The sequence below is a fragment of the Cricetulus griseus genome, chromosome 2 (genome assembly GCF_003668045.3).
Source record: "Cricetulus griseus strain 17A/GY chromosome 2, alternate assembly CriGri-PICRH-1.0, whole genome shotgun sequence".
In the NCBI taxonomy this organism is placed as follows: Eukaryota; Metazoa; Chordata; class Mammalia; order Rodentia; family Cricetidae; genus Cricetulus; species Cricetulus griseus.
In genome coordinates this window covers 326,070,901-326,291,687 of record NC_048595.1, presented here as the reverse complement: position 1 = coordinate 326,291,687, position 220,787 = coordinate 326,070,901, and the positions used below count along the sequence as shown (strand labels likewise).

The 220,787-nt window shown below is 39.5% G+C and overlaps 3 protein-coding genes, 2 long non-coding RNA genes and 1 other non-coding gene across 11 annotated transcripts; 2 read left to right on the top strand and 4 right to left on the bottom strand.

Annotated features, from left to right (window-relative positions):
• Positions 1-18,972: 18,972 nt before the first annotated feature.
• Ercc8 (ERCC excision repair 8, CSA ubiquitin ligase complex subunit) lies at positions 18,973-55,886 on the bottom strand. 5 transcript variants are annotated; one of them, XM_035440558.1, is made up of 13 exons: positions 55,755-55,801; positions 51,663-51,758; positions 48,447-48,713; positions 45,960-46,061; positions 41,621-41,744; positions 38,636-38,717; positions 37,417-37,485; positions 36,046-36,112; positions 33,765-33,865; positions 33,204-33,328; positions 30,081-30,278; positions 27,353-27,436; positions 18,973-19,894 (listed from the first exon to the last, which is right to left on the bottom strand). In XM_035440558.1, exons 3-13 carry the CDS (start codon positions 48,554-48,556, stop codon positions 19,826-19,828), a joined length of 1,131 nt encoding a protein of 376 aa, XP_035296449.1. In that variant the 5' UTR covers positions 48,557-48,713; positions 51,663-51,758; positions 55,755-55,801; the 3' UTR covers positions 18,973-19,825. The 5 variants fall into 5 exon arrangements, with proteins under 5 accessions (XP_035296449.1, XP_027257306.1, XP_027257308.1 ...); XM_027401505.1 differs by lacking the exon at positions 48,447-48,713 and having other exon boundaries at positions 55,755-55,886; XM_027401507.1 differs by lacking the exons at positions 27,353-27,436; positions 48,447-48,713 and having other exon boundaries at positions 55,755-55,886.
• Positions 55,887-55,998: 112 nt separating this feature from the next.
• Ndufaf2 (NADH:ubiquinone oxidoreductase complex assembly factor 2) lies at positions 55,999-163,795 on the top strand. The gene is made up of 4 exons (XM_027401512.2): positions 55,999-56,182; positions 119,715-119,804; positions 130,262-130,302; positions 163,473-163,795. Exons 1-4 carry the CDS (start codon positions 56,056-56,058, stop codon positions 163,719-163,721), a joined length of 507 nt encoding a protein of 168 aa, XP_027257313.1. The 5' UTR covers positions 55,999-56,055; the 3' UTR covers positions 163,722-163,795.
• On the bottom strand, positions 86,015-92,285 carry LOC118238389. The gene is made up of 2 exons (XR_004768520.1): positions 92,087-92,285; positions 86,015-86,598 (listed from the first exon to the last, which is right to left on the bottom strand). It is a non-coding gene; the product is annotated as an uncharacterized LOC118238389 (long non-coding RNA).
• LOC113834213 lies at positions 117,723-117,858 on the top strand. Its single transcript, XR_003482589.1, has one exon. It is a non-coding gene; the product is annotated as a small nucleolar RNA SNORA2/SNORA34 family (small nucleolar RNA).
• Positions 163,796-167,095: 3,300 nt separating the features above from the next.
• Positions 167,096-169,676, bottom strand: Smim15 (small integral membrane protein 15). The gene is made up of 3 exons (XM_027401513.2): positions 169,537-169,676; positions 168,721-168,836; positions 167,096-167,814 (listed from the first exon to the last, which is right to left on the bottom strand). The coding sequence occupies exons 1-3, from the start codon at positions 169,558-169,560 to the stop codon at positions 167,565-167,567; spliced, it is 390 nt and encodes a 129-aa protein (XP_027257314.1). The 5' UTR covers positions 169,561-169,676; the 3' UTR covers positions 167,096-167,564.
• A 12,042-nt stretch (positions 169,677-181,718) lies between these two features.
• Positions 181,719-188,616, bottom strand: LOC103159349. Of its 2 annotated transcripts, XR_003482507.2 has the most exons (3): positions 188,577-188,616; positions 185,255-187,657; positions 181,719-182,074 (listed from the first exon to the last, which is right to left on the bottom strand). It is a non-coding gene; the product is annotated as an uncharacterized LOC103159349 (long non-coding RNA). The 2 variants fall into 2 exon arrangements; XR_003482506.2 differs by lacking the exon at positions 188,577-188,616 and having other exon boundaries at positions 185,255-188,010.
• Between the last annotated feature and the right edge of the window lie 32,171 nt (positions 188,617-220,787).

The window sequence follows — 220,787 nt, the reverse complement described above, 5'->3', positions numbered from 1 at the left end:
GGAGGAATACCTGCTGGCCCTGCGGGGTAGAGGCGCGGCTAGAGGGGAGGAGGAAGAAGTGGGAAGGCCCCTCCGAAATGGAGACCAGACCAACAGGACAAGCCAGATTTGGGCCAGCTCAATCTCTCTTCTTATAATTAAGAAATGAATTGCTGAAATTAATTGAGCTGGGGACGCAGGGGGCTTTTAGGGCAATGCATGCAACTTTTTCATGATTAGTAACCACAACTGGTGCAAGGAACAAAGTCTGGCGAGCTCCTATCTCCTTCAATGATTGTTGGACTGGAAGGGCTGAGCTGGACGCGTGTAGGCCTGTGTCTGTGTGTGTGCACCAGACTTTTTTCTGTTACTCTTTTAAAATTTATCTAGCTCTGTATCTAGTTAAAATCATAGTAAACATTGTAACGATTTCTAATCAAGCATAATAGCAGGAAGTTAAAATGTAAGTCTAAAGGTCCCTGCTTCTATAGCAAAACCCAAAACTAGATAGAATTGATCCTTCTACCAAAACATCCCCACCCACCCCTACCCAATCAATCCTTGATAGGGTGCCTTCCCAGCCCTATTGTCTCAGCATGTGAGCTGTGCTTGCTGAGTTCACAGCATGGAATCAGGATAGGAAGGGACTCTGAACAAGTAGGGGCAGTGGGTAGGGAAAGCAAAAACAATCAAGTCAGCCTTCCTCTGCCTACCCCTAGGACAATGAAAATGAGGTTTCATTAAAAAATCTAGTAGAATTCTGCACTAAAACTGTCTGGCCAACCAATGACTGGTTTAATTTGAGACCCACTCCAGGAGAGGGAGCCCATGCCTGACACTGCCTGGGTGGCCAGGACCCAGAGGCTGGGGAGATTTAGGGTAGAAGCAAACATGACTGGCAAAACAAACAAATAAAAGAAAAATATAAAAATCAATGAAATGATTCCTAATGACATTCTGATATATTCATAGATTGGTTCCTAGTCCAGTCATTGAAAGAGGCTGCCTCTGGCAGCTGATGGGAGCAGGTACAGAGACCCACAGCCAAACATTAGGCAGAGAGAGAGAGAGAGAGAGCTCAAGTTGAAGGTCTCCATCAGGTCCCTCCACTATGAACTCGGGGAACTGAACAGAAGAGGGGGAGGAGGAACTGTGGGACCCAGGTGGATCAAGGACAGCAGGAGAATACAGCCCTTGGAGTCAACTAGGCAGGGCTCATGGAGCCTGCATGGCTCTGCACTAGGTCCTCTGCATATATGTTATGATTATTAGCTTGGTATTTGGGGAGTGGGAGTGGACTGTCTCTGACTCTTTTGCCTGCTTTTGGGACCCCTTTCCTCTGGGTTGACTCCCCCAGCCTTGATGTGAGGGTTTGGGCCTGCTCATGTTGTATCTTGTGTCTTGTTCAGTTGATATCCCTGGGAAGCCTGCTTTTTTCTGGGGGAGGGGGGGTGTGGATCTGGGAGGTGTGAGAGGTGGGGAGGCACTGGGAGGAGTAGAGGGAGGGGAAGCTTCCGTAAGGATATATTTATGAGGGAAGAATAAATTTTTAAATGAAGCTTCAGTGTTTGACATAAAGTTTTGGGGGCTCCCACTGAATAGTCAATGAGAGGACAACTGGGGAGGCAGAGGCAGGTGGATCTCTGTGAGTTCAAGACCAGCCTGGTCTACAAGAGCTAGTTCCAGGATAGCCTCCAAAGCCACAGAAAAACCCTGTCTCGAAACCCACACCCCCCTCCCCCGCCAAAAAAAGAAAGTTCAAATGTAAGGCTAGGAAGTTGAAGATTCCCCCTGCTACAGATGTTACTGGCGGGGGGGGGGGGGGAGTAGAGCACTTGCCTAGCATGCACAAGGCCCTGAGTTCAGGACTGGACACTAATAAATAAAGGAATAAATCCCTGCTTGAGCTTTTCCTTCATGTTACAAATAAGTTGGTTAACAGATTTGAAAAATCCTTTGGAAACTAGAGACAATTGTTATGTGTCTGTCACCTTTCTATCTGAATGAAATTTCAAACATAGAAGAGCTTAATTACATTAATTGATTTTAGAAAAATTTGATTGCTGTTACTTTTTCCCCAGGATCTGAAAGATTCAGCAGAAAACAAAACAAACTAAAAATGTTCTCTGTTCTCAGAGACAGAAGATTCATTCTAGCTTCAATTTACAATAAAGTTAATGCATAACTAGGCCAAAAAAAAAAAAAAAAAGGTTGTGTTCAGGTTGTGCCAAGTACCAAAGAGACAGAAAGGGCTTGGGGACTTCTGAGGGGGGAGCTGCATTGTTGAAGTGTTTTGGTGAGAGGAGGCCTCTGTGTTTTGTTGGGGTTTTGAGACCCACTATGCAGCAGAGGCTGGGACTGGGACTTGTGGTGTAGCTCAGGCTGTCCTCACACTTCTATTCCTCCTGCCTCCTGCTCTCCAGTAGTCTGAAATAACAGACTAAAAGGAAGTATTTGGGTCAGGATTTTTAAAGTGGCAAGGCTGTGTGCCTTTCCAGGTAACCACATCTCAGCCAATGGGAATAGCTAGGATGATGGCATGAGCACACCTGGGAGTCCACCATTCTGTGACGACCTAGGAGGTCAGAGTATCTGAACTGGGCAGAGGAGATCAACACAAACATAAGCAAAGCCTTGAGGAAGCAGTTTCTGGAAAGTGGCTGGCTTGGCTTTTAAATGTTTATCTTTTTTTTTTTTTCCTTTTTTGAGGCAAGGCCTGGCTATAAAGCTCAGGCTTTCCTCTAAGTTTCAATCCTCCTGCCTCAGCCTCCTAAGTATTGGGATTATATATAGGCCTTTACTTCTGCTGGGCATTTTAAAATGAGTGTTCTAACAACATTTTTGAGAGCAGAATATGGGATGGAGGAAAGAGGAAGGGCAGAGCAAGGAAATAATTCAGAGGCTCTTGCATTATCCAGATAAAGGAGAGAGAAAGTAAGAGGTGGGGGGGGGAGTGAAAGGATCAGGCTTAAAATATATTCTGGCTCTCAGAGGCAGAGGCAGAGGCAGGTAGAGCTCTATGAGTTCAAAGTTGGCCTGGTTATAAAAAGCAAGCTCCAGGCCAGCCAAGACTACACAGTGAGACCCTGCGTCACCTCTCCACTCCCAATACATTGTGAAGATACTGTCAACCAGGTTTCCCAAAGATCTGATGTGAGAGATGAGAGAAGAAATGTCAAATAAATGACCCCAAAGACTTTTCCATAAGCAAATGAAAAGGCCATCCTGCCTTTTTAAAAGAGGAAGACAGAGAAAAGAGTAGGGCAAGGGGCAGAACTTGATCAAGAGCTGATTTGATTTCAGGAGCCTATTAGATATCCAAGAGAGTGTATCAGGCAGGCAATTGGTTACCCCAGTCTTCAGACTGAGAGAGAGGCCTGGCTGGAAATATAAATTTAGGACGCATCAGCCTCTCAACATTTTTAAAAAAGATATATGAATGGTTAAGAGCACCAAGAATGAGAAAAGAGAAGAGGTTTAAAGATAGGCTCCTGAGGTACTCCAGTAGTAAGTGGTTAGGGAAATGAGGAGTAAGAGTAAGGGTAGAGGGGAATTTGAACACTGATGTGTCCTAGAAAGTAGATGTGTTAGAAATGTGTGGTGATATATTATTTATGATTTATTAAAGCTTGCCTGAGGATTCAGAAAGCAAAATCAGCCACAAGCCATAGATGTCAGGCAGACACCTTTAATCCCAGCAGCCAGAAACTTGGAGGTGGTGGTACTCACCTTTAATCCTAGGACTCAGGATTAAGAGGCAGACAGATCTCTGTGAGTCTAAGGCAACCCAGATTTATACAAGATTAACCCAGTCCTAAAGAGAAACAGCTCACACAAAGTTGATCTCAGCACCTGGGATCACACGCCTTTAATCCCAGCATTAGGGAGGTGTATAAGACAGGAGCAAGGCTTCAGTATCAGGCATTCATTCTCCAGCCACATTGAATATAGGAAGACATTGAAGTCTCAGGATTCTCTAGTCACCCTGAGGAGAGGCAGCAGGATTGGCCCTTTCAGCCAGAGCTAGAGGTGAAAGCTACTGGCCGGCTGCTTTTCTTTTCTGATCATCAGCTTTCTTTAATAAATCATAATAACACTGTATAACAAATCAGACCATTGCACAATAGCTGATGGATTTATTTTTGTCTTCTTGATCACCAACCTGTGGGTATGTTTGGTTTAGCTGGCCTTGCCTCAACTGAGGGCCTCTGTTTTAGGCCCTGAGTTGAGTTTATGTCTATTCGACTTGTATTGTGGAACCAAGAAGGAAGAGCTAGCAGGTGGTTTAGGATCTCACAGCTTATCCCAGAGTTCAAATGCCATTCCAAAGCCTATGAGCACACTGAAGTCCCGCATCACATGAAGCAGATTAACATTCCATTACCTTGAAGCCATCACATAGACAAAGCCACCATCAGTGTCCTAGGAAAATATTAAGCCTACAGTGGAGGGTGAGGAAACGGAATATTTGCTAAAGAATAACCCAGACTCGTATCACAGTAAGAAAAGAACATGCTTCAATGTGAAGCAAGCAAATGCTGAGGACTGGAAAGGGGTTGTGGATTTAACAATATGAAAGTTATCAATCGTTTAATCTTGACAAAGATGGTTTTAAACAGATGTGTGTGTGTGTGGGGGGGGTGAAAATCTGGACAGAGTTTCAAGTAAACAAGAAGAGAGCAATTGGAGAAGAAAGGTTTAGGCAATTTGCTATCCAGTCAGTGGAATCAAGAAGTGATCCAAGGTGACCAGGGTGAGGCACAAACATTGTCAACTATGCAGATGCTATGTTTTCCAAATGTGACATAGGAAGGAAGGAAGGAAGGACAGAAGGAAGGAAGATAGAAAGGAAAGAGAGAAGTGCAACAGCTAAAGCTCTAGCCTACCTTGATTCCTTTTATTCCAAAAAGGAATTCAGAAACAACAGTGGGCCATTCCTATGTTTTTGTTACATATGTCTCAAGGCACACTGCAATTTTGCATGTAAATGTAAAATAAATAACAACATTTTACATAACTAGTAGTATCAGACCACATATATTACCCCCAAACTTTCTTTCTTCTTTAGTCAACCTTTTTTATTTTATTTTTTGGATTTATTTTTAATGTGTATGTGTATGTGCATGTCATGAGCCTAGTGCGGAGGTCAGAGGGCAACTTTCAAGAGTCAGCTCCCTCTTCCATCAGGCTTGGCAGCCATCATCTTTCACCCACTCAGCCATCTTATCAGTCTCAATCAGTCCTTGCCAGTGACTTATTCATGTAGATATACGTAACTTTTTATTCATTTAATTACTACATGGTATTGGACAACTAAGCCTTTGTGTATTTACCTGATAATGGACATAATTAAGTTATAATCAAATACCATGTGCTAGATAGATTAAGCAACTGACATTTTCTTACAGTTCTGGAGTCAAGTCCAAGGTCAGGGTGCCTACATGGTCAGGTTCTGGTTAGGGCCTATTCATGGCTTACAGATGGCTGTCTTCTTATTTTTGTTTATGGTCTTTCCTTCTTAGGAGAATGTGTGTGTGTGTGTGTGGGGGGGGGCATCATTACTCTCGTGCTCTCACCAAAAACTATCATCTATGTAATCATTTTGGGTCAGTGACTCCCAAAAGTTTTCCTCTGACCTCCACAAGAATGCTCCGACACGAGTGCATTCAGGTACTGAAATGCACGAGCATGCACACACACACACACACAAATAAATACATTTAAAAACTGAGACATGAAAACTAATCATTTTGAAGGCCCCCCTTCCAAATACTATCACTTATAAAACTCAGGGAAGACAACAAAATTTAGTCAATAGTGCTTAATGTTTTGCTTTCCTTAGTATCAAATTATACATTTATTAAATATGTACTAACTCCATTTCCCCCAAGTCCTTGCCAACATGTAGCATTTTAGATTGCATATATTATACATCTAATCATATGAAATAAGTACATTATAACACATAATAATTCTATGTACTCTTATCTCCAGTGTTTGGTGTGCTGAACCTATGCTATATCCACAAACTATCCCATGACCTCAGACCTTAAACTTTTATCCATCTGACAGATGTGAGTTGCCATCTCACTGTGGCTTTAATGCACATGGTCAGTGATACTGAATACCATTTCATGAGTTCATTCACTTTATTTTTCTAAAATTTATATTTTTATTATTCAGTTTAGATGGCTGATCTCTGGATTATTTAAAAATTATACTTATTTTGAAAGAAGCAGTCAGTCATATGTATTTCACACAACAACAACAAAAAGTATATAAGGCTGGAGAGTTGGCTCAGCCAGTATAGGTACACCCCCGCCGAGCCTAATGGCATGAATTTGGCCCTTGGTATCTACATGATGGAAAGAGAGAACTGAATTCCAGAAGGTGTCCTTTTATGTCCACATTGGCATGTGTGTACATGCAAGCAAACCATCCATACACATACTATTAAAAAAAAATAAGTGCACGCACGCACACACTACAACTTTGAAAACTGCTGGTGTACATAATGAAGAACTCCCTCCTGCCTTTTCCTCATGCAATCTTTCTGACATCTTTCCAGAGACCATTTTGGCAATTCATGTAACAGACAATACAAGCAATTTTTTTTTGTCTCCATTCCCTTTTAAAAATGCAAATACTGGAAAACTTCACATACTACCATATTCATCTTTTTTCCTTAATGAACAGTGTATCTTGAGGTTACTTCCATTAAAATTACTTACCTTTTACATCTATCAATACTATAGGACTCAACCATAACTTATTTAAACAGTTCATTGAAAATCATTTTAGTCTTTCAATAAAAACAAGAGCAAACACATGCAAAGCAGGTCCAGATACCATCTATATAGTTTATGCACTGAACCTTCTTACCAACTCACAAAAAAGAAGCAAGTGATGCTGGCCTCAGTTTACAGGGAAGTAGAGGGAGATTTAGGAACTTACTCAAAGACGAGATGCTCTACTGTGTTAGAGTTGAGATGTAAGCCAGGCTGTCAGGCTATGATCTCTATGCACTCATCAGATGTACTTCTGCAATGAAGAACTTTTTTTCTTTCTACTGAAAAGCTAAGGTATATGATTTTATTTGAATTTCCCTAAAGGTATAAGGTATTGGTCTCTTTAGAATATTGAGATGAACCCAGACATATATTTATTATTTCTCCATTTCTGAAAAATATCTTTTCTTTTTAGGGACAAGATCTCACTGTGTTGCTCAGACTGACTTCAAACTTGAGATCCTTGCACCTCAGCCTCTCCATGCTGAGATTATAGACATATATCATGATGCCCAGCTTCTGTTTTGCTTTTTAAAAAATTTTGTGCATATGAGTGTTTTGTCTGAATATGGATCTGTGTACCATATGTGTACCTGGTATCCTTGAAGGCCAGAAGAGAACATTAGATCCCCAGGGACAAGAGTTACAGATGGTCATGAGCTACCATGTGAGTACTGGGAATTGAATCCCAGTCTTATGAAGAGCAGACAGCGCTTGTAATCACTGAGCCATCTCTCCAGTCCTGCTAGCTTCTAAATTAATCATTTTAGTTTTCTGTTTTTGTCTTTCACATATCCTATTAGACTTGCTTATAGGAAATTTTGATCATTACTACTGTTATTGTTAATTATTTAGCAAATGGAAGCTATATGTGTATTTTAATTATATTTTTCAATTGTAAATTTAAGAACATTACTAATTTTTAGATTTAAAATTGTGGATGTGTGCATGCACACACTCACGCAAATAGCTATGGTGTAACTGAGGCCACAGAACAGCTTTCTGTTCTTCTCTTCTGTTGTGGGTGGTTCCAGAGATTGAACTCGGGTTGTCAGCCTTGTATGGCAAGGATCTTTACCCACTGCATCATCTTGTCAACCCAACAACGTTATTAATTTTTGTGTGATACTGTGTCCCTGGTCTTTCCTCATTTTATTAACTTGGGTATTGATTCTTTTAAAGCTTATCTTGAGCTAATGACAACCCTTGGGGATAAATAAAATTTAATTCCATCATTTTTCATCCACTGAGAGAAGACTGAATTCATACTGGTTACATCTTATTCTACACTAGTTACTTATGTACTGAATTTTACCAATGGCCGTCAAACTTTACTGACAGCCAGGGTCATGGGTTCTTAGAATGCAGACTTCTAGATCAGGGTGTAGGGATGTATACTAGTAATCTTGGCACTCAGAGGCTGAGACAGGAGGGTCACCATGAATTTGAGGCAATCCTGGGACATATAGCAATCCTTTATCTAAAATAATGATACTACTACTACTACTACTAATAATAATAATAATAGCAGTCTCTTGAAAATACATTTTTTAGGGATGCTGAAAGGTGAACTGGGATTTCTACACATACTCAAAATGGTTCTGATACAGACATTGTGTGACAGGCATTTTACCAAGCCCTGTAGCCTATATCTCCTGACATTTCTTATTGCCTACACAACTAAACTATGATCTCTCAGGGAGGAGATTTTGTCTAGCTTCCTTTTGCATCCTTGCTGCCTAGGAGAGTAGCTTACACACTGTAGATGCTAAATAAGTGTGGACTCATGTCAACTGGCTGCTTAAGTGCCTTAAGGTAAGTCCCTAAGTATATTTTGCACACATGAAGATGGCTTTGGTATCATCATCAGAACAACAAAACAACAATGTGCAAGGCACGTCACACAACAGCCAGCCATCCCCACGTCTCATTGGATTATGTCTCTCAATTTCTCTGTAGCCTGTCTGGCTCAGAGACTTCATTGTATTTTTACTATTTGGATGCTGTCACAAACTATGAGCCTCAGATGAATCATTTTCTTTGGGATATTCCTGTTAATCTATGTAAAGTGTATGCTAAATTTTCATGCTAGAAGTGAGATATGGGGAGACCCATCCTTTAAATGACAGCTACTACTGTAATGATCTTCCTACAAACTGCAATAATTTGAAAATGAATAAACATGTCTTTCATCTGTGAAGGATTACCACCAGTGAGCATGAGATTAACTTTACTAATTTGACTTCAAACACCGTTAAAATGCTTACTGTGCATCCTATATTATCTGAAAGCTTATTTAATCAATTTATCTTGATATCACAAAGTCCCAGATGGGGTGGGGAAAATCCAACAAATGGTTACTTATGATCCTCTACATTTTGTGATAAAGACCTTTTCAAATAGAACTGTTGTCATAATTTGTTTCTTATCAATGACCAACAATGTGCCATCAAGGAAAGCTACATTTTAATGCAATAATTGAAACCAGCATTTACAGTAAATAATTAGGAAAACACTGTCATATTTATGCTTTAGACCTTTATTGGTTCCACTATTTCTTGGAATTTGTCACTACATACTTTGTTATTTGCATTGTACCCTGCTCTGTAACTTTTATATAGACAGTTAACTGATATCCAATGTATTCTGTAACTTCAAATAATTCAGAAGATATGGGGATCTATCTTATTGGGGAAATTCACTTGTTCTTTGTTCATGTTTTGCAAGCTTATTATCTTAATAATCACTGAGGTAACTGTAATTTCTTACTAACTCCAAAAAATTATTCCTTTGACTATCATGGCATCTTTGGAAAATGTTCATCAGTTTAGGTAAGAAGATCAACTGAGGACACTCTTTTAAACTCAGAGCCATGTATATGCAAAGTACATGCTCCGCCACTAATTGACACACCCAGCCAAGGCATTCTTATTAACAGAATATCAGAAATGATGTCATTCACAAGTGTTATACTGTTATGTAGTTTTATATCATGTTGAATATATTTTTTAAATTGCCTTAGTCTGAGATTAACTTCAAGAAAGCACCATAAACTGAGAAGGTTAGAAACAGAAATTTACTTTTCACATGCCTGCCTGCTGAGGTTGGGAACAAGGAGCTGTCAATTTGGTGTCTGGAGACTTCTTTTCATTGGACTTTTCTTGCTGTGCTCTTGTTAGTAGAAGAGGCAAGGCAGCTCTCTGGAACCCTTTTATAACATACTCCTTTTGCTGGGGCTCTCATCTCATAATCTAGTCAGCTCCCTGAGCTGTTGTGCAATATTATTTTAAGCTGCGTTACATTTGTTTATGCTATGGAACATTAGTTTAATGATGTAAAGATGTGTGGCTTTGGTTTATGTTGAAATTGTTTAACTGTGAAGCTGTGATTCTTAACCTGTATAAACACCTGATGGTTTAATAAAGAGCTGAATGGCCAACAGCGAGGCAGGAGAAAGGACAGGCAGGACTGGCAGGCAGAGAGAACAAATAGGAGGAGAAATGAAGAAGAAAGAAGAGGAGGAGGAAGAAGAGAAGGAGGAGGAGAAAGAAGAGAGGGGGAGGATGAGGAGGAGGAGGAAGAGGAGGAGGAGGAGGAAGAAGAAGAAAGAAGAAGAAGAAGAAAAGAAAAAGAAGAAGAAGAAGAAGAAGAAGAAGAAGAAGAAGAAGAAGAAGAAGAAGAAGAAGAAGAAGAAGAAGAAGAAACAGCAGCAGCAAGATAGAATGAGGATAGGAGGACATCAGGGGCCAGCCACACAGCCAGCCATGGAAGTAAGAGTGAAAGTAAGGAATACAGAAAGAGGCAAAAAGTAGATGAGGCAATTTAAGAAAAGCTGGCTAGAAACAAGCTAAGCCAAGGCCAAGCATTTATAAGAAAGAATAATACTGCAAGTATGATTTATTTGGGAACTGGGGGCAGGTACCCCAAAGAGCAAAAAGCTAAAAGAGTGAAAAACAAACATCAAGCCTCCACCTTTTAATGCCAGAACATTGATAAATAGGTTTTAACACTTGAATTTAAAGGAACACAATAATGATAGGATAAATCAGCAGGAAGGGGCACCAGGAGTCACTGATTAAAAAGTATGTGTGATGGGGTGGAGAGATAGCTCAGGGATTAAGAGTACTGGCTGCTCTTCCAGAGGACCTGGGTTCAATTTCCAGCAGCCACATGTCAACTCACAACCACCAGTAACTCCAGTTTCAGAGAATCTGGCACACTCACACAGACATACATACAGACAAAACATCAATGTCCATAAAAATAAATATTTTTTAAAAAGTATATGTGGGCCTTGGTTGCAAACAAGACTAGCTATTCAAGCTTTCTGAAATTATCCAAAGAATATTGCCTCTGATTAAAGTGCATATTCTGAGCAGTTCTCTTTGTCTTGGGCATGTGGTTGAGGTTTATAGGTGGCTGCAATGGAGGCCAGTTCTGAAAATCAGACATAGACTAGTGACTGAATTCTTAAGTAAACAGGAAATCATGCATTGCTTTCTATTATTCATTTCTTTTTCTTTGCACAGACCATCAAGCACTGACTGTGCACATGGGTATAATTTAAAAGGTAGTCTCTCTGCTGTTGATTTTACATATCCATTTTAATGCATTTCAAATTAGTTCTCTATTTCTAGATACAAGGTAATTATGTAGATAAACCACTCTAAGGGTCAGGGATGTAGTTCTGTTGCTAGCATACTTGCCTAAGTATACACAAAGTCCTGGTTTGATCCCCAGCAATACATAAACCAAGGACACTTGACACAAAGGAATAATCCCAGCACTTAGCAATCAGAGGAAAGAGTCAGAAAGTCAAGGTGACCCTCAACTACATAGAGAGTTAAAGGCCAATCTGGGACATATGAGATCCTGTCTCAAAAAGAGAAAGATATATAGGAAGAGAGGGAGGAGGGAGGGAGGAAGGGAGGAACAGAGGGAAAGAGGGAGGGAGAGAACATACAACTCCAAAGCAAAATTGCATTCTTCAGTTACAGCTCATTTATTTCAGCTTCCTTCTTCTAGCCAGGACAAAGAAAGATTAGAATTGTTTAGAAGGCTTAAGGAGTTACAACAGGTGACAGTGGTTGGTCCACAACCACTAGCTAGCTAAATAGCTAGCCCTTTATGACTTATACTCTGTAAGGGATGAGCTCTTGGTGCATTTAAAAAGAGAGGCCAATGTCTTGATGATGTATGTGGGGTAGCTCTCAACCCTTAGAAACGCTTCTTTCTGCAGGAGATGGCAATTCGTAGAGACTCATGCCTGGTCAAAATGCAGAGGATAGGGGACTCTGGAATGCTCAGCTCTGGATCACATTTCCTTCCCCCAAGGTTCAGGGATGATAGAGAAAGATGAGGCAGAAAGATTGTAAGAGCCAGAGGTAATGAAGGAATGTCATGAAACAGTGTTTCCTGTATGTGACATTGCACACATGAACTCAGTGGTTATGACTGTATGCGCAAGAACTGCATCTAGCTGAGGAGCTATTGCTTGGTCTTGCACCCATGCTATTGCTTGGTCTTGCACCCATGCACATACTGACAACACTAAGCAAAGTCAGTGGATTCAAAAAAGCATATGAAGTTAGGATGGAAAACTGAGAGTGGGGGTATGGAAGGAGTTGGAAGGGAGAGATTGAATTGTTCAAAATACACAATAATGCTGGTAAGAAATTCTCCAACATTAAATTAAAAATAAAGACAGAAAGAAAGAAATGAAGCACATGCCCATTCAAGGTTGTAGCTAATGATGGCTAACCATTCATGAGATCTTTTACATTCTTGCCCTGGGCACACAGCAAGTGATAGTCCCCAGCCATCCTTCTCTTTTACATTTGGCCATGGAAATAACTTCTGGTCAATGGAATTTGAGCCAAATGCTACTTGCCCTTCCTTCCGGGTGAGAGACTATGTGCTCATTTATCTTGTAGGTGGTCCTCTGCAAGAACAACAAATACCCTTAACTACTTAGCCATCCTTCCAACCCACAGAATTCATTACAAAAAATGTAATAATCAAGGTAATTATTATTTTAATTTACACCAGAAATTAATTATATGGCTTTCATTTTTTAAAAAGATTGTGTACATGTCTGTGTATGTGCATATGTATACATAGGTGTACATACCTGTGTGGGAATATGGAGGCCAGAAGGGGTTGAGTAGCTTTCTTCATATACTATTCACTTACGTGTCTGAGGCAGAGTGGATGCTTTCTGGGTTAGGCTAGAAGCCAACCTTGCCCAAGGCTGGGGTTACAGGTATACACTAGATTCCTGGCTTGGTAAGTAAGTGTTGGGATCTGAATTCTGGTCCTTATGAACAGAAAGTGCTTTTAAACATTGAGTCATCTCTTCAGCCCCATGACTTAAGTCTTACATCTGATTCTTGGTACACCTACCTATTCATTCCTTTCCTTTTCTTCTTTCCTTTTGGAGAACCTTCATTTTGGTTTTCTCATAACCCAAAGTCTGTAAAATTTCCAACAATGTCAGCTCTCCATAATGGGGGATAGTATGGGGTGAGGATAAATCAACAAACTTGGAGTAAAATGCAATAGAGAAATTTAATCTGACCATATTACCAGGTAGGAATGTATGAGCAGTAAAGATCACATAAGAAATCTGTACTTCATCAGGAGGCAGAGGCAGGCGGATCTCTGTGAGTTCGAGGCCAACCTGGTCTCCAGAGCACTCGAGTGCCAGGATAGGCTCCAAAGCTACACAGAGAAACCCTGTCTCGAAAAAAAAAAACCAAAAAAAAAAAAAAAAAGGAAAAAAAAAAAAGAAATCTGCACTTCAGCTTTCATAAATGTCCCTTACTTTTGTTAGTTCCCGAAAGCCATGAGTCCTTTGCATACCCAGTTAACAGAATATGATTAGTGAGCCCCACCTTAGTGAAGAGTTTTATTTCTGTGAAGAGATGTCATGACCACGGCAACTCTTATAAAGGAAAGCATTAATTGGGGCTGGCTTATAATTCAGATATTTAGTTCATTTAATGGTGGGAGGCATGGCAGCATGCAGGCAGACATGGTGCTGGAGAGGTAGCTGAGAGTTCTACATCTGGATTGGAAGGAAGCAGGAAGACATAATGACACTGGGCCTGGCTTGAGCTTCTGAAACTTCAAAGCCCACCCCCCAGTGACATACTTCTTCCAACAAGGCCACCCCTCCTAATAGTGTCACTCCCTATAGGCTTATGGGGGGCATTTTTGTTCAGACCACCACAAGCCCCATGGAAACCAGTGGAAGATCTGGGAAGGATCTAAATGTTGAAAGGGCCAGTAGCAACAATGAATGAAGAATCTTCTGCTATTTTGTGAGAAGAAAGACAAAATTATGTAACAACCAACTTAACTAATAATTTTGTTTTTCATCAGCATTCATTAATATATAATGATAGGTTTCACTACCAACTCAGCTAATATTTAATACACTTGAAATTTCATACACAGCAAATGACACACAACAATCAATTAACTTTACAATAGGTAAACTGTAAGATTTACTGTTATGCAATTAAGGGCTTGGCAATGGGGTCATTTACTAATTAATTACACATATACATGCAGCATAAAATTTTCTCAAGCAGTATTCTAGGTGCTTTTAATGTGGTAATTAGCAAAATAGATGCAATCTTTGCCCTCATGGAACATTTAAAGTCTAGGAGCGAGAGCAAGGCAAAGCAAAAAGCAGATTATCTTGAGATAAAACCTGAATGCATTTCCACAGCATAGTACAACTTGATACTCATGAGATTTTAAAATAAGAAATCTACTAGCTGAGTGCTTTTGTATGTCAGAAATATATTTTATTTTTGCAACTTCATAAGATGTGTTTTATTCCCTCTACAAATGAAGATCCTAAAACTCAGTATGTTAACTTACAAAATCAGTTAACCAGATGAATTATTCTATAATTCAGATGGAAACATTAAGACTTAATCTAAGCGGCTAGGGAGAGGGCTCAGTCAGTAAATGACTTGTGGCACAAGCATGAGGAACTGAGTTCAGACCACCATCCTCTGAAAATTTGGGTGTGGTAGTTCACACCTATAATCCCAATGCTGAGGGTATAGAGACAGGTGGAGCCCTACATCTTGGTGACCAGTTAATGCAGTCAAACCAGTGACTCTGTCTTAAAAAGTTAGGTGGAGATTGGGTAAGTCAACCTATGGTCTCCATATGCACCTACTCATACATGAATACCCATCAACCCCATACCCCCACCACCACACACAGACAGACAGAGACAAAGAAACAGAAAGACAGACAGACCAAGAGACAGAGAGAGAGCTAGTTGACTGCTTTAGAATTTCAGTCTTAGTGTTCATTCAGTATAAGGTAATTCCTTCACCCTTACCTTCAATGAACTTTAATTATCCATGAATATAAATCTCTATGCATTCACACTGAATGCCATTTTAAATGTTTTTAAAATCTCACAATGAGTGATTTTAGAAAAATAATGAGCTTTAATAACTTTTTATTCTAGTTTTCTGATCTAATTTCTCAGGCCTCCTTATTTCACTTCCTTGTTTAATCCTTCTGCACTTCATCTCCAGTCTAGCCCCACCCTTACAGCCTCACTGAATACTCAGGTTGGCTTCGAATCTCAATCTTTCTACCCCAGCTAGGACTGGGGTTACAAGTGTGCACCACCACATCTAGTCTAGTCACCTGTTCTTTCTTGATGAATCTATTATAACTTTAAAATAATCTTAATATTTTCCAATTTCTATAATGATCACTACTATTTTTTTAAAGATTTAATTTATTTATTATGTATACAACATTCTGCTTCCATGTATATCTGCACACCAGAAGAGGGCACTAGATCTCATTATGGATGGTAGTGAGCCACCATGTGGTTGCTGGGAATTGAACTCAGGATCTCTGGAAGAACAGCTGGTGCTCTTAAACCTCTGAACCATCTCTCTAGCCCGATCACTACTATTTTTAAGTATTTTTATTTGCGCGCGTGTCCAAGAAAAGAGCTCTGGATCCCAGGAGCTGGTGTTATGGGGTTGTGAGCCACCTGATGTGATGAGGGTGCTGGGAACTGAACTCAGGCCCTCTCAAAGAGTAGCAAATGCTCTTAACTACTGAGCCCCATCAGTTACTTTTAATAACTTTTCAATAGTACTTACCAAAACCCTAATAAAAATTGCATATATACTATAGAAAAACATTATAACACTATAATATTGATAAAAATGGTTAACCCATTTCCCAGATTTTTTTTTTAGAAATTCTTAACCACAGCTTTGAACAGTATTTATTTAGGAACTATAGATGCACATAGCAGTGTTGATGGAGCATCACATGACAGGGAGGGAACCTGGGGAACTAGAGCCTGACCTACAGGCCTAGCTCTCTGCTCCTGCTGGTGTTTGCTCTAGGTTAGGGCTGTTGCTAACCTGTGCCACAAAGGATTATACAAACCAAAGAGAAGTGGCTTGTGTAAATCCCTTGAGCCAGCACTGAATACCAGTGGCACAGGGAAACAAAACTACTAGCCAGGCCTAAGGCCACTTGCCAGTTGTGCAAAGTTTACATAATAAACACTGACAAACACAAGGCATCCAAACATAAGCTTGAGGAACCTGGTCTCACACATGGATGTAACTGACATAATGACTGTATAACAGATCTGATTAAGGTTGTGGCACCCTCTTCATGAGGATGCTTCAGGAACATGAAGCAGGAGAGCTGTCTCTATAAACTGGGGCAAAAGCTACTGGAGCTTTCATCAGCATCAGGAGAGTACAGGGCATTTACTTGCTGATTCTAACACACTGGTAGAGTTCACAACAGTTTGCCTTATTTTTCCCTGTTTTGAGTTGTCAGAAACAAATAGCTGCTTGGAGTGGGGTGGGAACCATGCACCCTGTATCTGAGACTAGTGCTAACACAATTATTGATTGGATTATAAGTCAGTTGGGAGAGTGCATGTCTTGCAAGAAGCCCTGGGTTTGACCTCAGCACAACACACACTGAATGTGGTGCACATGCCTGCAATTTCAGTACCTGGCACCATCAGGAGTTCAAGGTCATCTGGAACCATATAACAACTTGGAGGGCAGCCTGGGTTACATGAGACTGTATCTCAAAAAAATGTTTGTTAACATGACTTGTAATGATTCTAGAAACCAAGGAGATTTAACTCAAGGTAGCAAAGGAAGAACTCCACATGTTCTTTGCAAAAAAGGAACTGAGCATGGTGGCACATGTTTGTAACCCCAGCTCTTGGGAAGCTAAGGCAACAGGATCCAAGCAGGAAGCCTGAGTGCGGTAGATTGAATGAGAATGGCTACCATAGCCTCATAAATTTGAATATTTGGTTACCAGAGAGTGGCACTATTTGAAAGGATTGGGAGGTGTGGCCTTGGTAGAGAAAGTGTGTCACTAGGGTGGGGGGTGGCCTCTGGGGTTTCAAAAAGCCTATTCCAAGCTTAGAGGCTTTCTTCCTGCTGCCTGCAGATCCAGATGTAGAACTCTCAGCTCCTTCTCCAGAACCAAGGCTGCTTGCATGCCATCACATTCCCTGCCATGATGAAAATGGACTAAACCTCTAAAACTGTAAGTAAGCCCCAGTTAAATGCTTATTGTATAGAGTTGCTGTGGTCATGGTGTCTCTTCATGGCAATAGAAACCCTAAGACACTGAGCTACCACACACAGCAAGCTCAAGGTCAGCCTGCATACTTAGATAGACTGTGTCTCAAACAAACAAACAAACAAACAAACAAACACAAACCCGGAGGAAGTTTTGACTGGTCTAAGCACACTGCTTTAATGAGCTAAATCAATCTCTCTCCCTAACCATCCCCCATCCCTTTTCTTGTCAGGTATTTGGTCACTGTGATGAGAAAAGTAACACTAGAAAAGGTAGGGCCGGAGAGATGTCTCCATGGTTAAGAGTATGAACTGTTTTTCTAGAGAACCCAACTTTGGTTCTCAGAACCCATATTAGGTGGCCCACAACTACCTGTTAGCCCAGTTCCAGGGCCATCAGACACTGCTAGGCTCCACAGGCATCCGAATGCACCTGCACATACCACATAATTAAAAATAATAAAATCAATTCTTAAAAAACAAAAAACCAAACCTGGCACTGAGGGTAGGGTTCGTGATAAGGTTGTTGCTGAGATAAACTTAATCACGTGTTTTGCAAACTTCGGAATAATTTGCAGGAGATATACACGTTTAGAGTTGCGGTTTTTAAAAAGTCCTAAATATGTGGACTTACTAAGCCATTTTAGGGGCTCAGAAAAGCAAACCACCCACAGAGATGTTGAGGGTCCAAAGGGAAGAGTGCCCTCATTGCTTTAAAGTAGGAGTACTTACTTGTTTACTATAGGAAGGAAGTGTTGATGTGGAGGAGCATGGGGACTTCTGAACTTGAAATAAAAGCACTTTGCATTATGAGATGACCATGAACTTAGAGACCAGTAATGGAGTGTGAAAGAGTCAATGTGGAATGCACCCTAGGGGATCCTATGTTCAAATATTTACTCCCTAGCTGGTGGTGCTATTTTTTCAGAGAAGGTGGAGTCTAGATAAAGTAAATCTCACCTTCAGGGAGGAATCTTGACATTTATACCTGGTCCTGCTTCTGGTCCTGTCTCTGCCATCTTGTCTGCCTCCTGGTTCTGCTGCTGCAGCTACAATCTGCTCCTTCCCACCATGACATCCTGAACACTCAAACGGTCCACTAAAGTCAACACTTCATTTGTTTGTCAGGCATTTGATCCAAGATGAAAAAAAAGTAATGTATTTAGTTTCCCAAGTTTGCCTGGAACTTATACTCCTCCTCGTTTCTACTTTCCTAGTCAGTCACCTTACAAAGACTGCATGTCCATTTCAGTTAGAGAAGACATTTCAATGAAGGCCATTTCATCATCAGATGTGCAGTGAAGGTTGCATGCATTCATTTCTCTTGACTGTGAGGTGATGTGGCTAGCTGTTTGAAGTTCCTGTCCTGACTTTCCCATAGTGGTAGACTATAACTGAGTTGTTAACTGAAAATAAACGTGTTCTCTCCTAAACTGTCTTTGTTCAGGGAATTTTATCACAGCAACAGAACTGACACTAGAACACACACACACACACACACACACACACACACACACACACACACACAGAGAGAGAGAGAGAGAGAGGGGGGGGAATTCATAATAACTCGTGAGTTGACACAAGAAAAGGAGAGAACAACAGAAATTTTATTACAACATTTCATGTTTAATCTAGACCCCAGAATGGATCTTGCTGAGTTTCACAGGAAGAAAAGGAGGACTGCAAGCTGCCCTTTGAAAGTAACAAGTGGTCAGGGGATTGCCCATGTGATACACTGTTCAGACTGTAGGAGATTTTAGCTGTAAACTGTTCAACATAAAGCTAGAAAATAGTCAATTACACGAAGCCTTCAATATGTATAAAAAGAGTACAGAGTTGGGATGCTACCTTTGCAATAATTGTTTTGTTTTCCTCCTAATTATCCTTGTTAACCCCACCCCTTCCACCTGCCCCCCACAAAGATGGAAAGGGGCAGGCTGGTAGCATACCCAGGGGAGCCAGAGCTGAGACACATTCCACTTATCAGACCTACATAGGCCAGGCTGAGAACAATGACTTCTGTTCTTGTACTGTGTCCATAGCAGCTAACCTGCCACCATGGTAAATAGGCTCAAGGAGGTTTTGATTAATTTAACCACAGAGAAGTTTATCTTAGGGTTTTATACACATTAACATCATTTTTAAAACAGGGGAAAACATTCAAATTCAGGATTAATGGACCAGAAACTTACTTGAGTTAAAACACAAAATCAAACAAACACATATACACAGCCACACACGAGAGGCACACCTGTAATCCCAATACTTTGGGAAGCAGAGGCAGGAGAACAGCTGCAAGTTTGAGCCTAGAATGGTCTAGACGGAGAGCTCCAGGCTGGCTCCAGGCTAGGCAGAGCTACACAGTGAGACTTTGTCTCAAAAACAACATCACTGCTGATGTATTAGTCCAATAGACAAGGAGCAAAGGCGGGCTGGCAGTCACCCTTCCTCATCACTACTGCTCCAGGCATCCTCAAATGCTGGATTCAACTGGGATTTAGTTGTAGCCTAAAAAAAAGAGAGAAGAATCTATTTTTGTATTTCGTAATTTTTTAGGTTCATAATAGACTCAAAATATGCTATTTTAATAGATTATTTGGAAACTGTATTACTGCTAGTTTAAAAACAAAAGTAATGTAAAAATAATGTAAATTCATTTAAAACTAACAAAATTGACTCTTCCAAAATAACTTGCTTTCCTCAAAGTAATCAGCTCACAAACGCATGCATAGATCTCCTCTACACCACTTTTTACAGTGTTCCTTCAACTCTGTGGAGAAGGCATAACACTGCATGCCCGCAGCAGACTGGTCATAACATCCCCTCCCTTGAGGTAATTCTGGAGAGCTGTAGTCTAGGCTGGCTCAAATCTCATCAGAGCTCAGGGGCTATAGATGGTTGTGAACCCTTATGTGGGTGCCTTGAATCTAACCCACATCCTTTGGAAGAGCAGCCAGTGCTCTTAACCACTGAGCATCTCTCCAGCCAGACACAATTCTGTAGCTCAGCTGGCTTTGAGTTTGTGGGAAACCCCCTGCTTTATCCTCCTGAGGGCTAGGATGATAAGCATGTGACAGTAAGCACAGCTGAATAGCATAATTTGTAATAAGAATTTTCCACGGGTTATTACACAGATATGTCTCTTATTTTTTACAGCCAACAATGCTAAAGCATAGATCAACTACAGGAGAAATGGAAGCATGGGCAATTATTGGCATGGAGGTTTCCCTGGGAGATTTTTTTCTGAAAGCTATTTGGATTGTTTACTCAAAATTGCAAGAAAGTATCACAATATTCTTCTACCTTAGAGCCATATGTGAAAAAAGTTTAGCAACTAGAGAGACTAATTAAATGAATTATCAAGTCAGTTTACTTGTATGGGAAACCAAATGACTTCTTTCTCATCTCTAGGAAACCACTTCAAAGGCTTAAAAGATGCTCTCAGTTTTTTCATGAATTAGGAATCAGGTTTGTTTCTTATGCTGCAGCTTTTGCATCTGGCTACTTAATAAGACCCAGATTTCAATAGCTAACTGTTAATTATCTTAGATATATACCTTTTGTAGGGGAACATTTTCTGGGAAGGCAACCCCTAAGTTATGTCTAAGAATGTCATTTCCTTTACGATCAACATGACAGAATCTTTTAATTCAAATGGAAAAGCCAGTATTCCCAGAGGTTTCCCCCTCACCAGCTAGACTATCTAGAAAACCATATAGTGATGTAGGCATGCTGCACAGTTGTTAAACAGGCCAGAGAACATCGATAAACTTAGTGGCTATCACCATTACGCTTACAAGAAAAATTTCCTTACATTTGCCTCCAAATGTCCAAATCAAAACTATGACCAAACTCCAGCTAACCACTCATTTCCAGCAACAGTAATGAAAGTTTGAAGTCTGTTTCTTCATTCTTTGACCCAAATGTTTGCTGAATCTCATGATGCTTGAGATTAATGCCTGAGATAAATTCCTTACTGTTGAAATCTGATGTCTACCAAGGATGCTGTATGAAGCTGAGTGTGTTGGAGTATGTCTGTAATCTTTCCATCGGGAGCTTGAGGATTTAGCTACTAAACTAGGCTGCTCAAAAGGGTTTAATCTCAAAGGTGACACTTCTCTCCTGTCTTTAGACTTTTAACTCTGCCTTAGATAGCTACCAGAAGTATCCTCAGGGAACAGAAGCTACACAAAGCTCACGTCTTCTAATTCCACTATGGAAGCCCAATGTGTAATCTACTAATCATTGTAATTTTATTTGAGATTCAATAGTAGAACAAATTTATATTTCTATGGTGATATATTATTTCTGATTTAATAATGCCACTGGAGATCAAAATGCAAAGCTAGCCTTGGCCATAGAACCAGGCAATGGTGATACACACCTTTAATTCCACCAGCCACACTAGTTAGCTATAGAAGCCAGGTGGTAGGGGTACACACCTCTAATCCCAGGACTCAGGAGACAGAGGTAGACAGATCTCTGTAAGTTCAAGGCCACACTGAACTACACAAAATTGATCCAGTCTAAAAGAGAAACAGCCACACAATGATGATCTCAGCACTTGGGAGGCAGAGGCAGAAGCAGGAGAATCTCTGTGAGTCCAAAATCATCCTGGGCTACATGAGAGTGAATCAGAGCTCATGCCTTTAATCCCAGGATTTGAGAGGTATGAAAAGAAGAGGCAAAGAGTCTCATGTGAGATTTAGTTTCCAGACAGGGAAGGCATAGGATTGTAGTATGAGGTTTGGTGGAGTGATGGGAGTTGTCCTTCTGTATATATGTTTTTCTTATTGGTTGATGTTGGCCAGTAGCCAAGCAGGAAGTATAGGCAGGGCTACCAGATGAGGAGAATTCTGGAGAGAGGAGGCAGAAAGAGGCCACCAGAGAGAAATGCCATGTAGCGGCCTAAGAACATGCTGGAGCATTACAGGTAAGCCACAGCCTTGTGGCAATACATAGTTTATAGAAAAGGTTAATAATTAAGAGAAAGCTAGCCAATAAGAAGCCTGATCCATCAGCCAAACAGTTTCTAATTAATATAAGTATTTGTGTGTTTATTTGGGGCTGAAAGGCGGAGGGACCAGGCTGGACAGAAACACCATCTACAGTGGAGAGCAATATATTTGGAGGGTTTGTGGAGACAGGATCAGCCCTTTCGATCTGAGGTAGAGGTAAGAGCTAGTGGCCTGGCTGCTTTGCTTCTCTGATCTTTCAGCTTGAACCCCAATACATTTCTTTAGGTTTTTATTAATCATGTTACATTTTTTTTTTAGGAATTATTTTGCTTTTGTAAAGATAAAAACAAAATCAAGGTTTTGACATATTTGCACATATATTTAATACTTGCAGTAGTCAACAGACATTTGGAATGCATTATACTATTACTAGTATACTTTAGTGTTAAAACATGTGTGGTCAAGAGCTGCAGTGACAATGCTGCAGGTAGATTTAGTACCCATTACTACTCTACTTTGGTTGTCTCTACAACATCTCCTCCTAGTGGACATCCAGTCTATGCATGCACACCCCTCCCTCTACCAGGTTTCTAGTTCTACTGGCAGATACTGTGCATGGGATGATGAAGCTTGAGTCTAGAAGAGATCCAGCCCAGAACCCAATACTGAGGAGGATTAAAACAAAGCATCATAAGGATACGTCTGGAAAAGTTTCAAGTATTACTGGAAAGTCTCAGAGTTTTCCAGGTCAGCAAGTGATACATCTGCACAAGTGCAGGGTAGAAACACCATTTCCTGTGCCAATGTCAAACATTCTGTTTTGTTTTGAGACTGAATCTTGCTTTGTAGCTCAAGCTGTCTTAGTCCCCTTAGTGCTAAGAGAATGAGTCACAACACTCAGCTAGAACTAGGATTCCTGATAAGAAGTAAGATTAAAACTGTAGTGTACCTTCCCTATACATCTCTGGCAGCTAATGGTAGCTAGGAGTTAGATTGGCTTGAGTTGACCATGCCAACTAGAAAGTCTGGGTAAAAGCAAACAGATTCCTCAGATATAATACAACAGCCTGCCAATTAAACAACAAATTTAAAGACCATAATATTTATACCTGTCATCTAAGGTCTTTCAATTTCTACAGGTAGAATTAAATTGCTCCTTTAAAATCTGAGAAACATGGCTGGGCGTTGGTGGTGCAAACCTTTAATCCTAGCACTTGGGAGGTAGAGGCAGGGGGATCTCCGTGAGCTCCAGGCCAGCCTGGTCTACAGAGTGAGTTCAAGGACAACCTCCAAAGCTACACAGGGGAAACCCTGTCTCGAAAAACCAAAAAGAAGAAGAAAAAAGAAAAAATAACACCCCTCTGCTTAGGTTCAAAAGGAAACCTAAGAACAACTTTGGTTTAACAATCTGATATGTGCATTTGAAAATGCCACAAGTAGTCCCAGGGTAATAGCTAGGAGAGCTTGTTGACAAGAGTAAATTGGAGTTTGACCTAGCAGAGGTATGTGCATACATATGTTCTTTGTATTATGCTGAGCCACTAACACGACCTCCCCTGGAAATGGCAAGTTACCAGTTTAGCAGCTCAGGGAAAAACATGAGTTAAACTGTAAACATTCACATATGCAACCAATTCTCATATTTAAACAGTTCCCAGACTTCTCTGCTGGAGTATATACCATGGTCACATTCTACCTACATTATTATGAACCTTTTAAGATAACATTTTATGTAATTAAATAACCTTATCATAAAGCACTTTACATTAATGAGCTATTCACATTTTAAAGCTGAAAATAGGAACAGTGTATTTTATTTTCTTTACTTATTTTTGTTTTTCAAAACAGGGTTTCTCTGTCTAGTTCTAGCTGTTCTGGAACTTGCTCTGTAGGCCAGGGTGGCCTTAACTCAAAGATCCTCCTTCCTCTGTCTCCTGAGTGCTGGTACTAAAGGAGTATACCAGCATGCCTGGCTTATTTTATTATTTTTATTAAAAATTACAATTATCTCTCTAGCCTGCAGTAGTGTATCTGAAAAAATAAGGTTGTATAGCCCTAACCCTTGAATGTGCAGCTCAGCTCTTATCATTTTTGTGATATAGGGCTTTACTGTACAGACCAGGTCAGCCTCCTTCTCACAGTTCTCCTGCCTCAGCCTTTGAAGTAACGGGATTACAATCCTGTGTCCCACACATGCATCTCTACTTGTTTTAATATCCCATATATAAAAAGTTGTTTTAGGTGGTGTGTCTTCACTATCACCACTGCTACCTAACAAGGAAACATATAACTATTGGTCAAAAATTATAACAAGCAACTTAATTTTCTTTTTTTTAATTTTTTAAAAGATTTTATTTATTATGTATACAACACTATGCCTCCATGCATGCCTGAAGGCTTGAAGAGGACACCAGATCTCATTACAGATGGTTGTGAGCCACCGTGTGGTTGCTGGGAATTGCACTCAGGACCTCCAGAAGAGCAGCCAGTGTTCTTAACCTCTGAGCCATCTCTCCATCCCAGCAACTTAATTTTCTAATATTCTTTCCTCTGTGTAAATAATAGTAGCTCTATTTTTTCATTTATTTTTATTATTTTCATTTGGTAAATGATTGTTATACTTCCCAACATGACCCACAAAGTTATAATATATATATATCCCCAAAATTATATATATATATATGTATTATACATATATATGTATAGTATGTATAACATATATATATTCCCAAAAAGCAGGACAGAATAATTAAATAAAAATGCAAAATAGATGTCAAAATCAAACTATTCAAAATCTAGTCACTTAAAGAGGCTGTATGCTAAAACTAATCAAGCCGTAACAAACTAAATTAGACATGTGATAAACTCTGGAGATATTCATTTGGTTTTGGCCAGTTGCCTAAATATTTATGAATGTGCCTTTTCTCTTTTATTTGGTTTAGGGCCCAAAGAAAATAAGTCCTAGGCTTCATAATAACTATAATGATAGCAAATTCAGCTATAAAATATATGTGGCCAATAGCTGCTAGACACTACCAAGTCACTACCCATATAAAGTTTCACTTGTGGTGTCTTCTGACAGGCCCTCTTTTTATAAAGGAACTAAAAATATGAAAAGTGTTTTCAGATTTTCAAACTTGCTTTATTAGTGATTTTCTTCCATCTCTGTTTGAATTGCTTTAAATTACCATAAGGGGAGTCCTCAAAAAAAAAAAAAAAATTCTTCCATACACATTTTTATATCCTTGAAGCTTGAAGTTAGGATAAATTGGAATGTTTAACACTGCTTTCCAAAATAGTCCCTGAAAGAAATGACACCTTAGAAATGTTTAATTATACGGTAGAATTCATGGTTTTTTTTTTTTTTGTTGTTGTTATTTTTTGTTTTTTTCAAGACAGGGTTTCTCTGTGTAGCTTTGGAGCCTATCCTGGCACTCGCTCTGGAGACCAGGCTGGCCTCGAACTCACAGAGATCCACCTGCCTCTGCCTCCGGAGTGCTGGGATCAAAGGCATGCACCACCAATGCCCAGCTAGTAGAATTCATGTTTAAAGAGCAAACTTAAGCCTGTTTCTGTCACCCAAAGCCTGTTAGTTGATGTACAGGTAAATTTTTCCATTGCCCATCAGGAGAAGGTCCCTAAGATATTATCATACCAACACTCAATTTAAAATACTACCACTTTTTGTAAATTTAAAGTAAGAGAGGCTACTTCTTCAGGAGAGGGCTCTTGCCTCCTTCATTTGTTTAACACATTTACCTAAAGGTTTTTTTATTGGCACTGTCATATTATCCTTAGATAGGCACTGGGAGGTCACTGCAAAGTGTGAACTGGCAAGATTTGACACTGTGAACAGACAGATTTTAAAATGTCATACATAGTAACTCAAGTTAACTCCAGCTCTTTCCTTTCCACAGCTGCCATGCCATCTTGACTCAGGAAGATCCAGAAACTCTGTGGCTATATGAGCCAGAGCCAGAGCCAATAGATTGGCACCACAAGCACCAGAAAGCCAAGGTAATGCTGGATGCATGTGACACCACAGGATCAACTTAGACAAATGCCATCAAGTGACTATGGTAAAGTTGGTATGTGGCAATATTACTGGTAAAGTTGGTATTTAGCCATACCACTTAAAGAGGAAACAGAGCTTATGCCCAGCAACCAACCATGGTAAACTGTGGATCTTGGTAGTGAAGAGACAAGGGTAAATACATCATCATCAGTGTGATATGGAGTTCAAGGGAAGGAAAGCTCCCTAAGCAGGCCTCCCTGTGAAGCCCAAATTCTTCAGAATAGCCAAAGACAAGATTAACTGTATTGGTCACTTGTGTCCTGGTTACTTGAAGCCACACAAGGAGCAAACAAACAACAAAAAGAGATAACTCTACTTCTAGGAATCTATCCTAAAACTAATTAGAAATATGGACAACTTTTGAAAATATATTTATATTGATACTGTTTAAAACAATTAGCAGAAACAATTAAATATTTAAACTATGACATATAAATGACAGAATACCATATCATTAAAAATGTTTCTAAATAGTAGCTGAGCAGTGGTGGCACTTGGGGGGTAGAGGTGGGTGGATCTCTGTGAGTTTGAGGCCAGCCTGTTCTATAGAGCAAGTCTCAGGACAGCCAAGGCTACATAGAGGAACTCTGTCTCAGTCCTCCACTCCCCACCCACAAATAGTTATTAGTGACATGAATGGGGGTTACTGTATTATGTCAATGAGAGAAGACTCCAAGTTATATGATTATGAATTAACTATTGTCTTAAAAACAATACCAGGGAAAAACAGTAAATAAAAAGTCTATATTAATCATAATTGAGGAATTATGTTTTTCTTTGCCTATTTTTTCTGAATTTGTATAGATGTGTGGTAACAAATTATTTGTACAACCAGAAAGCAGCAAGAAATGCTTTAACAGTCTCTCCCACGTAAGTAAAACACTAATCTTTATAATCAAAACTCATTGCATAGTAGGTAATAATACCACTTACTTCATCATCATCATCTGGAATTGGTTCATACAAAGATGGTACCCAAGCAAGAATATTACAGTCCCTGCTACCACTGTAAAGTTCCTGTAATACAGAAAGCAAAGATTGCCTACTGATCAATTTAAAGCTGATTATCACAGGAAAGGGTTGCATTAATTTTTGAAATGATCAGACTAAGTAGGTTGAGTTAGGTTAGATTAATTCCATTAACTTAATTTCTATTCATTAAATAAAATATGATGATGCTCGTCAGTATTTTTAAATGTGATGTCTTTAAATTCTGTGCACGACATTGGCACAACTTGTTAGAAATGTACAAAGCTTTTGGCTGTATCCTGAGATTTCATTCTCCAAAAAGATCATTCCAATTTGTAGCTTCTATAGATGAGAGTATCCACTCCACTGTCCTATTGGAATCTTTTTAGGAATAGCCAATAAAATATAAAGCTTTATTTTATATTTTAAAATAGTGTCAGGATATGTCAGAGCTTACAAACAGTGAGAAAATCTTATAAAAATCCAATGTCTTACTAGTTTTGTCAATACCCAGAAGCAAATTTTTAAGTGTTAGAGAAAGTAAAATGTATTATAGCTTTTCTTTGCCAAAAACTGAGGCATCTACAATAATGACTTCAATGAAGAAAACACAAGTTTTCTATGAAAACGGGCCAAAGATCCCTTTAGTTTACAGCTGTCTACCTGGTTGTTCTTCAAAAGCTTCAAGACTCTACCCTGTCTGCTGAGACATTTACTATGTGGAAGGACTCATGGGCTGATGCACAGTGCATATCATTATCTTTATGGACATGCCGTTTGCTCCCACTGAACAATGGGAACAAATAGTTCACTTCCTTCCCCAGTAAATGGAAAATGTTCTGATCATCCAGTAAAATAAATATGCAGTGTTTTCTGATGTGTTCATCGACTAAATCTTTCGAGTTTGAAGCAGACAAAGACATGGTATTTGGCTTCAAGTGGCAGCACATGACTGTAATCCCAGCACTTGGGAACTAGAGGCAGAAGGATCATGAGTTTGAGATTATTCTTGGCTTTATAGCAAGTTTGGGGCCAGCCTGACTTATATGAGATCTTGTTTAAAAAAACAAAGTGGAACAAAACAACATAACACAGGCAGAGTATTTCACAGAAGACAGCTATTCCAGGTGTCCGGCTGGTCAGGAAATGAGAGCAATCTCTGTAACAGAATTTTTTTTTGCTTTTAGTTTGAAGCTTGCTATATAGCCTAGCCCAACTTTGAAATCTTGACAATAATCCAGAATGTTGTGAGTACAGGTGTCTGTGTCACCATACCCAGCTTACTTGGTAATACATATATAAATAATGTTTTGTCTATATGCATGTATATGTACTATATGTGCCTGGTACCTAAGGAGGCCAGAAGAGGGTATCAGATTCCCTGAAACCAGAGTTACAGACAGTTATCAGCTGCCTCGTAGGTGCTAGAACTGAACCCAGATCCTCTGTAAGGGTAGCAAACATTTTTAACTGCTGAGTCATCTCTCCAGACCCTTCTTGGTACAGTCTTAACCTTCCTAGGCCTCTCTGCTAATAAGTTCCTGCCTAGAAGAATGTCATACTTTGTAGTCAGAATATCTTGTTTAAAATTTTGGTTGTGTATCAGAGGGACTGTTGACTTTGATGCAACAGAAATGAAAATTGCTTTGACTAGAGAAAAGTAAGGACGTTAAGCAAAATTCATGGGTACTAAGACAATCACTGCAAACTTGACTGGCTTTGGAATCACACTGAAACACCAAGGATGTGGTTGGTATCATCCAGGAGGCTGGGGTCCTAGACTGGAGAAAAGGAGAAAGCAAGCCAAGTGTCAACATTCACCTTGCTGGGCTTCCTGCCAGCTGATGCAGAGGGCAGCTGCATTGTGTCCCTGCTGCCTGACTTCCTTAAAATCAAAACTGTGCATGTTCTAATTGTAAGCTCAAATCAACCATTCCCTCATGAAGTTGCTTCTGGGTATGTATTTTGGTCACATTAAGAAGAAAACTAACAGATAAGTATTTAAGAAATTTTGTGGGGCTGTTGAGGTGGCTCAGTGAGCAAAGGCGCTTGCTGCTAAGTCCTACGACCTGAGTTTGATTTCAGGACCCACAGGATGGAGGGGGAGAATCAACTCTTAAAAGTTATCCTCTGACCTCCATACACAAATAAGTAAATGTGAGAAATTATATGAGTTGCATTAAATCAAAGGTATATTTTACTAGTCATTTCAGTATCTAGCCACTGCAAAGGCTTAATTGTATCAGCCTCTGCCAAAAAAATAAAGAAATGAAATAATTAATTTCAGACTTCAACATAGTTACATATAGAAAAACGAAGGTATACAATATTTTGGAACTAAACAAACACACACACACACACACACACCCTAAAAATTATTCATGAAAAAATATTTGACTACATTTCAAATGGTTAAATGGAGCTCATATTCAAAAGGAAAGACAACATATCCTAATCACTGCACAGTATTATATTGATTCATATACACTTCCTATGCCATCTGCAAATTAGGCTGTATTAATCTCTATTAAAGAAATACTATCTCAAAGGTAGATTGTTGGTATCGTACTTCAGAATGATTAAAAGCATATTAACACATGAAAATAGAACCACAACTTCCTGTTTTATACACTACTAAGTCTGGCAAGCCAGCCATCTAATCGTTTTAAATCCCCTGAAGTATCATTCTTACCTGGAAATTAGACTGAAACACACAGCAGTCGACACTTTTATAATGTCCCTTAAGCATAGTTAGTTGTTCTCCTGAGTGAACTGCATAAACAGCAATGGTGCTACCATATGGAACAAAAACAAATTCTGAGCTGCAGCCACAGGAGACCGTGAATTTCAGTCCTTTCCTACTGTCATTACAAACTTTCCCATAGTTCACCTGCAGATTTAAAATCATAATGTTACTCATTTTTTAAGCCTGAGTTAAAAAAGCAACAAAGACTGAAAAAAAAACCTCCCTTCCCTTATTATAATGTTATATAAAAGGGCCTTTAAATTTAAAGAAACTATATCTTAAGAAAAATAAGGGCCAAAGGTACAAATGTACATTTTATATTTGAGGAACTAGAAATTGTGAACAAACCCACAAGGGAAAGATGATACAACTAAGCCAAACTTGAAAAATTATTTCTGACCATCAAACTTTCAAAAATCCCATCCTATTCCCTTTTTGGTATCTAAAGACAAAACTCAGGGCCTCATGGATATTAGGTGAGATCTCTAACCTTACTACATCCCCAGGTTCTGGCTTGGCTAAAATTTTAAGAAACCTTCATATTGGTAAAAAGTAAGGAGAACATGTTATTGGTGTCATAATTTGGGTATTCCTTCAAACAGGACAAATGGTTTAGTACAAAAAATTAGCAAGATGCCTCTTTTGGGTGAGCTGAACTTTTCATATGAATGTGTTGTAATAAAACCAACACAATATAGTACACCTGACTATAACAACCATTTTAAGTGTGCCAGTGAATGGTATTAACAATCTTCACTTCTATCAAAACTAACTCACTGAACAATAACGATATTCTTACTTCTTGATCTAGTAATTGCTCCTGGGAATTTATCTTAAGGAAACAATTAGGCAGCAGAGAGTAATATGCCCAGAGGACTCAATTCAGCACAATGGCAAAACAACTGAAAATGGAGAAAAGCTTGTGCCTCTAGTCACCCCATGGTAGCAGGGGTGAAGTACATGAAACACTGAACTTCGAGTTTTGAAATCTGTTTGTTAGAGGGATCACTCAGATTTCACTTCTAAGTTCCATTCCTCTAACCCGCTAAATGGAAACAACATCATTTACCATAACGCCACTGTAAAAACACAAATGACATCATGCACAGGACAGCACCTGGGAAATGAAGGTAGCCAGCCAGTTACGTTCAGACTTATTGATTCCTACATGTTAGGAAGAACATTCTTTCATTTCCACCTGATGAGGCAGTATGTTCCATTTGACTTGGGAGGGGTGACTCTGGAAGTTAGAATGGGGATAAATTGGGGAGGGGCAGGAGCTTAGAGGTGAGGGGAGAGCAGAACACACATGATATGAAAGATCACTGGAGGTTAACATGGGAATGGGGAAGGAATAGGAGGAGGAGGGAGTTGGATTAATGAAAACTAAGGCTGTTTGAAATATCCTTATAGAGAGCTACTATTAAAGGAGTTTGAACATAGGTACCATGCATGGGTAGATAATGCATCCCACAAAAGACATAGTTAAGTGAAAATCTCAGTGCCAGACATTGGACACTTTCCTACAAGTTACTGGTCAGCGAGATCCTAGAGGTCCTTAAAGTAGCAAAGGACACAGCCATTGCTCTTGGTTGCCCACCAAGGTATGATCCTATTGTTGAAGATGCCATTCACTGTGGATGCAGTACATAGAGAAACCAAGTTAGAACTGACCCAAAAACTTCATCCATGCTAGCGGAGCTTTCATAGTGTTGGACAATGATGTGTGGACTTCATGGGGAGAAGAATTATTAATGGTATTATCTAGTGATGAACCCTGAATGCAACAACACCAACCTGCCAGGGCCAATGTGTTCACTGGTGTAATACTGACAGGAAACACCTTTGGGGAATCAACCATTTTCTGAGCAGATTTGAGAGCACTGTTACTGCCAATCCAATCAAAATCCTATGGCTGTGGAAATGGTACCTCACAGAGGGGATCTACTACTGTTGCTAAATGGATATGGTATCACACAGCCTCCTGATATTTATGTTTACACCAACAGATCAATGATGCTTTCAACCTTGCTCAGAGGAGCTTCTTTTTGCAGTGGGCAGCAGCTAGTACAAAAACTCATAATTGATCCAAACTGCTAAGAGTAAGTGACTGTTGTGTGCTTAGTCACACAAATGGGACACTTGTATCAACCCCTGTAAGACTGAGGAAACATCACAGAAGAAAGGACAGAAAGAACTGAACATATGAAAAGGCTAAGTAATTTGATCAATGTAACTTGGGTAGTACATGTCAGACTCAAATACTGCATCTAAACTATGCTAACCAAACCATTGAAATATTTTGTTACATGGTATTTTTTTCATTGCATTAAGTAATTATCATAGTACACTGCAAGACAAATAAGCCCAGAGTATTGTGGGAGCTTCTGAGATAGAGTAGAAGAATCAGAGACAGGCTGAGCCTGAGATGAACCTTGAAAACTGAGAAGTAGCAGCAGGAGGGTATTCTAAAGTGAAACAGAATGGGGGAAAGGAGAAGAATGAAAAGCTGGAGAACTAGAATGCATGGCTTATACAACAGATGAAGACATTCAGTTTGGGGGTGGAGGGGGAAGAAGAGGAGGGAAGGGAGAGGGAACTGGGATAGACATGTAAAAGAAGCTTGTTTCTAAAAAAAAAATAAAAGAATACTAGTACTAATAATAATAGTCAAAGCGACCCCTCAACTACTTTAAAGAGAATTATTAGCTAGAAAGGATATGTAAAGAAAAGGATACGACTAATTTTAAATGTAAAATTTGACGTTGGTAACATATGTAGCAGTTCTCAATCTTTTAATTAGAAGCATCAGAGTTCACTCCTGCTACAACAGTAAGAAGGGGAATGTGCCAAGGGTGCCAGGTGGGGCAGCATGCCTTAACTTGAGAATTAGCTGGTCATACCTAAAGTATCTTTTCAAAATATATTAACAACTGTGACTAAAGACAAGAAATGAAGTCATCCCTTTGGAAAATGTAATACAATTTATATAAATGTACATGTATATAAATGTAAATAAGATGTACACCACAGATCTATTTACTGAAAAGGCCCTTCAAAGTCTCTCACCAGTGTGTTCTCCCCATTGGAGCTATTCCAGAGCCTCATTCGGTTGTCTGTGCCAACAGTGAGCAGGTGAAGTCCATCACTTGTAAAACATAGGCCATTAACTTTCCCATTGTGAGCAGTATTTGCTGCAATGAAAACATACTCAGTTTATCTTTTTCTGTGTTAAGCATTATTTTAAATACATTAAACAATAACTATGAATTAATTAAAATATAAGTTGATCATACTTAAAATTAACCAACCTCTAGATTGTGTAATAAGATAAGCTACATTGAAAGAACCATAAATATAGAGCCACCATGTCACAGGGATTGCACACTTGACTTGCACTTACCACAACTTGTAGTTTTTTATGGTGACACAAAAGCACAAAACATTACTATTTCTTTAATCTACTGTACCTTTCTGTGTAAAATGGAATTTACCTAACTGGCTTGATTTAGAAACTGATTCATAGTGAATGCCATTTACAAAAAATTAATTCTTAGTTTGTCAATATGTACTTATTTGATTTCATAAAAAGTCAATACTGCATTTCTCTGTGGATGTGGTCTTTGTTACCTGATTCCACAGCCTGTGACTTCTTCCCATTATGCTGATCAAGAGTGAGCAAACATCCTGATGCTCTTCTCACATCCCATAAATTCACTCTACTGTCAGCACTGAGGAAAACAAAACAACACTTACACTGACATATGGAGCTAGGGTAATGACTTCACTCTTTACTTTGCCAGCTTGAACACAGAGGTTTTTCTCTATAGCACCAAGCTATTCCTACAATTGCACCATATTCTTATTTTCAACAAATATTCAACATTCAAAACTCAACAGTCCCATAAAATGGTGAAAAAAAAGATCAAAGAAAAGTAATTTTCCTTATCAGATACGATCACAAGGACAAAATTCTGCTTTTCTCCTATCACACTAATTATGACTATTTTCTGCTATTTCTCAAATGCTACCTAGACAGCTAAGCAGTTATGGGATCTCATTGTTTAAGCATTTATTTAGCATCAATTTTGGGTATCTCGCTTTTTATATTAAAAGTTTGAAAATAAGATACATAATAAGAACAATTTATTTTCATTTGCTTTTGTGCTCAAATAAGTGTTTCCTAAAAAACTATATTTACTATCTTTTAGAAAGTAAGACACTTCATTTTCTTTCAAGTGAACCAACAAAGGCAAAGACAGATTATGTATTAATTTCCCCTTTAAGAAATACCCAGTAATAACATGTGCTCCCAATCAGATCCATTCATCTATCATGCCTTCATAAACACCTTAACAGTATATTCTTTTAAAACTCTATCTTACTTATTTACATGTGTTTGTGTGTGTGTGCATGCATGCATGCACACATGAGCACAAGCCAACTTGCATGAGCTGGTTCTCTCCTCCCACCATACAAGTACTGGAGAACGAACTCAGGATGGCAGACTTGGCAGCAAGTGTCTTCACTATTAAGCCATCTTGCCAGTCCTAGATGTCTTTTGATAGTTACAGTCTAGATGTCACTGTACCTCAGCTCAAAAATCACATATTTTACCTCCTCAGGTCACTGACTCCCTCCTACCTCTTACAGTGTGTGTGTGTGTGTGTGTGTGTGTGTGTGTGATTTTCTTTGTTTTAGCAGAGGTCCCACAACTTCCATATGTTGAGGTACTTTCCTTTAAATACCCCCCCAAAATCACTGTACGTGCCATGTGATGTTTAGACTTCTGTACCTTGGTATAGCTGTAGTCTATTTCTTGAACTGAGCACAGCTGTCCAGTAGTCCTATGTACTTGTAGCCAGTCCCTCTCCCACAGCCTGTCATTCCAGTATCTTTACTATCTCACCCTTCAATAAACAACCCCCACCCTCATACCGTTCAACCTCACAGAGGGCATGCACTCCTACTCTCTTCCTGTATGAGTTACTGAAGGCCTACTTGTCACTATTATTTCTCCCTCCAATGAACAGTCTCCACCCTCAACTCTGCTGGACATCTTTCAGTACTAGTTCCTAAGTCATTCCAGCATGTTCTGTAGGCATGGGTCTTTCTGACATCATGGTTAACCTGTATATAGTACAATATTTGGAACAGGTGGTAGCCATTACATAATAACAAACTAAATCATAGATGGGTACTTTATATCAGGGGAAAAGTCTGATCTAAAGAAACTCAAAAATGCCACTCTTAAGTGAGTAGTGTTATGCTTCCATGTAGGAAAATCACACGTTTTACTAGCAGTGCTAGACGATTTATACAACTACAGAGGTTTTCCCACTTTCTCTTTGTTCTAAAAGGTGAAAGCTTTCAAGATGGATGATCATACAAAGGAGGGCACTGGGAAGATGGTCAACAAATAAAGCCTGCAGCACCCCTTCGAGGGTGTTTTCCCTGCATGTATGTATGTATACCACATGTGTGCCTGGTGCTCTCGGAGGTCAGGAGAGCTGGAACTAATGAGTGCAGGTCCCTGAAAAGCCAAGTTCAGTTGTGTGCTACTGTAATCCCAAAGCTGGGATATGGAAACAAGCTAGCCAACCCACCTGACCTGATGACCCCAAGGCTCAGTGGAGGGCTATGGAAGATAAATAAGAGAGGAAGGTGAATGAGATACCCAGTGTTAACTCCTGGTTTACACACATATACATGTGCACCTACACACATAATGCACACAAAAGATGCAAAGGAAATTTTCTTTGCTGATATAAACTGAGATTTGCTACTCAATATTTCATTTTCAGGTACTAACAACTACATACAACAAAATATGTATCTTATGAAAATGTAATCTTTTGAAATGCCTCTAATTATTAATATTAATAGTAAAAACAAATATACTGCACTTTACCTGGCTGTTGCCAAGATATAGTCATGGCGTGGTGACCACGAAACTGCCAGTATTTCTTGTCTGTGACCTGCAAATACAAGAGTATAAAAAGTCTTATAAGGTACCAATAATTTTGCCTGACTCAGAATACAGCAAGCACAAACAGCAGTGAAGGGACAAGATCACGTCTTACACTTGCAATGTCTGTGTTTAAATACTAATGAGAAATTGGTGGGAAGTTCTTAACCCAGGACCTTTTAATATAAAAGAATTGGCTTCTGCTTTGGGAAAAATACAATTACTAATTTGTATCAATCAGTCCACATAACTCAGGAATCTATCTCTATAGTAGAAGTGCATGGCAATTAAACTTAACCATTTTAAAGAATAAAATATTTCATAATTTCTTATAAAGTTATAAAAGAAAAAAAACACTTGAATGAAAAGAGCATTTTAACAGTTTTGTTTCTAGAAAACAGAGATGATAAATTCATAGAATAGTTTTACCTAATGGAACTATTCAAATGAGACATTTTCATCTGCCTAGCTTTTTAATCACAGTGATTGTTAATAATAATGCCATTGCTACCCATTGGGCTGGAGAATTGACTCAGTGGTTAAGAGCCTTGCTGCTTTTGCAGATGGCTGGGGTTTGACCTAAGCAACCACAAGGCAGCTCAAAACTGTAACTTAGTTCCAGCTCTCCTGACCTCCGAGAGCACCAGGCACACATGTGGTATACATACATACATGCAGGGAAAACACTCATACACATAAAATATTAAAAAAAGCATTAAAAAGGCTACCCATTCCATCAAGTTTTTATGGTATTATTATGCTTCTCAGTGATTGATAAAAAAATGTGTATTTCTGAATTACATTCCAACATTTCATTGTTTAGAATTAGGTGATCTAATATGACTAAAAATTAATAAAAGTATATTAATATAGTTTTCCTCAAAGTATTGCTTCAAGACTTTTTCTAAAATATTTGTACTGAGAAGAGAGTATTAAACATTATGAACGAAGCTTCCTCATTAGTCACATTATCAAACAGTAGACACAAGACACATCTAATGATATAAGTTTCATTACTCATTTATTGTTTTAAATGTAGAACAGCTGAAGATTCTGAGCTGGGTTTTCTATTTCCCATCTCCTCTGAGTTTCCCTTACTTCACCAGTCACTGTTCGTATAAATGTCTCAATAGTCCAGTTTGGCAAGAATAATGCACAGAAGGACTTTTTATCTTTCTGTTGACTTAACAACTAGCACAAAATGCATCAGTCATGTCATTTACAAAGAACACATTGTTAGCAATGTTTTTTTTTTTTTTTTAAACTGAATAGTTTACTCAAAGTAGTAGTTGTTCCAAAATTAAAAATAAATACCCTGGAGAATGTGAGAACAGGATCCAGACTTCAAATCACAAAGTTGTACCTTGGGTCCTCTAGTACCAACTGTTAAAGAAAAATATGAAAAGCTTTTATACAGTATTTATTATAAATGACAAGAAAAGATCCCAGCAAATTGGCATTAAGAATTATATTTTTACTGTATCTACACAGAAATATAAAATGTATGTCACAATAGATTTACAAATATCTAAATCACCTTGAATGTTTATGACTACAGAAATGTTCTTGTTTGCGCTTTAATCATGCAGAATTGCATGTTCCACAGCCTATTCTCATCACAACAGCTACAGATCCACACAGGCTGTAGGGCTACTTCACAGCAAAATACTATGAGGAAATCTCTATAAGTACCTTAAGTGTGTGTATAGTGCTTTATCACATGAAGCCATTCAATTTCAACTGCTCAGTTTTGCATGCTAATGCTATTGCTATCCCTTTGGTTGTTGGAAAAGGCTCACAGCAACTCTGACTGAGACAAGCAGATCTGGAAGATCAGTAAGTGTGTAGCTCTTATAGATGAAGCAGCTGATTGATGTCCAGCTGTAAGGAGACTTATGCACTACCTAGGAATAACAGAGTCCTGGGGAACGGATACCTGGTAGTAGGGTAACATTTCTTTCCTTCTTTATACATTAACTTTTTGTTGTTACAAGATTCATATAAATGCCTATTTGCTTTCAATCACAACGTTAAAGGGAAAGTTGCCCTTTTATCGTGTTGAACTGGAAAAGTTATAAATTAAAAAAATTACATTTACTTTGTATGTGTGTGATAGGTCAGGGTGTGTCAAGGTTAGAGCACAACCTGCTGTGGTCAGCTCTGTCCTACCATGTGTGTTCCAGGGATCAAATTCTAGGTATTAGGCGTGGCAGTGGATAGCCCTGTCCACTGAGCTACCTCATCATTCCAAGTGCCCTATTTTGTTCACATAAAATACCTTAAAGTTCAGTGATTTAAAAGAACTCCTTAAGGGACAGATACAAACTCTCTGAAGGAAACAAAGCAAAGGAAAAAAGAAAGGGAGAGAGAGGATCAATACTCTCAGTGTGAATCCTAGATAATCGCATGTGCTGGATGTAACTCATAGTGTTTAAAATAATCTTCCCCTGGGTTAAAGTTTTTCTGTCAAACATAACTAACCCTAAAATGGGAGTTTTCCATATGCTAAAAGGCAAAAGGATGGTGTACGCACCTGCTATCAGACAGTGCTTGGTGGCTGCTGGAGACATGTGATGACTATAAACTGTTTCTTCAAAATTAAACACATCAGCAGCCTGTTAACCAAGAGATGTTAAAAATGTGTAAAACCAAAGCAACAAATTTTCTTTCCCACATAAAACATTTTTAATTGACTGTTACCAATTTATCAACTAAGACATAACAAATCCCGGAAATCAAGGAAAGACAGCCTCTGGCTCACCATCCCTCTCTAACAGGCTAGCATCTCCATGGACTCACCACCTCTCTCCATCAGGCTAGTATCTCCACTGACAATCTAGCTAGCTAGTAATCTGTCTCTCAGTTTCCAGGATGCTAGTCACACTCCTTTGAAAGGATAAAATCTGTAATCACAGCATCTATCCTTTTGACTTTCTTCACCAGCTACTCTAGAACTTTTGAGCAAGTCCCAGAGTCCCTAGCATTCTTTTCTGCCCACTTTTTCCTAGTTGAATTCACTGCAACCAGGCTTCAGTAAGGACTGCCAGCCTACAATGCACCGTTTCACTAAACTAGTTGTCTGCAATATCCTGCCTGCAGCATTCCCAACTTTCTCCACTGTCCACAAACATCCCTACTCAATCACAACAGGTGATCAGATCTTTTAGTTCAGAGAAAATAAAAGTCACTGAATCAGAAATCGCCCAGTCTCTCATGCAGCCAGCCACTTATGCTTAAGCTTTCCCTTCTTCATTTCCATTGTGAAAAAACAGTCCTACTCCTATTTCACAAGCTAATCTCTCCGACCCCCTCAGCACTGGCAATCTCAATCTACAAGTTAGCTGTGATTATCTCTACTGTGTCATTCCCAGCAACACTAAAAGTAAAGCCACCTTCATCTTAATAGTCCCCAGAACAAAATAAACAAAGTTTTCACTTTACCACCCCTCAATTTTCTTTCCTCTTGATTGCTAATCAACATTAGCAATCTTTAATCACTTACCATTTCTTTTTTAAAAATAATTTATTTAATTTTATCTTATGTGCATTGATGTCTTGATTGCATTCATGTCTGTGTAAGAGTGTCAAATCCCCTGGAACTGAAGTTACAGACAGTGGGGTGGTGGGAATTGAACCCAGGTCCCTCGAAGAGCAGACAGTGCTCCTAACCACTGAGTCATCTCTCCAGGCCATATTTAATATAATATTTCTTAACTCACTGCAGTATTAGTTTTGTTTCACTTTTCTTGTTCACACTACTTTTTCACTATCACTGATAGCCTAGTTATTCTATTTGGTGTGTCAGCTTCCTTACCACAGACATTTACTGGCTTCCTGTGTTGAGATGTATGGATCTGGCTATTCCTTTTCACTATTTTTGCAGCATTTGTTGCCACTTCTTCTGTCCTATTAACCCTGGTCACCCTCGGAATTTGTTTTATGCAAGCCTTTTCTCTTCAACCAAGTGTTATTGATTCACAATCTCCATTTTCAGTGTAGATCTCACTCCCACATCAGATACAAAGAAAGAGATCAGTTCCTGATTATCTCCAGATGGATTTCCTGTAAACCCCTCAAACATAATAAATAACCCAAATCCCACTCCAGAACCTGGGACCCAGTCTTGTGTGTTTTTGTTGTTGCTGCTCTGAGACTAGATCTTGCTATCATAAGTCCACACTGGCTTCAAACTCATGCCTTTCCTGCCTTAGCCCCCCATATGCTAGAATTATAGGCTTATACCACATGATCAGCTGCGGCCCTGTCTCTTAAAAGCTCTCCAATGCCTGCCTTCTCAGTCTCCTGTTGTACATAAAAACGTAAGAGTGAAGTATTTGTAAAATTGAATTTATTTTTACAAACCTTTCTTTTCTCTGAGAACCAGCCTTTCAAGGTCTAGATTCCTTAGCAGATTTTCACCTTTAAACAAAACTTTGCTGGTTTTGTCAATGGGATATCTTTCAGTATGTTGTGAATATGTGTTGCTCTCATTGGTTGATAAATAAAGCTGCTTTGGCCTATGGCAAGGCAGGATAGAGCCAGGCAAAAATTCAAGCAGAGATACAGGAAAAGAAGAGGTGGAGTCTAGGAGATGCTAGCAGCTGCCCAAGGAGCAAAGTGCCAGAACACCATCAGTAAGCCACTGGTCATGTGTTGATACACAGATTAATAGGAATCGGTTGATTTAAATGCAAGGGCTAGTTAGTAGTAAGCCTTAGTCATCAGCCAAACATTTATAATTAATATTTAAGTCTCTAAGTGATTATTCAAGAACTGAGGTCAGAAAAGAATTCTCCAATTACTCATTGTGGTCAAAATGAAAAGTTCATGACATGTGTTTAATCTTTGCCACACATGTTGCATTTCATTGTAGTTTTTTTTGAGACAGGATCTTTCTATATATCTCTGGCTAGCACAGAACTTACTATTTAGACCAGGAAATGCCAACTCTAAGGAGATGTCACATTTCTATAAAGAGGTTTTACAGGAAGTTAGATATAAAACTGAGGAGGAAGAGCACTATAAATTAAATTTCAGTAATTATGTAATTCTCACATCTACTATTTTTACTAAGCTATATTATAAAAACTTTCTTTTCCTCCAAGTTTTTAGATCAAGAGAGGAAAAGTCTAATTCAATTCCTTAGCTCGAAGTTTTCAAATAATTAGGATATTTGCTAAGGTTTTGAATGCTAATTGTATGTTAGGAGTTGTGCTAGGTATTTTATGTATGTTGGCTCATTTAACTCTCAAAACCATTCTAGAAGGTGCTATCGTGGCTCTCATTTACAGATGAGGGAATGGAGATGCAGGGTGCTTTGGCATTTGCCCACTATTACAGTGTTAACCATCAGAAGTCAGTTAACCAGGATATAAGTCCAACCACCTAGTTTTCCTTAACTGTACTACTTTCATATTTGACACAAAGAACATCTTAACAAGAAACTACAACAATATGGTTGAGGGTTCAATTTTCCATTATCCAACATAGCAATTTGGAAAGGTTGTAATGTACTTACCTGCAATGTATTTGTATCCCACACTTTCAGAGTTTTATCGAATGAGCTGGATGTGAACATGCCTGTGTCATGAGGGTACCACTGAACAGTCTCCACGCTGTATTTGTGGACATCTGGATGGCTTCTACAAAACAGCAATCGAAATTTAGAGACTGCTCACTTGGGTGAGTTTCAAATGTATTACTATGAAAAAGTAGCAGGCATAGGCACATTACACTTACATCACACATCCCTGTCCTAGCTGTTCAGAAGGGGAGAGAGAATGTCTAGGCACCTCCAGATTAAGTTCCCATAGTGAGATGTTGGAGGTCTGCCTTCTTCTAAGGCTCATGATGTGGGATATCATGTATTACTCACTCCTGTATTGTATTCAGTTGCAGATGGGTTGTTGATCAATTATAGCTGACTCCTCTCACCTTGCAGGTGGCAGTGATTTTCCTTACTGGAAGAAATACATCTTTTGGCTATTCTTTTCTCAACTATCATTATTAGAACTGTGGGATGCTTCACACATCAATGTGGGAATCCACACAATACTGTTTACCAAGAAACTTACTCTGGGACAAAAGAATGCAATTGGTGGGTGTCAATGAGTTCTGTTAGTTTCATGTAACCCATCATGCAATTACATACATACATCATCTTGTGAAGGGCTATCCTGCTTAAAAGACACAGTGTATTCTCTGGACCAGTCATCAACACAGTATGTATGCCATCTTACTTTACAAACTGGAATTGTGACACTTTTGAGAAAATGAAGGAAATCTGAACACTAGATGTTTGATTCCAGTGATTAATGTATATGTGAGATAGTACTTTGGCTTTTTGTTGTTGTTATTGTTGTTTTTCCTGAGAACAGGGTTTCTCTGTGTAGCTTTGGAGCCTGTCCTGGAATTAGGTCTTCTAGATCAGGATGTGAAATAGTAGTACTAGGATTATATTTATAAAAAAAGTCTTCATTTTAGTGACACAAACAAGTAATTATGGAAGCAATAATGTTATCTGGAATTTACTTAAGAATGATCCTGGTTCCAGACAGCTAGGGCTACACAGAGAAACCCTGTCTCAAACACCACCACCCCCACCCCAACCAAGTCCTGAGTATGTGGTGGGTAGGAAGCAAAGTGCTTAAGACTGACAGTTGTGAAGGTCGGCTGATGAGTAAATACTGCTTTCTATGTTTGTACATGGGAGAAATATCCAATAATAAAACAAACAAGTTTAAGGAACATTATGTAACCCTGTGCAAACAGGACCATTATGGGCTCCAACTTCTAAGAGTGAAGGTCTAAGTCTCAATACTAGACAAAGGGCCCTGAGCATCAAATAGAGGCAAGGTCTTAAAGGCCTGCACTGGCATTGAGACATATAATCTGAAGTGACTACCCATGTTTGTGTATGTGCAAATGTGTATGTATATTAACTAACTTTCCTGCTTTCTCCAGCATTTTATATGGGTTAACTATATACTTGAGCCCACAGTTTGCATAATTCTGATATTGTAGACACATCATTAGGTTATGTCAGAACTGTGTTTTTAAAGGCTACAAAGGAGGCATATACAGATGTTGGACAGCCAAATGTAAATGGCAGTACTCAGGTGCCTTTTTTTTCTTCTAAGGATTCAAACTCCTCCGAGTTACAGGAACATGTGATTTGTTGAGATCAAGTACCTACTTTCTGCTATAGAAATCGAGGGACTCTAGGCATTGTCATTTCCTCTTCCTTGGTACTAAAGCTGTGTGCTGAGCTTTATTGATCTGTTTGGAACTCTGAATCTCCAGGTCCGAATGGAATCCTGAGGAGAATCAGCATTCAGGGCTGTAGAGGTGGCCTACATTGGTCACATGACCAAAGTTCAAAAGAATTACTTCTGTAGTGTGACCTTGTGTGTTCTCTGATTTAGCCTTTCTTTCATTTGGTAAATCTGAGTCTCTCATTTTCTCCACAATTTCAGGAGACACAATCACCATTCCAATGAGTTTCTACTTAAAATAAGCAGAATTACCTTAATATGCTCTAAGAACCTTGATTTCAATACAGACTTTCTGATGAGTCTTAAATAAAACCAGTCCTTACTGCAGAAATACAAACAAAAGCTCATTTACATTTTAAATTTAAATCTTAAAACAGGGACACATGTATCATTCTCTTACATAGGATGTCATTCTCATTAGCAAGAATTTTGGTAGTAGAATCTTTTTAATGCTCAAGAACAAACAAATTAAGTATACCAATGATTTTATAAAGTGGTCTGAGTCACAATATTATAATAAATAACTATAATAAAAAACAATACTATAATTTTCTGAAATTATTTTTTAAATGATACTATAAAATACCCATTTTGAAATGCAAAGTCATACTTTTAGAGTTTGAATTAAGGAATAAGAGTCATAATAAAGACACACTAAACAAATTTATATTACACATCAAAAAACCCACCAAATCACAGTTCTTCAGAGTAATATTATATACATAAAATATCTGTTTCACTATTTAATAAACTTAATGTGTCAAATTTAAATCTCAGATAACCTTAGTCTTTAAAGCCAGGTGTGGCTTTAATTCCAGCACTCAGGAGGCAGAAGCAGTTCTCTGAATTTGAGGCCAGCACTTTAGAATTTATTTTTTTCTTTTGATTAAGGTTGAGGGAAAGTATGTAAATGGCTCAAGCATCTTAAAAAGCCGAGCTCATATTGTGCTACCACTCAGGGAGGCTCTAGGCTATTGTTATTAATCTTGGTTGTCTATCATTAACTAGATGGTAAGACATTATTGCTGAAGACACACTATACCTTGATTGTACGACATGGAGAAATCAAGCCGGAACTGACCTGCAACCCTCCTCCCAGCTGGCTAGGTTTCACAGTGCAGGGAGGTAGTTTGCAGGTCACTAGGAGAGAAGCCTCATCAGTGGTACTACCCAGAAATGGACCCTGCATGGTACAATACCAACTTGCCAGGCAAGCTGGTGAACAATGTCAAGACTGGATTTGAGATCTGCTCCACAGAAAGGAGTTTCTGTTGGTACTGTAAACTTGGTCAAAAGCCCATGCTAGGGAGTTCATAGCATCTGCAGCAACTTACCTACTACTGGTTGTTTGTTAAAAGGACCTGGAGTCAACTGCCAGTTCACTCCTACTATGTGGGTGTCAGGGACAGCACTAAGGTGTAGTGACAAGTGCCTTTCCCCACTGAGCCACCTAGCTGACCCTGAACTTTTTCTTTAGCTGTATTCCTTTCCATTTACACAGCAGTTTTTACAGCTTTCAATATGCTTTAAAAATATTTATCACAGAAACCAGGTAATAATGATGTAGCAAGTAAAATTACCTCCAAAACAAAACAAGCTGAGTCTCAGAGAGATTTTCAAATATTCCATTCAAAAAATGAATCAGCACTGTAAATACAATTATAAATCTTAGTGACACTCTGACCTAGGGGCGTTCCCGATGCTTTGGGAACACCTACAGCAGGGTGACTTCTGAGCTCTTTGAGCTTTTCCCTGTGAGAGTACCCCTTGGCAGCTAGTCTCTAAGGCAAAGTTGACTTAAGAGAGATGGCAAAAGAGCTTTAAATGACCGGCACAAAAAACCCTACCAAATAGCCAGGGAATTCAGGACAAACAGGTTTATTTTTAAGTTGAGCATGATTTGGTTTTTTTTTTTTTTTTTTTTTTTCCAGACAGGGTTTCACTGTGCAGCCCTGGCTGTCCTGGAACTAGCTCTGTAGACCAGGCTGGACACGAACTCAGAGATCTGTCTGCCTCTGCCTCTGCCTCTGCCTCCTGAGTGCTGGGATTAAAGGTGTGCATAACCACTGCCTGGTTCAAGTTGAGCAGTTTTGAGTGAGTAAACAGATAAGAAAGAGGGGTGCATGTGTGTGTTTGTGTGTGTGTGTGCACGCATGTGTGCACATATGTCAAGAGGACTGACTGTACATTTATTACATCCTGTTTTTAATGTATTCCCCATTAACATGAGTTGAAAACTTAGTTTGCATTTATAATTAGCTGAAAGATTCATAAATGAACCTTATTATACTAAGTGGTATTAAAAACAATAGCTACTGAGGTATGCTCTGTAGGTACAGAACAAAAAAGACACAAAAATCTTTTTAAAATTTCATTTGAAAGCTGATACAAAAAGTAGAGGAAATCACATGACAAAAGAATCTATTGAATTTTAATTGTTTTCAAGAAAGCATCAAGGGCTATCACTGTCAATTGAAAAATGTGTTTCCACCATGCACATGGCTGTTATTTTCATGTTTTACATTTGATGCAAACAATATTGAACTATTTACAAATTCATGAGTTATACTTTCAGATACACACCTGCCAACGGAACACACTGCTTTACATGTGTAATAGGGTTGTCTGCTGGAGTTCTCAAGGTCATAGAGTACAATCACACCATCTGAACCACCCGATAACATGCTGACAACAAAAAAGTCACATTAATCACTGTAAGAAGTCCACCTATTGATGGTGATTTCATATCTGCAAACACTGACCTATATATACCTCAAGTCTTAGATAATAAGCAAAGTTCATTCTAACAGACTTCAATAAACTGGAATTTTTTAATATTTACAAGAGCCCAAGTAGAGAAAAAAATCAACCTTTGATCTCAACGATTGCAAAAAAGAAAAGATGGTAGAAATAAGATGACAAAGATATTTACTTAAGAAAGTAAAATATTACAGTATCATTTTACATGTCTTCTTAAATCTGTACTAAATGAAAACAGAATTAACCTATTACTGACAGTAGTTGCCTGTTCCTGGGTAAGTTACATCACCTACTCAACCTTTCAATATTTGTAAGAATAGCAATATCGAAGTGGGGAAGGGGCATTTTCACCTAAATGACAAGCCTACGTGACAGTAAATGTGAGCTTCCTTCCTTCCTTCCTTCCTTCCTTCCTTCCTTCCTTCCTTCCTTCCTTCCTTCCTTTCTTTTCTTTTTTTCTTTTTGGATTTTTTTGAGACAGGGTTTCCCTGTATAGCTTTGTAGACCAGGCTGGCCTCAAACTCACAGAGATCCGTCAGCCTCTGCCTCCTGAGTGCTGGGATTAAAGGTGTGCACCACCAACGCCCGGCTTCCTTTCTTTTATAAATTTATTTAATCAATTCATTTGTCCCAAGTACTTACAATGCATAAGACACTCTGCTAATGTACTGTGAATAACACAAGCACATCACGCTCCCTGACCACCTGGAAGGTTAGTCTAGCAGAAAAGATCTTGTACCTATCTCATAAACTGTAAATTGTAATTGGGACCACTGTGGCAACAAGTTCCTTTTACTTTAGCTTGAGGCTTCAAAGACATTATCCTTGGTAATATAGTTAGTATTTAAACTGAAGGCGGAAGAGAAAATAGACAGCAAGGCGTGTGAAAGTAACAATTTATACTTAGTCTAGTGAATGAGGAAGAAATATATTGCTAAGGTACGGAAGGGAAGGGAAAAGGGAGAGAAATGAGGGAGGAGTCTTTCTTTTCTTTTGTTTTTTCTATATAGTCCTGGCTGTGCTAGAACTTGCTCTGTAGACCAGGGTGGCTTGAAACTCACAGAGATCTACCTGCCTCTGCCTCCCAAGTGCTGGGACTAAAGGCATGTGAGACCACACCTGGCTCTAGTTGTAGATTTTACTCCAAGTAAAAAGTTTTAATTTATTATATTTTCATATTTATTCTGCTTGCTTGGGTTGGTCTTCTCTATGATTCCTGTCATATGCAACCTGGGTCCTCTTGGCCTTTATTCTGTTTGTCTGACTACCTTCACTCTGTTGTTCTTTTTCTTTTTGGAGGGGTTAGTGCTGGGATTGAATCTACAGACAGAAAGACAGACAGACAGACAGACAGACAGACAGACAGACAGACACACAAGTCAAGTACTCCACCATTGAGTTACAGCCCAGTTCTTCTTCCCTTTCTTTCTGATCTTAAGTTCTTGCTGCTTTTTTGGCTTCTATTTCTAAGAAACTACACCTTGTATTGATTTGCTTTAGTTCTTTATGCTTTGCTTCAATTCTGAAATATTTTTCTTTTCTTTCTAATATTGGGTTTGATAACCTCATTTCTGAGATTTTTCTAATTTGAATTTACATTATTCTTTCATGTATTCCACCTTTTAAAATTTTTGGTTTTAGTTAGGCTAGAGAGATAGATCAGTTGGCTAAAGTGTCTGCCACACAGACATGATGACCTAAATTCAGACGCCCCAGGAGCCACACACAAGCATGTATACATACACACACACACACACACACACACACACACACACACACACACACACACCAACACACACACACACACACACACACACACACACACACACACACACACACACACACGATAAACAAACTGACTTTTTTTAGTTTTGAAAGATTAACATTCTCACATTTCATAGCATAACCTGTCTGGCAGGATATCACTGTCTGTAGTGGCAGTCAATTCTCCTTATTCTCTTAGCTTTTACATCTCAGATCTTATTTTTGTATAATTTCCCTAATCTTTTAGAATGGAGCTAGAATTTAGAATTTAGATTGTAAAATTTAGGATCCTCCTCCTAAAATATGTTTTCTTTTCTTTTGGAAGACACTTAAAAACATAAAAGTTTTAAACTAGAGATTTCCTGGTTCTGTTCATGTCCTAAACATTTATCTGGGCTGTCCTTGTGTCTACTGTGCCACACTGCTCAAGCTGGATTCTATTCTTCAGTGTAGGGCAGGACAGGAAGCTTTGACCTATTAGCTCCTAGGAGTGATTATAGGGGCCACAATGAGCTCCTTCCAGTCTCAGGGGGGCCTTCAACTCACCTGTAACTGGAGTATACCATGCACTCTGGAGTCACTGCTGTAATCAGACCAGGCTGCCAAGCTTTCAGATACCCCACTGGTATTTTGGGGTTATCAGCTAGATCAGACATCCCATCATTTTCTGATAGCTCCCTTTATGCTGACAGCACACAGATCTTGGAATTAACAGGGTTTGTTTCCACTTGACTCACAGTTAGCCATTTGTGTGGATGTGTCATGATCTGGTGACCTGGAAGCTTTGATTGTCTTGCCTTCATCTCCTGAGAGCTGAAATTACAGGTGTTTGTCACCATACCAGCACTATGTCACCAAACCCAGGACTATGTGCATGCTAGGCATGCACTGTACCAACTGAACTACATCCTCAGACCCATGATGGGGAATGTACTGTGTATGTTTATCTTATTGACTGTTAAATGAAATACTGTTTGGCCAATGAAACAGCAAGTTAGGCAGGACTAGGAGTCAAAGAGGATTCTGGGAAATGTAGTAGAGAAGTGATGATCCAGACAGGAAATGACATAGCAAGGAGACTCATATTTAAGCGAAGGAGAAACAGGAAGGGTCCCTCTTTTATCCGTTCGCTTCTTCCAGTGGCAGGATGTGAGCCACCGGCAAGGAGGGCCGCCAATAAGGCGTCTGATAAGATAAGTCTTATAACATATATAGATTTATGACAATTAAGACTGAGCTAGTAGATGAGAAGTCCTAGTCATTGGCCAAGCAGCTTTGAATCTAATACAAGTTTCTGTGTATTCATTTGGGCCTAACTTGGGTGGACAGCTGGCATAAAGCTCACACGTGGCAGTGGGGCTGAGGCGGCTTTTGGCGGAAAGATTTAGCATAACAGACCCACCATGTTTTTGTTTCTTTACCAGGTACTGTAAATGCATATCATTGTAAAACAAATGATTATTTCTAGAGTTGTTTTCTAAAATTGAATTTAATTGGTATTTACAATAATGTGAAATATTTTTATTAAAATAATTCTCAAAAGTTTTCCTTTGAGTTTATTCATTACATGAAAAACTTAATCATTATTAATTTATTTATTAATTATTAATTAATTATTATTTAATTATAATTATTAATTAATTATTAATTACATGAAAAATTAAATGACTGTTAATGTCTATTTGACATCTGACACTAATGTTATTTAATTTGGAGGTTAGCTTTCTGCTTATCATGACCATATCAAAGAGGAAAGGAAACTTACAAAAGATGAGTAGATTAAAGGATTTTATAAGATCTATATATGCAAATTATTCTCTCTGGTTGAACCTGTTAAAAATGCAGTCTATGGATAGTCTTCTTAAAATAACATCTAATCACGGAACTGCACTCTGGTCTACCAGATCTGTGCATTCTGGTTTTGACTGGGGTTTTTAGTGCTTTTGCTACTGTGTTCATAGTGGATGATACATATTAATATAATTTTGAACAACTTATACATATACTGAATTTGCTTAAGGAGAAGAAAACAGTTTTCAAATTGACATATACTTTATTTTATTTCTTCTTGCTACTCAATGGGATTAAACATATTATGTCTTAGCAAAGGAAGAAATAAACAGTTGGAGCTTTTAACAGGTATTAAAGGACAAACTAGAGTGCTGAATAGCTTGGACTTTAGATGCTCCATGAAAACACTTTTCAGCCTCTATTCCTCAAACATATTTCATACATACATATATACATACATACATACGTACGTACGTACGTACGTACACTGTAATCCACCAGTTCGGACTGACTCTGCTGTTGTACCTCATAGATTTTATAATCACTATGTCAGACAGTTGCCTGGGATGCTACTGTATTTTTCCCCACTGGCACCAATGACCAAAAGAAATTAGCTGTCCTTTGTTCCTTGGATCTGCATCTACTTTATAAATGAGTGTCCCACAACTGTCCTTGAACAGGAAACATTATGTTTTGCCTTGAAAATCTAGGGAAAAGAAAATAATTATTGTGCACTCTTTTAAATTTAACCATGTGCTAAATGGAGAACTCTGTTCACCACACATTTGTTTTTGTTTTTTTTTTTTTCTTTGTTTGTTTTTTTGAGACAGGGTTTCTCTGTATTGTTTTGGAGGCTGTCCTGGAACTCCCTCTGTAGACCAGGCTAGACTCAAACTCACAGAGATCCACCTGCCTCTGCCTCCCGAGTGCTGGGATTAAAGGCGTTAGCCAGGGTGGTCACCATATATTTCTTTCACACTGTTCTTATGGCAAAGATGAGAGTAGAAAGTGGAAGTCTGCCAAACCTATCCTGGCTTATGTTAAAGTGAATGACAACACTTTACTATGGAACAAAAGTGTGACTGCTGAATAGATTACAGCACAAGAAACTAGTTTCCTTAGGTTTTTTGAAACACATGTCTAATTATAGACCACATAAAGATGGATTTGTTTTATTTCCTTGTAGTGCCAGGGCTTGCGTTCAGAACCTTGTACATACTAAGTAATATGTACATACATCTTACTGAACTACAGCCTCAGCTCAATTAAGGGGGTCTGAGCCCATCTTCTTTACCCCTTTTTCCTTTCCCCTTCTGCTCTGTACTGAACCCAGATCCTTGTGCATACATTCTGCAAGAGCTGCACCCTCCCCCAAACCTTCCCACATGAGTAGTGTGGTGTGACAGTAAGTTGCAACTAGGGCAACATGTTCAGCTACAGTGTGGGCAGAGCTGAAACAATTAAACACGTATGTGAAGTTGCTTTCAATACAGATTTTCTCAAATTCTTATGACAAAGAAGCTTAGCACAACCATTCCCATTGAATAGCTATGGCAACTAAAATTTGAAAGGTTAGGTAAATTGCACAAGGTCACAGAGCTGGTAAGGAAGAAACTCAGTAAAATTGTTGCTTCAAACTTAATTTGCCAAACACATTTCTGCTTTTAGTATTTTAGTTTCCATTAAACTTCCTGAAAATAACAACTATATTTAAAAGAGCTCCTAAGACACATCCCAGCACTTAGAAGCTTCCTGTATCAACATAAATCCCTGGTTTATTGATTTAACATGAATATATTTATGTACAGTAGTTTGGAGTATTGATCAATCTAGCAACATTTTGCATATTTGATTTTTCGTTCTTATTTCAAGTAAATAAATGCCAGTTTAACAAATGCTACAATTTACAAATTTTTTAAACATAAGATTTTACTGCATCTCATTTAGATGAAAAGTGAAGATACAACTTACTATCTTCCTTCAACAGGCTCAATGTCAAGAGTGTTAACTCCACTGCCATGGATTCTTTCAACATCTCTGTCTTTGTTTAACTCCAGTGCCAGGACCCTTCAAAAATTAAAAAGAGAAAACTTAACAATAAGAAAACTTTAACATAAGCAAATTCCTTATTTCCCTAAGATTACATAGAGTACCACAAATATTGCAAGTCTTCTTACCATATTTAAAGGTGTTCAGATTTGTAAATTGTAAGCCTCTAAAACAAGTTACCATACAAATATCACATGCAAACCATTACATGCAAATATTTTGCTGAAACATTACTTTAAATTTCATTTAATGAGTTAAAGTCCTTAAAAAAGTATCTATGGATAAACTTTCAAGGAAAGTTAAATTCTGATAAATTTGACTGAGGACACCCAGTGGATAAACTTTTGAATTGCACAATTGAAAAGATTCTCGTTTCTCTAAGACTGTAGAAAAGCAAACTAAAATGCATCAGTTTAAAGGAAATGTATTCTTTTCTTTGTCTCACTAGTGCCTTGATTATCTTCTTTAATCTGTCTTTATTCTTCTGAACTCTGCCTTGGGTCCAAACATGAAATGTGTGCTATGACAGTAACCAGAGGTCAAATTTGCTGGCTGAAGAACCAAGATGGGAGCTCCAGAAAATTGGGCAATCATAGCAAAGATGGAGATCAAGAAGGACACCCCCAAAACAGTTTACAAACTCCAGGGCTCATCCTAGAGTGGAGCATGCATGGATCCAATCCTGAATACCCGGCAAAAGACTTTTCAAGATTCAACCAAGTGCCACTTAGGTCACTGCCTGACCAGTGATGCACGCGCCTGGGAAGACCTAAAAGGTTTTGAAACCATAGCTTACAGAGAGAGGTAGGAACCACAGCCCATATCTAATCTGACAGGTTACTACTGAAACAAAAATATCAACATTCCTCATAAAGAAGGACCATGAGCCCAGTAATTGATCAAAATATTTAGGAAGCAATTCAAAATTATTTATTCTGCATATGAAGAATCATGGGAATTACAACTTCCATGGGAAAGGACAATCAAGAGGAGCCAAACTGAAATAATGAGGAAATTATACAGATATCTCCATTCTCTATATATGTAATACATAAAGTGTCAAAATAATGGCAGATTTTTTAAAAGGGAGTGCTGAATTATGTTCAGATACACCAAATGAAAACAGTAAAGGGGAACCAAAAGGCTGTGGAACAATTAGTAGGCTCATTATTTTTCTTCTAAATATTTTTAGATTTATTTTATTTTATATGAATGAGTATGTTATGTTAGCATATATGTCATGTGGTAGGAGAGCACCTCGATGCAGCTCATGTGGCCTGAGCAGCAAGAGAAGGGCATTACTGCAGAGGGGTTGGAACATATTACTGGGGAGAAGTCAGGTCCATCCTGCAAAAGAAGCCATACCAGGCAAGTTATTGACCCAGTCCTAGGCAGAAAGCAAAGGCTGGTATAAGAGCTGTTTCTTGTCATCCTGAGCTCCCAGTGAGTCACTGTGGAGATACTTTCAGGTATCTACTAACCCCTAGAGAGTCATCCAACCTCTGGGGGCCAGTGTGTGTGGAGCAATGACCCATTAGGTTGGTGTAGTAAACTCCATGGAGAGAAGAAAACATGCTTGGCTGAACATCTGGGGGGGGGGGCGCCACAGGAGTGACAGCTAGGAAGGCCCCATTAGAATCAGTGTTTTTTGGGCCTGGGCAGGCTAATCTATTAGTGCCACAGTGTTAGTAGGACTCAGTCCCTGGTCCCTCTAAAGCCTTCCTCAATGAAAGTGCAGCAGCAGGAGAGGCAGGTAGGTAGGGTTTGAGGGCTGGGTCTCGGGGCAAGCTCAGGGTAGTGTCCTCCTCAGACCTAGTTGATCATCACTCTCTGGGTGATGCTTGGTCAAGGTGATGCTGAGGGCTTGTCTCAGGCAATATTGATGCACAGCAAAGGCCCACAGAAAATAGCACCCAATCTGTCAAACATGGCTCCCAGTAATTGTGGGCACCCGGAGGCCTATATATCAAACTCACAACAGAAGGGGACTGCCATTGTGCCAACCACCACCAGACAGGCCATGCCCCTTGATAGCAGAATGGTAACAGTCTTACTCGCACACTTCAATGAAATGTTCCCATAAGGTATGAACTCCAAGATTCAGTTGTGCATTTATCTTCTCCATCCCTTCCACAGGCAATCCAGGATGGGGTGGGCCAGGCTTGTGTGCTGCTGCTACTTAGCAAAGCTCTTCCTCTGCTGGAAGAGGTGGAGTATTATGAGGATTTGGTTGCTTGCAGCACGTGCTGCACACAGTGGGTGGGCAGGTGGGTGAGTCTCTGAACAAATCTGATTGGGAGAGGCACAGAACCTCCTTCATTGACCTGAGTATGCCTTTCTTTGTTGCTGTTCTGTTGGATTTCATGTTTAAACAGGGTCTCACTATGTAATGCTGGCTGGCCTGGAACTCTATGTAGATCAGGCTGGCCTCAGACAGAGATCCACCTCTTCTGCCTCCTGAATTAAAGGTGTGAGTCACTATGCCCAGTTCAGTCAACTTTCTAAACTGAAGCTGAATTGGGATTCAGTTCCAATTGATCCAAATCCATTTTCTCAATGAGTTTACCGCCAGGACGCATAACTTCCCGGATGGCTACAAATGCTAACATGGTTGCTGTCAACTCAGACCATCATCTACAAGGACTATGTGCACAAGGTAGGACATCTGCCCAGAACCACTTCTCAGTGTCCAGTGATACTTTAGAAGGCCTTGAACTGTCTTCCCCTGCTTAGGGACCTTTCTGTTACTGGCCCACAGTCTAAGACTTGGCTCCTCCAGGGTTGAACATAAAGCAGTAAAGGCTTGTGCCACATCGGTGGTCTCAATCCCAGCATAGCCACTACCATTTTATTATAAGCACAGAAGACAACTGGTGGGGAAAAGTGTTTGGGGCCACTGAAATAAAAGTTTTCAGCTTTTATTATGCTTTGAGAATAACACTTCACAGAGAAATGAAATCCATTTATAGGCAGACTAATCTGGGGGAACCTCTTATTTGTTTTGAACTCTTATTTTTTCTAGTGAAACAAAAATTTGGGTCATAGAATGTTGACAAAGACCTTTGGGCTTCCTTGGACCAAGGACATTTGGAAATCTAGACTTAAAATCCCAATTTTTCAGATCCTCTGTGGCTTACTTACTTAAATTATTATAAGATTAACCATTAACTACAAGGATAAAAAGAGCAATGTTGCTTTTTAAAAGTTTTTAGATGAAATTAAAAGTGAAGCAAGCAGTTCATTCATTTCCCAGTGTTACCTTTGCTGAACATAAGGAAGAAACTCAGAACTACTTGGAGAACCAGTCACATTACCAGAAAGATGGATACATACATACATACATACATACATACATACATTCATTCATTCATTCATTCATTCTTGCTGTCCCGGAGTGAAAAACTTCTGTGTATGTCTCCAAGAATGCAGAAGTGCCTTAAAAAAACTTAATCATTTCTGCACGAATTGATCAGCAGCTGACACAAACAACCCTGATCATGTTTAGAACTAATCAAAATGTGGTTCTAAAAAATGGTTGAATGTTAACTCATTTAGTTAATCCCAGCACTCCGGAGGCAGAGGCAGGATCTCTGAGTTCGAGGCCAGCTATTCTACAGAGCGAGTTCCAGGACAGCCTCCAAGCTACATAGTAACCCTGTCTCGAAAAACCAAACCAAAACAAAAAAAAATTTATGTAATTTTTGGAACGTATTATTCTAACTATAGAACACCAAAACGTAAAAATGAAGACAACCTCACTCCCTGAATGCCCATTCGCTCTTGGAGCGACAGTTACCTAACTCGACTCACTTCTACTTTCAACTTCATTCTTCAAGCAGACCGCAAGCTACAATAACCGTGGTCTGGGTTTAACCTTCATATTTTGCTCTACGCGCACTCGCGTGTCTTCCTGTCACCTGCCGACTTCATCTTCGACCAATGGTCCAGTCACCCGGACTCCCAGCACCAGAGTCTCACTTGGCACGTTACGGGGAAAGACAAGGCGAGCCTTACCTCCGTGTGGACTGCGCTCTCCGCAAGCGAAGAGGGTCTTCCAAACCCGATTGTCGAGCGGACAAAAAACTCAACATCTCGGTCCCACACACCAGCTGGAGGCCTGGGTGCCGCCATGACACAACTTGGACCGGGCTGTAACAACAGAGTCTTTCATTGGCCAATCCGTGATATGACGTGACCAACGGAGAGCGGCGTTACTGGGAGGTGCGAGAACGCGAGCCTGCGCGGTGGGCGGGCCCTCGTGTGGGCGGGGCCTCCCGGCCGGCGCCAGTCTAGAGACCTTGAGCTGCGCCACGGCATGGGCTGGTGGTGGAGTGTGCTGCGCTCCGTGTGGAGCGTTCTGTCGAAGGAGGTGAGGGAGCACGTGGGCACGGACCATCTGGGGAATAAATACTACTACATCCCCAAGTACAAGAACTGGAGAGGTGAGAGCGACGAGCGGCTGCGGGTCACTGCGCGTCCCGGGCGGGTGGCTCTGGGGCCGAGCCTGGGGTGTCCTACGTTCCCAGGGCTTGGTAGTTGCCTGGACCGAGTCCTCCAAGATCTGCCAGAGTTGTTTGGGGAGCTTTGGGAAAAGCTTTGCGTCAGCGTGATCAGTGCTCGGCTGTCATCAGAGTTTACCTTTTCCAGTGGTGCTGTGGCTGGGGCACTCGCCCTTATTGTCGCCATCCTTGCAAGGGCCAAGGATCCAGACACACCGATCTTTTCTAATTAGCAGTTCCCGTTTCCTTTCTAAGGAGTCTGAGCCCCCAAACCCTGTGCAGGTTGATCTCAGAATCGTATCTCTAAAGATGTTTTCAAGAAGTGGAGCGTGTTGTTTAGGGAGTTAACAGTGCTCTGTTTTAGCCGGCAGTGGTCGCACGCCTTTAATCTTGGCACTCCTGAGGGTGTGACAGGCATATCCCTAAGTTCGAGGCCAGCCTGGTGTACAAAGTGAGTTCAAGAAATCCTGTCTCGAAAAACAAAACAAGCAAAAAAGAATTGTTCCATTTTTTTGTTTGCTTTTGTTTTTTGACAGCATGTTACATAGCGGCTTTCACAATGTCTTCTAATTTTCTCTATTGCTCCAGTATAGAGTCTCAGATGTTTGGAAGAAGAAAGGAGTTGGGCTAGAACCACAGCTCTGACTGAGGTAGCTGAGGGACAAGTCATTTATTGTCACCTTGTCTCAGTGGTCTTACATGAAAGAGACAGTAATAGTGTCATTGCTGGGACACTTGAAGACCCATTCAACACCGTGTTTCATTCATTTCTCACACCTACTAATTTTGTTAAATGTTTATATAAAATTGTTTTCCTTAGCTTCTTATTTTTTTTAATTTTATGCATGCTGCCTTCATTTATGTATGCACTCTACATGCCATAGAGGTTAGAAGAGGACGTTTTCTGGAAAGAGTTAATGATGGTTGTTTAGCCACCATATGAGAGATGGGATTTGAACCTGGGTCTTGTAAGAGGAGCAATTACTCTTAACCTCTGAGCCATCTCTCCAGATCCTACCTAGCCCTTTTCTGTATACTACCTTGGTCTTTTTTTTTTCCCCATTGAGCAATTAAATATGCTGCCTCTGCAAATCAGCCAGACAACCGCTGATTTTATTTCTGTCATGATGGATTGACTGTTCTGCATTTCCTTTTTTTTCTTTTCTTTTTTTTTTTTTTTTTTTTTTTTTTTTTTTTTTTTTTTTTTTTTTTTTTTTGGTTTTTCAAGACAGGGTTTCTGTGTATTGTTTTAGAGGCTGTCCTGGAACTCACTCTGTAGACTGGGCTGTCCTCGAACTCACAGAGATCTGCCTGTCTCTGCCTGGGATTAAAGGGATTAAAGGCCTTCGCCACCAATGCCCATCTTGTTCTGCGTTTTCTACATGTTTATAAGTGAAAACATATAGCAACTCTTAATATTATTTAATTCTGGGTTCTTCAGTTAGGATAATTATTTGTAAATTCACCCTCCTGTGTACCAAAATTTTAACCCTATGCTAATGTTCGAATGTGTGGAATATGATGTAGTTTGTTTATGCATTCACCTGTTCACACATCATTGGATTATTCCCAGTTCAAGGTTGTCACAAATTAATTATTAACATCCATGTAGATAAGGCTCTGTATAGATATAATGCTTTCAGTTGTCTTTTTAAAAGGTCTACAAGGAGAATGATAGGACCAGTAGATGTATGTTTCACTTTATAAGAAACCAAGTGACCCGGGTGGCACACACCTTTAATCCCAGCACTCTGGCGGCAGGGTTCGAGGCCCTCGTGGTCTACAGAGTGAGTTCCAGAACAGCCAGGGATACACAGAAACCCTCTCTGGAAAAACAAAAACAAGCAAATAAAAAGTAATGATATCATTGTATATCCCCACCAGTAATGCTGGAGAGTTCAGTTGTTTCTTCATTTTAATCATAGCTCAGTATTTCCTTTAATGCTCATTTTACTGCTAATACATTGTTTTGACTTTTTGTTTTCAAGGACTAAGGAAATGGTTTACTGTTTTACAACATTTGTTCAGCAAACATGAGGGTCTGAGTTTGAATCCCCAGCACCTACATAAAAAGCTAGGCGTGACTGTATATAAACCAGGCATGACTGTATGTGAGCCAGGCATGGTAGTGTATACCTGTCAACCCCAGCATTTCAGGAGCAGACAGGCAGCTCTGAGGGATGGATGATGGATGGTCAGGCAGCCTAGCCAGTAGGCAAGTTTCCAACTCAGAGATGGTGTCTCAAGGTAATAAGGTGGAGAGTATAAGGAAAATAGCTTTGACTTTCACTTGTGTGTGCACAGGCATGTATACTGGCACACTAAGGTACATGTAATGCACACAGCACTCACACAGCACAACTTTTCAAATCCAAATGCTATAAATTGGTGCACATTTCACATTTTGATATCTTAGAGATTCATCTAACCTCCTCACAATCAGGATATGGAACAGGTTACTACCTTCAGTATCTTCCACATTCTAACCTTTAGCAGGTATCCTTTCAGTTTGTAACCTTGGTAACTGACTAGTATGTCAATTATCCTTTTGTCTTTGAGAATATTATACAGAGAGAGACATAACATATATAACTTTTTGAAAATGGCACCTTCTATTCTTCATATTAACTCTTGTGAGACTCATTGTACATAGTAGAGGGTTTTGTTGGTTTTTTGGTTTTGTTTTGGTTTTGCTTTTTCAAGACAGGGTTCTCTGTGTAGCTGTGGATCCTGTCATGGAAATAGCTCTTGTAGACCAGGCTGGCTTCGATCTGCCTGCCTCTGCCTCTGCCTCCTGAGTGCTGGGATTAAAGGTGTGCGCCACCACCACCTGACTTTTTTCTCTTTTTTTTAATAATTGCTGACTAGTACTCCATGCCAAGGATATACTGTGGTTTGTACACTTTCCCATTGAAGGCTATTTGAGCTACTTCTAGCTTTTGGTGCTTATGGATGGAATTATAAACATTCACATATGGGTTTTGCATAAATGTTAGTGTCCATTTCTCCAGAGGTATGGCTGATATTTAGCATTTTTTATCACTTAATTTCCATATAAACTCAGTAACTCCAACTTGTTCTGTAATATGTAAATAAAGAATACTTACCTGGCATCACAAGACATTTTTGGAACTCAGGGGAAATAAATTAGATAATGTCTCCTTAATGGGGTGAGGCTTAATGTCACAATCTGAGTTAAATTTGGATTCCTTTTACTTGGTTCTTTTTCTTTTATCACTTGTAGTTTACAGCATAGTGTTTTATTTGTTTAGAAGTTTATTGTGTTTGATATTATGAAGGACACTTTTTTGTTGTTTTTGTTTTCTTCTTTGATACAACCTCCCTATGCAGTTCTGACTGACCTATAACTCAATTGTGCAAACCAGCCTGGCCACGAACTCAGAGAGATCCACCTGCCTTTGCTTTTCCAGTGCTGGGATTTTTATTTACCTCTAGTTATTTGTGTGTGTGTGCATGTTCCTGTGTACATGTATCTGTATATGGAAGCCAGAGATCAATGTCAGTGTTTTTAAATCACTGTCAGTCTTGTTTGTTGAGGCAGGGTCTCTTGAACCCAGAGCTCACTGATTGAGCTGTATTGGCTGGCTAGTATGCCCTAGGGATCTTCCATTCTCCTCCTCCTCAGCACTAGGATTTCAGCATCATGCTACAGAACTGGCTTTTTACACAGGTGCTGGGTATTTAAACTCAGATCCTCACACTTGTACAACAAACACTTTGTCCACGGAACCATGGTAACCCTAACTCATCTTTAAATATACCCTTTGTAGCTAGATGGTGGCTGAAAGGTTCAGGCAGATACCTAGGCCATGTGTTGCCTGGTTATGTTACCAGGCTCACCCCTTCACGCTCTCTGTTTCCGGTGGTCGACCATTAATTCTCTTCTCTTATTGTCTCTCTTGCCTTCCTCTCTCTCTTTGCTCTCTCACTCTCTGTCTCTAACTTCCTCTCTCTCTCTCTCTCTCTCTCTCTCTCTCTCTCTCTCTCTCTCTCTTTCTTTCTCTCTCTCTCTCTCTCTCTCTCTCTCTGTGTGTGTGTGTCTTTCTGTGTCTCTCTCTGTGTCTCTCTCTGTCTCTCTCTCTCTGTCTCTGTCTCTGTCTCTCATCTCTCCAGCCCAGTAATAAACTGGTTAATGTACTCTCTATATTCGTTTTCCTTTAATCCCAGCACTTGGGAGGTAGAGACAGGCGGATTTCTGTGAGTTCAGGACCAGCCTGGTCTACAAGAACTAGTTCCAGGACAGCCTCCAAAGCCACAGAGAAACCCAGTCTCAAAATCCCCACTCCCCCTCCCCTGCCAAAAAAATTCCCTTTGTAAGCTTAATAGTTTCTGGCTGTTCTCTGTTAGCTCAAAGGTTCTTTTAGTGAGTGGATCTTGAAATTGTTATGAGTTGAAATATATTGATTGACTTTTAACATTAATATTTACTTGTTATTTATTTTGTGTATGGTGAGATATGCCCGTGCCACGGTGCACTGCGGATGTCAGAAGACCGCTTTCGATAGTCAGTTCTCACCCTCAATTCTGGGTTTTGGGTTTCAAACTCAGGTCTTCAGGCTCGGAACAAGCAAATTTGCTTGTGGAACCACCTAACTAGCCCAGGTCTGTATTTTTAGATTTGTTTTAGGCTTACTGAAAAGCTGACTGGAAGCTACTAATAAGTCTCTCTCTTCTCCTACAATCTGTGCCGCTCACTGCCTGTGTCCTGCACTGGTGTGTTTCCCATTTTTTCCCTCCCACTTAATCTCTAGTGATCACTTAGCTTTTGATGTCTTTGTAATTTTACTTTTTCCACGATTCCATAGAGTTGTAATTATATAACCCCTTTCCTTTGGCTTTTCATTTAATAATATGCATTTACATTGTTTCCTTTTTGTGTGTATGATATAATGGTTCTCTTTCTCCCCGTGTTTGTGTTGATTATATGTTGAAATATATTGATTGACTTTTTAAAAATTAAAACCTTATTTTTATGTATTTCTTTAAAAGTTTTGGTGGGTTTTGTTTTTAGATTTTATTTATTTCTATTTTGCCTGTTTGTATGTCCATGCACAATGTACATACAATGGCTGAGGAGACCAATGAGGGTGTTAGGGCACTGATCTAAGTGAAGTTTCAGACCTATTGATGGAACTTTGATCTATTTTCTAGCATAGCTATATGCCTTTTTTATATATAAATTGAATAGGTTTGGGGGAGATAATTAGGTAAACTCGAATCAACTGATTGTAACACAAATTAGAAAGACATTTTCCTCATTTCATTCATAACCTCCAGTCTTTTCTCTGTCATTGTCATGAGCTAAAATTAACAAAACTTACCTTTCTTTCATTGACTGCTAGGTAATATTCTCATTTTAAATATGGGGTTATCGTTTCATTTCTCCATATTTAGCTGAGCTTCTTGTGTGTCTGCCTATAGAGTGGGTACTGCAAAAGCAGTATTAAATGAATTATCTTTTGGCCCAGAATTCTAAAAATCAAGACAAAACAAACCACGTAGATGGATAAAGTAGCTCAAAGCTTAGTAGAATAGGTAATTAAGATACAACTCAGTAAGTGAGTCAAATTAGCCTCAGATGAATAAATATTCTTACCAGAAATAAGAGCGTCTATCCATGGTGTAGCTACTCTCTAGTGTGGATCAGGTCTGGACCTGCCCTTCAGACCAGCTAAATTGAGTTTTATCACATCATCAAACTTCTGTGTGGATACTTAGCCTTACAGTTTCCCTTTAGAATCATTATCTTAATTATTCAAAGCCTGCATCACCCACTTTTGTGTGTATAGTAAAGATGTGTTGATTTAGAGGATCTCACCTCAGCCTGTTGGCATGGATTATTTAATGAGTTACCATTAATAGAAGCAATTACGAAGAATCTGGAAAAGTAAAACAACCAGAACTGAAAGTCTAGTTTCTTTTTTTAGTAAATAATTGGAAGGTGGTAATGCAGTTCTCTGGAATGTTTTACTTGACTCCTCAGTGTTTGCTTCTAATGAAAATGTTTCAGTTTTTCCAGCAGATGGCAGCATTGTTCCAAAAATCAAGGTTGACAGTTTTTTGTTTTGTTTTGTTTTGTTTCTGTAAACTGATTTGAAGGAATGATTGCCTTCCACACACACCCAGACAGGAAGAGAGTATTTAATTACCTAAACAGCAGCAGCAGCAACAAAACATAATAAACATAGAAGGAAAACACAAGATGGACGGAGAACAATGGGTGATACAGCCCTAATAGTTTGCTGTCAGTATGTTTCCTCCAAGATTTCTTTCTTTTTAAAAAAAATCATTTCCTGAATTCCTTCCCAAATTTAAGTGTAAGAAATTCATACACTTAAATACTAATTGTATTTTGACAAAAAGGGAAAGACCTACTGTTTGCCCTGTGGCTTTAAAATGAGATTTTAAAGTTAGATTTCTTCATCTAACTCCCTAAAAGCTGCTGCTGCTGCTCAAGGCTAAGTGTAAGTCACTTTCCCAGTTACAGAACTGCGATGGTTAGTTACTCTTAGAAGTCACACTTGACTGGGGTCTGGTAGAATTATGTGGCAGGCTTCATTAGTCAATTGCTAGAATAATTTTTTCTATTCTAAACTTTTCTAAATCCACTTTTACAAAGTGATGTGAGGAATATGTACATTTAAAAGTAATGCATGAAATTAAAAAAAAATAGCTTGAATGATTTCAGTCAGGCTTTTTTTAAATCTTACATTCCAGCTGGCTAATGGCTCCATCTTGTGGTCCAAATGACAAATTGCACCCTTTGCCTAAAATGCCAATTAAGGAGTTTTTCCAACTTAGCTGAATGCTTCACATAGAATTGTTTATATTGTCTTATATATTAAGACATAAGTCTCATTAAATATATATTAGTTGCATCTACGTCTCTCTAGGGCTTTGTTCTGAAAACCACTTCCCCCTTTTTAATGTGTTCTGTGTCTTTCCTTCTTCAGTGTTGGCTCCACCTTAAAGTTCAGAAGCCATTTTTATAGTAAACTGCCTATGAGAAAATAGAAGTCTTAAATACATGAATTTAAGCTGCTTATGAATATATACATATTCGGTAACTGTTTTTTTTGTGTATATATATATATATATATATATATAATATATATATATAGGAGGTTTTACCTTACATATTACCTATTACAGTTGTAATTACCTAATTACAACTGTAAGATGATTGTTAAAATTAAGAATGAATTACGTATTTGTCTGTTTCACTATCAGCTTTATTTTGGTTTCTCTTGCAAAAATTATGTGTAGCTATGCTGTTCAAGGTTATGTTAACAAATAAGTGCATATTGTATCTAATTAACAAATCATTTGACCCCCCCAACCCCAGACAGGGTTTCTCAGTATTGCTTTTGAGGTTGTACTGGAACTCTCTCTGTAGACCAGGCTGGCCTCGAACTCCCAGAGATCCCCCTGCCTCTGTCTCCTGAGTGCTGCTGGGATCAAAGGCATGAGCCATCAACACCCCGAAACTTGACATCTTTTTAAAAAGACAGTTAAGAGAGTCTATTTTTTAGTTTAGTGTAATTTTTTTACATTTATTTGAAAATTTCATATATGAGTATTGTGTTTACATCATCTGCCCTTCCTTTTCCTCTTCCCTCTCCCCCCTTGTCATCCTTCTACTTCTCAGATTCTTGCCTCTTATTCTCTATTTTTGTAACACACACACAACTGGCTGAATTTATGTTGGATACATATATATATATATATATGGCAGACCATTTGGAATTGTATCCCTTTTTCAAATCTTGTTCTTTGAGAATTGCATGCATGTATACAATGAACTATGATCATATGTACCCCTTATTTCCATCCTCCCTCTCCCCTCAGATTCCTGAAATTCCTTTTTAATTAGCATATAAAGTAGTGGTCCTTGTGGCTTTTGCTGTCTTGTTTTTGCTGCTGCTCCTCCTGCACTCACCTCCTACCCTCTTGTGGTTCCTCCCTTGGTACCCTCACTTGGCTTTCCTGTTGAGTATATTCTGTCACCCTCTCTGCCTCTCGTGGGGCTCTTTCTTGTTTTACGATCTGTACCCACACTCACACATACATGCATAAAAATGAAAATCTAGGATTCCCTTTGAGAGAATATACAAGGTATTTGTCTTCTGAATCTAGGTTACTTTGCCTAACACAATAACTTCCAGTTTATCCACTTTCCTGCAGATTTTATGATTTCATTTTTTTCAGAGTTGAATAAAATTCCATTGAACAAATATACCACATTATTTTTATTCATTCATGTGTTGATGGATATCTAAGCTGGCCATTTCCTGCCTATTGTGAATATGCAGCAATAAATATAAATGCAAGTGCCTGTGTGGAATGACTTAGAGTCTTTGGGGACAAGCTCAGAAAATGTTCCCCCAGTATTTATTGAAGATGGGCATTTATGTTGAATGATATTGTGTAACATAGGGGTGCGGGTGTATTAGTCAGTGTGGTGGCACAATAACAAAATATATGACATAGGTTTATTTCAGCTTGTGGTTCTAGATTGGACAGGCAGCTTCATTAGCTTGGCCCTCTCCTGATGGAAGTTCATCATGGGAGGAGCGTACGTCAGACCTAGCAATCACATCTTAAGGTAGAGAGGTGTGGGATATACCAACGGGGTCCTGTAGTCTCTATCAGAGGCACTCTGTGTGTGTTTGTGTGTGTGTGTGTGTGTGTGTGTGTGTGTGTGTGTGTTGTTGTTGTTGTTGGGAGGTGACAGTTTGTATGATCCCCATTATCTGGTTGAGGATCATTCTGAGGATTTTTGTTTAAGCAGTTGCAGGAAGAGCAAGACTGGAGGGGACAGATCATATCTTCTGTCTTAGGTTCCATTTGAGATTTTGATTGGACATCTAAATAGAGATATCCCAAAAATTGTATAAATGAGCCTGGAATTCAGTAGTCTGATTTGGAAATAGAGATCTGCGACTTACTGACAAGGACAAGAGCAGATGGTTAAATTCAATTATAAATGGTGGCTTGAGAGTGTTGCTGGTTGTCCTTTTGAGTTGTGGCAAGTAAGTTTAAAGATGATGGAAGGCTGGCTTGTTCTAAACGAATTCTGAAGATTGGATCTATTATCATGCCTTGAGTTTCTGTGTGTCACTTTGTTCAAAACTGTGGCATTAACTTTTTCTGGGGAGACATGAACAGACATCTACTCTCTTCTAATAAGGCACTAGTGACAGAACAAAGATATGACCCTGTCCAAGTCCAGCTTGATTAATCAGTGAGGGGTTACTTACAGATGCATGGTTAACTTAGGGGCATCTAAGAAAGCTACTAGAGTCTCTCCCTAGCACCCACATAACCACTTATATGCCTGTTATTTTAATTAATTCCATTAATTAGAGGAATATAGCCATGTCAAGTCTGGAGCATTTTACAACAGAAACTAATAGTAAAGGGATCTGCTTCTGAGTAAATAAAAATGCTAATTGTTTTAAGTGAGCATTTAAGATCTTTTTAAAGATGACATCATGAAGTACAAATTCTTTAGTTTTATTAAATTAATTTTTCTTGTTTTAGTATAATTTCTACTTACTGTAATTCTTGTTTTGTTGTTTCCTTTTGGTTTCTTAAGACAGGGTCTCATTGTATAACCCATGCTGGCCTGGAACTCTTGAGGTAGAGTGGCCTGGTTTCAAACTTGTAGTCTTCCTGCCTCTCTCCTGAGTGGTAGGTTTACTTTAATTCAAATGTGTAATGCAGTGGAATTTGATTAAAATGTATAAAATTGCTTTAGCTTCTCTTAATATAAAGTCAAGGCCTCTCTGGTTATGCGCATATGCTTCTGTTCATTCATTTCTTTAAGACTTTCAAACTCTCCTGAAATGAAGTTTTTATATTATTTCTGTTGTCAGCACTTCAAAGTGATGCCAGTGTATAGCAGGTGTTTAGTTAGTGCTGATTAACACTGAGGAGATGGACTTGGGAGGTAGACTTTGGCTCATCTTGCCTCATTACCTTTCTGGCAGGGTTTCCAAGGCCCTCTCTCAAAGGAGAACACAGAGGAAAGCAGTGCCTTTGAGGGTATGTAAGCCCTTGAGGTGGTGTCCCTGTAAACCTAAAGGATTTCCATGGCATTTTACCTTGTACATTTGACTTTCCCTTTGTTCAGAGTCCTAGTAGTCTGTCCTTGACTGAATTTCATAGATTCAGTCACTGTATGCCCTTGTAGAGTGTTCAGCCTCACTACAGCCTATTGAAACAGTCCTTTTCATAATAGCCTCCTTGTGGATAATCCACATGTACATTAAAGTCAGGGAAGCAGTGCTGCAAAGGACTGGTCTCGATGGTAAATGTCACTTATTGTGAGTTGTAAATAAACACATGAATGCCTTCACTGTTAAGAAGAGTGACGAGTTAGCAACTTGGTAGAACAGGGCTTCCTGAAATATGATCTTAGCAACTAGGTGATTAATAAGAATAAAGAAGGGAGAAAGAATCATTTTCTCTACTTTTTAGTGTACTAGAAAGCTTAAAAAGAAATAATTTGATTTGTTCCTATGCTTATTCTTCCTTAAAGTGACTGAAAATTAGTCTCCAGGAAGGTTCAAAAACATCTTTGGGGTCTGGCTAGATTGCTGATGACCTAGTTTTGATACCTAGAGCCCACGGGGTCGAAGGAGAGAAAAGACTCCTGCAAGTTGTCCTCAGACCTCCACAAGTGTGCTATGATGCACGTGTGTGTGTGCACACAGACACATACAGAAGAGTAAATGTAATTTACAATTTTTTAAAATGTTTGGATTTTATCCCTTCACTTCCATTAGCCCATTTCTATGTACTAGTTCCTCAGTTCCTAACGTTGGAGGACGTAAGTGTCGTGGAATATATACATTCACACGACTTGCAATAAAGCCTTTACAGCAAGGACTTAAATACAAGAGAGCCTGCTTCACATGGACTGGATGTGAGTGGTATGAATGTGCTAGTGACAGCTATGGGTGCCCATGCTGCTGTGGTAGGCTCTTTCTTAGTGCATTGACTATTGCATAAGGAGGTATCCATTTCCTGAAAATAGAACCTTGTGCCTTTTTTGGATTGCCATTCCTTCTTTTTTTTAAAATTTTTTTATTTTAATTAGAAAGATTATTTTACATGTCAATCACAGGTCCCTCTCCCTCCCCTACTCCCCTGCCCCCCAACTAGCACCCTTTCTGCTCCCCAGGGAGGGTGAGGCCTTCTGTAGGGGGTCTTCAGAGTCTGTCATATCTTTTGGGGTAGGGTCTAGGCCCACCCCCTTGTGTCTAAGCTCAGGGAGTATCCTTCCATGTGGGGTGGGCTCCCAAAGTCCATTCCTATGCTAGGGATAAGTACTGATCCACTGCAAGGGGCCCCATAGATTTCCGAGGTCTCCTCACTGACACCCACATTCAGGGGGTCTGGATCAGTCCTGTGCTGGTTTCCCAGCTATCAGTCTGGGGACCAAGAGCTCTCCCTTGTTCAGGTCAGCTGTTTCTGTGGGTTTCACCAGCCTGGTCTGGACCCCTTTGCTCATCAGTCCTACTTCTCTACAACCTGGTTTTCAGTTCAGTTCAAGGTTTAGCTGTGGGTGTCTGCTTCTACTTCCACCATGCTGTAGCCATTCCTTCTTTTACTGTCTTTCTCCTTCTAGCAATGGTGACCTGAAGAGAAAGAGATTAGTAATTCTATTGCAGGGCCACAAAATCTTATGTTGGAGTGCCTGAAACTGATTGGTAAGGCCCTAAGGAACTTCCCTTTTCTTCATGTCAGCCTCAGGAAGAGGATGCTGAAAAACCATTTCAGCTCACAGTATGGTCCCCGTGCAAGGTGTAACTTACATCTAGAGCATAGACATATATTCAATCAAAGCACCCATATGCACAGAAAATTAAAATAGAAATTTAATGTCTTAATAATATATTTTGCTTTATTGTAAGCTTTTGCCTTTTATAATAGAAAAGCTGATAATGTTCAGAATTCTAGAAGAATTTTCTTTTGGCCTGGAATTCATATAATGGTTTTTGGCTAAGTAAAAATGTTAGAGGACAGCATAAAGGAAAACTTAAAATATAGTTATAATTGCTTGCTAAGATATATAGTAAATGTTTTAAAGGATCAGTGCTTCTATCAGTGCTTATCAGTGTTAGCATTAAAAGTTTGCAAATCTTCACAAAGCTGAGCAAGCAAAGTTCCTTTTCAGTGGGTGTGTATATTTACCGATAATTCTGCACTACATGGTTCCACTAACGAGTGGCACTTGGGCATTTTGCTGTCACATTAGAGATGTTATGTTGAGAGAGGGAAGCTCAGCCCCTCGGCTGTCTCATCCGCCTCCAAGCACTAATTATTCAGCCTGTTCTAAGTGTTGTGTTAATGCTTCGCTCGAAAATTATCTCATTTGTGTTGAACGGTAATAACTCTTGGTAGAAAATCATACAGATACTAAATTTTAAAATCTTAGCTATGTTTCTCTAATGATGATAACAATAAGAGTCAAACTTAGCGAGTGGCAAGATGGCTTAACTGGGAAAGGCACTTTCTGCTAGCCTGGTGACCAGGCCTGGGTTTGATCCCTGTGACCCACACTGTAGAAAGAGAACCAGCTACTACAAGTTATCCTCTGATGTCTACACACATGCCATGGCATTACACAAAAGAATATGTGAATGTTCATATACAATAAATAAATAAATGTAAAATTAATTATCAAGGCCAATCTTACTGAAATAAAAATATAGTGCTTCCTTGGAGTTGACCCTTTTGACCCTCATCGGCCCCCAGTATCTTCATCTTGTCAATTGCAACTTTTCACTTGATTCTTTGATGGCTCATCCATCAGCTTCCTCTGACATCCCATGGCTAGTGACTGCCAGAGGAGCATCTAGCATACATAGAAGTTTGCAGGATAGGGTGCTTTAGGTCACATATCCATAAGATGTCCAGTCATGTTAACATAAGACTGATTGCAGCCAGCAAGAGAGGTGCTACAAGTCAAGAATGAAGAATAGAAACAGCACAACTCACAGCTTGAGTTTAAATAGAGCTTTGGAGTGAGGCAGAACTACAAAGTCTGACTTCTGGTCCACTTCTTTCTCTAGTTCTTCTGTGCATCGTTATCACACTGTGGCCTTTTTCTAACGACAGACTCTCCTTGGGCATCCAGCCACTGTATGATACTATTCTAAAGGTTCTATTCTTATTCTCCTTTCTTGGCAGAAACACCCCAGGGGAAGAAGCCAACACGGGCTCCCCATTCCCAATTACTTTCTAACTATTTCTCCTATCCCATATCCTGAGCTATTCCCCTCAAGGCTTTTCCCTCTCTAATAAGTCCAGATGGGCCCACCCGCCTTATACTTCTGCTTTTACGTTATATTTGTCTTCCTATGTATTTAATGAGCTCATCCCTACTCCACAGTTGCCTGCGTTTAAAATGATTGCAAGAATGCAAACAAGGATTTGCAACAGTTCCCTGTGCAACTTTTACTTCTAAAATAAATACTGCTTATAAATACCCTTTGTGGAGCTTGTGAATCAGCATTCCAGACTTGTAACTGTGCCCATGTGCTGTCTGCCTTCCATTAATATCTGGTGGCATTGCCCTGAACATATTTTTCTCACCTGTGTTGTTTTCACAGTCTGGGAGGCAGACTATTGGTCTCAAGGTAGTGAATCTTTATTCAATATAGTTTGGTTAGAAGCTATGTGTGATAAATATTCCATCTCTTTAGATATTAAAGCTTATTACATTGTGATGAATGTTTTAATAAATAAAAAGAAGTCAGACTTTCTGTTACCATTGCAAAGCCTTGTATTAGAGACATTTTTCCCTTTGTGTTTTTCTCTTTTAGACACTAACCTCGGGACTTGGTATCTCAGGTGTCATCTAGACCTTCCTGTAATGTCACCTCTTGTGACAGGACCATCACTGGTCCAGTGCCAGCTCAAGTTATCTCTGAAAATGAAAGAAAATGGCAAACCCTGCTTGTTTTGTTTGCCCTCAAACACTGATATTTTCTCAGGCTGGATTACGACCTGGAGGAGATGGTGATGGGAAGCCAGAGTCGATGTGTAGGATGGTGGGAGCTCCAGCAGTGGATCAGCTCTGATGTGAGCTAGGGGAGGACCAAAGCAGTGCCGCAGACGTCCTTTTTCCAGCTCCTCTCTTCAGTTCATTCTCACAGGGTTGCTTAACTTAAGTCACTACAGTCTTCATTCCCTGCTCTGCAAGTCTTTTCTAGTCCCCGCTTAAGATCAGGAGTGTGGCCTTGTTTATTATCCAACTCACTCATCTGTTGGATTAGGAAAGGAGGACATTCACTTCTAGTCCTTTAGAGTCTTAAGAATATTATTTCATATTCATTTTGATTTAAGATTCTGAAAATGGGGTTTTGTATTTCAAAATCTATCACGGTTTAATCATTGCAGAAGTTCAAGGGCATTGGAAAAAGTATAATTTATGTTCCTTTTTCCTCTCAGCATGAATAACTTCAAATTCAGTGAAGTGTTGCTTTGGCTTTTCTTACCCAAATGGTACACTTCTCTGACTCACTTCAATAGTTGCCTATTTTCCCTTTCAGAAATGTCTGTTCTCTCACCAGGACACTGAAACACTGTGCAGATGTACAGTTGGATACAATGATGCCAATATAATATATGCACTGTTCAATAATTTATTTTGTATCTGGAGTGATGCATCTGTTTCCTTCTTGTGGGAGGGGGTTTGAGCTTCATTTTCAATGTCATTTTAGGTACTGGTCCAATTCTTCCATCCAGTTAACCAAAAATGAAAATTTCCATCTGTTCAATTGCCATTCAGAGGAATGTTTTATCTCTGAAGCACATTATGACAACTAAAATTGACAGCATAATCAGTCTGAGTTTTTTCTCTTTCATTCCTCTTCATATTCTCTTGAGCTTTAACAAGAAAGGAGTCTTTATTTCTTTTTTCTTTTTTTAAATAGCTGCCCAAGATTTAGGGAGATGACTTTCTTCTCTCCGGTAGCTATAGACCAGCAGAGCATGAATGGCTGTTGTCCACTATTCAGTGCTTCATTATATATGTTTTCTGACCATTAGTAACCCTACTTGTTAGCTAAATGCTATTAACAGAACAATACAAACACGGAATTCTTTCTTAAGAGTAAATGTTTGTCAGTATTATGTGGTTTTCCATTGCATTTCCAGGTTTGCTCCAATTGGAAGGTAAAGTTACAGGCTAATCTTCATGGATTAGTATGTACTTTTAAAAAACAAAAATCTAAGGAAGTCTTTGTAATATTCTTCCTGTTAAGTGTTTTTTTTTTAACTTTAAAGACTTAGAAGTATTGTTTTAAATACCTTCATTGGTGGAATAGCAGAAATGATTCTTTTTTTTCATACTGTTAACATTCTAATTTAAATTAACCAGTTAATGAAAAAAATTAGGGGCAATGAATAAAATATGGTTCTATCTATCAAATGCAGTGCTAAATCCCTGGAGGAGCAGCAGGATCAGAATAAAATAGCTGGTTTTTGTGATGATTTCCTAATACACTATAAACACCAATGCACTGGGACTGGCTGTGCTGAACCCCAGAGAAGAGTTACTCTGGATAGCTAATTTTTTTTAATGTCTGTACTTTAATAAATACCTCTTATATCTGTATCCTTTCTCGTGTTCTCAAGGAAATATGATGTTTTGTATAGTAATGACTAGCACCACACCCCTTTGAAGTATGTTGAAGTCTCTGCATTTGCATGGTTATACACACTAAGTTTTTCTTTTATTCTCCCTTGTCCCATGCTATTGGCTTATAGATTATCCGTGTTGCCTACCTAATGTTTCATGTACCTTTGTGTAACAACCATGATGTCCTGGGGATCAAATCAATGAGTTAGAGTACTATATTGCAATTATAAATTGTGCTACCCAATGGAAAAGGTACTGCTTTAAAACTGTAGGAATTAATGTTTTCTTATGATATAAAAACCTGGTAGAATGGATAGCCAGCTGTAGGCTATTCAATATATAGAGCATTTTAGCAGCATGATTGTGAAATCTGTTGGAATATCCTATAAAAGGATAAAGAGCACTCTTGAGCAGGCTAAACATTCCCACTGATGGATTCCAGCTTTGCATTAGCGTTTTTTTTTTTTCTGTAATATCATGAAATATTTGTACATTTTATGATAGGTTGAGCAAACTTAAATGTCCAGTCTTTAGGATCTTAGGATCTGAGAAATTCAATAATTAAAATGTTACTGATGTCTCATTCTTTCTGAGCCCCGTGAATGAATAGGTTTGTGTGCATGAGTAGTACTAAAGACAGTCATATACTTTAAAGGGCATACAATCTATTACCATCCCAGTTCTTCTTTTCCTTGATTTTAAATTCATTTTAAGCTATTGTCCTTAATGACCTAAAAGAAGAAAAAAGTTGGGAGAAAGAAAAGGGGTGTTGAGGAAGAGGTTGGATGGAGGAACATATAAGGAAGATGTTAAGTAGCTGGGGGGAAGATGGAAGGGGAGAAAGATGAGGGCTCTGGGAAATATTGGTCATTTTTAAAGGGTGGGAATGAATGGCTGTAGAGTTTTGAAGCCATACTGTTTCTTCCACTAGTCTGGAGAAGTTTTATAAACAAAAACAAGCCATGGCTCTTCAAATCAGGTAGAAATTTTCTTAAAATGGGAAGACGGTGGATAGGATTACGAAGGTACTGTAGAAAGACAGAATGGTATGAATTGGTTTTGTGCTTTTAGGCACTCACATACTGTTTTTGTTATGCTGGTACCTAAAAATTCAAGGCTTGAAATCTAAAATGTTACTTTATTCAGTAAGTATGTATTAATAGTATATTTTACATAAAGCAGTGTAGGATAAAGAGGATACAGAAATAAAGCAGACTCAGCCCTGTCTTTGCCAGCATTCTAGGATTAGAAGCTGAGTTTGAATCCTAGCTCAAGTACTCAGTGATTCTTTGATTCATTCACACACATTTATTGAATGCACAGTACACACTCAATTTTTATTATAAGTGCTACGCGGAACAAGATAGGGAGAGGAAGAGTGGGATCTGCATTTGGCCGAATGATGTGAGAGGCCTAAAGGAGGGAATGGCTCTCTGTTCCTAGCAGGAAGGCCTGCAGCTGTCCACCAATGAACAAAGAAGAGTGTAACATGCAATGAGATTAGCTACTACCTGATACCAGCTCAAACAGGGTTCATTGGTTATGGTACAGAGTTTGATTTTTATTAAAAATAGTTTTGGACACTCTTAAAAGATTTTAAGTGGGATAGTTACATGATCTGACTTCCTATTTGGCTCTTTGGTTTTTAAAAAATAGCTTTTTTTGTCTTATTTGTTTTGTAAAATTTGATGTCCAAAGTGGAAATGGAGAATTAGCTATGCCATATTACATTTTTGTTTAACTAAAAATTTGAAATAAAATTGATGTTTTCTAGTAACCTTGGTATTAATAGTTTCTTCCCCCACAAGACCCAGGGTGCCTTGAAGAAAGATTAAAAATCATACTCATCTTTGTATCTTCAGTTCCTGGATTGATAACTGGCACTTATTAGGTGAATAATGTTATGCCTGAGGAGACAATATAGGGACTGTGTGATCACAGAAAGAGCTTTTCAGATCAAAGACTCACTCCTAAGATGTTAAAACTTTTCTGATAGGTTATCCAGAGCATTGAATACAAAATAGTTTAATGTATCCCCTAGGCTCCCTAAATAGATACTAACAAGCTAGATCCCTATATGTCTGTAAAATATTTTGTCACTATGGTAAGACTTATTTATTTATTTTTGAAGTAGGGTCTTTCTATGTAGCCCAGGCTGGCCTCAAACTCAAGTTCCTCGTTCCCCAGTCTCCTGTGTGCAGAGATTGTAAGCATGTACTATACACCTGGCTACATTAAAAAAAAAATTGCACTTATTTTTAAAGTAGAAGTTGTGGTAGTTTGAAAGAAAATGCCCCCCCCCCAAGGAATTGGTACTATTAGGAGGTGCGGCTTTGTTGGAATGGGTGTGATTTGTGGAGGCAGGCTTTGAGGTCTCATATATGCTCAAGCTGCTTCCAGTGTCTCAGACCACTTTCTCTTGCCTGTGATTCAAGATGTAAGAACTCTCAGCTACTTCTCCAGCACCATGTCTGCCTGCATGCCACCATGTCACACCATTATGATAATGGACTAAACCATTGAAAATCTGAGCCACCCTAATTATTTGTTTTTCCTTTATAAGAGTTGCATGGTTGTAGTGTCTCTTCACAGCAATGGAGACCATAACTAAGACAGAAGTTATGTTAATACATAACTTAATCAGTCCTATAAATATGTCTAATGAGTGTACTAGAATGTGTTACTGTCTTATTAGTTAATATCTTAAAAGAAACTTGATTTTTCTTTTTTTAAACCCAGTGATCATGTGGGTTAGATGTGACTTACCAGAACATCTAAAAAGTCAGTAATGCTAAATCTCTGGTTTTGAGAAAAGCTGTCAATCAGTATTTAGTGCTTAAGAAACTCATAATAGCATCTCCCAAGCCTTGATAATTACTAAGAGTGGTCTTAAAAAAGATTGACAGGGCCTGGAGACAGAGCTCAGTGGTTAAGAGCACTGGCTACTCTTAGATAGGCCCCAGTTTCAATTCCTGGCACCCACATGGTAGCTCACAACCATCTGTAACTACACCTCCAGGGATTCCAACTCCCTCTTCTGGCCACTCTGGACACCAGGCACTAGATGCATAGACATATTTTCAGACAAAACACCCACACACATAAAATTTTAAAATTACTTTTTTAAAAATCAAAATTAAAATATTTAATTAAAAAAATAAAGAGTGATTGACAAACAAGTATAAATGGATAGCAAAGTCATATATGTGTGCATATTCTTATGTGTAATACCTAAAATTTGTATGGAATTTTACAATATTTCATTCACACTGTTTTGCTCTTGTTATTCAACTCATCCTCTCAAGATTTTCTAGGTTGTTTGAATTTGCTTAACTTCAGTCCCATTATTCTTGAAGCGTTGTAACTAGCAGATGAATATATGAAAAGCTGGGTGTGGAATAGTGATTCATAGATAGTCACCAGTGCTGTTATTACTACCACTACCTTCATTTTCCTCAGCTGTATAAAGCTTGCACTGGTGGGTCAGGTAGCCAGGATGTGATTGAGCTAGGAGGTAACATAGACCCTTGCATCCCAAGACTCATGGTTTTCCCACTGTTACTGTATCTTTGTGACAGAGCATATTAAACTCTTAGGACAATGACATGGACTGGGTCCTTGAGAAGTGATGTAGGTTCCAATGTTTTTTATGACATGCCTTCCTCATTTGGCTCATAGTTTGTTTTTGTTTTTTATCTTCTTAACTGCCTTCTGTTGTAGTTTCCTATCCCCACTATTTGTGTTTTGTATATTATTCTTCTAGGGGTGCTATACAATCTTAAACCGACCTTTGCTGCCTATGTCTCTTGTCATCCTGGTGAATGTATAGCCACTCCATGTGTCTTGTTGAGAGTATTTTCAGGTTTCCTTTCATTATTTTATTTATTTATTTATTTATTTATTTATTTATTTATTTATTTTTGATGCAGGCTTTTTGCCTTGTAGCTTAGATGGCCCTGGAATGGCTCTGTTTCAGCCAGCTGAATGCCCCGCAACTGGTTCTCTGGCTCCATCTGTTTTTCAGACTTTTATGTGTTATAAGCTGAAAGTATTTTGAAGCCAAGTAAGTTTGGGTAACATTTTTTTGCGACAGGTTTAAATATGTTATAATAACTAAATGCAGAACTCATTAGAACTTTTAATTCATTATTATGTATTGTGAATTTCTGAGAGGTAAAGAGTTATAAAGGGCTGAATATAAAATGAAACATCTTTAAAAGTGGTTTAGCCATGAAGTCCCCCACCCGCACTGAGATTGATGAGTCAATTCATTGGCCCACACAGATTTAGGGCAGTTGATGCCCAGAAAGCTGCTGTCAGTACAGTGTAGGGTAGAGTGCTTTGGGTATAGGTTTCTTAGGTTCCACCCCAGAACCACAAAAAAGTGAGAAACATATCCTGTGTCTGTCCTCTTTTCCATCTCTTAAGAGACTGGACTAATGGGAGCTCTTCTCAGCCACTCTGTAGTCAGATTATCCCTCTCTCTGAGCCACAGAGTTCATTGTGATGTCACTGCTCACTGCCCTGAATATATTAGACCCTTTCCCCCTATTTTCTGATTCCAAGCACTAGAAGACAATAGCTGACAGGTATTTCACCCTCACCATGTTAAAAGTTAAAATATCTTTCTACAAAAAGAAAGCAAAAATTTTGTTAAATAGTCAAATAGTTTGTCTTAATGAATGGTAGCCATCCCCAAGAAGATGTCTAAGACAGAAACCTGAGAATTAGACTTAGCATTATTTTTTCTGAGTCACTGTCAACATCCCTTCAGACACCAGGAGGGTCAGTTATCCTAGCTTTGAATCTTTGGCCTGTTCCTCAACCTCAGGCTCTCTATCCTAGACTATGTCTTTAATGCTTTCCTCTGAACTACAGCTGCCTTTTGCTTGTTTTTTCTCCCATATTTCTCTAATCCAGGCCCTACACGCTGGTCTTAGTGAGATTTCTTCATCTTTGGTGTGGTCCTATGACTGTTGCTTTAATTCAGTAACTTCATGCTATCCTTTAAGCATTAAGTCCAGACTGCTACATTTAAGAAGCATCCCACAGAACCGGGGTCTCACCTTCCTGGTGAATAGTCACTCAGTTTTCTAACTTTTTTTTTTTTTTTTTTTTTTTTTTTATCATGTAAGGCCCTTGCACTCTGGTTCTCTTACAGTCTTCCTCTCCCTCTTCTCTCTCTGACTTTCAACCCTCTGTCTTTCTAACCACTGATCCTTTGCTGGTCATTTAAATACCTCTTTGGTTTTTGTTTTCTTGTTTTTTTCCCTTGGAGGCCTGCCTTATTCTCTAGACCAGATCTGCACTTTGCAGTCTCATAGGACTGTTTGGGCTTACAGCACCACTCTTCATTGCTATCATATGTCTCATTGTTGTGGCACATTGTTGTGTGCCATGCTTGATGCTGCCATTTGCTTCCCATTATACAGCCATCTTTTCTTTCTTACTAAGAACTCTTAGTGTTAGCTGGCACCATGCCACATAGTGAATGACCGTTCCCTGTGTTTCTAATGGGAAAAGCCATACTCTTGCCCCTTCCTCCTCTTGGGCTAGAGCAATGTGAATGCTTCAGCTGCCCTTTTACTCTACGAAGGCTGAGAGAGCACCTTAAGAGCACAGAGCATCCACAGAGAAGGACTGAGAAGCCCTTTAGATAGCTGATACACTATCATTTAAACCCCAGACTCTTGTCTTCCGTTATTTTTTATGAGAGAGAAAAAAAGCTGCCTCACTGCCGCTAATGAGAATTCCTTACTTTGTTACAGACATTTCTTCATAGCATAACAGTTCTTTGTGTGAGCCTTTTCCTGTTTGTATCCCTGTACCGTATGTCTTACCAAAGAGTAGAGCCTGCCTTCCTTTAGGAAAAGATCTGTATTCACATACCCCCAGCCTGCCTTGTAGCCAGAATGTGAACATATGATCTAGAATCTGCCAATAAGAAATGTCTGCCCCATTTATGAATTCATGAGTTAGTGATAAAGTTTATACAGTAGCAGAAAACCTTCTTGGCAGTGAGTACAGTTGGGCAGTAATTGAGGGGAGGAAGCGGAACACTCAGGATAGAGGCCTCATCCACTATACAGTGCCAGCAGGTTAAGTGGGGCAAACTGTCACATCTAATGCTTAATGACAGCAGCATAGCATAGCCTTGTTGTTGCTGTTACTATGTTAATTTATTGGGGGCAGGTGTGCATGTGGAGGTCAGAGGACAACTTGCAGAAGGAGTTGGTTCTCTCCATAAGCCACATGGGTACTACCACTGGAGGGTTGAACTCAGGATGCCAGGCTTGTTGGCAGGTGCCACTACCCACTGAGTCATCTTACTGGCCAAATAATATTTTATTGGACAAGTTCTTGGCATTTTTAATATCTCTGTTCTCATTACATAGTGTTGGAGCTTGTTTTCTTCAAGCCTTACACAGTGTTATGAGTTAGCCAACATTCTCTTTAAAAAACTAAACCAAAGTTTCTATTGTATGCACTTAGAAATCATCTGTGCTGTTTGGCCTTCCCTAGCAGCTGTAAATGTTGTGAGGACTGTTGTGTTCATCTGTTTCTCCACAGGGTGTAGGATCTCAGTATGTCCCAGCTCAATGCCTGTGCATTGAGAAGATGCTCAGCTTGTTTCTTCTTTGTCTAATAGATGATGTCCTGTGTCTCTGGTCTCAGTTATCTTACCTGCCTCTGCAACTCAAACTGCTTGGGTGAGATTACTGAGGGTGTCCTGTTTGCTAAACTCACCAGAGGCTTCATTTTTGTCACGTGACTAACTTCTTTAAACTTTAGCATCAGTATTCCTTTCTTGGTGTGTCATTTTATCATTCTGACTGTTCCTTCAGGTTTCTGAAAGTATTCCTACTTATCTGGCAGCTCTTACATCCTTCTGTTTCCCCCAGAACTTCTTCTTAAATGCACCCACTCCTATAGCTTCAGTTACTATACATGCTGATGATTCCAAACCTGTCTTACACCCAGGCTTCTCACTTGAGTTTCGTACCATTATGTCCAACTGCCTACTCAATGTGTGCATCATGATATTCTGCAAATCTCTCAAACTCCACATGCTCTGCATGTCTAGATTCAATGGATTTGCTGTCCTTCCCAACAGAGAGATAATGTACATATGGCTATTATCTAAATCATTTTGGCTTACTCTACTTCTCAGTAAACTAGCTGAAATTCAATTAATATGCATGTACAAAGTCACAGTTAAAATTTATTCAGATCTTTTTCTTTCTTTCAGAATAAGGCTTATGATTTTCTATTAGGATATAATTAAGGCTGCTTATGATTTCCAGAATTCTGTTTAGTGCCAACACAAGAATATAGACAGTGATAATAGCAATAGTAATAATATGTATTAATAATCTTAGTATGTTAAAAAACTGAATTTGAATATGTTACCCTGCTTATAGAAACCATTTTAATGACATATAGACAGTTTTAATTTATAATTCGTACTTAATAGAACTTACTTAATAGAATACCAAAATACTTAATGAGTATTTTGGCTTTCAGAAAAAAAAACATTTTTCAAAGGGAGGGATACTGGCTGAATAAAATGTAAACCAAGTCACACCTCTTTCTTGTATAATAATTTCCCCTATAATCCCAAATATTCACATTGCCATTGCTGTTTAAGTATCAGGGAAATTGTGCCAAGAATTTGCTTTCCTTGATTTGAATCTTGCCTCAATTCTGCCACCAACAGTTCTGTAACTACTCTTCACTAGATACTTCTCCAACAATTTGGGTAGTTTGACAGATAAGGATCTTAAAGCTGGGGAATTACTAAATCAGGCAAACAAATGCAAACTGTTTGTTGATGTTGCAAACATCTAAATACAGAAGTTGAGAGAACAATTGAAAGTAGGTTTTAAATTTTTTTAATCACCCCCAGAAAATAGCTGATACATAAAAACATGTTAATGCAGTTTTGTTCATTTGAAACCTTCAAGCTTAATTAGATTTTTTTTTCTAGGCACTTAATTTATGTGTGCACCATAGTTTCCTTTGGATTTTAATTTTGTTTAATGTCTTTGGTTCAAAGGTACATAAAAAGAAAATTTTCCCTTTATAATAATTTCTTTCAACTCTTAAAATACGGTATTTAAGGTTTCCTTTTGTTGATACATTGATTTAAAGCTCTGTGCCTTCCACACTTGAATTATATTAAAGCCAATGGATTTATTTCTAGCTAATTATTCTTTTCAGTTGGACAGCTGCCTGGATGTTTAGAGCTGTTGAATAAACCGTGTTTTTATCCCTACATCCCATGACATCGAAGGTCTTCTGGAAGCTGCATTAAATTGTTGTTGTGTATCGCTACAGAGCCAGGCAGAATACATTTTGGTCCCATTTGCTCCTGTGTTTATCATTTCCTTTTCCTTTTGTAGAGTTAGGAATAAGTAAAAAAAAAAAAAAAAAAAAAAAAGAGTGAGTAGGGTTTAAATCGGCACCCAGAGCTGAAGTGTTGCTGGGTAAGTTTCCAGTGCTGGGAAATTTCTTGTTGCTAAGGACCTGTATGTATCACAGACCTCAGTCTTGGGGATTTTTAAATAATGCTTAGGATTTTGGAGTATTGCCATCTACTGGTTGAAAAGAGCATTTTTTTCATTTGCTTTATATTTATTCCTATGATAAGCAGAAAGTGGAGTGCACATCCTGCTTGTCGGGTATATTGTTTATTAATGCTTGAGACCCAAATTGATGCAAAGAATCGTCATATGGGGGTGGGGTGGCTGACTTGGGAGGTGTTGGCTTTCTTCTGAAGCAGATGTGCATAAGTCCCTGGTAAAATTAAACATGTTGTCTGAGTGGATATTTATCTGACTTGCTATTTTTAATTATTTTTAGCTGTTACTAAATATAAATCCAATTTTTTTCCTGTTTCTATATTTAAGAGGAGAGTCATGGAAACATGTGTCTAAATATTTCTCTGCTTTTCCCAGTACTCAGAAGTTTTTCCATATTTAGTGAGCAAATAATGTTATATTACTATAAATTTCTTACTGCTAGTTAGAGGATAATTTAAAATCTGAAGGGAAAGGGTTAAAACATACTAACAATTATGGATATCTTTACTATATGTATGATTAACTGATTTAAAAATATTTTCACAAAGGAAAGATGACTTACTTACCTTTTGGTATGATTAAAACCTTTTTATATAAAAGTATAAAAGGGCATTAAAAATGGGGAGTAGTATTCTACCTAGATAGAGGCTGGGAAAGCAAAAAGCTGCAGTGTATAAGAACTACATATTATGGGAAATATGGCAGATCCCAGAGAGCCTTCTGGGTGATGGCTATGGTTGTGTGCATTTTGACTTTGTAATCATGGCAGTGCTGGTAGGTGGCAGCCAAGTTTCATGAATGCCAGTAGTGAGTACCTATGTTGTGGGGAAACTGTGGGCTGACTGTCAGGAGAAATCACAAGGTGTTTTCTCTTCTGGCTGGTTTTGGTTCTGCTTCACTCATGTACTCTGTCTCATGTGGTATAGTTCTGAAAGTGGAAATAAGTGCTGGCTGGTGACTGCTGCAACCTGTTCTGATGACCCGACTCTGGAACAGTCCCTTCTCTAGCTAAAGCCTGAAGAGCCCAGGTCCAAAGCCCTTTGTTTTCTAACCAGTTGAGTCACCTGGTATGGTTGAAGCTTATATTTATGTATGAACCTGGTTTCTGAATCACTATTACAGTAAGAAAGTTTAGTTTAGAGACCAATGTTATGTTGGAAAGATAGAGTGGCATTGGCTTTAAAATATATATTTCTTTTCTGCTAGCTGGTGGCAAATGCCTTTAATCTCAGCACTTGGGAGGCAGAGACAGGCAGTCTCTGAGTTTGAGGCCAAACTGGTCTACCAAGTGAGTTCCAGGACAGCCAGGACTATACAGAGAAACTGTCTCAAAAATCAAAAGGAAGACGAGGAGGAAGAAGAGGAGGAGGAGGAAGAGGAAGAGGAGGAGGAGGAAGAAGAGGAGGAGGAGGAGTTTCTTAGGGATTGGCTAGTTGCCTCTGAATATGTAACTTGAACATCTCACTACACTATTGATATGTATGAAGTTCTGTCCACTCTGATTCTTGTCTTCTCTTCTCTATCAATTTAGGAACTCAACATTTGGCCCATAAGTTTATTTCTTTCTGTCTCTACTTTCAGCCTTTTAACAAATCCTTTCTCTAGTGGTAACTGTGAAACAGCCTACAGTAGGTAGCTTCTGTAGAAACTGATTAATGTCCTAATAAGATTATTTCAAATAGCACATACTCCTGCCAATGAATTGAGGTATGTTCAGGCAAGAGAAGCATGTTAAATAAGAACTAGGCTTGGGAATCCTTTCTATATAAATTCGTGATCTAAATAAGATCTTGGAAGAAATTTTGCACTAAAATCTATTTATAGGAAGATTTTTTTCATTATGACCATTTCGTTATGGCCATACAGTTTCTTTAATAATTGCAAGTTCTATTTGTTTTTCCCAATTATTTGTTCATTTTTAATAATTCATGTTAATATTAATTCATATTTTAGGAGCTAATAATAAATTGTTATTTAATAATTTACATTTGTAATGTTTCAGATATTACATTCACTTACGCTCTTGCAGAAGACTTGGGTCCAGTTCTGAACACCCTTATGGTGGCCCACAACTTGACTATAATTCTAGTTCCAAGGGAACTGATGCTCACCTCTGACCTTGGCAGGCATTGCATGTATGTGATGCATTTAAACAAAACATACACATTTTTAAAAATGTACATGTTTTAAAATTTAAAATCTACATGAATAAAAATATAGTGTCTTCTGCTTTTTTATGTATTTGTAAATTCCTAGCATTGTTTACTTATAATTTTCTTAAAACTTAATAACAAATTTGACTATTTTCAAAGAATCAGATTTTTATTTTGATATTTATTTTGTTTCATTAAATATTAATTCTACTTTTATTTTCTGTATTCTACTTTCTTTGTTTCTTAGTTCACCAAGTTTTTTACTTTCTTCAAAGTCTCAGGTTATCGATCGTCATCTTGTTTGTTTTCTGATACTTTGGGCTACATATTTTCCTATAAATAATAATTTATACCTTCCAAGTTTTACTGTTATTGCTAATATTATTTGCTCAGTTCTCCAATATATTCACTAGCATTTTTCCTCATAATTCATGTGTGGTCTGTCTCGTATGTGGTACACATGTGTGGTGTACCTGATGTGCATGTTTGTGTGTGCATGAAGAGGAGACCAGAATAAGATGGCATCTCAGGTCTTCTGTCACCCCTCTCTGCCTGATTGTCTTGAGACAGAGTTTCTCATTAAATCAGAAGCTGGCTGTTTAGGTTAGGTCCTGGCCAGCAGCTATTTCCCAATGCTGAGGTTATAGGCGTGTGCAGTCTGTCTGGCTCTTTATGTGGATGCTTGGGATTCAAACTCTGATCCTTGAGTTTGTATAGCAGCCCTCTTACGGAGACCCTTAGCCAGCCTGCCTCATCCCACTTCCTTCTGTGTCCTTTATCAGACTTGCTTTCCTTTGATGATTATTTTCTGTGCTTCTCTTTGGGTCTTTAAAAAATATTTTACTTAATTTTCCTAGTGGTTTTTCTCTTATCTTTTAAAATTCACTCTAAACACTCTCAGTTTTAGTTACTTTCAGATTGTAGATGCACCTTGTTTTGCACTGTGGTTGTATTCTCCTAAACCCATTGAAAATTGAAAGTAATTTAAGATAAAAGTGCATTTAATTTACCTAACTCACTGACATCATTGCTTATTTGGCCTACCATAATTGTATTTAGAACATGTATATATGTCCATGTACAGATGGATGGAATGAACACAGCCTGATTTTAAATAAGGTGGTGATTATCTCATGTACTGTGTTATATACAAAATTATCATTATATATATTCTGTTACATTAAAAACAGAATGTTGATATAAATACCCTTTCTCACCATCATAAAGTCAAGAGATCATAGCCAACTGTCATAAGCCAAAAGCAGTACCATCATAGTACCATTATCTAATTACACTGGATAAAGTTTTCCCTTCATGGTGGTCTTGTCAAGCTGTGATCTTTTTTTTTTTCCTTTTCTTTCTTTTTTAAAAATAATCATCTCTCATTGGGATTACTTTTGTAGAAATCTAATGTGGTGGGTATCTCTATAGCACTGTCTACTTTTATGCCATTTGGATCCTAAACTATTTCAAGCAAGATTTTGTTGCTTTCAAGTTTATCATTCACACTGACCAACTGAGTAAATTTGAAACCCTCACACACCTGTGGTATTTCTCTAAACTTTACATTTGTTGCTGGTGGCCCTTCTCCCCTAGTCCTTCCACACTGAAATGACTGTCTGCTCTGCTCCAGTTCAGGCCCCCAGGATCTTCTGGTAGATTTTCTGAGCAGTGCAACTCTTTGATAGCATGAAGATTATGCGCACTCTTGGTGCATCCCCCACCACCCGTCATGAGCTAACGGTATATTTTCTCTCTGGCAAGAGACTACTGCCGTTCTATGCCCTTAGGGCCTGCAGTTGGGTTTGAAACTCAGTGATTGTCACAGCTCCAATTCAAGCCCAATTTTATGACAGTGTGCTATTTTAAGGTACTCTATAGAGCGTCATTCCAACCCCACACACATCAGCATGGACAATTTTTGTTGTAAAAGTTTTATATATTTTAAAAATATTGATGCAATTTCATTGACTTGTATGGTCCCCTTGTATTTTAAAAATATTGATTGATTGATTCTGTGTATTAATATCTTTCCAAAATCTATTTTGTGGTTATTTAAACTTTCCTCTGGTTTTCTGTTTGTAAATTTTTGGGAGGTATTTACATGGTATGCTATAAATATCCAGTAAATGTTTTCTATGTGAAAATACACCTTTATGCTGGAGAGTTAGCCCTGTAACTGTGGTTGTAAGTATAGTTCCTTACCTGGAGTATGTCATGCTATTACTGTCTTACTCACATGCTAATTGAGACAGAGAAAGAAACCTGCCCCAATCACGTGGTCATCCTGGCAGAACTGGATTTGAGTCAAGTCTGGGCTCCAGGAATCTATGTTGTTTAACCGTTATACTATAGCTTTTGTTTTTATGATTTTAATGAATGTTATTTTTATATTAATGCTTAAAATCCCTCTTACTGCCTTGCATTCCAGATGTTTCAGTAAATATTTTATCATGCCAGCCGACCTAGTCTGGCCCGTCACACATCAGCCCTGTTTACCTGCTCTGGCTATGAACAGTTTTTCATAGTCACTTCGATCTCCTGCTTCTTGGTTGAATGGCATCCTCTCCTGCCTGGAGCGAGCACCTTCTACTGCCTCCTGTTGACTCCTGTGTCTCTCTAGGAGTCTGGTCAGTGTTCATTGACAGTTGTCCCTCTCTAGTGCTTTTCGTGTTTGTTTATCACACTTGCAGCACTACACTTTAACAAGTTGTTTTTGTTGTTGTTGTCTCCATTAGGCTGCTGACTCCTTATCTCTCTCTGTATTCTCATGGCTACTAAGGGTTACCTGGCACTCAGGGGATGCTCAAAAAATGTTTGTTAAATAAATGATAGAAGAGCTGTCACTTCATTTGTTATTCTAGAGACCAAAGCTTACTACCATGGCTTGGCGAATTTTTAAATAAGCCTGTGACTTATTTTGAAATAGTGAAAACTTTATAAGAAGTGTATGTCTTGAGGCCGGGCGTTGGTGGCACACGCCTTTAATCCCAGACCTCCGGAGGCAGAGGCAGGTGGATCTCTGTGAGTTTGAGGCCAGCCTGGTCTCCAGAATGAGTGCCAGGATAGGCTCCAAAGCTGCACAGAGAAACCCTGTCTCGAAAAACAAAACAAAACAAAAAAACAACAAAACAACAACAACAACAAAAAAAGTGTGTGTCTTGAAACATAGCATAATGACTTTCTTAAGATAGCTTACCAAACCTCTTGGCACTTTTGTTCATTTAGTTGTAAAACAACATAGGTTCTGTAATAGCGTGCTATTTAAAAGCAGTTCTGTTTGTTATTCATTGAAAATGAGTCTTTGGTGAAAAATTAACCCAGTTGTAATTATACATTAAGAAGAATGCCCAGTCTGACAGTATTAATTTTTTTGCTTTAATATTTTCCTCTTGGGAATATTTAATAACAATGTATCTCATTAAACCTGTAGTTACTAGTGACTGCTTTTCAGTTATAGACTTAGTTGATATCATATATAGAAAATACTAATTTTATCAAAACTGTCTTGTTCACTTACCAACTAGTGTAAATGAGTACAGATGACCATACAGAACATGTACGTCTCTTAGACAATAGTTTCTTTATAAAACATAGCGAGTGTATCTATGGGGGGGGTGGATTGCCTTGTTTTCTTGTTAGCGTAGAAAATTTAATTGTCCAACGCTGGGGAAGGGGGACTTCATGCTCCTTATACATTTTAACTCATGAAGAAATAAGAAGGAAGAATTATTTGCTGCAGCCTAGTAGGCTGTTTCCAGGCTGGCAGCTGAGAGTCAACCGTGAGGAAATTGCAGAAATTTACAATTCAATGTGTGTTTCATCAGGGAGAAGTCCACAGATTGTTTTGACACTCAGTTAGAAATTCAGCATGAAGATGGACGTCTCATGAAATTTGCAGCTGCTGATTGAATTTATATTTCCATAAAGGCCATCAACAGTAGAAGCCTGCAGGGAAAGAGGGGGAGAAATGACAAAAATCGGGAGGCCAGCATTTTTCCTCAGTGTTACAGTCGCAAATTACTGGTAATAAGGGTTTACACTGGCCAGGATTAAAGAAAAATATAGACAGCCAGGAGGGAAAGACTCTCGAGTTTAATTGATTTTAACTAAATATGTCTACATTTGATATTTAAATATGTGTTTGTTCATCTATAGAAACCTAATATATACTTAAAAGTCAGTCTTTACTGTTTAAATAGGAAAAATGAGGCAGTTCTTAAAGCTGCAGAACTCTTGTATGTAGGGCTATCTTTGTAAGAGTCTCCAAAGATTTGGATATTCATTCAGAAGAACCAAAATATTTTGAAATAATTAATTGGTATTCTCAGGTGAACTGTAGGTTATTGTGAGATCACAGCATCTTTATTTCAATCCCATAGAAAACAAACTTGTCTTTTGTTTCTGTGATACTTACCTTCTTTTGAAAGGGCTCAGGAAAACCCTGTACAGACCTGTATCTTTAAGAACTGTTTGATTTTTCTTGTTTATGAAGTAAAGATAAGCTACCTGATTTTAAGTATGTACTAGGTTTTCTACAGATGAATAAATATGTACTTAGATATCAGATGCAAGCATGGAGAAATCAGTTATACTGAAAAGCTTATTTTAATTTGAAACTGCTTTTTAAAAGCAAAATAGACAAAACCTCGTCTTTCTATTTAATGCTTGTTGTAGCAAATTCATATTATACACAATTGAAAAATACTGTGGGCTGTAGGAGAACTGTAGGATCTGGGATGAGTTCATTGCTCCTCCAGAGATCTTTGTGTGGACAGCCTTAGTGTTACAGCCTTTTTGGGAAAATTAGAATTTATACAACTCTAAGTAAGAAGTAGTGTCATTACTTAGAGAAGAATTATGTTTAATTAACAATGTGGCCTAAACCTATAAGATTACCTATAAATATGTTTGTAATTATTGGAGTTTATTAGTATACTAGATTATGAATATCAGAACATAGAAAATGGTTTCAATTGTTCTGTTGTGTGGTTCTGTTTGGGAGTCTTAACTCTTCTGTGTCAGATGGTATGAACTGCAGATTCTACTGGGAGGCTGTAAATCATCTCCGTTTTTCAGGATCACTGCCTGTTGTCTTCTTTACTAGTGGCCAAATGTACTAGTGGCCAAATCTTCCTGCTAAGAATATTTTTTATCTCTTTTTTAAGGTTTATTTATTTAGATTTTATATGTATGCATGTTTTGTTCGCATGGATGTCTGTGCACCACATACATTGTGGTGCCTGTGGAGGCCAGAAGAGGGCTTCTGATTCACTGGAGCTTGAGTTGTAAATGGTTCCAAGTTGCCAGGTGGGTGTTGGGAACCTAACCTGGATCCTCTGGAGAGCAACCAGTGTGCTCCCTCCCTCCCTCCCTCCCTCCCTCCCTCCTTCCCCCCCTCTCTTTCTCTCATCTAATTTTTTAAGTTTAGTTCCATTATCCATTTAGAAATGTTATTTACTGTTTTGACTTGCAGTCTATGTCTTTTTAATTTTTGTAAACGAATCATAACACATTCATTATATAACAAGCATTTACTGACTGGTGTCTATGTAACAGAGACTATTTTAGATACCACTACATCAGTAACAGCACAGAACTTCATTTATGGACTTTGATTTTAGTGAAAAAGGCAAAGAAACAATAGACACTACTGTGTCAAATAGGAATAGGGGAAACTGTAAAGAAAGCTATAAGGACCTGGCGTGTGAAGAGCATGAGTATGGTAACTAGAGGGGAAGTTCCAAAAGAATTCCTTTCCTAGCAGACATTTGAGAAGGAAGAGTAAAGTGATAAGACAGTATTAAAGGATTCTCAGAGTCCCCCTTTTGCTTCCTAGCACAGATATTGCCTCTGATCTGGCTTTCTAGGTGTGATTTCTCTCCTCTGAGCCTCTCTTCTTGTCAGCTCCACATCTATAGTCAGAAACAATGCTCCTGCAGCTCTGTTGACTCACTCTCCCATGCTCACGTTATTTGTATATTGATACATAAATAAGGTTTGGAGAAGTATTTATTTTATACAAACCACGGTTATTCTATTTACCTTCCCTGTCATTTGTGCCTGTTACTCTGCAGCAAGCCAAGAAGACATACAACTAAATTAACTCTTTTGAAGCTGCATATTTTTCTGTCTTTTTCTTTGACAAAATCTGTATACCAAATATTAGCATTCTCCCCAGTCCTTCCCATTTTTCATCTCCTTCCTCTCCAGCTGAAACCATTCTTCCTACGAACTCTCCCTTCTCCTTTCAAGTCTTCTTGAGTTCATATAACCCTCTGAGTTGCTTGCATGAGCATGGGTCAGGTTATTTGCAAGAACAGTTTAAAAGTAGCTAACCATCAAAGAAAGTGACATCCCCACCTCAGCAGCCAATAACTGCCAGCAGACCTTGAAAGAGGGCTCGCACCTCAAGAGCCATGCATGTATTTTCATAATGTGATGTACTGTTACGATAAATCTTTCTGCCAAAAGCCGCTGAGCCCCACCACCACATGTGCACTTTACGCCAGCTGCCCACCCGAGTTAGGGCCCAAATTAATACACAGAAACTTGTATTAGGTAAATACTGCTTGGCCAATGACTAGGATTTCTCACCTGTTAGCTCAGTCTTAATTTTCATAAATCTATATATCTTATAAGACTTATCTTATAGAGGATACCTTTCACTGGCGCCCTCTCTTGCAGATGGCTCACATCCTGCTGCTGGAGAAGGCAAAGGGGAAAAGGGACACTTCCTGTTTCTCCTTGCTTAAATGAGTCTCCTTGCTATGTCACTTCCTGCCTGGAACACCACTTCTCTACTACATTTCCCAGAATCCTCTTTGACTCCTAGTCCTGTCTAACTTGCTGTTTCATTGGCCAAACAGTATTTTATTCAATAACAATAAGATGAACATACACAGTACATTCCTCATCAATGTACTATAATTTTTTTCCTTTGGTTAATGCATTGATGATCATTTGAATCATTTAAAGGGTTTTATACTACCAAAAATGCTTTATAAACATCCAACAAAGTATCTTTTCCTACACATGATATTACTTTTTAAGATAAACTCCCAGATGTGACACTGCTGTGGCAGAAGCTGTGCATAGTCATTGTCTGTAAATACTGCTAGAGTACTTTGGGAAAGGGTTTGACAATTCACATTCTCCCGGGCATTAGACGTGAGCATGCTCCTCTCCACAGCCTCACCTGCACTGGACTTCTTGTCTAGTGTATTACCTCTTTTTCTTTTTTAAACACATCTGTCATCTTGTCTCTACCATGCTTGTGTGTAGGCATTCTAGGCATGCAGTCTGCATGATGTATGGAACTACATGCCTGTCACTCTTACTATAAATGTGCTTTTACCCACACTGACCCCCAACAAGTAAATAATACAAAGCTTGCCACATGGAAGGAAACAGGTAAATACTTGCTTTTAAAGTCAACCATTTCCTGGTGAGGGTATCTCAGTAGTTGGAAGGGCTGTGCATGTACAGGGATGAGTTGAAACAGAGGAAATTTCTGTATCCTGCTCTCCATTTGTCTGTGAAACTGAAACAGCTCAAAGGAAAGGCTTTAAAAATAAAATGAAACAAATCTTTAAGACTTGACTGCCAGTCATACTGGTTTTTTTATCAGTATAGTTCACTACATTTTAAAGCTTCGCCTGAGGCATCAATGCATTCTTCTAAGGGGGACACTACTGAACTTTGGATTTAAGGGGCATTTGTCTTAGGTGGCATCTTACTATGATCAGAACATAGTTATATTTGTCATATTGCTGCCAACTATTCCGAGTCTCCTTTCTGACTCTGGAGTCACATGCCTGTTCTAGGCCTGTGCTCTGAATGATTTGAAATAACATTGCTGGCATTTAGAGCACTATGTGCTTCGAGTGTCTTCCCTGCTAGGGGATGTATATTGTTGGCCAGAGGTCAGGCTGGAGGCAAAGCCAGTCTGCATCTGGCAAGCTGTTGGTTGCATCCAGATAAAAGTCTATTCTTTTTCAGACTGAAAGAATAACCACGTCCTGCCTGCCCTGGCCTCAGCCAGCCTCTCTTTGTTTTAGAATCATCATGTTGAAATGTGTCCACTGCCAGAAGCCTTCAGCCTGCTTCCCATTCTAGCACCAGTGTATTTGTGCTTCTGCCTTTCTTTGTTCCGCAAGAACCTGGGAGATCATAGAAGTTACATTAGCAGGAAGACTCTAGGGTACAGCTTCTTAAATTAGTGGCAACCTTGACCTCATATGGGGTAACTGGATTTAGGATTCCTAACAAAATATGGCAATAGTAAAGTTTTCTGAATTAATGACAGAAGATTAATTCAAATCCAGTGCATGGTAAATCTGAGGTGCTGCTGACAGCACTTGCCAGTGTTGCATCTGTGTCTTCACTGTAGCCTTGGTTCTGAAAACATGTGTATTCCATACACAGTAACAAGTAGCACTGCCTGATATGCTTCACTCAAATGGCACTACTATGTGTTATGTAGTGCATTATTTTACTGTACATACGGAGTTGTCTCCTTTTATAGAAACATAATGGTTTAATTATGGAAAACCAGAATTTTTAGTACTTTCCTCCTGTTATACCTCAACATGTAAGTATAAAATTAATATAACTTTGGCTTATATTGTGTTAAAATGTTTGATTTTTAAAAGTTGCTCTTTGAGTTGCTGACTTGAGTTTCATTAAAAAGAAGTCACTAAACACAATTTGGCTTAAGATTGTTACAGAATTTTCAACAGTTTTTGAAATGCCATTGTGTGCTATGTGTTTAGGTGAGGCAGACTTCTCAGCATTGATGATTATAAATCAAAATATCAGTCAACCCTGGAAAACACTGAATATGCTGAACATATGACAGTATCAATTTTTCATCCAAAATTTAATTTATCACATAAAAGCATAGAAGCCCATCTCCCTCATTAGTATACACATTTCCTTTCATCTTTCATAAGTGGTGAGATTATAAATATACCAAGAAATTGTCTCAATAAAATTTTTCATGATTTATTACCAGTAAATATTTTATTTGCACATACTTATATACCTATATAACTAAATTCATGTAAAATTTTCTCATTCCAAAATGGGTCACAAGTAGAAAAATCTTAAGAATCCCTGCTCTGGAGCAAAGGGAAGGTGACTGTGACTAAGCTCTGGTTGACAGAGATTTTTGTTATTTTGACTTACCCAAAATGCCCACCCCCCAGTCCAGATGTCACTTTTGTTACTCTCCCCCTCCTTCCCCAGCCGGATCCTTCAAGTTCCCATCCGTCTCTCCAGTTTACCCAGGAGATCCCTTTTATTTCCCCTTCTCAGGGAAATCTAGGCATCCCTCTGTGGGCCCTCCTTGTTATCTATCCTCTATGGAGCTGTGGATTGTAGGTTGGTTATTCTATACTTTACTCCTAATATCCACTTATGAGTGAGTACATACCGTGTTTGTCACTCAGAATTTTTTTTTGTTCTAGTTCCATCCATTTGCCGGCAGATTCCATGAGGTCATTGTGTTTTACAGCTGAGTAATATTCCATTTTCTTTATCCATTCTTCAGTTGAGGGGCATCTGTGTTGTTTCCAGGTTCTGGCTATTACAAGTAATGCTGCTATGAACATAGTTGAGCAAGTGTCCTTGTGGTAAGATTGAGCATCCTTTGGGTAAGAATAAAGGGAGTCTAGGATTAGCATATATCGAGCTAATCATATAAGGAGCAAAATGAAAGTTTGGGCTTTCTAAAAACTGTCCTGGTGTTCTGCATCAGCTTATAAAGTATCCTAGGGTAAAAGGGCTCTGCAATGAAATAAATTTGTGAAATGCCTAGTTCTCCACCAAGGATACACTCAGTGTATATTTAACTTACTACAAGCTCTGAACATTTTTGCTGAGAAGAAACTCCATTTTTAGCCAGGCAGGAGTTTCAAACGTCTTTGATCCCAGCACTTGGGAGGCAGAGGCAGGTGGATCTCCGTGAGTTTAAGGACAGCTAGGACTGTTTCATAGAGAAATCCTGTCTTGAAAAACCAAAAAGAAAAAGAAACTACTTTTTCTGTTAAGCACTTGGAAAAAGAATCCTAGCTGTCCTGTTAAAATGTTGTGAAACTGATGTTCTATAAAACATATTTTGGGAAATGCTCCAGTTCATGAAAAGCCTTTGAGTAGTTGTGTGATTGGAAGTAATTTAATTGGAATGCAGATGCTCTTTAAGCTGATTGGTATACAGGCACACAGCACTCAGCTGATGTGAAGGGGAGTGAGTTATAAAAAATGATGGCTTTTGGAGGGCATTCGGAAAGAAATGAGAGAATGACTTGACGGTTGGTTGCATATGGGTGATAAGAGGGAAGAGGCAGGAGACAGACAGACAATGGGATGAGGGTTAGTGATAGAAGTTACAGTCTTTAGGTCAGGCAGTGGTGGTGCATGCCTTTGATCCCAGCACTTGGGAAGCAGAGGCAGGGACATCTCTGTGAGTTCGAGGTCACCCTGGTCTACAAAGTTACACAGAGAAACCCTGTCTCAGAAGAAGGAGGAGGAGGAGGAGGAGGAAGAGGAGGAGGAGGAGGAGGAGAGAAGAAGAAGAAGAAGAAGAAGAAGAAGAAGAAGAAGAAGAAGAAGAAGAAGAAGAAGAAGAAGAAGAAGAAGAAGAAGAAGAAGAAGAAGAAAAGTTGTTACGATTTTATGATTTTCAGGACAAATTTTCCAGCTTTACAAAAGTTTGTTAAGTTACAACTTATGATATACATCAACCATCTCTCCCTTGATGGGGGGAGTGGGGGTGTTAAAAAGCCAGGAGTGACAGTATCAACAGGAATAAAATAATGTGAAAGACATTTGAGATGACTGAATAGGCACAGGGAGAGTAGTTATGTGCCTATCCTGAAAATAAGTTTGAGAGAACATGGCTTCTACATGCTTGTGTGTCATCACCCTTTTCAAAACTGACTAATTCAGAGACTATAAGCAGTGTCCAGTGTCATTCTTCAACCCTGAAAGCCAGAACAGTTATGCCTGAAACTTTTCCCATGAACTTTATTTCCATGTGTGTTTTCACACGTTCATCCTGTTCTAGCTTTCCAGAAAGTTGAATCCCTGGATTTGAGCTCCCCCTCCCCTTGATGGGGGGAGAGAGGGTGTTAAAAAGCCAGGAGTGACAGTACAAACCTGTAATCCATGCTGAGACAGGAATTACAGGTTTAAGGTCAACATAGAGAAATTAAAATTAAAAGGGTTGGGAGTCTGGTTCACTTTCCCAGCATGTGGGAGACCCTGCATACACTATCAACAGAAAATGGCAGTGTTCTGACCAAAAAAGGTTAACCCAGACCATTGGGATTTTGTGTGTTTAGGCAACTTGAGCTCTGTCTCTGGTGGGCCTGTAAACACAGACCTTTTGTTGTCTGCCCCTCGCCCAAAGGAAGTTTAGATAAGGTGCAGCTGTGTTCTCTTTGTTTGGAGGATCAAAGTGATTGCTAGAAAACTTTGCTAATTTCTGTAGTATGCCCCTAACTCTTCTTGAACCAAAGTGACGTGGGAAGTCAGCTGTGTGCATATGTGACGTTGGTGTGGAGCCATATGCTATGACAGCAACTAGACAAAGGAGATGCTAAGTCATTTTTCTTAGATTACCTGTCATTAAATCATAATTTACATAATTAATCATTCCAAAACTAAAAGGGAGAGAAGCCATGGCTCTCCGCTATTGTTTGGGGTCATGTTCATTTATGTTCTTTTTTTTTTCATATGATTGTTGTCACCTGCTCATTTCTCTGCATGTTTTACTTCTTATATTGCGTTTTTATCTGTAGAAGATGAAATAAAATGCAGTGCTTCTTCTTTATCACTAACTAAACTCCTTGCTTAAATCCTAAATCTTTATTTCAATGTAGTTTAGGATAAATGTACTTAAAATATTCAGTGCTTATATTTTCAGTTTTGAATTTATTCATATTGTGACAGTAATTGGTAGAAAACTGTTTCTCACAGCTGACAGGCCAAAAAGAAGGGGGGCTGAGGACAAAGCTACCACATGCCAGAGTGCTGAGGCCCATCACACATTTGAGGAAGTAGGATTTGTATTTGCATTATTTAAAGTACTATTGACTATTTTATCAACCATCTTATAAAATTCATTTTCTAAATGCTCATTTTTTAACAAGCCCTGATATTTTATAAAGTACATAAACCAACTAGACTGGTTTTTTTTTTTTGAAATACAACTGGAAGCCACCAATGCTGTTATGAATCTCTTTTGAAACTCAATGTCTCTTAGAAAAATGTTATCATTTTCTACCACAAAAATACTGCTTACTAAGTAGTCATTATTTAGCATCTGTCTTGTGAGCTAGTCCAGGTTATTGTCAAAGTGTGGTTTTAGAATCTTCTAGATTCCAGGCATAGTGACACACATCTTAAATCCCATCACTGAGGGGTGGGGGGACGACGACAACAGAGACAGGTGGATCTGTGAGTTTGAGGCCAACATGGTCTACAGAGTAAGTTCCAGGACAGCCAGAGCTACATAGTGAAACCCTGTCACCCCCACCCCCACCACCACCCCCCACCCCCCAAAAAAATGATCCTCTTGCTAATAAAGTGGTCTTTTGTTTTAAGGATTATGTGACCATTGCTGTATTTCTGTTAATTCTGGCAAAGATAAGTAAATGTACCTACTAAAAACCACAACATAGAACATTTCATACGTATTTCTTCAAAGAGAAAACAAGGTTTGTCCTGATGCTCATTGGATGTCCTGTGTAAGTAGGAATGGATTGAACCTTCACCACTGGCTTATTGTATTGTTTTTTTTTTGTTTCCTTTATTATTATGATTATTATTATTTTTACATTCCAACCCAAGTTCCCCCCCTCCCCACCTGCCCCCATCTTCTCATAGGGGATAAGGCCTCCTTTTGGGACTCACCAAAGTCTGGGATACTAAGTTGAGGCAGGACCAAGCCCCTCCCCCCTGAATCAAACTGGGCAAGGTATCTGTCCATAGGTAATAGGCTCTAAAAAGTCAGTTCATGTACTCAGGATAAGTCCTGATCCCACTGCCAGCAACCACCCCCGCAACAGATCAAGCCACATAACTGTCACCTACATTTACGAGAATGGAGATGGCCAAGTTGGAGGAGGGAAGGAGGGGGTAAGCAATGAAAGAGATATTTTGATAGAGGGAGTCAGTATAGGGCTAGGGAGAAACCTGGTACTAGGGAAACTCCTAGGAATCTACAAGGATGACTCCAGCTAAGACTCCTAGCAGTAGTGGAGAGAGTGTCTGAATGGGCCCTGCCCTATAATCAGATTAGTGACCACTGCAATTCCCATCATAGAATCAGCATCCAGTAACTGATGGAAGCAGATGCAGTGATCCACAGCCAAGCACTAGGCTGAGCTCCTGAAGTTCAGTTGAAGAGAGGAAGGAGGGATCATATGAACAAGGGGGGTCAAGATCATGATGGGGAAAACCTCTGAGACACCTGACTGGAGCTAGCATTAACTCACGGACTCTGGACTGACACCTGGGGAACCTGCATGGGACCAAACTAGGCACTCTGAATGTGTTTTTAATACCTGGCAGGTAAGCTTAGCACTTTCATGTAAATGGTAGTGAAATGATGCTTTGGAAGCCCGAGGGTATTATATCAAATCATTCTTGTTTAAATGGTGGCTTTTAAGTGCCCATCTGAATACTGGAATAACTTCCCCGAATGCCTATGTCCTGGGACTTTGGTCTTCTGTTTACTCAATCTAATAAGTGCTTCTCTGCCTTTCCCCTCCCCTGCACAGCCAGTGGAGTGGGTTGAATCAAGTTCTCCACAACTTGATTTCTGAAGTAAAATCCCAGAGGATGACTTTATTTGGAAACAGGGCCCTTTCAGGCATAGTTAAGATGGTCCTCACGCAGGGACTAGTGTCCTTATCAAAGGGGGAAGGAATATATAGATGCACATACAGAGAAGAGGGCCAGGTGAGAACAGAAGTGGAGTTAGAAGTGATGCAGCTACAAGCCAGGTGACATAAGGAAAGGTGGCAGCCACTAAAATGGGGGTGGAGCATTCTTCAGTAGCCCCATCAGAGCAAGCATGGTTCAGTCTGTGCCTTGATTCTAGACTTGTATCATCCAGAGTGGAAACAATCACTTTCAGTTGTATGAGCTGCCCATTATTAGTTCTTTGCAATGGCAACTCCAAGGAACCTGAACGTTCTCCCATGAACTTCATTTTCCTTTTTATTTTATATTTTGAGATTAAAATTATTCATTTCTCCCTTTCCTTTCTTCCCTTCAAGGCCTCCTATGTACCCCCTTAGATCTCTTTCAATTGTAAGGCCTCTTTTTTTATTGTTACTACATGAATATACATACATGTATATGAACATATATTCCTAAATATAATCTGTTCAGTCTGTATAATGTTACACATATATTGAATAACCAATTGATGCGCTCTTCCCTAGGGAAGACTATATCTCTCACACTCAGCATTCCTGGCATGCGTCTAGTTTTTTGTGTAGGGCTGAAGCCTAGTGGTCTTTCTCCATTTACTTTGGCATGTCCGCTGTTCTTTTTCATCTCATGTTTAGGCAGACATGTTGATGAGTCTTTATGGATGTAGCTTCTGACCATCCTAGGAGATGTAATCTCCCTGGTCCTTTCTTGAACTCTCACAGTCTTTCTGTCCCGTCTCCCACAATGCTCCCTGAGCCTTAGGTGCAGATGTTTTTGTAGATGTATCCACAGTGACTGGGTTCCACAACTTTACCTTTTGATTGGTTCCTATTTTCCTCTTTATTTCTATACATTTTTCTTGTTTGTGAAACTTTTAAGTCCTTGAATGTGGAACAGTGTCATGCTCATTCTGTGTCCTCAGCACATAGTTCTGTATCCTCAAATACTCATTATCATTGTGACTGTGTAGATATTCTTAGGTTTAAGATTCCCTGGATGTATTCTTTATGAACAAACATGTTCACTCTTTTTCATCCATATTTTTGAGGAGGACTGCAGTAAAATAAATAAACATAGGATCTTCTGTGTGGAAAAGGTTATAGCTGATGATGAGGCTTGAGTTTCTATAGTTAGCAGAGGCAACTTGTTATTACTTTTATGTCTCATCCAGATGACAGATAAGATCCAAAGTATGTTTTAAAGCAGCAACTGAACTCCCTAATGGGCTTTCAATCAGAATTCTTCAGGGAATATTGAATGTTCAATAATTTTGCTCTAATATTATAGAGCACAGCTGAAAATAACTGCTTAACTATCAGAATTCTGTCTGAAGCATAGATCACTTATAAAAATTAACATTTTAGTAAAAAGACTAAAAAGTGTAATTTAAAGTAACATTTTATTTTAGAAAAGTTGCAACTAAGTGAATATGTAAAGATTTCAATTCTTTTATTTAAAGAATTGGTAATATACTAACATCCTGACATGAAAAATGATCATTAAATGATCTTAGTATAAACAGTCTCTCTTTACTCTGTAGTGGTTTGAAAGGATTGCTTTGGATATTTAATACAAAAGTTGGAGTTTTACTAGTAGAAGTACAGATATCTACTTGGCATGTTTGTGGGCATTTTTACCTGTCTTACTGTTTTCTTGAATTTTAATATGCAAAGATTCCCAGTGTTCATTAAATTCTTCACTCTTTTTGGAAAAATTGAGGGCAGAGATGTTGTTTAACTCATTCCATGGATCAACACTGGAGCAAAACAGTGCCAAATTTGAAACTTGGCAGAGTTGAGTGTGTGATTCTCATAGTTACAGAAAGCATTGACCTATGAATTATAAGCAGATTTATTTTATCCAACAGAGTGAATGAGCATTGCTTGTAGGTGTGAGTCTTTGTATACCCATGAACAGATACTAAAATTATCTTTCATTAAAGAGAACAGTGATGGTTTTACTTGGTAATTTATCTTTTTCCAGACCTGTATTCACCGAGCTTCCCAGAGGACAGAGATTTTAAAGACTGCCTAATTATTTTCTTTTTGCTTCTCAATAATGATTTCACATGCTATAAAGCAAGATAACAATCACTGGGAAGCCATGTATGCCTAACATGGAATGTGAGAGAAGCATATAGACAACATTGTCCAGATAGCTCATTAAAACCCGACCATGACCAAATAGATTTGTCACTAGTGGGCCAGAATCTTTTAAAGAAATGCATTTGTGTATTTGGACTCAAAACTACTATTCAGATTCTGAACAAACAGTAATTTTCTATCTGTGTAGTATAGGGTGTGAATACAGGCATGTATATGCACATGTGGGGTGTGGGCACACAATCATGACCATGTATGTGGATGCCAGCAGAGGACATTGCTGGCTGTCTAGGCTAGGCTGACTGGTCTACTGGCTGTTTCCACCGTGCAAAGGTGAAGCTCCAGGGACACGGAGCCATACTCAAATTTCATGTGGGTGCTGGGAATTCAAACGCATGCCCTCATGCTTGCACATCAAGTGTTCTTACCCACTGAACCATCTTTCCAGTTACTCACACAGTAACTTTGATAGAACTGTTTTAACCACAATAAGTTATAAATTGGGTTAAGTATAAATATGTAACAGTGGTATTCAAAGTACAAACATGAGTAATAGTTATTTGAAGAAGTTACCATCTAAAATCGCAGTTGTGAAAAGATGTAGATGTAGACCATTGAGTTCCCCAGGAGGTAATCATAATTAAAGTGGGTTAAATTCAGGGAAGAATGAATCACTGCAAATCATACATCACTGCCAAAGATCAAACCAACAGGTGTGCCACATGAACTATAACAGCCTAACCTTCTATACTGAGCATGATACATCCAATGAGCCATCCTCAATTACCATAAGAGCTTACCCAACTGCTCCACTGTAGAGGCATAGTTACAGCTCAGTTCACCTGTTTTGGTGAGAGGCTGAGTTCAACAATAAACTGGGAAAAGAGAGTTGGGTAACTAGAGATGTTTATAAGAAGACCCTATGTTTCAGACTGGGAAGGCTTGGACAGGAGGAATATTTCAAAATTTCACAATACTGGATGTTTCCACTGTAGGAAGAGGAACCAAAAACAGAAAATCTTCTTAAGTTAAACATGGCTGCTATGCTGCTTCATGGAACTTATCTGCTTACCAGTGATATAGCAGCAGATACAACTGTCATAGTTATTAGCAAATGGACAAAGTTAATACAATTATAAAATCTAATGAAATTGCAAAGATATTCACCAGGGCTAATTACAGCAAGCTACAGCATTTGTTTATATGTTTGAGTCTAGATTTTAGAAAATAGACTAATATAACTGAAAACCACCAGAGGGAAGTAAGCACTATAACATGTAATTGACCTACGTCTACATAGAAGAACCACAAGCTTAATAAAGATCAGAACACTGTGCATGGGGAGTATATACCATGATTCAAAGACATAGGACATAAAATTCTTAACAAAATCAAGGAAATTCTGTGACCTATCCATTCTATATCTTCAGACAGCTCGGATTCCCCATTAAACATTCTGTGGAACTGCAGCAACACCCACCTTACCTAGGTTTAATCCACAATAACCTCAAATATAATCATTTAATATATTATCTTTTAGAGCAGTTTAAAATCAGAGAAAAACTGAACACAAGGTACATCAGAGATGCATCCCCAGTTCCTATTTATATGGCACATTTCCCACCTATCAGTGTCTCTTCCCAAAGTAGCACATCATCTTAACCAGCATGGAAGGTTCATGTATGGTGGTATGCATCTTGTGTTTGCAAAGTAGATAATTACCTGTAGTTGGTTTTTTGTTTTACTATTTTCTCTTTGGTGGCCCGCCACCCAGTTCCCAAATAAATACACCGAATATTATTTCTTCTTATCAATTCCCAGTCCTAGCTTTGCTTGTTTGTAGCCAGCTTTTCTTAAATTATCCTGTCTATCTATCTTTTGCCCCTGGACTTTTATCTTTCTCTATTTCTATATACCTTTGTTTACTTCTTACCCTGTGGCTTGCTGTGTAGCTGGGTGGCTGGATCTTGGTGTCCTCTCTCCTTTTCTCCTTCCTTGATCTTCTCTTCCCAGATTCGTATGAGATGATGAAAGGCTAAGTAACCACAACCATCTTTAGCAAAAGGAACTAAAACAGGTATTTTGCTACTTGGAAGGTTTGAAAATGTAGAGTTATACTCCTCAAAACAGAAAAGCCAGTGGGGCCAGCAACAATCCTGTCTATTTCAGCAAAGATGCCAGTGTGGTGTGATGGGGAAAGGATAGTCCCTTCAATAAGTAGTGTTGTAAAACTTTATATCCCCTTAAGATAATGAAATTAGACCTCTACCTAACACCATAAACAAAAATCATCTCAAAGTAAATTAAAGACTTAAATGCTAGACCTAGAGTAAGACAGAGAGGAATGCCTGTGGCCTTAACGGTGATTTACTGAAGGCATAGTTTACAAATATGAAAAGGATGGGATTACATCAAGTTAAAAATCTTCTGTGCAGTAAATTAAGCAGTCATCAGAGTGATTATCTAACTACCAAAGGAAAAAAATATTTGCAAGCTGCATCTGATAGCTTCCCATTGCTGTAATAGAATACCCGACATCAGTGGATATTGAGGACAGATTTATTTTGGAGCAAAGTCTCATAGGTTTCATTTTATGGTTGGTTGGCTGCATTGCTTTTTAACCTCTGGTCAGGTAGATTGTTTGATGGACTGGAGCAGCTTATGTCATGACACCCAGGAAGTGAGATGGACAGGAAACGGCCATGGTTCTACTATCACCCTCACAGCAACACCCCAAATGAACTTACTTCCATGAAGCCTTGCATAGTAAACGTTCTGTGCCTTCTTAATAATGAATGCTGCAGCTTGAGGAACTGAACCTTGGCAGGACATTGCAGACCCAAACTATAGCACCACACATCTGAAAAGATGTTAATCTTCTTCTTCTTCTTCTTCTTCTTCTTCTTCTTCTTCTTCTTCTTCTTCTTCTTCTTCTTCTTCTTCTTCTTCTTTTCTTCTTCCTTCTTTCTTTCTTCTTCTTTTTCATTCTTCTTCTTCTTCCTCTTCTTCCTCCTCTTCTTCCTCTTCTTCTTCCTTTTCTTCTTCTTCCCATCTTTCTCCTCCTCTTCCTCCTCCTCCTCCTCAAACTCACAGAGATCCACCTGCCTCTGCCTCCCAAATGCTGAGATTAAAGGTGTGTGCCACCATCACCTGGCCAGAAACAATGTTAATATTCCAAATATATCATGGATTGATTGTGCAGCAAGGCAACAACCTGCTTTGGAATGAGCAAAGGACCTATTATGGTTTGAATGTGTCCCTTGAGTTTCATATATTTAAAACTTAGTACCCACATTCATATGGTCTTCAGAACCGAGGACTTTGGGAGATAAGATTAGATGGTTGATGATGTCTTGTGGAGGCATCCATGCTTTAAAAGAAAAGGAAGAGAGACCCAAGTTGGCATGTTTCTTCTGTCTTGTTCTGTGATGCTATCTGCCATGTAATGATATGGCAAGGTGTTTTTACCATATGCAGGTGCCATAATTGTGGACTTCTTAGTCTCTAGACCCATAAACAAAACAAACATACCCTTTACAAATTATCTAGTATTTTGTACTATGATATATTGCATAGTTATTACACCTTTGGTTTTGAATGAGTGATTTTATTAAGTATATAGTCAAAGTACAAGGAGGTGGGAGAAAAACACAGAGGAGACAGACAGACAGACAGACAGACAGACAGACAGACAGACAGACAGAGAGTGTCCCGCCCCATCAAATAGGGGCTTGCAAATTGAACTGACTGGGAAGTTGGGGCAGCCAGTTGGAGTTCCCACTGAACTTTCTGTCCATGGCTGAGCTTTCCATGGCTGAACTCCAGCTTCTCTCTCCTACTGTAGGCACTTTTGTATCATGGAGTAAACAGTTGTAGTCTCGATTATTGGAAATGGTTCTCCTTCAAGAAGGTAATGCTTTTACTCTCAGGGTGTTTGCTGTTTTGTCCCTGACAGAGTTAGGGGCAGCACATCTCCTGACAAGAGGATTTAGAGAAGAACACTCACATAACATGTTTGGGGGACAACCCTACTTGGGGAGCCAGCTTCACAGTGAGCTCAAGCAGCAGGTGACAGTTTACCAGTATATCTTTGATAATGTTACAGTAACAACAAACAGACTGAGACATGTGACTTCTCTTGTGTTAATGTACATTCAATAGCCAATTTGTTAAAGAGTTTATCATAAGAGCATGTTATATATTGTCCAGTGTTTTCTCTTCTCTTATGGAAATGACTGTCCTGTTTCTATTCTTCATCTACTAATATATTATATCTCTTGATTTGCATACATTGGCCATCCTTGAATCAAGTCCCAGTTAATCATAGTGAATGATCCTTTTTTTTAAGATTTTTTTATTTATTTATTATGTATACAACATTCTGCTTCCATTTATATCTGCACACCAGAAGAGGGCACCAGATCTCATAAGGGGTGGTTGTGAGCCACCATGTGGTTGCTGGGAATTGAACTCAGGACCTCTGGAAGAACAGTCAGTGCTCTTAACCTCTGAGCCATCTCTCCAGCCCGTGAATGATCCTTTTTATGTGATGAATTTGTTAATGTTTTCACATCCATGTTCAGCATCCATATCGACATATAATTTTCTGTTCTTGTATTGTCTTTGTAGCTTTAGTTCCAGGATAATGCTGGTGGCATTGCCAAATGGGTTTACTCTTAATCTTTTGGAGTTTAGAAAGATTAATATAGTCATTATTTTATTGTTGCTGTGACAGAAAGCAACCTCCAAGGGAGGAAGAGACACAGCCCATCAATGACACTGTGTCTGCAGCATGGAAGTAGGACCATGATGTAAGCATTAGTACCCGCCCCTAGTGACTCATTTCCTCCAAAGCACTGCCTCTTAAGTTTCCCCCAGCTGCCAGCTGGAGACCACACGTTCCAACACAGCAGCCTATGGAAGACATTTCACTTTCAAACAACAGTATTTGATAAAATTCAGCAGTGAAGCCGTTTGGTCTTGGATGTTTTCTTTATAGGAAACTTTACTACTCATTCAATCTCTGTCCTCATTATTGGGTACAGATTTTTTATTTCTTCATGATTTGGTGTTGGTCTATGTATATTTTAAGATACTATCTACCTATAGCATCTCTTCTAAGGGACTTCAATAGCAGGAACATATCTGGGAAGGAAGAATCTAATAATGTGTATGTCTGTTTTGTGAGTGGACTAGAATTTACCAAATTCAAGATGACACTGTGACTGATTTATTAAAAAAAAAAAAATGAAGCAAACATCACTATAGCATACCATCCAGTCACCCAATGCTTCGGGGGTCATGAGTGCTCTGCTTAATGCCCTACTTGTACCCCACCCAAATAAGAAAGGGCCACCCCATAGTCAGGAAGTGCCAGCCCTCATCATATCTGGCCAGCTTCTCTCATTGCCTGCCCTTCCCCAGTGTTTGATTCTAAAGTTATAAGCAGTGTCCAGGGGGAAATGTGCCAGCAGTAAAAGCCGCTACGGCTGCTCTGACCTTGGTAGCGTTAGACATCTTCCCTTCAGCAACAGAACTTCTGCGTCTTCATGCTCTTACTCTACACGATCAAAATCTATCCCACCCTATGGTGAGCACTCACACACACACACACACACACACACACACACACAAAAAAAAAAAATGAAGCTAACACATGTAATATATACCAAGTGCTGGGCATGATTAGCACTTTATGCTTTTTATTTATTAGCCCTGTTTTGCAGATAAACCTTGACACAGAAAGTTATATAGTACTAAAGAAGATAGGGTGGTAAGGACAATATTCAGAGAAGACACAGGACTGTGTGTGATGGAAATCTAAGGGCACCCAAGTAAAGCATTCTAAACAAAAGCATGGCAGCTCACTGAATAGCTGGAGTTATGGAAGTGATCCTGATAGTTTTGGTCATAGAGATAAAAGTTAAAGCAGTGGGAGCTGACCTCTGGTGTGTCATTGAAATAACTCCCAGGAGTCCGTGTGAAATAGCAGCGGATCTCATCCATCGTGTCAACAGATACTGGAATGACCTGTGTGAAGGTCACGATCTGAGCTCCACAATACGAGGCAAGCATTGAAATGCACTCAGTATTGCTGTGCCAGCATTCTATTCCTTTTTGCTTTGGATTTTCACTCTCGAAGACTTAATGCTTCAATATGTTTTAATAATATGACAAGTTCTTAACCTACAAATTAGTTGAATTCTAAAAGTTCTATGTAAGCAGCTTATTTAAATTCAACACATTTTCCATAGAAATTGCATTATAAATTATAGTTCAGTTTTCAGAATAATTCACAGATCTCACTTAATCTATAATGTATCTGAATTATTGCATATTAATAAAAGCATATTGATTAGCAGTGAAACCAAGAGAGATGTAATAACTTCATGTTTTTAAGGAAAATAAAGAATATATATGAAACATGTTTTTGCAAGTGGGCTTGACTCAGCCATAATAATAAAAAGCAAAACAAAAAGAAAGCTCAAGTTAAGCTGCCATTTTTTCTGAGGACTAGGGAAGAGGGTGCTGAGGGGTTTTGTTTGTTCGTTTGTTTTTTTCTCCAGTCTTTCTATCAGCCAGTCAGTGCTGTTGTCACAGAATGGTGCAAAGCCAAGGCAGGATTGGAAATAGCTGTGCAAAGTATTTTTTAAATGAATTTTGAAAGCAAGTAGCAAAAGAGGGAGACATTATGAGCCTGATTATATGGACACTTTTTGTAGCATAGGAATTGGCTATATTAGAATATATTCTTGAATACATTTGAAAATTTCATATAACTCCAAACACTATCCCTCACCATTGAAAGGGGTCTTTAAAAGCATAATTTTCTTCAATTAAAAGTTGTGAAGATTGTTGCAAGAATTAAAATAGAAAAATAACACCTAGACCTAGCAGAACGATATATGTAATTGTCACTCTATAAACAGTGCAGCTCACCTCCAGACCAGCTAGGTAACAATGAGCAGAAACCCACAGTAACAGCATCGTCTGTCAGTATGTCGCTGAACTACACTGTATTATATCCCTTTGGATCTCACATTCTTACAAAGAAGTAATGTTATGCCCACGACACGGGATCCTGGATAATGACCACCACAGAGGCAAGTACCAATGAAAACACATGGGGGTTTATTAAGAACGAACTCGAGTCCGGTAAGTCGAGCAGCACTGGCACATAGCCAGTGAGAGGAGAGCCCCGAACCAGTCTGGCAAGCTAGGGGAGTGCAAGACTTGGCATTTTCTGATTGGTTAGTAGTGGGTGCTTCCTGGGTCGATTGGCCTTGGGATTAAGTAATCATTTGGAAATTTCTATTGGAGCATCTGGTGATCTGTTACGGTATCTGGTGACCATGATAAGATGTCTGCTTCCTCCGTGTCAGGTTAATTCAGCAGGATGTGGGAGCCCTGGAGCAACTTTTAGTTGTTTGTGTTTTTTTCCCAGGAACTGGGTTCAGGGTCCGGTCAGCAGCTTCTCAAGATGGTGTCCAGCCTAAAATGGCGTCAGTCTTGCCAGCTGGTGCCTGGCCTCTCATTAGCAGAGGTGGGAAAGTGCCTTACTTACTACTGAACATAAAGAATGCTTGTGTCTTAGTAATCAACTCACTCTCTGTCCGACCAATGCACAGGGAAAGAGGCAAACTTCATTCATGAGTTCTGAGATTTCCATCCCAGGAATACCAATCTTCCTCTTGTGACTTTAGTCTTGTCTTCTTCCTGGTTTCTGGTTTTGTGTTCTGGTTTTGATTTTGGCTTTGTTTCTTTTTTTGTTTTTTTGTTTGTTTATTTACTTGTTTTGTGACAAGGTCTCACTGTGTAGCCAAGGCTGGTCCTGTTCAGTTGATTACTGTCACATTCCATTAGACGATTATGTGGTCTTTCTTACATCAGAATAGATTTCCATTTGCTAATGATAAATACTGCTTGGTGTTTAGCTAAATTAAATAGATTAATGAAGGGTATTATTAATTTCATAGATAATTTTTAAAAATTAATAGTAATGCACCAATAAACATACTCTATTTTCATTAAACTGTTTGTATTTAAAAACTGTCATCTGTGAACTAGGAGCAGTAGCTGGCAGTACAGCCCTTAACTCTTTTATGGCCTGTGATAAATGACCAAGTCCTTGATTTCTGAGTCTAGAAATCAATTGCTAAAAAATTGTTTTGAGTCTAAAAGTAGCAGAATATCTGTATTTACTACATCTTAAATCCAAAGCAAAATTTGGACTAAGCTTTGCAAGTGCTGTAATTTTAAAACTCTCTACATTCTAGTAATTGCTACTCTTTTTTTTTCATACAATATATTCTGATCACAGTTCCCCTCCCCCAACTCCTTCCAGCTTCTCTTATTTCCCCAACCACATAATTCCATGCCCTTCTTTCTCTCTAGAAAACAGGCAAACAAATAAACAACAACAACAAAAACAGAATTTAAAAAAAAAAAAGAAGCACAAGAAACACATACACACAGACAAGAACCTATAAAAAACACAAAACTGGAAATCATAATATACACGCAAAAGAGTCATAAGAGAAAAAATAAATGTCCAAACAAAGCAGAATGTAACAAAAAATCTACAAAAAAAATCTAGTTCATTCTGCAGTGGCTTCCGCTGCTGGGCATGGGTCTACCTTTAAGTGTGGCTACTATTCCCATCAGACTCCATTGGAGAAAACTAATTTCCCCTTGCCAATGCATATGGATTGGAGATAGATTCTTGGTTAAGGGTGGGAGCTCTGGAATTCGTGTGTACTTCCCCATCTCAGCACTGCATTCCTGTCTGGCTTGAACCTGTGTGCGTCCTGTAAATGCTGCCATAGTCTCTGGGTTCATAGTCTCTGTGTGTCTGGAAAACAGTGTTTCCTTGTTGACATTCATCTCCTCTGGCTCCTTTAGATTCCTCTTCCCAGGCTTCCCTGAGCCCTGAAGGGAGGGGTTTGATGGAAACATCCCTTATAGGACTAAGTGTTTCAAAGTCTCTCACTCTGCATGCACACTGTTCAGTTGTGATTCTCTGTGCTTCTTTTTAATTAATTCTTAATTCTCCTTTTACTTCTTTAAGCTTGACAGGTGGTGTAATTTTACATCTCTCCAAATTTAGTAGTATTTGCTACCATTTATATTAATTCCTGCCATTTCTCATTGTTCTATTAATAGTCCTGGGTTAGGTATTCAATGTGATAATACTTAATTATAATGACTTGTACTTCTCTGTGACTGAACTTTCAGATGGGTATGATATTAGAATTTGCCTCCTTTAGCTAGCTAGTTTTGTTCTAAAACAAAGCTTTTCTATCACAGTCACACATTTCCTCTTATTTTAAAAGTCTTTTTGCTGGGTGTGGTGGCACAGTTTGTTTTTGAGACTACAGTTTAGTCACAACATTTCTCCCTCACTTTTCCTCCTTCCAAACCATCCCATATGCCTTTTCCCACTCTCCTCCAAATTCATAGTCTCTTTTTTTATAAATTGTTATTGTATGCATATATGTATTTTGATATACACATATTCCCAAATCTAACCTATTGCATCCATATATATGTTTTCAGGGCCAATTGTTTGTCACTGGACAACCAATTGATGTGCTCTTCTCTGGGTAGGACCACGTCTCCCACCCCAAACTGTCCTCAGTTGACCCTTGTTATTTGTGTAGGGTTGGGCTTCCTGGGTGTTTTCCTCCTATCCAGTTTGGCATGTTCATTGTACACTCCTTGTTAAACTCACTTTGGAGTGATGTTACTAGGAGACACAATCTCACAGGAAAGTGACTGATCCTCTTGCTCTTACCATCTTTGCTCTCTCTCTTCTGCAGTGTTCCCTGAGATTTAGGTGTGGAGTGTCTTATAGATGTGTCCATCAGAACTGGGGTGGTTTTGATTGGATGTGGTTTTCTGTAATGGGAGAAGACTGTGGTTATAAGGACAAATGTTGATAGATTGTTATTAGGTATTGTGTTGGTTTAGTAAATTAGTGGTTGTAGAGTCTCCTCCAATAACCATGATTTCATGATTTCACCAGTACTGAATAGTTAGCTAAGTTTCCAGTACCAAGCCTGGAATCCCTCTTACTGAGTGGGTCTTAAGTCCAGTTAGAGAGCAATTGATTACTACCGTAGTATGTGAACGTACATGGGAGATAGAGACAAGAAAATCTCTGAGTTTCAGGGTAGCCTGATCCAGATAGAGAGCCTGATCCTGATCCAGAGTTTGAGGCCATCCAGAGATTGGGGGTGGGGGGGTGGGCAGCATGACTGGCTTTTTAAAACTGTGACTTGCTTATGATATGTCTTATGATCTATTTAATTTGACTAAAACAAAATGCAGCCTTTCTTTTGTACAAGATATATGAACTCATAATTCACATGAATGTATTCCAGACTTCCTGATATTAGTTTCTTGTAGTATTTTGTACTTTACAAGTTTTCAATTATAAGCAAACTTTATATATTGCTTTACAAAGTATAGAATATATTAAGTGAACAAAATATTTTCAAGTCTTCCACCTCAAACAAAACTTAGATATTCAGGTCAACATGAATTGTTATGATTTCATAACAATTAGTGATCTCTCACTAGCTCAGGTCAGCTGATTCTGTGGGTTTCCCCATCATGGTCTTGACTTCTTTGTTCATATTTTTACTCCTCCCTCACTTCGATTCTACTCCTGGAGCTTGGCCCATTGGTTTGTTGTAGTTTCTGCATCTGCTTCCATCTTTTTCTTGAAGAGGGTTCTAGCTTCTTTGGGGTTGAGGATTGTAGGTTGTGTATCTTTTGCTTTATGTCTGGTATCCAATTAAAAGCTTCTTAAAAGCATACTGTAAACATGTTTTACACAGTAATGAGAAGGAAGTAAATGAAGTGAAATACTGGACATTTCTTAGATTATATATGCTTGATCTGGGCCTCTAGCAGAAAACCTGTTTAACATTATAAATCTTCCCAAATGAGCAGCTTAGACTACCCACTGTGTTTGCTACTTAAAAATGTCTTCAGAACTCTTAAGGCTATGATAGAGAGAGAGAGAGAGAGAGAGAGAGAGAGAGAGAGAGAGAGAGAGAGAGAGAGAGAGAGAGAGTGTAGGTACTGAGGTTTGAACGGGCCACATACATTCTAGGCAGGTATTCTATGTGCTACATCCCCAGCTATTTTTAGAGCCTTAAATTTTTGTTTGAATACAACATTATTTTGAAATTTTTATTAACAGTAAACAAGAAAGTTTATAGGAAATTTGCTGTACAATGATGCATTTTGTCTTAAATTGTGATATTCTTTATAAGCGGTTTCAGAGATACATTTTATTACACACTTTACTTATTCTGTCTCTTTCTACATACTATTTGATACCTTTAGCTTTTGCAGTCCAAAAGGTTAAGCCATTCTATATCAGGCATCTCAGAATAGCCAAGCTTTGTGGTACAATTGCTTTTTTTTTTTTTTTTTTCTCCTGCCATGAAATGACCTGAGATTCCTTGTGAGGACCCATAGCTATAGGAGACCTAATATGGTTTTACTTGATCTCCAAACTCATTGGTGGTTTTAGGAATTCAGAAAGCATGCCTGCAAGACCTAATTTAGTTGCTTTTTAAAATTTCTTACCTGCTGAGACCCACTGAGTTAGTCTTCTAAGCTCACATAAATATGTGTAGACTATTTCAAATTATAGAATCATCAAATTTCCAAGAAGGAATGCTTCATGTAATCACTATAGAAAAATAATAGCTTATGATAGTTGTTCATAAATGTTAGTTTCACCTGGATATTTGTAATGATTCCACATGCAAAATTTGCAAATACTAATTTAAAAGCCTTAAACAGAACATGCTTATGCTTAGAAATAACAAAAATGCTTCCATTAAAATGTCTGCTATCTTTCTTTACCAGATGTGTCTTGGGATAAGTTAATCACCCAACCTCTTTCTCTCATCTGTAAAAGGTTACTTTTAAAGATGAGTTGTAATATATGAAAGACAGTTAAACATTTCCTGGTTCATGACTGTGTCCTAATAAATAGATGCTACGTCTGAGGAACTTTAGTCAAATTCTAATGTAAGTCATGTATAAGATGGTTTTCTGTCAAAGTTCCTATTTTGGTTTTTATAATTGAGATTCATTTTACATACAATGTTTCAGAGTATCAAAATTTAGAAGTTCAAATCTAATGTCTGTAGTTGAGGTTCTTGACTTTTCAGTAGGCTTGACTTTCATACATTATACATTGATGCTTCTAAGCCTCCTTTTATATGCAGAGTTGAATCTTTTATAGTTAAAATTATCAGCTGGCTGCACTGCTTGCTGCCCCTGTGATAAAAGGCCAAAAGTCAGTGAGACTTTCAAGATCTTATTCTGGCTTTCTATCTACATGAAGTAAGCCAGAAGCCATTTCTCCAAGCCCGAAGCTCCTATTGGACATCAAAGCCTGAAGCTTGCTTATTTACAAGGGACAGCTATCTCAGATATGTCACCTCGCTCAGGCCAACCTCTTTTTGCAACCAAACCTTGCCTGCAGCTACACTCAGCTCTCATGTTGTTGGCTGTTTGGGGAGTACTGGGCTGAATGTAGGCAAGTGAAAAACCCTCACCATGTTTGTATCTCTATCATGATGTCCATCTTTCTACTCCCCACCCCCATCCCCATCCCCATCCCCATCCCGGAGCCAGGGTCCAGGATAGCTACAGTCAGTTTTAGGTTCTCCTGGGTTGTGTCAGAAAGACTGAGCAAGCCATGAGAGCAAGCCAGCAAGCAACATTCCTCTGCTTCAGTTCCTGCCTCCAGGTTCCTGCCCTGACTTCCCTTCCTGATGGACTGTAAGCTGTAAGATGATATAAACAACTTCATCTCCAAATCAGTTTTTGTCTTCATCACAGAAATATCTCTGGAGTTCTGAAGCTCTGAAATTTAAAGATTAAAGACTACACAATGTCTGCCCTGGCCTGTGAGGGTGGATAAAGAAAGAGGTGGTTCAGGGAAAGATGCATGAGGCTTCGCTCATTCCTTAGGGCCACTGGTGTCTCGCCACAGGGATCTATCTGTAGTAATGTAGTGTTCACCTACAGGATAACTAAGACTGCATGAAGCAGGATGTGTTGTAACAAAGCTGGCAATTCTTCATCGTAGATTCATTGTAGAAAACAGTGGTTTTGTTGTGGCAGGTTGATACATATGTGTGATGCATTTAACTGCAGTCATTTTTTGTGGTACTCTCTGCCCTCCCACAAGGCCCTTTCCTTTTTACAGAAGTTTGTCTATACTACTTTGAAATCTAGATTCTGCAGATGAGTGAAAACTGTGTGTGTGTGTGTGTGTGTGTGTGTGTGTGTGTGTGTGTGTGTGTGTGTGTGCGCGCGCGCGCGCGCGCACCCCCATACACACGCGTTCCTGGCTCTTAGCCATTCTGTTCTCTCTGGTGGCAAACCAGAGATCTGTTTCTGAAGCAGTCGTCCAGGGTCACTTTTAGCTGTCCAAGTAATTTGTAGGGAGATTTGGGGGATGGACAGATGGCTTAGACTGCTGTACATATTGTTATTTTCTCCTTTAGTAACCTACCTTAGAACTTCTTACACACGAATACAAAAAGATCTGTCATTTTGCTTTCCAACCTTTCACATTTTTACTTTCTTAAATTCTTTTACTTCAGTTTTATTACTTTTAAATAGTCCTGGAATAATACAGAGAATAGGTGCAGGATATTCTTTCCTAAGTTTTTATTGAGGAATATGTAAGTAGTTCCTAGCCTTTTGCCATTATAAACAGTGTTGTGATGAATAACTTTTTCATATGTCTTTCAAATAAGTGAGAATATATAATAAAATTTCTAGAATTGCTGGTCAGGTTGAACCTGCATTTGCAATTTTGACAACTATTTCTAAAATGTTGCCTGTAAAAGTTGCCAAGTTTAGTTCCTACAGTGAACACTAAATTGCCTTTTTTGTGCAGGCACTTGCCATTTCATCCTAAATGCTTTTGTCCTACTTGTCTCTGGATTATCTGTTCATGTCCTTGGGATATTTTTCTGTTTACTGTTGGTCTTTTCTTAGTGACTCATAGGAGCTCTTTTATATGTTTAAGAATGACTGTATTAATAATACATATGCATGTGAGTATTCATTACAACATTATCTGCAGTGCAAAGCACTGGAAATGACCTACATGGCCAAGCCTCATAACTCTCCTGAATGCACAGGGGAGAATTCTGGAAGTTACATGTGTAATATACCACCATACTGAATTGTTATGCTCATATGAAAACACAGCTTTTAAATTAAGCCATCTATATTAAACATGTGTACATTTTCCTTGTCATTTATTCCCCAAACACAGCCCACTATATATGTATGTATGTCTGGCTGGGTAGAGTGGTGTCAAACACTGGCTTCTGGATTAGGATGGCCGATGAACTCACGAACCTATAGCAGCTAGAGTTGCCTGCCTAAGATTTACATATAGTGGGCCCTTTAACATTCCATCATGAATGGTGAGGGACCCATGACTCCCTATCCCTAGCTGAGGAGAGATATTGTCAGTTAATAGTTGCTGGGAAGGCCAAGTAATTTTCTTTAGTGGTGGAGCAGCTACTAGTAAGATGTCTGTGCTTTAGTAAAAAACATCTAACTCGTGCCAGCAACCTCAGTTAAACTCAGTGGGTCACACAAGCACCACACAAAAGACATGAACATAGAAGGGGGGAAGTGTTGGGGAAAGGGAGTAAGCAGGAATAGACATTTATAAGAGAGGGTAACGAGAAGTAAGTATGATAAAAATACATCGTGTATAATTAGGGTTCAGCAGTTAAGAGCATTGGCTGCTCTTCCAGAGGACCCAGGTTCAATTCCCAGCACCCACATGGCAGCTCACAACTGTCTGTAACTGGAGTTCCAGGGGATCTGACACCTTCACACCAATGCACATAAAATAAAGTTAAATAAATTCTGTTTAAATTTTTAAAAATTTTTTAAAGATAATTTCTGGTAAGAATTAATGGGACTGGAACTTTAGTTCAATTGGTAGAGCACTTTGCCTAGCAAATGCAAGACCATGAAATCCTTTGGGAAAATATCCTAAGACTAACAATAAGGTCTATGTCCTGAAAATGGTACATAGATAATAGAAAACACCAGATCTTTCCCAAAAAAGCATATTCTGGTTACTGTTTTTGTAGAATTTTAACCAACAATAAAGGGTCCCAGCCCTTTCAACCTCTGTCAGTGGGATTGGCTTGGCATTACACACACACACACACACACACACACACACACACACACACACACACACACACACCATGGAAGGTGTATGCCTGATAATTTGATGGAATTCCTGAAAACACTTTACTATCTCTAGTATTCCTTCCTCTTTTAAGTCAAAAATACAGAAGATGATAGGCAGGCTGTAGGGCAGGGGACACAGAACATTGTTTTGCTGTGGTTGATTTTTATGTCACAGAAGAGAGAATTTCATTGGTGACCAAATTGCCAAATGTATTATTGTGCTTTATCTGTTCTTCCTCAGGTCTTGAAGCTTTGCCTCAATTGTAAAATTAAGTTTTTGTAGCATATCTGATATATGTTCTTTAACTGACATAAATTTTCCTTTGGTGTTCTGTGTTTTCAATGTGTTTTCGATTGAAATAGAATTACATCAGTTTTCCCCTCCATTTCCTCCCTACAGCACTCCCAGCTACCCATCCCATGTCTTTCCACTCTCAAATTGATAGCCTCTTTGTCTTTTATTATTGCTGCATACATGTGTGTATGTGTGTGTGCACAAGTATATATAAATACAACCTACTGAGTCCATTTTTGTTGTTTGTGTGCATATGGTTTGAAGGCTGACCACTGTTCATTGGACATCCAATAAGGGGCTTCTCCCTGGGAGAGGCTAATTCTCTTCCTCCTGGTAGTCATTGGTTGCCTAAGGTAGGCAACCAAATTTCAAGGTAGGACTCCTTGAAATTTCTCTTTCTTCGTACACATGTCCGCTGATAATGCCATTGTTTCAGTCTTCTTAATGCAGCCAGTTCCAGGAGAAACCATTTCACAGTAGACTTTCTGGTTGTGGTGGTTTGAATAATGGCTCCCAGGCTCATATGTTTGAGAATTTGGTCCCCAGTTGGTTGACATGTTTGGAAAGGATTAGGAGATGCAGCCTTGTTAGAAGAGGTGTTTTCCTTGGTCATGGTGTTAAGGCTTTTACCACCTTTCAGCCCTCTTTCACTGTGTTCCCTGAGCCTTAGGTGCAGGAGCTATGCTGCAGATGTGTCCATTAGAGCTGGGCTCAGCATGTAGTGCTGCTCCTGCAGTGTATCCAGTCATGGATTTACAGCATTTGATGTAAAGAGAGGGAGGGAGGCTCCCTTGATGAGGGGGACAGCAGCATGTATTTAGGAAAGGTGGCTTGTGCACAGAGTGTTCAAAAGTCACAGGTTTGGAACTGGGCTTGTAGGTTTGATTGCTAATTCTAAAAGCAGCGAGGTTTACCTTTGTCTTCACATTTAAAACACAACAGAGGGGAGAAAACGTTAACACACTTACATGGAGCTTCCCTTTCATCAAAATGTCAAAATAATACTAAAACTGAATTCAATTTTTTTAAGGTAGGGAGAAAGACATGAGAATTTTCATATTTTATGCACTAGAAAACTTCTGCATGAATATACCCTTGTCAGCACATGCATATGTATGTATCTGTCTGGTATGTGTATCTATATATAGTCTATTAAGTGTTAGTTATAGGCTATTTCAGGTGATGGGATTTTGTATGGTTTTTATTTTCCAACAATTGCCTGTACTCTGCAGTGAATGTTTGGCGATTACTTTCTTAGGTGACATAAGGGATGTTTTCTACATTTTGAAAATATGCTGGTAAGGGAGAATGGGTTTTCCTTTTTAATTGTTTTAGAGACAGTAGTTACTTTGGCTTTTAGCCTAGCCCTTGCCACTTGATAGCTGAGCTGTTCAGGTCTACAGATGAACAATTATAGATACATTAAAGTTCAGTGACAGGGGCTGGCACCAGAAAGCCTACATTCCCTCCTGGAGCCTGTTTTCTGGTATTCTATCTCCAGTTAATGAATTAGGTTCTTGTACGCCTCAATGTCTTTATTTATAAATAAAGTAATGGTGCTTCGTGGATTTGTAGGTTTGAGAGAAACGTGTGAAAGATCTGAATGTAACAGCTGGAGATTTGAGATTGCTAGAAGAAAACATAAGTAAAGCACTTCAGGATATAGGCATGGTGAGGACTTTCTGAGAACATGTTACACAGTGACAGTCTCATGAATTGGCAAATGGGATTAAATAAAATTTAAAACTTTATCATAGCAAAGAAAACAGCCACCAGAGTGAGGGGACAGCTTGCAGATGGGAAAATAAATAAATGCCAACTAGGTCTCAATAGGGGACTAATATATAGAGAATATACATAAAAAATTTAAAAAGTTAATGCACTAAATACAGATTATCCAAACAAGAAGTAGGTGAATGAACTCAGTCGATAGTTCTCCAAAGAAGATTTACAAGAATCACTAAATATTTGAAAAAGTGTTTAATATCTTTCACTGACAGGGAAATGAAATTCAAACTCTTCATCTTCCATCTCACCCAAGTCAGAATAGCTGTCATCAAGAAAACACATGACAGAATGCTGGCAAGACGTGGGGAAAGAGGAACCCTTAGAGAGTAAAGTGATGTGGCCAAGTGGACTGTGGTCGGAGAACTAAAAATAGTGCTACTGCACGAGGGCCTAGCACTGAAGTCAACACAGCACAGAAACACTCGCTCATTTGTGTATACCGCCTCATTATTAACAGTAACTAAGAAATGGAACCAACCTTGTTATCGATCCCTGGATGAACTGACAAAGAAAATGTGGTGCACAAGGCAGATAAAGGCGGCTATGAAGGCAGATGCAACATAACATTTACAGGAAAAGGAGGAAAACTCCAGTTGTGTTAAGCAAAATAAGACACTCAAATACCACATTTTCTCACATGCACATGCATGTGGGGTGTGTGTGTGTGTGTGTGTGTGTGTGTGTGTGTGTGTGTGTGTGTAGTAAAAGTAGAAAAGGAACCATGAGAGGAAAGGAAGAAATCTTAAGGAAGGGAAGTTGGGTGGGGCTAGAGGGAGGTAGACTATATATAACATGAAAGCTAAGCTGTAGGGAGGCAGGAAGAAGAAGAGTTGTGAAGGAGATAAATAAGAGTAAAAGGCTGGATATGGTCCGGTTGATAGTGAGGAGATAGAAGCAGGAGGATCACAAGTTCAAGGTTATCCTTGGCCATATATTGCATTTGAGGCCAGCCTGGGATGCAGGAGACTGCCTTAAAAAACAAGGCATGAAAAAGCCATGATAACATATATGTGTATGTGTGTGTATATGAAAATGTTGTAATGCTAACTTATAAATGTAAAACTTATCTCAGTGTCTGGCATGTAGCAGACATATCATAAATGTTAGTTTTGTATTATCTTTTAAAGCCTGGTTATTTTGGGACTCTGTCCTTTTTAGACTTCTCATCAGATAATTGTGTATAACACAATGTTATAAAATGAAGAGTAAATATAAGGCAATCAAGATGTTGATGTTAAATCAGACATTGCCTGTCCACAGACACTGCAGCCTTGCTGCTCTGCCCTTCATAAATTACTGACCTGTCTAGACCGACCAGTGTGTTCTGCAGTGTGGTTACCTAAGTAGGTTCTAGATGACTCTTTGGATTTATAGCTCTTGTATCTATTTTAATGTATTTAGGAACTAAAAATACAATAAGCATATGTATGAGGACCTTTTAGGAATAGGTAAAAGTGACTCCTAAAGAAAAGTCAACTTGGACATGGTGAGATGGCTCAGGGGTTAAGAACACTAGCTCGTCTTTCAGAGGTCCTGAGTTCAATTCCCAGCAACCACATGATGGCTCACAACTATCTGAAATGTGATCTGGTGCCCTCTTCTGGCTTGCAGGGATACATGCATAATAATACATAATAAATAAAATCATTTTAATAATTGCTTTTTTTTTTTTTTTGGCCCTGAATCAGTGCTAGCAGTGTGCTGCTGCCGTTGGTTTCAAGCAGGTGCCTAAATAAATGTCTTTCTATGGTCTGTTGGCCATTTCAGAAATTTCAAAATGTTTGGTCAATTCATTAGAAAGAAACATTTGGGGAAAAAGAAAAGTCAACTTAATCAAGAATTGGAATATTATAAAGTATGGCAAAATGTGGCAAAGATGATATTGAATGTCAGGGTTGGGACTTAAAAACAGAGAAAAGAGCCGGGCATTGGTGGCGGACGCCTTTAATCCCAGCACTCAGGAGGTAGAGGCAGGTGGATATCTGTGAGTTCGAGGCCAGCCTGGTCTCCAGAGCGAGTGCCAGGATAGGCTCCAAAGCTACACAGAGAAACCCTGTCTTGAAAAACAAAAACAAACAAACAAACAAACAAACAAAAAACAGAAGAGAACAAATAATTTTGACTCTCAGTTTTGGACTTTGTGCTCTAAAGTCTCATTCTCATCTCTGTTCCCTGGGTCCACATAACCTTTCAGGCTCCCAAACCTAGCCAGAAAAACCTGACAAGCTCCAGATTTGGGGAGGAATAAGGTATCCAATACCCTCTTCTGGCCTCTGCTGTCACTTGGCAAGCACACACACATGCACATACACCCCCACACACCACCTTAACATACAGACAAATAAGTAAAAGAATAAGGATGCTCAGTACTTCCTCTGTCTGTCTTTCCATCCATATGCAAGTGGCTGTGACTTGTATTTTCAAATTATTTGATAACCTTTGATGAAATTTATAGATGAAAAATACGAATGAAAGACTAATTTTTTGTTGTTGCTGTTTTGTTTGTGGGTTTGTTTTTTTTTAGATTATTGTTTTCCTTTATTTAGATGTTGTTACTAAAAGAACATGCTTACATCTCAGTGTTAGATAAAAACTATATGAAGACATAAGTATTCTGATTCTCAAACATTTTAGTAAGTAATGTGCAAGCATAACTTATAGTATCCAATTGTATTTAAATGCATCTTGGGGCTTAGTAGGTAAAATGTATACCACATAAGCATGAGGACCTGAGTTTGGATCCCAAGCACTCAAGTCAAAAACCAATTGTGGTAGCACACATCTGCAATCCCAGTGCTGACAAGATAGAAACATGGAGTCCATTGGTCTGCCAGCCTTGCCAAATAAAGACAAAATAAACAAACGAAGGAAAAGTGGTAGAGAAAGACAACTGATAATAGGCATGCTTACTTGGTCATGGTCAATGATCTTTTTAATGAGTTGTTGAAGTTAGTTCCATGCTTTTACTGAGGACTTCCCTGTGTTCATCAAGGAAATTTGCCTGTAGCTTTTCTCCATATTTCTCTTTACGTTCTTCTGTTTTCCTACTTCTGTACTGCCACCTGTCCACTTCAGCTGTGTATACAGATAAGGAAGAGAGACTTCAGAGAAAACAATTCCAAACCTGCAATTTCTCCTGTCATGCCTTATCTGAGACTCAACAGTCTTTCTCTTGTCCTTACATTGCCTTGAGGTAGTGAGCCAGATGGGTCACAGACTCCAACCTAGTGTGCTGTGGGAACAGAGTGCAGCCTGTGTACAATGGGAAGAGAGAGGCAGCAAGTCTCTTACATACTTACTAAGGGTTGTGGATTAAGTCCCATGGGCAGTTACAGCAGCTAGTGACTCTTATATACAGTGAGTTTTAAGAATCAGACACTTTATCAGTATCTTTTTTAGTTGTTAATATCTTGCAGGACTAGTTGGTTGCTCTCTTTAAATAGAATCTAGATTTGTTCTATAAAAGTTAATTTCTTATACAATGCTAGAAAGTATTTAAAACTTGCCACAGTTTAGGAACTTCCTTCACAATATAACTCTAAGCAAAATTTATTCTTTTTCCCGAAATTTAATAATTTTGCATCTAAAATGGTATGCAATGATAAAAAGAAAAGATAGAACCTCTCATGGTGTAGGCTCATGTCAATGTTCACTTGATCTTACAGGACAGACTATTCGAGAGAAAAGAATTGTAGAAGCAGCAAACAGAAAAGAGCTAGACTATGAAGCAGGAGACATCCCAACAGAGTGGGAAGGTAAGTGTTTACCTCCAATAGTATGTTCTAAAAGGCAAAGCACTCAATGATCTATAAAATTAGTTAGTGTACACAGTTATTTCTCCACGGAAACACTTTAAAACTTTATTTCTAGAGCATTGCATTTATTTGCAATTTTTAAAGGTAACAATTTATGGGAGTGCACGTCTGGCACCAAGAGTTGTGAAGCTCCATCAGGACTGGGGTTATGGTGAGACAGGCAGACAAAGCTCCTACTGTGTAAGACTCAAGGAGTAGACTCATGCCTTGTACTTGCACCTGCACAGTCCCCAGGCTAGAGTTCTTTGTCCATCATTCACTAACTCTTGAACTTAGGAGAGTAACATATTTTGGGTCTTCATTTTCTCCTTTGTGACTTGTGGAGAACACTTACATTAGAGGCTCTTTGGAGTATTTAACTCACAAGGACCCTGGTACCTGATTTCCTCTTAAATGAAGGATGGATAACTGAACCTTAGCTGAAGACAGAAGTTGAAATAGAAAGTAACATATAGTAGCTCTTGCCTGTGATCTTAGCACATAGGAACTGAAGCAGGGAAATTGTCTCAACCTCAAGGCCAGTAGGGCTACATAGTAAATTTTAGGCTAGTCTGGGCTATTGTGTGAGACCCTGCCTCAAAAACATTTTTTTTTTCATATAAAAGAACAGGTGGACCTGAGATGCCACATAAAAAGCTGAGTGCAGCTGCCTGTGCACCTGTAACTCCAGTGCTGTCTGGAGTGGAGACCAGAGGATCACTGGTGTCTGCTGCCAATAGCTAGCTCCATATTCAGTGAGGAACTGTTTCAAAAAAATAAAGCAGATAGTAATTGAATACCCAGTGTCCTTCTCTGGCCTGTATAAGTAAATGCACACACACACACACACACACACACACACACACACGCGCGCGCGCGCGCGTGTGTGCATATGTGCACAGACATGCACACACAACAGTAAAAATAAAAACTAAAATACCCACATCTGTTTCTACTTTGCTTAATACTTGCCAAGTGTTACCTGTGGTATGTATGCCCTTTCCCTATAGTCATTATCATGTTTGATCATAACAGCAATCCTGTAATTCAGATACTATATTTTTCATCTATAGAGCATCTAAGGTCTAGTAAGTTTAGATCAATTGCTGGATTACACAGCTTTGTACATATAGAACACTGGCTTCTTAGTGGTCATAACATGGTAGCTTCCATGTGGTGACCATAAGTATTGTGTCCCACTTATGTTAACATGTGCCTATAAATACCATTGCAGTGATACCCGTTTCTGCTTACTAACTATTAGAACATTAGGGCTAAAAAACTGAGCTTGTTTTCTTGTGAAATGCAGTCTCTAAGTTGGCAACTTCTAGAAGGAGCAATTGAGCTTTATTTTCCCAGATTGCCTACATTTGCAAATCTCAAGTAATGCTTGTGCCTTCTTATGAGCCTATTTTGTCATTTTCCCAATAATAGTATAGAATTAAAATGTTTATAGAAATAAATTAAGTTATAAATAAACAAATAGGTAATGGCCAGTTTTTCAGCCTTTGAGACTTTCAGAGAATTGGAATGAAGTTTTAATGCTTTTTACGACTCTGTCCTGATCTAGTAATTCAGCATACTATCCCCATGGGGCATATTCTTCAAAAATATAAATCAGCCAAATACTGAAACACAAGCACTTTTACAGTGGCACACATCAATTAAGTGTAAAGAATAAGTACTTTGAAAAAAATAAAAAATAAAAAAAAGAATAAGTACTTTGTGCCATGAAAATATTAACAAATATATACAACACTATGTATGGGGGGGTAGTCATTGATACCAACACCAAATGAGCCTGTTTTCAATCCAGACGAAAAAGTTGATGTTTTTAATTGTTAATATTAAAATAATGGTACCTACCAGTTGCCTGCTATCATCCAATAAGGATTAAATAAATAGTGTGGCTTTCATTCATTTATCTAGGAAGCTATTGACTTCCTAGAGCATATATTCAGGAGTGGGAGAAAGACAAACTAAACTAGATTAAGCACTAAACTACATAATATGCTAATGACCATAGAAAATGAAACGGGCAAGGGACAAATAGAGTACTTTGAAAGCTTTTGCAATTTTAATTAGTATTCAGAAAGAACCTTGCTGGTTTGTTTGTTTTTGGTTTTGTTTTGTTTTGCAAAAGACTAAAGAAAGATCTGTCTCTGCCATAATGAGAGAGGGTGATACTAAAGCAAGTACAAAGGCCCTGAGGCAAAGACCTGCTCCAGTGATTAAGGAATGCCAAGGAAGCCAATTTGACCAGAATAGAGGCTAGAGAAAGCTATGGGAGATAAGTTTAGAGTGTTAAGTGAATGCTGATTGTGGGCTATTGCAAGGAGAGTCTTCTCTTCCAGTAAATTTGGAAGCCACTGAGAAGTTTGAGAGTAGCCACATGCTGAGTTATAGATAAAAGAATCAATTTGGGTTCCGAATTAGAAGAACTAAGGACAATGTCATCAAAACTTGGAGTCAGAATGTTTTCTAATATTAACACAAAGAATAATTGTGACTTGGAGCAGATTAACAGCAGGAATGGGATGAAGTAGTTGCATTCTGGAACAATGTAAACATAGAGCCAGTGGAATTGTTGACACATTGGACACAAAGAATGTGAGTTATGGTACCAAGCTTTCTGGTCTCACTCTGAGAAAATGCAGTAGCTGCTAACTGTAATGGGAACAACAGATTAGTGGGGAATGAAACCAGCTTTGGAAGTGGTAAATTTGAGGAGCCCATTCAACATCCAATTAGAAATGGGAAATTGTGAGTCAAGAATTCAGTGGAGCAGGGTTGTGGTAACATATACCATTAATTCCAGCACTCGGGAGGCAGAGGCAGGCAGATCTCTGAGATGGTGGATAACCAAGACTACACAGAGAAACCCTGGGGGGGGGTGTAAAAAAAAAGATTTCAGTGGAAATATCCAGATTGGAAATAAAAATGGAGTTTCCAGCAAACAAATGGTGCCTTAAGTCTGTGAGGTGGGATGAAATCACAAAGCCAGGGAGTGCAAACGGGAAGTAGAGCCTGTACCCCTTGGGGTTACAACAATGGAGACAAAATGAGGAGAAAAACTAAAAATTTCACATCCTGGAAGCAGGTCATCTGGAAGGAAGCTGTGATGCACATTGTCACATGAAACCTGAAGATTAACCATTTGCCTTAAGATCAGACAGGACAGTACTAATCTTGACAAAAATAGTTCAGTAGACTTTGGAGTATCTGTAAAGAAAGTTAAGCCATACCTATAGAGAAAGGCAGGGTGAAGAAAGGGATTCATGTTGTCGATCTGGGAGACAAGGGAAATGAGAGGGTTTTTCAGTAGTGATGCCAAAGATCCAATCCCAAAGAAAGCATGTATCAGCTTAAAGCCCCTGAGAAGGGAAAGTATGCAAGTCCTGGTCCACACTGGATGAGCACAGAAATTCCTTCAGTAGAATTGTGGGAAAGCTGATGTGGGTAGATGAGACAGTGAAAATTTACATCTACTCCTGGTTCCTCCTGTTGAGTCAAGACTGCTTAAAACCTTCCTTCCCAAAGCTAACAGCCACTGCAGGGTTTGAACTTTCCTCTGTCTTCTAAGTCAATCACATTTTGTTTTCCTGTTGTCAAGATTGAGCCTAAGGTCTTGGACATGGCACGCTACAGCCCCAGCTCTTTGACTCATTATATTTTATTAAATTCTCTGTATAATGTTGCATTTAACTTACCCCTTTAGTAACTCCAGTAACACCTTCAGGTGTGGGGTAGATGTTGATTCTCTTTGGAACCTTTCCTGATCCCACTCTTAGTCAACCCATAGTCCCAAATTAGATACTTTTTTGTTGTTTTCACTGACTTCCTGACCTCCACTACCACTTAACACACTATATCAAATTTCCTGTTTGCTTTCCTCCTCCCTCTCCTGGACTTGAAGATTCTTTAGGGTAGAGTCCTGACTTGCCCATCACTGTATTACAGATTGTAATTTTCCCTTGAGTTTGACTTATTTATTTCACTTAGCACAGCATGCTCATGGCTATCTATGTCATAGCACGTATCAGAATTCCATTTCCTTCTCAGGGTGAATTGTGGACCCAGTTGTACATAGTCACAGTTTATGTATTCATCTACAGAAGGACACTTGGCTTGGGTTGCTTCAATCCTTTGGTTATCATGCAAGATAGAGCTATAAATATACATTTACAAACATCTTTTTGTTTAAATCTAACTGTAAATAGTTAAAATAAATTTAAGCCTAAAAAGACCACACGAAAGGCAAAACTTGTCAGAATGATATAAAAGATAATTATATGAACAGTTTTACCTAATTGGCATTTAGAGAACACTCCACTGATCATTTAAAAAATTTTCTCCTCACCTTGGATCACATGTTCTTTCTAAAAATGTAGCCAGTACTAGTTTTATGAAACCAGGTTTATCCTTTTTATCAATCCTAACAGAAACAATAGAGAGATAATACCACAGACCAGGATCCCACATCTGCACAGACACAGAAGTCACTGATTCAGTGTCAGCAGCCTAAACCTGCACTATATGAAAGGTGAGCCAACTGTGCTGGGTATACTTGTAATCCCAGTATATAGTCTAATCGGGAAGATGGTGATACTGGCCAGGCTGGATTACTTAATGAGAGCTGTTCCAAATAAAAACAAAATGGAGACTGGAAGGTCACTTGGTGGCATGTGTAGGACTGTTCATTTAATCCCCAAAATTCTAGCCACCCCCAAGTATTAGATCATGATGACTATATGGAGTTATTCTAGCATGATGGGTTGTTTTAACATTAGAAAGTCAAAGGCTGGGAAGGTGGCTCAGCAAGTCAAGCATGAAGGCCTGAACTTGGGTTCCCAGTGCTGAAAAGCAGAGACAGGAGCATAATAGGGCTTACTAGCTAGCTGGCCTGACTAATCAGTGAGTTCCAAGTTCAGAGAGATACCCCATCTTAAGAAATGAGATACAGAAGGGCCTATGAGAATAGTTCAGTGGATAAAAGGCACATGCCACCAAGTCCAACAACTTAAGTTCAATCCCTTGACCCCACATGGTACAAAGAGAGAACCAATTCATGCAAGCTGTTTTCTGACCTCCACATACACACACACCTCCTAACACATGCACTGAGTATGCATGCACGAACAGGTACGTGTTTTTTTTAATGTAGGAAGTGATAGAGGACGACCTCTGATGTCAACATCATATCCAGAGGCAAGTAAACACCCCTGTAACACACCTAGCTTTTAAAAACTTGATATGCTGATTCTGACTTGATTTATATCAACATGTCATAAGCCTAGAATTCCTAAAACACTTTTTGAACAAGAATAAGATTGGGAGATTAAACAATGTAAACCTGCTTTATCAAGACAGCTTGATACTGAGAAATGTTAGAATTTAAGAATGGGTGGAAAATTGAACTGATATTTCAAAATTGTAAATTCCCTCAACCTTTGTACATTGCTGGCTGGAATATAAAATAATAGTACAACAGCTTTGGGAAATAATTTATCAGTTCTTTATAAATATACCTACTCAAGGCTTAGAAATTATTCTAGGTATTTACCCAGAGACATCAAGACATATGTCTGTCTATCTAAATACTTGTCCCAAATTCTGTATGGAAGCTTCAGTTACCCAATTTGTAAGCTGCTAAGTTGTCCTATTTCTGCAATGGAGTAAGGCACAACAATACAAGAGTCAGCTGATGAGCTTGCTCTGTTTTGTGTTGCTGTATGTAAATACCAAACTTGAGCTACTCCAAGCAGCATATTCATATTACCCCAGAATTCCATGAGTCAGGAGGCCAGGCAGAGCCTAGCTGTGTTCTCTAGCGAAGATCTTGTGAGACTGTGATGAAGGTGCCAGCCAGGCGACAATCTGCCTTCTTCCCACCTGGGGACGTATTGGCAGTATCAGTTCCTTGCAGTTTTAGGAGAAGCTTCAATTTTTTGCTGCATACTCAAGAAACCACTCTGAATCCTAAAGATCACCAGATAATCCTTGTATATCTGTCAGATATACATAAAGTTCAGCTACCAGAAAATGACTCGTTCACAATATGTCTTTTGAAGAATTTCTCAAACTTGAATAAAGTGTACCTTAATTTATTTTTATGAAGTGCCAACTTTAAGAACTGACGAAGATCTTTCTTTTTTTCTAATTATGAGACTTTATGAGTCTCTTCCTTGAGTGAAGCAAACATCTCTTTCAAGTTTATATATTTGGGTGCAAAGTGTTAACATCTTTATACTTTTGATTTTGCTTACCTACTAACCTGGTGGTAGGATACTAATTTACCATAGATGGATGGCAGTGTTTCTAGAAGGATTTTGATGCCTGCAGAGATTTGAAGAAAGTATCCCTCATGAAGTATTCTTCTCTGTTCTTTTAGCCTCTCTACATCATTAATGGGAGCCCTAATTGCATGCTCACCTTTATACTCAATATGGTTTGTATGTGCCAATGGGAATATTAAGGTTCATGCATTAGTGATGAGAATGCAAATGAGCACTGATGAAAGACTACTGGGATCCTAGGGTTTTCACTGTCCAGTCCTTTTGCTGAATTCTCTTTAAACAATAGTAACATTATAAAGAGGACCAACACATAATTCACCTTACAGACATTTTACCAATGATAAGAACATTTTATGATTCATAATTGGATAGAGTTATGTTTAGATTGTTTTGAGATTTAAAAATCATGCTTCAGTATTTTTGCTTTTTCCATCCCCTCTTTTTCTGTGTGACCTGTGGTAGCTGAAGAGGTAGGTCTGATTGTTAAAATGAATGATCACATGGCCTATGTCCAGCTGTGGTCTCTACTGGATACATAACAAACAGTAGTACCATCAGCCATCATCTAAAGATGTTTCCATATCTGGCTTTTGAAGAATCACAAATATACAAAGTTATTGCAGCAGTTAACATTTATGTATCCACTTAAAGCAAAGAGCATTAAATGGTCTTCTAAAATGACACCTAGGGAAGCCTCTGGTCCTTCCTCAGAGAACAATGTACTGTGACAGTGACTAGATGGCACTCAACACTCAGCATCTAGGCTCTATTACATTCTTTTTATGGAGGGGGGCTTGGAGATAGCGTTTCTCTGTGGCTTTGGAGGCTGTCCTGCAACTCGCTCTTATAGACCACGCTGGTCTGGAACTCACAGAGATCCGCCTGCCTCTGTGTCCCGAGTGCTGGAATTAAAAGTGTGTGCCGCCATCACCCGGCCTCTATTACATTCTTAAGTTTACAAATGGATATTTTAAACTTAAAACCAATAAACATCAGAAAACCCGTTTCAATGCAGTATGATTTGTAGACAGTGAAAATTTTAATTATATAATTTTCATGTCATAAAATGTTCCTTCAAAACTAACCTTTAAAGATGTAAAACAAGCAATAGTTTTCTCCAATGTCTTCACCTTTATTAAAACCCTTTAAAATGAGGAATAGGGGTGCATGCAGCCTGGTGATAGAGTACTTGCCTGCCATGAAAATGACAAGAGTTTGGTTTTTTTGTTTTGTTTTTTATGCTTTGGGTTTATTAAAACTTCTTTATCCAATCTTGGAAGAAATCTGAAAATGCTAGTTTGTGTATTTACTAGTCAAACAGTTATTTTGTGGTGTTTCCTATGATCATAAAGTGCATTATGCCACTATGCACTTTTTCATCACAGTCTCATGCCTACTGGTATGTATCTATAGACTCTAGAATATACAGTAATCATTAGTAAACTATATACTAACCATGCAGTTTGTTTTAGGCATTTTGGTAGTGGTTTGCATTAGATGTATATGTGTTGCTGAGCGGACTATACTAAATGACAGCCCTAGGGGTTAGCACACATTTTCTTTAAAGGACCAGATGCTATTTTGGACTTTGTGGGTCATTTGGGCTATTACACTTGCTCAATTCTGCTGCTGTGGCCACAGATACAAATCTGCATGGCTGTGTTTTGATAAAATTTTATGTTTATAGACAGTGAAAATTTAAGTTGCTCATAATTTTCATATGCCATGCAATATGCATCTTTTGACATTTTTTAAAAAGCCACATAAAGATGTAAAAACAAGCAGTAGATTGAATTTAGTGTGAGTCTCAAAGCTGCTGAACACTGTCCTAATTAGTTGATTGTTCTGAACTAAGTTTCTAATGTGAATTAAAGCTGAAGAATTATCTGAAACGTTTTAAAGGTATGGGACTTATACTGAATGATTTTAAATCCAACCTCTTTCCTGGGGGAATCAGCAAATAACTTATTTTGTTGTAAATCACTTCTTTTCCTTGATGGTATAGAGGGATTTTGATGTTACTAAGCCATCTTTTTTCTGATGGGCAAGAAGAACTATTACAGTGAAGTAAGTGTGTGTGTGTGTGTGTGTGTGTGTGTGTGTGTGTTAGATATGTGTATTCACTAAGTACTAAGTACCTACTTTCTCAAGGCATTTGTATGACAGAAAGATAAATTTCCCATTGGTGTGCTCTAACCTTGACAACCTATAGACATATAAAATCTATATACGTTTTGGTTCAAATGGGATGACTAGAAGCTAAAGATAGTAAAAAGAATGCAGAAAAGAATCAGAAGTAGAAAAGTTCAGAAATGGAGAAGAGGATGCTGAACATGAACCTGTTGGAGATGCACATATGGGGTCAGTGCAGGAGAGTACAGTAAAGGGGCAATAATTCTAACCCACAGTTTAATGTCCATTTCTACACACACGACCATGCAAAACTAGACTTTGCAGAAAGGCAGATCCTGACATTATTATTTCTATGATAAAAAGCATTTGGGCAGCTGACTTGAAGAGAATGGTGTCTGCTCAACTGGTAAAGCTCTAACTTCAGCCCATTCATCACGTTTAATTCCCAGCTGCTCCTTGATAATTATGTAAGCATAGTCTGTCTGGGTCTCAGTTCCCCAATGTATAGAGTGGGGTGGGTGATTTGTCCTTTCTGACATGGTCAGGCTTGCAATAGTGCTCTTCCTGCTTTGGTGCCCTTTGACTGCTGCAAAGTGGACAGACTGCTTAGGAAGGCATGGTGGTTTCAGAGCCAAGGGCGGTAGCAGATCTGGTTTGAATCCCATCATTACTATGTAATGTTCAAACCTGGAGAATTATCTAATTTCCCTATAAAATAAGGATACTTCACAGTTTTATAGAGAAGATTGAATCAACTAAAATTAGAAAAACTGTTGTTTACCTTTCTGAACAGTGTTTCTCAACACCTGGGTCTCCACCCCTTTGGGCTTCAAATGACCCTTTCACAGGCTGGCTGTGATGCTGCACACCTTTAATCTTATACTTGTAAGGCAGAGGCAAGAGGATCTCTGTGAGTTCAGGGCCAGCCTCTTCTATATAACCAGTTGCAAGCCAGCCAAAGCTACATCGTAAGACCCTGCCTCAAACAAAACAAAACAGAAAAACAAACATGGGTGTATTGAATAAAATTGAATAGTAAGAAAAATTTATATGTTTATATGCTAAACAATGAGTTGAATATCTATGTAAATATAAAAATCATATAGCTTTCATAACAATCATTCGATATAGTTATCATTTTCATTTCCATGCTACAGAATCAAAATCTGATACTTTGAAAATTAAATGAGTTGCCCAGGGCACCATAGCTGGGAATTGATGGAGGTGAAAGGAGAACACAGGAAGTCTGACTCTAGAACGTAGAAGTGCTTTGTAGCTTTTCTGGAGGCAGCTGAACCATGTCTGTGTTCCACCTCCGCAGCCTGCCTCCTAAGAGTTAGAGTAAACACTGCTGCTTTTCTCTAGCCATTGAAGGCAGCTACTTACTAGAGCATACAAGAAAATTTTCTGTAATAAAAACTTTTAAATCCTTGATAAACTGGGCAATTGCAAATTCAGATTTCCAGAATATTATAATTTTGACATTGCCTTGAACTTTATTGTGATTTGTCCTTTATGCCATAAATAGACTAAATTGACTTCTGATGATTATGAGCTGTGATTTTGGAGATCTGAAACTATCCTCCTGGCAGTCTAGTATTTTCACAGCACAGATCACCACCTGACATTACACATCTGTGTGTTTACTTCCTGTTCCCCACTTCCCCAGTATATATGCTGAAGTAGATTGAGGCATTTCATCTGCTGAGTTCCTTGCCAAAGCTCCAGTATTTAAAACAGTATATCCCAGAGGTTCAAAAATATCTCACAGGCATGAGTGACTAGAATGTTTATCTATGGCCAGTAAGATGGCTCAGCAGGAAAACTTGATGACCTGAGCTCCATCCCCAAAAGCCACAGAGAACTGACTTTGAAAGGTTACCCTCTGACCTCCACATATGCTTCCCATTTAAAAAATAGAAAAAAAAAACATGTTTAATTTGGGTAAATTATGGCAAACAGACATTGAAATGTTGTTTTTCATTCTAGCATGGATTAGAAGGACAAGAAAGACTCCACCTACTATGGAGGTAAGAATACATGGGAAATATTCAAGTAGTTTATGCTTGGAATGCTGTTTCTCTCAGCTAAACAGTTGTACTACTAAAGATACATAAATTCTTGGGAAAAATATAATACATCTCTGAGTATTAATTTTACTCTGTAAGAAATAATTCTCAAGTATTTTAGTAGAATAATATATTATTACAATATATTAACATTGCATAGTACTAAAATATTGTATGATAAAAATGTATGTTTTCTTCATGCATGTATTCTTGTAATTATAATTATAATTATTCTTTATTCTTAAGAATTTCGTGCCTGCATTCAATGAAATATGATTGTATCCACTTTCCCATTTCTCTCAACCAACTACCCTGTATCTCCTCCCATCATGCCCTCTCTCAACTTAATGTGTCTTTTTGTTTTTCTTCTTTCTTTTTCAATAGTCCATTGAGTCCCTTTAGCACTGCCCCTTTGTGCATGGACGTGGGGCCAGCCACATAGTTGCACAGGAAACTTACCAATGGGAGCACCCTCAAAAGAGAGTGATGCCCCCTCCCCCGGCATCCATCAAGTGCCAATTGCTTCTCATTAAGGGGCAGAGCCTGGAGAGCACACTATCGATCCATACATGCTGGAATTTTGGCTAGTTTGACCTTGTGAAGATACCCACAGCTTCTGTGAGTTCCTGAGTGCACTAGCCATGTCATGCCCAGAAGATGGCATTGTAAAGCACTTCTCCCCATCCCCCAGTTCTTAACATTCTTTCCTCCTGCCCTTCCATGTCATTCCCTGAATCTTGGAGTTGCCAGGTGTTGATCAGCCTCTTGTTCTCAGCACCTAACAAATTGGGTGTCTCTGCCCTCACTAAAGCCACTGTGAAAAGAATCTTTGACCAAGGATGAGAGCAACCCAGTATAAATGTGAATGTTTCAGAAGACAATTTGACAATACATGCACATCTTAAGGAATTTTTCAAAAATATAAAAACACTTTCACAAGGGGACGAAAACATTTTCTAAGCTAGTTGCCTGTAATACTATCCACTCGGAAGGCTGAGGCATGGGGATAGCTAGTTTGAGGCCACCCTAAGAGCCCTGGGGTGATCAATTTTTAGATTAGTATATGTTGGAAGCTTTACGGTTTGTTATACACTCAAATACTATGACATTACTATTTCTTTCCTGGCCAACGTAAGGGGTCAGGGATCTGTTTCTAGTACAGCTCTTTGGGTATTCTTCTGACCAGTGGAAGTGGTTCCTCCAGAAGCTTGCTGACTCCATCTCTGGCCTCCTTATACCTGCTCTGATCTGTTGAGGAGTTTCTGGGACTCTGTAGGGTCTCATGCTTCTTCCTGTTGCCTGCTTATATTTACTTCCTCTTTCAAGGTTCATTAGAATCCTAGGATGCCTTGCTGAACTCCTTCCTCCTTCCTTCCTTTTTTTTTTTTTTTTCTTTTTTTTCCAAGACAGTTTCTCTGTGTAGCCCTGGCTGACCTGGAACTCCCTCTGTAGACCAAGCTAGCCTCAACCTCAGTGATCTGCCTGCCTCTGCCTCCTGAGTGCTGGGATTAAAGGTATGCATGGCCACCACCTGCTATCTCCTCAACTTCTTAACTCATAGATTTAATCACTCCTTTCTTGAGTACCCTGGCTTGGACACCTTAAAAGGCCCTTGGAATTTAGCATTCAAGTTTATTGTTTCATTTATTCTTCTTTCTGATGACATCATAAGCAAAGTAAGTGAGGAATTATGCCTTACTCATTTTTGCATTGTAACCATCTGATGCAGGGCTTGATTTGTTATTGTGAGGTTGGTTTTTATAGACAGATTTGAGTGATGAGTTTGAGTTTCTATCCACTAATTACAGATGAATCTTGTAAACCTTGTGAAGATACCCACAGCTTCTGTGAGGTTCATGTTCAGTTACAGTCCATCAGTGTAGTTCAGCACCTGTCCTGCAGTGCAGTAGGAATTGAACTCTTTCACAAAGCGAATGAGGTAGACTTCCTGACTCTTACTTTATTAGAAGCTATTGGTAGCAAATGTTTAAAAGTATTGTTCTTTTCAGACTAGCAGAAGAGTTGGAAGCACAATAAATGAACTTTTCTGTTTGAAAAGCCACCATGCTTTTTGCTAATTGTTGACAAAATGCATGATGATTCAGTTATATATTTACAGAAAGTAAAAAAGAGAGGCACAATATTAGTGGTTTGCCTACTTTATTTTCAATATATGCTTCATGAAAGGGAAAAAGGCGTTCAAGACACTAATAAAGAAAAATCAGTCAAAAGTGCTTGGAAATGGTGCTGCTGTAGTCTAGGCAAAGGTTGGGTGGATGTGTCGGCTCACTCATCATGGCCTTGGATCCTTACTAAACCATGGTCTTGGCTCTGGGCTGGAAGCTCCAAAGACTCATTTTGTCCAATGGTCATGAAATGGTTATGTGAAATCCATGTACTGGTTTACAGGGGAAAACCATCAAAGCAGGGGAGCAGGAGCTTGGTTAGTAGTCAAATGAGGGGAAGTAGGTAAAATTAACATTAATTGCCTCATGTTTGTTTAATGTTGCTTATCAGATCCATCTCACAACTGAGATAGTCTGACCCACAGTGGTGCAAATGGTTGAGAGAACTGCATGTTGTTACCAATATCTCTCTTCATACAAGCAGAATCTTGTGGATTGGAACACAAAATTGTCAGGTGCTGGTTAAGCTTCCACTCTCAGGGACAGTATTTATCTGAATTGCCCACCAGCATTTGTCCCTTGAGTCTCCTTTTCTTCTCTGCCCCTCCCCATTCTGAATGACATCCTCTTTTATTATTACAGCTGTTGTACTATGGTCAGATGCTACCAACCCGGCAGCCTTTCTTTGGTTTCACCTTTCCATGCCTCTGCTGTAATATATGTAATATGGCCTGTAATATGTCGATTTTGCAGCTTAACATTCAAAGAAGAATAATGCTTCTGAATTCTCGAGACTTATTTCAATGTTGTCTCCAAGTGACTGACATTGATTGAGTTCTCTGTGCTCAGTGTTATTAGGCTCATTCTATAAATTGCCAAAATGAAATGTCTAAAGTTTGACATTTTGCATATATAGCCCTACTTTCCTGTTGACTTAAATTAAAAAGGTGGACTATGTGTTCTTTTGACAAGTAGACACCCCTCTTAGCCCAAACCTTGTATTTTTAGGAATGTGGTAGAAACTTATTAGGAAATTGCAGTATGTTCACACACTGGGATTTAGCATTATTATTTAAAAATTAGTGAAGTAGAGCTGATGTCTGAACATGGGTAAATCCCAGAAAACCTGGTATTGTGTAGCAAGAGCAAATCACAGAAGATTCCATATTGTATGCCATTCATTTAAACTTGAAAGTAGGGAAAGAATAATGGGCATTCAGTTAAGGTGGGAAGTTAAACATAAGAGTTCATATTTACAAGTCTAATGGAAATGACAGCAACAGGATGTATCTGAAAAGGCAAAGACGACAGCTGTGTTTTGGAAGCTAGAAAGCATGAAGACAAGTGGTAACAACTTTAACAAAACTGTCAGGAAGGAAAGCCTAGAAGTAACCCAGCTTAAACACAGAATTCAACACGCTCAATAGCTAGCAGTGTCTTGAAACTCTGAATGTGGGTGACCTGGTACTAAAACCTAGGAACTTATTAGAATCATTTTAGACATAATTAGATGCCGGCCAGTTAGGAGAAGAAACAATAAAGTTAGATACTGCCATTTTCCTTTATCAAAGTCATCACTGATTCAGGAAGTCATCTGCACATACTAAAACTGTTGGTTCCTATTCTTTGGAATAATAGGTCTCATGGTATGAAATCATAGCCCCATGAATTACTTATTAATTATAAAAGGGGAAATAGAGCTTCCTAATAGACAAATCTGGCAGGCAAAACCCTAGGCAGATGGTCAAATGTTTTGCTAAGCCATAGACAACTGATGTAATGAGTGCCTCCTTGTTTGAGGCGAAGAATAAAGCATCATCCATATAATAATCTTCCAAAATGCATAACCCTGATATAGTCATGAAGAAACCTAAATTGGGAAACATTCCATCAAACATCAGACCTTCATGTCAGTGTCATGAATAACTAAGGTAGGTAAGCCTAACATCTCAATTATGTAGAGCTTTGCTATGAAGGATAGATAGAGATAACTAGTAAAGTTGAAACCTGTGCCATGTACTAGAAAATAGCATGTGCCCATGCTAAATCTGCAGAAAAGGATGCTGTTAGATTTTCTTCTTGCAGTGTGCAGCCAGCTGGAAACGAAGTTCATTCTTGTGAAAGAGAAAACAGTCTAGGCAGTGAAGTACTGTTTACTTGACAAATCCAAGGAAAAGAGAACATCCTGAAAACCAAGCAGTTGGGTAGCAAGATGGCTCATCAGGGAATAGTGCTTGCCATGTTAGCTTCCAATCTGAGTTCAAATCCCAGATCCTAAGGTGGAAAGAAAAATTGACTTCTGAAAGTTGTCTAAGACCTACACACACACACACACACACACACACACACACACACACACACACACACACACACACGCACGCACACGCTGTGGCACATGCACATACACACACACACAAATGATAATAATAGTAACAATCAGGGTAATTGTAATGATATTGATGAATAAATTAAAAAAAGAAATGTTGAAAACATTGATTAAATGAATATGAGACCCTAATTTTCTCTCTGCTGAGATCCTAGAACAACAACAAAAAAAAAAAAAAAACCAAAACAAACAAAAACAGGCCTTTATGCCCCAGGCAAGGTATTGAAAAATAACTCTCTCAGTTTCTGAGCAACAGAGAACAACCTCAGTTAAGGAAGCTGAGTCAACAACCTCATAATGGTATTATATAGATCTGCCCATCAGAGTTACAGAGAAATATTCAACATCTGGAGAGTGTCTATGTTGAAAGACAGAAGCCTACATACATAAATAATCAGGAAAAAGCAACTTGGACAAAGCTACCTGCTTAAAAACCTTACTACTGTCCTCAGAGAAATGAGACAGAAACAAAATACTGCTTAAGAGAAGTACAGTGTCATCACACAAATAGTTTGGAGAAAAATATAATAAATAACATATTTAATGTGGGGGCAAGAAAGGCAGGGAGAGAATGTTTCCCAAAATGGTGAAATGCATAGAAGATGTGATACATCCAAACATAGCAAATGAGCCTTGTTTGTAAGTCAGTATATGCAAAATAGAATTCATTCATTAGCTCCAATAGAAACAGAACATTGTATCTTAGGATTTCTGCTACTGTGAAGAGACACCATGACCACAACAACTCTTATAACAGAAAACATTTAATTGGGTCTGGCTTATAGTTTAGTTCATGGGCATGGCGGTGTGCAGACAGACATGGTACTGGAGAAGTAGCTGAGGGTCCTACATCTTGCAGGCAACAGGAAATGATCTGAGACACTGGGCAGTATCTTGACCATATATTAGACCTCAAAGCCCACCTCCACTGTGACACACTTTCTCCAACAAGACCACACCTTCTCCAATAATGCCACACCTCTTAATAGTGCTACTCCCTTTGGGGGCCATTTCCTTTCAAACCACCAAACATGGGTAGAAAGAGAAATAATCCTAGTCTACTACACAAGTCACGAATTAAAAGTATTCATTCAGAATAATGTAAACATTTAATATTGTACTGTAACTGGTGGCTGTTGGAAAACAAGGTTGGGGTAACTCTTCATTTCCAATTATAATGAGTTAATGCACAATAACTAAACTGAATAACAAAGGGATGATGATAAAGTGTTACATGGATGCAGAATGCCTAAGAGCAGAGCTATGTCTTGTAGCTCTTGGGCAGTTCTTTGAATCCTTGGTTTGGTGTTGGGGCCCTCATAATATTTTAGAAATATGTTCGTGCCGGGTGGTGGTGGTGCATGCCTTTAATCCCAGCACTCAGGAGGCAGAGGCAGGCAGATCTCTTGTAGAGTGCCAGTATAGACTCCAAAGGTACACAGAGAAACCCTGTCTCAGAAAAGCCCAGAACTTCTACTTCTACTGATTACCACCAGATGTCAGGCCTAGTGGGGAATGGCTCCTATTTCTGTATAACAAAAGACTTGGGCCAGGGTGAGTCTACACCCATCCTGAGGGCTAGTAAGATGCTGGTGTGGAGTGTATGAGGGCTTGAGTATGTGCTGCTTAGGAGTGTCTCTAGGGTTGAATGAAATATTTCCTTTCAGCCCTTTATACATAATAGATGTCTTCTGCCACTACCCCCACTTTTGGATGGCTACTTAAGATGATGTTTCATTAAACTGTGGCCTTCAGTATTTACTGGGAATGCTCCTGTTATGACCAGATGTCTCTGTCTAGTCTCTAACATCGTTGGGTAGCTAGGCTCTCCTGCACCCACACTCTCTCACTCAGGGTCGGACCTGGGGCTGTTCAGCTGTTTCCAATCACAGCCCCAATGACATCAGTCTGGCATAGATAGTCCCTGCAACTTGGGGCTAATACGTACAGGACCACAATAGTTTGGCCTGTGCTGTGACCATAAGTGGCAGGTAAGCTCTGGGTATAGAGCCCTGTACTAGGAATTTTTTGCCAGCACACTTGAGGCCTGACTTTCATCCCCAGTCATGCAAACAACCACCCAGGATCTAGTTAAATATATGAAGTAGCTGCTTTGAGGGAAGGGATGATTGTATTTTTCATGACAAATGTTTTTGTGATATTAGTCCTACAAACTTTGACTTAAAAGAAAACAAAAGAATTTGTTTCGTTTGGAGAGACAAGGTGTCACACTGTATCCAATGTTGGTCCTGAACCCACACCTGTTTTTTTTATCTCCGTCTCCTGATTGCTGGGATCTTAGGGGGAGTCCCATGCAGTACTACAGACAGCTTAAGCTTTGTAAGCCAGACATTCTATAGTAGATTGGTAGTTACTGCAGAATGCATCTGATTGTGGTTGTGTCCAATAAAACTTTATTTACAAAAACAGTAGGCCAGTGAAACCAGTCTGCCAAGGCAGCTACTAATCAGTGGTTTTCAGACTGTCTGACTGTACCAATGGGCGTGCAGAGGCCTCCTGTCCTGTATTCAGGTTCAATAGCTTTAAGGAAATCAGTTTCCATATTCTCTCAGCATGGGTAGCCTTTCATTTAAAAGTCTGCCTAAGAACTCCTGGCCTGCTGCTTGCCATCTGACCTCCTCTAAAATTACTATTAGAATTGTTGGTTTTTAAAAAGGAAGATTATCCTTTGTCCATGCTACACCTGTCCACTGAAAATCGAATCTCACCTGAGGGAGAGTCCTTCAAGAGCCAAGCAGAGACAGAGCTTCACTAGAAATTATCTGAGGAGCAACACATTGTTTTTATTCAGGGCACTGGCCAATCTCCAAGACAGTAGCTGCTCTGTCCACCTAGATAGCTAGCTAGCTATCCACTTAGCATCCTAAAGTTAAAATTCACAAGTATGGAAGTTGTCATGGGGATGCATACACATTTATTTGAATTTTAAAATTAACTGAGACTTTTTCTGACAGAGAAAGAAAGTCAGATTTGGCTGATCGGGTTTGACAATCAGGACTAGCTTTACCAATTAAGTTATATGGTTATATCTCCCATAAATTGAACAAGCTAAACTGAAGCTCTGAGGCTTTAAAACATATTTAAAGCCTGCATTCATTGTGTAATCACTACTGATGCTGGTTTTGCTATTGATTGTGCCAAGTGAAATGTGACGTAGTTTGTAAAGTCTTAGAACATAAAAGTGCTGCTGTTGTTTATAGATGTGTCAGATACAGTGAGAGCATAAAAGCATGCATGAAAATGACAGGCAGGAAAGGAAACATAAGGCTGTTGTTACTGGAGGAGAAAGTGGGAGAGGCCACCAAGGGCTTTTATCATATCAGCAGAGTTTAATCCATTTCATTTGATAGTAGGCACGGGAGAGTTTATTTTTGGCTATATATATTTTTGTTCATGAAATATTCTGTTTAAGAAGAATACCATGAGGGCTGCACTTCTGGCTCAGTTAGGAGAGTGTTGCTTAGCATGCCCTGGGTTCAGTTCCCAGTGCTGTATAAACCAGGCATGGGGTGCAACTTTTCACCCCAGTACTCTGAAAGTGCATCCTAGCTACATAATAAGTTTGAGACCCTGCCACAATAAGATAAATAAATAAGCAATGACTTACAATCATATCAAGTTGAGCCAGGCAGTGGTAGTGCACACCTTTAGTCCCAGCACTCAGGTGGCAGAGACTGGAAGATCTCTGTGAGTTTGAGGCCTGCCTGATCTACATAATGAGTTGCAGGACAGCCAAGGCTACACAAAGAAACCCTGGCTTGGGCTAGAGGGGGGGGGGGCAAGGAGGTTGGATGTGGTAAAGTAATGACAGTCTTTAAAAAAAAAAAAAAAAACAGAATTTCCCATACAATATAATCTGATTATGGTTTCCCCTCCCCCTACTCCTCCCAGCTCCTCCTCACCTACCCACACCCTTCTTTCTCTCATTAGACATTCTTAAAGTAATAAATTTGAAATTCAAATTTGAAATTCAAACATACTTTAAACACTTAAATGAATTTTCCTAGCAACATACATAGAAAACAAATCAGCAGGACGTAATTTTTGAAATTCCTTCTGAAACTTATAATGCTTAATTAGGCTTATTATTTATTCAGTTACTCGAATAGCTCACATGGACTTAATATACTTTCCCTGTAGACTTCTTTTGCACGTACCAACCTATCTAAGTGCATTTGACATGATACTGTTAAGTTATATTTAGTTTCTAATTTTGGGTTTTTTTTTTCTTCTTTGAAACTGAATTAGTCCAATATGATAAAATTGTAAAGAAAAACTATTCATGTATCACCCTTAGGAATGGGATCTTGCTTCAATTTACACAGGAATGTCATGTGTTCTAGGACAGTGTCATTCTGTAAGGCTTTCTCAGTGGCCTGTTCTTCATTCAGCTACTGGCACTTACATCACGCCAAGAAAACAGATGTGGATGATGACACAGTTTACTGCCACCATAATAGGCAAGCTTTGGACAGTTTTATACCAGTCCTTTGACTGTGTCATACCTAACTCATTTGACCCTGTCTCTGATCAGGTACAAAAGTCAGGGCTGGCTCCAGTAGCAGTGGCTTCAGGCCTGTGGGGTACGTCTGCCACCTTAACTGCGGTACACTGTAAAGATGTCTCACTTGGCCCATACCACAACTCTGCTTGACTGATTCTTTTACCTGGTTAACATGTTAGTACTAAAAATAATTTTACTTTTTAAAAAACAGAAATAACAAATCTCCCTCAAAACTTGTGGTAGATTCCATAACTCCCAGTTTTAAAAACATTAATTTATTGACACATTCGTTAGTGCTTCATTGTTAGCAGGGAGTACTTGCCCCTGGTGTTCTGCTCTTAACTACCACAATAAATGAGAACACACAAGTGCCTGCTTGCAGCACACACACTTAGCACTGGAGAGCCTGTTTCTCCCTGTGTGCCTTCTTTGGTGTTGACATCCAGCTCTGTGAAAACAGCAAGAATGTAAAATTCACCTTGCTTCTTAGAGAACTGTAGTAAGAGATGAAAATGAACCCTGGGAGCATTTTGAGTCACCGTCCTGAGTCTGCTCTTCACTGCTAAGCCCTTCTGTGTCCCTGCTGGAAGTATATTATTAGTCGTTGAAGAGCTATTGGGAGAATGAGATCTTTCTCATTTTCTAAACATTGGTTTTAGGTGAGGATTGCTAAGAAGCACCTGTCAATTCCCAGGCTCTTTCTCTCAGTCGGGGGTGCTGCTCCCACGTCTATCTGTCCAAGCAGTGCTACGTATTTTATTCTTAGCACAGTTTTCCATCTACTTTGACCTTTATCTGACTTTTAAGGAACAGAATATAAAAGAGTTTTTAAGTAAGTTGTAAGTAAGGTGCTATTATTTGTTATTTTTAGGTTTATTCCCGTTCAGATTCTTTGATTCGTCAAAACATACTAGGTACCTGTTAAATAGTGTGCAGAATTATTTCTGAAAGGTTAACCTAAGTCATATCAATGCTCGGTAAGACAAGTCTTATTTAGGCTTGAAAACCAGGCTTTTAGGTCCAGATTGGGAAAGGTTGGGGGAGTCCAAATGGGAGGTAATGTCTCTAAATCCATACTTTTCTTGTCATTTCAACAATATCTTGATTCTTTTTGTGCATCTCCATACTAGAAAAGTAATGATTTTATGCGATCCAAATTTAAAGAAAAGAATGACTGATACTCACTTGTATGTGGTGTAAGCTTTCATGGGGAAAGACAGTGTTTAAGAAAAGTGCATTGATTTGCATTGGGGATAGGCCCTTTAGAAGGCCAAAGCATAGCTGATCACCACAGATTTTATCATATTGCTAGGCTTGCTTGTTTGACTCTCAAAAATGGATCCGGATTGTGATAAAATGCTAAGCACATGTTAGGTGTTTACATATTGTTTTTTGATGCATGTTTGTTGTATTCACGTTCAAGCATACTCCGTTGCCTTCTCCATCCTAATATCACCATGATGCATTCTTTTACTAGTATTCAAGACAAGTAAATAGATGTATCTAGAATGGGTTCTCAGTCCCTATGATGCATGAGCATGTAGGGAAATGAATTACTGGGTTACAAGTATTTTTCTTTTTAATGTAGCAGGAGGAACATGTAATAGAAAACAGAAGAAGCTGATGACAGCACACAAGAATAACTCAGTCATTGGCACATATGTTTGTTTACATGTGGCCTCACATGTTATTTTCACTTTAATAGCCAACTAGACTTACATTCTTCAGGTATTTTGGTTAAAATTCTGTCTAGTCTAGATTTTGGTGCAAAGTTATACTTTAACTGATATTACTGTAAGATTGAGACTACTAAAGGGTGAGAGTCTAAGATGCAGGTATAGCAAGGGTGTTCCAAAAAGGACCCAAGAGCACAGAAAATACTCCCAGGAATGGCAAGTGTGATTCGAAAGATTCTGGGCCATAGAGGAAACAATCAGATATAGAATCAGTCTACAGCACAGGAAATAATCTTTGCTAACTCTCTATCTGATAGCAGATTGGTTAATCTCTAGAATAAAGAAGTAGAAAAACCAAATCATGCAATTAGTAAATGGGCAAGTAAATTGAACAGATACTTCCCAAAGGAAGAGATACAAATGACTAATAAACATTTGGGGAAATGTTCAATGTTTACCATCAGGGAAATGTAAATTAAAATTGTTGAGATTCCATCTCACACCAGTCAGAATCATCAAGAAAACAAACAACAAATGTTGACGAGGATGTGGGGAAAGGGGAATTCTGATACACTGCTAGTGGGGGCAGAAACTGGGGCAGCCACTATGGAAATTAGTTTGGAAGTTACTCAAACTGAAAGAGAAGGACTCCAAGTCAGCATAACAGAGACTCGGGCACATGTGTATTTACTGCTGCACTGTTCACAGTAGCCAAGATGGTCATCAGCACCAGTGGATAAGGCAAGGGTGGGATTCATACACAGTGAATGGATATTCGCTCGTACAGAAGAATAAAATGATGTCATTTCTAGGAATGTGTACTGCACTGTAGAACATCGTGTTACGTGAAGTAAGCCACCACATACTTACTACATGACAGTGGAAAAGGAACTGTGAGGAGGGGGGATAAGAGAGGATGATGGGACAAAAGAAAAGCAAAAATACCACATTTTCATCTATGTGCAGAATCAGAATCTACATGTAAGCAAACACATGTGCACACTCACAGATAGGACCAGGAAGCAGACAGTGGATTATTTCAGGGGGTGGGAGGAAGAAAGGGTTGGGGAAGGCAGAGAAGGATAAATAAGAGCAAGGTACAAGTGTGTGTGTGTCTGTGTGTGTGTGTGTGTCTGTCTGTGTGTGTGTGTGTGTGTGTGTGTGTGTGTGTGTGTGTGTGTGTGAGAAAGAGAGAGAGAGAGAGATCTCAAAATGAAACCCACTATTTTGTATACTACAACAAGTAACTTTTTTAAAAAATTAGAATTTGAATAAAGGGAATTACCCTACACTGTGTGGATGTGCCTCCTATAATCAGTTGAAGACCTTAGAGGGAGAAGTCCTGGTAATTCTGAGAGTATCAAGACTGTACCTGTGTAAGGGTGTCTGTCTGTGAGGGTGTCTATCAGGACTGCCCCTGTGTCTGATTTCAGACTGAGGTAAGACACCCACTCCTCCCAGCATTTCTCATTCACTAAAGCTCAGAGCCCAGAAATTTGAAAGTTAGCTATCTTTTGGATAATTTATTAATTTTAATGAGCTAGTACATAAAGTGACTAGCCAGAATAATTCAATGAATGATAATCGCTGTTATTTTAGTATTGTTTCTATTTTCTATTAAATTCAATCCATAGGAGAACTGACTCCCATTGGCCTCCATAGGTGCTGCCAACACTCCCCCAAATAAATGAGGTGTTTAAAGTACATACATACATACATACATACATACATACATACATACATATGTATATATTCCATAAGATATTTAATTTCGTGTTATGTTTTACAGAAATAAGTCGAAACTCCACACTCATTTTTTTGCGTATTTATGGTGTGTGTGTGTGTGTGTGTGTGTGTGTGTGTGTGTGTGTGTGTGTCCACTCTTTCACATACACTTGGGTGATTGCACACCATGTGTGGGAGGTCAGAAGACAACTTGTAGCAATGAGTCTCTCCTTTCACTGTGAGCCCCAGAGATTGAATTTAGGTCATCAGACTTTCACAGCAAGCCCTTCTCCTGCTGAGCCGTCTTGCTGTTCCCATGTTTATCTTTTAGAAAAATCTACATTTATGAATATTGCTATAGTCTTTTTGAATTCTTACTCTATAGAAATTAATATCAAATTTGTAGCCCCATTTGTATAGCCCAAGAGTTACCTGTTTTCTCTTTGTGATAGTCAGATCAAGTTTGTTTTTTTTGTTTTTGGGGTTCTTGTTTTGTTTTGTTTTTCGAGACAGGGTTTCTCTGTGTAGCTTTGGAGCCTATCTTGGCACTCGTTCTATACACCAGGCTGGCCTCTAACTCACAGAGATCTGTCTGCCTCTGCCTCCTGAGGATTAAAGGGGTGTGCCACCAACACCCCAGCCATATATTTAATTTTTAAAGTGTGATATATTTGAATTTTAGTGATATAGCTACCTTCTTCTAGAGTTCAAGATGGTTTTAAATTTTTAGTTCCAATCAGAAGAGAAACAAGTTTATAGGAGGCAGTACTGGATACCTCTGTAGCTTGCCTGTATACTCTTGTCATGCCGTTTACTACCCCCACTGCTTGCAGATACAACTTCACTGTAGTTCTGACAGCATGGGGTGTCTATGGGAAAGAATGTGACTCTGTGAAAGAGTTAACATACTACTAACCCTTGATCAGTAGGGGTAGGAGCCAAGGGATGAATGCTCCCTTTCTGTCCCCTGGGCAAACAGTTGAAGCCCATTCAGGCAGCTGGTGTGCTTTTGCCTTGTTGCTCAGAAGGCCCAACACCCAGTGGTCAGGATTATCAGCACATGCTGATTCAGGCTTCCCTGCCTCCCACTCTGCGTGTCCTGATCCCTTATTCAACATCAGCTCTATCAAAACCAAAATTGTCTGTAGCAGACGTGAGCTCAAACCAGCACAGGTCAGTACCAGGTCATTAAATTCAACAGGTCTACTTATTTTGAAATCTGACTGCATGTCGGTTATGCTGATGCAAATCTGTATGTTCATTAAGAACATGATTGAAACCGTGCATCAGAGTGCTTGAAAATGTGGTGACCAAGACCATCTTGGGGATATGAAATGCTGGAGAGTTGAGCTCGTCCAGGTACTTCGGACACACCCTGAGGTTAGTTTTCACTAATAAGCCTGGTATAGCCTACAGCTGTACAAGCTGATCTCATGAAAGACTTGGGTCATCTTCTTCCCCTGTGAGTTGTGCTGTAGGTACACCAGTTGGGACTGGGCTCCACTCAGTTGTAATTTTCTGTAATGGTCTCCATGGGGTGAGGAGTACATTTACTGGACAAATGTTTAGCATGTGGTTAGGGATTATGCAGGTTTAGAAAAGTGGCCATTGTAGGTCCTCCCCCAAGACCCATGACCTCACTAGCCCTGCATAGTTATCTAGATTTCCCAGACCAGGCATGGTTTCCCTCTTGTTGTGTGGGTCTTCAGTTCAATTAGAGAGCTGCTAGTAACTGCCAAGGTATGTGTACCCTTAGCATTCTGGTCATTGTTGTGGTTCATAGATAGCAGAGCTGGGTAGCGCTGTTGGTTGCTTCCCTCCTTGGAAGCTTGCATGGTGCCTTCTGTTACCATGAAAGCCTGTCCTCAGGGAGGAGGCTTTCAGGCCAGATCCAGCTTAGGGATCAGCTCGGGGTTGACTTTTGTTTTTTAAGGTGTTTTGTGTGTGTTTGTGTTGTGTGTATGTGTATACACGCATGTATGAGAGTCATTTCTGATGGAAAATAAAATGGTACTTTTCTGTTTAAAACAGATGCCATCATTCTAGATATTTGCTCAGTTTATCTTTTTGTTAAAATGTGTTTATTTCACTTGTATTCAAGGAGTAAAAATTATTTAGATTTTAATTGCTTTTCATCTTTAATGTATAAAATTCTTGATACCAATAAAATGCAGGATTTTCTGAATTGCACAATTGGTTGTAAGGTGAAATGTTCAGAAGGAAAATGAAATTCTTATGACAGGCCCTGTCTTCCTCCCAACTATTTCTAGCTTTTCTATAATTATGTATTTTGACAGTCTTTCTTTTTCAGACAGGTAGAAGGTATGTTTTCGAGAGGACTGATAAGCACATGGTTTCAGTAATTGTCTCCCCCACAAAATTAGACTAATTGTATTATCGGCTCTCACCAAATTACATGGCAATTCATCATAAAAACACTTATTAGTGTTTGTCTAAAATAGCCTCCCTAATGATGTCTTCTTAACAAAATGAGTTCTGCGTTTTCATCACCAGTTGGATGTTTTTACCACATTTATACTTTATAGTCATTTGAATGCAATAATTTTTTAAACCTGTGACATTATCTCACTAGAGTAATACTTGTTAACAAAATTCATTTGTGTATTGGCAAAATATTTGCAGGTAATAAATTCAGTGATATATTGAGTAGTAGCATGGATTTACCTAAGGAAACATCATTGCCTCTAAAAAAAACAAGGCCATCCCTCCCATAAGAAAATGTCCTCTAAAAATTAATTGATAAGTACTTAAACAAACATAAAATGTAAATGCTATTAGGCTACACTTAACTCAGCTTTGTTCAAACTGAAGGCTTTCTGATATCAGGTGTTACTTATAGATAATAGGTTTTTCAAATAAGAGCTTTAATAATTCCTGCCACATTTGTAAGATACCTAGTGTACAAGGAAAGGAATGAGATAGGGACTTTTTTTTTCTTTTTTTTTTTTTTTTACATTGGGTGGGGCACTCATGGCCAACATCGAGGGTATGAAAGGCAGAGGACAAGTTACAGGAGTCAGTTTTCTTCCTTCTATCTACCTGTGGGTCCCCTAGTGATCAGATTGGGGCAGTCAAGCATAGAAGTAAGAACCCTACCCACAGAGCCATCTCCCCAGCCCAGAAAGATACTCTTAAGGAAAATCTGAAAGGTCTCTTGCAGCCTGACAGTCAAAACCTTTAGTTCCAGCATGAAAATAAAGAAGTAACCTAGTTCCTGTGAAATGAGCTCCTGCCTAGCAAGTGGTAAAGCATTTCTCCTATCCTAATCCCATTCTGTCCTGGTTATCTGGTTACCTGATTCAGGAACCGAACATCACTATTGCTGAAGTTTATACTTAAGTACTTGAAGGAAGTGTCTCTTGCCTTTAAATATGGGAATGATGCAGAGTGTTTGGCAGTAGAAACTCAGTCACAATTTCCTAACGGTTCCTGGTTTCTTGAGCGCTCTGACATCACATTCCTCCTTTTATTCTAAAGTTGTTGGGTGGCATATATTCATTTTCAGAGGTAAACTAGTACATTTTGCAGCCATGAGGTTTCTTGACATATTAGAACATAATGCCCTCTTGTTTATCATGGAAGCCACATTACAAGTTCTTAAACCAGACCAGTTGCTTTACCATGGTATTCACTCAAGCCCAACTGCAGAGTCCCTGAATAGTGTAGGCCTGACAGTGCCAGAACATGCTTGTATTGGAGGAAAAGTGAGATTTACTTCCCCCTTCTGAATACCTTCTTAAGAGAAAAGTTAATCCAGTTGCCTTTGAGAATATTGGCCAAGAGAAAACCAGTATTAAGCTCACAGAAAGGAGAAGCTAAGATTTGCTTAACAAATAACCTTGTGCGTATTTGTTGTGGCTAGATGTTGACAGACAGGATGGATGTTGCCGGATATGCCCTGGCAGCATCAGGGTCTTCATGGAGCTTGCACTTAGGAAAGTCACGTTTAATGTGTATCCAAAAGGGATTACTACAAATGTGAAAAGGACTCTGAGACAGCAGCAAAAGCCCAAGTAAAACCACAGACACAGCCTTCTTCATGAGGGGCAAATTCAGGAAAGCTACTTTGGAGAGGGAGCCAGGCTGAGAACTGAAGGATAAAAAAGGATGCGGAGACGTGTGACACCAAAACCACACACCAAAGGTGAGAGTGGTTGGGCAGCCTAAAGCATTTCTGGTTTTCTGTACTTAAAATTGAAATCCTAATACAAAAAAAGAGGTAGACCGATGCATAGGCAAGGAACACTTGTTTCATTGACAACACTATTGGGGAAATACCTATTCTCATTCGACATACAGACAGATGTAAGTTAGTGCTAGATACAAGTTTTCCAAATACCAAAAACTTTCTTATCTAAAAATTCCAGCCCTAAGAAGGTATGCCAAGGAATGAATGGCAAGTGACCTAAGATTTATACAGAGATGTAGTATTTGTCAAATATGAAGTATTCCAAACATCCACCCACAGGGGGTTGAGTGAACATACCACATTCCTCTACACAATGGTATGTTAGCTACTAAGTAACCACTGAGAATACCGTGCTCCTAACTGTGGACATCCGTAGATATCTGAAGAATATTAAGTCAAAAGTTATGAAGCAACATGCATTGTGTATGTTTTATTTATATTGACAAGTGTGTTTGTAAATGAGTTACCTTGTATTCACTTTGCAATGTATAAAGGCCACGAAGGGAAAGTATGTAGTGATATTCTCCAGGCTTTTTAGCAGAAGAAATGAAAGTGTAAGAGATTTGTTTTCTACTTCATGAATTTACTTGTTGAGATTCCTGTATTTGTTTTTTACAGTATTTTGTAGAGAAAGCACATTCTGAAGGAGCTAGGGGTTCTTTCTAAAAAGGTTCCAGTTTACTAATTTGCAAGCACTGTCTTCCTGCTTTTATGTTTCCAGGATGGTTGATTAAATCAGTACCAAGCAACAGCAGTCACGGGCCTCCATACAGTCCCTAGCTGTGGTTTCTGTGTGCAGTTTGTCTCTTAGTACGAGAGTCTAAGGCTCGTAAGAACAGGTCCTGTGGTCTGGATCCTGTTGCATCTGTAGGATCTAGAGCAGTCCGTGGCTCAGAGTGTGCACTCTGGATGTTGAAGAATGCATCTGCTGAGCCCTCTTTTGCCTTTGTCTCTTCTCCTTTGTTCTGATTTCCCAGTGATTTATTTTCTCAATATTATGATGTTGTTTTAAAGGGTAGGGCACATGTTGACCTGGCAGCGATGGAAGGCAGAGGATGACTTTGTGGAATCAGTTCTCTTCTACCTTATATAGGTTCCAGGGATAGGACTTGGGTCACCAGGCTTGTATGACAAGTCTTACCCACTGAGCCACCTACCTCCCCTGCTCCCCGTGGACCATTTTGATTCCCTCCTACAACTCCCATGAGAACTCTCAACTGACTTTGTTGTTTCGATTTCTAGTCTCCATCAGTGGGACATCATCCCTGAGCCTCCTTTACTCCTGGCACCAAATCTAAAGGAAGCCCAGCTCCACTGATACCCATTTGAGCTGACACTTGGTTGCCTGACGTTCAGAGGTCACTGTGTCCTAACGCTCTAGCTTCTTCAATTTCTCTGAGGAGAAGCGCTGCCACTGTGGTTCCTTCTGCCCTCCCTTCATCCCTCCCACAGTATCATTTCCGTAAGTTTCATCAGATGTTGCCCTTCAGAGAATTCCACTTCTCTCCAGTAGAGGTGCTTTGGGGAGCTCCAGCTGCTTGGCTGCCAGCTCTAGTCACCTTGCCCAGGGTAGGGGGCTCTGTCAGCATCTGTAGTGTTTGCCTGCCTCTCTGCTGCACTTCTGGGTAGTCACAGATCACCATCTCTGACACCTGCCTCTGCCCTTGCCATTACTTAGTCTATCTTCTTATTCCTCTCTTCTCCAGTCCTATAAGGAGGGAAATGCTTTGTCTGTCTGGGGAGTTGGATATGGGTAGTGGGTGGGTTCTGAGTTCCACTTTAAATGACTAATAGTCACTTAAGCATTCCTACTACCACTGCCTCTTTGAGAAACATCAGTGGGCTTTCTGAGCTGTCAGGTGCCTGTTGTCAAGTTCCCGATGGTCTCAGGCATTGGGGGTGGATGTTGTGATCTGTCATATTTGTGTTGTTATTGCAGCTGTGCTATCCTGGGTAAATTACTCAGTGTGCACTGGGTACAGAATATAACCATCATTATAACCTGTTTATCTGGAGGAGGTGAAATATTTGGGGTCTAAAAAGTTGGCTGATTATTAAACTTTCTTACTTTAACCTAACATAGGAACTCTGTATATTCGTGATGATATATTCAAAGCCAAATACTTAATGATTGACAAGTGAAGAGTACACAAAGACATATTTTTCTCCCCAATTTCAAAAGCATCGTCTTTACCAATTTTATTTTTAAAAACTGATATAAATTCCTAAGAGTATAAATATCTTTTTCAGAAATGTTTGCCATTTTTGTCATTACGAAGAAAAGGCATGTGAATTATTTAGAACCATAATTTAATTAACGCTGAAATAAATTTATCCTTAATTGTTAGCTCTTAGGTTTGCATGTGTAATACAATGCAGCATGCAGAGCCAAACTCATTCATTCAGCAAGTACGTGCTGGCTACGTCTTATTTGCTATTTTACCCTGTTCTAGGCACTATATGTGAGGGACAAAAGGGAAGAGAGCCAAAAAGGGCTGACAGAAACTCATTGCCTTATGGCCACCAAACTGCATATGCATTTATTTACCTTCTGCCTTGGCAATCCAGCTCCTAGAAATCTACTCAGTTATCAGACAAAAACAAAGGTGTAGCTAAGAAAGGAGGTTTCCAGAGACTAAAAGATGACAAAATGTAGCAATATGAAGCTAGTGCCATGATCGTTTCAAGTCAGTAAAGTAACAAAAAATTGATTGTATATGAATGCAAATGATAGATGAAGGATAGATTGTGATGATATGTGATTTATGATTTATTAAAGCTTGCCTGAGGTACAGAAAGCAAAGCCAACCACATTAGTTAGCTATAGAAGCCAGGCAGTGCTGGTACACGCCTTTAATCCCACCACTTGGGAGGGAGGTAAATGTAGATGGAGCTCTGTTAGTTCAAGGCCACAGAGATACACAAATTGATCCAATCCTAAAGAGAAACAGCTCACACAAAGATGGTCTCATCACTTGGGATCATATGCCTTTAATCCCAGCACTAGGGAGGTATCAAAAGCAAAGGATCATGTGGAGATTCATTCTCCAGCCACACTGAGGAGAGGCAGCAGTCTGAGGCTTGGTGAGAGCTCGTGGAGACAGGATTAGCCCTTTCAGCCTGAGGTAGAGGTAAGAGCTACTGGCTTGGCTGCTTTGATTTTCTGATCTTCAGCTTGAAACTTGAACCCCTATATCTGACTCTGGGTCTTATATTTTTTTGTGTTACAGTGGATAAATAATTTACCTTTTTATGGAAAAATGGAAAATATATAGAAAACCTGTTCATTTGTTTGTTTTACTAAAAGATTAGAGAAGAAAGAAGAGCCCAGTATGGAAGAGCAATGGTAGAACATAGATTTCGTTCGTTGTGCCATTTTGCATAGTTTTACTTTGAAACAATTATTACATAGCAAGGGGTTCTCTCTTTAGGTTGTTGTTCTTCCCTTATCCACAAGGCTCAGGCAGCCATGTGAATAACCAGAAGAAAAGCCTTCCAGGCAGAAAGGGTCCCAGTGAAGTGTGTCTGGGAAACACAGAAGACGCCAGTGGGGCTGGAGCATACACAGTAGTGACTGCAGGAGAAGACAGCAGTCAGGTCACCTGACCCTTGTTGGAAGTGGTTGGTTGTTCAGTGCAGGACTGAGATGGAGTTGCAGTAGAAAGTGTCCATTGGATATCCTTGTGAAACAAAGAAGGAAATATCAGAGGACAAAGGGCAAAGCCAAACACTGATGGAGGCCCAGCCAAGCTTTGGCCAGCCCAGTGGAGTCCTTCAAGTGTTTGTACTGCCTGTCTGGTTACTGTGGCCTGGCTTTGTGTCCCCGCCTGTCTCAGTCTCTGGACAGATTGTCCTTACAACAGAAGAAGTAGCCCTCTGCTACTGGCACACATGCTAGCATTGTAGACAGATATAAGTTGCCATGTCACAGTCCCTGTGCAGCTGGGAAGGATCTCATGAGTGTTCTATATCTGCCACATGCTGGTCTGACGTAACATTTAATGATCCATGAAAGGGTTGTTAACGGGAACTGACATGAAAAGTTACCCTCTGTTTGCCATGTGAGCATTACATCATAGAGGCCCAAGGAGACCTGTTAGGGGGCGCCTGTTGTCCAGGCAAGAAATGCTGCTGGCAAGAGAGGTGCAGAGAAATGTAGAGTTCACGAAGCAGTTTGAAGAGCTGGTAAGATTTAGTGCTGGTAGATATAGAGGGGAATGGGACACAGGAATAGCTTTGTAAATGCCCCCAATGATGTCAGGGCAGCCAAGTTATCCACTGCTGACTGATGCACTGCTACCTGCCATCCTCAAAACTCCCACCTATTTCCCCCAGCCCCTCCTCCTCTAACTCTTCCTACCACCCACTCCCACCACCCCTTCATCTGATCCTGCCCTCTGGTATGCATTTGATCGTGACAGCTCCTATTCCAAGAGTGATAGCTAACTCTCAGGGCTGTCTGCATGGTGTGGGTTGTTGCCTTGGAGCTGGTCTGTAGTTTAGCAGGTGAGGATAGGGAAGGTGCTCACTGAAACAAGACAAAGCTGCCAGGTATCAGGGAACATTGGAGATGGGCAGAGCTGCACTGGCCCCAGCTGTCTGCAGAGCCTTGTGAATGTCTTGTGAAGAAATGTACCAGGCAGTAGCAGGTGGAAGCAGATACCTACCTACTTCAAGTATAGGTTAGTTGTGTGACCTCAAGCTAGCCCTCTGAGCCTCTGTGGTCTTTGGATGTGTTTAAGTGAAACTGTCTATTAGACACCCAAGTCTAATGGGCCATGTAGTTTGCCTTAAGATTATGGATCATAGGGAACAGTCAGGGCTGGAGATATAAATTTGAGATAGTTCAGCATATGGAGATGGTATTGAACCTCGAAACAGGAGAAACAATTATCCATGGAGAAAATGCAGAAAAGAGGGCCCGTTCCTGAGCCCTGGAATGCTTGAGGCCAAATGTGTTTGGAGGTTTGGCCACAAAGGAGCTGACAGTTTGAAAATAGAGCCTGGTTGCTTTACAGACATTTCATTCGGTGTGTCTAATATAACACATGCAAGCACATGCTCTCTCTCTCTCTCTCTCTCTCTCTCTCTCTCTCTCTCTCTCACACACACACACACACACACACACACACACACACACACACACCTCTTTTTCTCACTTTGTAGCTCAGGGTGGCCTCAATATCACCATTCCACGTGCTGAGGGAGTGGCATGTGCTCTTCTCTTCCCAACCACAGTCAATGGCAAGCATGGCCAACGGCATGCTCTGCAACCACTCTTTAGAAATGAGCTTGGTTCTGACTGCCTTCCTTCCCTCCCCATGCTTCACAGCCAAGTACATGTGTACAGCTGCACAACAACAACCTGTCTTCTCTACCTCCCTACCACTGTGTGCTTTCTGACTCGTGACTTCCCGCTTGCATTTCTGTGGTAGCACCCTACCTCATTTCTCTTTCTAGTTAGTACGTCTGCCCCACCTCCCTTGCCTTTCAGTCCAGTTTGCATAGTTGCCATAGTCATAGTTTTTAAAAGCAAAGTGAACATGGAAATCTTGTATTTATGATTACAGATTAGACAAAGAGAAATGTAGTATAGTGTAGTTCTTGCGTCTGCTCTTGTTGCTTCCCTGGCAATAGGTCTTAAGGGAGTATGTTCTTACTTTTCCTGCTCCTCGTGCATACTTGGTATTTGCCTGCTGTCTTTGTATACAGTTTTACTGAGTCTAAGTCTTTTTCTTTAGACTAAAAGGGGAATTGTAGTGAGAGATCCAATGAGGCACCTGTGGTGCTGACCACGCCAAGTGGGAATGGTCACAGGTGCATACCTGAAGTGTGGGATTTGGTCTGGGGTCCAGGACAGGCTTGCTGGCTCTCTCTGAGTTCAGGTCAGGTCACGGAGAGCTGCTGGGCATTGATCCTCAGAGCTGGAATTTGTGGGTTATTGGTTTCTCATGTAAGTGACTTCTCCCAGAATAAAATTAACCTATGTTATCCTAGTCCCATGTATCTTAATCTGTATATCCACAGTGTAGCCCACTAAACATTAATTGTAAATAAACAACAAATTTTAAGTGTAAGTTTGCCCCATGCAGTATTTAGAGCATAAATACAAGAAGTTGTTCATTTGAAATTCAAATTTACGGGGCTGGAGAGGTGGCTCAGAGGTTAAGAGCATTGTCTGCTCTTCCAGAGGTCCTGAGTTCAATTCCCAGCAACCGCATGGTGGCTCACAACCATCTGTAATGGGATCTGATGCCCTCTTCTAGTATGCATGAAGACAGAGCACTCATGTACATAAAATGCATTAATAAATAAATCTCTTTAGGAAAAAAACCCACAAATGTGTGCCCCAATGCCCAGCTTAAAAAAGAAAAGAAATTCAAATTTACATAAAAATCTGTATTTTCTTTGAAATCCTGTTCTTGCTTCAAAGCCTAAAATGTTTCACTAATGCCTTCAGAATAAAACCTTAGTGTCCTGAGACTGCTCTGAGTCCTGTGTTCTCTGTGAACCCACTGCACTGCCTTCCTCCTCAGCTCTGAACATGTGCACACCTCTTCCCACAGCATCTAGTTCCCCTCAGTTCTCTGATGAAGTATCTGTAGATTGCTTAAGACTCAAACATCATCTAAGGAATCATTTCTAACCTCCTAGTCCTCTCAGTGCGATTAATATTCAGGAGACTACCTTTTCTTCTGAATTTCCCAAACATGCTATTCCTAATAGCATTATAGATTTTATTATAATTTAATACATTTGTACTTATCTTTCTCCCCAAGATTGTTAGTTCTTTGGGCACAGGATAAAAATTGTATTTTTTGCCAAGTATGGTGGCACATGCCTTTAATCCCAGCACTCAAGCAGATGGATCTCTCTGAATTCAAGGCCAGAGCAGGTTCCATGACAGCCAAGGCTACACAGAGAAACCCTGTCTTGAAAAACAAAACAAAACTAATTGTATCCTTAACTCTACTCTGTGGCACATAGTGGGCTCTTCTTAATGTATGAATGAACCAATGAATGGGAAAATAGAACCCCTAGGCATTAGTCACATGATGGCCATTGATGTTTACACAGCTTTTCTGGGTCTTGACACCTCGCTAAATCAGAATTACAGCAAGGTAGCATTGTGGCTTGTTTTCTGCACACCAAGGACAGTTCCTAAGAACATAATGTTGACGTGTAGGTGCTCAATCTTTGTTTACTGAGTGCATAGGTAAATAGAAAATGTAGGGTGAGCAAGTGTATCTTTAGCTACACAGTCTGTGTTGTCTCTGCATTGAATCTTAAGAGTACAACCTGTGAGTGTAGTGTTTTTGTTCCCCTAGGGCAGCCTTCTTACAGCCTAACCTGTGACTCCTGACTGCCTCACTTGCCCTACTCTCCTCTCTCAACACACAAGAGAACCCCTTTCTCCGGCAGCTGGCACATGACTCAGGGCTGTTAGCAGCTGCTCACTGAGGGTGCCTTCTCCTTTCTCCCTAGCTTTGCTTCTTTGCCAGTCACTGCCTTTCTCAGAAGAAAGCCATGGAGTCCCAACATTACCCTTTCTTCCAGGGATTATAGCCTTCCTCCCTTTCACATAAGAGAGCAACGTTTTCTTTGTCTCCTCCCAGAGTAGTTCAATTAAATAGAACTAAAGCTAAGTAACATTAATTATTTTCTAGTAATGTTTAACTACTAAGTCTCTTTTTCTATTAAATGATGGTGTCTTTATGCTCAGAGATTTTATATATGTATATGGGGAAGTTCATTTCTTTTATTAAAGGAAATACCACCAAAAAACTATTAATGACTTGAGCTCTGTGATTAGTTCTTTTTAGTGACATTTCAAGATTTAATTATTAATCTGGCTCAAGTTCAAAGACAGAAAACTCAGTGCCAGAAATTCCTAACCAGCAAGGGATATAAACAAACCTTACAATTGTCCCCTCGAATAATAAAAACCAGTGAGAGCAACTTCTTGTAATTAGAGATGTTTGGGCAGGGTGGGGGGGGGTACAGAAGGCGAGTTCAAGAAAGCATGTCAAAACAACAAGACTCAATATACATTTTCATTGCTGTAATTGATCAGAGGATGTTTGCAATGGATTTGAAAGTGAATAAATTAACCGTGACATTGATTTGGCAGAGGCACACGAGCGATTGGCAAAGAACACATAGCAGTGTCTGCTGGAGCATAGCTCCCTTGACTGTTACCCGCTTCCAGCAGACGTCTTTGCAGCCCAGTGCTAGCCTTCTAACCTGAGTGCTAGAGCTTACTTACTTATGTACCCCTTTGGTTCATCCTACCATCTGGGCAAAATCAATTGATCTTTGATTGACATATCGGAACCTTTCTTACGTCTAAACACAGAACACTTTCTGGGGGACCTATGTACCTCCTCTTTTCTTTTCCACACTGAGAAGGGGTGAGCTAGTAACTCATTGTTTAATCCCGACAGTAATTAAACAACTCAACAGCATTTTCAAGCTTAGACTTCAATACAGTATTTGATGGGACTGACTTTTTCTCAGGATGTTACAAAATTGATCTCAAAAAGACGTTCCCAGAGGGTGGGATATAGCACCATGGTAGTGGTCAAGGCCATGAATTCAATCCCAACCTCTGCACCCAATGTGCATATTCAGCTTCGAAAGTTCCCAATGTAAAAAATGTTGGTGTAGTCTCTGTGGCGAATTAATAGTGTAATATGGTCACATCCTTGTGGCTGTCTGTAATAAAGGATTCAGAAATATACTTCTGGCCAGATTTCACATTTAATCTGTTGATTAAATCCTTTTGTATTTATAATTTTCTTTATTTAACTCAAAGGAAATACATTCATATGCTAAAATATTTAATATGATTTTAAACAAAAAGTTACCCCTCAGTATGTATAGTTTAAATTAGAAAAGAAACTAATGAAATTGGTAAGATTGAGTTCATTTTCTCTATAGCATATGTCTGCTAAGATATTAATATATATATATATATATGTATATATATATAAATTTCAGAGAGTGTACTTAGTAATACAAACATCTTAGAATGTGTAGTAACTGTTAAATATATTGCAGTTTTAATTGGTAATGTTTTATAAATTTCCATTTTCTGTATGTAGTATAATTTGAACTTAATGAAAGGAGTCACAGTTTTGTTCCTATAGAAAAATGTAAGAAGAACCCAGTGGGAAACCTGAATATGATTCCTAAGTCTTGCTTATTCATAAAATAAGATACTTTTTAACAATGAAATGTTATTAAATTTATTTAACTGTTAAATTTATTTAAACTGTATTTTGGGTTTTTTGGCATGTGTTTTGAATGTACATTTGAACATAGAGTTCTGGTAGGTACATATTCTGACATGAAGTGTAGGAGTCTTTAGCCTTTGGGTTTTTTTTTTTTTCTGATTAGATTTTTAGCAATTTCAAAGCAAACTTGGTAACAGCCTATTAAAAGACTGATCATAAGCCTATCTGGCCACTGTGCTTGTCCATGTGAAAGTGACATGACTGGGGGTGTAACTTAGTGGCAAAGTGCATGTTTAGCATGTTCAAGACCCTGGTTCAGTCCCAAGCTCCCTCCCTGCAAAATGATAAAAGTGATTTTGAAGTCTGTTGTTGCAGAACCTTTTCAATTTTACATGAATATTATATCATTAGTATCACATACATGTACATAAAGCTTTACAGAAAAACTCCTTGATAGAATAATTCTTGGTTGCTTAATTTGAATATTTTAAAAATAAAAACTGGGCTGGGGGTTGGGATCTTGAATAATATCATGGAAGCTATTATTTATTTTTAATATGCATATATCACACAAAATAAAAAGAAATTAATGACATATCTTGAATTAGTAATGAGCTGCTTCTAACCTGAACACTCCGTGTTTCCCTTTCCTTGTTACTAGGCATACTGCTAACAATACTCTAAAAGTGTTCTTGTATGGATACTTAGGCCTGAACTTAAATATTCAAGTCCACTTACTAGTGTAGACTCAGAATTGTTCATTTGCACACATTTTCTAGATGTGCTCTGAGACAGAGGAACTTGAAGTAGTACTCTGGATAATCTTTAGGATTTGCTCAGATATTTCTTAGCCCTTCCCTGTCCCCAGAACCCATCAAGTCATCAAAGCCCTCATGACAACTTCATCAGAGAGCATGCCTCAGCTCTCTCCCTTCTCTCAGATTTTAGAGTTCTGTTCCAAGGCCTTGGTTTCCTTTCTCTCTCATGACACATTACTATGAAGAACTTTTATCTATTCTGCCATTTGTTTTACCTCCCATTAACAGTTTAAATTCCTGTTTGTTTTACTTAAGATTTCCTATAGCAGTAACTGTATGATAGAGCTGATCTCCTCAACATTGCAGAAAATGCCTCTCTGCTAGAATTTCACGTAAAAGACTGATAGAAGTGAGGTAACTATCCTGATTATATTGTGCCTGATGTCTGTGACTGAGCTGTATGTCAGCAGATTAGTAGAGTGCATATTTAAGCCTTTAAAAAAAAAAAAAACTAAAAGCTTCTTGGCATTATGATTCATGTATCAATTTACAACATTGAGTACCGCTACCCAAAGGACTCTTAGCGAAGTAATGGCATTACAAAGGACTTGAACACCTTTGGGGAGCCTGAGTTCACATTAATGAATCATGCCAGGAAAATAGCCATTGTATCTTTGTCTAAGTGGTGAGCATTTTGAAGGCATTCAGGTTGTTTCCTTTTGCTTTTGTATCTCATCCTCCACAATGACATTTAATGCTATAACTTTGGCATGTAAAGTAGTCTATAAATTTAAACAATAGGAAACCCTGATGGATCTGTCAGTTTTCACCAAAATAAGGCTCCATAAACAAACCTAAACAACTGGCTGAAATAGGCAGCTGAAAAACACCCACTATTCAAATGAGCATCATCACGAGACACTAGTCACTGATAAACACAACTTTGCACACAGATTTTGACTGAGTCCACTCTATCTCCCTTGTCAGTATAGTTCTTTCTTGAGCTTAGTATGGAATAATACTCTTCAGCTAATCACTCCATGGACTCCAAGTCACTGTCCCAGAATGGGGTTGACCTCACACGTGACTTTGTGATTATTAACTCCATGAGACTTGGCTTCAGACTGATGAAAAGGACCATTGTTAATATACTGCCCAAAATCCCATGTTGAGGGACACCGAAAATGGTGTAGAGCATGGAAGGTGTGATAGGCAGGTGCTTCTCCTTAGATGGAAGTAGGGTAGGCTTCAGGTGGTAGTTGTAAATATGAAATATCCCCATAGGCCTGATGCTTGCACACTAGGCCCCCACCTGGTAATACTGTATTAGGAGAACAGGTGTGGTGGAATGGAGGTGGAAATAGGTTGCTAGGAATGTGCCTTGATGGTTTCATAGTCTAGCTCAGCTTCCTGACTGCCCTCTACTTCATGAGGCACTCTCACCTCCATGATCCTGCAGCCATGGCTTTCCCAATGTAATGGACAGTATCCCTTCACCTTCTGTGGCTTCCTCCCTTCAGTTGCTTCTCTTTGGGTATTAAGACACAGTGATGAAAAATGTACTAATACAGAGTGCTGTTAGTCTGAGGGCTGCATATGGGATTAGCAGTCCTCTTGCCTTCCAGGCTGTGCTTGTCCTGAACTAGGTCCACAAAGCTTGAGAATGTGCTGTGGTAGGAACACAATCACTGGACAGTGTTCTGATGGTCTTTATATTTTTGGAGAACTTGAAAGGAATGGGCATCGAGTTCTAGGATACCCAACATCTAACTGTGTCTGCAATAAAGTCCTATGTTATTCTAACCCTTCCCTGTGGGTTCATCCTATTGCATGGCTTCAGGTTTCTTTCTGCCTGTGGAACTTTCTACTAGCTTAAGTGTTTGCTCTAATGTTTCTTGTACACAGATTTGCTTGTGATCAATTCAGCCTCTATTTGCCTAGAATTTTTTTTTTTTTATTCTTTCACTGAAAAACATTTTCACAGGCTGTGGAATTCTCTTGGCAGTCCTTCCTTTTGTCTCAGAGCAATCACTATTTCTGATTCTTTACCTCAATCGTATGCCCCTTTCCTCTGAAGAATTTCTTTTCTCATCAGTTTTTATCAGTTGATTTTGGTTCTTTGGTTTGTGATTATCCTCAATGGGGTCTGTTGAGCTTCTGGATATGTAGGTTTATGTTTGTAAGCCCTTTGGATATTTGTTTGGAAATTGTTTCTCTGTGTAGCTTTGGAGCCTGTCCTGGCACTTGCTCTGGAGACCAGGCTGGCCTTGAACTCACATAGACCTTCCTGCCTCTGCCTCCTGAGTGCTTGGTAAAGGCGTACACCACCACTGCCCAGCCCCCTCTGGGTATTTTTAATCATGATTTCCTCTTTATTTCTGTGTTCCAGTTACTTTGTATGGTAAACAACTTGTTATTGTCTCACACCTCACTGAGGCTTTATCTTTTGAACTTTTTAAAATCTTTCAGTTTGTAAATTCTCAACTTTCATATTCTTCAGCTGTGTCTGACCGGCTGCTAAACAGTTATCCAGTTTTCGTTGTATATATTTTTCACCATTAGTGTTTTTGCTTGGTTCTCTTTATTTCCTTTCTTTCCTCCTTGTGGCCTTTACAGTTGAACATTTTAATGGTAGTTGTGATAAAGTCCTTACTGGTTGGTTCAGTCATCTCTAGGTCTATTACTATTGGCTGATTTTGAATCACACTTTTCCTCTCTTCTTGGTTGCAGGGTAAACACTAAGGTGCTCCTTTATTTAATGTGTGGGTTTTGTTGTGTTCCTTTTTACTGCGTTTTGTGCTGAAGATCCATTAATAGGTATTCAGATCATCTCAAAGGATTGTTTATTAGATAAACTGTAGAACAGTATAGTCCAACAAGAGATTCTGTAATGAGGGAGATTTTGTATCTGCCATTTACAGTGTGGTAGTCACTATATACATTTGGCTATTTAATGCTTTGCATTTTTGAAATCTTACATATTCTAAATAAGTTAAACTCAAATAACATCTGGCTACCACAGTGAACACCACAGTTCTGAAGTAAAAAGTCTGCTCTTCTGCCAGCTTGCTTTGAATCCTAAGCTGATTGCCCCAGGTGCTTATGGGGTTCCTTTGGCTGGTAGAGCTTGAATGTCTTCTAATCCAGTCCCAGCTCCGGCAGTGGTTCGTCTTACAGCTCTGCAGTATCCCTTGGCCAGAAGTCTTTCTGGCTGTCTTTGTGGAGCCTCACGTACATATTCAGCTTGTCTTCCAAACATTCAAGTGGGTCCCTGTGCAGAGTCTAGAACTTGATAGTAGGCCCAGTGCATTCCATCTTCTGTAGTCTCCCTAAGCAGCTACCTTTATCGCTTGACCTTAATGAGATGCTGTCCTTTGCTTGGGTTCTAGCAGCCCATGTGGCAGTCCATTATGTGTGTCCAGGCAGAAATATGAGGTGATACAGGGATTACCTCATTTGATCCCTCACTTTCCAGATGTCACAGCTGGGCATTGACCACTGCTAAATCTAATTATGTTTTGTACATTTTGTGGGGTGTGTGTGTGGTACTAATTGCACCACCTTGGTCTGAAATTTGAAGATTACATTGTATTAACACCTTTCCCTGTTTGAAAAAGGAATAGGGTAGGGTAGAGATATAGCCCTGTAGAGCACTTACCTAGCTTAATCTCCAGCACAAGATATATAAATGGGTAGAAGTTGGGTCTTGTTGTTTTGTTTTGTTTTAGTACCATGGAATAAAGTCACTATCTTATAAATCAGCATGAACTTTCTTTGTTGTACTGTCACTGCCCAGTGGCCATTTTCAGAAAAAGATAGTATCCATGTCTCCATTTTATGCATGGGGAAATTGAGGAGTATTTTATTAGGAATTTCTGTGTCTGTGTTCATCAACATTATTATGTCCAATTTTTATAGGTTATATGTGTCTAAACACTTGTCAATTTCTTGTAGATTTTCCAGTGTATATATTGTATGTGTATGTTGGCATGCAGCTTTGGAAAGTATCTCCCCATCCTATGAATTTCAATAGCAGGTGTTGCTGCCACTTTTAGCCTCCATCCAGTTTTACTTGGGTCTTCTCTTCCTTCTTTTCCTTACTTTGTCTCCGGGTTTGTCAACTTTTAAACTTTTTAGAGACAACATTTCGCTTTGACCTTTCTTATTTTCTTTTAATCTTTTCCACTCAGATCGTTATCTCTTTCCTTTCTCTGATTTGGGGGTTGATTTGTCCTTATTTTTTCAGAGACTTTGAGATATGTCATTAGGTTATTTACTTGACAACTGTTTTGTTGTCATTTTACTTTTTAATGTAAGCTTTCAACTGTATAAACTTCCCTCTCAGAACTGCTTTCATTTGTAGCCTACAAATTCTGGTGTTTTATGATCTTATTTTATTTGACAGCAGGATTGTTTTTTAACTTCCTCCTGATTTCTTCAGTGGCCCACTCTGTTCAAAAGTGTTTTTTTTTTAATTACCTTTATTCACTTATCCATTTATTTATTTATTTGAGGAGCAGTGAGTAGGGGTGTGTACATGCCACAGCTGGTGTGCTGAGGAGGAGTTGGTTCTCTCCTTCCACCATATGGGTCAGGGGTGGGTCAAACTCATGTCATCCTTCAAACTTGGTGGCAAGTAGCTTTCCACCCTGAGCCATCTCCTGGGATACCCAGTGCTTTGCTCAAGTTCCTTGTGGTTATTACTTGCCCTATTTCTTTTGCTGTTGATTTCTGGCTTCATTCTGTTATGATTTCATAAGATGCAGGAATTTCAGTGTTTTTTATTTATTTGTTTGTTTTGTTTTGTTTTTCCGAGACAGGGTTTCTCTGTGGCTTTGGAGGCTGTCCTGGAACTAGCTCTTGTAGACCAGGCTGGTCTTGAACTCACAGAGATTTGCCTGACTCTGCCTCCCAAGTGCAGAGCATTTTATATTTTTAAGACTTGCTTTTTGGTCCAAAACATGGTTTATTTTCTTAAAAAGAAGTATCTTCTAATAATGGCTTGTTTGTAGATGTATAGTAAGTCCATTTGGCCTATAGTATAATTTAACTCAGAGGTGAGGTGCCTCTGTTGATAGTTTTGTCTAGATGATCTATTGACAAAATATTGGAATCACCTATATGGTGGTGCTATTGTTTGATGCATATATATAATACAGATTTAAATTTGTAAGAATCATGGGTTTCCCTGTTAACTGTAAATGCTGGTCTTTTGGTATTTGGGGAAGCTGTCTACACTCTCCCAGTTTAATTCACACTTTCCCTTCCAGGGAGCTGGGTTTGAAATGTGGGTGCTTCATGCCTTTCTGGTTCTCTGTGCCTTCAAGCTTTCTGGTTGTCTTTCTTACCCTGTTTCCTTGCACTCATTTCTTCTTGTCACTGACTAGTTATGTGAACAATGCTTATCCTGCTTTCTTACCCCACAAGGGTAAGTATCAAAACCTAAAGGATTTCATTGCCTTTTCTGGGTGATACATGTACCAATGATCTTAAATATGACAGGACAGTCTTGTATTCAGTGAATATAATAGTAAAAGATTCATTGAAATTTTTTAGTATAGATCCTAGACAGGGCAAAGCTGCAGAACTCACTGCAAATTACACTGATTTGAGGAAGCATTTTCAGTAGTGAAGTGCCTCTCTGTAGCTAGTGTCTATCTAGGACAGACTGGACCTTGCTCCTGTCCTCCTCCACTAGACCACCCTAGGGAATTAGAAGTAGGTAGGTTTCTTAGTTAGGTTTCTATTGCTGTGAAGAGATACCATGACCACAGCAACTCCTTTAAAGGGAAACATTTAATTGGGGTGGCTCGCTTACAGTTCAGAGATTTAGTCCATGATCGTCATGGAAGGAAGCATGCAGGCAGACATGGTGCTGGGGAAGTAGGTGAAAGTCCTACACCTGAACTCACAGACAACAGAAAATGGTACAAGACACTGGGCGTGGCTTGAGCATATATGAGACCTCAAAGCCCAACCCCACAGTAACACACTTCCTCCAACAAGGCCATATCTATTGCAACAAAGCCACACCTCCTAATAGTGCCACTCCCTATTCCCTTATAGGAGCCAGTTGCATTCCAACTATTACAGTAGGGCTTGGTTCTGGCACTATAGAAGAAGAATTTAGCATTCATATGTTAATTCCCAGGACACAAGAGTGGCAAGCTGGAGTGGCACTCTAGGATACCCCCACACATCTTCCTCTGCAGTGGAGAGGCTGTGAAACCTGAAAATGTTGGGGAGTCATTAAAATTCTTATGTAACATTTGTTTCACTTTTTGAGTAGTAAACTTTTTCTGTGATCCCTCAGTCTTGTAACATAAAACATAGGATATTTTAGCACTGGTATGTAATCAAAAGCTTTCCCAGCCTTAGCCTATGCTTATCTGCACATGTATTTAATATTTTGATTTACTTTATTGCCATAAAAATCTTTGAATCATTTAAACTAAAATTTTAATGTTTCCCAATTATATGTATGTACAGGAAATACTAAAGAATGAAAAATACAGAGAAGAAATTAAAATAAAAAGCAAAGATTTTTATGAAAAAGATAAACTGAGTAAAGAAACCAGTGAGGAACTCTTGCCTGCACCTGCTGCAACTCAAATTAAAGGACATGCCTCTGCTCCACACTTTGGAAAGGAAGAACCCTCAGTGGCTCCCACCAGCACTGGGAAAACTTTTCAGCCGGGATCCTGGATGCCAGAAGATAGCAAAAGACAGAACCAATGAGTACAGTACGGTAAAGTCATTCCATTTATGTGGACATGGCTATTTTAACAAATAAAACAAAGGTTGAAAGTTGATCACTTTTGTATTTCCTGAATATGTACCCTGTGTTCCATAAAGCATGAGTTATTTATTATGTATAATGTGACACTGTATGTATAGACGCCTAAATATTTTTAGATTTGAATTCTACACTTGACTTACTCATCATTTCCTGCCTTGGGTTACCATGCTGCAAGTGCCATGCCACTGTGACCGCTCAGTACATGTAAGGCTCTTGGGTTCAAGGAACCACCACAGATAATGTGAGGACCACAGTGGACATTCACAGCTGCTAAAAAGAGAGATGGGGGAGAAGATTCGAATTTCAAAAAGAAACTGGGATAGAACATGTGACTCAAAGAAAATTCAGTTAAAAGTACTAGGTTTGCTGGTAGATGACATAGGAACAGTCATTTGAATCTCCTATAAAAGAAGATACAATTTTGGCCTGATTATCATGTATCTTGGGGTTGTTTTGTTTTAGAGACAGGGTCTCACTGTATTCACCATACTGGCCTCAAATTCACAGATCAATCTGCCTCTGCTGGCATGCCAGTCCTCAGTTGCCTTCCTACTTGTTAAAAACCACCTAGCTATGAATCATTCAAAGTAGAATTTAAATATTAAATAATAGCTTGCCTGCCATATTTCATTTTTTAGACACTTCAAAGTTTATTATGTCTCTTGCAAGACAGACTTAAACCTATTTTAAGTTTCTAGTCGCCAAGAGTGAAAATGTTCATATTAACAAAAGAACATTGGTTATATCTTAAATACATACTTTTAAGAGCTAAATTCTTCCAGTGTTCTATGCATCCACTAAAATGTGTAGGATACTTCTGCAAAGATGGGCTTAACACTGTATAAACTTTTAAAGCTCAAAAAGATGTTTCTGATTCCAAGGTTTAATCGTATAACCTAGCTATGCCTATATTTAAAGTATATATACACACAAGTAACTATATGGACTGAGCACGTTGTATTTAGGAATACATACACATTCACACATAATGTATGTATGTAACAAAGAAAAAGAGGTCATGAATTTGAAAGATGGCAGGGGTTGGAGTTTGGGGGCATTGAAGGGTTTAGAGGGAAGAAAGGGAAGGGGAAAATGATGTAACTGTAATCTCAAAAAATAAATTAAGGAAATAATCATTGCCATTTTTAATCAACATAGAAAGCTCTCGTTTCTTAATTAACCTTTAACCAATTACTACTGTATTGATCTTTTTAATGCTATCTCATTAAACACATTACTTAAAATATAACAGGTTTATTTAAACCAGACTTTTCAAACAGGTTATATTCTTTGAAAAAGGGCATGTTGAGGCCATGGAAGTCAACTGAGACTTCAAGAAATTATGGAAGAAAACCTGTCCAAGTTCGATTTGCATTTTCAAAACTTTGATATCTGACCACCTGTTACTGTGTCTGAAAATACAGAGCTTGGCCTTACATTTATTCCAAATAAGAAGTAATATACCATAATGATCCTTTATCCAGATGCAGACATTAAAGTTAATCATTAAAGTTAATCTTCATCATTTTGGCAGAATGCTTGGACAGCCACAAGACAGCTTGTTTCTAGCCATGAAAGAATTAACAGCTGCACTTACTTTTCAGAAATGACAAGCAGGCATTTCTTTTAAAAAGTATTATGAGAAGTAAGATTCCTCCTATAGTAATACTGTTTCTCAGTGAGAAAAGATGGAGTGTTCTGAAGAATTCCAAACTTAACAGTATCCTCTGCTTTACACTGAGCACACAACATGCCCCCCATATTTTTAATGTTTGTTGATCTCATGTATACAAAGTCATTGTCAATGTTTGAAGAAAAGGCTAGAGAAATAATAGCTTACATCAAGTATAAAGTTGCCACATTAAGAGAAATTATACAAAACCAGACTGTTAGTGAAATACATACCTTTAAATTACCAAAACCAAGGAAGCCTCAGTTTCTTTAGTGGGTAACTAACTGAAAGTTATTCTATCTTTGGTTTCAGTACTTGAACTCTAACCCTAACAAAATATACTGGCTTCTTTTGAGAAACACTGTCTTATATCTAGCACTTATAGCTGTGATTGAAATTCATAATCTTTTGAAGCCTTAACCTGAATGACATACGTAACTTAAGTGATTACTCCTCCCTCAAAAAAAGACGTGGTGGCACATGCCTTTAATCCCAGCACTGGAGAGGCAGAGGCAGATCTCTGTGAGCGCGAGGCCAACATAGTCTACAGACTGAGTGTCAGGACACTCAGAGCTGTTACACAGAGAAAACTCTGCCTCAAAAAACAAAACCAATGGAACAGACAAAAACTCAAGACTTCTTTATAAAAATGTATCAAATTTATTTCAGCATTTAGTTTCATTTTTATTAAGACTATTTGACAATTACTATAACTTAAAATTCATTATCAGAGGTACAGTAAACATTAATAAGCAGTTAAATACTGCAGTGGATAGTTTCTGGACCATGCATTTAGAACATCCATGTTTAATGGTCTCTAGGTTCTGTTTTACACTGAAAGTTCCCTGGCTTTATACTTCAGCCATTTTATTGAAGTTCCTGCCATCACTGTTATACCCATGAAAATTTTTCCACATTTAAACCTTTATTGTTTTAAAGTACGACTTCATAAATTTGAAACTTAATTTTCACTTACAACCTGTATGGGTAAAAAGTAACAGGGCATCACTACCATGTTAGTTAGAAAAAGAATTTTTAAAAATTAGTGTCTATTCGATCAGCAAATTATCTGGTGACATTAACTACATCAGAGTTCTAATAAGTGTAAGAAAAAACAGAACCCAAAGTATCAAAAGCATGTGGCATTTTCACTGCTGGCTTTTAATCATATTACTCTTCTCAGCAACTCATTTAAGAAAAGGGCAGTATTCAAAGTACAAAAGTTCTATCCATGATCAAAATAATAAGAATCCTACATGAGTTTCTAAACTGAAGAAATGTCAGCTGTGTTCAAGGCTAACATCATAAGAATACAAATAGCCATAATCATTAATAAAATTTTCTTTTGAGAAACTCAATAATGCTTCCATTCCAAAAAAAAAATAAGCAATGACTTTAAAATAGTGACTAATACACTTTCTCTCTTTTAAGCCAAAGTAAACTTTTACCTCAGAAGATAATTCTTTTACATTCCTAATATCCTCTGTCCAGAGCTGAACCCCATTTTAAACTACTGTTTAAATAGGATTCATAGTCTAAAACCATTTTTCTCTACATGGTAGTTTTTACCTGAGTACATTAAGCTCCAAAATGGCAAAATACAGTTTAAAGAATTTTTACTTAAGGTTAAGCAGACAAAAATGCTTGGGACCAGTAATGTTTTATTTTTCAGATTTTAGATGGGAGGATGGGATCCAAATCTAAACACAAGGTTAATTTATATTTCTCATGGCTTGATGATAATTTTATGTATTTTAAGCGCACCTGTATTTTGACTGCAACCCATCACAAAATAGGGTGTTGGATTTTCCACTCTTGGCATCATGTCTGAACACAGGTGTTAGATTTTACAGTGCCGAGTTTTGAATTTTCACATTAGGTATGCTTCACCTGTATGATAAATGCTACCTTAAATACTTGTCAGTGGGTTCCAACAAACTTCTGTTTCCACACCTAAAAGTTACTATTGTATTGAGGTCAGAACATGACTCTTCTATTCAGTCAGGTTAAATAAGACTATCATGAAATTGACTGGAACCTTAGTGAGTCCTTCCAAAGCTGCAAAATTTTCCAGATGATTTTTGTCTAGTTGCAGAGTCTGTTCACTCCTTCAGTCCTTTTTTAGTCGTTTAGCTTTTGCAATGTTTTCTTGACGTTTTTGTTTCTTCTTTTGCTCCTTCTCTCTGGCTTCAATCATCTTGGCTAACTTCCAGGACAGTACAGCACTGGCTAGGAACAGTGGCGTAAGGGCCAAGATAACTGTTGTAAGGAAGCCATATGGGTCCTTGGCAGCCCACTCCACTACATACTCAGCCCAAGCCTTTATATCAAGCATCTTCGTAGCAAGCAGGAAACTGGGGCTTGGAGAATGGAGGGAAAGCAAAAAACAAAAGACTGTATAGTTAATCAAACTCCGAAAGTTGTAAAATTCAATTAAAGCAGAATTCCATTATCACCCAGTTTAAGTATTAATTAGTATTTTAATAAAAAAATAATATCTCGGCCGAGTGGTGGTGGTGGAGCACACCTTTATTCCCAGCACTGGTCTACAGAGCGAGTTCCAAGACAGGCTCCAAAGCAATACTAAAAAACCCTGTCTCAAACAAAAAACCAAATAATAATATCTCCACTTAAGAAAAATAGTTCAAATGAAGCATCACAAATAGTCAATTTATAGAAGGAAAAGGCCATTTGGACTGTCTCCTATGGATGTTCTCATGCCTCTTATGATACCCCAAAAAGAGATACATGGGTCTTGAGTTTCACATGTTCATTTCAGGAAAAGGCTGAATCCTGTCATGTATTGACACACTATTAGTACCGCTAAGTACTAATTAACACAAGGACAAATCAAACTCTTGTCTGAGTTCTCAAGCCAGACCGTAAATTCTCAGAGAAAGATGGCTATTTCTAGAACATAGGTAAGGAAACCATTATGCTAAATCCACATTAATATATCCAGCAAAAAATGACTACTAGATTACAGGCTTTCAATTTTGACAGCCCCTACCTACCAAAAAAAAAAAACATTCACAGTAAGTGCTATGATTTTGTTCTTTTTTGAGTGGGTATGAGAGGGGTCATCTGGTAAAAGAGATGGTGAGGACTTAAGAGGCATTTTCTAGTTTGACCCAGCAGTAAACTCTGTTCTTGTTTCTAGCAACCTGTATTCAATTGCAGGCTGAATTATAATACATGGAGAGGGAATGCTTATGTATATATTTAGCCACCTAAAATCTCAAGCTAGGATTTTTTAATTTATCTACCTTATGCTGGAGTAGTGATCTCTAATTTTTCCTGGGAATATCAGCCAGTCACAATTCAGATGGTGTTGGTTCTTGTCTTCTTTAGTTTGACCATATACTTTGGAGAGGTTTGAATTCTATACAGTAGATGAGTTGGGGGGGGGGAGAAATCAAGGCAATTAAGATTAGGAGTAGGAAAAAAAATCTCTAAATTCTCATAAAACATACATGACAAGTAAAAAAAAAAAACATTTTTCTGTAATACTATAGCCCTTTAATACCTATCCCTTCCTAATTTATCACAATTGCAAATGCCCTGAAACAAAGTACTAATTGCTAATTGAAACCAAGTATTTTAAATAACTTATTTACTATATTTTAATCTGGATAATAAAAGTACGACTTTCACTGACTTATAAAAAGACAAGCTCGTTCAACGGCATGTTACAGGAGCCATACCCATAGAGATTTTGAACCTTTGTCTCTATTGCTGGGGTTCAAACCCAAGGCCTACAGCATGCCAGGCAGGTCCTCCACTGCTGACCAACATCCCCAGTCTAGAGCTTAAAATGTTTGCACCAAGTGCTCATTTATTCGCTGAATTGGGTACTTCATTAGAAAGTCACTCTGACTTGCTCTTTAAAGGTTTCGTGTACCTTAACAATTAGTGTACCATAAAGGGAAATAAAAGCTACCAAAATAATTTTGGTACCCACAACTCCGTCACATCAAGAAAACGGCCACTAGTTTTAACTTCCATATCCCCACGCTCTCCTCGTATTTGTATTGGAAATCATGCCTCTACTTTCAACACATTAAACTTGAAATCATCCTGACCCATTTCACAACATCTTCGTCCATTTGTAACCAGGTTGCAGGAAGGTCCAGAGGGACCCGATCTTTCTCCAGACCAGTCACGAACTAGCACAAGTTTCAGCAAAAAGCAAGTAACTTTGCAGATAGAAGGGCTGGCTTTGTGGCAGAGTTGCGGTCCACAGGCCACCCATCTCGCATGCAGCTCAGTCTCAGACTAAAACACCCTGGCGTTCCTTTCAGGCGTCCTCCTCAACCTCAAAAAGCCTGGGGGACCCGGAGCTGCACTGGGCGGCTCTACACCTACAGCCTCTCTGCTAACTTTCCCTCCTTAGGATTCCCCTTGCCCCGGGCCACGTCCTCCGCCATCCCTCGGCCTCACAGGCGCAGGGCGGCGTCCCGCCGAGCGAAGGGGGGCAGGACTCGCCGGCCAGGGGCACGGGAAGCCTGGGTGGCCCCGCCACACTCTCAGCCACGGCCACCGCTGGGAACAAGCACACCCCAGGGACTCCCGCTCCCATTCCCACTCACCGCCAGGCAGGAAGGAGAAGGCGGAAGCCGCTCCGCTAGGGCCCCGCCCACAGGCGGAGATGGGCGGGGTGAGGAAGTCGCGGACAGGCTTCCGGCAGCGCCATTGCTGGAGCGGGAGGGCGGGGCGACGCGTCGCGGAGGTTTCCCGGCAGCGGCAGGTGAGGCTGCCCGTGTCTTCGTGTGAGCTGCCGGGTGGGGGACCGACGGGGAGTGGGCCGCATGGGTGAGGTGTTCGCACTGGGGACACAAAGCCCAAAGAACTACAGCACGAAATGAGGTGGACCGCGCAGACTTCTTGGAGCCTTCTCGTGGCCATGGAAGGACCCTGGCTTGTTCCCTAATTCACATCTCCCCCGGGCATTATGGTTGAACAATAGTTAAGTATTCAGACAGCGCAGCAGCCGGGCCGGGATATGTCCAGTGGACCTTGTTACCAGGGGTAAATGCTGCCACGCTGTGGGAAAGAGGTTTTGTTGTTTGTTTTTAATTTAAGAGCCTAGCTTATTTCACAAAGGAATGGTCGATACTTGCCCAAAGTAAACTATCAATAATTAAATTGTCAGGGCATAGAGATCCCACAGAAGTACTTGTTCTTCCAATACATAAATAAAGGGCTGCAAAAGTCAACAAGCAGAAAGGGGTGCGTTCAATAGGTCTAATCTACAGGAACTGAAAGATTAGCTCCGGTTTGGTTGGTGCTCAAATTTTGTGATTGCTTGCCTGAACTACTTGCTCTGTTTGACTGCCTCTGGCAAATGTTGCAAGACCTCCTCACTGTTGTGTGCCAAATAAAGCAAGTTTTTATTCCTGAGAGACTGTGAGTGTTCTCTTTGAGGAGCAAGCTGAGACATGTCTGACTAGTTAAAGTATAACAACAGTAACCATTATTTACCAAGAAGCAGACTTTGGCAGATAATCTAACGATCTGAAATACTGCTCCTCGGGTATATGCTAATGTTTGCGTGTTGTATTAGCAGCTGCTGTGTTCTTATTCTTGTGTGAAAACCTGAAAGATGGCTCAGACCTGTGCTGAAGCTTAACTAGCCAGAACAAGCTGACTGGCTTGAATCGATGAGATTTTCACTTGGAATAGATAGTTTCTCACAAGTACTGCCTCCCGGTGTGTTGCTCTGCTTTATCTCTGAGGGTCCCAGGGTCTCCAGGAATCTTGGGGATGAAAAGGAAGCCCCTGAGGACTGAGATTGTTCACTGGCATATACATACATAGTACACAGACATACAAAGAAAGAAGCAAGCCTCTGGCTATAATCTAATTTTACAGACCTATCTTATGGTATATTAGGCAGGCTTGTACAAGCCCAAGACCAGCATAGAGGTTGCCACAGAATACACACTTAACTGTGGTCTGCATTACCTTAACCAAAGATGATAAATAAGATAGGCTCCCAAATCATGGACTGTTCAACGCTGAGTTCAGCTTTTGAGTCTCCATACTGATCTCCCTACGGAACTCATCACTATATATCTAGAAGGAATACTAGTTGACCTCTAGTGCCCTTTGGGTCCCTATAGATCAGTAAGTTTGTATTTGGTCATTCTTCTGCTTCCTTATCCTTTTCCAGAGGGAGGGAGTAGTGGTGGTTTTGTTTGTTTTTTTTTTTTTGTTTTTTGAGACTTGCTATGTAGCCCAGGGCTCACCTTGAACTCTAGATCTTGTGGCCCAGCCTCCCAAGTAATGGGATTATAGGCAGGCACCACCACAGTTGTCCTCCTAGCTTGGTTTTTATTCTGTCCCAAATGTCCTTCAGAAAATCATTTTAGATAACTAGTAATAAGTTCTGCCTTGTTTTTAAAAAGTACATTTTAGCCAGGTGTGATAGCTTACACCTGTAACCCCAAGACTTGAGAGGTGGAGACTGGGAGATGAGTTCAGTGTCTTCCTCAGCACACAGTGAGTTTGAGAACCTGTCTCAGAAGGTAGGGTGTGAGGGTAGTTCCTCTAGGAAGGGCTGTGTGTTCAAGATGAAAACAACACACCCACAAAGTGAACTCTGAAGTGAAGGAAGGCCTGCACAATATTAGCTATTACAGGAAGCCTAAGTGTAAGTTTGTTATGTTTTTCTCTTGAGAAGGTAATGTCTAGCAGACTTGTCACTTGGTTTTTTAAGTCTTTTTACCTTTGTAAGTACAAAGTTAAATCTCACTCTAACCATGTGTAAATTGAAGGGAGTGTGCCCTGAATAAGATTCTACTGTAGTAATGTAATTACTTGCTCTGATTAAAAGGTGCTGAAAGGTCTCTCACCTGTATTTAGGCTTATTTCCCTACAGTAACTCTACATATTTCACTTCTTTGGGTAGAATTGGTTTTTATCCCTGAAATTTGATTTCATAACCATTTATTTTCGTTCCTTTGCTTTTCATCCAAACACTATGCAAATGGATTACTTAGTAGGCCTATTTGTATCTTTAAGAATTAATTGAATTCCCAATGTTCTGAAAGAGCATGCTGAAGAATAGTAACTTGTAAAAATCAATTGAATACTCTCCGTGTACCAAGTCCTGAGGTCAGTGTTTCATCAAAGGTTGTTCTTACACTGATTTTGCAGATAAGGAATTAGACTTAAAAAGTAAAGCAGGATTCTAAATGTGCCTCGCCAAAATCCCTGTTCACTCCTAACGCTCAGAAACTTGGCAAAAATGCTTTTTTCACAAAGTGTTGTTTTTTTGAGTCTTATCATTGTTAACTGATCATAACTAAAATCCCTGACTTAAAAATTGCCTACTGCCCAGGTGGTGGCAGCATGTCTCAAAGAGCTAGTGTGCTGGGGAAGACTTTGCCAGCCTTGCTGGTTGGTGGCTTGCTGAGGGTGCATGATTTGTCTCTGCAGAGCCCATTCACTTCTAGTTTATCAGTGATTCATCCTGCTGTAGCCTCCTCTTCTGGGTAGAATCTGCTCTAGCAATTTCTTTTCACTCATTTTATCTATGGGAGTATATATCAGATTCTGTCTAGAAAACTCATTAGGACTTGTCCAGTGAAACCAATTTATTTCTGGTATAGTTATTTTTTAACCATTATTTGATGTTATTGGGCAGAAGTACTGAAAGTGTTAATATTAGCTAATATTACTAAGAAATGTTGGCTTCAATTAGAAGGCATGCCTTACACACACACACATACCATCAATGAAGGTACTTATGAAAAGCAATTAGTATTCAAAAGCAGAACAAGAAACTCAGTAGGGAGTAATGCAAGATTATTATATAGGGGACCAAGTCAGGGGGTAAAGGGGCTGGCAGTCCAGCTGAGTTCCATCCTTTGATTCCCAGCTAATGGAAGGTCAGATACACAAAGAAATGTTTGGGTTCTTTATATTATTATTAAACCTTAGGAATTCCTTGGAAGATTTCACTTTTGAAGGAGCTTCTAAACAAGTGCTACCTCCTCACAGGTGACCGTCACACCCCATCACTACTTTGCTTGCCATAGCTCTTCAGTCTGATATTTGTTTACCAGTATATTGTCTTTTCCCACTAGAATGTAAACTGCAAAATCAGTTGTCTCAGAATTATTAATAACACCTTTAGTCCCAGCATTTGTCAGGCAGAGGAAGGAGGATTTCTGTGAGTTCAAGGCCAGCCTGATCTACAGAGAAAGTAGGACTACACAGCTAGGACTACACAGAGAAACCCTGTCTGGGGGGAGGGATCATTGTTTTTGCAGTACTGGGTTGAATCCAGGTTTGTGACACATACCAGGCAAGTGCCTAGTCTTATGTGTGACCCATATCCTGAGTCCTTTGTAATTTAGTGTTTTTTATTCCTGTGCTTGTTTGAAACAAGGTATCTTAGTTGTTCTGTTGATGTAAGGAGAAACCATGACCAAGGCATTACTAAAGGAATAATTTGATTGGAGGCTTGCTTACTATTTGCAGGGGTTAGTCCACAATCATCACAGCCTGAGCATGGCTGCCTGCCAGCGGCATGATGCTGGAAAGAGCTGAGAGCTCATATCTCAAAGTTGCAGGCAGAGAATAAGCTAGACTAGCCCTGGCTGAGCTTTTGAAGCCCCATATTCCCAGTGACACATTTCCTTCAACGAGGCCACTCCTCCTAATCCTTCCTAAGCAGCCCATCTACTGGGAACCAAATATTCAAATATATGAGCCTATGGGGGCCATTCTCATTCACACTACTGCACAGAGTATTGATAAATTGGCCATCCTAGTCTTGAACTTGCTATTGTTTTAAATAGTTGGTTTCAGGATATAGTGCTACTCAGATAATTTAATAAATTAAATCCTGGGTACTTGTGAAGCCTGTGTTAAAGTGCTGAGGGCTGGAAGACTTTGAAAGCGTTAAGAAATGCCTAGGGAGGGGTGTTATGTGTAAAACTTAAAGCTGTTTGTGGATCAATAAATACATTGTGGTTGTATCTCATTAATGAAAGAAATGTAGTTGCTTAATGCTTTCCAAGTATGTAAAATTATCTAGAGGAAGGAAAGTAGTGATTCATCATTTTCATTGATAAGATAAAAAGAATTAGTTCAAACTGTAGGTGCTAAGATTTACGATAAGAGCAACTAGACTAGAGATCTACATGAAGATATTGAAAATGGGATGAGGATGTATATGCAGACTAGATGCCCTTTCCTGATATTTTTTAGCCTTCCATTCTCAGTGCAGATAGCAAGAGAAACAAGAGATAGCAGGTGCCAGTCTTGATTCCTTGCCTGCCTGGGCTATTTCCATATGTTTTTTGAACCAGTTGGGGGAGGGAGATTGAACTTTTGTTTTATCTTTTTCAGTCACTACAGGTGGTTATATATTGCTGATTGGGGCCATTTATAAACTTTTGTTAACAATACTGAAAAGTGAATGCCTACTGTTCTTAACACTGTTCATAATTCTTAATTTCCAGAATGCTTTGTATATGCATATGGAGCAAACCAAGTTCCTGTAGTTGGAGGGCACTCTTTAGGATGAGTAAAAAAGCTCTAGTAAATCTCGAGGTGCTGTGGGCTGTAACCCTGTTAAGGTCTGAGAGGCCTCAAGCTTTCTTCCTGAATCCTGATGCTCAGATATTAGTTCAGTCCTTTACACTAGTCAACTAGGTTGCCATGTCAAGATGCCTTTCATTTCCCGGTCGGATTTTCCTAGTCACCAAATAGAAACTGCTCTCCCACTGGGAAAACCAATCCATGTATTAGAAGCCTTTGATGTAAAGCCATTTACAGCTGTCCCAGCGTCATCTCCTTCACCATGTAGCTTTTGAACTTCAAACTTGTGTCTATAAGGACGTAGCTTAAATATCAATTTTAAAAAATAGCTATATTTTCTGAATATTTCAGGGGCATTTTAAAGCCCTATTTAAGACTTTTAGAAGGTGACTATAAGGCAAGTTTTTGAAAACGACTCTTTGAGAGAATTATGTTTCATTGATTTGACTGCCAAGAAACTTGAGCCAAATTAGAAGTTCATGTTGAGCAGTCATCCTCACTTCAGACTTCCTAAGCATGCACTCCACATTTCTACTACAGAGTACTTCTTAGTATAGGCATCCCAAATAACATTTGTCCATACAGTAGGTAAGGAACCTTAAGTCCTTTGTTAAGTAAGGGAGCAGGGGAGATCTAGGTTAACTTTAAGTGAAGTGTGAAATTCAGTAGTTTACAGAAACCCCTGATATGTATCAACTAGTTATTTGTTATTGAAACTCTTTCACTGATCCTAATTTTTCTTCTCAATCTTGTATTATAACCATTCAGAACCACTCATTGAAATTCTGAACTAAAGAACTGAGGAAATCATAACTGCCTCCCAGTGTCTAATTTTGAAAGTCAGTCTGTGTCCTTAGTTCCCACCCCCCCCACCCCCTGTGTAAAGTATGTTTAGAATCTAGTTTTAAAGGTAGAGAAACATTGAATGATGCCAGGCCATAAATAAAGCTCACTAGACTATTACTTACAGACAAACGTCCTGATCCCAGATTCCTTTTTTGCTGAGTTCACATTTTATGCTTTGGGACCTCCCAACTTAAGTGAAAGAGTATGAGTTCAGAAACTCCCATTTGCATTTGTGTGTGTCCCCTTGGTGAGTTATAAGTAGTACTATGATTTTTCTGGAGGCTATGAATTTGGAATTCTATTTTTTTGGATTTTCAACTTTTAATTTCTACTTTTATATTTTTAACATTAGTTTTCCACTGTGTTACACATCATACACAATAGTATCTGCCTTTAGACATATCAGTACCCTTAAAATTCTCTTTTCATGTCTGCTTTTGACTATCCTGTTGTAATAGTATATTTCAATTGTAGGATTATATTGTTAATAAATATAGGTGCTTAAGTATCTGATTTAATATTTTAGCTTATATTTGTTCTCTTTTGGAGCAAGGAAGGAAATCAAATATTTCTGTACCTTGGTTCCCATATTCATAAAATAATAGTAGCAATACCTATTTTCTGTAAAATAATAAGTAAATGATCCCTTTTTATAATAAAAAATATTGCACTCCATATATTTCCATTTGTGTGTTGGTTGCTGGATGTGTACTCTGATCATTAAGGAGTTGGAGTTTACTGAGATCTTCATTCAAGTGGGTACATGCCTATAAAACCAGCACTTGGAAGGTGGAAACAGGGTCAAGAGTTCAAGGCTATGGTGAGACCATATCTCAAAACACAAAAATCCTCTTTTAGGCTGTAAATATGTACTTACCACAACCTAAGTATAAAGAGAATCTCTGCCAAAAAAAAAATTATTTCTAACACTAGTAAGAAAAAAATAAATGAGTTTTTTATTTCTTTGTACTACAGTAAGATTTTTACAAAGAATATAGCGGTAAATGAATTTTTATGGGTTCTTTTTTAATTTTCAAGTTTTTGCACCCTAGAAAGTATGAATGCTTAGCCACCATTGTCTGACCATTTTAGTGTACGTGCAAGGGACACATCTTACTCTATAAGCAGTCCAGAAAATACTTTTTCTTGCATCTGTTTTCCAATCTGCTAACCCCTTTTATACTTCAGGAAACTAAAGCCACATATGGTTCTATAAATTATTCATGTGTATATCCAATGCATATGTAATTTGTCCATATATGTTACTCTGTAATGTGCCCCCCACCCACCCTCACACACATACATTAGAATGAAATACCAAATTCTTAGAGAAACCTAAAGACTTAACCGACTGGTCAAGCTTCCATGCAAACTCTCAGGGTAACAGAGGCCAATTTACTGCAGATCTCTGCTGTCCTGAGATGCTTTTTAGGGCAGAGATTCAGAGTATAGATTATGGACCCAAACAACCTGGTTTAAACTCCTGCTCACCACAGTGATGGTGCAAACATACCTTACAGACCACCACAGGCTGTACTCTGAATTCCATCACTGTGCATTAAGAACTTTGTTTCTCCGGCTCCATGGCCAAGCATGACAAACATGGCCGAGCTAGGCTGTTTCTCAACATAAAATTCTTCTAATAGCCAGTTTACACCTTTTGTTTTGCTAAGCCTTCCTTAGGCTATGTGGTAGTTTAGGATATTCCACCCAACACACCTTCCCTGTCACTTGAACTTGGGGTCACACTTGAACTGTCAAGTGATAATCCTCCCAGTATTTCCAGCTCCTTCCCCATCTCACAAAAAACCTACACATATAATCCTGTCTTGGCATCTCCTTGGGTAACAAAATTGAGGCACCAATTTTAGTGTGTGGGGCATTAGTAGTCCCTGGCATAAGACTGCAGCTTATGTTGACCTGGGACAACATCCCAGTGGAGGTAAATACTGTAGTAGGAGTAAGGATACAAGGATTTGAAAAATAGAGTGGGAGTGATGCTTACAAAGACGACAAAATTGGCTGGTCACACTCATGTTGGAGTCCTGAAGAAATGAGAAATGGCTGTTAAGCTATTAGTAGCTAGATGTGAGAAGCAGTGTGCTGGCTTATAAAGAGGCCTTTAGCACCTGAAGCAAGACAGATCCAGCTGGACTGCTGCTTAAGAGCTTATTGCTAAGAGGTACAGCACTCCACCCACATCTGGGCATTGAATGTTTAAGAAAGTCTGTTAATATGAAGGTAGAGAGATGTAGGATCCTGAACATGGGATGAGGTCATCTAGTTGATCCCCATAGACTCCCTCTGGTTTAACTGGCATGCCTGCTGTGCTGGGGGGTGGGGGGAACCCTTGCCTCCCTCCCCCTGAACTGCCCTTCCTGGCTGCCAAACCAATCATTAGGATTAAATCCCGGCGTAACCCAACTAAGGCAAGCTGGCATGTACTGGCAGGAACCAGGAGAGTACACCTGGGACTGGGTATTAACGGTGCTTGGTTCTGTGGATTGAAAGCTATCATGGTAGAGAGAGCCAAATGAAAAACTGAAGCTGCCTCTTGTTCTGCCAAGATGGATCAGAAGCAAACATGTATGTTGGAAGAAGATGGAATTTGGTGCCCTCATTTAAGACCTAAAAGATGGGGCAGAGATGTTCCAGGCCAAAGCCTGGAACTTGCCAGGCTGCTCTCTGAAATTAGATAGATCTTAGAGAATGACTATGGACTATTACTGACTTAACCAAGTAATAACCCAGATCCCAGCCTCTAGCCTAGACTCGTGCTTCAGCCTATTAATACTGCCGAAAATACAAAGTAGGCAACCATTGATTCAACAAATGTATTTATTCTATTGCATCAGAAAAGAGGAAGAGGAAATAGTTCCCCTTCACTAAATACAGACAGTAATATTAAAGTGGAATGACTTGCCTCGAGCCTGTTAACTCCTCCACCATCAATCATAATAGAATGAATCTATCTGAACAGTTTAAATATTCCTTAGGACAACAGTCTGGTCCTCTTTGTTGACCACATTGTTGTTACTGAGTGGATCTGATTAACAAAGGACAGCCACTTTGCTGAACACCTTCATAGAGTGTGTGCCCCAGGAGGAGAGAGGAAACACTAAAAAAATGAAAAGTTTGACTTTTTTTTAATTTGGTGGCATGTTCCTGTGTGTGCATGTGTGTAGAGCCAAAGGCAGCCTTAAGTGTCACGCTCAAGAATGCCATTCACCTCCTTTGAGACTAGGTCTCTCACTGGCCTGGAGCTCACCAAATTAGGCTGGCCAGTGAGCCCCAGGGGTTGTCCTCTCTTTGTCTCTCCAGCACTTAGATTACAAGTACATCCCAACATGCCTGGCATTTTTATGTGTGTTCTGGGAACTGAACTCAGACCCTCATGCTTGTAAGGCAAACACTGACTTAGCTATTGCCCAAGCCTGAGCTCTCCAACTTAGAAAGGTTTTTAAAGGGCCCGTGTTCATGGAGTCTTAGTCAGGGTTTCTATTGCTGTAAAGAGACACCATGAACAAGGCAACTCTTATAAAGGAAAACATGTAAGCAGCCAGCTTACATTTCAGAGGTTTAGTCCATTATCATCAGGGTAGGACGTGGCAGCATGCAGGCAGGCAAAGTGATGGAGAGGTAGCTGAGAGTTCTACATCTTGAGTTGCAGGCAACAGGAAGTGATCTGGGACACTGGGCAAGGTGTGAGCATATATGAGACCTCAAAGCCTGCCTCCACAGTGACACACTTCCTCCAACAAGGCCATACCTACTCCAACAAAGCCACACCTCCTAATAGTGCCACTCCCTTAGAGCCATTGTCTTTCAAACCACCACAAAAGGGGAAAGGTATGATGAAGAGTTTGTAGAAATTCCAATGGAAGAATCATAGCTCAAGTTTTTCAGATTCTGGAGCAGGGTGGTGCCACCTGCAGCAGAGAACTGAATCCCCATTGAAACAGCCGAGCCCTGTAGAGACAGAATAGAGCACATGGAACCTTGCTCTTCCTAGCCCCAATCATTCCAGAAGCATTTATTAGTCCACAGTCTATAGAAAGAAAACACTTTCCCCTCCTTCTATCTTTGTCTTTTAATTTATAACACAATGTACTTATGATGTTTGATCAACAGATTAAAACCCACTATGATTATGTATTTTGATGTTCTGAATATCCTTGATTTGACCAATGGAAGCTCCGATGCCTGTATCCTTTTCTTGGGCTATCATTCATTTGGCCCTTTCCTAATTTTTGATATAAGAGGATGTCCCAGGCTCATCTATATTCCCAGCTCCAACCCTGGAATCAGCTGGGTTTCTGGGGAGCCCTGTTTATTTTCCATGACAAATGGTATTCTAAAACCAAAACCCCTGTGCCAAGTTTGCTCATGCTCCTGGCATGTCATTTCTTGTGCTTCTTCTCAGCAGAGAGTAACACAGATACCTCCAGCTACTTCAACATATTAAAGAACACAAGTGTTGGCCAGTCATGATAACACATGCTTGTTAATCCCAGCACTCAGGAGGCAAGAGGCAGGCAGATATCTGGGAGTTCAAAGCCAGCCTGGTCTGCATAGTGAATTCCAGGCTAGCCAGGGCTACACAGTGACAACCTGTCTCAGCAAAGCAAAACAACCCAAAAGTGCATTCTGATGCCCTTGGGGCCATATGAAGAGTGCTTTCTAGTTTTCCCTTCTGCCATATTTCAAACTCACTCAGCAGAAAGAAACCTGACTGCCATTAGCTTCAATCTTCATATGCTCCAGGGTACACTATACAGAAAGTAATTTTAGAATTGCTCCCTGATATAATCATGCAAAGAAAACTTACCGGAGTTTTAGGTGGCCTGTCTCTTGTCAGTCATCTCTCTGCTAGGTCACTGAAGTGCCATTTGTGGACCATGAGCTGGGAACTCAACACTCTAGGCTGTCTAGGCTACTAGCTTTAAACCTGTCTGCTATAACTAAACATGCCTGACACAAAACTGTTTTTATTGGGCAATAGTAGCTGATCACGACTTTGTCTTATGGGTTTTAGTGCTTATAATCATGTCACTAGGAATTGCCACCTCAGCCGAATGAAAGGGCAGACTTCCCCCAATGGTGCTGTTTAATCCGTTTAGAAGCACACCATAATAGATTGCTTTTAAGCCATTTCTATCCGCAACAGAGGTGGCTGTGCCGCGCAATGGATAGCCCATTGGACTTCTATCCGAGACAGTGCATGAAGCTCAATTCTTATTTGTGTCTTTTTATACCTTGCACTAAAACCACATCATATATAAATATGATACAGATGTTTTTAAACAAATATTTAGGAAAATATTCAAAGGGAAAGGTGCTGTCAAAGGCAGTGTTCCAAAAGTGGAAGGCTGGTGCTCTCTCAACAACAACAACAAAAAAAAACATTTGATCTTTAGGAGGTGGCATACTATGGTTGCAATAGAAATTCAGAGACTGGGATTTTGTGTGGTGTGGTGTGCTGTCAACAACAAGTTTGCAGAGGTCAAGTCACTTGTGCCTTCATAAGGGTTCCTTCCTGTTTGTGAAAATTTGTTGTAACTTACTAAATACCCTTAGGCAACTTTAACTTGTTCTGGTGGTTTGGATGAGAACAGCCCCCATAGGCTCATATATTTGAAGACTAGATCACCATTTGGTGGAACCATTTGTGAAGGATTAGGAGGTATGGACATTTTGGAGGAGATATGGCAGGGGGCTGGCTTTCGACATCAAAAGCTTTCCACCATCCCTGATGTACCTGTTCTGCCTCCTGCTTTCAGATCAAGATGTGAGCTCTCAGCTGCCACTGCCACCATTCTTTACCCCCACCATCATGGACTCCACCCCTCTGAAACCATAAGCCCAATTAAATGACTGTGGTGTTTTATTACAGCAATAGAAAAATAACAGATACAGGTGCCATCTTAGCAACAATCTGTAAGCAGAACAAACATGAGTGAATGCTTTGGTACTGAGAGTCTTGGGGGAGGGCTGACACTGTGGTTGTTAGCATCAGTGTTCATGGCCATCCAGTACACTAGGTTTTTTTCTGAAACATGAGAAGCACAGATTGACTGTTTTCACCAGCCTGATGGCAGTGCATGAACTTGCCCATCAGCCTTGCTGTTAACTATCTTCTCTTTACTAAAATCATATTTTTTGTGTGTCTTCAAAGTGCTTGGCCTGTTTTCTTCGAACTTGCATAACAAAGAAGATGTTAGGCTAGGGAAATAAAGGAAAATCACTTTTAATCTATGAAAAGCACATTGATCTAATTTATAAGGTCATGTGAAAGCTACTTCTATATGGATGGACCTGCTTTGATACTTTCTCACCAATAAATTAATCATCTATCTGTAGTTAGATAATTAGACAAAAATATGAATTTGTTATTATTGAGTACTCCTGTCTGTGGACTTAAAGTTCACTTCTGTGAAAGCCTTCAGCATCAGTTTTACATTGATGGGCCTGCTCCTGGTGTTAAGACTGTTTAGCTGGGATTCTTTAAGGGAGGTTAATTTTTAAGTCAACTATTACTGAATGTCTAGGCAACTAAAGATGGCCCAGTCATATCCATTTCGTGGCATTTGTGCTCTTTTATTGTCTTCTTGATTTCCCTCTTTACTCACCCTCACCGTTGCTTTTGTCCTTACCTTTCGGTACAGAAGATGACCCAGTCTCATCTACTTTCCCAGGTCCAATCCTATCATCAGCTATTTATCTTTTTTTTCTTTTTTTTTTTTTTTGATTTTTCGAGACAGGGTTTCTCTGTGTAGCTTTGGAGTCTATCCTGTCATCAGCTATTTATCTAAGAGCCCTGTTTATTTCCAGTCAAGAATGGTATCCACAAACAAAAGTCTGAGTTGGGGGAAATCGAAGTCTGGATCCTTCTTCCGCCCGCTGGGTTCCACCTTTGCCTTCCCTCTTTTAAGTTCCAATAGAGCCACTTGTCATCCTCTGAACTGCTTTAATGAAAAGCAGGGACCCAGGGATGGCTAAGGGCCAACAGCCAGGGAGGAAATGAACCCTGTCAACAGGAGTGGGTTTGGACATGCCCTCATCTTTCCACCGGAGCCAGAGATGACAGAGAGCCATGGGCTGACACTGTGATGTGGACTTGTGAGACATTTGTGAGTCAGAGGACCCAGCTAAGCTGGATCTAGATTACTGGCCAAAAAAAAAAAAAAAAAAAAAAACCCTGTAAAATGGTAAATTGACTGTTTGAAGTTGCTCGATTTTGGAGTAATTTACTACTAATACGTAGATAACCGATTGTCTTTTTTAAAAAGGAGAATCACAAAAGTCCTCCATCCCATTTTCTTGTTACAGCTGTAACTAGCATTTCCATGTAAAACAGGAGGTGTGTGACCCTGGCTACCCATCAGACCACCTGACAGTCACCTTCACATCACACATTCAGATGGAACTGGTCTGAGGTAGACATCCTATCTCAGTACTTAACAAACCCCAAGTGTTTCTAATGGTAAATGAAGAATCACAGATGCAGCCCAGTTGAGTATGTCAAGCACTTTCTGTGTGTCAGCTATAAAAGTGATGACACAGAATAGGGCATGATGCTCCCCGGCCTTCTAAGTAAAGTGAGCAACATACAAAACAGATTTTAATTACAGCCATGGAAAATGCTCCAATAGAGTTACAAAATGATGGAGAGAAAAGGGAACCCCCTAAGTCAGCCTGATAAAATCAGAAATGATTTCACAGAGAAAAACATTGGGCCCAGACATCAGTATAAAATAGTCGGCATGAATATAGTGGAATAAACACTGCAAAGGAATAAGGAGAGTCAAGATTCCCAGTTACGGAATGAGCAGGGAGATGGCATATACTTATTTGAATAAGAAAGTGGCAGAGGGCTTTCAAGGGGTTGGGGGCGTCCACAGAATATAAAACTGGAGCTGAGCAGTCTGAGCATGAAAGGGACATGGCTTATGGTAGTGGCAGAAGGAATAGGGCCTGGGGCAGAGGAGTGGGCAATGAGAGTCAACGAAAGCATCCGGGGCTGGTATGGGAGTTCCGGTCTGGTGATGCTATGGGGTTGGCAGCTCACAGGATGGGGGGCAGGGGGTGTGGCAGAGGTTTAAAAAAACATATTCAAACTTCTAATTTTAAAGCCTCCACATAAGCAACTGTCTGAGTCAGCACTTGAGATGAAAACCAAATTGCCAGTGCCATTTGCTGAAAGACCGCATGGGAGTGGATGCTGTATTAGTTTGGGAAGAATGAGGACAAAGCTTTGAGACTTCGGGTATCTCCATGGTTTAGTGATCTGTAGTGCACTTCCAATAGGAGCAGGGGATCCCATTCTTTTTCCCCTTATGTATTTACTTATTTGTTTTTCTTTTAAGACAAAACTTAGGTGGCCCAGGCTGGTCCTGGATTTCTGATTCTCTGGCTCAGCCTCCAGAGAGCTGGGTTACAGAAGGGCTCAGGAAGGCCTTGAGAATTAGATATGTTGGCTCTGAGAACACATTCTGTTTTACAGTGAGCCACAGATACTGCTTTGAACTCTGCTTTCATCCACTGGCTGCAGTTTATTCGATACTCTCTTTCTAGGTGCCATTGCTCCAAACTCAAATCTTAGTTTGTCCAGCAGTCAGTAGCATTTTGAGCTGACATTGACATCAGATTTTTTAACATCTTTTTTGTTGTTTTTGTTTGTTTGTTTTTGTTTGTTTGTTTTGTTTTTCAAGACAGGGTTTTTCTGTATATCTTTGGAGCCTGTCCTGGAACTAGCTCTTGTAGACAAGGCTGGTCTCAAACTCACAGAGATCCTCCTGCCTCTGCCTCCCAAGTTCTGGGATTAAAGGCAGGCGCCACCACTGCCCGGCTTTAACAACTACTTGATCTTATTTTTGAGGATTTCATACATGAGTTTTGTTGTCACATCATCCCATCCTCCCTTCCACCCTCATTCCTCCTATGTCCCCTAACTCCCTCTCACATTCATAATCTCTTAATTTTTATTGTTATATTCACATATGAATATAATATATATTACACACATACACACAATGTTCAGTGTTCTCATATGCACATGTGTTTTAGAGCTGACCACTTGGCATTTTGGTTTTGAGCCTAACCCAGGGCTGGCCACTTAGTATTGGATAGCCATCCAGGGGTCTTGTCCCTGGAAAAGACTCATTCTCCCTCTCTTAACAGCCATTAATTGCCTGTAGCTCCTCATTTCAGGGTGGGGACTTGTGGGTGATGGTGTTCATGTTTCTTCTAAGAATCTGGTCCTTGTTTTCATTTCAAAGAGCAATACAGTCTAGTTCACCCACTGCCTAAGACATTTCTGCCCTGAATGTCAGAGTGAGTGTACATTCTTACATGGACTCACAACAGACATGGACATCTACTTTCCAGCTGCAGTCTGCTCACCTGTTGTGTGGGGGCTTTTCATTCTTTATTTTGTGGTGAAGACACTCAGTATTCCCATTACTTAATTTGATGCTTTGAACTTTTCAAGCTGTTGTTCTTTCTCCTTTAGTCTGGATAGCTGTGTCCCCACAAGAGGAGGAGCAGTGGCAGAAAAACACAACTGAACCTCACTGTGGCAAAAAGAAAAAGAAAACAATAACAACAACAACAAAAAAAAACAATTACAAGGTCTGGACATAGAGCCTGAGGCTGATATTAAGGGAAAAAAAAAAAGATGCTTTTGTCTGCATAACTTGACTTGTATCTCTCCAGTAAATCAAACCTGCAATTCCACTTGGCTGCCTCGAAGTCACTTAGATGTCTGCCAACGAGAACATTAATGAACTCAGTATCTCACACAGGTTTGTTCATGTAGAGGATAGGATCGCTTGGCCTTCCTTCCAGCTGCAGCCTGGGCTCTATCTGATGAGGTGGAAGCTGGGTCATCACTTAATCCCAGGATATTGTAGGTCTTGGTCCCCAATTCTTCTGTCCAGTTTCAGGATGGTTTGGCTTTGAGAAACCACCGAGGGGTAATTCTTGTCATGAAAAAACTTTATGAAGCTAAATCCTTTCTGCCTTTGTTCTTCCCACCTTATGTTCTTGTGACAATAGCACATAATTTGTGTTCTCGCTTTTGTATCTTTGTTTACCTTCACAGAACAAATAGTTGCTCCTTACATTTTTCCAAATGGTATGAGAGTATTAAAAGAGACATGCTAAACTTCAGATGAACCTAATTTGTCAAAAATGTAATAGAATAATATATAGATCACTTGTTCTCAAACTTTTCTGTAGGCAGAGTCTAATGATGGTCTATAAAATTCTAATTCACAGGCCAGGTTCCAGACCAATTAAATCACCACTTCTGAGGATGGGCCGTAGGCATCAATAGTATTTTGACTCCGCAGGTCATTCCCATGTGTAGACATGTTTGGAAACCACTGATCTGGACAAGGCTGTTTGGATAATTGTGAGGCAGCACAGCTGTGACTTGTTTGTCTCCCCTGCCCAGCCCTGCTTTGGTGGTATGTATTTGGCCTTTTAGCATCTTTATCATCTCCACCCACAGAGGACTCTGAGGGTGTGTGCCTAAGCACACTGTATCAGAGGGAAATCCATAACCAAAAGGCAACAACAATTGAAGGAGCAAGGACCACAAGTGGATGTAAAACAGATTATTTGAACTTGTTTTGTGCTTAATGGTAGATTTTAAACATGTCACTGATAGTAAAGGTTTTTTGGTTTTTGGGTTTGTTTTTGTTTTTGTTTTTGTTTTTGGTTTTGGTTTGTTTGTTTTGTCTTGCAATTGCAGTCACTAAGGGCTTCTCAAACAGTTTGTGAGCTCTGTCTAATAAGACACTGTTTTCATGCTGTAAGCTTTAGAATTCCCTCATTTTGGAATTTCTTTGTGTTGGCTTTCTTTGTATGGCTTGGCAGTAAATGCAAGGAGTCCTATGAGCATTGAGTGAGAACTTTCCACCTGTTGTGTTTAAAGAATCATAATCTGATGTAAAGGTAGCTGTTGGAAACCTTACATTTTTGTTTGTGTAATGTGTATACACAATGCAATACTTACTTATGTAAAAAAAAAAAAAAAAAGACTCAGTTCTGGAACTGAGGGGAGTGTGATTTTTAATTATAGTGACAGTTGTTTACTCACAGGTGACTTACATGTTGGAGCTCAGAGCTCTAGCACTGTATAAATGATTACATACCGGCTTATAAAAATTTAGAACTAATAGAGTAACTGGGTTATTTTATTAGCTGTACCTGGAGAGAAATTGAAATAAATTTATAATTGAAGTTTTTGGGTGATTGCAATTATCCAAATAGATGTGATCTTGACTTTATGGAACTTATAAGTAATTTCACTATATTTCACTATTTTTAAGCTTTAGTCAACTTAGAAACAATGGAAACTTAATTTTTGATTTATTGCTTAATTAAATCATTCTGTGCTAATATGTAGAAGTTCTAGACCTTGTCCTTAATTCATCATTGCCTGCTACCACTGAGGAGTGGAAACCAAAGACACATATCTGTAATCTAAATCATTCATAATATCTGCAGGGAAAACATTCAGAAACAATTCTGATTGGTAAATGCATGTTTGATTTTTTTCATCATATTTTGCTCTGTATATAATTGTTTGGGGGTGTATTAGTATACTGAAGTGACTTGCGCAGGATACTTTTGAAGCAAGAATTGAGCTCGAAGTTTTTGGTGGCTGAAAGTCCTGACTTATCTCACGGTGATGGGCAGATAGCAACAGCTGGAGCACATTGATAGTTACATCTGCACCAGAGCAGAGAGGCCAGGCTTACTCCTCTACACTCACATTCTAGGAACTGGATGGAGGGGCTGGAGAGATAGTTTGGTGGTTAGAAACATTGACTGTTCTTCCAGAACCCATCTGCATTGGAATCCCAGCACCCACATGACAACAACCATCTGTAACTCTAGTTCCAGGGGATCTGATACCTTCTTCTGACCTCTGCAAGCAGTGAACACATATGATACACAGACATTCATGCAGGAAAAGCACATAAAATAAAAATAATAAATCTTTAAAAGAACTGTTAGTATTCAGGAATCTGTACTGGTCTGCCTTTAGTGTTCTGACAGGATCCATCCTCAGCTGCAGCCACTAAGAGCACCTGTGCACATTCACTATGTTCCCTTTTAAAAGGGCCTTGCCTGTCTCCTCCTCCTCTTCCTCCTCCTCCTCCTCCCCCTTTTCCCTCTCTCTCTCTCTCTCCCCCCTTTCTTTCTGTTTCTCTGTCTCCCTGTTTCCCCCTACATTCTCTCTCCCTTGTTCTCTTCTGCTGCTCCTGTCTCCCTCCTCCCCTCCCTTTTTCCCCTTTCTCTTTCCCCTAAGGAAAAAAAAAAAAAAACCTCCACATGAGTTCTGTCACATAGTGTCTTTCTCTCTCACACAGCTTTTTAAATTACAACAAGAACACTTTAGTGGAGTTAGAGAAGTTCCTTTTCCAAGGCATACAGTATGGACTTACTTTATTTTAGAATTCTTTTGTTACAATAAATCTTTCCGCCAAAAGCTGCCCAAGCCCTACTGCCATGTGGACGCTTTCCACCAGCCGTCTGAGTTCTGCCCGCTGAGTTAGGGCCCCAATTAATGCACAGAGACTTATATTAGGTACAAATGCTGCTTGGCCAATGACTATGATTTTCATCTGTTAGCTCAGACTTAATTATCATAAATCTATATATTTTATAAGACTTATCTTATCGGACGCCTTCCATTGGCGCCCTCACTTACCAGTGGATCACATGGCGACTCTGGAGGAAGAGAGGGCCTGCTTCCTTCTTCCTTGTTTATGTATGAGTCTCCCTGCTATGTCATTTCCTGCCTGGATCATCACTTCTTTACTACATTTCCCAGAATCCTCCTTGACTCCTAGTCCCGTCTAACTTGCTGCCTCATTGGCCAAACAGTACTTTATTCAACAATCAATAAGATGAACATACACAGAAGTACATTCCCCATCATTCTTTCTTTGAGTTAGTCCAAGGTCTCATCATTTAAAGGTGCTACCAAAGGCCTGGCTAGCTCAGACAATAGAGCATGAGACTCTTAAAGGTGCTACCAATCTCAATACTCTAGGGACATAGGCTATAATATGAACCCTTAGGGGGACACAAACTCTACTAAGCCACAGCAGGATGATAATAGACATCTGTCTTGTTTGAAATAAACTTTGGACAAGATATAAATATTACTATGGTCATTTTTATATGAAAATATTAGGTATATCATTGCTGAGGAAAGTAAGGATATCTGTAGTGTATTACAAGTGAAGTGTATGGCATAGAGTCCAAGGACCTGCATCTAAATTCTAATTACTCTAATAAAAAGTGACATTTTATTTGTCTTTTGCTAAACTGCCATTTTAATATGAAAGTTTACATTTTGTCCTAGAATATACTCATTCCACTCCACAGAATATGACATCTCCTATCTACCAGTTTTTTATTTCACTCCAATATTTCATCCTATACTTAAGCCATTAGTCACTAATCACTGGATACCTTGACTTTGAAATGAGCCTTGGAATCTGTGTGTGAATTTTTCTGGAAATTGATTCAGTGATGTTGGGAAACAAAGTTATAGTTAGGGGTGGCATTTCCCATCAGGTCACATATGCAGTTAAATCTGGGGAAATTGCCTTTGGCCCGTTATTGTTTGTTTTATTTTGTCAAACAGTAGACTATCATTCACATAGAGCAACATAAGTTTTAAGTAAGATTGTGTTATATCCATCTATTTCCTACCCCCATTCCCATTTGCAGAATTCTGGTTTATTTAAACACAATAATAAGAGAAAATTGTCCTAGTTAGCTTTTATTGTCAACTTCATACAACCTGCAGAAAGATAGCGTGGTTAAGGTTTGAGTCAAATTTACTATTGTATGTGCCTGGGTCAGCTTGGGTTAGTTTGGTTTTGTTTCAAAAAGGGGGACTTTCCAAAGATCAGGATCAACAATACAGACAGAAGCAGGAAACTCGGGGCTGGCCACCAGGCAGCAAAGCATAGATACTTCTGTGTCACCAATTTAATGACAGGAAGATGACTGTTTGTCCCAAACACAGTCTCCGTATAGTTGCACCTCGATTTATATCAGTAATAGGAAGAGACTAGGAACATATACATGCAAACCCACCTTCAGCCAAAAGGCCATGCATCTTTCAGACTTTCAGATAATAGCCACGTGTAACTGTGACTGTGGTTAGGAGGAGGAAAGGGTAGGGAAGGAGGAATGGGACCAGCACATCAGGACCCTTGCAGATTTCTCCTCAGTCACAGCCCTCCCCAGTCATTCCCTGAATAAACTCTAACTGTACTTCTGAAGTATTCCCTGCTGCTTTTCCATACTCGCTGGGTCGTCATTCAGACACATAGCTCACACAAGTGGGGTCTTGCTTTACATGTTCCTTTGTCTGATTTCTTCCATTTGTTGTGTGTGTGTGGTTGAGCACAGAAGCAGTTTGTTCATTTTCATTATTACATGGTGTTCTGTTTTATAAATGCACTAGAACATGCTTGGTCATTCTGTTGTGCTAAACATCCAGGTTAGCTATATGTCCCTGCTCCATATAATGTCACTACGGATGTTCTAAATACACCCAGATAATAAAAACAAGCTGTCAAGAAATACCGGATAGTCACAGAAACATCAGTCAGAACGATCCTTTCGGGAGGGGGAGGGGTGTCCTATGGAAATAGGTGAATGAAGCTTCTCTCACACAGCAAGTCTTCTGGTAAAGGCATGTGCCTGTAATCCAAGCATGAGTGGGAGACAGGGGTTAACACAGGAGACTTTCTAGAGCTCAGTCCTCTGCTAGTATAGCCAAATCAGTGAGCTCCTGGTTCAGTGAAAGACCTATTGCAAAAAATTAGTCAAGGGGCAATAAAGAAAGGCATCTAGCATTGACCTCTTGCCTCCACATACAGATGCAAAGCATGGCCCACAGAGTAAGTCCCTAACACCCTGGACGACACCAAGATAGAATGCTTTGTAGCGCTCCCTTTTGCTTTGATTTCCATGTGACTCTGAGCCTAGGATCATTACAGATTCACTCTCACAGGTTACAATACTCTTTAATATGTTTCCCATGCTTATAAAAATAAACACTGTTAGCAAACACCAGAGATTAGTTTGTTTGGTCTTTTTAACCACGTGACTTTTACATGCATGTGTATATATACTTTACATACTTATTTTATGTGTATATGTATCTATGTGCAGACACATGCACTGCTTACTGTGGCACACCTATGGAGCTCAGAGGACAACTTGCAAGCATCTGTTCTTACATCTTACGTTGCTTTTAGGCGGAGTCTGTCTTGTTTCTGCCACTGCTCTATGTGCATAGCCATGAGCTTCTGGCCAGTTCTGCTGTTTCTGCCTACCATTATGCTGTAGCTTTTTATGTGAATTCATGGGGACAAACTCAGGTTGTCAGGTTTGTACAGCAAGTGTTTTTGCTCACTGAGCCATCTCCCAGGCCTCCAGAAGACTCTCACTGTGTGGAGAGAAGCTTCATTCACCTATTTCTGTAGAACCCCTGAAAGGACCGTTCTGACTGATGTTTCTGTGACTATTGGGTATCTTCTTGACAGCTTGTTTTTATTATCTGGGGCACACACTTGAGATTATTTTAGGGGCATAAATGAGGTTAAAAATCAAAGAACTAGGAAAATATCTAAGAAAAGTTGCCAATTAACCATGGTGGGGATAGGAAGTCATTCAGGCTGGAAAAGGTCATGATGAAAGTAGCAGATGGATCCAGATGTGGTTGCTTGTGCTTGTAACCCTGGCGCTCGGGAAACAGAGGGAGAGGCACATCACAAAACCGAGGCTAGCCTTGTTTACATAGCAAATTCTAAGTAAGCTATAGCAAGATGTTGTCTCAGAATAATGAAAACTATAACGACAACCAAAAAGTGGAAATAGCCAGAGCCAAGGGGCCCACCATTCCCTGATGTTATTCCAGACTGTCACTGCCATGCTTTGTTCTAAACTCCTATATGTACTCCATGACATGTAAGCAGGAACCAAAATGGTATTTTCTTAGAGTTAGGATTCTTCAATATTATGCCTCTTGATATCCCAAGAAGAGCTTTGTATTTCAAGGGATGCTAGTGTTCCGAGGAGACAGACTTTTGGAAACAGTGAAATATAGGGCAGTCATCTGATATTTTGGGTAAAAGGTCATAGGAAGTTAGAATTTGTGCTTCAGCATCACATAATAGGAATGGCAACACAGCTTTGCTATTGTCTGGGGTAGAGTGGGCAGTTATTTATGTCCTTTCTAGCTACGAGACTCAACAGAGGTCGCCCTTGATGGGGTGGGAAAGAATCTTGGCTGGGGTTTGGCAGATGCCTTTTGTGCCTCTGTTGCTTCCCTTTCAGTTTGTAGGCATGATGAATTTCATTGGTGGATTTCATAATGTTAAGCCAACTCTATTTCTGTGAAAATCTCACTTGATTATGATGTATGGCTTTGTTAAAGAATATTGTTATATTTGAGGTGGCAAGTTTTCGTTTGAAATTTTCACATCTTTGTTAGTGCAGAAATATTGGCCTGTAATTGTCTTTTATCTTAATGATTTTGGTTTGTGGCATCATTCATAGTTAGCTTTGAAGACTGAGTTAGGAAGAACTCCCTTTAACTGTTTTCCATGTGAGTATACAATCTAACGTCACAGTCTGCTTTGCTTTTATCCTTTCCATATGTACAACTCCCTACTCTGGCAATGAAAATCCCACACCCCTCTACCTTTCTTTATCAGTGAATGCTTCTATTTGTAACCAGAATTCCCACTGCCATCCCTTCCTTATATAAATGTCCCCTTCCCCCTTGAGCTTAGCTGCAGCTACTGACCTCCTCCCCACCCATGTGGTTACCTCCTCTTACCACCCAGGCTGGCGGACCTCCTGGGCCAGACTACTCCACAGCCTGGACTCCCTCTTCACCTTCCCTTTCCAACCATTTATGAAACTATTCCTGCCAGCCAAGCTGTTTTGTTCAATTTAAGCTCCACCTTATCTACACATAATTGGCAAATAACGAATATCTAATCAGTAAGTATTTTTTAAACCTCCATTTTAAAATGGATATGTGCTATAGTGACACTGATGAAGATGTTTTTAGAACCATTTGAGTTTGCATCTTGGCTGTTAACTTGCTGACCAGCCATAGAAAAATTAACTCTTTTAACTTTCATGTTAAGTGGGATGTGATAAAAAAAAAATTACAGTGGGCAAATGATAGCACTTGCTTGCTACTGTATGCTCCATCCCGTCCTAAAGGCTTGACATGTCTTAAATCATGTGACCTGGAAAACAGTCTTTCCCAGTTCACTCTATGATTATCTTTATCTTACAGAAGAGAAAGCTGGTATTGGGGTAGGTGATTTTATCTGTTTGTTTCAGATGTGGAGATACAAAGCACAAACACTCTGAGGTCATACAGCTGGAATCCCAACACTGTAGCCCTGGACAGAGTAACGCCTGCCACCTGTGATGTGTCCTAGCACAGTGCTTGTTTCACAGTGGACTCTGGCAAGTAATAACCATGTTTACACATAATGTGGACCATCGTGATAGCGCTGGCATTCCTACCAGGTTATGGCACTGTACTGTCAGACTGAGGAGGGTAATCCACTCAGCCTAAGTATGAATAGCTGGAAATATTCCTTACTACATGACGTTTAAAGTCCTCCATCTTTAGATGGAGTAGATGGGTGCAGGGGGAGTTTTATATGGAAAGAAGTCAAACCTAGAAGTCAAACTAAGATAGAAAGATAGGAAAAGATACTTTTAGTTGATAAAGATGGAGGGAGGGACTATTGAAACACAGGAGATACAAGAATAAACAATGGGTACCAGAAGGAGCTGGAGAAAATAGCTCAGTGGTTATGAGAAAAAAAAAAGAAGCTTGAGAGACATAGTTCCAGGTCAGGATTTAAAAGCAGCTGAAAGTCTGCAGACCCATGTGACAAGTGTATACAGCTGGTGCATGATAGGTGCTCAACATATGCTTGTTGACAGTCTGACAATTCTTTAAAAATGTAATTTGCATTTCCAGTTAGAAGTGCAAACATAAGATAAAAAGGAAACTGACAGAAGGTATTGTCTGAACATTATGGAGGCTGGAAAGAATACAGGTACCAATGTAGGACCTGAGCAAGCAGAAGCCTAAATGGACAGGTAGGAAAGCTGAAGGAAAACTCAATTTACATTACAAAATCCCCCAAGATTCTGGAAAGTGAGGGTGAAGATGAGGTTAAGGTCTCCCTGACAGTGTGTTAATGAAGCAATTATTCTTTTAGCCCTTTTCCTGCTTGGTGTGCAGCAGCAGCTCTGACCCTCTTCACATCCAGACTGTTACCTGTCACATGCTTCTGGCAGAAAATAGAAATCTGCTTAAAGGAGGAAAAGGAGTATCCCAACACCCAAAACTCCCTCAAGGGATAGCCTACCATCTTAACAGTGGGAACCCCCAAGTGATGGGGCCAGCTAGACTGCGGGACAGAGATGGCTTCAGTCAATGAAGTAGGTACTCAAGAGTCCAGGTCAAGCGAACAACCAGGCAATGGCAAAAAAGCAAGGAAACTCTCTGGTATGATTGATTCCCCAAAATCTAGGAGGAAATAGAGTCACTTCAGGAAGATGTCAACCATCATTGTGATCAAAGAGTACTATAGAGTTCTTCTTATATTTTGCTTTTTGTTTTTTAAATGATGCTCTCAAAAAAAAAAGATAAACACTTAAAGAACACAGAGAAAATAATTAGCTTTTAGAAACTAAAATTATGTCAGCCATCAAACCAGAAACTGATTTAGACTTTGAAGGTAGAATTTAGGAAATAGCTCAGAAAATTGATTTTGTAAGACAGGGAAAGCAGGAAAAGAAGAGATAAGAAAATTAGAAGGCCAGTGGAGAAGGTCTGATATCTGAGTAATGAGAGTTCCCGAAAAAGAAAAAAGGAAAGGGGCAGAGGAGAATTAGGAAAAGCAATTTGAGGAAACGATTAGATGAAGGATCATTATTGAAAACAGCTAATTAGGGCTGGTGAGAAGCTTGGTTGTAAATACAAGGACATAAGTTCAAGCCCCAGAACCCATGGGGATACACACACACACACACACACACACACACACACACACACACACACACACACAAAGAACAGCTAATTGAGTAAAGAAACAAAGGGAAGCCAAGTACAGCCCAATGACAAAGTGTGTGTCACAAATCCTGTTTAATATAAGCCCACGAACCCCAGTTTCAATAAATATATATATATATATAGGAAGGAAATAAAGTCATAGTGTGTTACTCAGCCCAGGAAGATAGCACTTAAGCAATGTAAGTGTGGATTAATGAGGTCAGCCATTGTCACAGAGCCAAATGTGGAGAGTCAGAGTATGAATCTGTGGAAGAACAGGAAGCAAATGACGACTAAATCCTTATTTTCTTTACTGGGACATCAACAGATAATGTCTGGAATGGAAAAGTTGAGAAATTATAATATTAATTAAAACTAGAAAAAAAAAAGAGTCTGCAGCCCATGTCCAAAGAGGTTGCCTGTAGATATGGTTAGTAGAGTTGGGAGGGAGAAAGAAAACTGGTATTTGTAACAAGATTGTTAAAGCTGCTTGACTCTTTATACTTTTTAATCTTAAATTTTAGTTTGTTATTATGTGTGCATGTATGTTGCAGGAGGGAGCACATGTGTGGAAGTCAAAAGACAACTATTGGGAATTAGTTCTCTCCTTCCCCCCTGAGATTCAGAGATGGGACTCGGGTTATTAGGCTTTCGTGGCCAGTGCCTTCACCTGCACAGCCATCTCGTCAGCCCTGTTTGATCCTTTAAATTATTTCTAAACTCTGTAACTTTAGTATAAATGAAAGCTACAAGTTAGTGCAAAGGTGTTATCAGAAACTTGAAAATAAAAGAAGCATGTAATTGAACACAGAGGAAAGCTCATGGATAAAGATATTTTGCCTAAAATTTATCCTATCACTTACCTACTGATTCAACAACTTGGTTTTCAGCGGATTCTTTTGTGCCCCATCCCACCCCACCCCTATTTCTTTTTTTAAAGTTAGAGTCTCACTACACAGTCCTAGCTGACCTGGAACTCACCATGTAGAACTTGAACTCACAGACCTCTATCTGCTTGAATTTCTGAAGGATTAAAGTTGTGTGCCGCTATGCCCAGCTTCTTTTGCCCACCCCCCTTATTCAGGTAAAAAAGCAAAAAAGTGTAAACAGTATGTATTGTTCACTTGCACAGGCTTTGTTAGATAAAAGTCAATAGTGCATAATCCTTAAAGTCTCAAAGAAGTTAAGCTTTCATAGTGTAATTATGAACGAAAAACACAGCTAAGCAACTGTTTTGATTGCAAAGAGAAGTTCAACGATAATTGCAAACTTATTATTAGGTAAACTTCAGGCTAGGAGAAGTATTGATCAAATGATATAACATTGTTAAATACCATGATGAAGGTGATAATTTTGTAAAATCTCTCTCTCTCTCTCTCTCTCTCTCTCTCTCTCTCTGTCTCTCTCTGTCTCTCTCTCTCTCTCTCTCACACACACACACACCATTCTATGTTTCTGGTAGAGAATTTTTCAGGCATTTGTGATGAGTGGCTACTGAGGCTGAGCTTTTCACAGTTTCTATTAGCCATAAACAGTGTTTCCTTATCTTCTAGTTAATGTGTATCAAGCTTGGCACTCATTCTAATATCACTCTCCATATCCCAGATGTGAGGATGGGCACCAGCCAGAGCTATTTTCTTTGCCCATTAACCTTACAATTAATTTGAAAGTAGAGTTGTAGAAGTGCTGGCCACAGTGAAGCCTGAGTTTGCACACAGCATTGAAAGTGTATCCTTTTGTTTTGCTAACTCTGAAATGAGAATAACCATGATGGCTTACCTATTATGGAATTTCCAAAAGAGAAGTTACAATGCCTGTCAACAACTGCCAATAAATAAGAAAAATATTTGGTGGCACATTCCATTAAACAAAGAAAAAGTGATGTTGAGTTTTATATCAAGGTAGGGATGGAATTGTTTCAACTGTTCAGAGTGTCTGAATGAGCAGTTAGTATGTAGTAAAATCGAACCATCTGATTGATACATTATATAAGTAAATATATACTCAAACCTTATTTACTAGATATTATCTCCCAACTCTTTGTCAAGAACAAAATATGTACTTTTTTTGTATTGACATATCTGCAAAGGGCTAACTCAAATGCTTAATTATGATTATTTTTTCTTTTCCCCCCTTTTTTATTAGAAAGAAAATTATTTTACATGTCAATCCCAGGTCCCTCTCCCTCCCCTCCTTCCCTGCCCCCCAACTAACGCCCTACCCATCCCATACCCTTTCTGCTCCCCAGAGAGGGTGAGGCCTTCCATAGGGGGTCTTCAGAGTCTGTCATATTTATTGGGATAGGGCCTAGGCCAACCCCCTTGTGTCTAGGCTCAGGGAGTATCCCTCCATGTGGGATGAGCTCTTAAAGTCTATTCCTATGGTAGCAATAAGTACTGATCCACTACAAGAGGCCCCATAGATTTCCAAGGTCTCCTCACTGGCACCCACACTCAGGGGGTCTGGATCAGTCAGCTGGTTTCCCAGCTATCAGTCTGGGGACCAAGAGCTCTCCCTTGTTCAGGTCAGCTGTTTCTGTGGGTTTCACCAGCCTGGTCTGGACCCCTTTGCTCATCAGTCCTCCTTCTCTGCATCTGGATTTCAGTTCAGTTCAAGGTTTAGCTATGAGTGTCTGCTTCTACTTCCACCAGCTGCTGGATGAAGGCTATACGATGGCATATGAATCAGTCATCAATCTCATTATCAGGTGAGAGCATTTAAGGCAGCCTCTCCTCTGTTGCTTAGATTGTTAGTTGGTGTCATCTTTGTAGCTCTCCAGACATTTCCCTAGTGCCTGATTTCTCTTTGAACTTATAATGTCTCCCTCTATTATATTATCTCTTATCTTGCTCTCTTCTGCTCTTCCCCCCAACTCAACCTCCCTGTCCCATCATGTCTTCCTCACCCCTCCTCTTCTCTCCTTCTCATTCTCCTAGTTCCCTATACCCTCCCTCCATGCTCCCAATTTGCTCAGGAGAAGGGGAAATGGACAAGATCTCCTTAATTATGATTATTGAACCATCTACATTCAGTTCCTACCAAAGTAAATGAATACAGGACATTTTTTGCCTATGCCATAAGCAACAACTTGACAGGCCCCATAAAGTTTTTGGTTACATGTTTTGAGTAACCACATTTGAGTTACAAGGATTACAGATCTCATGGCCATTAAAAGTTACAACACCCCCACCCCATTAGATATTAAAGTTGTAGCTAGCATATTCGTTTCTTCGTCCACACTGTGTAACTAAGGAAACAATGACATCACTGCTTGGTGGTGCTCAGAAGCCTCCCTGCCTAGGCCTCAGATTTGGGAAGCCTCCATTCCTTCCTAGCTCCCACCTCTGCCACTGGAATAAACTCATACAACTTTTCTTTTTTCTGACAAACTAATAGGGAAAATTATATTCTGTTGTAAATATGACATTGCATTTATAATTTAAATAAATTACTGCACTATTTAAGGAAAAATTATTTTAAAGTGTACTATATCTGAAGTCCTCTGCATTTGTAGTAGGAGTTTCTTGGATGTGCAATGACAATATGAAACCAACTGTGTGACCCCAATAATTCCACCAAGATATGTCCTATGGACCCTTGATCTCTTTATAGCATTCAAAACAACAAGTCGTTGTTTTGTTTTAAAGTGTTGGCCCTCTATTATGGTTTGAACTTGAAATGTCCCCCGAAGGTTCATGTAGGGAAGGCTTGCTCTTCAGTTTGTGGTGCTAATTTGATGGCTGTGGAGTTCTCAAGGGGTGGGGTCTGGTTGTCAGGATTAGATTGCCAGGAGGTTATACCGATCCCTGGTTCTGGCTCCCAGACCTCTGCTTCCTGATGTGATATAACCTCATCCTGGTGCTCCAATCGCACCAGCCTTTACTGCCCCTGCCACTACACTCTCCCCACCACGAAGGACTGAAATCCTTTGAATCCATAAGTCAAAATAAATTTTTCCTTTGGTAAGTTGCTTCTGTGAGGTATTTAGTCACTATGTGAGAAAAATCACTGACGAATTTCTCCCAAATGTAGAGCCCACAATAGACATTTGTGCATGGAGTGTTATTTGGACAAAGATTCCAAGGAAATTGAGTGAGCATCCAGAGGGCTAAAGGTGAATGCAAAGTTAGGTTTTGGAGGTGTCCACCGCAGAGTCGTCTGTGAGGCATCAAAAGGAAGTGAGTATCTAATAGGTCTTATTCCTCACGTCTGGGACAGACTTACGATGTCATCTGCTCAGCCCCAGCTTAGGTGTGAGTACTGGTGGATTCTTGAAGACTCCTACCTCAAGGTAAGAGGCCAAGGGCAAGAAGTGGGAAGTACCTAGTTTCTGCTAAGGGCGAGCATGTGCACGGCCTTGAAGCAGTGAATGAAATTTAGACTATGCTAACATGAAAGGGAACATCCACTTCCCTCACAAAGCTCTGGAGTAACCGAATGAGAGATTAGCGCTCATCTGCTAAAATTCTCCTTCACTGTGGTAGTCAAACTTTCCTGTCATATAACTTAAACACTGTCCCTGCCCATTGATCACTTTTCTCTATCTGCCAAATTACTGGGTGTCGACTATCTGGACATTTCTTTCCCTGAAGCTTTACATGGCAAGTTCTAAAATTTTCACTAAGAGGTATCTGCCCAAAGATGCCTTCCCTAAACTCACAAAGAAACCTACTTACACATTCTCTTTCTCTTATTCATCTATATTACTTATCTACACAGCTACTTTTCCATTGGTGATCAAGGCAACTTAAAGAAAGAAAAGTCTATTTCTGATTATGGTTACAGAAGGTTAGAGTCCATGATGGTAGAGTAAAGGCATGGTGTCAGGGGCAGAAGCCATGGGTCATATTTTGAACTGTGAGCAAGAAACAGAGAAAGAGTGGACTCAGAATGACAGGAGTCTTTGAACTCTGAAAACCTGCTTCCAGTAACACAATTTCTTCAACAAGGCCACACTCCTGAGTCTTCCCAAACAGTGCCACCAACTGACAACCAAGTATTCACATTTCATAGTCTACAGAGACAGTCTCATTCAGTCTACCACACCCAGGTCATGGAATGGATGCAGGAGCCCCACCATCTACTCCTGCAGTCTTACTATAGGCCCAGGATTGACCATTCATTGACTTACAGTTGTATTTTCTTTATGTTCTTGCATGATGTTTTCATCCATGTTTCAGTCTTATACTTTATAGTTCAATTCTTACACTTTATAGTTCAATCCTTAAACTCTATAATTTAGTCTGGACCAATTCTTTTTAAGTCTTTTAATTTTCTCCCCAATCGATTATCTGAAGAACCTGAACCATTTTGAGTGTTTCCAATGTTCCAATGTTGAGTGTTTTGTTTGTGGTGCAGTTTGTCAGGGTCCTTTGCTTTCTGGATTTCTTGAAAACTGAATCCAGACACTTGACCAAACTCAGGCTAGGTCCTTTCTGTAAGACTGCAAGTGCTCATGTTGTTTCTCCTTTGAAATGTCACCACTGTCTACAGACATTAATTTGTAGGACTGAAAAACAGGAAAATATAGAAATGCTTCTGCCATTTCCTTTTCACTATGCATCGGAATGGTTTTCAAGAGATGCTTCTTTTCATCTATAATTTGGTGAATCAGTAATATAGATTATGCAGGAAGGGCAAGATAAATGCTTGGATTTTCCTTAAAAGTTTTTTTTTTCCAATGATGAATTCATTTCTTGTCATCCTAAAGTAGACAGTTTTTTAATATTATAAATAGATGACTATATTCACACTCAATAGGTCTCAGCCTATTGAAATACTTATCCTTATTGAAATTCAAAATGTTCTATTTTCAGAGCCTTGATGGGTTGCTTCCCGGGTCCTTTAGACACAATGCTAGGGACTTTTGCTAGTGTTCTATCTGGTACAATGTATTCTTGTTTATTTAATCTTGCTCCAAACCTAGACTCAACTGTTTTTTCTTCCTAGAAGTTCTGGTTTATTTCTGTAGTAAATGATGTTTCAACACTATGCTTTCAGGAACTGGTCATTGTTTCTGGGCTCTTTGGGGAAGCAGAAAATATAATAATATTAAAAATAAATTATGGCCAGGCTGTGGTGGTTCATGCCTTTAATCCCAGCACTTGAAAGGCAGAGGCAGGAGGATCTCAGAGTTCGAGGCCAGTGTGGTCTACAAAGTGAGTTCCAGGACAGGCAGGACTGTTACACAGAGAAAGACTGTCTTGAAAAACCATAAAAATAAATAAATAAATAAATAAATAAATAACATAATTTGTAATAAAGTAAAATATGTGCCTAAAGGTAAAATACCTCTTGAATTTACACTGTCATGTTTGACTCACTTTCCCTGCTGTGGGACTTTTATTTAGCCTCCTTTACAGCCACATCTCTTTTCTTCTACACCATGAGTCTTGGTTCTCAAAGACTCGAGAGGTAAGAGAACAAGAATACTCTGTAATAGTTCACTTGTTTTAGCTCAGGTGTGCACATCACAGTCTCAGAGCAACAATCCTAATATTACCACCAAAAGTTACTACCAGACACAGTTAAAAGTATTTTTGCATATCCTCTATTTGTACTTCTCCATTGAGAAAAAGATTTCCTCATTTTCATGTGTTTGAGTGTTTGCCTGCATAAATGTATATACACCATGTATGTACAGAGCCTGAGGATGCCAGAAGAGGGCTTTGGCTTCCCTGGAACTGAAGTTATGAATGGTTCTGATTGCTATGTGGGTTCTGGGAACTGAGCCCATGTCTTTTACAAGAGTAGCAGTGCTCTTAATGACAGAGCCACCTCTCCAGCCCTTATTTCTCCATTTTTATCCTATACTGTAGCATAGCATATATACTTCTTAATCTTCAGTATTAGTTCTACATATAATTATGCATTTAATATGCATAATCAACCCATGTGTAGCTATGTTTCTTGTTGATAAGTTAATCTTTTACATTTCTTTATCTGTGTTGTATAGGTATGTGCATGCAACAGTGTACTTGTGGAGGACAGAGGACAACCTGGAGGAGTTGTCTGTCTTCTTCCACTGGTAGGTCCTAGGTATTGAACTCAATTTGGCAGGTTTGGCAACAAAATTCCTTGACTCACCAAACCACCTCATTGTCCCTGGGTTATTTTTGTTGTCTTACTCTGTTGTCTTATCAAGCAGATTCCTATTGAAATACTCATAGGAATAACACTTGCAGAGTCCTCATATAATGCTAATAGTTTACACACACTTTTTAAAACTGAAGGTATGTTTTACTAGATGCAAATCTTGAATATGTTCCTTGCGTAACATGTTAAATATGTGTTACTTATGTAAATCTTAAATATGCCACTCCATTTCCCTTTGCCATAAAACATTGCTGTCAAAACGTCTGATTGTAATCTAATGTTCTGTCCTTTTTGGGCTAGATGCCCAGAGAAAAGGCTGGGTGTGGTGGTTTATACCTGTAATCTCAGTACTTGAGAACCTGAGGTAGAAGGGTTACATTGTGAGGCACTGTCTCAAAAGTGAAAGTAAACAAACAAACAAACCAAAAAAGGACTCAAGGCTTCCAACATTTTACTTTAGGAAATTCCTGTAAATTAATTTTTTTTCAGTGTTTGTTTTACTGCCCACTCTGTTTTTCTTCAAGAACTTCTATTGTCCAGATTTGGGATTATTTCAATTTTTTTCATAAATTTTGATTTTTCTCCTCCCCCAACTCCCTACCCACCCCCCATAGTCTCCCCAAAAAACAAACTAAGAAAGAAAACCTCAGCAAAAACAAACAGTAAGACAGATAACAACAACAAAAAGAAAGCATGAAGTTCATTTGTGTTGGCCTAGAGCCTGCCAAGAGTATGGTTGGCATACCCCATGACACTCCACTGAAGAAAAGTGCTTTTCCCTTTCCCAGCAGGTAGCAATTGCACAAATAGCTTCTGGGTTAGAGGTGGACTTTGTGCCCACTTCCCCTCCTCTGTGCTGAGACTTTGTCTAGACGGCCTGTGTGGGGTCTTGTGTGTGCTATCACATAATCACATTCATATCAGACACTGTGGAATAATCTTTTTGTACACTGTGAAGATTTGTCACCCGAATTGCTTGAATAAAACACTGATTGGCCTGTAGCCAGGCAGAAAATATAGGCAGGATGACCAAACTAAGGATAATGGTAAGGAAAGGGCGTAGAGACACCAGCCAGTCACTGAACAAGCAGAATGTGTAAAAAAATGAGGTAACAAGTCATGAGCCATGTGGTAAAGTATAAATAGAAATCTGGGTTAATTTAAGTATAACAGTTAACTCATAACAAGCCTGAGCTATCAAACAAGCATTTATAAGTAATATCAAGTCTCTGAGTCAATTTGGGAATTGGCCACTGGGTATTTGGGAACAGGCAAGTGGGAGAGAAAAGTCCAATTACAAGAAGATACTGTTTCCTTGGAGTCATCCATCCCCTTGGGCTCTTACAGTCTCTCTGCCTCCTCTTCCCCATTGATCCATGAACATTGAGAAGGGGAGGGGTTTGATGGAGACACCCCATTAGTACTGAATTCTCCGAAGTCTCTCACTCTGTGCACATTGTCCACCCACTCTACTTATTCTTAGTATTTATCATTTCAAACATTTTCCCCCACATAACATTTTCATTGATTCTCTAAGAGTTTCACATCATGTGCCTTGACCACTATCCCTTCACAGTCCTTCCATGTTCATCCCTCTTGTAGCCTCCCCCACAAAAGAAGTAAAAAAAAAAACCAATAAAACATTTAAAAAGTGAAGGTCCACTTTGTGTTATCTATATTCTTGCTGGAGCATGGTCAAACTCTCAGTGGCTAGACCTTAAATAGAACTGAGTCCTTCCCCTCCTCCCCCCTCCCCCACCCACAGCAGAAGCCATCATCTGTGGAGAGCTTCTCTTCAGCATCTCCATCACACTTCTTAAGAGTTCTCTTTGGTGGCTTCCTGTCTAGGCTGTTACTTTTGGGGGGTGTGAAGTAGGCGGTAGGGGTTGTCACAGAAGCCTTCCATGTCTCTCCCTCTCAACTGTGTGTGTACAGTCATTGATATCACAGCCAAAGTAGCCTCCTTGGCCTTCAGTCAGCCGGAGCACAGATCATGGGTCCCACATGTTTCTAGCTACAGCACAGACCACAAACACGGTCCTCTCTTGCAGTAGGACCACAGACCAGACAAGGCCCTCATAAGCTGCTTGAACCAGGGACATCAACAACATGGCCTCAGGTGGCAGTGTAGGCCACCCACATCAATATGGCCCCCTGTGGCAACACAGCCCATGGACATCCTCTTGGTGGTAATTCAGACCACGTCATCATCACAGACTCTGGCTATAGGAGGACCACGGAATCAAACAAAGCTCCCTGTGGCAGCAAAGGCCTAGACAGCACCATGGCTTTGGGTGACAGCGCAGGCTACTCCCATTAATATGGTGCCCAGTGGTAGCATGGCATACAGGCATTGATGATTGATGTGGCTTCAAGTTGCCCCACAGACCATTGACTTCCGCGTGGGCATCAGTGATAACATGTGCCATAGACATCATCCCAACCCTGAGCAAGGCACAGCTGGGTGGGGCAAGGAGGTCATAGGCTGGGAGAACCAAGCCTACCCTGGGCCAGGAAGGAGGGGGGCTTAAAACTTTCTAAAGTCTTTGTGTACTTCCTTTTGTTAGTTACTTTTTTTTAATCCAATGCTGGGCTGGAGATATGGCTCAGAAATTAGGACCACTGGCTGCTCTTCCAGAGGAGCCAAGTTCAATTCTCAGCACCCATATGACTGCTCACAACTGTCTGTAACTTCGGTTACCAGGGATCTGGCAGTCTCACACAGACACACATGCAGGCAAACACCAATGCACTTAACAAAAAGAAAGAAAAGTCAGGCTTGCTTGTTTTGATAAAATCTTATGCTGACTTTGAACTACATAGAGCAAGGTCACCTGGAACTGGTGAACTTCCTGCCTGAGCTTCGAAAACACTAAGCCTGTGCCACCATGCTCATCTTCCTCTTTCTTTTAATTAAAAAAATTAATAATAACCTTTTATTTTCACTTTCTCCTTCCGCTGGTTTAGTCTTATGCTCTTTCTCATTTACCCTTCATTTCTAAAATGATTTTTCCTTTTATTTCATATTCTTTCTTGAGTTCCATTATCTTATTTTTCTAGTTTTTCTTATGATTCTTTTATATCACCATGTCTTGGTGTCATCTAGATCATTTTGATGTAGTCAGCTACAGCTTGGGCATCTATGGGGATGTTACTCTGGTCCTTGTCCAGTTGTTGATGTGGTTAGCATGGAGTCTGGCTTCGGGCTTTTCCCATCACTTGCTTTGATGTAAAATCCATTTCCTCCACTGTGAGAGGGCCCAGTTCAGACTTCCCAGCGTTGCTTTCGGTCCCTGCAGTGCTTATAATGAGATAGCATGTATTCTTAATTTCCTGCTTTTGTCTCCCTCTCTGACTCCATCTGAACCCTCTCTTCTCCACATCCCTATTGGCTACATCTTTCTCATGTTTCATTCACTTTCAGTCATCTTGCTACAGTGTCAGACTCTGGACTTTGGGGAGCCCTGTGTGGACCAAGTTCACAGACTCCGCCCTCTTTGATGACCCTGTATGCCACCCATCATCCACTATTGCTGGAGATAAATCCTGTGGGTTTCAGCTTCCATTTATCACACTCTGCTTACAGTGAATGTCCCTGGGCAATGTTGAGATCTGTCACTGCTGTCTTGTCTGGGGCGGCCCTCAGCCTCACACTACTCATGGTTACCAAGACTAGATACATCTGTGGTTCCGGGTAGTTGCCCACTATTGCCCACTATTTCAGCCACCAAATCACAGCACAGAGACTTACTAGTTATGAATGCTCAGCCTTATCTTACACTTGTCGCACTAGCTCTTACTGCTTAAGTTAACCTGTTTCTCTTTATCTACATGTTGCCTTGGGGGTGTTTAATCTTTCTTTGATTCTATATGTACTACTTTCCTACTTCTTTCATGTCTGCCTGACGGGCCCCAGGGTTTTCCCTTTCTTTCTCCCTCATTCTAGACTCTAGATTCCTCCTCCTGCTTATTCTCTCTGCCCACCAGCCCTGCCTATCCCTCTACTGCCTAGCTCTTCACCATTCAGCTTTTTATTAAACCAATCAGGTGCCCTAGGCAGGCAAAGTGAAACAAATGCAACACATCTTTATGTAGTTAAACAAATGCAACACACCTTTGCACAGTAATATTCCACAACAGTCTACACCACTCATTTGCTGGAGTTCATACAGATCTCCTATCACCATGTTTATAAATATAGTTCTCGGTTCTGGAGTTGGGCTGCTGTTTTCTCAGTTTCCTAGAGAATTTGATTTTGATCAACACTGCTACCCTGCTGTGGCATTCTCAACTAGTCATTTTAGGCAAACCAGCCAAATCTTTCTTTTCGTTGATTACCTGATATTCTGATTGAAATGAAAAACTGCATGGGTCAACATGATCATATTTTACTTTTATGATAGTAAAACCAAAGCTTTTCCTGTTTCCTGCCAGGTCACATCCTTAACATTTTTCTAGGGGGGTCTATGAAAAATGGAACCACAGAGTGACATTTATTGCCTTTATTGCCTCTAACTCAACACCTTTCAGGTAATTAGATCACATAAATGTGCATATAGAGAGCTGATTGAGATCTTTATAAATCATTGTGCTAAATACATATGGTTCAACTAGCACATAGGTATTATAGCAAGTTCAGTTTGTGACTTTATGCTTAGGTGTTAATGAGTAGACACCTTTACCCATTGGCTAGAGGAAATTAGTTTCTCACATTTATGATTAAACAGACAGGAGATTCTGAGAACTATTACTTAAACTTCTGCTAGGCAGTCTCCTCAGCTTCCACATGGTGGAATTAATGACTACTTTATCTATTGCACTAAAACAATACTCACCCAGAACAAGTGTTGAAACTAATTTCAGATCCTCTCACTAGGCAAGAGTAGCCTTACAAAACTAAATCATACATCTAATATTTTTATAATTAAAAAGAGAACATTTGGAATTTATTTTTGTCTGAAGGTCCTATATGAGCTACTTTCTTATTCTACATCAAAGTATAAAATGTCTTCTTAAAAACCACTTTGTCATTAATAAATAGTAGAATAGACATATAGATACATGATAGGGCAAGATTGGAAATGTTAATGAAAGAATCAAGATAAGAGGTATAGAGATTTTTGTATTTCTTTAACTATACTGTATACTTGAACATGCTTGCAATGCGATATCAGAATAAACAGTATTGTAAGCTTTAAATATCCATGAAAGAGAAATGGAAATCACTTCATTCTAGAAGTTTCTTCATTAAAATCAAACAGACTTTGTAAGACATGGAAGAGTTACATCTTCAAAGTTTCTTCTTGTGTATCTATGTACATTTTAATCACTCTCATAAAATGAGAGTTCCTCAAAAACAGGTTGTATCTGTTCGTTCTTTACGGATGTTCTCCATCCAAAATAACTCCAGGAAGGAGGTTTCCTTGATATAGGCTTAAAATAAAAACCCAATTTAAAAGACTCTGGCTGACTGAAGCAGGTGCCAGAAGACACTGGAGTAGACGGCACTTCCTCCCGACGCACACTTGCCCTCCACAGGGCTTTGGTTTTCAGCTTGCATGGGAGAGAAGGTTTTGGTTTCTGCACAGGCTACAAGAAGATTTTGGAAAAGATGACATCATCCTGACTACTTGTCCCTACAAATGGGCATGGACCCTCAGGGTTAAAGCAAAGGCCAGCAACTCCTTTGGGAGGAGCTCCAGGGTTACTGTGTAGCTTAGGTGACCAGGTGCCTGGGAAGTGAAGGAAGAGGCTGTGCTCTCATCTCTGCAGAGATGTCCAGTCAGGGGTGGCAGCTTGGGGGACATCCTAGATCAGCTTTTTTAGAATGGACATGGTTGTATTCAGAGGGAGAACTTTCTGCAGAAACCATAATAGGATTCAATCAACAAGATTCATGAGTGATGACCAGGACATCCAGGTGGGGAAGGAGTATACAGTGGGATACCATGCTGCTACCATGACCGACTAGCATTCTGTCACCATGACTCCTGTGGTTGCTCATCAGAACACATTTGGTATTCTCTGAAGAAATTCATTGTTTGAGAAGAGGTTCCTGCAAAGGCCCTGAGGTAGAAGTTGAATGATTGTTCTTGGAAAAGAACATGAAATGTTTGGGATGGGATGGGGTGGGATGGGATGGGATGGGATGGAGAGGGGAGGAAAGCCCCTGAAGTCTCACCTGATCACAGAATAAACCCCACCTTGAGGCAAGTAGATGGATCTCCTGTTCTCCATTAGCCATTGGCTGAGTTTCATCCCAACTGGAAGAGGTCCCTAAAAGCAACTCTTTGGAGAGATGTGAACTTTTGCTTAAGTGATGTTTGCGTGGACTACAAAGGAACAGGGCATCAAAAGCATGTACCAGTGTTATGTTCTCATTGGGAGATGGTGTCAGAGTTATTGTAATGAGCATAAACATAAACACCACCCTCACCTTATAGCCACAGGCTTGTGAAATCAGACATAGCAGCCACATATTATTTAGCCTTAATCACGTAGACTAATCAAAATGTTCCTAAAATAAAACCAAAAATGGGTTAAATATTTTCCTTTTGGGGACTGCATCTGATTTGTTTGTAATATTTATAAGCTCTAGACTCATGATTAGAAATACCGTTTGCTGTTGTTTTGTTTCCACGGACATTTTACAATATTAAAGGAGTAGCAATGGTATGAAGAGAGGCTCTGATTCAGAGTTGGAGCACAGGAAATTTAGCCCTGTCTCCACCACTTCTGTGACTTCACTTAAGTCTTTAAAGATCTCAGGTCTCTAGATAAGGCCCAGATGGACAGTCACCACAACCTTCTTAAGATTTAGTGTGCTACATTTGGGATGTAATATGGAACCAAGAAGAGTCCTCCAACAGCCACATTGTCCTCACTGAAAAGCATCTTTGAGAAAAGTAATCCAGTACCTCTTTGCCTGGAGGAGCAAGGGACAAAGAGGAGAGGTTTAAGGGTAGAAGCAGTAGCTCAGGCTTTAAGTAGCATGACTGCCATCTTTTGCCAAGCAAGGTGAAGGTTCCTTGCAGGTCTCTCTCAAAGCATCTTGCAATTTCATGTTCAGTGTATACTTTATCAACTGGATTGCACTTTGTGTCAGTCCAGCCCATTCATCATCCCATGCCCAGAACTGGACATAGGGCCAAGAGTCCAGCAACTCTTTGCTAGATAGATAGAGGCTTCAAATTAAATACAAGAGTGTTGTTGGACTTGGTAGATATCGGTCAAAAAGTGGCAAGTCTTGGATTTGATGGACAGAAATATAAACCTTTGAGTCCAATAAGGATACTGATTAAAGCAGTTGGAAGAGTATGTGTTCTATGCCACCTACTAAAACAACACACTGTTTCTGTGGGTCAGAAATCTAGGTACAGCTGAGCCAGGGCCCCTGTTCATGATCCCATGGGCAGCAAGGAAAGTGACAGCCAAGGAAGATCCTCTCATCTGGAGGTTTGGGTCTTCTAGGTCCCTGGAGAATGTTAGCCAAAATTAGCACCTACAATGATAGGTGTGAGCCTCAGCCCCTAGCCACAGTCCTCTGCAAAAGCAGTATGTATGCTTTCCAAGACAGACAGGAGCACCACTCTTGCTTCCATCTCTTCTTTTTCAAAAAGGCCTATGCCCAGTGTTCAAAGGGTCCCCGAGATGCAGGCCCAGATGCAAATGTCTCTCTTTTGATTAGATCAAAGCCAGCTGAATCCTGTCACCTTGACAATATCCAGTTGGTTAGCAGTGAATCTCAGACTCAGTTCACTATTGAGAAGTGAAGATTTCCCAGAGACTTGGACACCTGAGTCTTCACACCAGTCAGTCTGCTCAAGTGTTGCCAGGTGTGAGTTTCAATGGAAGATAGAAGTCAAAATCTGACTTACAGGTTTGACAGTTGATGATGTGAGAGAGGGTACCTTGCTTAGAGGGGAAAATAAAGGACGAAGATAGTACTTACTCGGGAAAAGATTTATTATTAATACTTTTTTTTCAGTTCTGGGGATCAAACTGGGCTTTTCATGTGGGAAGCAAGTACATTAGGGCACATGTCCAGCTCTGGGGTTTTTGTTTTGTTTTGAAATATGGTCTCTGCTAGTCCAAGCTCATCAAGAAGTCCTGTTCCTAGTTCCTCCTCCCAAGTTCTGGGATTACAAGTGCATGCCACTATGCCAGGGAAGATGTTTACTGCTCAGGGAATGGGGAAAACCTAGAGAAGTTGAGACTGACCAGCACATGTAGGAGAAGACTGAATGGTGACTGGCCATGGCCTCAGGAAGGAAGTCAATGTGGCAGTGCTGGAGGATGCTGGGGAGGCTCACTGGATTGACTGTGTGGTGACCTCAGAGGAAGACATTTGGTGCATTTGCGACACCACGTCAGAGTTGAAAGGAGTCAACTGGGCGTGATGAACAGGTCGCTGGGGCCGCAGTCATGATGCAGAGCAGCCAAACATCTCCCTAACTCCTCACGACAACCAGCTTCCCCAGGCTCTTTCTGGTCAGGCCAGTTCTACCTGGACAGTCCTAGGTGACTTGCATCCCCAGAGCTGAGACCTGGATGGAGGTTTGCACGGGACTGTCTCATCCAGAAAGGATAAAATAAGACTTTTTCCACAAAACGCATATCAGTTCCTAACTTGGGCAGAAGCAGAGGCAGAAAGCCCTTCTGCTTTCTGAATAATTAAAAACGGCCTCCTTCGTCTAGCTGTGAGATGAATTTTTTAATGATTATTGCAAATCTTTGCTCAGTTTCTTTCGGGCCAGGCCTCATTTCTTTCAAGCCAGGAGCCCAGCTGCCCCGGCTGTTTTTGCAAAGATCAAGGAGAATTTGGAGGAAATGAAATAGTAGGAAGGATGAAGCAATTGTTGGGCCCAAGACAGACATTCCAAGGCTCTTGAAATAGCCAGCACTGCAAGGGGGTCATATTAATCAAGTGTAGTATGGCCATATAAAAGCTAAATTTAATTCTCATGTAATAAATCCATAAAATGAGACTGTTCTCTTTATGTTACCTTCTCGCCTTTCATGCAAAACAAACAAAAAAAAAGTCTAACCTGAAATTATGTTTGTTTTATTATGGGAGCTGTGTGGCTAATGCAGAGAGTCAATCATCAGATTCCATGAGTGTGGCCACAGTATCAGCTCTGCCTCCCACTTCCATTATTAGTTGCGAATATCACTTCTGTCAAAAAGCAATTAGCATATGGAATTTCACCATGTTATTTTCTTTACCCCATCTTAAAAGTTTCTGCGTGTGAATGCTCTGTGTAGAAAAGCAGGTCTCAGACCTCTGGCTCGAAGGCTTTGATCATCCCTGAAACCTTCCACGTATTCATCTAACATTTGAAATGGATTTTTCCATCATTCTAAGCGAATATGGAAGCGCTTTGCACACCTTTGTAAAATGTATTTCACGACTCACCAGGCATTTCTGTCTTTAACACTCCAATATATTCACTTGATTTAAAATTTTTAGCTACCTAGCTGACAAGAAGGAAGAGATAGACACACCTCATAGCAGAATCTCCAGTTTGCCTGGGACGGTAGTTAGGAAGAAATGAATGCTTCACTTTGTAAGAAGTTAGAAAAAGGTTTTGCTCCATTTCCCTGGGGAGATCTTCTGGTATTATGACCTAGACACCTAAATCGACTGCACCTGCAAAGTGTCCCACTTTGTAAACACGAACGCCAAGTCTCAAATGACCCCTTTGAATGTTTGCATCTGATTCCAAACTTGCACACACACACACACACACACACACACACACACACACACACACACACACACACACGCACAAACACACAGTTTCCATGTCAAGGAGCCCACACTGCCTGTGCATGCTGCTTTCTCTGACATTGCTTCAGTAGACGAAGCTGAGTTTGACTTGTTCAAAAAGAGGAATGCTTCTCAGCTCAACTGAAGTGATTCTGGGCTTCCACTGCCAACTTCATTTCCCTGCAGAAATGTATATTCCCCATTATAAAATGTTCTCATAATAGAAACGAGGCAGTTCCCAGGAGTGTGGTTATCCAAAGGTAATCTCCACCCAATCTGATTAGAGGCAAGTGGCTCATGCCTCAAAATGCTCCAGGGTGCGATTATTTTATGATAACCATGCCCTGTATCATGTCTTATTGATTAACTAATAAAGCATCAGCATTGCCATTTAGAAGAAAATCTGGGGAACTAGGTGGGGGCCATAACTGGGTCTCAGAAGGAAGTAATTCTTTCCAAAGACCCAAAGGATCCCTTTGCATCACCCCTTTATAATTGCGACTCAAACTGAAAGTCATCCCATCGCTATTTTAGTGTTTCTTTGGTGGTTAGCTAATTGATTTATTAAATCTGATACAATTAGTTCCACCTCAGTGTACCCTGAGTTGTTACCTGTGTTATGGATCCTGCCTGAGAGCAAGGTGACATACCTTTACTGTACATTCTTCTCATCAGTCAGGTGACTTGGTCACATGGGTCCAGAGAAATGTATGTAGAATCCAAAGAACACTGGAACTGCCTTGCCTATGGTGGCCATGGTCATTGTCATCAGGCATCTTGTGGAAGAGAACAAAGGCCGAGCATCAGGCAAGCACTTTTCAGCTAGAACTCTGGGGAGTATGTCCCTTGAGACAACATGCAGACATCAACAGTACCCTCACTTCCAAAAGCTGCAACTGAACATCTAAAGAAGAAGGTGGGGTGAGGGAATTGAAGCAATTAACTTAGGTGCTTCAGTTTTACGACCTACTTTGTCAAAATTAGTTTGTTTTGTTGTAAATATAAGCTTATGGCCTGAATTACTGAGTCATTACTTGAGTATTCCACTTCCTCTTACTATGCAGACACAGCCAACACGTTCACATTGAAAAATGTTCCACAAGTGTTTGTGTGTGGATTTTTCTTGTCCCTGTGACAACATACCTGATAAACAACTAAAGTGGGAAGGATTTTTTTTCTGCTTATGGTTTGGAAGTCTCCCTCAGTCATGGTGACAAAGGTTGGGGCAAAATAGCACAACTCACTTTGTGATGGTGAGGAAGCCAGAAAAGACAGAAAAGGGCATCAGGCAAAACATAGCCCCCACAACACACCCTCAGGGACCTGCTTTCTCTAACTGGGCCTTACCTCCTACTTCCCAAAATTCTACCATAGTATCAATCTACCAAGGAATAAATCCATTGATTAGGTCAGGGGCGTTAGATTTGATCACTTCTCCGAAGCACATCAGCTAATAAGCAAGCCCCTAACACATGTTATCAGGGGTTGGGCATTTCATATTCAAGCCAAAACAATAAGTAATCATACCAGGGCTAAGTCTTCATCCCTTTGATCAAATTTGACTCTCAGAGAAACAGCATCCGATCAGCACAATTACAGCTGCTCACGAGTCACCAGACACTAGAGTCAGGAGGTCCTCCTTCAGCCCCCAGTCCATCTCTCTGACACTACAGTGTTGATGTGTCTGAACAGAATAATGCTGTGAGAAGATATGCACAGGGTTAGCTTAATTTATACATGTCTGCTCTAAGTCTCCCACCATTCACAGAGTCAGTGGTATTTTTAACTTCAAAATCCAAACCTGCTAGGATGGAGTTTTTGTTAATTTTCCAGAGAACATTTCGGCAGAGCCTCCATCTTTAACATCTAAGTTTAGAGTCTGCCACAGAGCCCATCTGAACGGCTTTCAAAAGGTCCTTAAAGCAGAGCCCACCAATCCCAAGTGCAGCCTCCCTGTTAACCCACAGCCGCTTCCCTCACTTAAAAACAATTGTCCTACCGCCTACATCTTTTCTCCTGAGAAGATCTAGGGATTTGGTTTTGGTTTTGATTTTTCAGATGCATTTATGTTGTCTAGTAGGCTCTGCTGGGTAGACACAATCCTCTTCAATTATCTCTGGCCGTCTCTTCCAGCAGGCTATGAAGACCCTGTCTACGAGATCCTCTCTGTTAAGGGGGCATGTCAACCCCAAAGACAGAGGCCATTTGTCCTAAGAAAATCTGTTCAAGATCAGTGTCCCGCACTCTTTCCTTGGGAAGAGAGATGTGGACTACTCTGCTGATTGTGTCCTTCCGGACATTCACAGCCTCTGTGACTGTCGTGCTTTTCAACATGGATGGGTGATGGTTGAAATTCTCCTGTCTTCTCATCCATGCATACTTATGATGCTCCTTTCTTTCCTTCCTTCCTTTCTTTTTAATGAAAGGAAATAACAGAAGTCCCTGAAGACATTGAAAAGTAAATATCCTTCTATCTTCTCATTTTTGTGTCTCTGGCAGACATTTTGGGCTATATGGGTTCAGTTGTTCCCACTTATGTCATCATGAGCTTAATTATGCTGCAGTAGCTAACAACCTAAGATAACAGAGCATTAAAATATCGAAGATTTATTCTTTACTCACATTAGAGATCTAGTGTGAATCCCACATCCCTTAACCCCAAGAGCAAGGCTAGTGGTATATATATATATATATATATATATATATATATATATATATATATGTATTCTGCAGCAGAGGGAAGAGAGCCAAGGAGAGTCAGGTGCCATAGCCAAGGGCCCCAACCCAGAGTGACACCCATGACTTCTGCTCCAACACAGTTGATCACTGTGATGCACATGGCTATCCAACAAGAATTTCGCAAAAGGGACAGACAGCGTATCATATCAGCAGCCATGTTTCTGGAGTAGGAAAAACTGGAGATAATTCACCAGCATGAATGGCTACTGGAGTAAGATAATAGAGACAACTTCTTTCACATTATAAAGAGGCTTCTTAGCACTGTCTGCCTTATTACCTAGCTGTTACTATATCCCAGAACCTCAGATTGGGGATGTTTCCATTCAATGTTAAGACTTAAGGGACAGATGTATTCATTTTGCATACCACAAACTTGATGCCTTAAAACGATATGCATTTCTTATCTCACCGTTTCCTTGCATTAGAAATAGGGATAGGGATTTTCTGAGTGTTCTGCTCAGGATCTCAGTAAGCTGAAGCCAATCGCCAACTGATGCTGAGAGTTCTCTTTCAATCTCACTGGCTTTGTAAGGAGTCATCTCCCAGTGGTTGCTGGAGTTAAATCCCCAGATTCTTAGTGGCTATTGATTGGCAACTACTCTCGATTTCCAGAGGCTGCTGGCAGGGTCTTGCCATTTGTCCTCCTCCTAAGCACCTTGTCACAGCATCACTGCTTCTGTGTGTCAGCAGGATAAGTCTCTCTCCCCTCGAATTGCTCTGATTTCTTCTAAGTGTTCCCCTGGTTTGATCGGGCCTGCCTAAGTTAATCTGTCTTTTGATTAACTAGAAGTCAACTAATTAGAGATCTTAATTACATCTGTAAATCTCTTCTACTGTATAACATAACAATTACAGGAGTGGTACCCCATCCTATTCCCAAGTCTATCTCACATTCAAGGGAAGGGGACTATATCAGTGTATTCACTAGAATTAGGCTCTTAGGGTCATCTTGGAATTTTGTCAACAGAGAGGGGCCACATATGTGCAATCAATTGTTGGCCAAGGGAAATGATGTAGTGGCATTTGGGACAGCATTAATAGCTGACTGGATTTTTTAAATGAATCAACATTTAAAATATGGTGACAGAGAGAGAGAGAGAGAGAGAGAGAGAGAGAGAGAGAGAGAGAGATGCCATGAAACGGACTGGCTGGCAGATGTAGGTAGAGAGCTTCATGGGGCAGTTATAAAATAATTCAAACTCTCAGGTGCGAAACTTCCAGTTCACAGTCAAGCCATGATCTTTCTATTAATGGCAACTGACTAGCCTGGATGATGATTCTCATTGCAGCTCCCTTTGGGTTTGTTTATAAGACTTAGTTCTGAAGACAAGATGACCACATTGTCCCTTTCCAGAGAAGACATTTGTTCCTTTGCTTCTTGTTCAACTGCCTAAAATGGCTCACTATTCTGTAATATGTGCAAGATGGCCAGAAGTAATTTTCCTTTCATTTTTGCCCACAAGGTGGAAAATTAGGGGTAAAATACAACTTTATTTTTGCTTTTCCCAGAAGTGACAAGGAAGTTTTTTTTTTTTTCTGCCTGTTTTTCCACTTGCAGTGAAATATTATGTTGGCTGTAACTGTTGCTCCCCTCATCCCATTTTGGCAAAAGTTTTCTTGCTTATGACTAGAGCTCATCCCAGGGTCTTATGGGACAGAAAGGATCCCTGTCTCCTGAACCTTGGGGACATGATCTTTCTGCCTGTCACCACAGGTAGATGTCCTTTCATGTGCCTTGCTTCTTTCTCTGGATTTGAGACTTATTCCCAACATGTTTGCTCAGAAAATATTACTTCCAGCTACAGAAATGCAAGCGCTCTCAGGGAGACTGCAGCATATTTGGTCCTTATTTCTCTTTGGTCTTCAGTATGAATGTATTAGTAAAACCTTTGGCCCAGGAGAACACTGTACATTTCTGGAGAAATGTACTTCATTTGACTTTGTTTCATTATTTTTTATCTTCTGCTGACTTTTAAAAGATCAATTCTAATGGGATGGAAATTTTCAAGAAATTTAATAACAGAGAACCCCCAGGATTAGCTGATAGGTCCACTTTTACAGATTTTTCCTTCTGTTCAAATTTAACTTCATTTTGTGGCAAACTAATTTGTGAGTGAATGAATTTTTGTTTGCTGTTTGTGTTTCTTTGTCCAGCTACAGTTTGTTTTTTGTTTTTTTTTTTTTAAGAAGTCAGAGTCCCAATGCATACCTTCAGCAGTTTTTCAACACAGATTCAAAATGCTGCCCTGAACACTGGGACATGAGCAAGCCCAGGCCTCTCCCTGAAGAAAAAGCAGCTGACAAAAGGAGTATAAAATTACAATCAGGCAGACCAGGGTTAGAACTCCTTTCTGGCCACATGCTGGATATAAACCACAGTGTGTGCCAGTTTCATTGGGATGTGAATACCAAAGGACCCCAGTCACATGAAAATATTGAATATATCATAACCAAGATGAGGAATGATCTAAGAAATGAATCATTTGGTATTTTAAAATTTCATAAGTTTAATCTTGACATTCACCAATTATCAGAGAAAAGCCATATGTCAATTTATGCAGAAAAGGCATTTGAAAAACTTTAGTGTTTAATCCTGGGAAAAACTGAGCTGATTCCAATGAACTTTCTTGGATAGCATGCCTACCAAAAACTACAGTCAGCATCTTTCCCTTTGAGTGATTTGTTTTCTTTTGTCTTGAGACACAGTCTCATCACATATCCTTGGCTGTCCTGGAACTTGCTACATAAACCAGGCTGGCCTGGAACTCACAGAGATCCCTCTGCCTCCTGCCCCACCCTATGCCTCTGAGTGCTGGGAATAAAGGTGTGTGCATCTTTCTTAATGCTAATGTTAAAAGAAGCCATTTTAAATCAGTTCTAGGGAATAGAGAGTTGACTCCATGCTTAAGAGTATCTACTATGCAAGCCTGAGAACTTGAGTTGGAGTCCCCCAACACAGAGAAGTAGACCTGGCCGTGGAGGTGCGTGTAACCTCAATGCACAGACAGAAGGATTGCTGGTTGTCTGCCAAGCCGAAAAGAGTGAGCTCCAGGTTCAGTGAGACTTTAACTTGAGGGAATATGACATAGAAGAGTGGTCCTCGCCCTTCCTAATGCTGCGACCCGTTAGTACAGTTCCTCATGCTGTAGTGACCCCAACTATGAAATTATTTCATTTCTACTTCATAACTGTAATTTTGCTACTGTTATGAATCATAATGTAAATATCTAGTATGCAGGATGTCTGATATGTGTCCCCTGTGAAAGAGGCATTTGATGACCCCCCCAAAGGGGTTGAGATCCACTTATTGAGAACCACTGACATAGAGTGATGGAACAGGACACCCAAAGTCATCCTCTGGTCTCTACACACATATGCATGTGTGTACACACCTACAAACACTTGTACATATAACACACACAATTTTTAAAACTACTGTATTATTTTCCTATGTATGAGTGTTTTCTCTGCACGTATGCCTGTATACAACATGTATGCAGTGCCCAAGCAGGCCAGAGGAGGGCATTAGATTCCCTGCCACTGGAGTTGCAGATGGTTGTGAGCCACTATGTGAGTGCTAGGAATAGAAAGCATGTCATCCAGAAGAGCCTCCAGTGCTCTTAACAGTGAGTGCTACAACTCTCCCGCATACAAATTTTAAACGAGCCCTAAAAGAATGATATGCAACATTTTATATTCAACATGGATAGTCAACACAACAGACAATGAAAAGAAAAAAAGAATAGAAAAGAGAACTAAAGAAAAAGCATCAATATCTGGAGTATGTGTGCAGCCTAGTTTAATATGTGATACATTTATTTTTAATTTATCTTCTACATGTGTTACTGTTTTGCCTGTGTGCATGCCATGTGTGTGCCTGGTACCCACAGAGGTCAGGAGAGAGACATGCAACTGGATTCACAGATGGTTTTGAACCACCATGTAGATGCTGGGAATTGAACCTGAGTCCTCTGCAAGAACAAATGCCCTTAACCATTGAGCCAACTTTGTAGCGCTTGCTATATAATAAATTTATAAAAATAAATTTTATTTGTATTCTCTAACAAAAAAGCTGGAAACACATTTTAAACACTTTTCATCTATGAAGAACCTAGAAATTACTTTTATAAGGGATTTACGAGGCCAATATGGAAAATTTCATAAAATGTGTTTGACTCAACTACTCCATGATCCAAACTATAATCATTTAGAATCATATGAATATCTGCAAATCCTTTGCATTTTTCTTGCTTCAACACATTGGTCTAACTAAGCCCCAATCACAATAATATCCAACACTTATTCTAATCTATACCTGTATCCATACAAATGAATGTGGCTGAAAAAAAATGAAAATAATGACTGGTTTTATTTTAAATCCAAAATTTCCCATCTCAGTGGAGCCCTACAAATGCTCCACAATTATATCATATTTCTCTCACTTGTTCTTGCTCACATTCTTTTAGATCCATTTCCGCTAAATAAATATACAAACAAAATTACCATTCAATCCAACAATTTCACTTCTGGCTACACACATACAAAAATTGAAAGTAAGGATTTGAATAGATATTCACATACACGTATTTATACCAGAATTACTCACAATTACCAATAGGTCCAAACCACATGACTGTCCATCATCAGATGAACAGATGAGCAAAGTGTGATGGCTGTATAAATACATGTGTTACATACATGTGCTTATACCCACAATGGACTGTTATTATTCAGCTTATAAAATGTAAATTTTTTATTTTATTTTTACATGTTTTTAAAGTTATGTGTACACATGTGTATCTATATGAGGGTGTGTGCATGTGAGTACAGTTGTTGGCAGAGGCCGGAAGAAAGTGTCAGATCCCATAGAACTGGGGTCAAAGGCAGTTACAAGCCACTGGATGAAGGATGTTGAGAAGTGAACTTAAGTCCTCTGCAAGAGCAATACACACTATTAACCACTGAGCCATCTCTCCAGTCCACAAAATGAAAAATTCATATATATGTTACAGCATGAGTAAATGTACACAGAATTGTGCTAACTGTAATAAGCCAGTCACAAAGCTAAATCCTGTATTTTGATTCATATGTGGTACCCAGAGTGGTCAAATCCATAGAAACAAAGAGTACAAGGGTTGTTGCTAGTAGTTAGGGAAGGCAGATGGATGTTACTGTTCAAAAGGCATAGAATTTCAGTTTGGGATGTGTGCTGGCTAGTTTTTCCTCAACTTGACACGAGCTAGGGTCATCTGGGAAAGGGAGTCTCAATTGAGAAAATTCCCCCATCAGATTGGCCTGTGGGCAAGTATTTTCTTAGTTAATGATTCATTCGAGAGGGCCCAAGTCACTGTGGGTGGTACCACCATGGGCAGATGGGCATGGGTTGTAAAAGAGAACAATCTGAGCAATCCAGAGTGCAAGGCAATAAACAACATTCCTCCATGGTCTCTGCTTCAGTTCCTGTCTCCAGATTCCTGCCATGACTTCCTCAAGGGAGAACTGTGATGTGAAGATGTGTAAGATGAAATAAACCCTTTCCTTCTCAAGTTGGTTTGGTCAATGTTTTATCATAGCAACAAAAACCTAACTAGGAGAGAATGAAGCAAAGTTCCAGAGATGCACAACAATGGAAATGCTTGCAATAGCGTAAAATTGTACAGTTAGTCATTAAAATGTTAAATTTTATGTTATTTTTAAAAATTTACTGCATGAGTGTGTGCAAGCATGTGCATATCAGGGCACAAGTGTGGCAGTCACAGGACAAGTCTTGGGAGTCAGTTTTTTTCCTGCCACCTTGTGTGATCCAGATACTGAACTCAGGTCATTAGGCCAGTGCACGAGGCACTGAGCCATCATGCCAGCTTTTATCTATTTATTTGTCTTACAACTTTTGTGGTTTAAGATCCAACCAGGTGCCTCACATATGCTAGACCTTTTGCTGCAATTTCTAGGAATAAATGAATTTGTGAAGACTTCCTCAAGAGAAAAGTCAAGTATGAATCCTGGGAAAAAGAAACTTTGTGCATACATCAATCACCCAACTTATTGTGTTTTTTACCTTTATTTATTGGCACACGCATGCCACAGCACACATGTGGAGGTCAGAGGACAACTTTTGAGAGCTGGTTCTTGTCCTATCACGTGAGTCCTGGAAATCAAACACAGATCGTTGGGCTTGGCAGCAAGCTCCTTTA

Coding starts and splice junctions, on each gene's coding strand:
- Smim15 (XM_027401513.2), bottom strand. CDS start 169,560: ATGGACGAAGATGTTGTGAAATGG. Junction 168,837..169,536: donor ACGAAGATGTTGTGAAATGG/GTCAGGATGATT, acceptor TCTACTGTATAG/AATTCAAACCTCTCCAAAGT. Junction 167,815..168,720: donor GATCACTACTCCAGCATAAG/GTAGATAAATTA, acceptor CCATTCTCCAAG/CCCCAGTTTCCTGCTTGCTA.
- Ercc8 (XM_027401505.1), bottom strand. CDS start 55,831: ATGTTGAGTTTTTTGTCCGCTCGACAATCGGGTTTGGAAGACCCTCTT. Junction 36,113..37,416: donor CTGTTCTCACATTCTCCAGG/GTATTTATTTTT, acceptor TTGTATTTGCAG/GTCACAGACAAGAAATACTG. Junction 27,437..30,080: donor TGTTTCAGTCTAATTTCCAG/GTAAGAATGATA, acceptor TCTGTATTACAG/GAACTTTACAGTGGTAGCAG.
- Ndufaf2 (XM_027401512.2), top strand. CDS start 56,056: ATGGGCTGGTGGTGGAGTGTGCTGCGCTCCGTGTGGAGCGTTCTGTCG. Junction 119,805..130,261: donor CATCCCAACAGAGTGGGAAG/GTAAGTGTTTAC, acceptor TTTTCATTCTAG/CATGGATTAGAAGGACAAGA. Junction 130,303..163,472: donor AGACTCCACCTACTATGGAG/GTAAGAATACAT, acceptor ATGTATGTACAG/GAAATACTAAAGAATGAAAA.